Source organism: Pseudonaja textilis, chromosome 3 (assembly GCF_049901715.1).
Source record: "Pseudonaja textilis isolate UNSWEBS1 chromosome 3, rPseTex1.2, whole genome shotgun sequence".
In the NCBI taxonomy this organism is placed as follows: Eukaryota; Metazoa; Chordata; class Lepidosauria; order Squamata; family Elapidae; genus Pseudonaja; species Pseudonaja textilis.
Window position 1 is genome coordinate 163,526,658 of NC_141992.1, and position 288,358 is coordinate 163,815,015.

Here is a 288,358-nt window from a genome sequence, read left to right on the forward strand (position 1 = left end):
TTGGGTTCTATTGTGATCATAAGTTGAGGAATATCTGTATTGCATTGAGATTCCTAATTCATTGTTTATTATATTTGTCTTGCTTTTCTATCAGGAAGAAAATAGTGTGCTGTTCCTCTCACTATTTACTAGTGGCCTAATGCCTAGTGCAAGACCCAGTTTGGTTAGTGGTTAAGGCATCAGGCTAGAAACCAGGTAGTGTGAGTTCTCATCCTGCCTTATGCATGAAGAGAGTTGAGTAACCTTGGGCAGTAATTTTCTTTTAGTCCTATGAAAAAGGCAATGGCAAACCACTTCTGAAAAACCTTGTCAAGAAAACTGCAGGGATTTGCTCAGGCAAATTTGAGACTCAGATATGATTGAATGAAAGTATGCTTGTGTTAAGATTTTACTTTGAATTGTGATTGTTTGAATTCATTTATTGTTCAAATGTATATGAATGCCCACCTCAAATTCATGAATCTGGGCAACTCACAGTTAAAAACATTATAAAAAGATAGCAATACAAACATATCAAAGTAAATTCCATAGTGTTCTAAATATAGAATCATAGAAATATTTAGGCCATTTACCCATTTCTCTTCTCAATCTAAATTAAAGCATTCCCAGCAGACTGACCATTAGCTTCTCTACTTTTGCTCAGTCAGTGAAGAAGAGCTTACCATCTCCCTAGTCAAATTGTTCATTTCCCCTAAACTTCATATGAAATTTGCCTTTCTGTTATTCTATGACAGATTCTGAAATTATTGAGAACAGGGTTTTTCTTCATATATTTGAAGAATATTATCATACCTCTCTTCAGTTCTCCTTTCTCAAAGCTAAACATCCAGCTTCTTCAACTTCTCTTTATAGGTTTTAGTTTCTAGTCGCTGATCATTTTTGTTGCACTTCTCTGATTATATCCTAGTTTGTCTAAATGTTTCTTAAGTGCAATACTCAGAAATTGACTTAGTAGTCATAGGATCTGATTAGTGCAGAATAAAGTGGATCTGTATAATAGATTTGTTTCTTATGAAGGTTATTTCTGTCTTCTAGAGTATTAGCTGTACCAAAAAAGGACAATATTTGTAACTCAGGATTGAAATGAAGGGTCTTTGATACTCTCTGAGCTTGGTTATTTTCTTGCAGACATTTCATTACCCAAATTACATTACATCATTATTGCTCTTCAAGAAAACAACCAAGCTCAAGAAAGCCCCAAGGACCCCTCAGTATTAGTTGCTCCATCCAATTTTGTGTTATCTAAAATGTGATAAGGATTCCACCATTTCTTAGTCCAAATCATAATAAAAATATTTAAGTTATTTGAACCTTATTGTACCTCTCTAATTTGATGAACAACCATTGATGAACATTCTTTGAATATTATATAAGTTATGTTTTTCCTTTCATTATGCACCTTGTCTACACTTAACTAACTTGTTGCTCAGAATTCATTGGATACTTTTTAAATGCTTTGCTGAAGTAAAGATATATTAAATGCATATTGTTTCCACAATGATCATTTTCACAAAGCTTGTTTTTAAGAAATATATAATTCTGGTAATTACATTGTTTTTAAGATGTTCATGGTACTGCTTTATAATTTGTATGAAAACATCCGAAGTATTGATGTCAAATTGGTTAGTAATTCAATGTATCCTCCTTTTCTCCATTTTTGAAAATAGGAATAATGTAAATACATTTATAATGATCTAGCATTTTCACCTATTGTCTAATTTTCTCAAAGATAATAGACAAACAATTAGCCAATATCTTCAATACTCATATGGTCTGGACATCTAGCAAAGTCAACAGATAGTCCCAGACCAAGTTTCTATGAGTCTCTATACTTTAATCCTGTCTCTTTCCTCATCCTACTTTTCACAAATTCCTGGTGATTTACATACTTTTTTTGATTTGACTGAAGCAAATAGAACAGTTGGGTACTTTAACAGTTGGGTACTTTTAGCATTTTGCTATTTTACTGAGCCTTTTTTCTCTGAATGTATCTTAAAATCCTAAAGTTACATGTGGACCACGCAACAGCTAAACTGGTAAACTTCCAACATTCAAAGCCTCAGCCACATAGTCAACCTGTGTTATCAATTTATACAGTATTAAAAAAGAAGGTTCCTGTATTTTCATGCATAAGTAGAATTGAAAAATGTATAGAAATCTTGCAGGCCAGCTCAACTTGAGTTAGGTGGACCAATGTTCTAATCTGATATCAGACACCATCTTCAATGTATTACTCACAGAGCAGATGCTTCTAACAATTGAGAAAGATATTTTAAATGTGCACCTGTTACTCTGCCAGTTTCACATACAAAAATTGTGAACTAAATCATGAATTAAACTCTTATCAGAAAAATAACAGTAGATGGTAGGAATGACAGCTAGCAAACATGGATTTTGGTAATTCAGGCACAGTGAACTTGGAAGAAAGTGGTCAGTGACTTCACCACAATATTCGTCTGGATTCATGTCTGTTAACTTGGGTATCCCATTTCACTCTAACTTCTGAAGGCATGCTCTAATTAATCTTCTAAATAAACTCTTTAAAAATGTTAAGTTTTGACCTGTATAATTATAAACACATTCAGACATCTCTCAAAAGTAAATCAAAAGGATTCCCTTTCAGTATTTTTAGTTTGAGAATAGTGGGTAACCTGGCAATGCTTGTGCTTCTCTACTTCAATCCACATACTAATAGAGTTTAACATTTCATAGTCTTTACAATTAAGGGGATGTGTAGAATTTCTCCCCCTGTTCTCTTGGGAGCCATAATGGAAAAAGAAGATGCCCTTCACATGTGGCCATTTGTCTTATGGAATTCACTGAGGGTATTTGGGCAAGACTCCCATGATAATTTTTGACAGATTCACATCACCCTGCATCCTGTCTTCTAGTATTTTACTGGACATACTGTACCAATGTAACCTGGAAAGAGTACATCCAAGACCTTGTGTTTCTTGAAAAAAAAATCACTAGATTTGGTAGACTACAATCCCTATAAACTTGATCACGATGACCTATATATCGCACAGAGATCAGACGGGATCAGCCCCGAGGATCCGCTCACGGGAGAAATCGCCCTCCCGGGTTGAGGGATCCTGCGACTCCGCTGTTAACAGACGGAACCCCAGAAACCGGCTCCTCGCTGAAGCGGAAAATTCAAGATTTGCGAGAGGCTCTTAATGGCAGGTGCCTTTCTTTATTCTTTCCCAAACTTGATCATCGACAAACAAGTTTTCCGGCTTGTGAAGGTCGGAAAACTTTTCCAAGCCAAGAAGAGCAGTCGCAGCAGGAGCAAACAGCCGGCCGAAGCGGGTTCTGTGTGGGCAGCTTAACGTTGCGTCTGCGGGAGGCCACGAGGACTCCGGCAAATGTCGCCTTTCCCTTCGGGGTTCTCGGGCAATAGCCCGCGGGGCAAGTAGATAAGGAAGGGCGCCGCTGCCGCTTCTGTAGCGGCACGTTAAAATCGCCCTCCTCTTTCCTCTCCTCGATGGGCGGGAGGGAAGGAAGGAGGGAGCGACGGGAGAGCTGAGAGCCGGGTGTTGACTTGTCTGAGCGCTTGTGTCCCCAGAGCGCCCTGTCAACATTTGACGTCCCCTCCCCCACTACACATCTTTCCGGAGTCCTCCTTTCCCGGGAGAGGATGGGAGGAGCTTCCTCTCGGACTGAAAAGGCCACCGCGGAGGGGGGGGGGGAAGGTTAGTGACCTGACCCCTTCCCCCTCCGCTTTTTAGGAGGTCTGGATTCTTGCATAAATTATGCCAGCAGTTGATGACGTTAATGGGCGGGGCCTGGGGAGTGCGCGCTCTTTCCTCCCTCCCGCTCGCCCACGGGAAGGAGGGTGGATAGTGGCGTCGGGGGCGCGCCTCGTGTCGGGCGGAGGGAGCCAGCGAGCGGACAGGCAGGGGGCGGTAGCAGCGGCAGCCGCCTGGCTGGCTGGTGTGTCGCTCGGCTTCTGCGGACGCGCTCGGGAACTATCGGATTAAACTTGAATCGAGTGAAATTACACAAAGGAGGGAAGCGGATCCGGGACCCGGTGGAAACCTCGAGGACCTTCAGTGACCCCCCTGGCCGGGCCGGATCAGGGGTATCCGCCCGCCTCGCTTTGATTGCCCGGCCGAAACCAACTCCCGGTGCGTGTGCGCCTGTGTGGGTCTCTTCTCTCCGCGCTTGCTTGTTTGTTTGTTTGTTTGTTTGTTTGCGGGGAAGAGGTGCTCCCGGGCGCCTCGGTTCTCCTCACCCCCCCTGCTCCGCTTCCGAAGACGGCGCCAAGCCCATCCCGACCCGGTAAGTGACCTCGCCTTGAGAATCGGGGCGAGCCGGAGGGCAACGGCGCACCGGCTCTGGAGCTGCTGCCCGGCTGGCCGGGCCCCACAGCAGGTCGGGGGAGGGGTAAGGAGAGCAATGGAGCCAGTGTGTGCGTGCGCGGATCCTCGCCCGGTTTCCGCCGGTGCTGCTCTCTGGTCCATGTGCATCCCCGGCCGAGGAGCTTTCCAGGATGTGGGGGGGTGGAGGGGGTGGGGAAGGGCGAAAGAAAGGAAGGAGGAGGAAGCGAGCTCACCGGAGAGCGGGAGCCGGAGCGACTCCGGCGGCGCTTCTCTTTCTGATCTCTTCTTCCCCCCCCCCACCCCGTTCTTTCCCCGAGCGCAAGTTTGGAAGGCGATTAAAATAGGAGGAAAAGTTGGATGAAAGTCTCCTTGAAGGCTGCGGGAGAAGCGGGGTTGGTTGTAGAATCGAAGGGGGCGCGGGGGGGGGGCGGCGGCGGAGGAGGACCGAGGGACTCCCGGGAACGCTCTCCCTCCGCCCTGCTGGCCATGCCGAGCGCTCCTGGCCCTGGCAGCACAACAAGCGCTAACAAAGTGCGGGGGGCGGCCCTCCCCGCCTCCCGCTAGCCTGATCCGGGGGCTCATCGCGCGGACACATGGAGCCGTTGGAGGCGGAGGGGAGAAGTGAAGGAGAGAAAGAGGAGAGGGAGCGCGAGGGAGCCGAAGGAAATGGAGGTGATGGTGGCGCGGGGGGTGAGCGGGTGGGTGGAGGAGAGGCACGAGGTTGCGCCGGGGTTATTTGTCTTCTCTGAAGAGGAGCGGGGAGGTTGGCGGTGGGAGTGAAACGGGAGTCACACGCGGGGGACGGTGCGGGGAGGGGTTCCCTACTGTTTCCTAACAACCCAAGAAGAAAACTGAGGGGGGGGGGCGGCGGGAGAGGGAGGGACAGAAGAAGGTGGGGGGGGGGAGAGAGAGAGAGAGAGAGAGAGACGCTGTCTAAGCGGGCTGGCGGCGGCAGCAGCAGCAGCAACAACAACATAATAGAGACTTAACCCCGCGGACCAAGTCTGCTTCCCTTTCTCTCTCTCTGTGTATGTCTTTCTCTCCTCCCCCCTCCCCCGCCGCCAAACATCGCCACCTTTCGCCTGCGCGCTTCTGTCTCTTCTTCCCTGGTCAGAAGCGGGTCGCCGAGAAGCTTTCTCCGGTGTCCATAGTTTCCCCCTCCCTTCCCGAAACCAAGGCCATTTTGAGGGTGAGCGGAAAAGGTGGTTTGAGGCCAGGCGGTCAGGGAGTGTGTCTGTTTAGGTTTGATTGAGCCGAGGACGCGGGGCTTGGTTTCTGTCGGGCTGGGGTGAGTGGGTGCGTTGGTGCCGGGCGCTGGGCTGGTGGAAGTGAGAAGCGGACGCTGGAGGGGTGGATGTTGGCGGGGGGAGTTGATGAGGGGGTGGGGGAGAGTGTTGTGAGTGGGTCTCGGGGAGAAGGAGCAGCCATCATTATACTGCATTCATTTTTTTCCTTGATGGTATTGCATAAGGGGCACTCTCTCCTGGAGCGTTTGACACCCTCTTAAACTGAGAATGGGGGCAGTCCTGGGGAGACATCAGGCTTATGGGACGGTCTGGGTAGGCAATAAATTGGAGAGTTTCTCCAAAGCACTTTTGAACATTGCTCACGCTTTGCTTGAAAGTAGTTTCTTTAAGGAGACAATAGACAAAAGAAAAGTAGTAGGACACGGGGAGTTTCCTTTTAAATATTAAGGGAATCTTAGGTGCAACAGTCTACTCTTTCTAGTTTGCCTTTGTTTTTGTTTGGTGAGGTATTCAGTGTGCTTTTTAGTAGGCTCAGTTAGATTTTAAAAAAGTAATTTCCCCTCCCCACGACTTGGTCCTTGTATATTTCAGTTTGGAAAGTTAAAATCTCAAGTAATTGCCTCTGTCCTGCAAAAGAAACAAGTTCCTTAATTTTATTTCCTGAGCTATAACTCATCTTTTTAATTGAAGAATATCTATTTTTATGTATCATAATAAGCACCATAAATACAAGAATAAAAGTTGAATGAAATATTTCTCTTTTCTCACAGATCATCCAGTGTAACGGAGACAAAAAAAATCATAGTGATTATGACTCTAGCAGCATGGGTAGCTGATTTATCCCCATTATAAAGCCAGTTAGTTTGCAGTAATGTGTGAGTATTATTAATTTTAAAAATCAGAGTTATTAATTATTTTTGTAAAAGCCATGATTCATAATTTTCCAGTTAGAATACTACATCTGTTGCTTGAAGTGTTCTTGTTTTACTGCTGAACAGCAGAGGCTCTCAGTCTTTAACCTAAAATGGCAGCTTAATTTGACTCGGGCCCCATTCATTGACAATGATAATAAAAAGGCTGAAAGCTAAATGTAGCTGAATACATTGTTTAGAATACAACTGAGAATTCTTCCTTTCTTTATAAGATATACAGAGACCACAATGTGCATCAAGACTGTGAAAGTTCCCCCCAAAAAACTATGGTAAATGTGGGATTGATTTATGAAGAACACATGGTTAATAATTGGCAAGATAATGTAGTGATCATGAAATAACCAGTTCTGAATTGAGAAAAGGAGAAAAGTTATCTCTTTCAAATCCTTTTTTACTGGATTTGAAGATGTAAGATATATTTATATATTATAAATGTATGTGTGAAGTGTAAAACAGATGAACTATCACTCATATTTAAAAACAAAATTGCTTTTTTGGCTATCAATTTAATAATAATTCAGAATATAACTTATTTTTGACAAAATTGTTCTTTTAAACATAAGAAATTGACCGTAATTCTTCCTGCAAGTGTCTAGTTTTTAAAAAAATTAATTCTTTCTGAACTCAACATTTTTAGGACATCTGTATACTTAAAGATACATAAATAACATATTTTACTATTACCTTTTACTATATTACTACTTCTAAGATCTAGGGGAACCCATTTTGTAAAAGTTATCTATTTCCCAAGTTAGAAATATTATGTGTTAGAACTCTTGCTACGTTTTCCATGCAATTTTTTAAACAGGTTATTGTTGGGAATGTTTTTATTGATTTTTCAAATAAATGGTTGTTGAAATAAGATACATATTTAAGATCTGCAAATAAATGTAGTCTTCAGACTCAGTGCATCACATCTGAAAACTGTATTCTATGACTGAAGATATCTTTTAATCAACTCTATTGTAGTAAATAACCTGACAATTTTATTACATTATTATTCTAAAACTTCCAAGGCAAGGAGATTGTATTTATTGATTGTTGATTACTGTTTTGCAGATTGAGAGAAAAATTCTAGGAGGTTCAGACTGCACTGTTATAACATAAAGCATTTATTTGTTAATTTTGTCTGAATCTGGAAGTTGAATAGAAACTCTTTCAGCTTATATAGAAAAACAATCTTGCCGTGTCCCACATTTCACATTGCAGATATGGGAAAGTTGAAAAGTCTTCATCTTCTAAATGGAAAATATTCTTTCACATATAAAACAATAATCATTACAAAAAAAAACCATGATATTAGATATATGTTACATGGTCAAAGATGCACAGAAGTAAAGCTAAATGCATCTTTCAACTGCTGAAAATTCAGGTGGAGGTAGATTCTTGAGAGGCATTGTAAGGTTTTCTGCAGCACAGGATGGGGAAGTACCCTTCTCCATTTTGAAACTTATCTTTACAGTTATGCTTAGTCTTTGAACTTAGCATAATATTTGAAAGAAAACAATATCTCTCTAAGAGACAGTGATAGATATAAATTTTGGCTAATTCCTAAAGCTATTAGAATTTGAAGCTCTGTGGCATTAAGTTGCTGGGGAGACCTTTGGTAATCTATTTTGGGGATATGTGAAAAATGGAGATCAACAAGGCATTTTGTGGGGCTTTATCTTCAAGTTTTGATCTATGAATATAATCATTTCAGTGATGTTGGGTTGTAGAAACCTCATACTTACCTAAATATGGTTATAGATTTTACGTGGGCATTCCATTTGCCACATCTTGAGCAACCGTGCAAATTATGCACAATCTTAAAACATCTGTACATAGCTCTAGAAACCATAGTTCAATAGGAGATTCCAGTTGTATGTGGGTGTTTTGAAATTACATATCAGATTTCATGTTCTATTGAGGAAACACAGTTGTACTCACAACAAGCATGATTATGGTGCAGAACAATCCTGGCTGTGGAGCATACCAGATACTTTCAACTTAGGAACTTGTTCAGTGATACGTCTGGGAGCAATTTTAATGTTTTGAGGTGATGAGAAGAAGTACTGATCCCATGCATTACCATCAACCATATCTGAATGGTCTGTTTGCTTTTAGTTTATTTCAGAGAGATAGTCAACATTTTTGAAACAACCATTATGTTTTATACTGTGATTTGGAGGGCAAAAGAAGTATTGTATCCCAGAAATTTTCTTTTGGATATTCATACTGTATTAAGTAGTGATGCTTTATCATATTTGTCTTTTACTATAAGATTCAATTACAGACTATATACGCTCAGTAATAACTGAGATAACAAATACAAAATATATGTAATGTACAGAAACCACTAGAACTCATGCTTACCTCTTTTAAATTTTTTTTTGCTTTCTACATTGTTTAATGGAAGTGTATATATGCTTTTTTCAATACTTATTGCTGGGTAAGTATTTTTAGGATTACAGCCTGAAATATTTAGGTATTTGATTGGAAAGATTATGTAGTTTTTCTCATTATCACATCTTGTAGCATGTCCTTATCATGTTCAAAGCAGATTAGTTGTTAACTATGTATTTTGGTTTCTTAAATAAGTTACAACTGTCGATTCCTCCAACTGCAAACCCAAACTAATTAGATCATATTATAGAATACCATAAATTATGAGTCCATCCACTGTTTTCACTTTAAAATAGAAGTAAAATACAATATTTTTTTATCCCGCTGATCAATGATTTGTATAATTGTATTGTGTAATATCTACAAAATCAGATTTCTAAATTATATATCTAAAGTTTGAAATACATTCCAAAAATCTTAAGCAGTTACAAAGTGATTAGTTTCTGGGTTTCAGTACCATCTTTTTGATTCTGTAAATGTAATTTTAGGCAAATACTTGAAAATTTTAGACTGTTAAAAAGCATAATTTTGATCTTTTAAAATCCTAAATTAAGAATAAAGACTATGTAGTATCTACCATATATTAAAATGGAACTAGTTTGGTTATTTTCTGTAGGCTATATGATAAGATTTATTTGTGCATTTGGGACTTTTTAATTCATATTTAACATTTATAGTTTTTGTAACAACCATATGAATCATTTCTGATATTGTGGTAAATCAGTTTGAAATTAGATTGAATCAGTTGATTTATGAAGTTGATTCTACCAATATAGTACAGATAGTCCTCAACTTACATACACAGTTCAGCACAAAATTTCTGTTGCTAAGCAAGACAATTATTAAGTAAGTTTTGCCTCATTTTACCATCTTTCTTCATACATTTGTTAAGTTAATCACTGCAGTTGTTAAGTTAGTAATATGGTTGTTAAGTTTGGCTTCCCTATTGACTGCTTGTCAGAAAATGGCAAAAAGTGATCACATTACCCCGGAACACTGCAACTGTCATAATATATGTTTGTTGTCAAGGGTCCACATTTTGGTGACATGACCGTTCTTACCATGACTGTCTTGAAACCATAATTAAGTACATGCTTAGTCCAAACAACTCTTGTTTTGTTTCAACGCTGGGAATTATGTTAAGAGATAAGCACCCACCTTTATCTCCTTTGAATTGCTGCCAACAACTAAAGTGCTAAATTAACTGTAAAAAGCCAAACAAAGTACAAAGTTCACACAGAGCTTCAAGGTTTAATCCGAACAGAGTGAAGGATGTTGCTTCCTGCAAAGGTTCCTGTCCCTTTGCACTTCCTTTATATCTTATGGGAGGGGCAATCATCTCCAAACCTTACTCACAAGTTGCCCCTTTTGTCTTAACTGCTCTTGCCTTCTGGCAGCTCTGTGCACTGGGAACAGGCTCCCCTTGTTCCTCTGCCTTGCAGCTGTCAGATTCTGGAGGCTCTGGAGTCAGCACATAACTCCCAGATGGCCCTGGTCCGATCTCTGTATTGGACGCAGTCCGAGTGCTCCCCAGACTCCCAGACTGGCCCATTGACTTCCCCACTGTCTGATTCTGCTACTGTCTCTCCAGGCTGCCAGTGGACTGCAACAATGACTATATAAAGATGCTACAATGGTCATTAGTGTGAAAAATAGTTATAAGTCACCTTTTTCAGTGTTGTAACTTCAAGCGGTCACTAAATGAATGGTTGTAAATCAAGGACAACCTGTATTTTGTTGTTCGCTCAGCCAAAATATAGTGTTTGGCCTCATGAGAGACTTGAATTTAAACCTAATTGCCAGTATTTCAGTTTGTCTAATTGTTGGCAAAATTTCCCTTTTTGGGCTTCCAATATTCCAAGATAGAGTGTATGGTAGAATAATGTGTACATAGAAGGAACAACATCTATCCATAATTCCCAAGCAAGTGAATCTGGCTGATATAAGGTATCCCAAAAACTATGATATATGTTCAGATAAAAGATGCAGTCCTAAAAAAGAAAACGGGTTTGAAACGAACACATTCAGCAGTGTTCAGCAGGAAATTGAAAAAAAGTAATGGCAAAAATAGTCAGTAATTATCCTAGAGATTCCCATGGTCCCAAAACCCAAGCCCAAAGTTAAGAGGACCGAATTTCAAATTAGAAGAATACGAATATGATAGACTGAACAGTGAAAGCATATTTGAATATTCTATGAAACTTTTATCTATTCTATCTGAGACATATAATGAATGTTCAGAGTGAGTAAACCTGTAAGAGTATTTGATGAGATCTTTCTGCAGACATGGGAGAATTTTCAATGTAGTTTCAAGGTGTGTACTTGATCAAGCTTGTAAAAAATTGATCTCAGTGCTTAGGTCTGAAAATAAGTGGAAAGTGGTATACTTGTACAGAAATTTTGGAATTTGACTTTCTGTTTTACATAGTTCAGTATCATTTACTTTGGACAATTTATTGAAACTGTACTGACATTATGTTTCTGACAGTGCATTTTGTGAATGCATGGATTATGAATACTGTTCATCATTATGTATATTCCTACATACTTGTGCAGAAATCAAGAAACAAATCCTTCAGCATGTTGAAGAAAGCTAAAATTGTTTTAGAAAATAACATGACTATGAACCTTCCTATTAGCTGATATTAGTAGTAACGGACAATGACGATTTCTAGAGTTTTAAAGGATGGCATTCTCAACTCTTATTACTAGAGTTTATAAACTTAAAAAGCTATGAATATTTTGTTCTTGGAATTAATAAAATGCTATTTTCAAACCTAATTTCTGATTTGCAGTTAATTTCATGGATTTTTAAGTTTATGCTTCTGCTTGATCTTAGAATCATAAACTTGAAAGTGGTTATTTGGTTGCAGGTCCAGCTCTTTTCTGATTGTAGGAATTCAAACTATCATATCTATGAGAGAAATCTGTCTACCCTCTTTTTGAATACATCCACTGAAGGAAAAGTTGCTCCCTTGATTAATTGATTGCTCCTAAATTTCACCTAGAATTTGCTTTCCTATAACAAGACATTGTTCTCTACTCTGCATTCTGGAATGATTTAATAGATCTTCATCTCCCTGCTGCCTTTTGTCTTAGTTTCTTCTCATATGAAATTCCCATTACTTTTATTATTGTTGTTCATTTCTGCAGCGTTTGGGGGTTCTCTGATATTTTTTTAAAAAATCGGTTATTATTGACAACAGAACTCGAGGTGTGTTAAGCAATAAAAGATATATAATAAAGCAGTTCTTATGATTTCTTACTTTTGTTGATGCAGCTTAACATTTCTCCATGTAATTGTTATTTCAGACCATTTTAATCATCAAGAATATTTTCAGTTATTTCTTCTCACTGGATAGATAGAATCTACCTTTTCCAGTTTTGTGCACTGCAAATTTAATTTACTTCACTTTTTAATTCAATTCATTAATAAAAGAATAGGAAGAATATATCGCCCTGATTGAGAGACTGTGACATACCACGTGATGCTACGGCTTATGAAGAACAACTGATTAGCAATATTTGATTGTTACATTCAAGTCAGTTGTGCTTCTACCTACTGGGCATGATAACTAGCTCGTGTGTAAGTAGAATGCTATTCAGAATATCATAAAATATACTTTATGATACTTTACTCAGTTAAGATTCAGCTGAGCATTCCCACAATCTGGTAAGGAAATCAAAGTAAGATTATGATGATATATATTCTTACAAATTCATGCTAGTGTGGTAATTTTAGGATCTCTACAATCTTCAGTTATTTATTTATTTCTCTACCTTTATTATTTTTATAAATGTTTATAAATAACTCAAGGCTGCACACATCCAGCATACCTTCCTTTTTCTATTTTCCCCATAACGACCCTTTGAGATTGGTTGGACTGAATGAACGACTGACCCAAAGTTCTCAGCTGGCTTTAATGTCTAAAGCAGGACTTGAACTTATGGTCTCCTGCTTTCAAGCTTGGTGCCTTAACCACTAGACCAAATATTGATGTCACACTGACTGGTCTGTAGTGTTCTTCCTTTTCTTTCTTTTTGTAGATAAGACCGTACTTGTTATCTTCCAATATTCTGCAGGAGAGACAAATGATCATTCCTCTGTTCCTTATTTATAGTAGTAATATTTGAGTACCAAAGGCTATTAGTGATTTAACAATCAGAACCATCTTCGATACTCTTAATACAAATAAATAAGCTCACCAAGGGTGATAAGAATTATAACAGCATCATAAGAGATTAAAAAAACCCCAAAGTCGTATGTTAACTAGTATATAACAATGTTAAAAGCATGCCTTTTTCTTGGACTAGAGTGTAAAGGCAGCTCTTCTGAAACTCGGGACAAAAGAATAGACCCTGTCTCAAAAGGGAAGAATTTTAGAGCATGTAGTCAGCAATTGAAAATGCTCCTTTTCTAGGATGGAGTTGACTCTGTCCAATCTGTTTGAATGGGCAGATGAATATGGGAAAAAACAGTCACTCATATAACCCAGTCAGGAGCCATCTTGAACTTTAAAAAGCACCTGGAATCTAACTGGAAGCCCATTATGCTATCCTGGATTCATTTGATCCATAGTCTCAAAACCATTGTTTTGGAGAGATTTAATCCCAGAATACCCTCTTTTCAGAAAAGATGTTTTGATAGTGCTTTTCTAGCCTTTCTAAGAACAAAAACAAAACAAAAAGATTGGATCTTTTTTATTATTTTGATTGAACAAAACGTTTGATGTTAAAGTATGATGGAAAAAAGTATATGAAGTCACATGCAGAATTCTAAGCATGTTTTCACACACTTATCTATTGTAAGAGTTATTCGAACATCTGCTAAATGAACAATGATGTTTTCAGGACTACTAATTATATGTATATGTATGGAAACTTAATTGACTACAATTTAATAGTTTTTAAAATTATGTAGAGCTCTCATTGGTACATTTTTTATATTTTTCTTCAAATGTCCTCTCCAGTATACTTAGGTCAAGTTTTCCCTTTTTGCTGCTGAGCCTTATTAATATGCAACTCATTTTAATTGGCAATCTGTAGGGAATTGGTCTGTTCATAATGCATAGGCATGAATCATCACATAATAGTGACAGAATTCATCACTGAGTAGCAGTGCATTCCCAAAACTCAAGTCTGTGGTCAGGTCTACATATCATAACAGAAAATTACCTTGAATTAGACCCCACTGACCACATCCATTGGGTTAGATCATGTTTAATGTATTTTTAAAAATGTGAAAAAAATTAATAGACACAAATAGAAAATGGAAAACAGATACAAATACAAACAATAAAGCATAAATATGTAAACAAGGGAACTAAAGAAATCAATGAGGTAGTGGCTTTCTAGTATATCATTACTATAATAAATTATGAAAATTGAATGTATTGCTATAAATATCTTAAAACATGGTTGCAGTATAAGCAACGGTAAATAGAACCATAGTCAACACAATATACATCAGTACCCCACACAAAAGCTACAATACGAAGTCAAAAGTGAATGTATACTTGGATTTAAATATCCCATAAAAGAGAGTAGCATGAAGTCTATAATCCTTTCTCCCTTCCAAAAAATTGGTTGAGGTAGATATCAATATATCAGATTATTGTCCAGTAATGATTTCTATTGTGATGTGAGATTTAAAGTGCAAAAGAGCATATTCCCACAACTTAGTGGGTGAATCAAATGATCTTTCCAATAAGAACAAAATAACCATGTGACAATTAATGTGTATAAAGGTAATTCATTAAACCTAGATTGAATATGTGGTTTAGCAAAATTTAATAAGAGTATTAGTTTGGAATGGGCTTTCTATTTCTATAATTTGTTTGATTCTGAAATGAATAATGGTTGACAACAAGTAGTTTCAAAAGTTTTGCTATTTGAAAAACACTTGGTGATTATGATAGACCGCCCTCAAGCAGAACACAAATATAATTTCAGAATGATTCTTTTATGTAGGAATATTGAGAAATAATGAAATAAATTTTTAATAACTATAATAACTGCACAATGTTAACTGCACAATGTTTTCAATGCTGCATAAGTTCAACAGGGCTAAAAGCGTGTTTTTGTTGATTTTATTTGAATTTGGTGCAGTGTCCAATAATAGTCAGCCATCAATGATGGATTTCAGTTGCCATGATGCCGTTTTTCCATTGTGACAGTGTGCTGGTGAAACCTTTCACCATTTTCATTACTGACTGCACTTAGATTATTATGAATGCAGAAAATGGATCTTCAGTGACATTTCATAGTCTCATGCTGTAAGAAGTTTGTCAACCGGTGGATTGTAATTTGGTGTTCTGTAATTGCTAAGAAAATTTTCAACTACTCCCTTGAATGTTTTCCAGGCAGTTGTCTCTGGTCCTACTAACTCACCGCTAGACATTGATGATGATGATGATGTATGTGATTTGTGGACCAACAAAAATGCCTTCTTTAATCTTGGCATCAATTATTCTTGGAAACTTCAGTCTAAAATAATTTAAATTTCACTTTCCTTGTTGATTGCTTTCACAGTTTTTTTCATCATTCCATGCAGATGCAGAATATCTTTGTCAGGTCAACAAGTGGTTCATGAGCCACATATTTCTGCCCTAGAAACAAATTGTATCAAAATGGCCATTTTATTTAATGTAACATGATTCTCTTGCATGACTGTCACATTTGCACATGTAACAACAGTATTTGGTACATCCGAGACCCATTCCAAGCCATGACTTTTAGATCGCCACAGATATTACAATTGTATTTTGTGTACTGAATATACTTTAAGAAAAGTCCATGTTTTTATATGTTTCTTTCATGTGTGCCAATAGGTATTGAAGGATGTACATTGCCATGATATAAAGACAGAAGATTTCTATAAAACAGTATTTGATAGGCTAAATTACAAGTTATTTTCACTATTAGCAACCAAAAATCTGTAAGATACAAAATCTTTGTTATCCAGTGTAATTTACATTGTAATTGTTGAACTTTAGAACGTTGCCACCAGATATGGAAAAAAACTATCTGACTTGCTCAATATATTTCCAACAATTTTTAGAGAAGAAATTATCCAATTTTGCAATTTATTCAGAATAAATTTAATAATCTATTTACCTTGAAATTATCATTTTTGCATTTCTCTTACTGCATTCAGATTCTGCATTCATTTGATCATGCAAGTTTTGCCTTGTTCAGATTCTGAGTTTATAGTTCATCAATATACAATAAAGCAGGATAATTTAATTTTTAAATTAAATCTTTTATTCTTATTTCTGCAATTTTAGTACTGTGTTCTGCAGTTCTAGTGCTGTGCTATAGGGCGATGCTACTTCTTTGAAGATATAATGTCAGGGTAAACTAGACTGTTTTGAAACAAGAGTATCAAAAGGTATCTTATTGGTAATGAAATCTTGCAATCTAAATGAGTTATTAAGCTTCTATTGAATAAATTTATTTTTAAAAACTAAATGTTATTGAAAGTTTTAAACATAATACAACAGCTAACGTGAAATAGAACAAAGAAAGAAAAGGAGAAGGTAAAACCAGTGGAATGGGAAAGAATAAAATAAATAAAAAGAAACTTCTGATTTCTTCTTCAGCAAAATATATGTATGATTACAAAGTTATCTGTTTATAAAATTGATTACAAAAATTGTTTACTTTTTTCATATATCCAGTTTTTTTTCTAACCATGAAAACCACAAGTCATAAATGCATTTTTTCCATTTCATGCAAATCATCTATAAGGGGTTTTCAGGCAGCTGTAAATGTAGATGTTGTTTTTTCTCTGATCAAGGAAGTTAAATTAGCTATCTTTGCAATCTACTCCATCATATTCACTAGTCAATCCTCCATTGTGGGTGGTGTTGAGCCTTTCCACTTTTGAGATACAATAGTCTCACTGCAGTTGTCATATATAAATACTGAGTTCCAATGACTGTCTGTAATTATTGAACAAATTTCTTAACACTTCTTTTTAATAATCGGACATTTAATAGGAAGTGAGAAGGGAGAAATCTGGACTTATTATTTCCCTATGTTCGTGCCACACATAAATATATTATTTATTATTGCATGAATCTCATAAATGGTTTATTTCTGTTTGTATCAACCAGAGATATTTATGCAGACCATCTGGAAATCTTGCACCGTCCATAGAATTAGCTGAGCCATAAGGAGATATAATCCACTCTGAGACCCATGTTAAACAATTAGCATGGTAATACAATTTAAAGTGCAAAACTGCTAATCCACCCTTTATTTTGAATAATTTTGGATTTCCAGTGGGTTGTATAGAAATGAAGACTTCATTTGGTTGGCTGCTCTGAAGTTTACAAATTCCATTATAAAATGTAGTATTCCCAGCATAAAGGATTTCTATTATTTATGTTCTTGATAAAGAGTTCAGAAATCATCCCTTTAACTAACAATGAAATTTTTGAGCATAGTAAATAGACTAGTTGTTTTATTTTAGCTATGTTTGCTTTGCACCACATTTATTCTCTCCTTGCAATTAATTTGGTTGATAGAACTCCATCTTATTTACCACAAAATATATAGTAAGCGAAAAACTATTTTATCATTCTCTTTTCTATAACTATGCTATATGATTTATGTGTTAGTAGAATAATAAAATTTCATAGTGTTGTACCAACATTGTGTGTGAAGTTTATTTTAACTCAAACTGAAGGAGTAAGTTTCTAAAATAAATTAGAAAACAATTTTTGCATGGAGTTCTGCTGAATATTTTAAAATTAGTTTTGAATGAACTAACGGAACTTAATGGAACTATGATGAATTATAGAATGTTTCTATAGCTTTGACTTAGTTCATTTATCAATTGTATGACTTTAAAACTGGTTATATACCTAATTGTAACATGACGTATACTAATGAAAAATATCTGAAAAAATATACTGTAGTTGAAAAAAATGAAATGTTTACATCTGAATAACCTATCTCTGAGGCACTGCCAATTTTAACTAAAAATTTAGGATGCTTGAACAGTTATATACAACTGTCATGCTCTTGTTTATAGTGGATAAGTACATTTTTTGCATATAAAAAGTTTCAACTTTCAATGAATAGAATCTGAAATTGGATAAGGACATTCTCAGAAATATTTGGAGAGCCACTGCATTTAAGTTTGAGACAGTGTTAAGCTATATGAATGAATAGTTAAGCTTTATATAAGACAGCTTCTTGAAAGTACTTTTGCCTGCTCCATTTGTATGCAGGTAAACTTGATATATGTACTAAATATAGCTAGGACCAATTTATAAAACCTTTTTCTCACAGGGAAGGACTGTGTATGGTTATAATGTGCACAGTATTCAGATTGCTTGTTGACAAGTATGCACAGGGAAGGATGAGGTTAATTATATACTGAAGTTACTATCAGATGAAATGTTAACTGGTTCCTAAATTATAGTAGAGGTTTTTTTTAACAGTACTTCTTCAGATTTAATATGAAACTGAAAGACTCCAAGGTTTCTTTAAAAGTAGTCACTTGAAAATTTTGTGTGTGAATCTTGGTGTTCAGACCCAGTGGGAAACCATTATTTCTCATAGTCTTTTCTATTTCTTCTACAGCAAATGGTAGTTATAAAGTACTTTTCCTCATATATAATTTGCAAGGCATCTTACTGAATGCAAAGTTTAGAGATCGAGCAGAGTCACTCTTTGAGAGAGATGGGCAGTTCAGAAGTGTAAAAAATAAATATGTATTTCTCAGTGGAATATTTGATATCTCCAAGAAAAGTTTGAAAGACTGTTTCAGCTGTCAATCAGAGTGGACAACATTAAAAATAATAGTTCGATTTGATTTAAGAGGTTTCTTATGTTAATAAATAGCAGCTACTACAACCAAACTTTGACCTAGATGTGTAAATCATGCAATGATTTGCATGCAATCAGAAAGATATAATAAAATAATTTTATGTAAGTAATCCTCAAGTTACAACCACAGATGGCACCAGAATTTACTTTGCAATAAGTCTCTGAGCTGCAATGCAATGCAGTGCCACAGCTGGCTCTCAAAGTGTCTGTTGCTCCAGTTTAACTCAGCAGCCTGGCACAAAGCTGCAGCTTCCTGGGAAGCTCCAGTAGCACAGCACAAAGCTGCAATGCCCCAGGAATCCCCTATGGCAGTGACCCTTATTACGCTGCACTTATCCTGCACACTCCCACCCCAGCTGACTTTCACCATCTTCCCCCTGCTGACAAGGTGTGCCTGCCCTGCCTTTTCACAAAGCAGCTGCTGGCCACAGGAGGCCTCTTCTCTAAACTGCTGTACATGACTTTGGGAAAAAAGCCTCATATGGCCAGTAGCTGAGGGCATTGAAGCACCCTGCTTAAGTGTCTTAAGTGTGGGTAGGTTGCCAAATGCCTGAATTTTTATCACAGGGATGCTGCAATAGCTGTAACTTCAGGGATTGGTCACTGAAAGAATAGTAGCAAGTTGAGGACTAGCTACATAACTTGGCCTTTCTAAAATAGGCTATTTTTAGTTGGCTTACTACAGATACTTGTACTATTAACCATATGATTTATGCACTAATGGATATATCAAATATTTTGAAAGAAGTGTCATTCTAGCTTTATTAACATTTCTTTTTAATTTTATTTTTATAAATTTTCATTTATAAACATTTTTGAATAACAGTACATTGGCAGAGCATTATTTACAAATAAAACACGACCAACATATGTTGGTAATAAATCTCAACATACAAACTAATAGCAATAGTAATGGTATAATAGTAGTAATAGTATAACCAAAATAATTGATCCAGGTTTCTTTTCCATGCTGCATCGAGAGCCCAGGATGGGTTGACTCCTTCCTATGATGTCATAGCTGAGTCTGTACTAAGATATAAAAGCCAGCCCACGGGAGAGACCCCAGCTTTTGACTCAGCTCCTTTCAGTCAGTAGCTGTGTCTCTGAAAGCGTTCTGTTAGATAGCAATCACCAGCGATCTTCAATACTTTTTTCCTCTCTTCAAGCAGCTCCCAGGGATCTGGGCATCTGCTCTTCCAGAGAGCAGGGCTCTCTCTCTCTCTCTCTCTCTCTCTCTCTCTCTCTCTCTCTCTCCTTTCTCCTGCAAGTTGGGAGCAGCTTTACAGAGCTCTGCAGGCAAGCTGGGCAGCGTCTGCAGACCTCCCCCACGCCTGAAGTTTGGAGTGTTCATAAACACGATCGGCAAACTGTTAAGAGCTCAAGCCAGCTTATCGTATAGCTGGTTGCTGTGTTTTTCCCTTGCTGATTTCGCTCAGGGCTCTGTATAGCCTAAGGAGCAATTCTTCAATCTTGGAGCCTGTTTTCCTGTAGTCAGCGGCCATCTTGGATTCAAGCCTTCCAACATGAGGTGAGTGGCCATTTTGTAAGCCCAAGGGCCATTTATACCCCAAGGGGCTTAATAGGAAAATTTCTAAACAGCTTCTTTCCAACGCAAGAGCCTTTATTTTACAAATGGAACAAGATAAGGCTCTGGCAGAGCTTTCCCCCACAATAGAACAGTCTCTTAAGCCCAATAGGAGAAAAAGACATAGGTAACGCACCCAATCAGTCCAGAGGGAGACTGCTAAAATCAAAGCTAAGGCTCTAGCCCCTAAGAAGGCAACTCAGGCTGAATTGAGGGCAGAGAAGCACAGACATGCAGCTCTAGAGAGGCAGTTCAACAGAACTATTCAACAGAAGGGAGTGCAACTACAGCATGTTTGAGGTGATACTCGTGGGCCCCAGCCAAGCCCTCCCAGGGCAGGAGAAGTCATCTATGAGCCTTTCCATCCTCCATCCTGGTCTCCTGAGGCTCTTGCTATACAGTCAGATCCTCAGGATTTAAGCAGAACTGGGCCTTATTTCCAACAGGCTTCTGTGCCCTATGCTCCTCCCCCTCCCTCCAGGCCTCGAACCTCTCCTCAATCTAGGCCTGAAGCCACCTTCACTCCCACAGCAGCGGGCCTTTGGCCTTCTGCCTCTACCTTTGAGCATAGACCAAGGGATATCCAAGATGTAGTCTCATCAGCCATTAGGCAGGAATTGGCTGAAGGCTTCAAGCAAATTCTTCAACCTCTGGAAAGGGTTCAAGCCCTTCTCCCTTCTCAATCTATAAGTTCCTTGCCTCATCATCCTGATTTACACAGGCCTCAGGACCTCAGGGTCCATTCTTCTCTGCCAGAATGGGAGGAGGTTGATGAGGAAGGAAGGGCTTCACCATCTGAACACAGTTACTCCTCTCATTCAGAGTGTGAAGAGGGTGAGATTTTTGACCAAAATCTTCAGAGGAAGAGGATTCTCGCCCAGAGCAGACATCCTCTGCATTGGTCTTCAAACCTACTCTTTTCAGACCATTACTCAGCAAGGCCTTGGTCACTGACAAGCTGTCGCCAGAGGAAGTGGCTCCCGAGCCACAAGGAAATCCCTCTAGCCAAGGGGATTCTCTCTTCTCCAAGCCTGTAGTGCATGCAGAGGTTTTGCCTTCTCCCATTTTGTTCCTGGACATGGTCAAGGAACAGTGCGTTTCTCCTTCGGCAGGTCCTCACCCATGTTCTCTAGATAAGCGTTTCTACAATGTCAGCGCAGCTCTGGACAATGCCCTGGCAGTGCCTTCTATTGACATTCCGGTTCTGGCCTCAGTCTCATCTTCTGGCACTCCCACGGAGCCAGAAGATATCCTGAAACCGGATGATAAACATTCCGAACAGACCCTCAAGCGCAATCACCAGGCCGCTGCTTGGGTTGTTCGGGCTTCAACAGCAGCATCCTTCTTCACCAGGGCATCCATACGGTGGCTGCGCCAACTCCAGAATAGATTGCCTGCTTCTGACCTTCGGTCTCACCAAGACCTTAATAAAATTATTGCAGCGGCGGAATTCACTGCGGATGCCACTCTCAATTCTGCCAAGTTTGCATCCAAGGCCATGGCATCTTCTGAAGCAGCAAGATTTTTATGGCTCCGAAATTGGCAGGCGGAGTCACGCCACAAATGGAAACTGGCTTCAGTTCCTTTCGCAGGCGATAAGCTTTTTGGCGATGCTCTGGAACCTTATCTCATCGAAACCAGAGATAAACGTAAAATTCTCTCTTCCTCTGGGAAGAAAACCGACTATCGCCTTGCTCCTTATCGCCCTCCTGCCTTCCAAGTGGAGACCTCATCTCGCTTCCCCCGCTCTCATAGGCCATACTCCCAACGCCAGGACCAACAGGCAGAAACATCTGGCAGGCAACAACCTTCTGCTGGTAAACGGCCCTTTCGGGGGGGGAGGGGGGTCGTTCCTTCCATCGTTCTAAGTAATCCCTTGTTCTCCCCACCCATTGGAGGTCACCTAGCCTTCTTTGCCTCCAAATGGGAGGAGTCAACAACGTACGCCTGGGTGCTCAGCACAATTAGGTCAGGGTTACAATTGGACTTCCTAACCCCACCCCCCAAAAAATTCTTGATCTGTCCTGTGTCTCGGGACATTTCCAGGCAAGCCCTCATGAATCAGGCCATTCAGCACCTTCTTGAAATCAGGGCTATTCAACCTGTTCCCCGCTCTCAACGGGAATGTGGGCTTTACTCTCACCTTTTCATCGTTCCCAAAGCCTCAGGGGGGTGGTGAGCCATCCTTGATCTAAAATTTCTCAACCAATTTGTAAAATACAGGCGATTTAAAATGCAGACTCTGCATTCTATTTTAGAGAGCATTCGGGAGGGCGACCTCCTCTCTTCCATTGATCTCACTGAGGCTTACCTCCCAATCCCAATTTGGCCTCATCATCGCCAGTTTCTCCATTTCTGTTATCAGAATACCCATTACCAGTATCGAACACTTCCCTTCGGCCTCTCATCGGCTCCAAGGGTCTTCACAAAGGTTCTGGCAGCATTGGTGGCATCTCTGCATTCTATTCCAGTGAGGATCCAATGCTACTTGGATGACATTTTGATTCTTTCCTCTTCCATGCTTGCGGCCCATCGGGATCTGCAAATTACCCTGTCATGTCTCCAGAGCCACGGATTTTCCATCAACACCAAAAAGAGCCAGCTCTCTCCTACAACCAAATTGCAACACTTGGGAGCAGTCATTGATACCATGTCATGCCAGGTTTTCCTGTCTCCAGCTCGTGGTAAGAGCCTTGCAGAGATCATCAGCCAGATCCAGCAACATCAAATTGTCCTCCTGTCGCTGCTGTCCAAAACTTCTGGGGAAGATGATTTCCTGTATTGGCATCGTCCCGTGGGCTCAGCTCCACTCCCGAGCCCTCCAATGGTTCCTGCTTCCCTATCAATGAGCAGGAACCAGCCACTCATCCATCAAGGTCCCATTCCCGCCACAAATCCGGAGATCTCTCAGTTGGTGGCATTCCCCATCTATCTGGAGGGGACTCCTGTTCAGGGACCCAGACAGGCTAGTGATAACCACCGATGGCAGGTTGGGGTTCCCATATATAGGGCCAGATAGCTCAGGGCGTTTGGTTCAGATCGGAACAGACCCTTCCCATAAATTGGCTAGAGCTCAGAACTATTTTTCTGGCTCTCAAGCATTTCAGGCAATCAGTGACTGGCTGTCATGTTCTAGTCCTTATGGAGAACATGGCCGCAAAGGCTCCTGTCAACCAGCAAGGGAGGACGTGGTCCAAAGCCCTCATGAGAGAGGCTATACAGCTGGGGTTATGGGCAGAGAAACACCTGTTGTCGATCTCGGCGGACCACATCTCCGGGGTCGACAACTCCCAGGCTGACTGGTTCAACAGGAGCCTAGTCGACCAGGCAGAATGGTTCATTTTTCTGTCTCTATTCAGGGATCTTTCCCTCAGATTCGGAACACCGGAGGTGGATCTTTTCTGCAATCCTCAAAACGCCCAAGTCACCAGATTCTTCACCAAGTTTCCTTGCCAGGGAGCGCAGGGGACCAATGCTCTTCGGTGCAGATGGCCCAAGGGTCTCCTCCATGCCTTTCCCCCACTTCCCATCATTCCGGCAGTAATTTGGAAGATGTTGGAGGAACGTGTGGAGTTCCTCCTCCTGGCACCCTATTGGCCAAGGAGGCCCTGGTTTGCGGACCTGGTCAACCTATCGGTGGCTTCTCTTTGGAGGATCCCAGCCCATCTAATCTCCCTTCACCAGGGGGCCCTGCTCCATCCAGAGCCCTAGTGGTTCAAGCTGACCGTGTGGCACTTGAGCGGCAGTGGCGAGAGGAGGCTGATCTTCCAGAAGGGGTCATCCTCACTATCCTGGCTTCTCGCAAACTTTCTACAAGGTGCATCTATGATGCCACCTGGAAGACTTTTTCCCAATGGTGCCTCAGGGAGGGTCTTTCTCCTGCTTCAGCCCAGTTGGCAGAAGTTCTTAGCTTCCTTCAGCATAGACTGGAGAAAGGTTTGGCCCCCAACACCTTATGCAGGCAGGTTGCGGCCCTCTCCTCAGCCCTTTCATGGGGTTCTCTTCCTTCCTTATCCCATCACACTTCAGTCAGGAGGTTTTTGAAAGGGGCTTCCAACCTGCACCCTCCGGTGGTTCACAGGTATCCTTCCTAGGACCTTCATTTGATCCTTAATGCCCTTGCAAAGCCCCCCTTTGAACCCCTTAGAACAGTGTCTCTTCGTTTCCTGACTCTGAAGGTAGTGTTCCTTGTTGCCATCACTTCTGCCAGGAGAGTTTCCGAGCTTGCTGCTCTTTCCATCAGACAGGACCTTTGTTCCTTTCACGATGATAGGGTTGTTCTTTGTCTGGATCCCTCATTTATTCCGAAGGTTAACACCTGGTTTCACAGTCCAAGGACATTGTTTTTCCTGACTTCTGTCCTCTCCTGCACCATGACTTAGAGCGGCAGTGGCACACACTAGATGTAAGAAGAGCTCTTAGAATATACATTAAGCGCACTTCCTCCTTCAGGAAGTCGGAAGCCATGTTTGTTTCCTTTTTCCCTTCTCACCTGGGGCACAATTCCTCTTCTCCTACTATTAGCAGGTGGGTCAGGTCTTGCATTGAGCAGGCCTACAAAGCTGTGGCCTTTCCGGTTCCCCGAGGTCTGACAGCTCACTCTACCAGAAGCGCGGCCACTTCTGCTGCCTGGGCGACCCAAGCATCCTTGGAGGAGATTTGTTGTGTGGCCACGTGGACATCCCCGTCTCCTTTCATCAGACACTACTGTCTGGATGCTTTTGCCTCGGTGACTGCAGCCTTCGGCAGACGGGTGCTTCAACGAGTGATTCCACAGTCAGTGTGATGAGCCAGACGAGGACTCACCCATGGACTTGCAAGCTTTGGTATGTCCCATCCTGGGCTTTCGATGCAGCATGGAGGAGAATGGGCGTTGTTAGAAGTTACCGTGAACACCCTTTCTATCTATTCTGCAAGAGGGCCCAGCCCCTCCCTTGATTCGTCCGGAGAGGGTAAGACATATTTCTGTATTTATTTTGGGCTTTCAGAGACACCTTTCAGTCTGTCAAGTATCTTGGCCAAAGCTGGGGTCTCTCCCAGGGGCTGGCTTTTATATCTTAGAACAGACTCAGCTATGATGTCATAGGAAGGAGTCAACCCATCCTGGGCTCTCTCGCAGCATAGATAGAAAGGGCGTTCACGGTAACTTCTATCAACGCCCATTCTTACATTAAGTTTTTTACATTAGCTTTATTAACATTTCTATAATAAGTTATATAAAATATGAAACTTCATTGGGTTTGCTTGCATTCTTTTTAATCTGATAAGTTTTTTTTTCTGTATGGTTACCTAAAAGAAGAGTGATTTGGTAAACAGAACATATCAGAAAGAATAACCAAAATAATTTTTGTTGGTTGCATTTGTAGCCTCTCCTCCCTGAATTTTGCCAGCTTTGTAAGCTTAATGGCCAACAGATGGAGCTGGGTTAGCATCTCAGGAATAGAAGACTTAGGAGAGAGAACAGTCAAATGAGAGAAGGAAATATGTTGATGAGCAGCAAGGTTTGCAAATGCTGCAAAACTTGCAAGCCAGGTAGAAGTGATCAATTTGGCATATTTTTGTAGTAAAATTTATAAATGTGGATGTCCAACAAATTGTAGAGAGTAGAAAATGTAATACAGAAATGTATATCTGTCAAGTTATATGTAAGTGACAGAACAAAGCAACTTAACTCAGTGAGTTACAGGTAGCCCCTTGATTTATGTCCCCAATTAAAGGTCAAAGGTTTAGTTGCTAAGCAAGAGAGTTGTTCACTGAATTTTGCCCCATTTACAACTTTTCTTGCTACAGTTGTTAAGTGAATCACTGCAGCTGTTAATTAATAACTTGGTTATTAAGTGAATTTGACTTCCCCATTGACTGCTTGTCAGAAGGTCACAAAAGGGGACACTGTAATCATCATAAACATGAGCCCGTTGCCAAACATCTGAATTTTGATCATGTGACAAAGGGGATGCAGCAATAGTCATAAGTGTGAAAAATGTTCATAAGTCAACTTTTTTCAGTGCCACTGTAACTTTGAACAGTTACTAAACAAATAGTAAGTTGAGACTACCTGTACTTTTTCCCATTTTTACCAGAGCAACTGTTAGTAATCTTTCAGTAAACTGCGAAGTTTACTTTGCCACTAAATTTTGGATTTCTGATTTTTGGAGGCTTTGTTTTTAAAGAAATAGTCTAATTCTATTCCACTCTCCCTTTTTACAATTCTGTAGTAGAATAAAAATATATTGCCAGTTGTTTGTTAGAAGTATTAAAATATATTGCTTTACAATTAAAGCCTATACAGATGCAATGCTATTTTTAAAAAGAAACTTCCTTTTTGATTCAAGATTAATCACGAAGCTAAAGCATAGTTAATAGCACAATAGCAAACACACTGCATCTCTTAAATATATGTATATGGGTTTGGTATCTTTTAAAGAAAAGCAGGAATAATGGAAAATGTATCACTACTAAAATTTTCATATATGAAATGCCTGCTGAAATAGTACCCAAAAAGTGTAGTTTAGAATTTTATAGGGATTTGTATTACAGACCATATAAAATACTATTCAGCATAATTTTGATTGGATTCTTATTATCTCAGATTCTTATTTGGAGATATTCACTGGGGTTTAAAAAAGGCTTTATGAGTTTTTCCCTGACCCCCCCCCCCCAAAAAAAAATGGGTCTTGCAAAACGCAGCAGCTGCATCATTCAGATAATTGGAAAGGAAATGGAAAGAATCTTGACCATGAGTTACACAATCTTAGAAGTATATAAACAAAATGGCAGTGGAGAAGAGAGATGGCTTGCATCTCTTCCCACTAGATTTATGAATTTCACAGGAGGTTTCAGTGAGACCCAGATTTTATCTCCTGGAAAATTTAAGTTTCTTATTGTTTGAAAGGGAAAAGAAATCCTATCCAATGTGTTAGGTTATTGAAAAAGTGCAATAAGCCCATTTTATCTCACTGCTGCCCTCCCCAGGAAGAAGCAAAGGAACCAGTTCTATTCAGAAAGTAAAAAGGAGCATAGCTGCTCAATCTCCCTTACATATTTTACCAATTCAGTTTTAATGCATTGTCAGAATATTTTGAGAGTGAAAAGAAGTTTTTTTCTTGGAGTATAGGAAGCAAGTCAGTTGTCTATAGCAAGGAAACAAATGAATGTATTAAATTTGCACTTGGTAATCTGGGTTTAATCTGGGTTTATTTTTTTTGTTATTCAAAAAATTTATGAATGTGCCAAAATGGAGAGGCTCATGCTCAAATTAAATGGGAAGGATGATTCAAAGTACTACCTGGTCTGGGATAAATGGTACAATTGGGTAGAACATAAGAAAAAGAATGTACAGAATAAATGAACCCAGGAAACATATAGTTGTATATACTGAATATATAAAATAATGGTTTCAAGCTTCTTCTCTAATATATAAACATTGTGATGTTCTAATGATTAAATAATACAATTATAATCTGATAGCAATAGTAGAGTAACATGTTACTTATTTATTAATATGTTATCTATAAGAGACAAGGAATACTTGCCAATTATTATTTTATTATTGTTTATTATGAACTATCAAACTATTATCAAATGTAATAGCAAGAAATATGTTTACTGTCCTATTAGTATGTTTACTATTTTTTTAATTTCTGTATACTCATAGGTTTATATCTTTTTAATCCATTGCAAATAAAGTTCATTTTAAAACTCAAAAAAAAATAATTGCACTTGCTATTTGGCCATATTAATACTTCCTGTATTCGAAATAAACAACATGGTACCTTTCAAATTATACTGAACTACAAACTCCAGTGTCAATTTGGCTAGTAGTATGGATGATAGGAGCTAACTTTGTAAATAATGCAGGCCTAGAACTCATGGTCTCCCCATTTGTATCCTCATTCTTTTCCATTATACCAGCCTGGTTCTCACTGTATATTTTACTACAGTACAAAATCTTGTTTTTTAGTACACATCTTTTGTCTCTCCCAGTTGTTAAATATATAGGAACCATAACAAGTTCAGGCCTTGGATTACCCAATAGACCTGGGAAGTACTTTGAAACCCTTCAAACCCCACTATTAGATATAGAAATATAGTTTAACTTGCTTTATCAAGATATTTTTTATCAGGTAAAATATTATATATGAAGATTGACGGGAAGAAATAATTATGATCTTCATTATGCCTTTTTTGTTTCTCTCCACTGTGCCTCTTAGATCATTACATCCCAGTAAAATGTTCTTGTACATTTAGGTGGGGTGTTAGTATTCTTCAGTATACTTGCTATGTGAGATTACTACTATAGCAGTGATAGCCTTATAGCTATTTTAATTGATATATGTTCATGAATATTTAAGAGGTTCAACTGGGAGCTTCTGATATGAGTACTGACATTGTGGCCTTATACTTTTGTTATACCTGTGTAAGTGTTTTGTGATTGTGTCTCTTTAATGCAGTCTGTGTTCATGTTCAGTGAGGGAGTTGTGAAATAGAATTGTTCCTAATTCTAGTAGAAGAGAATATATGTAGCTGAGGTTTGAACTGTGGAGTCCTTGGTGCTCTCTGAGTTTGGTTGTTCATAGGTGTTTCATTATCCAATTAGCTAACACCATCAGTGACTAATTATATAACAATTTCTCATCTAAATATTGTACTGCAACTATTCTGCAGTCAATATTTGGTTATTTAATGTATTTATTAATTTTTTTGCCACCTATCTCACCGAAGTCCTCGACATAAGACTATTCATTCAGTGACCATTTGAAATTCCAACAGTGTTGAATGAATGGTGGTTAGAACTGGTCTTCAGAGTTTTGGCGCCCACTGCTATCAGGAAGTCAATGGTGAAAGTGACAGGGAATGTTGCAAGTCATTAAGAGTAAGTCTCCCCTCCCTGCATGCCCTTTCCCAGTCTACCTGCACCTCATATGGTGTTGGCCACTGCACGCCGCCAAGCCTCACCACACTTCTCTTGCATCATTGTGCATCCTTCCTAACCCACACTGCGCCTACTTTAAATACCCCTGCAGTTCTTTCATGCATTCTTCCATAACCTTGCCATCTTTTCTTGCATCTCCATATACCAGACATCTTCATAGTCCCTTGCTGTGCCTCCCTCTCACCCTCACACACTTCTTTCTGCCTTCGCCCATTTGGCAACAGCCTGTTACCTGCCTGCTGGCCTGCTTGCAATCCACCTGCAACTTTCAACTTCCTGCAGTCTTATTCACTGACTTGCTTGTGGAAAACTGGGAGGAAGTTGCTTCATCTTACAACTGTGATATTCAGTTAATGATAACTGCACCAGGAATGCGGTCATGCTTTATGATCACATCTCTTAACAATGAAAATTACAGTCACAATTGCTGGTATAAGTTGTACAGCAATAAGAAATATTATTGCCTTTGTCAAGTATATCACCAATTCACTTTACTACTGATGATGGTCTATAAAACATTCTTTATTTAAAAGCAATATTAGTTCCCATAGACAGCATACCAGTTAGAGAACTCCCAATTACCAAAAGATGAACTCATGAGTTACATTTCCAGGTTATTTTTCCTGACACGTAATGCTATGATACTGTTCACCACACCAACTTACTTCTTGGGGTTTTTTTGATATGTGGACACACTTAAAAAACCGTTGGTTTATAGTCCATATCATTACTTTGAAATCTATATGAAATAAATGTGATGCTGGTGGCTGGTAACACACATCTTTCCTTGCAGACCATTTCTGCCATGTTTCTTTGTAGAACAGATCTGTAAAATATGAAAAGATGAAGCAGAGTATCCCACCTGGAAGCTGTGCATATAAGATTAATCAACACATTCAGGATAGATACCATAAACTATCAGAGCTGAAAATCTGATGGAACCATGTTTTAAAATGCCAAGTTGTACAAATCTCAAGATGGAATTTGAAATCATAAGGTCACAACAGAAACCCCGCCCCCATCCTTTAATCCAGCTTGTCTTAACTTCTTATGGAGGGGGAAACTCTCAGAGCCTTTAGATGTTTTTAACTATATAGACAGATTTGAATTTGGTAAAGTGATACCTGATTTATTTTCAGTTCTACACTATAAAGCTTTACATTCATGACAATGCTTTGTATTTGGTCCAGAAGCCTCATGATAGCTAGAGCAGTGATTTCCTAAGCAATGATACCCTTAGTAGCAGGTTTAACCTGCCACCCACCTAGACACCTTGGATTTGCTGTAGATTCAATGTCATCTCCATAGACTTTCCATATAGTGTACATTATGAAAATCTAAAGTAGTTTTGATCAAAACATGAATTATCATCTGCAAGGCATCATAACTAATGCACCAGCCAAAGCTGAGCAAAAGCCAGCTTTATTGTAGCTTCCATCTACTCTTTTAAGCAATAGACATTGACCAAGACCATCAATAAGTGATAAGCCAACTTCTTCAGGACAGACATAACCAGAATAATGACCAAAACAGATGTTTCTAGATATTTAATATTATACAGCAATCCAGTTTTGAAGGATTAAATTTGACCTTACTTCACCCTTTCCACACCAATATAGATACAGGCTTAACCTTAGACAGATCTTTGGCTCTACATGGTGTGATGATATGCAGCTGAATAACTTCAGCATACTATTGAATTGTCACCTAAACATCTGGAAGACTTCTTTCTGCTGCTTCATATAGAAGTTAAATAATAGGGAAGAATATTGAACCTTATGGAACAACCACGTCTTTGACCACCCCTGACTAAAAAGTTACACTGGACCTCTTTCTCAGGACATGGAAATATCTTATGGAACTTTGATCTTGTGAGTTCTATCACAAGCAGCAGCTCCAAGATACTGTAATGTCCAGGAGCTGATGCGGGCCATTGCTGGGCAGCTAGCATTCAATACATCAGAAGTGAGTTTAATCTATCCAAACAGTGCAGTTCTCTTAAATATACTCAGATGCAATCGGGGCATTCTCCCTATCATTGTACTACTGCCATCATGATAACTCTTCCTCCCTAGCAGAGGAATTGCAGCTGCTGCATAACCTGAAATACAATTGGGGAAATTTCTGACAGTGCTACATCCCCATTGTTGCCCAGCCAGATTTCAGTAATTTCCTCAAGCACATGCAAAAGGAAGCCCACTTCCTAATGAGAATCATAGTAATATGACTCAAATATATTTAGTAATGGTGTGTAGTTCTTCAAATGTAAATGATGCTGTTCAGTTTTTTCAATAAAAACAGCATAACATTATTATCCATACATAGGCTTGCATAATTGTTTGATTTTTTTTCCCCCTGAAAGAAAGCATAGAATTAGTCCTGCAGCCTCTACATAGTGACATTATTTCAACTGCATATGAAAACCAAGTGGAAAAATTCTGTAGAGTTATTTCATATAAACGTTGACTTCAGGTCTTTATTTTTGAGACAACTTATTATTAAATACTTAAACTTCATTAATTCCAGTTAATCCACCCGGACTATATATCCTCTTAATTCTTTTCAAGTTTTCTTGTCTCAACATCATAGGTTATATAAAACAATTATTGTATCATGGAGGCAAGCTGTAAAGGCTGCAATTAGGCTGATATTAGTCAATGGACATAAAGCTGCAGCTGGATTGTTGTCAACTGGGTTCCTTTTCTGAGATATTTTTAAGCTTACGTTTCTTGAATTAGATGAAATATCTTGGGCTTGGAAAATATTTTAGTTTTATAATGTTGTAATCTACATTCAGAGGTTTTCTAAAAATATGTATTTTGTTCCACATTATTATACATTATAAAGTATGTCTTTTTTCTGGCTTTCTGGAAATGATGGCTTTAAGACAATAAACTGACAAAGCACAAAAACATCTTTTCTGACTGATAGCATACGCCCCTGGCACCCACCTGTCCCTTTGTTCTGTCTGATTTTTAAAATTATTAGGAAGCAATAAACAAAACTTTAGTTAGTTTAGTAAGTAACTTTTGTGCTTGAGCGTCCCCACCGTAACAGCTGATTCATTTTTAAATAAGATTCTTTGCCCAGATAATGGCTGTTTTGTGAGACAGTCTTCTGACTGATCTGAAATGGTAAATTTGCCATTAGTCCAAAAATTATTTTTAAATCCTGGATGATAGAATCTTCAATTTAAATTGAAGTTACTTGGCAACTATTCTGCAAAATCCAGAATAGCAGCAAGAACTGTAAACTCATGCAAGTTTTAAGTGATTTACTTAAGTTGCTCAGTTTCAAATCTTTGTGATCCATTGGACCATAGTCTGTTGGAACTATTGTATTTATGAACATTTTAATTTTGATCAAATTGATCTGTCAAATATTTTGAGCAAGACATTTTTCCTATACCAGGAAAAAGGTAAGGAATCAATATATGTGCTTTGAATCCATTTTTTGGTCTTAGAGGGCAAAAAGAGGCTGTGGTGGGTGACCATGTCTTTAAGTGGAACTAGCCAGCCAGTATGAACTATATGAGCTGAGCCTAGTGTTTACCTATGTAAAAATACTACTACTTGGCTCCTTAAAGAATATTGAGAATTGATCACTATCTAGTTGGTAACAAGTATGAACTACAGTAATTCTCCACTGAGCTGAAGGGAGAATCCAGGTTGGGTTGTCTCAAGCCTCATAGCTCTACAGACTGAGTTGAAAAACTGAGGACACCCCTCCCCCCCTGGTAATGGTCCCCAGTTTTTCATTCAGTCTCAGCTCATTCAGACCACCCTTCCAGGGCTCCGAATTGTTCGAATTGTTGAAATTGTTTGAATTATTGAAGAATATTTCTACTCCTTGGATTCTAGGTTTTTTTGTTGGCATTAGGAGAAAGGTTTGACAGTATCCAGCTTGCTGGTTTAGCCATTTTTTGGTTGTTTTTTATGCCTTTTAATTTTTCTCTTTTAAATTTGGCTTTGTTTTTTTTGCTGGTTACTGTTTTTTGTTTGGTTTCTGGTCAGATTGAGGATGGAGAGTGCTCCTGAGAGTCAGTGTGGCCCAGGCTGGGGCTGGAGTCAGTACCGATAATTTGGTCTGTTTCCAAAACTGTTTCCCTTTGATTCTGATAGTTGCAGCAGCTGCGAGGCTTCAGACTGCCTTTTTGCAATGGGCGGATGTTTCCGACCTTCGGGACAATCCTGCAGTTCGCTCTAGGATTGTCATGATTTGGGAGTGTCTGTCACCTGGATATTAGATCCAGACCCCCTTTACCAGTAACCAGAGCACTGTGGCAGCTGCGAGAAGCTTAAGCCTGGAGTTAATGGCGGTGCAGCCAGCACTTCGGCTCACAAGTTGCTGATCTGTCAGGGCTTGTTGTAGTTTTTAAAGGTCCATTTTTCCCCCTTTGACTTTTAAAATGCCTAACTTGTGGAACTGTGCTCAGCTAATTACCACTTCTTGGTCTCATTTGCCTCCTGAAGTGGTGGACAGCTGCTTTTGCCAGAGCAGCTGGCCTTGGGCTAAATAATTTTCAATTTATTTTAAAAATATTTTTCCTCTCTCTGTCACTGACAGTTGCTTTTAGCAGGCTCAAAATAGCGGCTAGGGGAGCTGATCATGAATTGTCAGTTCCTCAGCAGAATAGAGAGAAAACTACCAGAGATCAGGCAAGCCCAGGTCTGCTGGTTTAGAGGCAGCAGCCAGAATTAGAGCCAGGGCCCTAGCCCCTGAAAGACCTTCTAGGGCAGAGGAGGGACAGGCCAGGCGCAGATAGAAGGCCTTGGATAAAGAATTTGACAAGGCTCTGAAGGGATGCAAGATGGCTGACAGATTCCCCATTAAAGCATGCAGCAAGACCAATTGGAAAATAATAGACAGTATTTGACAGCCTAGTCACCCAGTGGCTCAGTTAATCAAGATTCGCAGGGAAACCTCCAAATTATGGCAGAGGCTGCTTATTCTGTTTCTGAGCAGTCTGAAGGGTATATGGCAGCTGGAGTGGGAGGGCAATCCTCCAGCAGAGTAAGATCTGTGCCTGAAGCCACTTTTATGCCTACAGCTGTAGGACTTCGCCCCGAGGAGCCCAGTCTCGAGATGCCAGCCTTCATGAGAGCCTGGATCTCACAAGCCATTAGGCAAGAAATTCAAGCAGAATTGAACCAGCAGCACCAGTTGTCATCTTTGAACGCTGACAGAGGCATTCCTCAGGTACATTGGCAACCCTCGGGGGAGCAGCTGACCTACCACAGAGCATTCTCCATCTCCATCGGGGAGGAGCCAGTCATGTGTTTCCGAAATGGACTTCCCATCAGAAAGGGACTTTATGGAAGATGAGACAGTGGCCGCAGGCACCCCCTCATTTAGGAGCCTTTTCCAGCCGGCTCTATTTAAGAGTCTGCTGGTTAAGGCTAAGAGCAAGGCCCATCTAAAGAAGGACACGGTCACCCAAGATCTTCCTCCTAAGGGAGAGGAGTAGGAGGATTATATCTTCACTGAGAAAACATCAGTGGGGGACACTGTTCCTGTGCCCCAAGTGTTTTTGGATGTGATCAAGAGGAAGTGGGCCTCCCCGGGTGTACACTCGCCTTAGTGGGTCGGAGATGACTGTTTAATGAAGACCCAAGATCTTTTGGACATCATTGATGAGGTGCCAAAGGTGGATGGACCAGTGCTGGCTCTAGCATCCTCATCGGTCATACCACTGGACACGGAGGACGCATTGAAGGTGGAGGGCCAGAAGGAGGAGATGGCGCTCCGTAGGGTGCAACAGACCAATGTGTGGGCCATTAGAGCATCCACAACTGCATCCTTTTTCACACTGGCCTCTCTGCGGTGGCTGAGGCAGTTGCAGGGCACAATTCCACCTGAGGACCTTAGGATGCATCAGGATCTAAATAAGGTAATAACCACAGCACAACTGACAGCAGATGCCATGCTCACTGAGGCCAAATTTTCATCAAGGGCTATTGCCTCTTCCGTAACAGCATGTAGGCTTCTTTGGCTATGAAATTGGCAAATGGACTCCAGGAACAAATGGAAGCTGGCGTCAGCCCCCTTTAAAGGGGAAAGGCTTTTTGGGGAGTCTCTGGATCCCTTTTTAACGGAGACCAGAGACAAGCGGAAGTTCCTCCCTTCTCGGGAGACATTTTGATTACCTCCCTTCGCCCTATTTCAGGAAGCCCTCCTTTAAACAGGGGGAGGCTGGGGCAAGCTTTCCCCGTCAAAATAGGCCCTTCTCTTCCTCTCAGGCCAATAGATTGGCCTTTGCAGCCAGAGACCATCAGAGGCCAGAGGATGTTAGGAATAATAGTCACCTAACAGTTGGGTTGGCAATATATAAACCAGGATAGTTATTTAATACTGTTGTATCTTTAAGAGAGTGCTGTAATTGTGATTGGCTGAGGTTCCTCCGACGGCCATAAGATGGAGCCAGAAACCTGGTTTGTTCTCTTCTCTTCTTGCATTTCCCTATTGCCTTTTGCCTGATTGTCGTTCTGCCTGAATTGCTGTGAGTCTTGCATACTTAGCAAACTCCATTTATTGAACTTTCTTTATGATACTGGACTTTGTTTTTGGATTATCCATGGATTGATTGTATTGAATACTACTTGCTTTAACTGTATATGATTTGGACTGTTTGTTGGACTTTGTTTACCTGTTTACCAGAAGTAAAACCTACATTTTACTATTCAGTGTATCTGTATGCTGGTTGTGTGTTATTCCTCACCACTCTCACTACGTTTCCCTGAGTGCACTCATTCTCCTAACGGGGAATACTTCAACAGAGGGCAAAAGGTACTTCTGGGGATCCGATAGGCCATTTAGATGCAACAAGTGATGCCAGAGACATCTATCCTATAGGGGGCTCTCTTGGTCTCTTCTGGCAGAAGTGGGAAGAGACCACGATGGACGCTTGGGTCCTGGCAACTATAAGATCAGGGCTGGAATTTCTTTCCTCCCACCCAAAAAAGCTTTTGTGTGCCGCCCCAAGGACCCGACAAAGAAGGCACTCATGGAATCAGCGATCCAGCATTTGCTGGATATCCATGTCATACATCCAGTTCCAGGGAACCAGAGGGAACAGGGTTTTTATTCAATTTTGTTTTTCATCCCAAAGGCCTCGGGTGTGGTGGTGGTGAGCAATTCTCAACTTGATAGGGCTAAAAAGGCATCTGATATACCGAAGATACAAGATTCACTCAATCCTTGAGGGGATTTGGGAAGGAGACTTTTTGGCTTCGGTAGACCTGACAGAGGCCTACCTCCATGTGCCCATCCATCCAGACCACTGCCAGGTCCTGAGTTTTGCTATGGTGGCCACTACTTTCAATATAGAGCTGTTCTGTTTGGCCTGGCATCAGTCCTATGGACATTTACCAAGCTCCCGGTAGCTGTAGCAGTATACCTCAAGTTCATACCCATAAGGATCCAGTGTTATTTGGAAGACATCCTGATAGAATCCTCTTCTTGACCCCGGACTGAGGTGGATTTGATAGCAATCAGGATATTTCGGGAGCACGAGTTCTTGATAAACCTGGACAAATGCCATCTGGTCCCGTCGACTCGTCTCTTCCACTTGGGGAACAATCATAGACATGCTGGCGGGACAAATCTTCCACTCCCAAGAGCATCAGGACAGCATAACGGCCATAACAACACAGATCCTGTCTTCCACAGAAGCACCTATTATCTTGCTGTCTCAACTTCTGGGCAAGATGATCTCCTGCATCAGCATTGTTCCTTGGGCCCACTTCCATGCTCTGACTCTGCAGTGGTTCCTGTTCCCCTATCAGAAGGCGGACAGGGGCAATTCAGTTATGAGGGTTCAAGTGCCACTGGCGGTACTCCGCTCGTTCCATTGGTGGCAATCCCAGGCCATGGATCAGGGGTGCTTGTACAGGGAGCCCCAGAGGATTTCCATCACCCCTGATGCCAGTCTGTATGGTTGGGGGGCTCATCTAGGAACCCAGCTTACCCAGGGGCAGTGGTCAGGGAAGAGCTTGCCCACAACATAAACTGGCTAGAGCTCAGGGCTGCCTGCTTAGCTCTCAAGGGTCTAAGGCAGGATGTGACGGGGAGACATGTCCTCTTCATATACAATGTGGCCACCAAGGCCCACATAAATTGCCAGAGGGGCACTTGCTCCAGATCCCTGATGCAGGAGGCAACTCAATTGTGTCGGTGGGCGGAGAGACACCTGTTATCGATACAAGCAGAACACATCTCGGGGGTTTCCAATGTACAGGCAAACTGGTAGAGCAGGGCCACGGTTGACCAAACAGAGTGGCGACTGCATCCCAGTCTGTTCCAGAATATGTTGGAACAGTTCAGCTGACCGATTCTGGACCTCTTTGCCTCTCCAGAGAACTTGTAACTCCTGAGGCTTTTTGCAAGGTGTCCAGCACCGAGGACAGAAGGGGTCAATGCTCTCCAGTGCAGGTGGCCCCAGGGGCTATTCTATGCTTTCCCCCCTTCTCCTGATCCCAATCAGAAAGTTTGGTTTGTCAATTTAGTAGGCCTGTCGGTCGCCAGACCTTTGAAAAGTCCCCCGGACAGACTCTCACTCAGCCAGGGTCCAATCGAACATCCAGAGCCAGAATGGTTCTAGTTGACCGTCTGGCACTTTCAGGAGCTTTCCAAAAAGGTCATTCAGATGATCCAAGCAGCCAGACGACCTTCCATGACCAGAATAGATGATGCCACGTGGAAGATTTTCTGTGTTTGGTGTGCCGGCCACTGATTGGAGCCCACGTCTGTGTTGGTGGCAGATGTGTTGGAGTTTCTGCAAGACAGTTTGGATAGAGGTCTCTCCCCCAATACCTTAAAGAGACAGGTGGCAGCTTTGGCTTCAGTGCTTTCATTTGAGGACTCAAACACTCTTGCCCAACACCTCAGGATGAGAGCCTTCCTTTGGGGAGCCACAGATTTGAAGCCACCTGTGGTTCACCATTACCTCACATGGGACTTGCCAAAGGTCTTGCAGGTGCTAACTTCTTCTCCATTTGAACCTTTGCATGAAGCCAGCCTGCATCTACTCACATGCACGGTGTCATTCCTAGTGGCTATTACATCGGTCAGGCATATATCAGAGTTGGCAGCCTTATCAATTAGAAAAGACCTTTGTGTTTTTCATGCAGATAGGGTGGTTCTGCAGTTGGACCCTACCTTTCTGCCCAAGGTGAACTCCTTATTCCATCGTTCACAGGAGTTGATTTTTCTGACTTTTGCCCAGAGCCTAAACATGCTTTGGAGAGGAAATTGCACACCTTGGATGTCAGGAGGGCCCTCTGCATTTACATCAAGCAAACCTCTTCCTTCAGGAAGACTGAGTTCCTTTTCGTCTCCTTTCAGCCATCAACTTTGGGCCGCAGGGTGACACCTTCCACTGTGGGTCACTGGCTCAGAGCCTGTATTGCTAAAGCCTATGAGTTGCTGGCTCATCTTGTTCCCAGGAGAATCACTGTGCACTCTACCAGAAGTGCGGCGACCACTGTGGTCTGGGCAACGCAAGCATCGGTTCTAGACATTTGTCAAGCAGCAACATGGTTGTCTGTGACCCCGTTCACCAGACATCGGATTGACTCTTGCCTCAGCGGAGGCAGCCTTTGGCAGGCAAATCCTGCAGGGCATACATGTAGAGGCGGGACCTCAGACCAGACCAATTCCTGCCCGTAGGACAGCCAACTTTGGTATGTCCCAGCCTGGATTCTCCCTTTGGCTCAGTGGAGAAGGGGCGCTGGTCCTACCTGATACACTTCTTCTCAGGAAGTCGAAGGGAAAATCAACTCCCCCCTGAAGTCTGTCTGGTCAGAGTCAAGAGAGGGAGTTTCATCAAAAGAATTATCAGAGGATGATGGACAGCAGAATTCACTTCTACTTTGTTCAGAACTGGGGACTGTTACCAGGAGGGGTTGTCCTCAATTTTTCAACTCGATCTGTAGAGTTACGAGGCTTGAGACAACCCAGCCTGGATTCTCCCTTCGACTCCTTGAGAAGAGGCATATCAGGTAGGGCCAATGCCCCTTTCATGTTATTTCATAGCCTAATCATTACTTTTTAAAATTCTGTCAATCCCACAATAATAAACAGTTTCTATTTCTGCTGAACATATTTTTTGAAGTAACACTTTTGTACCCTCATAAAGCAAACTCAGTGCAAGAGTATTTATGGATTATTTAAGTAGCAGAGTAGCAGGCATATGTTTATGGAATTACTTGATACACTGTAAATGTAGCACTATTACCCACTACTATCTTGGAAATATGTGTGAGGTGCCATAGGAGTTAATGCTCTCTCCATTCCTACAATGGATTTCAGCTAAACCTTGGTAAGACTGAGTGTCTTTGGATATTGAGGTCCTCTGGTTTTAGTATTATGCCATCTTTGATGCTGGGTGGAGTTGCATTGCCCCAAAGAGATCCTGTGCTTAATCCTAAATTCAAGACTCCAACTTCAGCAGAAGGTGGCAGTCATGGTTAGGAGGGTCTTTGCTCAGCTTAGTGTTATGTGCCAGTTGCACTCCTTCCTAGATTGAGGAACCCTATTTAGTCACTTGATATCCTAGTCACCTCTTGGTTGGACTATTGTAATTTGCTGTACCCAGGGATGCCCTTAAGAAGTATCTGCAAGCTTCAGCCAAGGCAGAATGCAGCAGCGTGAGCAAATTATATGTTACCAGAAGAACACATGTTAACATCTGTGTTCCACAAGGTGCATTGGTTACTAGTCTGTTCCTAGGTCCAATTTAAAATTCTGCTCTTGACCTTAAAATCCCTAAATAGCTTGGTGCTGGGTTATTTGAGTAACTATCTTTTCCTGATTAAATCTGCCTGTTACCAGATTTCAGTGAAAAGGGCATGTTGCAAGTCCTGGTGACAAAGGAGTTTCGTTTAGTGGGTCCTAGGAAGTGGGTCCTTTCTGCTGTTGACCCCATTTATGGAACATATTTCTCCTGAATTGAAGCTGACCTCATCCCCCAAAGCTGGTTGTGTCAGCAAGCATGGGTACTGCTGAAATATTGAGATGGCTCTTGGGTAGTTAACACCTCCTTTGCTCCTAATCTCTTTTTATGCTGTTTTTGTGACATAATTTTAAAGTTAACTTTGTTTTTAACCTTCTTGTACATTATCCATAGTTACTTTATTGTATGATAAGAAGTTACATGGCTTATAAAGAAACAACTAAAAATGAGCCTAACCTGATTGGTTTTCTCTCTCTTATTTTTGCATTTATTGATATTTCTTAATGGAAGACTTTCCTTTCATTCCCTTCCCAATATAAATACAATTGGTATGCATTTAACAAAAACAATTATTAAATGCATACAAGATATTCACAAGGATTTTTCTTCTTCTGATAGCTTTTATTCATACTCTATAATTGTCCCTGACATAACTAACAGTTGTTAGGGAATGTCTTTACTTCTCTTTTATTGTGTTGGTGAACTGCCAACCAATAACCTTGTTCAGGATAGCCAAATTCCCTGTTGGGAAAAGGCTATCAATTAAATGGCCTGTCTAACCACTGGGACCAATTTGCATTGCATAAAATTACTCAGATTTGCCAGTTTCTTGGCATTTCTTGATGTTTCATGAATGAAATCCTAGGACAACTGGAACAACATTGTGTTATCTGGAATTCATTTTGCAGTGGATAGGATGTTCTCCAATTTCTCTTCAACTACCCGTGTTTTAGATTTATTCCCCTCTCTGTTTCTTCATGGATTAAGGGGAGCTATGTAGAGTTGGTTCTCTGTGTATTAAGTTAATCCCTTGCTTTAGGAGGTGATAGTTCTAGAGCCTGAAAGGTGATGTACTTCCTGCCTAAAAGGCCACCCTCAACTTGGTCATCTTTGATTATTAGTCCCATCTTAAACTCTTGTGGAAAACTATTAGTCATTGGATACCTCCAAAGTACCCTAATGGATTATTGGATCTATATAGTCTGCATTTTGATTGGAGCATGGGAGGAGACAACATTGGAGGGATTTCAGTGGAGGTAAAGTTCTCCTAATCCTTTTAGATTCTTTGATAATCATCAAACCAAGATCCAGATATCTTTCTGGATCATGTGAAAGGGGTGGGAACTGAAAGAACTGTTTTATAGTAGTCTCATTCCTTCCACAGGGAACATTTGCAGGCTGTTGTTACTGAAACACAGTAATCATGCAGGCCATTATTATACTGTCTTATGGAGAGCTACATGTCCTCTCTCTTTTGTTTTGTTTTCGTTCAATATTAAATACAAATGTTTCTCAATTCCAAAATCACCCCTGAATTTCCACACTTAAAGGAGTAAGCATGGGCTAAACGTCAGTTATCAGAGTAGGAAGCCATGCAACAGTCATCTGAGTCTTATCTGGATTTTCAGTTTATTGCCCCTCATCAGTCCATTACCATGCTCTGATACTGATTCAAGTAATTCACTGCTTCACCCAGATTGGGTAAATTAGATAATATTCTCTAATATGAAAAATTCAAAGAAGCCCCAGAGAAGGTCATGATTCAATTTCCTGAGTAGAGCTGTAGTCTCCCATAGTTACTTCACTCAAAGCAGCCAGTCAAGTAGGAGCCAAATCACCATAAAACAGTGAACTGAACTCAGAAGATTTTCATGATGTAGGGTATAAAAAAGTTGACGAGTGAACCTGTTAAATGCTATATATTTGAGCCTGTCTTCCCCTGGCATCATTAGTTTTATTTCTGAGATCTCTAGATGTTGTCTTTAAGTCTCTATAAGCTGCCCAGAGTTGCTCGGCAAGTGGTATCTTGGAAACTGAATAAACAGAGAAATGAAGAATTGGATTGCATGTTGTTTCACACATAGCTAAGGTGTTGCTATCCCAAAGGGGTCTTTGAGAGTTTATCCTCTTTTTGAAACATGTCTTATGACCAATATGTTTTATAGACGTTTTATTAGGCCAATTGAAATAATGTGCAAACATTTGAGCTTTTGTAAAGACATCCAGGTAAGATAATTTAAAATCCCAAACTCAGGCTGGAGGAGAAAATGGTTAGTAGCACACCTTCATCAGATTCAAATATGGTAATGGCTTTGATTTGCACCAAGGACTCTCCCATGCTATTTGGAAAGTTAAATATATATTCATTATATACAAGTTTCAATGAAACAAAATTGGATATGATTATTTTGTAATGGAAGGGCATACATGTTATTATCTCACCCATAAGTAGTCTTTCAAAGTTATTTTAGGGATGTGCATTGGATTTGGCCAAACCTCAGACTTCAGATGGAACAGGCTAGTCTAAACCTGCTCCATTCCAGTTCCAGACTCAGCTTCTGATCTGTATCTGCAGTTTAGAAATATTGTAGGATTAGATTGAAATGACTATCTTTTATATTTTTGCTTCAGCTCCATTGAACTCTGGAAAAATACCACCATTTTCATATGAACAACTTTTCATTGTACACTCATCCCTCAGTCAGACATTTGGCATGGGACTATAACTGCAATACATTTTTTCACTGTCTGTCTCAAAGACATAGAGACATGCATTTAAAAAAGTGATTTTTTTTTTCATAGAGAGAATAGGTCAAAACTCATGCTCCAATTTCTATACAATTTGGCATGCTTCATTGTTTCATAAACTTCTAGCCAATCTGCAAACTTCCTGCTATTTTGCTGAAAAAACAAAAGTGACCATTCAAGTTTTTCTATTTTAGATTATGGATAGTGAACTCTTATTTTCCCTGTATTGTGCTCTGGAGCCAGACAGTGAGTCAGATGAAACTATTCTGGATTGTCCTGAACTGGGGTTCTTTCATAGTTTTGAATTAAGTGGTAATTTTCCATGCATAATTTATTCATATAGCTAAATTTGCTAATAGTTCAGTAGATTGATTTAATAAAGCTCTTTCTGGTTTTATAAGCTGGAAATCATATTCATATGCACTTATTAGTAAATTGTTAGCACTTGATCTTAAATCTTCCCACAGAGTTACTATTTCCAAATTTAGACTGTAGTTTGGGCTATCTCATTTTCATTTAGTAATTGGGATATATTTACTTTGTGTTTTACTTTTGCATACCATTGTGCATATGCATTATGTGCCAAAATCTATTGGTTTATACATGATTTGCAATATTGTTGTTGTATATAGCCTTTTGTTGAAATAACTATTGTAAGAATAGGCATTTGTGAAACACTTCACTGTACTGTACTTTTCTATTATCTTGGATAAAGCAGAGCATCAAAATGAAATAGCATATAGTTTGTATTCAGGAACCACGAGGAGCCACTTGTTTGGGCACACCTACAGAAATTGAATGAATGAATGAATTTATTTTGGAATTTAAACCTTTGGCTGAGGAGAAATGCTCCATAAATACTTTCATGCAATATTGTAGCTGATCAATTTGTTCCTTGCATAGTCAGTATATGTTTTACTAGCCCCCTACTGTACTTTCTATTTTAAATACATAGGCATTGTGGTCAGGAAGGGACAGGTTGATAAAATGACGCGCTGTCTCAATTTCTATAAAAATAATCAGAGAAATATTTAACAGTTATAGTTTATAACATAGTGTTCTGGATTGATGAATATTATATTAATGTGGTTCTGCATTGCAAAAAACAATTTTTATATAAAAAATATAGCTTGGAATCCTGAAGCCTTGTTGTTGATCTTCAAAGACAACTTTAATTTTCCAGTGATTAAAGAATACTAGGTAATAAGACTCTGACTATAACTGCCCTAGCCCTTCTTAATATCTTGGTGTTCAGATTTTTAGCTGATGAAGAATGAAATAGAAATAAAGTTCATAAACCAAAATTTTGCAACTGATCTTGTTACATGTAGTATACAAATGCAGAAAAAACAACACCCTAGTTGACCCTGTGATTTATCTTAGGAAAACTAGTTTGATTCGTAAGTAATTTTTTTTGCTTCTGTGACCCTATCTCTCTCTCCTTTCCCAAACAGCCTAGACATATCCTTTGCCCTTTCCCCCATTGCAGAGGTGGTATTCTGACCAGTTCTGGAGAACTGGTAGCGGAAATTTTAAGTAGTTTGGAGAATCAGCAAATACCACCTCTGACTGGAGATTTTACAGTATCCTTCCCCTGCCACGCCCACCAAGCCACACCCACAGAACCGGTAGTAAAAAAAATTGAATCCCACCACTGCCCCACTGCTTATCATAAGGAACCTGCTGGTAATTGGTTGATGAATTAGGGTGGGGCGCCTTTCCCAGAAAAAGAAAGATCATTGCTTCTTCTTTACTTCTAGTAAAGCAGCTGAAGAAAGACATATATTCTCTGGTAATGACAATTAAAACTGATGCTTTGTGTTGTAGGTATGAGGATTGTGCAGTTAGATGTATTTCAAAACGTGTGTGGGTGTGCCTGTTAGCAGCTGTGTGCTCCCAGGTAATAGATACTTTAGATTTCCCCATGTCAAAATGCTACATAGACTTAATATGTATGAATGGAGGGAGAAAGGGCGAGGGTGGAAGAAAGAAAGAGAGAGAGGGAGAGAGAGAAGTATGAGCGCATGAAGGCTATGGTTTCCATGTGACAGAGGATACCTGGCCTGCCTTGGTGCCCGATGCATGTTTGATCTGCAAATGTTGCTCATCCTTAATCTAGAGGTTGTCCATAGGGATAAAGCAAATACAGGAGAATATAAAAATGCTGTGGTAAAGATATTTTAAATACAGTAATTTTATAAATATACTTTCAACATCAGTTTAAGCAAATAATTGTACTTAGTGTCTTTCTTCTGAGATGTATAAAATAACTGAATATATTAGTCTGTACTAAACTTTCTATTTGTAAAAGTTTGTTTCTCATATTCTTGATTTTGTTCATTTTAAGAGACCCTTCAAAAAGTATTATCTTAATTATTGGTTATTATCAGTGATAATTGTGTGGTTGTGGGACACTGCTTTTTGTAATTATAGTATTTTTCAATAGTATCTCATTGCTGGAAAATTATGAAATAAAGTATACATTTTTATTATGGATGTCAGTGTTCCAAATAATGCACCCATAGAAAGCAGAACTCCAAGGCAGGTAGATTCCTCAAAGAACAATTCCTCAGCCAGGTTCGCTTCAGGGTTAACAGTGGTTATATAGTGCACTGATCAATTGCTGTTCGTGCTGTATAAAAAGATAAACGTTAATTTTGAATCTGAAACAAATCAGAAACTGGATGATCTTTTGCACTCTTCACACTGGTTGTGGTTTACCAGAAACAAAACAATTGCATTAGATTTTCTGAGGAGCAGCTGTACCAGAAATCAGTATTAAGTTTGGGAAGTATTAAGTTTGGGAAGATATAAAGTGAAGTAAAATACAGGCAACATCGCTATAAGATAACTAAGCTTATAACTAATACTGTTTTCCTGAAAATAAGACCTATCCTCGAAAATAAGACCTGGCATGTTTTCATGTGTGTGCCTAATATAAACCCTACCCCCCAAATAAGCTCTACTTAAGAGCCTGTGCAGCCGGCTGCCTGTCCATTCCTTCTGGTTGCTCATAGTGGCACGGCCATGAGGCAGGGTGGTGGTGGAGCTGCCACATGCATCCCGCACCAGCTTATCTCTGGGCCTCGCAGCCAGGCTATCCACGCCCTAACAATTGCCTCGCAGCAGCAGTACCACCAGCCATATGCAGCAGGAGCCCACATGGCCGTTGGCCCACTTCTGCTTGTGGCTGCAGAGGCCGAGGCAAGGCAGGTGTTCAGGCATGGATGGCCTGGCTGCAGGGGCCCTGAGGTAAGCCAGTACGAAGCTCATTTGGCAGCTGTAGCACTCTGCCTTGTGGCAGAAGCACTGGAACGCCGCATGGCCTCCTGCCCCACCATGACCAAGCAGAGGAAGTTGGCCTCCTGTATATGGAAAAAAAGACTTAGTGCTTATTTTGGTGCCCAAAAGAAAATAAGACCTGGTCTTATTTTTGGGAAAACACGGGTAGTTGCTTATATGTGTATAAGGATGTTCTATAATTATATCTGTAATAAATATTAGAGCTGTTTATATATGTACAATTATCAACGAATTACATTACTTAAGAAGAACTTTCCAAGGTAATTTAGTTAAATTCTTACATTTCTAATATTTAGGGGTCTTTGTGTGTGTTACATAGCGGATTATAAATGGGTTAAGTAACATTTTATGTTACTTTTAAAACAATTAAAATAAGCAACATTAAGCAAGAATTTAACCCAAAAAATAGATTACATTAACAACCACTGCTCAGTACAAAGTCTGCAGCTCACTGTTGTGATCTTTATCCTTTTGTGTCTCGTGACTCTCATTTTGTCTTTGTGCTCCAGTTTATTCATGATGGTTACATTTTCCTCCCAATCACATTAGTGGTGTTGTTATAGAGAGAATAGATAAATTATTTTCAGCAGTAGCCCTGCCAAGGTTAAAAGAAAGAATGTGAATAGTGTGTACAAGAAAATCTTGTTTAAGCTGGGATTTTTCTGTAGCATGCTGAGGACAAGAAGCAATCCTCTACAAAATTAAAGAAGTTGGTTTTCAGGTAGTTTTTAAATGCTGTACAAGTAGGTAGTAAATCAGATGACTTAGTTAATGAAGATAATGCAGTAAGCTAGCTTGTGTGCTTTGGATAGTAAATTTGCTTAGTATCTTACATTTTAATAATTGTATTCTCGTTGTTTAGAATTCCTACTAAAGTTTTTGAAAAGAATTCTTAAAGCAATTTTTAATACCTCCTTTGGTCTTTCATCTTGCGTTATTCAACAAAACATTCAAATTATAGTTCTAAATTTATTTTTTCCTCTAGAAACACGCCCACTTTTCTAAATCCTCATATCCACTGAAATATAAGAATATAAGAAATATAAAACGATATAAGATCATTGGTGTTTTTTACCTTTTCAATTTTATTTAACAAATTTATTTAGGGACCTTAAAGATGATTTGAAATGGCTTTTTCTTGTATTTTGATATATTCAGTTTTGCTTCCTATTTTCTGTGAAATATAGGTAAACAGATTTTGTTTTTTTCAAGTTATTGTCTTTATATAGCTCAAAAGAGGAATTGTTGAATGGGTTATTTTCCAGCACGACGATTGGAGAATCCATGGATGCATGCATGGATGGGTTGACACATGCCTTTCTGCCTGGAGACTGAGTCCAACTGTTTTTGCTACACTCTTCATCAACTGTCACTCTCCCCAGTTCACGACTCAGTCTTGCCCTAGAAGGTTGTGGCAAAAGTTGGCTCGTAGTTCTCCAGATAGAAATAGTTTGTGGTTAAAGCTGACTTCTTGCAGTTCAGGTTAGCTTTGTAGCATTTTAAAGTGCTACGGAGGCAATTTTTTTTTCTTTTTCCTTTTTCTTCTCTGCTTCCTGGTCTTGGTTGTTATTTCCCTTAGCCATTGCTTGCTGCCAGCCTCTCATAATGCCAAAGGGAACAGTTTTCCTGTGTGAGGGCAGCCGCCGTGTGCCTGGGGCACCCTGAGCCCAGACGCATTTTTTTCCTTTTAAAAGTCAAGCCGCTTCTCAGCTGTTTTTATGAACTTTTACTTTTGCGGTGACAGTGCAGCTTAGCGGTTCCTTGCAAGCTGCTTATATAGCTTGCTGGCTTGATTGACAAGCCTCCTTGGGGTCTCTAGTCTGTTTTGCCTTTTGTGATTCCATTGTTTTTTGACTGAGCCCTGAGGGAAGTGTGGCTATAGGGGTTTGTGTGCTGGCTTGTCGCCACTTTGCCCATTGCATCTTAGCCCTAGTTTTGAAGGGAGGCAGCACTGCCATTTTTTTCTGAAGCCATTTTAACTGGCTGCAGGAAGAACAGCTACTCCTTTCTGGGCTAAGGGAGCTGTCAAGATAGCTGATCAGGTTCTTACGGCTAACAGCATGGCTGGGCAGGAAGATTCTTCAGCTGCTCCCAGAAAGACCAGATCCAGTAAAGGCAGATCAGCCAGTCAAGATGCAGCTGACAAGATTTGAGCCAAGACATTCTCCCATGAGCTGTTCAGAACATCCAGTAGTTGGAGGTGCTTCAGTCTCTGCATGTTTAGGCTGGGCTTAATTTGTGGAACGCTCCTCCTCCTCCATGGGATTCCTCCCCAGCGTTCCCCAGTTTTTGCTCAGCCTCGTGGTGGATAGGCAGTGCTTTTTGTTCTTCCTTGGCCGAAACAGGAGTATTATTCAGCAGGTTTGGATATAGTCCAATTCATTTTTTCAGGCTTTTAGCCTCCAAATCACTTTATGATCTCCCGACGTTAGCTCTCTCCATCTGGTTGTCGGAGATCATTTGCATTTTCAGGCAGCGCTGTTTCGCGCCCAAAGCGGCGGATGGCTTCGGCATTGCTCCGAGACCCCCCCCCCCCATCTGCTTGTTCTACCCCCTGCCATTGTGATTCTGCATTGCCTTTCTCTATATCGGCAATAGTGGTATGGGCATTTTCGCTCTCATCCGAGTCGTATCGTTTGATTTTTCCCCTCAGAACGCCGTCTTGGTGTGGAAAGCAGTAAGAATTCTTTCCATCCCTTTCCCAGCCATTCCTTTTAGCCACAAGGAGAAGCCATCGGAGGCATTTTCCCATGCGGTGGGAGTTTGTTGCTGGAAAGCTTGCGCGTGCCAAAAATAACGGCCATTGTTTTTGCCTTTATTTTTTAAAAAACCGCGTGGCCGCGCCATTTGTAACTCGAGCTATGTGAGGTAGTTTTCCTTCCCGATCACAGGTTTTTCCTTCTGATAACCTAAGGAATTATTACACCTCGTTTTCTTATTAGATTCGAGGCCATCCGTGTATTATTGTTGGCTTAACCCTCAGAGCCTTACGCAGTGGCACAACAGCGAGCACCCAGGCCCGTGTCCGCCTGTGCAGGGAAGCTGTTGAAGGCCTCTCTTTATTATCTTTATTATCTTGGCCTTTCAGGCATTCTTAATTTGGCTGTTTGGATATTCACTATATCAAGCTGTTTCTTTATTAATTTTTATATATATGTTTCTCTATTAATCATATATATATATATATGATTTTCATTCACTCCAATAATAATAACAATAATAATAATAACAACAATAATAATAAATATTAAGTATTACTATCTTAATAAGGAAAGATATTATTACTGTGATATGACTCATATATACATATATCTTAATTGAAAACAAAATAAAACAAAACAAGGGGATAAGATATTATCAGGGCAACTGGTCCCTTATTGGATCAGGCCCCTGGGCGTGCCAACCACCTCAACAGTATCGCTTTGAATAACAAGCATACTGCATCTCTTTCAATTCAAAATGGCAGGCTGTAGTAGCTCTCAGAGCTCAACATCAAGGGTCAAAGCTAAATTTCAGCACAAATCCAAGCAGACAAAAGGTCATTCTAAAGCTTCAGAAAAGGATGCCAACAGGCACCATAAAGCATTAAAAAAGAAAATAGATAGTTGTGCAAGGGAGGCACACACGGCCTCACAGGACCTTCTGCCCCCCAGTCCAGTACTGTCTACCTCTTCCCATCCTCCTCCTCCCCTAGATCTCTCCCTCTTATCCAGACACAGCTTGGTTTCCCAGAATCAACAGGCCCAGTTACCTGGAATACAGACCACGCGAAGGGCTCCTGAAGCTACATTCACCCTGACGGCTGCCGGTCTTCGACAGGACGACATTCTTCCAGAGGAAGTTCCACAGAGAATGAAGACGTGGATGGAGCTGGCAATCTGCCAGGGAATTGCAGCAGGTCTTCAACACGCAGTTCTGACCAGGGAAAACCCAGTAACCACTGACAATGATTCACAATCTCTAAGGTCGTTGGCTAGATCGGAGCAACACTATACCCAGGTACAGTTTCAGGGGGACATGCCCCTCCAGGGGCTGCAGGAGGAGGAGGAGGCAGAAGAAGTGGATCACATTCATTGATCAAATGGAACAGATTGGGTCAGGATCAATACATGACAGTGACCTGGCCCTGTCAGAAGCGGACCCGCTAGAAAGTGGAATGTCTGAGGATGAGGGCCTTATTCCTGATCAACCGGTATTTTCAGGCTTATTCCGCCCACAACTATTCAGATCACTTTTGTTTAAGGCAAAAAACATTGCACGCCTGAACAAGTCGGCCTCTTGTACCACTCCAACTCCTTCAGAAGTGGGACCAGAAGATCTAATTTTCAACCAACCGGTAGTCGAGGCAGATGTGATTCCAGTTCCTCACATGTTTTCAGACCTGGTACAGAAACAGTGGACGTCTGCAGCGGTGTACCCTGCCACCACAGGATATGACAGGAAATATTTTAATTTGGCCCCTGATTTCTCAAAATTGTTGAATACTCCCGAGGTAGACAAACCTATAGCGGGATTAACGTCCCCCTCCATTCCCAGTGAAGTGCTGGAGGCATTAAAGCCGGAGGAAAAACTGGCCAAGCTTGCCCTACGCAGGGCCCATCAGTCTGATGCGTGGGCCATCAGAGCGGCCACGGCCGCTTCTTTACCCGTGCTTCTCTCAGGTGGCTCCGTCTTTACGGGAGCATGTCCCTAATTCCAACATTAGAGCGCACCAAGATATTGCAAAACTTATAGCAGCCGCTGAATTCCCAGCTGATGCAACTTATCATGCGGTCAAGTTTTCAGCCAGGGCCATTACCTCACATATCACAGCGCAACACTTACTATGGTTAAAACATTAGCAAGTGGACATTAAGCACAAATGCAAGCTGGCTTCATCTCCTATTGTGGCAGACAGACTCTTTGGCCCTGCCCTTGACCCACTGCTAATCGAAATCCGAAACAAAAAAAAAATTCTACCTTCCCTTTTTCAGAAGTTAGATTCTAGAAACCCTCAGTCTTTTTGGAGGGGATCCTTTGGGCCCTTTTATCAGGGATTCTTCTCACCCAGATACCAGAGACCCCCATCATTCAGACCAGGGCAGCAGCCAGAGAGGTCCGATTTCGGGGATAGGAACAGGAGCAGGAAAAAGGTCTTTCCGGCGTCCAAGATAACTCCGGACCTGGCTCCCATTGGTGGATGCCTTAAATTATTTGCGGACCAATGGGACTCCTCAACGTCTGATTCCTGGGTCAGAGACACAATCAGATTTGGTCTTGCGCTGGAGTTTCAATCCACTCCCCCAGATTTTTTCATATCATGCCCTGTTTCCAGAGATCCGGTTAAATGTAATCTTATGGAAACAGCTATCCATCATCTACTGGACATACGAGCCATCCAACCAGTAGCTACCAATCAACGAGGGCGAGGTTTCTATTCACATCTTTTTGTTGTTCCCAAAAGTTCGGTGTGTGTGTGTGGAGAGCAATATTGGATCTGAAACATCTCAACCGTTTCTTAGTATATCGCAAGTTTAAAATGCACACCCTGCAATCTATCTTACTTTGCATCAGAAAGGGTGACGTCCTTATGTCCATAGATCTGACGGAGGCGTACCTACATATTGCTATTCGGCCTTCCCACTATAAACTTCTGAGATTCTGTTATAATAACCACCATTTTGAATATGTGGCCCTTCCTTTCAGACTAGCTTCTGCCCCTAGGACCTTCACGAAGGTTCTCGCAGCACTAGCTGCTTATCTCTGTGATATCCCCGTATGACTCCAGTGTTATTTTGATGACTTGATTTTGTCATCTTCCGATCATCAAGCAGTCAGAGATACTCAGAACACATTACAATCCCTACAACAACATGGGTTCTCAATAAATTGGAAAAGGAGATCATTTAACACCATCGACTCGGTTAACCCATCTGGGGGCAGTCATAGATATGGTGGAAGGCAAAGTTTACCTGTCAGCAGATAGACTAAATAGCATTCAGCAATTAGTTAAGGAGATCAGGAGTCTTAAGAGTGTGTCCCCAGTGGAACTATCAAAATTGTTAGGCAAGATGATCTCATGTATATCTATCATCCCTTGGGCCTGGCTCCACACTAGATCCCTCCAGTGGTTCCTGCTCCCGTACCAGCGCTCCGGCCGAAGCAACTCCAAATACAAGGTCAAGGTACCATCAAAGATCCTCATATCTCTCCTCTGGTGGACCAGACCAGTCATCAACAGAGGCTGCCTCTTCAAAGAGCCACAGACTTACCATCACCACCGATGCCAGCCTGTTTGGATGGGGAGCGCACGTTCAATCGCTCACAACCCAAGGTTGCTGGTCCGCCATAGAACAGTCGTGCAAACTGGCTGGAGCTTCGAGCAGTACACCTGGCGCTCCGCAGCCTCCTTCCACAGGTACGCAATCAGCACATACTAATATTGACCGACAACGTAACAGCCAAAGCTCACATAAACAAACAGGGGGAATACACAGTCGAAACATCTCATGTGGGAAGTGGAGCGCTTGTGTCGTTGGGCGAAAAGCAGCCTATTTTCCATCAGAGCAGAGCACATTTCGGGCCTGTCGAATACACAGGTATACTGGCTAAGCAGGGCCATGATCGATCAAACGGAGTGGTGCCTCCATCCGACCCTGTTTCAAGAGGTGGTCAAGACATTTGGACAGCCGGTGGTGGACCTGTTCGCTTCCCCCCTCAATGCTCAGCTCCCGAGATTTTTTTCCAGGTACCCCTTGCAAGGAGCGGAGAACTTCAATTCGCTCTTCTGTTGTTGGCCCCAGGGACTTCTGTATGCATTCCCGCCACTTCCACTGGTTCCCAAGGTCATCCAGAAACTGCTAGACAAGAGGGCGGAGCTGCTTCTAGTAGCTCCTTACTGGCCCAGATGGTGTGGTTTGCAGACCTCCATAGTCTATCCATATCAACACCATGGAGAATTCTGCCAGATAGAGTCTTGCTAACCCAGGGACCCCTTCAACATCCGGACCCTCAATGGTTGCACCTGACCGTCTGGAGGTTGAGCAGAATCGTCTGAAGAATGAAAAGTTTTCCAACAGAGTTATCGCCACCATCCAAGCCGCCAGACACCCCTCAACAACTCGCATTTACAATGCCACATGGTCCAGTTTCTGCAAATGGTGTACCAAGTCTTGAATTGATCCCATCTCTCCATCTGTGGCTCAAATCCTAGAGTTCTTGCAAGAGGGACTTGACAAGGGATTATCACCTAATATGTTGAAAAGAGAGGTGGTGGCCCTGGCGTCAATTCTCACTTGTGAAGGTCTACTATCTTTCCCATCATCCACGCATACGGAGTTTCCTTTGAGGAGCCACAAATTTACGCCCTCCAGCGGTACACCGTTATCCCACCTGGGACCTGGTTCCACTGGGCCCAGGAGATAGTGTTGCCAAATTTCTGTCCAGGTCCTTCCCATCTGCTGGAACAGAGATGGCATATTCTGGACATAAGGAGGGCATTATGCAGGTACATAAAACGGACCTTGCCTCACTGAAAATCTGAATCACTGTTTGTCTCACATCAACCTTCCTCTCTGGGTTCAAAGGTTACTTCATCCACCATAGGCCCCTGGATAAGGGCGTGTATTGTGAAGGTCTACGAGACACAGTCTATTCCGGTCCCCAGATGATTAACCGCCCACTCTATACGAAGCGCCACGACCACAGCTATATGGGCAATGCAGGCTTCGATTGAGGAGATCTGCAGGGCAGCGACATGTTTCTCACTATCACTCTTCGTGCGCCACTGTAAGTTGGGCACCTTTGCCTCAGCTGATGCTGCCTTTGGGAGGAGGGTGCTTCAGAGAGTGCGTGTAGATAGGGAGACTCAGGACCACAATTCCCGCCCATAGGAACATCAGGCTTTGGTATGTCCATCCATGGATTCTCCAATCGTCGTGCTGAAGAAAGAGCGTTGTCTTACCCGAATGCTTCTTTTCATCACAACGATGGAGAATCCATTCCCTCCCTGGGAGGTAGTTAGGTCCTTTGTCTAGCACAGGATGACCAGAGGAGCCAATGCCATGGAAGAGTCCTACAGAATGCCGCGCCCTTGTCGTGAACTGGGGAGAGTAACAGTCGATGAAGGGTGTGGCAAAAACAGTTGGACTCAGTCTCTGGACAGAAAGATAGGTGTCAACCCATCCATGCATACATCCATGGATTCTCCATCATCGTGATGAGAAGCGTTCAGGTAAGGCAACGCTCTTTCTCCAGTGTGCTGAGCAGAGAATCCAAAGAATGAGTTACCTCCACCTTTCTGTCCAGAGACCTAGTCCTTTTAAAGTTTGTAGCCACACCTCTCTTGACTGTGCCCCAGTTTTAACTCAATCTTAGCCCAAGAGAGACACGATTAGCAAGAGCTCCAAAGCAAAAATGCAGTTAATTTCTTTAGATTCTCTTTGAAGTTCTCTTGGATTTTTCTTTGATTTTCTCTCTTTCTTTGGATTTACGATTATACTGGCAGCCAACACAACAGCAAATCAGCTGTTTTGGGGGGCAAATGGTACAGTAGCCATAACGGGGTCGGCACAGCCTCCACAACAGCAATCAGCTGTCTTTCAGGGCAAATGGCACAGAAGCGTGAATGACTTGGCAAGCAGCATAGCCACTGAAACAGCAAATCAGTCATTTTTGGGGGCATATGGCGCCGAAAGAAATCAACTGCTGCAGCCACCGCAACAGTTCCAACCGGCATAGCTGCTAGAGCAATATGGCTGGTGTTTTGATCTGCCCAGCGCAGCTGCCATTTCCAGCTCATTTAAATGGAGCTGATGTTTGGCGCACTTTTCAGCAGCAGACATCCTGGCTCCTTCCCAGGAGGGGACTGGAAAACCCCCAATTAAACAAATGCAGGATCAAAGGATGGAGGATACTACTGCCGCAGAGAACCACATTGTGACTCACTTGAGTGGGGATGAGCGGGGGGCCCCAATAGAGCCCCAGGTTAATCAGAAAGGTCTCTCAGCACCAAGAGCAGGCAGTAGAAGAGTAGCTGCCTGGATAAGGACAAAAGCCCTGCATTCCAGAAAAGCCTCTGAGGCTGAGGAAAGAGATGCCTGGAGGAGACAAAAGGCCCTGGAGAAAGAGATCTTCAAAACTGAGAGGCAAGCTGAGCGACGACAGGCAGATTTCCCTCGGGAAGATCCTATCATTTCCGATTCATTGCAGGCTGATCCAGTCAGGAAGCAGGAGACTCTGAGTTCCATAACTTGGTCACCAGATGTTGCCAGAGAACAATCTCCACAGCTGACCTTTATAAAAGCCAGCACTGAAGATCCCTTTGCCCCACTATCAAATAGATTGCCAACAGTCATTGGGATCCTAATTTAAAAAAGAGCCAATCAGTCCCAGAGGCCACATTTACCCCCACTGCAGCGGGGCTCTGCCCAGGGTAGAACTAGGGATTGGAGACCTCTGAGCAGATGAGATTTCTCATCTACATAATGTAAGGCATTGCAGGAATTGCTGCAACATTGCAGAAAGGAAACCAAGCTGTCCCTGTAACATCAGACTCATCCCAATTGCATGGGTGACACAGGCCTCTCTCGAAGAAGTATGTAGGGCAGCGACTTGGTCTTCACTTTCCCCGTTCATCAGGCACTACAAGCTGGACACTTTCACTTTGGCTGAAGTGGCCTTTGGCAGATGGGTTCTTCAGAAGGTGCACACGGTCCTGGAGAGTCCTGATCAGATCACCACCCACTCTTAGGACAAGCCAGCTTTGGTATGTCCCATTCTTTGGATTCTTTGCTCAGCACACTGGAGAAGGGGTGTTGGTCTTATCTCATACGCTCCTTCTAGGTGTGCTGAGAGAGAATCCAACCCCACCCTGGTGACTATCTGGTCCAGAGTCCAGGAGTAAACAAAAAGATTAGTAATGCATCAAGCCAATAGCTGCGCCTTCATCAAAACTGGGGCACAGTCAAGAGAGGCATGGCTACAAACTTTAAAAGGACTCAGTCTCTGGGCAGAAAGGCGAAGTTAACCCATTCTTTGGATTCTCTCTCAGCAGTTTCCTTTTAAAATCATCCTATATACAAACTATAGTCTAAACCTCAGTTTAGAGTATGAACAACCACGGCAAAACAGAATAATTACAATGGCTGAAAATGTAAAAGGTACTTTTAAACTTCAGCTGCTGCCATAATGATAAACAAGCATTGCAGCAAGGTATAATAACTTCAAACTGTTATTCTCATTTTTTTGAGAAGTGGGTAACCACAGGTCCTGTTACATAGTTTAAAGTCTTAAAATATGATTGATTAGGTAAAAGTCTTTCTAAATAGTATTGATGAAAACATATAAACAAAGCCCACAATTCTGCTTGTACATTGTATATGGTCTGTGCAGTTTGTAGACCCCATCAATTCTTCTAAAGCAGGGGTGTCAAACTCGCGGCGTCATGGCATCATTTGGCGTATTGCAGTTTTTTTTCCACTTCACTAAACTGGGTGTGGGCGTGGCCAGCGTGTGATGCATCCAGCCCATAGCCACAAGTTTGACAATCCTGTTCTAAAGTGTTAATTGTGGTATTTGGCAACATATGCATAAACAAAATAAAAATTTACCCACCTCTCTTTTTAGGAGTAAATATCATTCCCAGATAACTGTGGCAGATAGTTCATCCTGCAACATTATTTCTGTCTTCCTTTTATTAAGTTCACCTTATTTTAGTTCTATCAAATACCTCACAATTTCATCTAATTTCTAATATTAACCTAAATCTTTGAGTCAAAATGAAGTTTCTAGACCAGGGCAGTTAATTTTCCCAAGGAGACATATGAGAAACTAGGATTATTGTGGAGGGCTGTCCCTGCTGCTGTCCTGCTGGTGTCCTAACACCGTTCTCCACCGTCGCCATTTTGCTTCTCACTGTCGCTGTCATGGGCCAGACAGGGACCCTAAAATGCCCAAGTCTGTTCTAGACAAGATGGTATAAGAATCATACCTCCAGTCTGCAAGTGTTCTTTTTTCTTCTCTGTTGGTGAGATACAAATAAACTGCTGTAGAGTATGAAGTGGGATTTGTGGGCAGCTCCTACCCAGATGGAACAAGATAAAATGCCTACAGATCCTTTATGGTATTATCTATCCTATTATTTCAAAAAATATCCTTTGAGAATGTTCCAAAACTTCAGCTAGTGTAAAGACTGGCAGGCTGTTTTCTAATACAAACTTCATTGACCATAGAACATCTGTCTTGCATTATCTGGATAGTTCCTATTTTGTTTCCAGTTAGGCAGAATTACACATGTGGTTTCTTTCCTATAATTCCTCAAATTGCTTGAACATAACATTAAAATGCTATTTGCTTCTATAAAGTCATCTCTTAATTAAAGAAGAGCGTATCTATTTATCACAAGAAGTATCTGAACTAGATGGCAAAGTCCACCATAGATGAAAGCAGAAAATTGATTTCCCTCATTCAGCCAGAAATGAAAGGCATGAGGTTTCATAGAAGCATAGAAGCAGCCTGACTCTTCCACAAGCATGAAACTTCATGGACTAAATATAAAAGTATAAGGGGCTGGGGGGCAGAACCCAAATCAAATAATGTTCCCTGGGCAACAAACCTTAAATACCCATGTCACTTAGTGAGAAGAATTGGAAGTAAAGAAATTGAGTTAGTCATTTTGATCCTTCAAAAATTGCTTACTATATACCATGCCCAGAGAGAGGACTCTGTGTGCCACCTCTGGCACACATGCCATAGGTTCACCATCATGGCTATATACTATGATGCTTATGAAATGGTGAATTAGAGAGTTGGGAAAGAAAAGTTCCCATTGTTTTTTTTAATGAGTTTAAGATCTTTATTTATTTTATTTAAAAGCTATGCAAGTTATCAACACATTATTAGGAGTGTGCAAAGATGATACATAGGAGCCTTTTCTTAATTTGTTTACACAAGAACCTGTATTTTTACTTTTAGTTTTCTGCTATTTATAATTCTGAAGTTTTTAATATTAATATCTGGCCTCCAGCTGCTGTTATTTAGTGCTACATCAATTTGCAATAACAGCTATCTTATGACAGGGCTGCCTAATGTGTATTACTAAAATCAGGCTGGGTCTGGTAAAGTGGTAGCCATTTTGGAAATATGTATAGTGGAGTTTGGGGTATGGCAGGGGTGTGAGTGAGGCCTTTGTTATCCAGGAATCCTTTACTCTTTCAGGGGCACTGCATTGCAGGTTGGGCTATAGGGATCAGTTGGGACTATTGGCATTGTACCAGCACACACACCCCCCCCCCCATTCATAGCCACCTTCCTGCCGGAGCTCTTTGGCACCATTTTGGGGTTGGCAATAAAATTTCCCAAACTTATGGCTTAGGGGATTTTACTATGCCTTCTCAAATCTAAGATGATTTGGGAGTTTATGGCCATGAGCCTATCGGAGTTCTTCCAGAGCCTGAGACAGGACAGGCATCACATTCTGGTTATGTGATCTGAAATTGGGGAAGCTGTCTCCCTTGCCATGGTCTCCATGGGATTCTCTTTGCCTCTTATTCATTGCAGGGAGGCTAAACCTATTAGATTGGTGATTGATGGACCTGGATAGATGTCAGAGTAGGCTGGGGGTTGTTCCTATTAGTTTGTTGCATGATCCATCGGAAACCTTGATTGCCTATAATAGAATAAGGGGGTGGCATAAAGTTATTGGATCATGCTTTCGTGTTTGTGAAAAAATAGAAATAATCATGGGGTATGGCAGTTGTAATTCAAACAGTATTGTATGTCATTAGATTAAGCATTGCTAGTGCTAGTATAAATAGTGCTTCAAGGTTTCCCTGCTTGGATACAAGATCACTAGTTATCAGAAAGTACTGTGATTGCTCCCTGGTGATTGTGTACAAAAGTCACTTTTTGGAACAGTTACTTTTTATTTTAGAAGATGATGATTTGGCCATTTCAGGAATGGTCTGGTGACTTTCTGGAAGTAAATCTACAACAGGAAGTGCTTTGTGTTCCAGACACAATTTGGGTTGCTAATTCTTTACTTATGTTATCCAGGAATCAAAAGTTTTAATTGATGATACACAGGCAGTCTTTAATGTAAGATTGGTTCTTAAGTTAAATTGCCACATTTCCACCATGATTGCATTTGGTTGCTTGGCATTTATGGTTGCAGCAATCCACAGTCACAAAATAAATTTGTGATGTTTTTTGCCATTTTCCAACATCCACTGGATAAAATGGATTTGGACTTGACCATATGATTCTTTTAAGGACCACATGATTACTTAACAACTGTTGTAAAAACTAAACTTAAGACCTTAATGATTTATGCCCCAAATTCCAGGCTCAATTGTGATTGTAAATTAAGTACTACCTGTAGTGTTGTATGTAGAAAAAGGTTTGGCAGTATTACAATACCAGAAGAAAAATAGTGCCTTTTTCCTTGTCTCTTCCTCCTTATAGCATAACATTGAATGTCTTGTCTGTCTGTCTGTTGTTCTTTTTTTTAAAAAAAAATCTATCTCAGCAGGTGGCAACACCTGGCCCTACCTTATCTACACATAACTTAGTTAGAATTTAGATGTAAGAATTCCTCGAAATGTTCTCTCTATGAAAGATAGAAAGATGACAATATATTGCAGACCAGACAAGAAACGCAACCAGTTGATCTAATTCTACTAATTCAGTTACTTTATTGTAAGGCTAAATCAAGAGACTCTTGCAAGCCTGGTAGTACAAATCTCCCCTTTTTCAGCCTGAGAATTTGGGGAATCTCTTTATATGCCTATTATACAGCAGGTCATTCCCACATACCATTATAGTTGTTGTCAATATAACTGCATGTAATTATCTGGAGATAGATCTGAATTAAAGACATCTGTCCCTTTGAACACAAATAAAATTATTCAATTAGTTTTCAAGAGTTGTTCTTTTGCATAAGACAGCAATTCAGGCTCCCGTTCTGTCTGTCTGTCTGTCTCTATCTCTATCTATCTATCTATCTATCTATCTATCTATCTATCTATCTATCTATCTATCTATCTATCTATGCTGTTTGACACCTAAAGACTTTCACTCACAATGAAAATAAGACAAGTACAATAATAATTCTCAAAAAATAAAATAGTGAGAATAATAAACCAGATAGGAATAAATTAAAGAGTTTTTACACTCCCTTATCAAAGGCCTGGGCTAAGGTTCCAGCTTTGTGTACTAAATTAACAGGTATAATTAAATTTTTCTTTTGGCTTTTTTGTTTAAATTGTGCAAATATTCTATAAAACATAGGGATATAAAATTATTTGTACCAACAAATTTCTCAGATACTTGAATGTTTGTGTAATATTATTTTAACAGATTTTGTGTTTGCTAGCCGAAACAATGTTATTATGCAGCAGCAGCCAATAAAGCTAATGCAATCCTAAATTGTATTAACAGAGGGATGCAATCAAGATCAAGGGAAGTACTAATAGCACTCTATAAAGCCTTAGTAAGACCACGCCTAGAGTACTGCATCTAGTTTTGTTCACCACATTATAAAAAGGATGTTGAGACTCTAGAACTAAAGTACAGAGAAGAGCAACCAGGATGGTTAAGGGACTGGAGGCTAAAACATACAATGAATGATTGCAGGAACTGGGCGTGGTTAGTCTAGTAAAGAGAAGGACCAGGGGAGACAGGATAGCAGTCTTCTAATATTTGAGGGGCTGCCACAGGGAGGAAGAGGTCAAGCTATTTTCTAAAGCACCTGTAGGCCAGTCATGGAATAATGGATGGAAACTGAACAAGAAGAGATTTAATCTGGAAATAAGGATAAACTTTCTGACAGTGAGAACAATCAACCAATGGAACAGCTTGCCCTCGGAAGTTGTGGGAGCGCCATCACTTGAGACTTTCAAGAAGAGATTGGACTGCCATTTGTCAGAAATGGTATAGGGTCTCCCACTTGGGTGGGGGGTTGAACTAGATGACCTACAAGGTCCCTTCCAACTCTGATTATCTGTATCTGTTATTACATATGCAAGAATGTTATTTGTCAGTTAAAGTGTCCCTGCTATAAGTAGCTAAAAAAACCAATAAAAAATAATATACATATATCCAATATTTTAAATAAGTTGTAATATCAAAACAAAAAGAAAGTAAAAATAAAATAAGATAATGCATAGAAAAAAAACTTAAAACAATGAGCATGCTAAGTTGAAATAAATTACCTAAATTTATATTTATTTAATAATTTATAATCATGAATTAAATTATTCATTAAATATGGATAATATTGACTTATAAAATCTATGTCAAAAGAAAGCATGTTATGACATTTTTTGATTAGTAGAAAAAACACTATATTCAGAAATTATTAAACAAAACTATAATGATTATATTATACATTTCTTGCATCTGGTGTTCAATATTTGGAAAATAATACTTTTCTGGTCTCTTAATATAATTGATTGTCTCTTCTTCATTTTCTTTATAACCAATATTTCTAAGAAAGAGTCATATTCCATAATTTTGGGATATAATTCAAGATGCCATTAACTTGGACAACATTTACCCATACATCTCTGACATATTACAGGCATTCTTCCAAAAGAAACCAGTAGCATGCATGCCTAAATGAGTTTATGGACTTTCACATTTCTTATGTCACCACTAACAAAACTTACAGTCCATATTTTTGAAAGATTAATTTGGATGTGCTGATGTTCAGTTATTTGATATGCCTTGTTCAATTATTTGTCCAATTATAAATAATGTGCCAATCATTTTGACATTAATGTTTTCCAATTTCTAACATAATTTTAGTTGTTTTCAGACATAGACTATTCTAAAAATGATAGCTTTTCCTACTCTTGAGGCTGCTGGCACATCTAGTTTAATTCTAATTGAGAAATCAAAAGTTATTTATATTGCCACTGATTAGTGTATTAGGCAAAGAAAAGTCTAATTGCAGTAGTTTATATTGAGATTTCAGATTAATTTATTTAAAATAGATTCTGCCTCTAGTTTCCAATAAAACATTACACCACTTATGTTTAAAATATTTTTTTCATAATGTTCAGTTTTCATGAGGCTCAGAGTTATAACCCTGTCTGTGTCCTAATAGGATCCAAATATATCTAGCTGCACATAAACCAGAAAATTTCAAAATGTTAATAATTGCCATAATTTTAAGATATGTGTAATAACTTTCCAAAAAGAGCCCATACAGGTTGATAATCAGTTAAATTCAAGTAAATGTGATCTGTTCTTGTTGAAATTTTGTTTTCTTAAATTGTGTTTGGACTAAATAATTTATTTAATTGACATTTCTTTCAGGAAAATCATTTTATTTATTTTGATATTTTAACACATATTTACTAACTGAAATTCTGGAATTTATTATGTTCAAAATAAACCATTTTATCTATGTGGAATGAATTTCTGCATACTAGGATGCTAAAGTTTTGAAAAGATGATTTGAAGGAAATTAGATCATATCAGTCCTTTGAATTGAATCTCCAATATAAAGGATCAAATCACATGTTGCAATTCACTTTGGAGAGATTTGAAAGAGGTTCAGTGATTCAGTTTTCCAATTTCTTGGTCATTATTAAAATTTCTTTCCATATGTGAATAAAGGGAGAGGGAGTGTCATAGCCTCTTTTATGCTGAAATACATAACGAGCTAAGTCTCATTATGCACTCAGCCTCATGTAAACAATGTCATGCAAGCAAGCCTGTCTGTTCAGGAAACAAAATGGTCAAGAATGGTTTCTCCTTGAGGTTTTGGATATAAATATGAACTTTACACATTTTTATTTTTAAAATAAAGAACTTCCTGCATTGGATCACATTTTTTGTATAGGGTCTTTGCCTCATAATTTGGAAGGTTCCCCCCCCAAAAAAAACAAATTTGTGGTGGAAAAACCCAAATGTTCTTTAAATTCAGCTAAAGAAACCCAAATGTTCTTTAGCTGAATTTTTGCAGGGTTAGTGCCCTTTAAAAAGTCCAAGATTTTTCTACTTTTTATCCTATTCTGCTAAAAAAATGAAATACTTGAAGGCATTTTGATATGAATGAATGTTTTAAAATCATCTTGAAATTGAATCTTGTTACCATAATGTTTCAAATTTGAATATTGCTATAGCAGATCTCAAAATTGAACTGTATTTTGGTTTTCACATGTTTCACATGTTTTCACATGGTTTTCAAATGATTGACAGAGCAGTCAGATGTTAGTCCCAAATAGTTAATTTTTACCAGGTGCCTTATAACTAGCATTTTAGTGGCAGATTTTAAAGGCATTGGAGAGGCATCTTAGGTAATGTATATAATATTTTAGTTTTAGAAACATTTTAACATTTAACTATTGTAATGTATAGCTATAGAATCATAAAATTGTTAGGAGAGATTTAGATCATCAGATCCATCCAGCTCTCAGTGCAGAAATACAGATTAAAGCACCCTATATCAGGAGTGTCAAACTCATGGCATCACAGTGTCACGTGACATATCGGGACTTTTTCCCCCCTTCGCTAAACTGGGCATAGCCAGCATGTGACATATCCAGCCTGCAGGCTGGAAATTTGACAATCTTGCCCTACACATAAATTTGTCTAGCTATCACTTGAATATTTAAAGGATTGATATTTCCCATGATTTGGACATTAAATTTCTGTTGTTTCATCCCATTGGTATCAGGTGCCTGCCTATGCACAAAAATCGACTATTATCAGCACCGGGTTAGATTTGTATAAGGATTAACAACAAGGTGGGTTTAGTTCATTTGTGGCTACATAGGGATTCTAGGCTGGTTCCTCTTTTCTTTTACCCCTAGGTTCTGACATTGCTTCTCCTACAATTGGCATGCTTTGCAACCATATAACACTGCTGACTCATAGTTATTTTGCAAACAACAACTATTCAAAGATTTTTTCACAAGTAACACTATCAAATTAAGTGTCCTCAATCCAATACTGTTAGCCCTCCTAGGTAAACTGCACAGGAAAAACAACTAGATAAGATAATTCTATGTTATTGTAAGACTACATTAACAGTCTCTTGAAAGTCTGAAGATACAAACTTCCTGCCGCAATTTTTAATCTCCTGATCAATTAGGACAGGTTCTTCCTGAAGTTTCTGTCTCTAATCATTAATCCATTGATGGCTCTTGTTGGATGGCATTTCTTCCCCATGTCCCTCAAGATCATTCACATATTCCATTACATATACTGTTGCATTTGGTTTCTATAGTGAAGTGAAGAGATCTTTGTAGATGTCTTTGTTATATTTTATCCTCTAATTTATCAAGTTTATTCAACATTTTACTATAGTATTAATCATTCCATCCAGTTTTGGAGTTGAATGTATGGTTTTGTGACATTTGTAAATCTGGTAAATGCCTCCACACTTTTTTTTTCAAATCATTAACAAAAACATTGAACAGCAGAGTATCCACAACTGATCCTTGGAACATCCCACTCAACAGTTCCCTCCAGTGTTGAGAAACCATCGATGAATAGTTTTTGATTGTGATTTTTCAGCAACCTATGTAATCCACTATTGTTAATTAGTCCTCATCTAGCTATTTTGCTAGTCTTCATTTAATGTGGTACTTTGTCAAATGATTACTGAAATGAAGATAATTTCTAAATAATTCTGATAGTCTAACTTATCTGAAGTGACATTTTATATATTTCATAGATTTACTTCATAGATTTGTATACCCACCTCAAATAAATTACTCTGAGTAGTTACAACATTAAACACAAATTTAAAAAAATATTTTAAATCATAGCAGGTTATGTAACCATAAACAGCAATCAGTATAACCAAGAGATAGGCTTCCCTCATGCATCTGAGTCCCAGACTCGATTACAGAACCACATCTTCAGAGCCTTCAGGAAGTCCAACAGAGATAGATCCAATCTGATTTTGAAAGGGATGATATTTCAGAGTACGAGCACCATGACAGAAAAAGCTTTCTTCCTAGGCCCCATCATTCCTTGTGGACAGGATCAGAAACCTATCTGTCTGACTAGATACAATGGGTAATAACAACTGAGGAGAAATGATCCTGCCCCAGTAACTTGCTCCAAACCATAGTTTTAAGCTATCAGCACCTCAACTTGCACTCTGAAGCATACTGGTAGCCTGTGCAGCTTACTGAGCAATGGTTTCATGTATACTTGGAAAAAATGACACCATTAAACTACCTGTGCCACACATTCTGCACCAATTACAACTTCCCAATGCTCCTCAAGGGTATTGTTGTATAGAGTGTGTTACAATAGTCCAATCTAGAGGTCATTAGGATGTTGACAGTGAGTAAGGCCTCTCAATTCAGGAATAAATCCAAGTGGCACACAAACCATGGGACCCCCTTGCTTCTTGAACAGGAGTTGTTCATCCAGGAGGATCCCCAAATAGCTCACTGATTCTGCCTGAAGCAGTGGATCCTCATCCAGGACCAAACATGGCAAGAACCAGGAGGTCCAAAAACTAAAAGCTACTTGGTCTTGCTAGGGTTATGCTAAAGCGTGTTGCACCCAATCCAGGCCCCCACAGCCTCCAGACACCAAGACAGAACCTCTGTAACAACATTTAAGCTTCCAGGGGTGACTGATTATCATTAGCATATTGATGACACCTCACTCCAAACTACTGGCAGTTTCATGTAGATGTTAATGGGAGACAAGAAAGCACTGATGCTGCGGCATCCCACAATGTGGACTGAACTTCTTCCCCGATCAACACTGGCTGGACTCAATCCCGGGGGAATGAGGAGAATCAGCACAGTGCCACTTGTCTGCAACTCTCACAGCCAGGTCAGAATGATACTATGATTGATGGTATGGAAAGCTGCTGAGAGGTGAAGAAGAGCCAGAATAGATACATCACCCCATCCTGCCAGAGACCATAAAAAACTGTGATGAATGCTATCTTGTTCCCAAGATAACCTGAGCCCTGACTGAAAGGGATGTAGATGATCTGCTTGCTCCAGAGTCCTCTACAGTTACAGCACAACCATCTTCTCCATAATCTTTATTAAAAAGGGAAGATTAGAAAGTGGACAAAAATTGTCCAAGATAGTTGGGTCTAGCAATGGCCTCTTGAGAAGCAGACAAATGATCCCTTCCTTAAAGAGATAGTGAAAACACCCCCTCCCTCAAAGAGGACTTATCCACTGCCAGAAGCCAACCACACGCCTTTTCCAGGCAGCCTTGACAATCAGGACAGATATGGATCTTACATAGAAAAGGCTGAACTAACAATTACAAGTTTCCTATCCGCTCTCTCATGCCCAACAGGTTCAAACTCTCTGTGATGACTCAGAATGTAACACAAACGTAACAAAATCCAAAACATACATAAATCCAGCTTGGCCCCACTGTTCAATAATTCTCAGTTGGAGATAAAACGTACTCAAAAATAGTCTTCAAAAGAAAGCAATACAGTCCGAATTTAATGAGCAGATAGAGGTGAAATAAAAAACCAAACAAACTACAGTGATGAAATTTCCACAATGGACCAGGATAAGTAATTACCAAATTCAAGGAGATAACAAGGAACAGTCTGTTGAAAGGACGCCAACCAAGATAACTTCAGCCCAAAATAATACACACTTTGCTTCTAGCAACGCTGTGTTGTAATTTTCTCCCTTATATACTAGTCTCCCCAGGATCATGGCTGCTTCCTCTCTCGTAAGCCAAGTTGTTGCCTTCTCTGTTTCTCTCTGCATGTTCTAGGATGCAGAGGGGATGGGACTGGTTCTTCCTCTGCTCAGCTGGCCTCTGCCCTTCCCCAGTTTCCTCCACAACCTCTGGAGTCACACCTTCATTCCCTGTCGGTTGTTCCTCCTCTCCCTCAGAGTCCAATTCTACCAAGGGCATGACACTCTCTCCACATTATTGAGCAAGACTTGCATCAAGACCCAAGTCCAACTTGGAGTGAATCTGATCTTTATCTATTCTATACATTGCATATTATTCATAGTAGCCCTGTAAGCCCCAAACCAGGGCTCGCCAACCTTTTGGACCTCAGGGACCACCAAATTCATATTTTTAAATCCTACAGACCACTAACATGAATTTTGACTCAAGGTGGCTTGCTGATGTTGGTGGAAGAGAGATAGAGAGATCCGATCTAACCTTGGAGGGCTGCAGTGATGTTTCCTCCCTCCCTCCCTCTCTCTCATACACACACACGTCCCTCACACACTCCACCCCCTCCAAGACAGCCACATTCCTCACCTGTTTTTAAGCTCCATTCTCAGTGGGGGGGGAGACAGAAACAGTATTCTGTGATCCAAATAAAGAACGATCAATTGGAAGGAAAATGGGGTGGGGGATTTTCTTGCAGAGTTTTTTTTAGGATTTTCCCAAGGTCTCTGTCTGCAGAGATCCTGGGAAAATCCCAAAAGACTACAAGAAAATCCCCCACCTCTTTTCCTACCATTCTTTACTATCATTCTTTATTATCTCCAGCTCTGTTCTCGGGGGTGGGGGGGAGAGAGGGAAAGAGAGAGAGACAGACTGACTTTTGGCTTCATGCAAGGAAAGCAGCAGAAGCAGCAGAAATCTTTATTTCTCTCCCCCAAACTCTGCCAGAAATGAGTCTTTGCTGGCACAGCCACTTGGAGCAGGATGCCTCGCAGGGTCCCAAAGATTCATTTGTTGCTTTTCTTACGTGCAGCAAAAAGCAGAAGAAAGAAGTGGAAAGAAGCCCAGTGGCCAGGCAAGGCGAGCGGGGCAAGTTTCCCCCTCTGCCCTTTTCCCCTTATACTACTTCATGTTGTTTGCAATGCAAGTGACGCAAGCCCTGTGTTCCCGTGGGCCATGTGGGCAACACAGCCTTGTGTTCTTGCGCAGCCTGCAGGGTGCTTTTGGGAGTAACATTTCTCTGCGGACCACCAAAATGTTCTCACGGACCACCAGTGGACCGTAGCCTGCTGGTTGGCGACCTCTGCTCCAAACCACTTCCAATCAGGAAGGAGTTCATTTGAAACTGGGCCGCTGGGCAGCTGTTTGTGGATACTGCCACAAAGTAGGCCTTAATAGTGGCTTTATTCCATGTAATCTCTGTAAACCAGGAGCAGTTTTGAAAACCTTGCAAAATCAAGTCCTATCAGCTTCTTCATCCTAGTGACCAGAGGTGGTATTCAGCTGGTTCTGACCAGTTCTGGAGAACTGGTAGTGGAGATTTTACAGTATCCTTCCCCTGCCACGCTCACCAAGCCACGCCCACAGAACCGGTAATAAAAAGATTTGAATCTCACCACTGCTAGTGACTATACCAGTCTTGTTTAAACCATACAGCAGACCCTCTGGAATAACCCCCAAGTTCCTTCTGGAACCTAATCAGACACACTAGTCACCTAATTAACTAAGTAATTAACTAAATATTTGACTAACGTTTATGTAGCAAGATTTATCTTTGATAAATTCAATTCTGATAATTAGCCCATTGTTTTCAAGATATTTAACAGACTGTTCTCTGCTCGACAGCAGCATCAGAGTAGGTACTCTATAGTTTTTAAAAATTAGAATCATCTTCTGTCTTCAAATCATTTATCACTTCTGTAGGATTTGCGACATTATATCAAGTTCTTCAACATTCTAATATATTCATGTGATCAAGGAGTTTAAAACATTCAGAGTTGTGTTTCCTGAACATGTTTATATCAGTTTCAAACATTGGTCCTGCTCCCTGATTCTGTTTTCACTTTTCTTATTATAGTTCAAAATTGAACCAAGAAGTAAGCATGCCTTTTCTTTGTTACCTATTAGCATTTTGCCATTTCTATAGAGCAGTTGGTATTTTTTCTTTTTTGTTGTTCTTAGTATCCTTTGCTACTCTTGGCTCATTTTGAGCTTTAGTTTTTATTGAATTATCACCCAGCAACATATCACGAAACTGCAACATATTGATAATAACACAGAAAATAACAGTATCTGCAGCAGGTTATACCACAAGGAAGAACAACAACCCACCTGAATTTAATAGTAGTAATCCTGTTAAAGCACAATCTTAATTTCTCCCAGCCTGTAATTCCCAACAAACTTCTTGTGGCAACTAATCTTAATTTGTCTTGCAATACACAGCAGCGCCTCTTTGAATGATCAATCATCCATTTGGAAAACTTCAGGTTTTTGTGGGGGGTCATAGAATGAAAATCAGTCTCAGCATAGCCACAGGGGATGGCACTATTGATAATTCATTGTTGAGTGTTTCCTCTGTACTTTCTTCTTTGGAACTGGTTGTGCAGATGACACGGGGCTGCTTGAAGTAACAGGAGCAGGTTGGCAGACTGCCTGCACAGCTGTTCCACATGTCACTTTTAAACCTGCCCATCTGCCAATTGTTCTGGAACCCTCACTATAGTAGATGGAATCCATTGTGATAAGCATACACAAAGTCCGGTGGATGAAACAAGCATAACTTCAGTGATTCAGTTCAAGAATCCCTAAAGTCTTTCGAGAAGTGAATTGTGAATCTCTGACTTCTTTGCAATTACGCTTTTAATATTTTCTTTAGAAGCCCCCACCAATTTTTACCTCCTTTTTGCTGTTACTCTTCTACCGTGGGATCCTACTTATTTTATTTATTTATGTATTAATACTATAAGATTCAGAAATACAAACGAAAATAGTAGGAAAGATGGGGGAAATGAAAGATAAGGACATACATACACATTCGATTCTCAGTCCTTGTCTTATGACAATTTAATGCTGGCTAAAAATTAGAAATCTAGAAAAAGTGACTAACAACCTGTGCTCTCATGACTGTCATGTCATATCTGCAATGTGTGATTCAATTAGGTTGCTTGATAGCAGGCTTACATTTATGACTGCTTGCAGTGTCCTGTGGTCACATGATAAAAATCTGACCTTTTTTTGCAGATTTCGGGCAAAAACCGTTGGGAAAGCTCGATTTGCTTGAGGACTGTGTAATTTGCATAACATGGTGTTTTGCTTAACAACTGCCATAAAAATTGTCATAAAATTGAGTCTGACTCAACTTGCAATCACAACAATGTAATGATGGAAATTCTGATCCAAATTTTGATTGTAATTTGAGGACTATTTTTACATACATTTTGATATGCAATAAAATGTAGCAGTGTTTATTAGCTGAATTCTGAGCAAAGCAATACTTTTAATTTAATGGGAAGAAAAAAAAACCATAAATTTTCCAGGTCTTTCCCTGCTGTGCTTTTATAGCAGTATAGGGCTGTAGCTTGAGAGTGCTGTCAAGCCTGTACCTGATAATTCAATTCTGATAATCCTTTGTTTAAATATAATTTTTATTAAAAGAAATATTTATGTAAGATTAAAAAACTATGGAAAGGAAAAATAGAAAACATACTAAAGAATAAAAGAAAAGTGAATAGTAACAAAAGAAAAAAGAAAAAGAAAGATATATAAAGAAGTTACTTCTGACTTTCTTCAGAGCAGCTATAAACTAGTAAATTTAGACTTTTGGCAAAGGAAAGGGACTAGCACCCTATAATATATTTCTTGTCTCCTTTATTTTCAGACTATAAGTTTTTGTTTCTCTTGGACTTCCTATGCCAGTAGTTTTCTTTTAATCAAATGAATTATTTGATCACACTTAGGTAAAATTTTCCTAGTTATATAGATGTGGAGTTGCAAATCAGAAGATTATAGCTTAAAGGTTTCCTTTGCTGAAAATGTTAAACAATCTTGAATCCTTGGATGTGAACTTTGATAGATGACCAAAGACAAGGTTCAGTTTCTCAGCCTCAGTTCTCTATATCTATAATATGGGAATAATAATTCTTGATTTATTTTTAATTGGTAGGATTATGCATGGTAATACTTGAAAGTACTAAATTAGTAGTATTAAACTTTAGTACTATATTACTAAAGCCAGTATTTGCTTGCAATTTAGTTATTTATCAGATCAGATTTACATGTTAGTCAAATGACCAATAAATTGAGGGAAATATATATTGGGGGAATCTAACCATAAGCACTTGCCAGATAAGTTTTTAGTTTACTGTAATATTTACTTAGGCTTTCTCTTTTACCAGATTACATAGCTCAGGAATATACAGTAAAGACATGTTATTAGTAACTAGAGCATTTTCAGGATTTTGTTCAGCAGATGGGCTGTTTGCTTATATTCATGTATTATACTGCCTGCTGTGCGGCTACTTCAGCTGTTCATTGTGTTCTTTTGTTCTGTCCAGGAATGGAAGATAAGAAAGTATAGGTAGTGGATTAATGTAAGATTACTGTTTCCTGCCTTTCAAATTTTTTATATAATAAATTTACCTACTTGGGTAAACAAAAATATTAAAAGCTTCCACGTGGCATTAATATAAAAGTCTGCTATCTGTAATTATGACTTGGCTTTTTATTTTCAACCTATTTTTGTTTTTTGTTTTTTAGGATTGGTAACAAGCTGCCTGACACTCCATGGTCCACAAAATTAAGGAAATATGGAATGACATTAAGGCATTTGGTTGAGGACTAAGGCTCTGAAGACAAACATCTTGGTGAGGTGAATACAAACTAGCATTCTAGTTATAAGGCACTGCATGCTAAAACAAAGATGGCAGATCCAGGAATGATGAGTCTTTTTGGAGAAGATGGGAATATTTTCAGTGAAGGACTGGAAAGCCTAGGTGATTGCGGATATCCTGAAAATTCAGTAAACTCTATGGGGCAACAAATGCCTATTGATCAAGGATTTCCTTCACTACAGTCATCCCTTCATCATCCTACAACCAGTCAAAATCAAGCAAAGTTGACCCACTTCGATCACTATAATCAGTATGAGCAACAGAAAATGCATTTAATGGATCAGCCCAACAGAATGATGAGCAGTGCGCCTGGCAATGGCATAGCATCTCCTCATTCACAATATCACAATCCTCCAGTTCCTCATGGTGGAGGCACTGGTAGTCAGATGGGAGTCTATCCTGGTATGCAGAATGAAAGACATGGACAACCCTTTGTAGATGGCAGCTCTATGTGGGGGCCAAGGGCAGTACATGTGCCAGACCAGATACGAGCACCATACCAGCAGCAGCAACCACCGCCTGCCCAGCCACCATCAACACCATCGGGACCACAGGGACAGGGACATCCTCAGCATATGCAGCAGTTGGGAAATTACATGGCTCGTGGTGACTTTTCAATACAGCAGCACGGTCAATCCCAGCAACAGAGGATAAATCAGTTTTCTCAAAGCCAGGAAGGTCTTAATCAGGGAAATCCTTTTATTACCACCTCAGGACCTGGCCACATGTCTCATGTGCCCCAACAGAATCCAAGCATTGGGCCTTCTTTACGACATTCAGTGCAACAATTTCATCATCATCCCCCCACAGCTCTCCATGGAGAATCAGTAGCCCACAGTCCCCGATTCTCTCCCAATCCTCCTCAACAGGGTGCCGTTAGGCCACAAACACTTAATTTTAGTTCTCGGGGCCAGACAGTACCTTCACCTACTATAAACAGCTCAGGGCAGTATTCTCGTTATCCTTACAGCAACCTAAATCAGGGATTAGTAAACAATACAGGGATGAATCAAAATTTAGGCCTTACAAATAACACTCCAATGAATCAGTCTGTACCAAGGTACCCAAATGCCGTAGGGTTTCCATCTAACAGTAGTCAAGGACTAATACACCAGCAGCCCCTTCACCCTAGTGGCTCACTTAACCAAATGAACACTCAAGCTATGCACCCATCACAGCCTCAGGGAACTTATGCTTCTCCACCTCCCATGTCACCTATGAAAGCAATGAGTAACCCAGCAGGTACTCCTCCACCACAGGTCAGACCTGGTAGTGCTGGAATACCAATGGAAGTTGGCAGTTATCCAAATATACCCCATCCTCAGCCATCTCACCAGCCATCTAGTGCCATGGGAATTGGACAGAGGAGTATGGGCCCTCGGAATATACAACAGAATCGTCCATTCATGGGTATGTCTTCAGCACCACGAGAAATGGGTGGTCACATGAGACCAAACGGTTGTCCAGGTGTTAGCCTGGCTGATCCACAAGCAATACAAGAACGATTAATATCTGGTCAACAGCATCCCAGTCAGTCATCTTTTCAACAGCAAATGCCAACATGTCCTCCCATGCAGCCTCATACAGGAATTCATCATCAGTCTTCACCGCCGCCACCACATTCTCATCATCAGCCTTGGGCACAGCTTCACCAATCACCACAGAACACACCACAAAAAGTGCCTGTCCTTCAGGTAGGGAATGTATTGAATAAAATTTAACTTAGTGGACCATTTTCAAAATAATCCTATTAATTTGTGATGATATTTTGTTTGTCTTTTATGGGGAATTGCATATACATTAGTGAATTCAATAATTTATTTTGATTGTGAACAAAATTAAGTTATAATCATATGTATTTAACATTAACATATTTTTTCCCAAATGATTTTTTGCATATTGTTTCTAAATATTTTACTTTTCAAGCCTAAGTGAAAAAACTGTCTACTATGTGTTTTTTTTTAAAGTTATTATTTTGGCTGAAGGTGGTCCAGTCATATTTCATATACTTCTTAGGGTGATAAATGATAAGGAGAAATATCAGATATGAGGGGGAAAGAGAATAATACATTGAATAGGGAAGGGAATGATGACAAACCAGATTAAGGAATCAATTCCCTTCATCAAGGGATCAAGATTTCTAACGTTGTCTAATATTTGGGATAAGATATATAATGCATAACTTTAGAGAATGTAAGCCTTGCTCAAGACCTGTAAAAAAAAAAAATTCCATGCCTTCTGAGTCTAACTAAAAAAGCTACTCAGACTCAAACCTGCTTTTATTCTGAGACTATAATATAATTTAATGTCACCAAGGATTGATATTAATTTGACTATTTGTTTGAAACATTTATGTTTTGCTTTCAACCTGGAAGATCTATAAATATTTTGTAATATAATAATTACTCAGATTTTCATTATTAGGTTTACAAACTAAAAATAAATACATATTTCCCTGATAATAAAACCAGGTCTTATTTTGGGGGGGGGTATGTCTTACCTGCTTACCTTAGAACCACTGTAGCGACACCTCTCACCCGATACCTGTCGTGCCACTGCCCGACTACTTCCGTGGTTGCTTGTGGCCAGATGCCATGTAGTTCATTCTGCAGCTCGTGCAACCTGTCTCCACGCTGTAAACTATTCAAACTATCTCCGAGCTGTTTGTCAGCTGATTAAAACAGTTTTAACTCTGGAGGATTTCCTTTTTTTTTAATAGGAAATAATGTTTTAAAAAGCTACCATCGGTTATCCTTTTTCTTTTGGCTAAACTCCTTTAAGTGACTTCCAACCATTTCCATTTGACTGCACTTTCTTTCACTCTTGCATCCCTTCTGAAAGGACAGAAAAGAATGTGAGCCAAGTATGTGAATGGTATGCTGTAGCTTGTGGCAGGAGGCTGTATGGTGCATTGCACTAATGCCACCACTCATGGCAGGAGGCTGCATGGTGCATTGTGCTGCCATGAGGCTCATCGCATCAGTGCCACTGCTCACACCAGGATGCAGCATGGCATGTGCCATTGCATGCATGAGTGGCGGCACTGGTGCCCATGAACCTCGTGTGCCCTGTCACAAGTGGCAGCTCTGGCACAACATGCTATATAACCTCCTGCCATGAGCGGTAACATACTATATGCATACTTTGTTCATATTCTTTTCTGACCTCTCAGAAGGGAAGCACGAATGAAAGAATGTACAGTCAAGTGGAAATGGTTGGAGTGTACTTAGAGGAGTTTAGTTGAAAGGAAAAGAATAGCTGATGTTATTAAAATATTATTTTCTCAAAAAAAATCCTATAGAAGTTAAAACTGTTTTAATCAGCTGAAAAACAGCTTGGAGACAGTTTATATCGTGGAGACAGCTTGTACGGGCTGTGTGATGAGCCATGCAGCATCTGGCTGTGAGCAGCTGCAGAAGAACTTGGGCAGCAGCACAACAGTTGTCTGGGCATGGGAACCTAGCTATGGCAGTCCTAAGGTAAGAGGATACGGGGTGCATGGCAAGCTCCATCCTGCCCTAGCGCAAGTTTTTTTTTTCAAAAAAGTTTTTAATTTTTTAATTTTTACACATCTCTTTACGTGGGCAACGTGGTTCCAGATTTTAACACTTGTACATAATCATATTTTCATTTCCACCAATCATATAATATCATCTCATCTCATTATCCATTTCACTTATCTTTAAATAAATTTCCATTTCATATTTCAATTCATTAATTCAATATCAATATAATTTCATCTAGATATAGATTCCCAGTTCTTTATCCCCTATTATTTCCGTTTTTAGCTTACCACCTGTTTTGTTTAACATTACACATCATTCTTATCCTTAATTTTCTCAAAGCCAATTATATAATAAACAATCTAAAAAAGCAAAAATAAAACAAAACCAATACATTTAGGATCCACATGGTATATCCCTTCAATCTATCTAATTTAATAATTCATTCCCCAACTTTAGACATATTAACATTCAATAATCAACTGTATATTTTAAAACATATATTTTAAGATATTCCCCCCGCTAAAATCGCTAGAATGACCTCCTAATATATCTCATTTCATCTTCACTTTTCTTTTAATCATTAATAATCATATTTTCCCTTTCTACTTAGCCAAAATTTATATATTTTAATACATTTCACTTTTCTTATAATCATTAATAATCATATTTTTCTTCCTTACCCCTTATCCAAAATTTATCTATATGTTTTAATACATTTCCATTCCCCTGTTTGATCCTCTAATATAAGGGTTCATAACAGCATAATTCATATACAGTTTATATATATATATATATATATATATATATATATATATATATATATATATATATATATATATATATATATATATATATATATATATTTATATAATCCTAAAATAATTTCAGCAAGTTTTAAACTAAATGCCAATATACATTCCCATGTGGCATTCCCCTTGTACAATCCCTCTACCCTTATCTCTAAATCTCATAACTTTATCATTCTTTTTAATTTTGGCTAGGTTTCCCTTTTCTAAATTTCCCCAATCTTTCTTCTTTTTTCCTTCTGGTTTTATTTTTATTTCTCTCTGCATGTCAGCCATGTCCCTCCCCACTTTTTTTTTTCAGTTCTCTTTTTTGGAGTTTCTTCTTGTACATTCCCTTCTTCTTGATCTTGGGTGTCTTTTTTTTTTATTTATTTGCTATCTCTGTTGTCAATATCTCTGTTTTAAGTCCTTTTATGTCTATTGACAATGGTCCTTGTTCTTCATTTTCATCGAAGCTGTTATTTTCCTCTTTTAATTCATCCTGAGTTTCCTTTGTTTTTCTGCGAGCTGTGACACCATTACTTTACTCAGCATTATCTCCACCAGTCTCATTTTTTCTTTAAATATCTCTGTCACAGTTTGGAGCTCCGACTTAAATTTTTTGCTTATTTCTTCAGTCTATTAACGTATTCTTTATTTTATTAAAGGTCAAGTTTTTCTGTTATAGTCCTTGTCAAAAGTCTCCATTTATCTCACTTTCTTTTTCTTCTGTTTTCTTGTCATAATCAACCTCCAACAATCCCAAAGTATTGCATTCTTTTATATTTTACTGTAATCCCCCCTTCTTTTTTATAAGCTTCCGGGGATCTTGTTTATACAACCAATAATTTTTCTTAGAAACATAAAAGAAGGAAATCTTTAACCCTTAGCTGGTGTACTATATCACTTTCTTCTTAGAATTCTTTAAATCACTTTTCCGTAGTATTAATATTATATTTTATCAATTCCAAATAAGTCCAGCATTTTATCTAATGCCTGGTTAATGTCCAATTCTGTATGTTGTTCCAAATTTAGTCTCTAATTATATATAATTCTTTTATTTCCGTTTTTTTTCTTTACCTTATATTTTCGTCTTATTTCTCGTTCGCTGCTACCAGTCTTCCAAATGAGGGCTCCTTCTTTCCTTTTTTGGGGTTTTCAAAAAGAATGTTCTAAGTTTTTTATCCAGTTACACACCGCTCACCACTTTCACTCTCCAACACAAAACTTGTGTCCCAGCAGCTTCCCATCTTCAGGGCAGCCATTAAAGACTGCCACTTCTCCCTGTCTTCTAGGGGAGTTTAACAAGCCAGGGAGGGGGGATGTGGCTCCCCTCAACTCAGCTGGTGGTCTCCCCCTCTTCCCTGACCCCTACAAGGTGGGTCAGATGGATCTGGTCCTTTAAGGACCCCTCCAACAGGCTAAGCATGGATCAAAGCCGCGCATGATCACGGTCTCTGATCTTGACAAGAACCTCCCCGTCCTAGTTCAAATTTTATGCATGCGCCTCACCCCACCTTGTATAACCAGACGCTGGGTGGGGCTTAACTAAGGCTTATTTGGGGGATGGGGCTTAGGTACATGAAAATTGGACTTGTTTTCGGGTAGGTTGTATTTTTTGGGAAGCACGGTAACATAGGAAAGGTGAGAAAAGATGGTGAAAATAAGTTGAAATAAGATGCAACGTTATTCATGAGGGTTTCATTATTTTTATGATAGAAATGGGCTACTCAGAATTAACAGCCCAGCCTATACCAAAAACTCACCAGGTAACAGAATCACCTTAATGCATCTGCTGCTTTTCGTCATGTTAGCTAGTCCTGATGTCTTATGATATGTTGAAAATTTCAGGTTATTTTTCTGTAATCAGTGGCTATTCTTTGGAGCTCTGTTTAAGAAAGTTGTCTCAAATTTTACATCTCATGGGACTAATTATTCGTTAACTACAAAAATTTGCCTTCTAAAACAGGGAAATTATGCATGGACTAAAATGAATTCCCATAGTTGTTTCAGATACATGATTTATATAAATGGAACTGAGATACATTTAGCTTAAGAATTATACCTGTTTAAAGATTTCTAGTAAAGGTCTAGTCTCTCCTAAAGCAATCTGTTCCACTGTTGAATAGCTCTTACCATCAGATAATAGCAAATTGAAAGCTTCCCCCTTATAATTCAGCTTGTTATATCTTGTCTTTTCCTCTGGAATACCTCTGAATATTTCTTCTCTCATCTTTTCATATTATAGATCGTCAGATACTTGAACAACATTATTATGTCTCCTTGCAGATATTCTCCAGGCTAAACATTCACAGTTCTTCCTATTCCTCATAGGGTTTTCCTTTATACCTCTCATTAGCATGGCCATTTTTTCTAGAATTTCTGCAATTTGAATATGTCTAGAAAAAAATGACCAACCTGATGAGGGGCATAAAGGAAAACCATATGAGGACTACAATGCCCAGAACTAGGCGCAGTATTCTAGCTGTAGTAAGACCAATGCGAGAGAAAGAAGAATTAAGATTTTTCTTGATTTTGATCTATACTTCTGTTTATTCCATCTAGGATGACTTTTTTTTTGTAGTTACAGCTACCCATTATAATGACCGTTCAATCTTTGATGTAAAGCTTTGAAATTAATCTTGCAGTTTTTTGTTTCTTATTTCAACTTTTCAAGATGCTCTTGAATCATGACTGTCTTCTAAATTCTTTGCAATCCACCTATGTTTGTGTTATTTGCAAATTTGATAAAGTCATTTAGAAATACATTGAATGATACCTGATATATATCATCTGATACTTCAATTTGCAGAGGTATTGATATATACTGGTTGGATATGATTGTTCAGTCAACTCTACATCCTCCTAACAACAGCATAATCCATTACCATTACTAGAATCTCATAGAAAGTTTCTTGAATGCTTTGCTGAAGACATGGTGTTTCTACTGTTAAATAAACTGGTCATTCTATCAGAAAAGAAAATCGAATTAGTTTGGCATGATTTATTCTTAATAAATGCATGCTGGCTCCTGCCAAACATTGGATTTTTTTCCTAAATGCTCACAAACTGGCTACAAGTAATCCTCACTTAATGCCCAATCACTTAATGACTGTACCAGGGACTTTTAAAAAAAAGCTTCTTATGAAGCATTCTCAAAGCTAATACTGCTACAGAACACACACACACACAAATGCAAACACAGAATCATGATCACCTTTTAGATGCTTGGCAACTGTCCTGTCCTTGTCCATGCATACCAAGAAAATTTGAAGTCTTTATTGAGGCTTTGCAAGCCCCTTAATGTTATTCCCAGGTCCCACTCACATGGAAACACAAGACCCAATTCGTCAAAGTCATGAGCAACACAAAGTCTGAGGGCAAGGCATAAATCTGCAAATCCACATGCAAGGTCCAAGGTTCAGATGAACAAGATTCACAAATGAACCTTGCAGGCTTGGCCAAATTGATTTTCCAACAGATATTCAAGTTGTTGAAGTCTCCTATTATTATAACACAGATTATGTATGTATGTATGTATGCATGTATGTAGGGTATAATTCTTAAGCAAATCTGGGATTTGATCTACAGTAATTTAGAAATATGCTTTCCAATTAAAGACTTTGCACAGGAATTGTACAGTATTTAATCTTGCCAAAACTCTTGATTAAAATAAATAAAAAAGGAAATAAAATGCTGGTTACGTGTTAGGAAGAAAATCTATTAAAAACAATAAAGGGCACAAGGTTAGGATCAGAAGTCCCAGCCTTTTTTGAGAGGTGGACATAGAATTTTAAACACATACATGGCCATTTGCAAAAGTTAGTTGCTGTGATGAATAAGGCAAGTCATAACACTCCCATTTACCAGAAGGTAAACAATTTAAGTTATTACCAACACCTCTTTTAGGGTTGCCGGCTATTCTTTACTATTCCAGTAGGGTTTTGTTTCTGAGAAAGCGTGCATGCTTTTAAACATTGACTTGCAGCTCTCTTTAATTTTGATCTTGAGTAAATTCCTGTGAGATATATAAAAGCCACCAGTATTTTTGAAATTAAAGGTTACATTTAAGGCTGGGACTGAGCCAAAATCTTAATAGCAAATGATAACTCCATATTTCTTGGGTTCAATTTCAACTTTGTCCCACCCAGATTCCTACATCTTCCAGACTATAGGAGCAAAACCTTTAATGCATCACTGGATGGAATGGCGTGGGGAAGCAAAGTATAGGAGGATATTGATGGTACTACATTCCAAATTGACAAGAAATCTTCTAACATCTTCACATTGGTGACAGTATTGGCAAAGGACCAAACCTTGAGGCACTTCACATATTAAGCGGCAGGGGACCAACTTCACATATTAAGGGGCAGGGGACCAACTTTTCTTCCTTCTATATCACCACCAGTTATAACTATCCACTAAAAGAGTGGTTCCCACTTCCAATCTCTACAAGTAGCCTGAAGGATACCATGATTGGTGGTATGAAAAGCTGTTGAGAGTTCTAATAATGTAGAAAAGCAGGCAGGTGGCCTTGAAGCAAATATTTAGGAACCATTAATAAGTGAAAAGGACAACACTGATTTCTTAAGTCCTGGGAACAGAGATAATATTAACAAGATACTCAGTTTAGCTTCATCTTCATTCACAGGAGTGCAAGAGGGAGGAGATAAAAAAACACAATCACTGTTGCCAGATTATACTGTTATAATCTATTAATTACATATAAGCTAGTTTCAAGTAGTGGTTAAGGCAAAGGATAGAGTCTAGGAGTCTGTTAATTCTACTCCTGCCTTAAACACAAAACTAGCTGTGTAAACTAGGACCAGTCATTGTCTCAGCCCTAGAAAAAGGCAAGGAAAAACCACATCTGAAAATCTTGCCAGGATTTAACACTAATTTGAAGATACAAAGAACATTTTTTTTAAAAAAGTATAATTCTAGTCTTCCTGGAAGTTGATTTTTGGGTCTGGTCTATTTCATGGGGGACTGAAAAATAGGATTGGAATTAGTGTACTATGTTGTCTTGATCTTGACATGATCTTCTACCATCAATGTCCACGTTCTTTCTATCCCAAGCTGAGACCTAAATCTTGATTCACAAAGATCTAAAAAATCTGATCCTTTCCAAGTCATTTTGCATCTATTTTTACCATCCTCTCAACAATTTTTCCCAAAAAAGAGGTTTTTGGAAATTGGATAATTATAGTCAAAGCTGTGTGAATGCAAGGAAGTATAAATAAATAAGAGGTTCTTTCAAGGTTCAAATATCACTCCCTTTTCTAAAGAGGTATTGATAGTCTCCCAGATCTTAGACAATTACATATCTGCCTCTACTCTGAAGTAGCTGCAAGGTGGGAGTCCAGAGCACAGACAGCATACAGCAACCTAGAAAACATACTAGCCACTTCACCAGAGTCCTGAAGTCAAAAGGAATGCAAAAGATAACATAGTGACACATCAGATATTGTCCTTGAGGAATCAAGGTTTGGACAAATCTGAGTTATCATGCATCCCTAGACAAGTGCTAAGTTGTCAGGAAAACAATGGACAAGTTGAAATCCTTTGCCTCCCTTAAAATCATAATGTAGGCCCAAACCTAGGCTCATACTTCAAATCCACCATTTATCTTCTGTATTGATGCTCCAGGGATTACATCTGCAGCTTCATCTCCCAAGGTTCTTTAGTCTATATAAGATCATCAAGTAAAGAGAAGACACTTAGGGATAATCATATTGAAAGGCTGCCTCTTTATCTCTGGCACACAGAAGATTGAGATTTTGGCTTCTAGGGCTAAATAAATATTTTAGGAGGGAATTACCCCCAGCTTATTGTGTCCTGTTATACATTTCTTTTGTTAAGAGTATATGTACAGTGAAAATATTTTCTTGGAAAAAATAAATGAGAAACCTGAAAAAGGTGCAAATCTGAAAGTGGTTCATAAGGATTAAAAATGTATATGTTAAAACTTTGCATTACAAAAGAAAACTTAGGAGCAAACCAAAGAAAATAAATAAATAAAGCTAAAAGTCAGGTTTTTTAAATAAAGGACTATTCTCTATAATAAAGGATATATGTTCATTAATTACATATGCCAGTTTCCCAAAAAGATAACTTGCCTCCCACTTTTTAAAAAAGGAATAATGTCATTGAACAAATTCAGGATTTTTTTTTAATAAAGCACCATTGATCTGATGTAACTACTGATAATATAAAGTAAATTGACATAACAAGGTACTTTCCAAATATTTTGTTTTTATTTTTGTAATAATTTTATTAGAATTTTAAACAAGATAAAAATTAATGGTTAGAGTAAAAGAAAGAAAAGTAAAAAAATAAAAAAGCAACAAATGCAAAACTGTAGAAAAAATGAACTCATTTTTTGTAGCAGTTATAAGTACAACTGTACATTAACTTCCTTATTACAACATAAATTATTTTTTTCTGTAATTATTTCTTTTAATTATCAAAACCATATCAAGTTCATTAAACTTAAGTCTTTTCTTTGATCAAAGCTGTCAATTTAGCCATGTCAACAAGTTCCATCACCTTCACAATCAATTTTTCCATTGTGGATAGTACCAATTCTTTTTACTGTTGTACATATAATAAATAGTCTTGCTGTAGTTATCATATATAAAGACAAAGTCCTATGGCTTTTTCCCTTTTTGTCAGTTGGTTCCAAAAGAAACACATTTCACTTCAATTGTATATTGATCTTTGAAATCTTCTTAATGTATATAATTGAAACTATTTTTTTTTTACATTTTTTATACCTCCACCAAGCTTGGTAAAATATCACCTCTTGTTTACATTTTGTGCATAAAGTCAAAGTAACCCTTATACATTAGAGACAATTTTTTTGGTGATATATACTGATATATCATTTTATAAAAGGTTTTCTTTTACGGTTATAAATAATGCAAATTTTAATCCTTTCGTTCACATATTCTAATGTTTCGTTTGTTATAACTAAACATTTTAGCTTATTTTAGCATACATTATTTCACTTGTTCTTCTGTTTCAAATTTCAGTAAAAATTTATATATTTTAGCAATAATATATTATATACAATTCTGCTTCAAACTCAGTCTTAACAATGTTCAGAACCCAAAATTGTTTTATCCATTCTAAATCTTCCTTCTAATTCTACATAGGAAAATCTTTGACAAGTATATCCTTCTAATGCCAAATCTTTTCTTCATTCCTTTTTGAATTCTCCTCAAAAGAATTCTAATATGTCATCATGAGTTAACTATTTATGTTTAATTTTTCCCTTGTATAAAATGTTGCTTTTGCTGAGAAAATTGAAAAAGGATTTACATCTGTTCTGCATTCACTTTCTAAATACTTTGGAATATCAAAAAGGGGAAATATACAGGTAGTCCTCTATTTATAACTACAGTTGAGCCCAAAATTTCTGTTGCTAATATTGGTTAAGTGGGTTTTGCCCCATTTTATGACTTTTCTTGTCTTAGTTGTTAAGTGAATCATTGCAGTTGTTAAGTTAGTAATATGGTTGTGAAGTGAATCTGGCTTCCCCCTTGACTTTGCTTGTCGGAAGGCTGCAAAAAGTGATGATCAAATGACTCAGAAAAACTGCAACCTTCTTAAAATGAGTCAGTTGCTGAGCATCCGAATTTTGATCAATGACCATGGGGATGCTACAATGACTGTAAATGTGGGAAACGGTTCATAAGTCACTTTTTCAATGCCATTGTAACTTTGAACAGTCACTAATGAACTGTTGTAAGTCAAGGACTACTTGTACACATTACGTCACCTATGCACAAAATCCCATTGTGACAAAGACAGAAGGACATTATCCAAACTTTCTCAATTATCTAGCATGCATTAGCAATAATATATTTGAACATAGAAGCATAGAAAATGGCAGAAAAGGGCCTAGTGCTCCATTGAGTCTGCCCTTTGAGTTTTTCTTGTTTTTGTTTACTTTTTAATTTATTTAATATTAATTATTAAATAAATAAATAAATAATTTTTTAAAAAAATTTTTTGTCAAATGATGGACAGGTGCTTATTCCAGGCATGTTTAAACTCTGTTACTGATATCCACTACCCACTGGAAATGGGTTCCAAGCTTCCACTACTCTTTCTGTGAAGCAATTCTTTTTAACATAACTTCCCAATCAGTTTGAGTTATGCTCCCATCTTCTTGATTTTTGCTTAATTTTTTAAAATACTGCACATACTCAGTTCCTCCAGTCTATCCTGGAGATATTTGTTCTCAGACTTTGTACCATTTTTGTTGCCTGTCTCTGGACTCCTTTAGTCATATCAATATCTTTTTTTAAGTGAGGTGTCCAGAACTGGACACAGTATTCCAGTATTTAGGTCTAAGTAAAGTCCTATGTAGTTGGACTAGGATCTTTTTATCCACTGGTGATCCCTCTAGAGATGCATCCCATAATTTTGTTTTGTTATTTTATTTCTTGGCCATTTTGAAAGCTTGAATAATCTCTTTCCTTGTGGATTTCTAATCTGTGTTTTGCTAGTATTTGAAATTTAGGATATCGTACATGAATTTAAATATTCTGCTAAATCTCCGTTCTTTGATGTTGCTAAGTAGACTAACTTTTTCTAATATATTGGCTACTATTTCATTCTCCATATTTGCTGACATGTTTTAGTTAGAACCTTTCCAGATTTTTTCTTTTGATATAAGCTTGCTGTGTTTCTGTACAATAGATATTCCATCTATTCCCATATTCTGACTGGGTAATAATCAGAATTTCATTAATAAGTATAATGTTTTAGACTTATGTGTACAATTGTGCTATCTTTATCTAGTGTTAGGATTTGTGTAGAGAACTGATCACATTAGGTTATATTTATGCAGAAATATTAAAAATTGAAAAGCATTCAAAAACTTTTAGGCACAATCTAACATCCTTTGCAACTGTTGTATGAAAGCAGTGCAGTTTCCCCTTTATTTTTCATGTCTTTAGGCACAATCTAACATAGTAAATTCTCACCCGTCCCAGGAATCTAAATCCAGGGGTGGGATTCTACCGGTTCAGACCAGTTCGGGTGAACCGGATGTTAAAAGTTACAGCTGGTTCACCGAATCGGTATTTCACCTGACTGGCTGGATCCTCCCCTCCCAGGAGCCTCATTTTCAGCCCATTTTTGATGGAGGTAAATGCAGGATCCGTGCGGAGGCTCTGGGAGGGGGGAAATGGGCCTTCTGGAAGTCCAGAAACAGGCCTGTTTCTGGCTTCCGGAGGGCTTCCAGAGGCCAGGGGAAACTGTTTTTGCCCCCCCAGATGCCCAGGGAGGCCTCTGGACCCTTGGGAGGGTGAAAAAGGCCTCCCTGGGTTCTGGAGGCCCACCAGAAGCCCTAAACAGGAAGTTCTGGTAGGCCCCAGCCACCATGGCCCCACCCGCCCAGCAACTGGGCAGCGAACCGGTTGCTGGGATTTTTGAATCCCACCCCTGCCTAAATCCTAAGGCAAACCATGGTTTTCCTCATTGAACAGATGATGAAATTACTCCAAATTCATCTATGTATTTAGAGTCATGAGATTGAAGGATTTTTATGGCATAATATGTTAGCTTACTTTAGTTGATAGATGTAATTGGCATTTAGTAGCATTCGCATCAAGGGGAAAGGGGGCAGTATCAGAACTATCACATCATTCCATCATTTTTCTATGTGCATTGTAATGTTGCATGCATACCAGAGGTGGTATCAGCAGATTCTGACCTGTTCTAGAGAACCGCTAGTAGAAATTTTGAGTAGTTTGAAGAACTGACAAATACCACCTCTGATTGGCCCTGCCCCCATCTATTCTCTGCCTCCTGAGTCCCAGCTGATCGGCTGGGTCTTCTTTTGTTGGTCTGCACAGGAGAACGGAGCTGGAAAGCAGGTTAGTGGGGTGGAGGGGGAATGGGATTTTGCAGTATCCTTCCCCTGCCACGCTCACCAAGCCACGCCCACCACGCCATGCCACATCCATCAAGTCACGCCCACAGAACCGATAGTGAAAAAATTTGAATCCCACCACTGATGCATACCCAAAATATACAAGGAGTTATAGCATATGCCACTGCCATTATTCCCATCATGTTTGCTTTTTTTTTTTGCTTCCCCCATCAGCTGATATTTATGTTACCTAGCTCTATTAGAGATTTTCTGATTCATGGTTGTTGTTGCGTTTTTTTTTAATATGTGATCATCTGTGAGATACTACATATTGATTCACGTCTCCCACACTAAAGCTGTCCCAGGTTATAAGCTCTACTGCAGAGCTTTTTATATCTTGGCATTTTAAAATGGAGTGTTTGAGAGGAGATGGGATGTATGTATGCAGCGCATTTATGTTTTTCATTATTCTTCGGATACAGCACAATGCTCAATAATACAAGTTATTAATAGCTTTGCCAATTCGCTCATTATTTGCCAAAACAAGCCATTCTTTCAGCTCCATTGCCATGCCTTCTTGTATAATAGTGACTTACTAAGGAGTAATTATAAGAAAACCGACTTAAAATGGTTACAAGTTGAGGAAATATTTCTAATTATTACTTTTCCTTTCTGTCTTCTTCCCAGAAAGAGAATTCACAAAAATCTTTTTCTTCCTGCAAAAACAATAATTTAATTACAGTGATTAAAATATTTGATGACTTCACAATTCAGAAGCACAATTTCACTGATATGAATTATTATCCATGTATTTGGGGTCTCTCTCTCTCTCTCTCTCTCTCTCTCTCCCCCCTCTCTCTCCCCCCAGATAGGGACCTATCCTTATATTTTTCAGTAATCTACTCTTATCCTTGATCTCTACACACCATTCTGTAGGTCAGTCTCTACCAGCTAACATCTCTCCAAATTGCCTTGATCTTGGTGTCCAATTTTCCATGGGAGGCATATGTACTGCTGTTCTTTTTCATCATGCAGCCAAATATATCCAAGATTACAGTGGTTATACTATATACCAGATCATTGACTTCAATTATGATTGTAGTAGGTATTATTGATGGCAACGTTTTACTTGTAGCATACTATCAGATGATATTTTTCCATTGAGCCTTGGTAATTGGTATTGAGAGTTGATTATTTCTACTCTTTATCCTTGATCAGATGTTTCATTTCACCTGTAATAAAAATTCACTCTGTAATGGAGGGGGTGGCAGTGATGTTCCTGCTTCAGATGTTGGCTACACATTCAATGGATATTCTGGGTCTTTTTGAGTCCAGAATGTAATGTGTAATTGATCTGTCTATGCTTATGCTATCCAGCCAATTACTGGACATGATCATTACAGGTAGTTTTTGATTAACAACCCTAATTTCCATTGTTAAGTGAAGTGATCATTAGGCAAGACATCACATGACCTCACTATTTAGCAATAACGGTTCTAGTACTCCTGTTTCCAGTGGTTAGTCAGAACCTCACTGTAGTTAGGTGAATATCCCATGCTTCTCCTGCCCTGCCCTGCTCAGCTCCCCTTCAACTTCTCCCACCTGCCACTCCCCCCTCCCTTTTCTATATTTGCCTTTTGGGCTGCATTCAGGCTGGCAAAACCCAGCTGAACTTTATTGTATTCTTCCTTCTTGGTATTGAGAGTTTGTAGAGCTGGGCTTATCACCACTATTGTCGTTCCAACTGCCGGACTCCTGGCAAACCTGCCTAACTTCAGCTTGCCGCAGATTCCCATATGCATATCTGGTGTGCCTGCTGGAGCTCTGTGCAACAGAGGCAGCTTGCTGTCTCTCTCCAGCTACCAGCCATAGTCTTGCAAACTAGCCCCACACTCACAATCATTTACCCTTAGTTGCTTAGTGTCTTTTGTTCAGTATCAGCCTGCTTTTCATAGAATTCAGTACGAAGAACATCAGCTTGTACCAGTAAACATGGATGGAAGTCCACATCCTTTGTCTGAAATGTGCAAAAAATTTATTAAAAGCATTTTTTTTAAAAAAAAACAGAATTTAAAGATACATCATTCAAAATCACTTATACTGAATTCCATGAAATTTGATATACTTCATTCCCTCCTAAAACATTTAAGTTGCTTGCCCAGCCCATCCTATTCAATAAAACAAAACAAAAATTTACAAATGTAAAATTTTAATTAGAAGCCAATGCAATTTGGGCAACAGAGATTACAGAGGTAAATTTAGGCTCATCAATCACTTTGTGCAGCACCACTACATTTTGAACTAGTTGTAGCTTTCAGGTGGTGTTCAAGGGCAATCCTATTGCAGTAATCCACATGGAAAGTGGCCAGTGCATGAGTGATCATGAGCAAGGCCTGCAGGTCCATGAAATGATGCAATTGGTGCATTAGAGAAATCTGTTCCAAAAGTCACCTCGCCATACCTGTCATCTGCTCCTTGAGCAGGAGCCATGAATCTATAAGGATCCTAACACTGTATACCAACTCAACCCAGATGTGTGCCACCCCATCCAGAAGTAAAAATGACATAACAACTGGCGACTCCATTTTTCCAGGGTTGAGTTGAAATCAGTTCTTCCCCATCTAGACTCTTATTGCTTTTAGGCAGTTGGTCAGCACTGTCACAGTATCATCTGTCCAGCTAGGCATGTAGATATAGAATTGGATGTCATCAGTATACTGATATCACATCCTATACTGACAGATGCCTCCCCAGCAGTTGAATAGAGTAGAGCAGAAGAGAAGAGAACAGAACAGAACAGAATGAAAAATAAAAAGGTTGAATACAGTTGAAATAGGTACTTACAAAATATAAGAAGATCAATTTAAAAGTGAGGCAGTGAGGAGGCCGAGGTTTTGCAGTGGTTTTCCTATTTTCTTTTTGCTGTTTTCAATCTTTGTTGAAAGGAGGGGAGAGATTATGTCCACAGCTCTTTGCTTGTTTAAGTCTCTCTCCCCTTCTGCTTAACATCTACCCGAACCTCTGAAAGAGGTTATTTTCTGACTTGGGTCTATAGTCAATATATGGATGATGCCCAGTTGTATAACGCAATCCCTGGCCTGCTGATGCAGTCTAAATCTTCTGAGATGCCTTGAAGTTGTGCAGGGAGGAGCACACTTTGGCTCAATGCTAACAAGACTGAAATGCTGTGGGGCCTAAGAGCCCTCTGTCTTTGGGGATTGTCCATTTTGGCTTGGACGTTGAATGGGTGTTGTACTTTCCCATTCAAGACTGGTGCACAACTAGGGATCATCTTTGACTCACAGCTCTTGATCAAGGAGCAGGTAGCTCCTAAGGTTAAGAGGACTTTTGCACAGGTACATCTAGTGCATCAGTTGCAACTTTCCTGAATTAATGCTTTAAGTACATCGTGAATGGATCACTGCAATGTATTCTACATGGGACTGTCTTTGAAGACTACTTAGAATCTACAGCTGGTCCAGAAGACAGTATTGTGGGCATGGTTGATCATGCCATATTAAATCTGTGTAGGGTGCTTTGTATGCGTGTGTTGTAGAATATTCCTGAGAATATTATTTCAAGAAAACAAACAAATCAACTCTATGTACTCACTCAAGGCACAAATGAACAGGTTCAAATTATCAGACACATTAAGCAAGTTGGACACATTTTGCAAAGTCCTAGCTCTCTGGAGAAGGCTTTAATGCTGGGAGAGGGAAGAAAAGATAGCAACTAGCACAAAATAAGATAGATGGACTCAGTCGCAGGGCAATGAATACATTATTGGAAGATCTGAAATAGATTGTTATGGAGAAAATAGGTGTTCATAAAGAATTGACAATGGTTGATGGCACTTAATCAAAACAAAAAAGTTTAAGAATAGATGCATTGTCAATTAAAGTGAGTTGAATGCAAAATAAATGTTTTGGAAAGTATGATGGGATAGAGAAAATGAATAAGAATCAAATTGCAAAACAAATATATTGTAAGGGCTGAAGTTGACATGGAGGAAACCATATAACAAGGCAGGAAATATTACATATAAACGCCAAGCAACTGGTTTCCAAACAAGTCTGTTAATTGAACAGCAGAGGAAAAGTTGTAGGATTTATACCTGGAGTAAACAGATATACACATACAGATACACACAGATACACACACACACACACACACACACACACACACACACACACACACACACACCATTTCTGTATTCTGCTGAAGGTTGATTTCTCCATATATTTGCCTTCCATTTTGTCTGTGGTAGTGCAACTTGTTTAGTCATATTGTCTCTGAGATTCTGCTATAAATTTCTCCTTCTTTATGGGATTATGTGTGTAGAGAGGTTTATTGCCAGTCCCAGCATGAAATCTATCATATAAAAGAGGAATAAATGGCTTGAGAAGAAGATTTTTTTAAAAAAATGGTGTTAAGGAGTTCCTCAAAAAAGGTGGGAAACTTAACACACAGAACAAAAAAACGTAGCAATTCCTACATGGAAATGGGGGTGTGTGTGTGTGTGTGTGTGTACAAATTTGTTTCCAAATATTTGCACAGCTTTTGAATAAATAACAGCATTTATTGGGATTTATCTCTATTTTGAATGTGTATTTGAGCTCTACTTTAAGAAAGGTGTACATTTTTAATGTTTTTCTTTATCCTACCTTTACTGTAATTTTCATAAATAACTTAAGGTGGTGAGTTAACATATCTTCCTCATATTTTCCAGATTGGGCTGAAGAGATTACCTGGCCTAAAGTCACCAGTCAGCTTTCACTAAGTTTTATCAAGAGGCTCAAGCAAACTTAATTAACTTGCTTTTAAAAACTCATTTTAATATATTGTTGCATTACATATGCATAAATTGCCATCTGTCCTTCATTAAGTCTGAAAAAGATGTTTTCTAAACAAAATTTGCTTCCATGTCAACAAATGATACTATGTAGGCATGGATAGAGCACATATATTTGATCGCCAATTTTAAATACTGCCACTTTCTTCTGTTTTAATCTTTATTTGAGTTTCAGACTAGGATAGAACTCGTTTCATTTATAGTAAGTATGACTAATGAGCAGCAACTGTCTCTGAAAATTGTAGCTGTCAAGCGCCAGGGAAATCAGGAGATTCAGGCAGTTCAAATGAGTATAAAATGTATTGCCAGCTTAAGCTCTCTACAAAAATCAGACCTACTAACAATCAAGAAAAATGAGAGGGAATAAGAAGGCATTCAAGGTGGGCTGAACTTAAATCTCTTGTGGGCACAAAGGAACTTATGACTTAGGATGCATTTCTCCAACATGCCTTGGGCTCTGCTTGATCATCTCCTACAATGTCTTTTAAAATTGTTGTTAAAAACTTCAATAGTTTCTCATAAAATAAAATCTAAACTTAATTCGGATTAGCAAACTATATCCTATATTTTTCCTTTATTATATATTAAATTTCTGAGTTTATATTTTCTTTAAATTTCTAGTTTCACATTTTCTAGAAATAAACCTTATATAGTATTACAGCCATTTAGAAATAAACTTCGTATTGAAGTTGTCTTATGAGTTATACTTCCATTCTTCACCTTTTAATTGATCGGGGATTTAAAAACATTATTAATTAAAAGAAAAAGAGTTTTTCCTCATATTTCAGAGGGTGATTATATTAATGTAAGAATCAGTATTATTAATGTCAGGAACTTTGCTTAGTTTTCTTCAGTTTTATAAGTTTGAACTGAGTTTGTGAGAAAAATGAAAATATTATAAAATTAAATTTGAAATATTGAAAGCTTTTTCTAATATAATTCATTTTCAAATTAATTATTAAATATTAATATTGCAATGAACAAACAAGGTAAAATCATTAAAGGAGAGTCATACAACTGTGAGCATCTAGAGAATTATTCTTTACATGTGTATTTTGAGTTCATTATAGGAAACATCACTGAGAGAAGCTGCTGTGGCTGTTTGTTACTGTTTTTCACTCATTAACTTTGTTACTCTAATGTATGGGGTGGGTTGTTTTCTTCACATTTACTTCCCCTTTTTTGGTGTATAACACAAGCTATTTTGGAGGATTTGTCTCTTTGGGACTGCTAGAAATCCTCCAGCCTTTTGGCTGATTTGGTTTCTGCTTTATTTTTCTTGCTGAATGACGTCAATCATTGAGCAAAATTTTATATTTTGTAGATGGAAGAGCATAATTTCATTACTTTGGTGGGGTGTGTGTGTGTTGGGGTTAGTAAAAGTTTAAAAATACCATAAAAACTACACAAGCTAATCCAGTATACATGAGAGGGGGAAGGAGGGAGAGAGAGAGAGGCAGATACGAATATGATCACAAAGTTGCATCTTATTCTAAGATTACAAAACTCACTTTTTTCTATTATCCATTTTTTTCTAATAGTCATCAGTACACTTTTTCTGTTTTTCTGTTTCAAACAAGAAGTATATAATGTGCTTACAGTCAACCCTAAATGTGGATAGTGTCTTTTATCAAAGCAATTAATTTAGTCATCTCTGCAAATTCCAAATCTGTACCAACCATTCCTCTTTTGTGGGCAGTGTTGAATCTTACCATTTTTGAATGTATAAAAATCTTGCTGCATATGTCATATATAAAGACAAAGTTCCATGATCTTTTTCTGGTTGCCTGTCCATCAGTCCCAAACAAAAAGGGCGTTGGTGCTTACCTGATACGCCCGTTCTCTTTGAGCTGCGAAGAGCATCCAGGATTGGGAGGTGGTTCAGTCTCTGTATTCATAGGCTGAGCTTGAATTGAGGAATGCTCCTCCTCCTTCATGTGACTCCTCCATAGCGTTCCCCAGTTTTGCGAAGACGAGAGGAAAAAAAGGTGCTCTCATCCCTACTATCTAAAAAAGGGTTCCTTGGCCAAAACGAGGTCCCACCAGATGGAAAAAAGGGGTGGGGCTGGATGCTCTTCGCAGCTCAAAGAGAACGGGTGTATCAGGTAAGCACCAACGCCCTTTCTCCTATGAGCTGCTCCGAGCATCCAGGATTGGGACATATCAAAGCTTGGCCTGTCCTACGGGAGGGACTCCGTCTGGTCTGGAATCTCCTCAGAGTCCCTAAGAACCCGTTGCAGAACCCGTCTGCCAAATGAGGCCTCTGCAGATGCAAACACATCGATATTATAGTGCCTGATGAAAGGAGATGGGGAGGCCCAAGTTGCCGCCCGGCAAATTTCGATTATTGGTGCCTGGGTGGCCCAAGCTGCCGAAGTTACCGCACTCCTAGTTGAATGCGCAGTTATGCCTCTGGGCACCTGCAGGGCCTGGGACTGATAAGACTTAGCTATGGCTGCCCTGATCCAATGGCCTACAGTGGACGGTGACACCCTATGACCCTGTGTTTTGGGTTGAAAGGAGAGGAATAAGGCCTCCGATTTTCTGAAGGGTTCTGTGCGCTTGATGTAGATTTGCAGAGTGCGCCTTATATCAAGTTTATGCCATTGTCTTTCCCTTTCCTGTGATGGCCTGGGACAAAAGTTGGGAAGGATGAGCTCTTGGGCTCTATGGAAGGCTGAATTTACCTTGGGCAAGAACGTGGGATCGGGACGGAGGATCACCCGATCTGCATGAAAGACACAGAGGTCCTGTCTGACAGACAGGGCTGCTATTTCTGATATGCACCTAGTGGATGTGATGGCTACAAGGAAAACTACCTTATATGTCAAAAATTGGAGGCTTGCATCCCTTAAAGGTTCGAAAGGTTCTTTGGTGAGAGAGAGGAGGACTTTGTTAAGGTCCCAGGTGGGGTAACGGTGTACTGCTGGAGGGTGTAAGTTAGTGGCCCCTCTGAGGAAAGCCCTTATGTGTGTGTGATGGGAGAGGGAACTGAAACCCTCACAGGAAAGAACTGATGACAGTGAAGCTACCTGTCATTTCAGTGTATTAGGAGACAGTCCCTTGTCAAGTCCCTCCTGAAGGAATTCTAAAATCTGGGCGACAAACTGGGTTAATTTGAAATTTGCTGCACCATCTACAGAAAATGGCCCATGTGGCGTTGTAAATTCGGATGGTTGAGGGCTGTCTGGCAGCTAGGATGGTGTCAATGACCTTGTTGGAGAGCATTTCGCTCCTCAAACTGCTCCGCTCAACCTCCAGACGGTTAGTTGAAACCATTGAGGTTCCGGGTGTTGGAGGGGCCCCTGAGATAGAGAGATCCTGTCTGGTGAAATCCTCCAGGGAGGGGCCACTGAGAGAGTACGGAGGTCCGCAAACCATGGCCGTCTGGGCCAGTGAGGAGCAACTAGGAGCAATTCTGCTTTCTCGTGGAGCAACTTCTGAATAACCTTGGGTACAAGAGCTAGAGTGGGGGAATTAGTACAGGAGCCCCATGGGCCATGGGCAGCAGAGCGCGCTGTAATTCTCCGCCCCTTGGGACGGGTACCTTGAGAAGAATCTCGGGAGCTGGGAATTGAGTGGGGAGGCAAATAGGTCTACCACCGGTTGTCTGAATATCCTTGCTGCTTCTTTGAACAGGGAAGGATGGAAGCGCCACTCTGACTGGTCTATGGTGGCCCTGCTTAACCAGTCTGCTTGAGTATTTGATAGGCCCGATATGTGCTCTGCCTTGATGGACAGGAGGTTGTTCTCCGCCCAGCGACACAGGCACTCGGCTTTCCTCATTAATTGTATTGATTGTGTGCCCCCCTGTTTGTTGATGTGGGCTTTGGCTGTCACGTTGTCTGTTAAAATGAGGATGTGTTGCCCGCGTACCTGGGGGAGGAAGCTGCGCAGGGCCAGGTGCATGGCGCGAAGCTCCAGCCAGTTGATGCTACATGCCTGTTCTATTGCAGACCATCTGCCCTGGGATGTGAGTGACTGGACGTTGGCGCCCCATCCATATAGACTGGCATCTGTGGTGATAGTCAGTCTTTGAGGCTCTTTGAAGAAGCAGCCTTTGTTGATGACCGGTTTGGCCCACCAGAGAAGGGACGTGAGGACCTTAAGAGGTAGCCTGACCGTGAGTTTGGAATTGCTTCTGCCAGATCTCTGGTACAGGAGCAGGAACCACTGGAGGGACCTGGTGTGAAGACGGGCCCAGGGAACAATAGAAATGCAAGATATCATTTTTTTCAATAGTTTGGACAACTCCAGTAGGGGTACCTTCCTATGGCGCCTGATTTTCTCTAACCAGTTTTTGAATACTAAGTAGTCTATCTGAAGACAGGTAGACTTTGCCCTCCACCGTGTCAATGACTGCCCCTAAGTGAGTTATTCGAGTAGATGGGGATAATTGGCTCTTCTTCCAATTTATGAGAAAGCCATGTTCCTGGAGAGATGTCATAGTGACCTGGGTGTCCCTCACTGCTTGATGGGTAGAGGGGGACAGGATTAGAATATTGTCCAGGTAACATTGGAGACAAATGGGAATATTCCTGAGGTGAGCAGCCAGCGCTGCCAGGACCTTGGTAAAGGTTCTGGGGGCGGAGGCCAGTCCAAAGGGAAGGGCCACCTATTCGAAGTGGTGATTGTTATAGCAGAACCTTAAGAATTTGTAATGGGCAGGCCGAATTGCAATGTGTAAGTACGTTTCTGTCAAGTCTATGGACGTGAGCACGTCCCCGTGCCTGATGCCCAGGAATATCGACTGCAAGGTATGCATCTTGAATTTCTGGTATGTTAGGAAGCGGTTGAGTCGTTTTAGATCTAAGATCGCTCTCCACCCCCCCGGGTGTTTTGGTACAACAAAGAGGTGGGAGTAAAAACCCCGACCTCATTGCTTGGACGGTACTGGTTGAATGGCTTTTATGTTTAGGAGATGCTGGATTGCAGAGTCCATTAGACTACTCTTGACTGGGTCTCTGGAAAGGGGGGATGACATAAAGAAATTTGGGGGAGTGGATTGGAACTTGAGGGCAAGCCCACATCTAATGGTGTCCCTGACCCAAGAGTCAGAGGTAGAGGAATCCCATTGACTAGCGAACGACTTGAGACGTCTGCCAATGGGGAGAGTGTCCTTTGATCTATCTCGGACGTCGGGAGGGCCTACTTCCGGCTCCCCGAAAGGGCCTTTTATATTGACTGCCCCTCTGGCTCCTGTCTCCTGAGTTGGCTCTATCCTGGGGTTGACCTGACCTGAATGATGGGGGCCTTTGATACCTGGGGGAGAAGGGAGCCTGATAGAAGGGCCGAAAGGAACTCCTCCGAAAGGGCTGAGAGGTTCTGAAGTCTGACCTTCGTGTGAGGGAAGGAAGGAATTTTTTCTTACTATGGGTCTCCATCAGTAGGGGGTCCAGGGAAGGGCCAAATAGTTTGTTTCCTACTATGGGGGAGGAAGCCAGCTTGGCTTTGTTCTTAAAGTCTACTTGCCAGTGCCTCAGCCATAGTAGACGGCGGGCTGAGACGTGGGAGGTGACTTCCAATTTGACCCCCACTCGCAGCAGAGAGAACTTAGGGAAGAGAACAAAATGGCGCATTGCCACGAGGTGACTCTCAAAATGGCATACGCCAGTCACTTGGGCGATCGTCGCAGCTCTCAGCGGCGGTTTCCTGCCAAGGAAAGTGAAGCCGAGGCTCTGTTTAAAGAGGCAGCTAAGGAAGGGAGGAATTAGCCCTTCTGCTTACAAAAACGGCGTTCGAGGGAGAGGGGGAATCAGCAGTACGACTCAGGATGGAGCAATACGAGCCGCTAGAAAAAAACGAAAGAAAAACGGAACGAAACACAGCGGCAAGAGAAGGGAGGCAGAATAGGTTGGGGGTTTTTTGGTTGGGGTAGTGCGAAGCCGCTACTGGCCCTCTTTGACGCCTCCCCTGGGGGCGCAGCTGCTCTTCCCCTAGGTGGATAGAGTGCCCAAGAAAACAATTGAGCAGAGGCTAAAGAGACGTAATAAATCAAACCTGGTAAGTGTGAATCAAAAACATTCCTGCTTCAGCTGAGGAGCTAGCAAAGAACAGCCTGTCTCGCATGAGGCTGAGCAAAAAACTGGGGAACGCTATGGAGGAGTCACGTGGAGGAGGAGGAGCGTTCCTCAATTCAAGCTCAGCCTATGAATGCAGAGACTGAAGCAACTCCCAATCCTGGATGCTCGGAGCAGCTCATAGGAGAATGCCTCTGGTTGCAATTGTGCTTTAAAGTCTTCTGAATTAATATATGTATTTGTATCTTTTTCTTTTTTTTTACTTTTTCACACTTCCACCAAATATGGTAAAATGTCCCTTCATGCTGTTCATGTTTCCAACAAAGATTCAAAGTATCATTGTACAATCTAGGTCAGGGGTCGCCAACCTTTTGGACCTCAGAGACCACCAAACTCATAATTTTAAATCCCAGGGACCACTAACTGGTTCTGTGGGCATGGACTAATTTGTGGGTGTGGCTTGGTGGTCATGTGACTTTCTGGGCATGGCTTGTGTGTAAATATTATAAATATTTATATAAATATTCAGTAGGCCTCACCCTACTCGATCGCGTCAAGAACGAAGAAGTGCGTAGACGGTTCAACGTCGTGCCCATCCCCACGGTCATGAGGCAGTCCCGGCTACGATGGTTCGGCCACGTGAGCTGCGCCAAGGAAGAATCCATCATCAAATGTGCAATGAAGGTGACTGTCGGAGGAGCGAGACCGCGTGGTAGACCTAAGCAACGCTGGATGGACACGATCAAGGCCGATCTAGAGATCGCGAAGGCAGACCCGACATATGTGGCAGACAGAGAGGTGTGGAAGCAGTACTCAAGGACATTAGCGGACCTCGCCCGAGCGCGAGACAAACGCTGAAGAAAAAGAAGAGAAGAAGAAGAATTCAATTTTTTATTTAAAAAAGGTCAACTTTTACTCAAAATCAGGCAAAGCAGGCAGGCAGATTGAGTTGCTCACAGAATCACAGATTCATTCAGAGATCTCTCTTTCTGCCATCGGCTAGCTCAGTCTGCACTGCTTCAGTCCTAAGGAAGTTTCGGCTCATCTAAATATTACCTAGAGAGCAAGAAATCCAATGATTTCCTGCTTTCTAGCTAATCTAAATCTCTCTGCAGAACAGCTGATGGTTGGAAAAAGGAAAAATAGCAACTTAGCAGACAAGTTTGCCAGGTAAGGAGTGTGTGGGCGGGGAGACTTCCTGCATGCCATGTGGGTGGCGCAGCCTTGTGTTTCTGTGCAACCTGGATTAATTGCTTTGGGATATGCTCGGGGTGTGTGTGTGAGACATTTCTCTGTGGACCACCAAAATTTTCTTGTGGACCACCAGTGGGCATGGCCCACTGGTTGGCAACCGCTGTTCTAGGCAATTACTCTGGGGACAAATATCAATAATACATCATTTTATTAAAAGAAATCTGTTTAAAGTTAGAATATAAAGTAAATTTCAAATCTTTCATCCACAAATTTCCCAATTGTTCCGTTATATAGTATAACCAACATTTTAAACTCATCATAGGTAGTCCTCGAAATACTGGTCTCTTAACAGCACACAAACAGCACACAAAAGCCCATAAGCTATTTATAGACTCATTTTGAAGTTATAGCCACTGCAACACCCCTGTAATCATCTGCCCTTGTGACTGATCATAGAAATGCTACAACACACACATCTCATTTTCTCCCCCCCCCCCCCATCCTGCTCCTCCAGGAACCTGGAGAACTTGGGGTTACTTACTACATGCCCATCACACACTTATCTCATGTTGGGGAAGGAGGCCAGGGCCACATGTTCCTGGCCACATAGCTGCCTTCAAGAAGTGCTGTCATTTTCAGCATACCCACAGTTTCAATGACCAAGTGACAGACATCTTGCTGCCTTAACGTGGGTTGGCACAATAATTTTAATATTAATATCTTAAAATTTCTTACATTTTAAATATTAAAAATATTTAATGCATTTGTTCAAAGTTCTGTTGAATTGTGGGAAACTGATCTTAGTCACATCTTCATTTGCAGAATCCCAGGACCATTATTTTAATTGCATATAATATAACTTCTCCAATGAATCTACCATGTTCATCAATTAATGAAACTTCTGGATTTAACTGAGGGTTAATATTCAAAACAATTCAATTTCTCACTTTAATATATGCTGACATAAATTCTTCACTCAAAGGTCTCTTGTAGACAAATAATGTTTTGCTTTAATTTTTCAAATAATTATTTTCCCTCTCTTTTGAGAATCATGTTAAAACATTTATAATTCATTCACCAAGAATTTAGAAAAGTCCATACCTGTAGTGCCTAGTTCAGTATCATCTTTTTCCAATTCCTCTACTGTGACCATTGTGTTGTCATTTCTGAAGCCTCCATCTGCTCCAATTCTCCTTTCTGTTTTTCTAAAAAAATCTCTTGCCTTTTGGACAGAATTCAATTTAAGTCTTTCGCTTTTAAAAGTAAAAATTGTGCTTTCCAATTTCTCTCATCGAAATGAGATCTGTTTCTGTTTTAATTTTTCACCAAAGAAGGATTTTTTTTCTCTTACACAAAATCCTAATAGGAATCCCTTTCAAAACAATGATATTAGCATTATCCATTTCAGTCTTGTATTAAAATACTGCTGAAAGACTTGATCCCTTGTTTTCTTTTTCACAATATGTACTAAAATATCCCAAGGGACATTCCTCCATTTGTTCAAAAATTTTCTGAAGTACATCTTGTGTAAGTATTCCCCCCGCCCACAGATTGCTCCAATGATTCTCTTTTCCCTCTCTTACCATTTTTGTAGTAGTCATTTTTAATCCAAAAGTAAAGATGTCTCAAGCAGGCAAAGTAAAAAGATAAGCTTCCTTTTTTCCCTTTATTATCTTCTTGTTTCAGACACTTTCATTTTAATAGGTCTGGATACCTTCAGCCACAACAAGCGTCACATCTCCATGGCAACTAAAGTCACAGTCTAATTCTTTACCTTATCTTTTTTTATGCAGATTCTGCTAATTACATACATATTTTAAGTATAAACAGCAAACCTGTCTCTTTAACTGGTTTAGTGAAAAATTATACCAAAGCACATTCATCAAAAGTATAAGTAAAAATAAAAATAGGAAAGAAAGAAAAATACTGTTTGCTTCTCCATTTAAAAACTTCCTTAGCTCTTCTCTTATTTAAGGTGTTTACAAGTCTTGAATATTTAAATCATAGTCTCTTTCACTTTGTAATCTTGAAATAAGGTTTATTTCACCACAAAGATGAAGAGTGGTTTCCTTTATGCAAAAGGAATCTGTAATTAATTACAGATTCATCTGTAATTAATTAATTCATCTGTAATTAATTACTTCCCAAAGTGTTTAGAAAATGGGGTTTTAATGTCCATGTCATTTGTGCTGCAGTTGGGAGCATAAATGGAATTTTAGGATTCCTGGCATCTCAACTCAGAAGCCGGCACAACACTTTTTCGATTTCTGCAGTTAACTTGGAAGGAACTGCCATCTGGAACACATGTGGTTTATCTCTTAATCTCCCCTTGATCTAGGGAGATTACATTGCCAGAATCTGACTTCCAGATGGAATTCACAGTTCAGGTGGTTCTCCTCACCTTTGAAAACCATCAGATTGCCATGATTCCTGACCAGAGGCTACCATTTCAGTGATGTGCATGGGTTGTAAAATTGCAAAAGGAAACATTTATAAATCTATTCTGACTCAAAATGAAATCAGGTGCTTGTAATGAAGTAACTGATTACAGATAATACTTTCCAAAAATTGACAGTGAATATGAATAGGGATTCAGAATAATGTATTATAATTACCAAAAAGTCAAAATGAATGGCAGAATATAAATGAAATAAAGTGTCCTTGGGGTCTGCTTGTAGCATTTCCTTATTCTTCCCAAATGCATTCTGTGTCTTCATCCTTACCCTGTTGTTCATAAGATGCCGAAAATCTTTTGGTCCAGCTCAGTGACATCGTTTGATAACTAGATAAGACTTGGATAACTGGAAAAGCTAAATAGTGTTAGACCTGATTAGTACTTGAATGATAATCCATTACAGAATCATAGACCGTAGCATTGACCAAAAATAGTATTAATATTGAGATATATACAATAGTAAGGAAATGATAAATCACGTTCACCTGGTAATCAATATTTTGTTGTCAAGCAAACAATGTGGACAAGTCCACAAAGTCACCAGAAATTAATATTTTAATTAATATTGCCTTGTTTTTTCTTTTGGTGCTTATAAACAACATGTTTCTTGCAGCAGTTGAAAACCTTCCCAACATAGCTTTGCAGCCACCCATAATTCCTGCATTCCAAAAAGTGTGAATGTTTAGACTGCTGAATCAAAAAATCTTTACCTTTACTACTTTCTTTTAAGGTATAGTAGAAAGAATGGCTTTTATTCCTGTCAGTACACACTCCCTATATATATATATATATATTTCCTTTGTGTTATCAATTTGCTTTACTAATAAATGTTCCAGTTGCTTCAGCTTTTTCTCTATTTATCAATATTACAATTTCCATCTAAGGTTGTTATTAACATGGGATTTCTTGCTAGCCCAAGAAATCATGACAGCATGGGGGATACCAGCTACAATTTTCCCATTGCTGTTGAGTTAATGGGAGTGTTAATTTTAATTTTTATACAAATTGATGAATATTGCATGTTTTAAATTAGTTCATGTGATCTATGTATACATTACTCTTACATGGAATCAGGTATTGAACAGAATTAGGTTATTAAAATTAATAGTGCTTTAGTTTAGTTCTGAAGATCCATATGATTTTTGTTATATTTCAGTTTTATACTCCATATCTCTGCTAGGACAAATTTGAGTTTACTCTCCATTCTCTAAACTATGTTTACCAGGCACAGAATCTATAACAATAGATTCAGAACTATAGACTTAAGTCCCCTCTTTAATTTTGCCCCTATTAATTAGTAGCTTTATGTACCACAGACACCCTCTCCATAGTTCACATATGGACCTTCGTATGTGTTTGTAGTAAAGGGAATATTTCCTGTGTATTTATGAGTACTGGAAATAAATCCTTTGCAAAACTGTAACTCTTTGTATGTAGAAAAGCAATTTTCAAAGATATTTGAAAACATTTATTTATATACATGCCAGACACAGATGATAATGGTATCCTTTTAGGATAAGCAATGTTGTATGGAGTCTAGAAAAGGAGTAACAAAATAATAAACTAAAGAAAAAGGTATGCATTGAGGACTACAGAAAAAAATGCAGCAAAAAGTAGTTTATACAAATAGCATTCATTATAGGCTCTTATATATTTATAACTGCTCATTGCTTTCTCCATGTCCATGCTGCATTTCACCTATTAAGGCAGGGAGTATGTTACAGCAGGGGTGTCAAATTCAAGATCCGCGGACCGAATCCAGCCCATGGGGTGCTTAGATCTGGCCTGCGGAGCTAGTCTGGAAATAGCAAATGACCAGCCCGCGGTGCCTCTGCTAGCAAAAACGGGGCGGGATAAGGTGCGTGCATGGCCCCCAACCACTTTTGGCTTCTGGAGTCGCCCAGGAGACTTTCCAAGCGCAAAGTGGGGCCTCCAGAATTGCCCACAAGGCCTTCCAGGCCCAAAACGGGGAGTGCTGCAGAAGGCTGTTCTTAACTCAGAAGGTTATAAAAGGGAGGGAAAGTAAAATATTTTACCTTTCAGGCTTGCAGGATTTTACTACTGTAGCCTATGTCAACAATTTTGTAGGTCTAGTCTTCTTCTCAAGTCAGTTTCTTGATCTGGTGTCTCTTATAAGGTGATCAAGTAGATTAAGTAAGTATTAAAAAACAATCACAGTAATGCATGCCTCCCTATTTTTATAAGCTTATAAAACCATGTCTGTGGAGGTGCCGTCCTGGTTCACACTCACTATGGCCAGGCACCCACCCGGCCTTCCAAATCACACCCTATCCTGATGTGGCCCTCAATGAAATTGAGTTTGACACCCCTGTGTTACAGACTCCATTAGTTAAAGAATTTTGAGTGATGGGTCCAGGAAGAGAGCCTTGTATGTCATTGCCCACCCATTAGGAACATTCCTCCCCCATCCCCAAAGTGAGGTGAACCTCCACTCCTTTTCCTTACGGAATTACTCTGTGAGTGAGATATGCAGTTTCCAAATTTGATATATAAATAAACAAAATAAATTAAACTTCTAATCTCTTTCTCTTCTCAAGGATCTCATCAGTTCCATCCAACCATAGTCTTCCTCTAGATACATTCACCTTTCCATATATTTGTTTGGTAACTTCAACTTTCATTCTCTCTGTATGAGGAAATCATATCAAAATACTTCTTTCATACTGGTCGCATATTTTAATGTTCACCACTCATTCTAACACATGATGTAGTAAATCGAAGCAAGTATTAGGACAGCTTGCTCCACTCCTATAACATAAGGCAGTACCAATCAGTACAAAGAAGCATCTCATGCAAAGCATACTTATCTCACCCTATGTTACCAGTATCAAACATGGACACTTACAACAAAACAAATGAAAATTAGTCACCATGGAAATGAGGTGTTTGAGGAAAGCTGTTGGAGTGATCAGAAGAGGTAAAATCAGAAATGGGACTATAAAAGAAAGAATTGGCATAGTGCCAATCTTAAATTACACAAAAACAGCAAATAAAGTAGTTTGCTCACCTGGAGAGGATGTTGTAGGATTTCATATCATACAACATATATACAAAAAAGAGAAGAAGATCAAAGAACATGAGGCAGATCCAGAAGAAGATGGAGAGACAACATTGCAACAACATTAATTAACAATGGTTGACGCTTCCAGAAAAATAAGAGCCAGAACTTTGTATCTCCTTTGACTCCTGTGGGAGGAAGAGGAGAGAAAGAAGGAAGAAAAGAAGACCTATTCTGTCTTGATCATCTCTCTTTTTGTTTTACCACATATACGCTGAGAACTCCTATTTCTACTATAGAGGCACTGGGCTAGAAACTAGGGGATTATGAGTTCTAATTCCATTTTAGGCTTGAAACAAGCTGGTAATTTTGAGCTACTTCCTTTCCCTCAATCCTAGACAGGAGGCAATGGCAAACCATTTCTGAAAGAAAATTGCAAGGACATGTTCAAGCGGTTGCCAGAAGTCAACATTGACTTGAAGGCACACATCATCATCATCAAATAAGATTATGATGATTTCCATTGCATTCAAATGTTAGTTTTTTTTTTAGTTTTTCAGTAGAAATTGACCAAGCACTTTCCTAAGGAGGCTTAATTACCTAATCCCAATAGTTTTTGCAGCCTTTTTAATATTTAATTTGTACATAGGAACAATAATAGGAATTTAAAATCAAGAGGCAGTTTTCATATGTATGTTTAGTAATTGGATAGTGCTATAAGCAAAACACAACCACATTTTAACCTACCTTCATTATACTAATTTAGCTTAATCATTTTCAATATTATTGCAGTATTTATTATTTCATTATTTTTCCCTTGGACATTAATATTTATAGGTTGTGTTCTTAGCTACCACAACTGGGCCCAGAATTTTGGTCATAAATCATTATTAAGTGGATCACCACATGACCTGACTTGATTTTTCAACCGTTTTTACTATGATAGTAAAGTGAGTCATAGTCATTAAATGAACCATGTGGTTACTAAGTGAATTCAGTAATCCATATTTCTGCCGGAAAATGGCAGAAAACATTGCAAATTAAGATCATATGACCATGGAATCCTGCAACTGGTCATAAATACAACCAGGGGGCAGACCTCTTCCTTAACTGATTAAATGAATATTCCTTGTTTTCGCCCTACTCCATTTCTTTGATACAAGATTGTATACTATAATTGTATTATATTACAATTAACAGTTATATGTTGTCCTTTGTTTGAAAAAAGACATATTACAGATCAGTCATGATAGTCAATGAGGTTTGACTCTTGGTGTCTTTCCATAAGAGCAGATGTCAAAAACAATATTTCTTTTTATCATTCTGTTATTTTGCCAAGCCTTAAAAGATAAACCTGTTACACAGCCTCCCTATTTGGATGTTGGGATATGCTTCTCTGATGCTTTATAACTGACCTAGCAAATATCAAATACCTCAATGTTATTCTGATGGTAGTTGACTTACACAGGGTGGTGGATCCTGTGTTATATTATTATTAGAATGCACAGCCTCTTTTATTTCTGGATGCTTCTAGCTTTTTATCTTTTGTAGTAATGATATTATTATTATACGTTGCCAGAGTCATCATGGAGTTGGGCAACTTTATAAATTTAATAAATAAATAAATTTTCTAAAAAAGGCCTATTCTATTTCTTCTTGTGACTTCTCCTCATCTCATTCAAAAAGCTTTCTGGAACTATAGTTGGTTCAATATTTTTTTTTCTCACAGAGGCCCATAATTCATGGCACACTTTTTTGTTCTTTTTTTCTATTTATCACCTATAATGTATAGAGTAGAACCAGGATTTCAGTCTCATAAGATGCACGCTTTATTGATAGAATCCCATCTTTAAGAAGCCAAGTTTATTCATTCCTTGTCATTCTTCCAGTAAGGTAAAATCACCATATTTTCAGAGTATACGATGCATTTTTCCACCCCCAAAAGTGCATCTTATACAGTGAATGTTGCCGAAACCCCGTCTACCTGCTGGCCCCCATTCTTTGGCCTCTGCCTCCCAGTAATTTGCCTCCTTGCAGCAAACAGAAGCAGCTGATTGTCGGTTGGATCGACCTCCCGAGGATCAGCTGTTTTAGGCAGCAAGGATTGCCATTGCCTTTTGCCACCTCCGTGCACCCCATTTTTTGCCTCTGCGCACCCCATTTTCCACCCATTCCAATCCCCGCCGCCTGGAATGGGCGGAAAATGGGGCATGCAGAGGCCGAAAATGGGGTGTGTGGAGGTTGAAAACAGGATGTGGAGGCTGAAAATGGGGTGCATGGGAGGTGGCAATAGGCTATGACAATCCCTGCAGCCTGAAACAGCTGATCGTGGGGAGGTCGATCCAACCAACAATCAGCTGCTTGTGCTAATCAGGCTGTGCTGAAACTGAAACAGGCTGTTTGCTGTTTGCTGCAAGGAGGCAAATTGCTGGGAGGCAGAGGCATATTTTTTTTCTTGTTTTCCTCCTCAAAAGCTAGGTGCTTCTTATACTTTGGAGGGTCTTATACTGCGAAAAATATTTTTTTAAATCATCTAATTTAAAGTAGCAGCTTTAAACTTAACATAACAGCTTTAAAGAGAACAGAATGTTCACATTAGAAAAATAAGTCAGTTTCTTTCTTTTTAAAAGTTCAAACAGATTTTGTTATAGATCTCTACTTTGAAATCAAGTACCTGAAATTAAGTTTATTTACTTGGCTATTACTTGTCCACAGTACAAATTCTCTTTTCCAAAGTTGGCTTGTAGAAGTGCAATTTCCCATGTACTAGAGTGGTTGTATTATCCTGGGGCCATTTGTGATGTTCTCAAGTGTCTTCCAAACATGCAAAGTCAATGAGAGAAAGCGGGTTGTTTAGCGACTGTGATTTGATTAATGACCATGGTGATTCATTCAAGGTCTGTGACAAAGAAAGTAACAAACGGTGTGATTCACTTAGCAAACACATCACTCAGTAATGGAAGCTCCATCCCAGGTACCATCATAAGTCAAGGACTTCCTATATTTTATATTGACATCAGACTTTATGGCATCTTCAAGTTATCTTGACCACCAGGAGGCACCACGATACCAGTTTCATCCTTATTGGGAATCAACAGATGTTGGCAGCCAGAACATATTAAATGAGATTCGATGGGATTCTTTAGGGAATTGAATGAGTCCTTCACACTTTAAATGGCTATATGCAGTGCATTAACATTAAAAACTATCCAGGTCATAGTGCTCAGCAGTTGCAGGAAGGAATGACATCTAAAATTCATCTTCCCTTAAGATATAGTTGATTTATTGTATCATGCCCCATGTATGGGGTTTAACATGATTGTAATACACGCACCATCTAGGAGTAGAATGGGATTCCCACTCTAACCCTTAATTATCTGCTTTCCTTACTGTTAATTTGGGTCATCTCTTTTTCTTTTCAATAATGACAGAATTTTTTGCAAGATATTCTAAAAATAGCTATTATTTTTCTTTATTAACCCTTTTATAGTCTATCGGCTGATTTATGACAAGTGAGTTGTCCTTTTCCACCACGTAGCTATACTAAGTAAATGAAACAATACCTTCGTTATTTGGTAAACTAGCAGCAAAATAATTGGCCTGAAATTGTATATACAGCTGAAATTAGTTACAACATGTAAGTTCATTGCTCCACTCAAATTGTTTCAATTTCAGACCAATTACTGCTATGCCCGTACCTGCCTTCCAGTTTTGCAAAGACTCCTGTTTTCTCCAGGAACGTCAGGCTTCTTGGGCTTCCTTAAAAGTAAAAAAAAGATCAGGTTAAATTCTCCTACAATGCTCTACTGATATTAGCATCAGGAAGCATCATTGTCGAAGATCATGAGTTACTTTCTGCCATGTTTATACCTTCCACAATAGAAAATGGATGTCAAATTTATTGGACTGTTTCCTGTGACGACACAGATTAACCATTGCAGCTTCTGGTCACACTGAAAATATTTACACATTCCATCTTTTCTTCCTGATTTAGGAATGCCTTCATTGTGTACCTCTCTTCTATTTTGGAGTGGAGGAAAGATATTGTTGGCCTTCCCGGGTAAACCATATAGGAAACACAACTAGATTAGCTAAAGCTACTTTGTTGTAAGGCTGCATTAATATAATCTTGCAGGTACAATTTTTCTGTCTATTACTTTTAACTGCTAGATGCCCTAGGGCTGGTCTTTCCTAACTTTCTTTGACTGCTAAATGAGTATGGGCTCCTGTCTCTCTTGTCTGATGGTTTCCTAGGCAGCATCTCTCATTTTTCTTCAAGGTTACCCATACACTTCATTACATGGAATTTGGAGGGTATTTCATACTTATGGCATTGAAGGGGCAATTATGTCACAGCTGCCTACCTGGATATGTAGGAGGATGTCTGTATATTTCAGTAGTGTTGAAAATTAGGGAGAGACAATTTCTAGATTTTTTTCATTTGAAGTTGAGACTCCTGAAATAAAAAGAAGAAAAGTATTAGGTAAGAAAAAAAGAAATACCTCCTTTTTCCATTGCTCACAGTCAGGAAGGAGAAAAAATAAAGGAAATTCCCAAGATAGAAGGAGAAAGACAATCCTATAGTTATCCATCAGCAGAAGGAGATGGGAAAGAATTGCAATACTTGTGAAATCAGAAGGAAGAGGAAAGAATTGAGGCTGGCTAGATGGTAACTGGCAATTTCCAGAAAAGATGGTCACCAATTCTTACAATCACCTGAATTCAGTGCTATGGCAAGTGGTTTACTGCAAAGCTCAGATGTGAATCTTGATAGTTATCCCAAATAAGAGTGATTGGCTCAAGATTTTTCAGTGTGCTGCCACGGTGTTATGTAATTATATAGTAATCAAAATATGATCCTCAGGTTTAATTCATGTAATAACATCAGATAGTAGATGTATGAAAGGTAGACAAAATTTAGAACAAATGCTACTGACATTTTAAAAGGAAGAATAACATAAAAAATGGAGTAGATCCTGAAGAGCCTCTAGTCCATCATCCTGTAAAGCACAGGAATCAATTCTATGGCATCCATACTATACATCCATACATCCAATTCTATGGCATCCATCAATTCTATAAGCTATCCAATTTCTGCTTGCTTTCCAGCACAGGAGAGTCCACATCTTCCAAGGCATTCTCTTTCACTGTTGAACACCCCTTGATATTAGGAAATCTCATTATTAAACTCATTGTTCCTTGTCATGTCTTCTCTAGCACTTGTGAATAATAATGCTCTTTTTTTCTACATGAAGGCATGGAGGTCATTCAGAGATACAAAGACAACTATCACATTTCTTTTCATCTTCTCTATTCTAAACATCTCCAGCACCAGTAGTGATATTCTACTGGTTCGGCCCAGTTCTATCGAGCTGGTAGCAGCGATGTGCAGTGGAGACTGAATCGGTTCTCTCCGCCGCTCTGCTGTTGGGCTCACTCACCCGCCTGGGCTCCCATACTCACCATTATCCTCTGAATTTGAAGCACAGCTGCTTTGCGCGGCACAGAAGAGTGCTGCGCAGCAGCTGCTGAAGCGACCGGGATCATGTAGGCTTGCAAGAGGCGAGTTAGAATGCCTCTGTGCCTGTGCAAATGCCTTTGCACCTGCGCAAAGTGTGTGTTCGGCGTGTACCACACCAGACCATGCCCACCGAACCAGTGGTAAAAATATTTGAATCCCACCACTGTCCATCACTATTTGCTTCTAAGTTTTTCCTTCTAGGTTGTTTCTATAATCTTCTGACACTGCACTTGTCTTCCATAATTTCTCAGATATCACAAGTCTTGAGACATTCTCAAGTTCCTTTGAGATTCAGATATAATTATCTGATCCTGGAAACCCCTGTTCCTGTTAGTTTGGTGTTTCCTGGCTATTTCTTTCCTTACTTTGGATTGCCACTCTTTTTATGTCATTTGTTCTGCCTACACCCATTTGAACAAAGTTCACTTTTGGGGAGAAGCAACAAGCAAAGTAAGATTTGAAATGTTCTTCACTATCCCCATTATCTGTTATTCTTCTATACTCTTCTCTAAGAGTGGGTCAACTTTTTACTTTTAGCTTTCCTAAAACTTAAATTGCATTTGTGCTTTAACCTTTTTTTTTTAATTTCAAGTGTTCAGATCCTTCTCTCAAGATCCTTCTGTATCCTGGGCTTCTGAGGTGTTGGCTATTCCTGCCAGCTTAAGTATAAACTCTGAACATGCCATATAAGTGGAGATGTCATATTTCTATTGATATGAGAGGAAAATCCAATTTGTCAAGTCATCAAAATGCTTTTTATTAGCTTCATAATTTTGTCCATTTCCTTCTTTCGTAGTGATGAAGAGCTGTAGATTTGACAATAGGTAACTGGATTTATCTTGCTTACATAAAAGTGTTCTTCATTTAAAAACAGTTGATGAACAAGAGATTTTCTGTAATTGAGGTAAATCTGAAATCCTGTGTCATTAGTTTCTAAAGATGAAAGAGAACTCATCTTGAAAAACCTGCACTATGTGGTGGATTAAAAGAGAATCTCAGAGTATGTGGCTTGCCATGGACTTCTGTAATTACCACCAGCTGCTTAAGAAAATAGATTTTTAAATGGTGGTATCTCCATACAGTACATTCACCTGATCATCCCATCAGCTTTGCTCTTCCTGAGAAAGCTTCTAGTTATATATTTCATTTTGTGAAGCAAAAGGAGGTACTGTTTCTCTGATATTGCTACATGGAATAATTTCTCCTTTGGAACTATGTTTACATCATCCCTCTTAACATTCTAAAAGTTCCTTAAGACACTGCTCTTCTGTAAAGTGTTTGATGATTAGTTAATAGTTGCCATATTTTAATTTAATTGTACTGTTTATTCTTTTTTCATATATTTTGATTGTATTGTTTACTTTTTACATTAGATGCTTAACAAATTTTGATTTTAATACTTAAATTGTGATCATTTTAAGAGTTGTATCTTTTTATTGGATTGCTATAAACCGCTATGAGTCTTGATTGGCCATGTATATATTGAAGAAATAAATAAATGGCCTAAATTCTTTTAAGAATAACAAATTAGATTCTAATGTTTTACGAGGACAGAGGAGATAAGCAATAGGCTTTAGGACCATATATCATTTTGAATTGCTTCAAAATTTTATTAATTTTGTACAAATTAATGTTCTGGCACATATGCCAGTGTGTTTTTTCAAATTTTCTTTTATAACATTTTATTTTGTAAGTCCCTTTTCAAATCACTGATGGATAACAAACAGGGTTATGTGGCTTTCATTTGATTAATTTGAACAAGCCAATAAAGTCATTCTACATCTACAGTTAAAAGAATCATGTATATTTTCATATTCTCTTACTTATATTCACCTTCCATCCCTTGTTGTTTAGGTTTGAACATACTGAAGTAGCCCTACCTTTCTTGCTTCCTTTCCTGTTCTAGCAGAAATATGCTTCATTAACAGTTTCTTTCCATTTAAAACATGAAATGTATTTTCTGTACTGATTTTATAACCTGCATATTTTCCAAGAACTAATTTTAAAGCATTTAGTTATTTAATGTTCATTTATTTCTCGTAGCATTCTCCATCAGAACCCTTCCTAGAAAAAACAGTGCCAGACATGTCTCAGGTTAGTGGACCGAATGCCCAGCTCTTGAAAAGTGATGATTACCTTCCCTCAATTGAGCTGCAACCACAGCAGAAGAAAAAGAAAAAGAAAAACAATCATATTGTTGCAGAAGGTCCCAGCAAAGGATTTGGTAAAGAAGGCTTTCCTAGTGGGTGTGATAACCAGGATCCTACCAGAAAAGCCCTAGAAGGCTCCCAGGAAGAAAAAAAGAAAAAGAAGAAACCTAAGGTGAAAAAAGACCCAAAGGATTTGAAGGAACCCAAGGAGAAGAAGGAGCCTAAGGAACCCAAGATACCCAAAACCCCCAAGATACCCAAAGAGCCAAAGGAGAAGAAAGTAAAACACACTACACCAAAAGCCAAGACCAGCAAAAAAGCAAGGTAAGGAAGGCAGTTCCAGTGAGATACAGTTTTCTAAGTTTAATATTTAATATGTTTAAATTAGTGAAAATGTTTTAAGATTCATTATAGCCATTTTAAATTGTTTTATATTGATTTAGAATTAACTAGCACAAACTAAAATGTTTTTCTTTTGTGGTTTCTAAAATGTATTGAATTATAATAGGCTGATTTGGACCCAGCTACGGGGTAGAGAATTGTAAACCTAAATTTCTATCAGAAGTGGAAATCTGACTTTGAAAAGAGGAAGTTAATACAAGGAAACTAACTTCACTAAGCTACCCATTCACTATATCTTAACTTATTATTAAGAATTAGTCCCTCTGTCATTATAGTACTATTTGTGGGGGTGGGGGCAGGATATACTTGTACCTCCTATAATGTTCATTTCAAATTTTCTGCTGAAACTACATTGTAAATATAACTGGAACCCTGAATAACCTCATAAAGTATTTTTACGTTTTTCATGAAACAGGATTTTATCGCATTTTTCTAAATTATCTTTGAGACTCAGAAGATTCTTGGCTAATCAAGGAAGTAAAGGAAGGCAGGAAGGAAGGAAGGAAGGAAGGAATGAGTGTGTGTGTGTGTGTGTGTATACATACACATATATATGGAAAGAGCAGAAAAGCAGAAAGTTTTTTGTATGAATATTTCAGTACCAAAATAGAACATAATAGATATGCATCTAACATGCAGGGCACAAATACAATTTAACTATACTGTTAATAATGTGACTTTATTTGATTTGAAAATATTTTTAAAGAAATTTATCATATCAGTGCAGGAGATTTATTTCAGGAATATTCATGTGTGCCAAGATTGTCCCTATAGAGAAAACATTTAGTTTTGTATTGCTAGCCAATGTCTCATTTCATGACCAGTATCCCAGAAGTATAGATCTTTGCATTTATTAATTGTTATTGATTTGTTTTAAAATATTAGAAATGTAATAAATAAGGCACTTGAAAGATGGTTGCATGACATCATTTTTCAGGAATAATGAAATCTATTTTTACATTTATAGAGGAAGCTTTATCCTTGTTTCTTTTATTTTCAGACCCCTTTTCTTTCTGCCCTTTAGCTGCAGAACTATTTTATCATATAAATCGATAATTTAAGGAACTTTTGTTAATTTTATGTGTTTTCTGGAATGGAACCCAACATATTTTTTAAAGAAATGCTTAGAAGTATGGTATTAGTATGCAAACAAGGTTAGGTTAAACAAATTAAGTATGATATTTTTTCCTATACATCGCATTTTCATATTTTGAAGCTTGAAGTCATTCAACTGAGTTTAAATGCAGGCAATCTTTAAAAACTGTAGAAAAAAACTGTACTCATATATATTAAGGAATTCCAAGAAATGATAAACCTGTCCAACAACATTCACAATTAAGTTAAATGGATGAATAAGCTAAGTGATTAATCTGTCAAACAAAAGCTTTTGAATTCTTTAATGATACCTTATTTATCTTTTTGATGTATTGCTGTGATACAGATAAGAAAAAATATGAAACGTATGATTGCTGTACACAGCAACAAATACATTGTGATTATAATATAGTAATGGATATTATAGTTATTTTGTGTGTTCTGAACTGCAAATATGAAGCAATACTATCAGTCCACCACAGATTTGCAAGGATATATCCTAAAAAATAGCATATAACATATAGTTTTCTCTAGCTACTTTTTAGCCCCTGAGGCCCATTTTGTTGGGTTATTAATCCTTTTAATTATAGTTAGATTTGTATATATTGGGAAAATGGTAAGTTTTGATCTGGGTGAATCTCTTCTGATCAAAGTCAATCTGAGAGCTCGATAGAGGAAGGTGAGATTGACCAGGATTTTTCCGAAGATGATAGGAAGGCCCGAGACAAGCCCGTTTTTAAAGGGCTTTTTAGGCCTCACATGTTTAAGTCCCTATTTTTTAAGACCAAAAGTGCGACTAGACTGGATTTCGACACCGCTTTGCCAGACCCTTTCTCTGGGCATAACAGAGCCCAGTGATCTTCTTTTTACCAAACCAACGGAGGAGGAGGAGGTGATTCCATCTCCAAAACTTTCTTTAATATGGTTCAGAGCCAAATGGACTTGCCAGGGACTTACCCAAGTGCCACTTCCTTTGATAAACATTTTTATAATGTGGCCACGCCTCTGGCAGAAACCTTACAGCTCCCCAAAGTGGACAAACCGGTACTGGCGCTTGCATCATCCTCAACTATGCTCAATGATGCTGAAGATGTACTCAAAGCGATAAAAAAATCCAAGCTGGCATTGCGCAAGACACACCAGGCTGCTGCATGGGCCGTGAAGCCTGCTACAGCAGGGTCTTTCTTCACCAGGACCTCTTTGATTTGGCTTCTCCAGATTCAGGAGCGGGTGCCTGTCAGTGATGTCAGGACCCATCAGGACTTCGATAAGGTGATTGCAGCGACAGAGTACACAGCTGATGCCATGCTTTACTCTGTAAAGTTTGCTTCCAAGGCCATTGCATTGGCAGTGACAGCTCGATGCCTCCTGTGGCTCAAGTATTGGAAGGCCAACACCAAGCGAGGATGGAAGTTGGCGTCTGCTCTGTATAAAGGTGGCAAGCTGTTTGGGGGCACCCCGGAACCAGTCCTGGTGGAAGCCAGGGACAGATGGAAAATCCTGCCTTCTATTTCATAGAGCATTGATAGCAGGTTCTCACCATTTTTTCATCTGTCCTTTTGGTGCCTATTACTACAGACCGAACTTCCAACATAATAAAAGGTTTGTTCAGTCAACGGCAGGAATTTCAGGTGCCCCAGTGGTTCTGAGACAAGAACAAACCCCAAACACAAAATAAGCAGCCCTTTTGAGGGACAGGGAACCATTCTTTCCATCACCCCAAGGGACTACCATACTGAGGCTCCCATTGGTGGCAGACTAAGCCTTTTTGCAGACCAATGTGAGAATACAACAACGGATGCTTGGGTTCTAGACATGACTAGGTCTGGCCTATCCCTAGAATTCCGATCCAATCCCCCGAGGTTCATTATTTATTGCCCCCTTTTGAACGATGCAACCAAGAAAAATCTAATGGAAGCTGCTATTCATTTACTGGCTATCCAGGCTATGGAGACAGTTCCAGAAGACCAGCAGAGGCATGGATTTTACTCAATTTTACTCATCATTCCAAAGAGCTCGGGGGGGATGGAGAGGAATTCTCAATCTCAAAGGTCTGAATTGTTACCTGATACACTGAAGATTCAAAATGCACACTCTGCAATCCATCCTAGAGAGTGTCAGGGAGGGAGATTTTTTGACAACCATCGATCTCACAGAAGCTTACCCGCACATACTGATTCAGCCTGCTTACCATTGGTACCTGAAATTCTGCTACGCGGGCAGGCATCTACAATACAGAGCCCTCCTGTTTGGCCTGGTGTCTGCACCCAGAACTTTCACAAAGATTCTTGCGGCATTGATGGCCCATCTCAGGACCATCCCAGTCCATATACAATGCTACCTGGTGATATTCTAATCTAGTCGTCATCGCACAGGCAAGCAGAAGATGACCTATGGATTACCGTGCAGGCATTGCAGGCCTATGTGTTCTCTGTCAACACCAGCAAGAGCCACTTAACGCCAACCAACCACCTATTATACCGGGGGGCTATAAGAGACACCGTAGCCAGGGTGGTCTCCCTCTCCCCAGAGTGAAGGTCTGACATCCAGGGACTGGTGGGTTAAGTACAGTCCCACAGGGGAGCATCACTAGCTCAGCTATCCCAAGAAGACCGTTTTGGTCTTCTAATTGTGGACCTTTTTGCAACTCCTTCAAACAGGGCAAGGTGATCTTTTGCATTATAATAGGCTCAGCTGCATGCAAGGGACCTGCAGTGGTTCCTGCTCCCTTATCAGAGGTCGGGATGGAGCAATTCACTGACAAGGTTAAGGGTACCACCAAAGGTGTTAACTTCCTTTCTTTGGTGGACATCCCCAGTGATGGTCAGGGGGTGTTTTTTCAGAGAGCAGGCCCATCTAACAATTACTACAGACACCAGGCTTTTGGGCTGGGGAGCTCATTTTCAAAATCAAGTGGCTTAGGGAAGGTGGTCAGACATAGACTTAAAACACAACATAAATTGGCTAGATCTGAGCAACCCACTTAGCTCTCAGGGAATTCAAGGATTGGATAGCAGGGCAGCATGTTCTCCTCTTTACGGACAATGTGGCTGCCAAGGCCCACATCAACCGACAGAGGTGGTAGTTACTCCAAGCCCCTAATGAAGGAGGCAGAACAGGTGTGCTGCTGGGCAGAGAAGAACCTAGTTTCCATCAAGGCAGAATATATTTCAGGAGTGAAGAATGTGCAGGCAGACTGGCTGAGCAGTCGACCAGTGGCTGAGCGGTCAACCAATCCAAATGGCGCCTGCATCCAGCTCTGTTCAAGGAAATATTGGACCATTTTGGTCTTTTAATTGTGGACCTTTTTACAACTCCTTCGAACAGCCAACTGCTAAAGTTTTTTTTCGAGGTTCCCAGAGCAGGGGGCCGAAGGAGTCAATGCACTTAGGTGCCAGTGGCTGTGGCGTCTCCTTTACACCTTTCCCCCACTTTCACTCATCCCAGGGGTGATCAGGAAGGTCATCAAGGAGAAAGCAGAGGTTCTACACATAGCTCCCCATTGACCCAGGCGCCCATGGTTCGCAGACCTGGTGAGTCTGTCACTAACCAGACCATCGAAGATCCTTTCTGAAAAGATGTCCCTCAACCAGGAGCTGATCGACTACCCAGAGCCTCAGTGGCTCCAATTGGCTGTCTGACATTTGAGAGGAGAATTCTGATGAGGGACAACTTCTCCTCCCAGGTGATTAAAACCAGGCAACCAGAAAACCATTGACCACCAGAATTTATGATGCAACGTGGAGAGCCTTCTGTGAGTGGTGTGTGAAGAAGGGACTACAGCCCATTTCAGCGACAGTGGCCCAAGTATTGGACTTTTTGCAGGTGGGGTTAGATAAGGGCCTGGCCCCTGCCACTATTTGTAGACAGGTGGTAGCCCTTTCAATGATCTTGACTTTTGGGAACCTAGAGTCCCTAGCACAGATCCCAGTGGTACATAGGTTTCTCAGAGGAGCCACCAATTTGAAACCTCCAGTGGTGCATAGGTACCCCACCTGGGACTTATCCAAGGTGCTTCAGACACTTACGACTGCACCTTTTGAGCCTTTGAGAACTGTCAACCTACATTTTCTAATTTAAAAGGTGGTTTTCCTTGTGGCCATAACATCGGCCAAGAGGATATCGGAGCTGACAGCGCTATCCATCAGGGAGGACCTCTGTGTTTTCCACGCCAACAGAGTCCTACAGTTGAACCTGGCCTTCATCCCCAAAGTCAATTTCTACTTCCATCGAGCTCAGGATTCTTTGCAGACTTCTTCCTGCCTGGCACCATCTCATGCCCGGGAGAGGATCTGGCACACATTGGATATAAGGCAGGCCCTCTGTATATATATCAAACGGACTGTGGCTTTCAGGAGGATGGAGGCCATGTTTGTGTCATTCCAACCAATGACAATGGGACAGAAAATTACACCATCGGCCATTGGCAGATGGATTAGAGGCCAAGGCATATGAAGAGCAAGGCTTGGCAATACCGAGACATATTACAGCACGCTCCTTTGAAGTGCAGCAACAACAGCGGCATGGGCCGCGCAGGCTTCAGTGGAGGAAATTTGTAGAGTGGCGACCTGGTCTTCGCCTTTGCTTTTATTAGGCATTATAGACTCAACACATTTGCCTCGACAGAAGCTGCCTTCGAAAGACAGGTCTTACAAAGGGTGCTTTCAGCACCACAGACTTGGGACCAGACAGAGACCCGTCCGTAGGACATCAGCTGTCTGGATCCCATCGACACCACTCTGGAGAAGGGGCGTTGGTCTTACCTGAGACGCTCCTCATAGGGTGGAGATAGGATCCAGCCCCAACCCTGGAGACCATCTGGCCAGGGTGCAGGTTTGATGGAGACAGGTATCATTGATCAAGCACGTGCATCTCTTCAACATCATCGAAAACTGGGGACCATTGGTGAGGAGGCAGCATGCCCTCAGTTTAAGGAACTCAGTCTAAGGAGCAAGCAGATCAGAATCATCCCACACTGTCTGGATTCTATCTCCACCCTCTGAGAAGGAGCACCTCAGGTAAGACCAACGCCCCTTCTTGTTGTTTAGTTTCCAAACGTTTCATCACTAGGCTAGATAACATCATCAGTGGAGCTTTGGTTGAAGTGTCTGGTTTCAGTTTTCTTCTGCTTTTATAGGTCTTATTATGTGGTCATATAACCAACTGGTCACCTCACCACCAGATGTCTTTCATACGGTGTGACTAAATGACCACATAAGACCTATAAAAGCATAAGCAAATTGAAACAAGATACTTCAACTGAAGTTCCACTGACTATGTTACCTAACCTGGTGATGAAACGTTCAGAAACTAAGCAACCACCACCACCATCTACCACACAGGCTACAAATATTTTCCACCTTTTCTGTGTGTAGGTGCTTTATATCCTCTTCTTGGATTTTAGATTTTGGTTCTCATCTTGTTCTCTTTGAATTCTTCCATATCAGTTCTAAGAACTGTTGGCAGCATCTCTGTAGGCTCTCTTACTTCCATAAACTGTACTTTTCGCATCATCCTAATTATTACAAGGATTATAGTGAGTGGCAAGTAGCTTCATTCTCTGCTTCTGAGGTGACTGCCTTTCCCCCTTATTAATGTATTTGGACCCTGAACTGGACTTTTTGCTTTATCTGCATTTCTTGCAAATGTGATCCTATTTTCCAAGTGAAGCTATGAGTAATCAATTGCTGTAAAAATTGGGAGGCTCTTTTGGTGATTCCATTCTTCTGATCTAGTGGAAGGGTCTTCCATATGTATTCTGCTAATTTTTTTCCAAATACAGCATATGGCTGGTCCTCCACCTAAATCTTTTTCCAAATATAGCATATGGCTGGTCCTACACAATTTCCCAATTTTGTAATCTGGATTTCACAATGATCTTCAATCATGCATAATTACCCACTCACTTGTTGTTGCCCTAGTTGGCCATTTTGTGTGTATTCTGTATTGTATCATATTATTTTTGGCTTTTCATTATTGATTTGTTATTGTTATTGGTCTGTTTTTAACTCAGTTAGGCTTTAGAGATGTTATTGCAAGATAGCCATACTGAATAAATAAAATAAAAGATTCTATCTAGTTACAGATGCCTCCATTCCAGTCTCCTTGGAGACACCAATTTGCATTGGTCATGTCAAAATGAAATTCGGTGGTGAAAAAAGTAAGGTCCTACATTTAGGCAAGAAAAACAAAATGCATAGATACAGTATATGTGGTACCTTCTCAATAGTAGTGACTGAGATAGGGATCTTGGAATCCTAGTGGACAATATCTTAAATATTAGCAGCGTGCTGCAACTGCCAAAAAAAGCTAACACAGTCTAGGCTGCATAAACAGAGGGATAGAATCAAGATCACACAAAATGTTAATACCACTTTATAGTGCCTTGGCATACTGCATTGGAATATTGCATCCAATTTTGGTCACCATGTAAAAAAATAAAAAAGATGTTGAGACTCTAGAAAGAGTGCCGACAAGAGCAACAAAGATGATTTGGGGACTGGAGGGTAAAACGTAAAGAATGGCTGTAACTGGATATGTCTAGTCCTATGAAAAGAAGAACTAGGAGTGAGATCTCAGAGACTGCCACAAAGAAGAGGGAGTTAAACTATTCTCCAAAGCACCTGAGGGTAGAACAAGAAGAAATGGTGGAAACTACTCAAGGAGAGAAGCAACTTAGAACTAAGGAGAAATTTCGTGACAATTAGAACAATTAATCAGTGGAACAACTTGTCTCCAGAAGTTGTAAATGCTCCAACACTGGAAGTTTTTAAGAAGAGATTGGATAACCATTTGTCTGAAGTTGTGTAGAGTTTCCTGCCTAAGCAGGGGGTTGGACTAGAAGACCTCCAACATCCCTTCCAATTTTGTTATTCTAAATTCTAAATATGAAAGGATTTTCCTTTCAAAAATATAAAGGAAAATGTGAGGTTCTATGAAGTGTATAGTCCCTGCTCCTAATCTAAAGGCTGCTGTTCTGTGAAGAAAGGAATAAGGAGGAAAGGAAAGAGTTTCTACCTGCCAGCTTCCCACTAGAGAATTCAGTGAGGAAACCAACAGGAAGTCCCTCCTGCATTGGTTTTTTTGCCCATCCATGATCATTCTCTCTCTCTATGTAAATAAGAAATGATGACCCAATAGATCTCAGATTTTCTAGTACATTATATAATCTGATATAAAACTACTATTTTTCTCTTTTTTTTTTCATTCCATTAATTTCTAAAATAGACTGTTGGCACTTGATCTAATTCAGAATTTATAAAAATTCAGATCTTTGTCAGATGCAGTTTTCTTTTTCATTCTTGCCCCTTTAGGTTTCCTATCAGTAATCTTCTGAATCTGTTCGTAACTGCAAATAATCATAGTTTCCTGCCCAGAATATTATTCTGGAAGAGAGAGTATGAGAGCACATTATACCATTCAATTTTGTCATTCAAATATAACTTATAGTAAAGTAGTGCTGTGGTGGCTTTCTCTTTCTGTTGTTTGAGGTTTTAATGAGAATATGGTAGTTATCGGTAGTACTAACCAGGTGGATTTTGTTATTTGTAGGTGTTATGTTCCCCAGACTAACTGTGGCAAATAAAAATCTTTAGACCTTGAACCTATGGAAATTGGGAAGGTTAGGTTTGAGAGTTCCAGAAAACAAGCAAAAAAGGGGGAAATCATCTTACTTTCCATTCTTTTTTATTGAAAAATAAATAAATAAAATAACAAATAAATATTTTTAAATATTTGGAATATTGTGTTTTATTCAAAATAAAACAAATGTGGAACAGCAATCTTGGGCTTGCAATGTCAAAATCAAAATAAAGATACAGATACAGATAATCAGAGTTAGAAGGGGCTTTGTAGGTCATCTAGTCCAGCCCCCCACCCAAGCAGGAGACCCTACACCATTTCTGAAAAATGGCAGCCCAATCTCTTCTTGAAAGTCTCAACTGATGGCGCTCCCACAACTTCCGAGGGCAAGCTGTTCCATTGGTTGATTGTTCTGTCAGAAAGTTTCTCCTTGTTTCCAGGTTAAATCTCTCCTTGTTCAGTTTCCATCCATTATTCCTCGTCTAGCCTGCAGGAGCTTTAGAAAATAGCTTGACCCCTTCCTCCCTGTGGCAGCCCCTCAAATATTGGAAGATCGCTATCATGTGTCCCCTGGTCCTTCTCTTTACTAGACTAGCCAAGCCCAGTTCCTGCAACTGTTCGTTGTATGTTTTAGCCTCCAGTCCCCTATCAAGGAAGAAGCTAGTAGCAAAAATGAAAATAAATTGGCAATTATTCTTCCACCTCTTCAAACTTATAGAAAGTGTTGGTATTCTTTTATGAGTAATTCATACCAGTGGTAGGCTGCTGGTGGTTCAGACCGGTTCTACAGGACCGGTAGTTCTAATGATCAGCTGGCCCCACCCACCCCCGCCCTATCCTGTGCTATATTTCTGTTTTTTTAAGCTCAGCTGATTCGCGCGGTATAGTGGATTACTGCGCTTCAACTCTTCTACTTACCAGGGCCGCCCTAGAAGGTAAGCTGTAGAGATTCAAATTGGTGTTTTCTGAATGCTGCATGTGCAAAGTGCGCACTCACAAAACCAGTTGTTAAACCGGTTGCAGCCCACCACTGCTTCATACCTATGGTAGATGTAGCTATATTTACAAAGTGGCTGATGATAATGCTTTGCTGGGTTTTGCACTTTAGAACCCAATGGTTATCCTTACAATGTTGTAAAGTAATTGTCGGCTCTAGCAGTTGCCCTAATTAAATCAGTTGTCTTTCGAATTTGATGTTGTAAAGAGTCACATTCAATACTGCACAGTTACAGGATATTAGAAAGTACTAGGAAGCTAAAGGACTTTCCTGTTTTCTTTCTTATCTTCTTCATTGCTCTCAGGAGCTGTCTGGATGATCTGGATGATTTCCACTCCTAATGCAATTCAAAGAAATCCTCTACTTTATATGGCTGAATGACTTCCACATTTTTAAACCAAAGATATATATTTTGTATTAACTTTGTATGCTGCTGATGTAACAGCTACAACAAATAAATGCCTGTCCCAGCCTGTAATGTTTTTCACACTGAAACACAGTTGCTACAATATTCTCAATGCATGTTATGATCTAGAACAGTGATTGGCTCTCAACCTTTTCTTTACCATGGACCCCCTTTAAATACCTTTTGGGGCCATGGACAATTGCCATGGATCCTCAAGGCTTAACTCAAGATTTAAATCATAACATTTATTCAAGCCTTTGCGGATCCCCTGTGATTCCCAGTGTCTATGGACCACAGGTTGAGAACTACTGATCAATTCTGCCATTCCTCTGACAATTCCTGACTGATATGGAAAGAAACATTGTCCTACAAAACAGCTTTGAAAAGCGTGTTTGGGACATTTTCCTAAAAGTACATTAACAATATATGATTTATAACTTAATATGCGACCTTAGTCTATTTGTTGGTGTTTTGGGGATTAAAATGGCAATCTCCATGTTCAAGTGTGCAATTCTGAGGCTGCAGTATGCCCAAGGACTTATAGACCAGCAGATGCTAGTTTCTGGAGGTGAGATATATCTGCGCCTTATGCAGAAAGCATTTAGCTCTTATTCTCTTGTTGTCTCACTAGAAGACAGCAAGCTGGTTTTTATTTTTCCTTTTCAGGATACCAGACCTTTGTGGGTTATCTTTGTGTACCAGGATGGAAGGGAGGGGAGATATATGAGGTTAGCTGTATTGGCTGCATATCTCATGTCATTTTCCCCATCTGCCACTTGAGGAAAATGCTAACTATATTACTGCATTTGTTAAATTATTTTAGTAAAATAATTATGTGAATCACTAGATATTTAATAAACACTTATACCGTATATTATTTCATCCATAATTGCATATACTGATAAACTCAAGGTTGCACAAAGTCTTGAAAGCAATTTTATTACCAAAATTTGCCATTAAATTGTGATTTTAAAATACAAAGGCAAAATTATTAAATACAGGGGGAATAATGTTAATTGTATTTAACTACTTCAATCAAATTCAGTTAGTAATCTGCTTTGAGTTGTGATCCTAGTACACCACTTGCATGTTGTAGAAGTTTAGAACATTGGATTTCGACTGGAGACATTCATAGCCATGGAAGCTCTTTGTTTTGGCTAGTTAGTCAGTCTCAGAGCAGCCTATGATGCCATTCAATGGGATTGCCAAGTACATCACCTTGAGCTCCTGAAGAAAAAGTAAGATATAAATCTAATTAATTAATAAATGACCCACATATGGTTGTTGACCTGTATTTCCCTAAGTTATAAAATAGCAGTACTGTCTGTATCTTAATTTTCACATTAAGAATTAAATTTGGAACTGTCTGATTAAGTTCTTGTAGTCTAGTTTTAGTAAAATGTTGTAAAACTAGCTGATATAAAAAGTTGGCAGCATGGCAGTTTATTAATGTAACTTTTATAGAAAAAAGGAACTAAAGGAAACTTCCCCTCCATGAGAAAATAATTTATGAATAATAACCAAATAGTTGCAAAACAAAGTCCTAGGGACTGCATATAATAGGAATCAGCCTAGTATTACTGAAACTATAGATTATAATGTTGATAGAATTTTTTTTCATTTATTTACTGTGTTCCAATGTTTTGATAATTTATTTGGCTGACTTAAAGTGTTTCTAAATTAAGTATGAAAGAGGAGTAACAATCATATATAGTTTTCCAGATGTATACTACATTATAGAACAAGATGCATTGGTTGAGTATATTAAAATGTGCAGTCGTTTATTCATATAAAGATGTAGTTAATGGACCAGAATAAGAATAGTATTCTGAGAAAAGAGGACACACAATTCTGAGAGGAAAGCAAAAGAAAAAAATGAATTGTTTGTTAAAGCTAGAGGTAGTCTTTGATTTGTTCATTACTCATACAGTGACCTAAGTCATGATGGCGCTGAACAAATGGAATAACCATTTCCTAAATTCTATCAATTGCAGAAGAACCTTGGTCATGTGATCAAAATTTGAATGCTTCACAACCCAGCCATATTTATGATTGTAAAGGAACTCCAACCCCACCCTACCCCACTACCTATCTTTTTACCCCTGTCACCCTGCACTCAGCTACCTTTAGGTCACCTTCACTGTTTTTGAGATGTGCCTCTCCTGATTGCTGGGGCTGGCTTTAACTCTAACCCACTTTTTTCCACAATGCAAAGCCAGCTGCATCTCAGTCTGTCTGCCAAGCTGGACATGCCTCTTCAGCAACCGAACAGAGAGATGACAAAGATTTACTGAGATGGCAGAGCATAGGGCAACAGGTGTCTTGGAGTGCAGGATATCTGGGACTGTGTTCAGGCTGTGTATTTCTGGGGCTGCTTCCTGCCCTATAAGGCAGGGTGCAGGATAGCCAAAAGGACACAGGTGTGTGTGTGTGTGTGTGTGTGTAGGGAGAGATGGATGGGGAAAATTGGAAGCAGTCCTTACCTTACTGAGGCACAGAGCTAAATGTAGTTCCAGCCTTCCAGTTCAAAACAATCTTGTAGGTAGAGGTGAATTTTAATCTATATGAGGAGTGTTAACAGAGCATTTATATAAAAATAAGGATAGATGTTATAAAATATTTTACTTAGGTTTTAATTTGTGTTGTAAAAATTACCTTTGTGAACAGGACACATTTTACACTCTCCCAATATGCTTTTATATAACCTTTATAGGCTTGTAGAAGACATGAATAAGAAAGGATGCCTGAAAATCCTTCAGTTGTATTTTTTTTCTCAGTCAATTGAATAGCTATAAATGTTCTGCTTGTGTAGCACAAGAAATTTATACTGTCCATATACTGTACAAAGAATACAAACTGTTATGCCAAAGGGCTATTATACGCCTTTGTGGTATACCTTATAGCAGTGTTAGCGAACCTTTAAAGCACCATGTGCCAAAATGGGAGCGCATTGGCGTGGGGGAGCGCCAAAAACTGGAAGAGCAGCTCCCTGGCACACATGTGCACCCCAGGAAGCTGAGCTTCCAGTTTCTGCGTGCGCCCTTCTCCAGCCACCTGCTTTTCCGGTTTCCAGTGCTCCTGCACTCATGCAGACCAGCTGGGTGGCGCACATGTGTGCCGGAACCCAAAAGAGCACAAGACGACAGCTGGTGTGCCCAGAGAGATGGCTCTGTGTGCCATTTCTGGCACATGTGCCATAGGTTCACCATCATGGCCTTCTAGCATTGTTGTTTTCCACAAATATAGCACCCAGACATAAACTGAGCAGTGTAATATATGCAGTACAGTGCAGTGAGACATGTATTGTCCATTGGAGAATCAAAGCAATCACTTCACAAATGCATAGTACAGCATAGGAGAATAAATGCATCAGGACAAGATTTAGCAGTCCATCTGCATTTGAAAGACAAAAATCCACATTCTGGACAGGGCCACTAGTTTGAAAGAGGGTTAAAGAGGCCATCTACTTGAATTGAACAAACCTCTCTCACCAGAGGGGAGAGATATGACATTATCTATCTCCTGGTTACAACACAGTCCTTTCAGCAGTTCCAAAAAGGTTCCATGTCCATTTGCACTATTCGGATGACTCTGAGAGCACAGATAAACCTCCAAGTGGCTTCAACCAGTCTCAGAAAGAGTGCTAGACCAGATGTCTGCAAGGAATATAAATCTTTCCATCCTCCGCCATTCAGTCAGAAGTGAAGAAACTTTTTGGATGAGACGCAAAAGGAAAAACAAAATCCAGTTGTCTTTTGAAAAAGCACATTTAAGACAGACTGTTTCTACTACAAGTATCTTATTACTATTGCTACTGCACTACTTATACAGCTGTATTTTATTTTTACACACCCTGGTCTATCTTTAAATACTCTCCCTAATTCTTTTCTAGGATTTCTTTTATTCCTAATTTCTACTTTATTAAAGGCAGCAGGTAAAGCACTGACACCTTCTAAATGCTGGGCTTGGCTGTGCCTCTTCTATTTTTCCCAACCCTTCTTTGTCTGTGAAGAAAACACCTTTTATTTAGCATCTTTGTTTCTCTGTTGTTGAGTTACAAAAGCCCACGTATCTCCTCCCCCACCTGTTTCAAACTTAAGCCTTTTATAAGCAATTCTGCTGTGCTGCCACTGGGGAGAAGGCTCAGATAAGTGGGATAAAAGACAACACAGGTGCCTGCAATTTTCCCAGCAGCCTGTTCTTCCACACTGTCTACCTATCTCAGCAGAAAATAAGTTAGCATCTATAGCTTCTGGATAATTTGCAGTAGATCAAGAAAAGACTGTAGATCCCTAATATTTTTATGAGTGGCATATTTCTTATCCCTCTCCACATAGTTAGGATTCTGAAATGAAGAATTCAGTGGTAGAAAATTATGTAGAAGACATTGACCCCAGTGGAGAACGAAAAGACAATCCTGAAACAGCAAGGCTCAAGTGTATCTTGTTTGTCTAGAGCAGGGTGTCAAACTCATAGCCCATGGGCTAGGTATGTGATGCACAGGCCACGCCCAGTTTAGCAAAGGGTGGAAAACTCACAATACGTCACATGACAAGACCTTGACACTCCTGGTTTAGGCCATTCCCTTGCTCTAGTTCACAGGTGTCAAACTCACCATATCATGTTGCCATCACGGAGCTGGGGTGGGCGTGGCCTGCATGTGACACATCCAGCCCGCAGGCTCCCAGTTTGACACCCCTGCTCTAGTTGATGAGTGTGGCTGATATTAGTAAAAAAAAAAAAAGCACAGCTGGTTCTGTAGATAATTTAATTCAATTAAGAGTGAAACTTCTTTCTGTGTAAGTAAGTCAATTTCTTTCTGTCTTAAAAAAATAGAAAATACAAAGCACGTTACTGCTTTTTAGCTTTTTAGGATAGCATGTTATCAAACTTGCTCTAAAGAATTCATCAATATGTCAAGCTAGCCACTTATAAGCAGTACTGCACACAAGGTATGCTAACCATTATTAAGCTAAATTGTATGGTCTGATTGATAGAGGTCACCGGTAAAAAGTAGTAACCTGTCAACTTGCTTAAGCTGGCAACAGTTCAAGCACGACAGACTTACCTTTGATTTAAACAAATTTGAGAAATATGTAAAGTTTGGGAAGCAGTTTTCCACTGATTTGATAAAAGAAACCACAAAATGCTGCAGCGCAGGTGTTGAAAATGTTTGAAAGCTGATTGAGGGAAGCAGATGGCTTTAGTCAGTGGCATCCAGCCAAAAGAGCAGGTGCTGGTCATGTGATCACTGGTTACCAGGGTAATCTGATTGCTCTTGGCGTGCAGATGAAAGAAAAGGGGCCCTGCATTCAGCTGTAGCATTGTATAATTTGTGGCAGTTAGAGCGGAAATAAATGCTGGAAATGGAGCCTCATAGTAGGGGAAGCTACTGTCCATGTAGTATATATACTGGCATGGTTGGAAACAGAACAGTTGTGAAGATTCATTTTGAAGAAAATGATTGTCTTCTGACTCTTAACACATACAAACCAACATTTTGGAAGACAAAATAATGGAATAGAATGATTCTACATAAGCTTCTTTAGAAATCTATTTGTATGACTTAAACAAAAAATGTCAAATGAAAACATTTAACTCAGTAAATTATCCAATCTCTCCTGCCTTACTTCTTTCTTGGATTCTGAATATCATGAATACATTTCACAAAAGTACATGTACTATTTCTAGGAATTTGACAACATCTGATGGAATTCTGTGAAATTGTGTATGTTTTCATGCATATTTGTCATTAAAGTAAGCTCAGCTGAATATTCATAATTTTGTCTTTAAATAACATGGATACCTTACATTCAAATGTATTAATTTTTGCTTCATCTCTCACAGGAATATTTTTCAGAAATTGCGATTTATGCCCTGAACACAATATTAAACTCAATAGATTTAACATTCCCATATGTTTACTGTCATTATTCTTGGTAATATGAAGGCATTATGAAAACTCAGTGTTCTACTTGTATGGTTTTGGAAGTGCCTAAATTTTATTTACTAGGGACCAGGTTTTACTTTTTTTATGTAAGTTCATTATTTCTATCCATGCCCCATTTAATACTGACTTATGCAGTATTGGGATATCCATCCTAGAAAGGAGAATTCTAAAGGAAGAGAATACAGGATCAATGTAGATGTACATGCATGCTGCTTAAGATAACATGTCAATATTTGTCCTTCAATTACTCTTCTCAATTTGTTTTATTGTGTATACTTTATTAACATTTACAACAAACTGACACTTTGTATTTATGTTGGTTATATACATATTGCAATTAAATGAGCCTAATATTAGGATTTATAAAATAATACTTAAAAATTTAATTAGATTGAGGAAATTTAAGCAGCTGTAATAGTTTCTGGAAATTTTCATTTCAGAATAGGAAAAGATTTGTATATGCAATATTGATTAAAGGTATTTCTATTTCAGTAACAAAAAAGCAGAATCGGAATCTAGTGCAGTGAAGAAAAAAGTCAACAAGGGAAAGGAAGGTTCTGAAAACTCAGATGTGGAAAAAACACCACTAGGATCACCACATCCTGAAGAAGAAGATGATGCAGGAATTCAGGTACTTCCATTGGTCATTTGTTCATACCTGATTGTTGAGCACTATGGCCTCATTCAGATATAGTGCTATTCTGTGATTTAGTTTTACAAGAAACAAAAGCACACCCCTTTAAATGTATGTATTTATGTATGTATGTATTTATGTATGTATGTATGTTTGTATGTATATGTTTTTTTATGTTTTTGCGGGTATTTATATGTATGGTAATTAGGTTTCTTTGGGTATTTTCCCACGTCTTAATAGTTGTGCTTTTAAAGTTATAGCGACGTTTTGGCAGAATTTCATCTGCCATCCTCAGGCTTGTGTATTGGGTTCTTTTTAATTTTGTGTGTCAGGCTTGGCAGCTGTTTTTTGTTTAGTACCTAAATACCATACATACACACATATATGTATGATATATGTGTGTGTGTCTGTGTCTGTGTATATGTATGTATGTGTATATATAGTGAGAAATTTGGAAATGTCCATTTGCTGTCAAGATAATCATGCTTCATTTTCTTTGAATTGTACAGTGTTCTATCATGAATGAGTTCCTTGAAGTAATTATGATGATAACTTTTTTCAATTCATTGCAATTGAGTTTAATGAAAGATTAGGTTTGGAACATTCTGGTAAATCATTGTTAATAAAAAATAGAAACTGAAGTCCTGCTGGAATAGGAGATGGGAAACAAATAGTGTAGATATATATGCCAAAAGACTGGTTTTGGGTTTTTGGTGTCTTCAGGCCCACGTTGACTCTGCCTTGCCTGGACAAGTCCAGGCAAGTGTTCTTGGCAAGGTTTTTTTTTTGAAGTCCTTCCTCAATTGAGAGAAAGTAACTGGCCCACAGTCACCCAGATAGCTTTGTGTCCAAGGCAAGAGTACAACTTATAGTCACTTGGTTTTTATCCACTAAACTGGCTCTCATGATTCATTATTACTATTCGTATTATTAGTAGATCACTGCAACTAATACAACAGAGCTTCTGCTACTCAGAAGCCAGAATTCCTGACCTAAATTGGCATGCTATAATGATTAGCATATGAATGTGTGCAGTCTATTTTTTCAACCTTATTGTGTGAATGGAAAACTAGAGAATCCATTCTTTTGAACTGTGGATCTTCTTGCTCCTAAACAATCTCAGTTTGTAAGCTTGCAATTTTATTATCCTTGCTTGGACATTAATACATTATGATCATAGTTAAAAAGTCACAGAAAGCTAATGGTTCAGGTAAGTTAAGAAAGTTGAACCTAGCCATATCACATGATCTTATATTAAAAATTATAAAGACTTAAAACTCCTGAAAAAGTATCAGTCTGGCTTCCTATTGTATTATTTGTATTCAGGCAGGTTTTAAAATGTAGATTGATTTTATTGCTGATAGGATTTAATCTGATGCTTATTCTTATTTATGAATTTTTAAATCATAGCTTTAATTGAGTTGGATTTTATTTACAAGTACACCTACTGACATATACATTAGCTATTCCATTTCATAGTAAGAAGTGTTATATAAAATGTAGAAAAAGAGTAAATAATGAAAAAAAGGATTTGAAGAAGAAAATAAAATAAAATCTAAATAGAGTTTTTAGCAGTGCAATTTTCTCTCTCTCCTTATACCTTTCTATCATTATGACCTCGTCTTGTTTCCATCATATCCCTATATCATATTTTGTTGTTTTACAATCTCTTTTTTGACAATCTCATTAGCTTTATCCAATCACAACTTTTTCATTGTTTCTTCATATGATTGTTTTGGAATTTGATCTTCTTTTATTTTCTTTATATGACTAAACATTTTGTCTAGGTTATTCAAGTTTTGTATTAATTCAACATCTATTCATTCTTAACCTTATTTTATCAGAAAATACTTTTTAAGGACCTCATTCCTTCTCCATTCAAGTTTTATGTTTCTTCCAATATACTCAACTCTGAAGTCCACTTAAGTGGATAGAATCATACATGTTCTGTCTCACCTTTCTTCTTTCCCAAAAGATGAAAGAGTACAAACTCACACAAACACAGGCGGGCAGGCTGGCTCGGACTTCACAGAGTTAATTCTTTGGAACAGATAACGTCCTTGGCATTCCAACACGCTCTGTCTGCCAAGTCCGAACTGATAACAAGTAAAAAGCTACTTACAGAAAATTACAAGGCAGTGCACAAAAATCATTCCCAAAGAAAACCTGAAGTAAGATCAAACTTTGTCCCATACAAAGTTCCAGCCGACAACACACCCACTTTTATCCCCTGTGGGGTGTGGCTCAATGACTCAGCTCACTCTCTGACCCTCCCATGCCTCCTACATTGCTGCTCACGTTTCTCCCTAACGACGCTGCCTAGGATCAAGCCAACATTCTTCCTCTTGACTCTCTGTCAGGGGCTGCTCCGATATGCCTTCCTCCTGTTCCTCTCGGTTGTCTCATGAAACCTGAAGCATTATCAGGGAGGAAGGCATTGCCAGAGAGGAAGGTCCTGGGGAGGAAGGCATTCCCAGTTCCTCCTCCTCATCTTCCAAGTCCTCTTCCTCTAGCAGCACAGGCTCGGGAATCGGAGCCACAACACATACATATATATTCAAACAAGTTATTTTTCACAATAGCAATAGACTTATAAAAAGCTTCACGGTGCTTTATAGCCCTCTCTACACAGTTTTACAGAGACATCATATTGCCCCCAACAATCTGGGTCCTCATTTTACCGACCTCAGAAGGATGGAAGGCTGAGTCAACTGCTGGCAGTCAGCAGAAGTAGCCTGTAGTACTGCATTCTAACCACTGCACCACCACGCACCACAATGATCACATTCTATCCCATTACTATTTTAGTAGCATTTATACATCTTAAAATTCTCTAACAATTTTCTCATCTTAAGTAACCTGCCAAACTACAAAAATTAATCTACTTTTTTATTTTGTTGTTTTTACGTATAACTTTCCATTTATTCACAGTTTCTCCTATCAGGCACTGCTATCTAGATTGTCAATATATTTATTTTCAGATCCATATTCCTTATTGCATATACAGTTTAGCATTTGTTTCAATTATTCAGGTTCTTAGCCAAGAGCATAGCATTGTCAGCATACAAAAGTATCTATACATTGATATCTCCACTTCTAATACCACCACAAATATCCCTTATATGTTTAATTCATAAATATTTCTCCCATGAGCTGTTCAGAGCATCCAGAAGTGGGAGGTGATTCAGTCTCTTCTGGAAAGGCTGGGCTTAAAACTCCGGGATGCTCCTCCTCCTCCACGGGACACCTCCCCAGCGTCCCCCGTTTTAGCTCAGCCTTCATGGTAAGAGGTTGTGCACTCCCTGACTGGAACGGTTTTCTGATTCAGCTAGTCAAAATTCAGGTTTGCTCTTGGGTTAATTCAGCTTGTAAATTTTTCCCCAATTAATTTGGCGATTTCAAGGGTTGTAGCTCTATTAGGTCATCCCCCGATCAGTTTGAGAGCAGTTCTTTGTGGCTGGCAGAGACGGCCGCTTCAGGCAATTAGCTTATCTAATCCCCCGATCATCTTATCTCTGCGATCTTGGCGGAGTGCTTGCAGCCACGGCTCACTTCTCCTTGCTGTTTCGACTGACAGGGTCATTTATCTGACAATTTAGAGAGTGAGCAGCAGCGGCTCGTTAAACTGCTCAGGCAATTAACATCGGAGATTCTGCCTTCCCGCCATTTTCAACGGCTGGCTTCAGGTTTGCGCCTAAATGTCACAGGCGCCATTACCACTGGTTTCCCTTCTTGGGGACCGGAGCAAGTACCTTCCCACTCCACTTCCCTGGCATTATTTCTCTTTTATCTTGCTGACGTTGGATAAGCAGGCTAGTCCTTAAACAGGAATTTTTTCCTTTTGCAATTGCTTTTGGATCATTACATTGGAGTGAAGCCGCAAGTGCCATTTCAAACAGCGGGACATTTTTGACAGGAAAGGATCCATCCAGGCCCTGTATAGCTGGTTTCCCTTGTTGGGGACCAGGGATCCAGAATATTTCTTGTTTGGAGCGCTTGGGGGTTTCCCTTGTGGGGACCCTTAGATACTGTTTCCCATATACACATTTTTTTACATGTAGATATAGGCACGTATATAAACATGTATGTATGTATGTATGTATGTATGTATGTATATGTATGTGTGTGTGTATATATATATGTGTGTGTATATGGATAGATATATATAGACTTACACTCCTGGAGAAGCGTTCTACTTTCAACCACAGGGGTAGGCATCGCCCCTAAGTACAAATAATAATAACAATAATAATTAAAACAAAATAAAGTTAGAGCACGAGAATCAGTCCTCCACAATGGAACGTGACAATGTCTTCCGCTCCAAGACAAATAAGTCCCGAGATAAGTCAATGGGCCCCTAAAAGACCTCTAAGGCGGTAGATAAGGATGCCCATAGACGGCACCAAGCCTTGGAAAGGCAGCTGCAGAAACAGGCCAGGGAGGCGGACAAGATGGCTATGACACAACAATTGGAGCAGGGCCCAAGTACATTGTTGGGCCCTTGGACTTATCCACCCAGCCCAGACAGGCTATTTCTGGACAGCCTCCCATAGGCATATCTCCTCCAATGAGCACTGCCCAGCAAATCCCAGAGGCAACCTTCACCCCTACGGCCGCCGGTTTAAGACAGGAGGAGGGATTACCTGAGACTATTCCCATTGAAATGAGGCAATGGATGGAGATGGCCATACAAAAGGGCATTGCGGCTGGAGTTCAGCAATCCATCCGGACCAGACACTTTTCGGCTACTTCGGAAGCGGGATCCCTGTCTGCTCGATCCTTTGCGCATATGGGACATCATCAAACTCAGGTATTCCCCAATATTCCTGACATACCAGTCCAGGGTCTTCAGGAGGAGGTGGAATTAGATGACCAGGATGTTCCCATGGAGGTGGGGTCGATCCATCAGATGGACTTGGGGTTGTCAGAGGCTGACCCACTAGAACGAGGAATGTCGGATGACGAAGGCCTCATTCCGGACCAACTTACCTTTTCTGGCCTTTTTCGTCCGCACCTCTTTAAATCTTTACTGTTCAAAGCAAAGAACACTGCTAAACTAGGCACATCAAGCCCTCATCCATTGTCAACAGGGTCTCAGGATGAATTCGAGGATCTGATATTCTCACAACCGGCTAATGAGGCAGAAACTATTCCTGTCCCTCGTATATTTGCTGAATTAGTACAAAATCAGTGGGCATCAGCAGCATCCTACCCAGCCCCAACAGGGTACGATAAACAATATTAAAATTTGGCACCAGAGTTTTCAAATTTTCTCAAAACGCCGGAGGTGGATGAGCACTGGCCTCTTCAACCTTTCCCAACGAGGCCGAGGAAGCCCTGAGACCAGAGGAAAAGAGAGCAGAGTTGGCACTCTGTAGGGCTCATGTTTCTGATGCCTGGGCTATTAGGGCAGCTACAGCTGCGTCCTTTTTTACACGGTCCTCCCTATGATGGCTCTTCCACTTGAGGGATATATTGCCGGCGTCAAATGTCAGAGCCCACCAGGACATTGCTAAGATTATTGCAGTGGCAGAATTCTCCCCCGACGCCACATTTAATGCAGTCAAATTCTCATCTAGAACCATAGCATCTCACGTATCAGCACGGAGACTGCTATGGCTCAGACATTGGCAGGCGGATACCAAGCATAAATGGAAGCTGGCATCAGCCCCAATATCGGGGGATAAATTATTTGGCAGTGTCTTGGAGCCCCTGCTTATTGAGATTAGAAACAAGAAAAAAGTGCTTCCCCCTCTTTTTCGGAGGTCTGAAAACAGAAGGCCCCAGTCGTTTTGAAGGGGCTCCTTTTGGCCCTACTATCAAGGCCCATACGTTCTCAGATCGCAGAGAACATCAGGCTACAGGCCCAGTTTTAGACAGGATAGGTCGGAATCTTCTGATAGAGGTCAGCGGGGAGGCCAAACAGAAGAAACCCCAGAGGTACCTGAGGCTGATTTTTTCATCTCAAGTGAGTCCTTGACAGCAGCTCCCATTGGAGGGCGGCTAAAATTGTTTGCTGATCAATGGGACATCTCCACCTCTGATGCGTGGGTCAGGGACTCTGTTAGGTTTGATTTGGCGCTAGAGTTTCAATCCTCCCCCCCCTGAACTTTTTCAATAGGAGCCCTAGGTCCATGGACCTCATTAAGAGAGCGTTATGCAGGAGGCTATCAATCATCTTCTGCATATTCGGGTCATTAGAAAGATCCCATCTGAACAACGGGGTCAAGGCTGTTACTCTCTATTGTTTGTGGGCCCAAAGAGTTCGGGGGGATGGAGGGCAATTCTGGACCTCAAAGGTCTGAACAGATCATTGGTTTATCGAAAATTCAAGATGACTACTCTCCAGTCCATTCTGCTCAGCATCAGAGAGAACGATGTCCCGACCTCTATAGATCTGACAGAGGCTTATCTACATATACCAATTAGACCTGCTCACTACAAATATCTTAGATTTTGCTATTGTGATCAGCACTACAAATATATCGCTCTACCATTTGGTCTGGCTTCAGCCCCTAGGACTTTTACCAAGGTCCTAGCGGCTTTGGCTGCCTCCCTCAGGATAAAATCTATTCTTTTACAATGTTATCTGGATGATATTTTAATTTTGTCATCTTCCAGACATCAAGCAAATTTGGATACCAAGATTACTCTGGAGACCTTTCAAGGTCACGATTTTTCCATAAATTGGGATAAAAGCCATTTGATCCCTTCAACTAGGTTAGTTCATTTAGGGGCAGTGATAGATACTGTGGAGGGCAAGGTTTCTCTCTTAGGACAGGTTGAATAGTATCCGGTCTTTGGCCAGAGAGATCAGAGCCTTAAAGAGGGTTTCCCTGGCAGTTCTGTCTCAACTGTTAGGGAAACTGATTTCTTGTATTTCCATTGTGCCTTGGGCTCGATTCCATTCTAGAGATCTGCAATGGTTCCTGCTACCTTTCCAGCGATCCGGAAGAGCCACTTCCAACGTCCGGATAAAGGTACCAGACAATGTTCTCCGATCACTCCGCTGTTGGTCCGAAAACACGATAAACAAGGGGTGTCCTTTTAAGGAACCTTGCAGGGCAATGATCACAACCGATGCCAGCCTGGTAGGATGGGGAGCTCACTTCCAATCCCACACTGCACAGGGAAGTTGGACTATTTCCAAACAATCACAAAGCATCAACCTGGTGGAGCTGCGAGCAGTTCATTTGGCATTACACAGTTTTCTACCCCTTTTCCAATCACGCCAGGTTCTGGTCTTGACAGACAATATCACAACCAAGGCCCACGTAAACAGACAGGGGGGTACCCTCTCCAAACTTCTGATGCTGGAGACGGCCAGGTTGTTCAAGTGGGCCGAGGCCAATCTGTTTTCGCTCACAGCAGAGCACATAGCAGGGGCCTTAAACACACAAGCAGACTGGCTCAGCAGGGCCACGATAGATCGGACAGAGTGGTGCCTACACCCGTCTTTCTTCCAGGAAGCAGTGCGGAGGTTTGGGCAACCAGTGATCAATCTATTTGCCTCTCCCCTCAACGCTCAACTACCCCGGTATATTTCAAGGTACCCGACTCAGGGGGCAGAGGCCGTCAACGCCTTGCGATGTCAGTGGCCTCCTGGACTTCTATATGCGTTTCCTCCACTCCCTGTAATACCCAGGTTGATCCAGAAGTTATTGGAGGAATGAGCAGAATTGATACTGGTTGCCCCTTACTGGCCCAGGCGAACATGGTTCGCGGACTTACAGGACTTACCTGTCGAGAGAACTACCTTGGAAAATTCCACTGTGAAGGGTTTCCCTCTCGCAAGGGCCAGTACTTCACCTAGACTCACAATGGCTCAGCCTAGCCGTATGGAGGTTGAGCGGAGCCATTTAAGGACCCAACAAATTTCAGAGGATGACATTGCCACCATGCAAGCATCCAGATGGTCCTCAACAAATCGTATATATGAGGCCACGTGGTCCGCTTTCTGTCGCTGGTGCCGGGCCTCTAATAGATGTCCATAAAGTTTTTTAATTACCTTTTCATCAGTACCCATCAAAATTTTATCTAAATCAGTCAACTTGTCGTAAATACCTTCTGCCTTAGAGTCTTTATCAAACCTAGATTGTATTTGCAAATATGAAAACCAATTCATTTTTATACCTTGTTCTTCCAACGCTTGTATAGATTTAAGTTCACCCTTTTCATTCAATATCTCCCCATATCTAACTGTTTGTTCTTTTTTATATATTATTGGATAAGAAAAAGCTTCAATAGTTGATATCCATGTTGGAATTTTTAAGTAGTATTGTCTTTTTATCTTCTCCCAGTTCAAAAACAATGCCTCACGAATATGTCTTCAGAAATACCCCTGTGTTTTAGTTCCCTTATACCAGAGAAAGGCATGCCATCCCAGCAGCAAGTCAGGGCCTTCTAAAGTCAATAATCTACTGTTCCTTAGTGTTATCCACTAAGTGTTATCCTTAGTGTTACCCACATCAAACTTGTCGCCTGGTAATATAGCTCCCAATTGGGCAAGGCAAATCCTCCTCTTATTCTTGCATCTTGTAACAGTTTTAATTTTATTCTTGCTTTTTTATCCTGCCAAATATATTTCAACACAGTTCTATTTAAATCTTCAAAAAAACTCTCTCCCTAATCGAATAGGAGTTGTCTGGAATAAATATAAAACTCTAGGCAATATATTCATCTAAATTGTGGATATTCTCCCAATCAATGACAGTTGCAATTTTTCCCATTTCATCAAATCTGTCGCAATCTGCTATTTGAGTTTAAACATAGTTGTCTTCCTTCAGCATACTACATCTTGGTGTAATATGAATCCCTAAATATTTAACCTTGTTCATGACCTGTATTTTTAAAATTTCTTCCAACTCTTTCTTTTGTCTTGCTAACATATTCTTTGTTAATATCTTTGTTTTGTCTTTGTTCATTCTCAAACGTGCTACTTTTCCATATTCTTCTATTTTTTCTATTAATTTGGGTGCTGTTTCCAATGGGTCTTCTAATATAAATACCAGGTCATCTGCAAAAGCTTGTAATTTATACTCCTCCTTTTTAATTTTCATTCCTTTTATTTCTTTTTCTTCTCTGATATTCCTATTCAAGACTTCCAATGTTAACACAAACAGCAGAGGCAACAATGGACAGCCTTGCCTTGACCCTTTTCTTATATCTATGGATTCTGTTAATTCTCCATTCACCATCACCTTTGCAGTTTGTTCATGATATATTGTTTCAATGACTTGGATAAATTTCTTACCAAAGCCCATTTGTATCAATTGCAGTAAAATAAATTGCCAACTCACATTGTCAAAGTTTTTTTGAGCATCTAGAAACATCAAGGCCATTTGCTTCTCAAGATGTGCTTCATAATATTCCAGAGGATCCAAAATGATTCTCACATTGTCTTTGATTTGTCTCTTTGGCAGAAATCTATTTTGATCAGTATGAATAAAATTATTTAAGTATCTTTTTAGTCTTTCTGCCAAAATTGAAGCAAAGATTTTATAGTCTGAGTTCAACAAAGATATAGGTCTATAATTTTTAACTTGCTGTAGGTCTGTACCTTCCTTCGGTAGAAGTGTAATGTATGCTTCTGACCATGTTTTTGGTATTCTTTTCTTTAACATAACTTCATTCATAACTTCTAAAAGATGAAAATTCTATATTTCCTGAAAAGTCTTGTAAAATCCTGCTGGCAAACCATCTGGACCTGGTGCTTTCCCAGCATTCTGGGTTTTTTAAGGCTTTTGTTAATTCCATCATTGTTATACTTCCTTCTAACATTGTTTCAATGTTTTTGAGTATCTGAGGTAAGTTCTCTTTCTGAAGATATTGTTTAACTTTTTCTTCTTGAATATTCTCTTGAAAGTACAGTTTTCCGTAGTAGTCTTGTATACTTTTTTCCTTCTCCTTGTTTCCCTAGCAAACCTGTCCTTCTTTATTTATCAATTGACTAATTCTTCTTGCTTCTCATACCTTTCTCAGTTTATAAGCTAGCCATCTGCTTGGTTTATTTGTATCTTCAAAGTAATTCTGTTTTAGCATTTTTAATTTTTTGTGCTAATTGCTCTTTTTCCATTAGTCCCATTTTATGTTTAATTATATCCATTTTATTTTTAATGTCTTTTTTGTGGGAACATCTGTAAATCTTTTTTCAGTGTTTTATAGTCATCCACTAATGTCTTAAATGTCTTTTTCTGTTTTATGTTTCTTCTCATAGTATAATCTGTTATCAAGCCTCCTGTGTAGGCCTTCATCGTGTCCCAGAGATTCTGTAAAGATGTATCCTCTTTTCTATTTTCTTTGAAGAAGAAAACAAGTTCTTTCTCTATTTTCTGTTTAAAGTCTTTTTCTATCAGTATCATATTATTTAAAGTCCATCTAGATCTCCTCCTGTGTCTTCCAAATAACTGACACTGGATTATGATCTGCCCAAGTGCTTGTTTCTATTTCAACCTGTCGTACATTAGTCAATAATTCTGCTGACATCCATATCATATCTATTCTAGACCAGGATGTGTGCCTGTTTGAATAAAAAGTATATTGCTTACTTTCCGCATTTCTCTCTCCCCATGCATCTTTTAAATTAAATTCTTCGGTTATTCGAAGGAAGGATTTTGGTAGTATCTTTCTAACTTTCTTTGTTGTTTTCTGGGTTTTATAGTCCAACCGGTCGTTAATTATTCCATTAAAATCTCCCATCATACAAATATTAACATACTCCAGTTCAATTATTTTTGTATGTAATTTTCTATAGAATTCTTCTTGTTTATCATTCGGGGCATAAATTGCAATTAAAAGTGTTTTAACGCTGTTATCCGTTATTTCCACCATCAAAATCCTTCCATCATTATCTGTGTAAATTAGTTCTGCCAAAATTGTTTCTTTAATATATAATACCACACCTCTTTTTTTAGATTGTGCCAGTGACGTAAATAATTTCCCTAGTTTTCCTTGTTTTAGTATATATTCATGTTGTTTTTTAATATGTACCTCTAGTAAGCAGATTATATCAAATTTTAATTTTTTTAATTTATGAAATACTTTCCTTCTTTTAGTAGCCAAATTAAGTCCATTTATGTTAATCGTAATCAATTTTCTTTCATCCATGTTAAGCTTTATAAGAGGGTTTTATTGCTCTAGTAGATCTCAATTCTCGTTGTTCTCTGGGTTCACTGTCTACTGCACCTTCTTTTTTTTACTTTTTCAATTACTGCTATACACTCCTCTTTGAACTCAATTAGTGACTCTTCCTTTCTTTCTTCTTCCTCCTTTTCTCTAAAGTATTCTAAGTAGAATAGCTCAGCTTTTCCAACTGTGTCAATTCTGTGTCTTTGTTCCTGCCAAGTGAACAAGAGGCCTTCTGGCATCAGCTATCTGTAGTTTACCCCTCTTTTAAGTAACTCTTTAGTCAAGAATAAATATTCTCTTCTCATCTCTCTTACTCTTCTTGGTACTATTTCAGCACCACAATTTCTTTATCTTTATATTTTAGTGTTTTCTCTCTTGCCACTTGGAGTATCTGTGTCTTAATAATCTTCTTAGTAAATCTAATGTGAACTTCTCTTGGTAATCTATTCCTCGTTGCATATCTTGTATAGACACAAAACACTTCGTCCATCCCATCCATCATCTTTTCCTTGGTTATTTCCAGTGCTTCTGCCAATATTTCTGCCATTATTTCAGAAAGATTTTCACCTTTTCCTTCTTCTATATTTTGAAATCTTAGATAAAATTCTGATTTGTCTATTTCCCATCCTAATGGTTCACATCTGCCCTTCTCGACATCGCTCAAATGAATATCAATATCTCCAATTTACTTATCTCTTTGTATATCATCTTCAATTTTTTTGAACCTGTCTTCATATTTCATCATCATCTGTTGAATATTTTCCACTTTTTCATCTGTCTTTTCAATTTTTTGCTCAATTTTCTGAATTCCCTGCATAATCATCTGTAATGTCACTTCCTTCTCTTTCTCTTTTTCCTGTTGTAATATTGTTTGTATAGATCATTGTCCTCCGGATGGTGAGAGAGTTGGTATTGAAGAAGCTGGGCTGTTGTCTTTCTACTCATCTTGTAATGCTTATCTGTAAAGAAATAGAGAGAAAAAAGAGGAAAAAAAGAAAAAAAACGAAGGCAAGCAATTGCCACTCCAAAGGAAAAAAGGAAAAAGAAAATCTTCAGGCACTTGTATACCTTAATCCAATTAGTTGCAATGGTAGATGTAAAAAGTAAAAAAAAAGAAAAAAAGAAAAAAAATTATATGTTCCTCTTAATAAACCAAAAGAAAACCAAAATAAAAGGTTTACATTCTAGTTCCTGGTTTAAAAAGTTAAGATCCAATTAAAGTGAAAAAAAGAGTCCCACTAGTGGGGGGGCAGGGGGTTTAGAAAGGGGGGCAAAAGGTAAAAAGCAATTCTAATATAAAACAAGCCTCTGCCGCCAAATATCCAAGGCTCTTTGATAAACCAACTCAGAATTTTTCAAGGTCACTTCAATCTTCTTTCTTTCAACTTCAACTCCAGACTCCAGCTATCTGTACAAATGAGCACCTGAATAAACAAACCGCCATGCTCATCTTTATCTTTTCCAATACATAGCTTGGAGTCTTTAACTGTAACACAAGCTAGTGAGAGAGAGAAAAGAAACAGTGTATCCAAGCCTCTGGGCGGCAGTGCTACTTATTTTCCTTCACTTTCACTTCCCCCTCCTCAACCAGAAACTAAAAAAAAAGTAGTCTTTTCCCTTTTTTTTTTAAAGGAGAAAAATAAATCTTAGTCAAAAAGGGATTTTCAAAAGGGTTGTTTAAAAAAGGGAGAAAGAAATACAAACACAAATAAAAAAATTAAAAAGTACCAGTCCAGCTTAAACAACTTTGCCAAATTCAAAGTTGCAATAAAAAGGGAAAAAAGAAAAAAACGTTCACTTTGACAATTAATCACACCACTTAAATTCTTTTCTCTTCACTTTTAGTCCACTTTAATTTTTTCAGATTGTTCTCTCCAAGAAATAATGAGTAAAAGTTCATCTCACCAAACTGACACACTTTCTTTCCAATCTCTTCCGCTCCGGAGCTGTCCCAGCTTCAGCAGCTTGGAAGGCTGCCTCTCTGCTGCCGGCAAAAAGGCCTTTTCCTGGATCAACCAGGGACTTTGCAATGTCCCTGGGATCGACAGGATGTGCCCTCCTCAATCACCGTCTCTTCGGGACGGTCTAGGTCTGGTGGGACCATCCTGCAACGGAGATATCAGTGGCGATCTTGGAGCTTCAAAATCACACTCTGTACTGCTGAGATGCCAGTTCCGCCCCCCCTCCTTTGTTGAACTTTTTTGATGACGTTTTTGATGTTAGGTGTAGAAGTATACACATTTATTTTTATAAGTATACATGAAGTATGTTATAACTGTACACAAAGTAGAAGCATACACATTTATTTCTTATTTCTTTATCAGAAGAGACGTTCTAGCAGGCAAGTTAAAAGAAAGCGTTATACAGAAGATTTGGAATTCAAGATTTCTGATGAAGAAGTTGATGATACAGATGCTGCTGGAAGAAACTCCCCTTCAAATAACTCTCAGTCCGAGCAACAGGTCTGTTCATATTTATGCTCTTCAAGCTGAAGAATAAACTAAAAAATCCATACAATGTTGTAGTGTTGCTCCCCCTCCAAGGGATTTCCATCTCAGTTTGGCTCAACATGCCAAAATAAATCAGTTATTTAGATTCTTAAAGGCTGTGTTCATTCATATTTTCTTTACATGCCAACAATATGTAATTTTACATAATTTAATGAAATTAATGGTCTGTGTTGAAAAGCTTAAAACTAGGCCCCAAAGAGACAGAATTTACCTCTCTGAATTCAGTGGCCTGGCTTCTATGACTTAATAAACCACTCAAGCTTGTCTCCTGCTGTCAGGTACTATAAGAACCCCTTTATGAAATTACTGTCTTTTAGTAAGCAGTGGGGTGTGCTTGATGTTTTTTTTTAGTAGTGTAAATGATGGATAAAGTGAGTTGAATAAAATGAATACTGATGATATGAAATGAGTACTATTAGAACCTTTAAAAAATTCATATAACTAACTTAGGAAACCATTGGTGAAATGGGCATACCGACGTAATTATGGTTCACTAATTCTTTTTAAAAGCTTTCTGAAATCTTTTCTAGTGCTATGTCAAATGTTTGTAACAATTCTGCATTTGGAACACCCCACTTGCTACCAGTTGTCTGCTAGAAAGAATTTAAGGGACTGGCTTAGTACCTGATTATTTTCAGGGCTGCCCCACCCATAGTACTTCTGCCCTATTACTCAAGATAATTGTATCAACTATTTGAATATTCAGAAAAACTAATGAGCTGCATTTAGTGCTCGTATTTAGGAAAACATTAAACACTGAGCCTTTAATTGATAAGTAATTAACAAGCTGATTTATTGTTTCATTTTAGTTGCATTTTTAATTTCTGTCCTTTGGTTCATGAACCTCTTCATTTGATAGCTCCTTATATTTCCTCCGTTCTCTCTTCTCTACCCTTATTTTTCAATAATTCTTCCTTCTTCCTAATATGTGAAACACTAATAGAGTTTAGTGATTTTGGGATATATAATGGTATGTGGGAAAGACCCGGAGGGATGAAGGAAAGAGATGCTTCCTAGAGAAGGATCAGAGAAGAGAAGGAGGAAGCCCAGTGGCTTAATGATCAGAGAAAGAAACTTGAAAAATACTTGCACTATTTGATCAGACAGTTAAAAGAGACAGATTGTACTTTCAGACTTGAAAATGTAGTCTTATGATAAATTAGAATTAGCTGGTCTGTGTTTCTTACCTGGTTTACCTGGGAAGGCTAACAAGATGCTGAAAAAAAAAGTCCTAGTAAACTATATTCCCTCCATTTCTCTGCATGTAGATGTAGCAATAGTCTATAAAAATGGGAGGAAACAACAGAAAAATGTAAGTTCTCTTCCAGAGTGGCTGCTGCACAACTACAAGAAAATGATTGAGAATAGGAAATTCTTTAAAACCTGACTGAAAAAAGTTTTCAGTATTCATCTTACATTGAAATCAAAAATGGTGAAGTTTCTGTGGAGATTCTCAATCATCCAGGTCATGATTGTTCCAAAGGTGCTTTTCCAAAAGGCAACTGGACTTCCTTGATTTTTTTCCTTGAAAGCGTTTCACTTCCAATCCAAGAAGCAGAGGTGGTATTCAGCAGGTTCTGACCAGTTCTGGAGAACCAGTAGTGAAAATTTTGAGTAGTTCAGAGAACCAGCAGATACCACCTCTGACTGGAGATTTTACAGTATCCTCCTGCCACACCCATCAAGCCATGCCTACAGAACCGATATTAAAATTTTTTGAATCCCACCACTGCCAAGAAACTTTTTCAGTTCTGACAGAATGGTGGAGAAAGATGATGAACCTTTAGAAATAATTTTTTATCTAGAATTTGAAATCTTCAACATTATATTTGATACAATTTTCTTCAAAGTGACTGAGAATTATGCAAGTTCAAGTTGGACATTTCCAAAGGGCAATAATAGAGACAGTCTTGACAATATGGCTGTTCCTTTCTGTACTTTTATTCAATAGTTACTATAAAATATTTCATTTTAAGGAATCTTCTGATGCTGAAGGTCCTGTAGTAGAAAAAATTTTGAGTAGCCGCATAATCAAGAAACAGGTAATGTTTATTATCTTAATCTTCATTTTTAGAATAGTTTGTTTCACTGTAAATTCTTCCACAACTGTCAATCAGAAATTTACTAATTTACTAATTATTGTGTGTATTATTTTTTTAAAAAATAATAATAATAGATTTCTAAACTTCAGCTTTACCTAATCTGAGAGATTAATTTAAGGTACAAGTGTAATATGTAAAGAAATTGGAAATGGAGCAGAACTGAATTATAGGATATATGCTATTTTTTTATAATTCTTCATAAAGATATTAACAATATATTCTGGGTATGAAATTAGAGTTTTGCTTTCATAGTAGTACATACAAAATGAATACTAGGCATTTTGTTTTAAGGCGAGATTATTCGCTCAGTAAGATGTGTATTGTCTGTCTGTCTATGCATTTATTTATTTGCTTTAGGTTGTGATAGAATAAGCTATGTTTGCTTTGCTGGATCCAATGCACTGAACTCATATCCTTATAGTTTTGTACCTTGGATTTCATGGAATATTATGTATCTCCAACAGAGGAGGGGTCTGCCTATCACTAAATACTTTCACCTCTCTCTCAGCCTAAAATGATTATATTAGAAATAATAATAATACTATCATGTTAGCAGAGCCAAATCAAAATGTATATCATCTAAAGCAGGGGTGTCCAACCTTTCACCTTCCCTGGGCCACATTAGAAGATGAAAATTTGGTTTGGGCCGCACATAAAATAAAATAACAGTAACGATACCTGATCATCCAAAAAAAACATAGAAAACATAGTTAACATATTAAATTTATTTGGAAATGAAATTAGTGAGATGTTTTTATTATTTATTATTAATTATTTATTAAAAATTATTTATTTTTTATCACGGTTTTTTTTATCACTTTTTTTATTTTTTTATTTTCCGGCCCAATTTTGCTGGGGGGGGGGAAGCTCGCTCGCCTCACGCCTACCTCTCCTCCTGCAAATGGCCCAGCTGGATGAGGCAGGACTGGAAGGCAGAAGTAGCAGTGGCGGCGGGGGCAGAAGCGGCGGCAGGGGTAGCGGCAACGGGGGCAGAAGCGGCGGGGGTGGCAGCGGGGGCAGGGGCAGAAGTGGCAGCGGGGGCAGAAGCGGCGGCAGCAACAGCAGGAGGTGGCGCTCTGACGGTGCCCGCCTTTTCTGTTGCTGCTTGGCCTGGCGCTCGCCTCGCCCCGCCTCGCGCCTGCCTCTCCTCCTCCTCCTCGCTGGCTCTAGCACAAAGGTTGGGGTGGGCACTGGGCCTCATTACGAGGCAACCTGGGCCGCATGCGGCCCGCGGGCCACGGGTTGGACAAGCCTGATCTAAAGCATATGTTGTCCACATTTTACTACCTTGGCTAGATTCTTTTCCCAGTAGCTTATTAACAATATTTATTAGAGAATGATTAATATTCAGGAGACAGTTTTGTGAATAGTGACCTTCAGACTCCTCCATTATCAGTGAAAAGAAACACCTCTTTCATGGGGGAGCTGTTAGATACTAAGAAATTCTCCACAGTAATGTAACAGGAGTTAAACTGATTCTAAATTGGAAATAGTCCAGTTGCTGAATTTATTTTCACCTATCCCTTTTATCATGAAGGTGATAATTTTACTAGGAAGAATTATTTTTGGTTGAGACAGCTGCAAAAGAGATCTGACAGCCATATCCAACACTGCATCCTGCCTTATTCTGTAGAACAGTGCTTCTCAAACATGGTTAATTACCCAAAATTGAGTAACAGGTATTTATAGCTAGTCCTTGACTTATGACCATTATTGTCGTATGTCATGGTAATCATTAAGCAGGTCACTAGTGACACATACCTGATTTTATGGCCTTTTTCACAATAGTTGTTAAACAAATGCTGCTGTTGTAAAGTGAACACCATTGTTAAGCAAAACCATTGTATGAATGGTGTTTTGTTTTGTTTTTGCTGAAAACTGGAGATAAAGACAAGTTTCTGGCAAAAAAAATGCTTAACGTAACAATGTGCAGCATAAAATTATTAAGATTTTTGCAGAATAAAAATAAAGGTTAAAATTGATGTGAAGGAAATAAAAGACACAGATACATCTCAGATACATCTTATATTACATCTCTCAATTTAAAAAGTCTATTTATTAGATTACCATGCAGTATAAATCAGTTTAATTAAAAATAACTAATATTCTATTAAAAAAAAAAGAATTTTTCTTATTTACATTAAAACTGCGCGGTAGAAGAGTCATCTTTAAATGCAACCTGTGCCAGAAAAATTCGAAAGAGACAGCATATGTTTAGTATAAGAATATTTAGTAAATATCTCTTCATGCATAACCTCTATAATAATTCACAATACTAAAAGAGGAATTTAATTCGTGCACTAGCTGAATTTAAACTAATAAGATTTTTACAGTTAATCTGGATTCAGTTACAACTTAAGACAATTTTATATACACTGCTCAAAAAAATAAAGGGAACAATTAAACAACACAATGTAACTCCAAGCCAATCACACTTCTGTGAAATCAAACTGTCCACTTAGGTAGCAACACAGATTGACAATCAATTTCACATGCTGTTGTGCAAATGGAATAGACAACAAGTGAAAAGCATAGGCAGTTAGCAAGACATCCCCAATAAAGGAGTGGTTCTGCAGGTGGTGACCATAGATCACTTCTCAGTTCCTATGCTTTCTGGTTGATGGTTTGGTCACTTTTGAATGCTGGCGGTGCTTTCACTCTAGTGGTAGCATGAGACGGAGTCTACAACCCACACAAGTGGCTCACGTAGTGCAGCTCATCCAGGATGGCACATCAGTGCGAGCTATAGCAAGAAGGTTTGCTTTGTCTGTCAGCGTAGTGTCCAGAGCATGGAGGCGCTACCAGGAGACCGGCCAGTACATCAGGAGACGTGGAGGAGGCCATAGGAGGGCAACAACCCAGCATCAGGACTGCTACCTCTGCCTTTGTGCAAGGAGGGACAGGAGGAGCTCTGCCAGAGCCCTGCAAAATGACCTCCAGCGGGCCACAAATCTGCATGTGGCTGCTCAAACAGTCAGAAACAGACTCCATGAGGGTGGTATGAGGGTCCGACGTCCACAGGTGGGGTTGTGCTTACGCCCAACACTGTGCAGGACGTTTGGCATTTGCCAGAGAACACCAAGTTTGGCACATTCGCCACTGGCGCCCTGCGCTCTTCACAGATGAAAGCAGGTTCACACTGAGTACATACGACAGACGTGACAGTGTCTGGAGACGCCGTGGAGAATGTTCTGCTGTCTGCAACATCCTTCAGCATGACTGGCTTGGCAGTGGGTCAGTAATGGTGTGGGATGGCATTTCTTTAGGGGGGCGTACAGCCCTCCATGTGCTCACCAGAGGTAGCCTGATTGCCAATAGGTACCGAGATGAGATCCTCAGACCCCTTGTGAGACTATATGCTGGTGCGGTTGGCCCTGGGTTCCTCCTAATGCAAGACAATGCTAGGCCTCGTGGCTGGAGTGTGTCAGCAGTTCCTGCAAGACGAAGGCATTGATGTTATGGACAGGCCCGCCCGTTCCCCAGACCTGAATCCAATTGAGCACATTCCTCCACCTTTAGTCATTAATACCAAATTGTATCAAATTGTTTTTGACAATTGCCGTTGATTTCACCTTTCGTGAAGAGACTTCAGTTAAGTCCTTGGCTTACAACCGTAGAATTTCTGTTGTTAAACAAGTTGTTGTTAAGTGAGTTGGGCTCACTTTTATAACCTTTAATCACTATTGCCATAGTTTTTAAGCAAATCACTGCAGTTACTAAGTGAATCACATGGTTGTTAAACATGTCCAGTTTCCTGCATCTTGTCAGAAGCTGGCTGGGAAGGACGAAAATAGCAATCATGTGACCTGGAACCACAGCAGCTTTCACAAATACATGCTAGTTATCAAGTGCCCTGACTTTGATCAAGTGACCATAGTGGTTATAAGTCTGAGAACTCCTGTCCATCTGGGTTGGGTCCACACTCTTTAAACACAGAATTGTAATTTAAAGCTGCATCTCACAGTCTAAAATAAGGTTTTGTTGTTTGCATGATATGCTGTCCTGCTTAACAGGATTGTGTTAAAATTAAGTAGCATTTGGGCTTTTGTTTACCTACTTGATATGCAAGGACTTTTTGCCAAGCTTCATGTAATTGCACTATCAAGTAAAACTATATAAAAATACATTAAAACAACAGTAAGACATTTAAAGTCCAGCTTAATATGAATACTTATTCAGCAGTACTAATGCTATAGAACCATAAACCATATTAAAACACTACTTGAACAAGTCACAAAACCACAATATAAAGTTGTCAAGAGCCAGCCAAAAATAATACATAAGGCATTCAGGAGTGCAGTTGCTAATTGGCTGCTGCCTGAGAAAATGGTACACTTGGCTTCTCTGTAGCGCTGTGGGTTTGGCAGAAAGCCATTTTGGGGTCAAGTTGTTGTGAATGGAGCTGTGTGTGGTTAGGGAGGAGTTATAATGATTCATGTGTTGGAAATTGTAATGAGTAGAATTTTCAAGGCTTAAGTAAATTCAGGGAAGTTTTTGCATGTCTCTCTCTGCTTTTCCTTTAAAAATATATATAAAAAATTTAAATCCTATTTTTATTGTTGCTGTTAAATTTCAAGCACATGCTGTTTTTGAGTGGTATTTTCTATTAACTGTAAGATTAAGGTGATATTTACCACAGTTACTTGTAATTAAAACCATTGATCTTTCTTTTTTAGATGGAGAATGGAGAAGAAACACAATCAGAAGAATTCTATGTAAAATACAAAAACTTGTAAGCAAGCCCTGTCTTCAGCATTCTTTAAACAGTTCCACAATATGTAAAACATAAGTAATACAAATACTCTGCTTATCAAAAAAGTTATTAATATCTAAAGAACAAGTACAAATCAATTATAGATAATGTTCATATGAGTAACAATATAGAATATTAGTTTTAAGTGTTTGGAAGGAGAATATGTGTCCTTATGGAATATTTCTGCTTATAGTAGATGTATCCATAATGTCTTATTTTATACACTATTTAATGATGAGTAGAGCTGGAAGTTTCTAACCATGACATTAGTAACTAGATCCAACAGAACTCCAGACTAAAAATATATAATAGCTACAGTGTTGCTTAGTTCCTGCTGCAGACTATCACTATAAGGTAAATTTCAGCTATAGTTGTAGTGAAAATGACATTCTAGATCTAGAAAATGACATTTAAATTGACTGAGTTTAATAGTTCAAACTAAAGGCAGATCTTAAGGTTTCTTCCTGTCCTATTGAGGTAACCCATCCTTGCAGTCTTCTGCTTTTTAGAGGAAAGCAGATTCATCTTAGGAGTTAAGAAGGTTACAATTAAGAGTGCTACATGAGCAACTAGAAGAATAACCTAGGAGATGGGAAGGAAAGCATCAAGGGAAGAGTCCATTCAGTTCCAGAGTAAGTAAGAAGTTAGAAGCAGGACCACTTTCAAGGTTGCCTTCAGTGAAGCAGACTAAAGGCCACCCAAAATTTTCCCCTACTTTAATGAAGCAGACGCTGGATTTCGCCAACTGCAGCACCCTTCCTACAGCCTGAGAAGATTGCCAAGAAAATTTAAGGCTTCAACAGTTTCTTTAACAATGTGTAGATGGGAGCCACTTGAAACGGGATAGATATCATTCCAGAGGGCAGGAGTTGCAATATAGTAGCTGTGTTTTTTTATCATATAAGATGGCATTGCTTAAGTAATAGAATACAAATGTGTTTCTAATTGTAAATTACAAAAATTGTTTGGGACATAAGTAGCCTATTTCAGTGATTAAAAATATTTGTAGAATTGTTCTAGGAAAAACTTTATAAAATGGATACATTTGTCTCCTCACATGAGATTTTGGCCATATTGGGTCACTCAGGGTCATATAGAGTGCTCATAGTATTACATAAACTCACTGAAAAGTATTATTGTAATATTAGGAAAGGAAGATGCTTGCCTTTTAACTCAAAGAGGTGGAGTCAGCCCTTTCGTATCCTGTAGGGTTCATCTTCTGAAAAAAAAAACTTCCCATAGCACTTACTATATTTTAACAATTTGAATCCAGTTTATTTCTTTATCATTTATAATTTATGGCCAAAGTTTTATTCTGAGCAAAGTAGAATCAAGGTTACATTGAGTTGGGTGTTGTGGATAATTGTTAAATCTCTCAAACTGCTCACTTCTGCCTGTATGTATGTCCCCCTTTTAAAACAATTGAACTATGCATAAAAAGTAGTGTTAGCATGAAGACCAGAATAAAAAGAAAGAAAAATTCTAGAGTCCATATCTTTAATAACTTTAAACAAAAAAGATGAATTCAAATTGTCAAACATTTTTTCTGTATCCAGAAAAAGCAATGCTACTTGCAGGAGACACGATGGCTTATTGGTTTAATGATGCTGGAGATGGTCCTTGCTCCAGCGATTCAAATTCTAGCACTGCATGCTGGGGTGAGCTTTGTTACTTGCCTTCCATCATGTTCTATGCAGGTAGATAAATATATAGTACTTTAGTACAGATAGAGCAGAATCCTGCTGGCCCTGAACCTTCCTGGTTGTGATGCCTGTCTGTGAGGCAGCTTTGATGGAAGGAGAGGGTCTCGGATGCTGCTGCATTTCTGGTGTGAAGTTAGCTCGCCCTCCTGACATGCACTTGGGAAATGTGCAAGCATGAACCAAACAGCAAACAGGCAACCAAACTATATTCTGCAATAGCATTGCAGTCTCCTGGCTAACGTAACAACACCATATACTAAATAAACAAATAAATAAGTGGCAGTTGGTATGTTGTTCTAAATATTTTGTTATATACAATACAGTTCTTATATTATCTCTTAATTTTGCATAAGAACCAAAATAGATCATCATGAATAAAACCCTGCACAATCTTCTTTAATCTATCAGCCAAAATTGATGTAAATATTTTATACTCATTATTCAGCAATGAAGTTCAACAGTAAATCTTAATTTAGATTCATTCTTGCTCTTCTTCTTTTGATAATAAAGCAGTATTAGTTTCTTTCCACAATTCACATAACAGATTCCTGCAAAATAGAATTCATCACACATTGAAGTAGTTGCAAATGTTGGTCTTCAAAACATTTCCAGTATGAACATGGAAGTCTACCAAGCCCTGGTGCTTTCCCTATTTTAATTGTAACTATTTCTGAGTTGCTCACAACCAACTCTAGGAATTCCAAAAGTGATCTCCATTCCCAAAAGTTGTGGTAGAAAATATTTAATTGTGCAATATATGATTTAAATCAACCCTTGGAACATTTTTATTCTGTTAAAATCTTTATGTCACATTAACTTAAGTTGATGGTCACTGTTATGACCTAGCTTTATTGAACAAGTAACAGCTGTGAAATTAGTCACAAAGCTAAGTCATAGCTCAATTCAACACTGTGTTAATCTAAAGCAAGCAAATCATATTCTGCTATACTCTGTCATGCAAATCAGGGTTTTGTTTTTTAAAAAGAATTGAGTTCTTTGTTCCTCCAATCACAATGATTATCATCCACTTAAGTTCTAAAATATTTTTTCTCTTAATATTTAGGGAGATGATATTAGTAAAAGAGGAAGCATATTGTCCTATCTTCCATATTTAATCAAAATGTCCATTGCAATTATTTGTTAAATGACACCATAAAACTGTACAGCTTATGTATTAGTTTTAAGACAATTATTTTATTAAGACAATCAGTTTGCATAAATATTAAGCTGATTAAAAATATGATTATTTTTCTTCATTCTTCTAGCTCTTACCTCCACTGCCAATGGGCATCTGTGGAAGTCCTGGACAAAGATAGGAGAATTCAACAGAAGATTAAAAGATTTAAAGCAAAGCAGGCTCAAAATAAATTCCTTTCAGAGGTAATATTTTTATTATTTCAATTGGATTAAATCATGTAGTGAGGCTAAGGTTCATTGATAACTTCCATCAAGTGAAGCTCAGTCATTTCTGTTCAATGTACCTGCAATTTCTTTTGAAAACTATTTGGAATGTAAGCAGGTGCACGATGTGGTAGCTTATCATAGTGAAACAGTAATCTGGATCTCATATGTCTGTAAATGCTTATATGCCTTGAAGAGCTTATACCTAACATATTGTAAAGATGGTCTCCCAAAGGCTCCTTCTTAATAATACTTTATATAGGCTGGATACATATTTTTTATTAAATATTTTGAAAACAGACTTTTAGGCACTCAGTCTACTGAAGTGGATTGATGTTTAACTTCTCTTGATTTTTTAATGGTCTTAACTCTTGATCTTATTGATTTATTTTGGATTGTACTTCACTATGCTGCTTCTTATCATTGTATTATTATTGTTTTAAAATGATTGAATGATTCTAAGGAACTAGTTTTACAGATATATGTACAAATAAATAATTTTCCCCTTCCCGACAATGTTGTTACATTTTCCAGAGAATTTCTAAATTTCAGTCTAATCTGTTTCAAGCAAACTAGAGCTAGCTGAGGCTTAAACTTACAGAAAAGCTAGTGATCTGAGCAATACGTGTCATACATCTTCATGTCCAATTAAGTAGCAAAGAATCTGAGCAAAAACATGTTAGTCCTGAATCTTTATTTCATATAATATTTAATTAAAATCCTGTTGTTTTTCTAAGCAAATAGACTAAATCGTGGTTTGTCTGTCACTTAGTATGAAGCCTGAGCTGTCCACAAAGTTACTCCTGATAATAGCATTCAAACCCATTTAGTCAGTAGATGGTGAGTTTTATGGCTACCATATCTAGGTGAAATTATGGGAAGATCTAATTTCACTGGCGTATAGGTTAACACTGGATATCACCTCACTTTAAAGTGTCACTGGGACGGAGTATTTACACTGAAACAGAAGAAGAAGGAACAAAACAGCACACTGTGATCCAAAAGATACAGGAGGTTCCCCTCTAGGACATATGGAATTATATAACTGCCCAAGAATTAATGCATTTTTGTTTATTGTTCTGTCTCAAAAGCTATAGAAACCTCTAGAGATAGAATAAGTTTATTGTGCTGATCTCTAGTAAATATGGTTTGTAGGACTTCCAAGTCCTATCTTTTTTTTGTACATCTTTAAATCAAACTGGTGAGGAGCTTAAAGATTTGTTAGCAACAGCTGGATATCAGCTGCAGGCAATGCTTAAAAACAAAGTAGCTAAAGATTTCATAAGCAAAGTTGATTTATTTGGGTGCTGTTCTTAGTAGACTATGGAATTGATGTCTGGAAGTTGACAAACGGAAGTTTAATCTAGACAAACCAGTTCTAATCAGCATAAAGTCACATACAACACATGCCACATTCACAAAACAATGCTTGTTCAGAATGCTACATGTAGCACTTTCTGGAGATTATTTTCCCTACTAAATTATACCAATTTTCTTTAATTTTTCTTCAGTTTTTCCGTCCAAGATGCCAATTATTTCCTATTAAACAATTCAAGATTGCTGTAATTGATAAACTGTTCTCTATTATAAACCATCCCACAAATTATGAGCAGAGTATTCTGTTGACAAGACAGTGGTTTTTCCATGATTACATGGAAATTTAGAGATTATGGTCACCTCCTAGACAGTTAGCAAAGACATATTATTCTATGATGTATTATTTATTTATTTATATGCTTGCTTATTTACTTAACTTTTTCTGACTGGATTTATGTGCCGCCCATTTCACCAAAGGCAATTCTAGGCAGCTTACAATCATTCAATAAAAATGCCATATAAAACATTAAACAAATGACTTCCGGTTTGAGTCTCTTCACTGACAGACCGAAACCGCAATCGTGCACGGTTTCGATCTGTGCTCACCTCCGGAGCGCCCCGAGCTGGCTGGTTTCGGAGCTAAGCCACCCCGTAGAGGTGGTGAAGAGGGGGGAGACTGCCAACAAGGCTGAGGAGAGCCGCATCTCTCCTCCTCAGCTGGCCATTACTCCCTTTCTCGAAGGTGGTTGCAGTGGTGGTCAGAAATGGCCACCTCAAAGAAGAACTTGACCAAAAAAGAATGTGCGGGAAGAAGATAAGAAGAGAAAGTTTTGGTTGACCGGGTTAAACCGAAAAAGCAACAATGTAAGGTACCCTGGAATTTAAAAAATAAAAAAATAACATTGTTCCCAAAGAAGATTTTGAAACAGCGAAGGAGAGAGGGAAGGGAAAGGACTTGGTTTTTTTTTCTTTCCTTCCTTATACTGACAGCTAAGAGACGTAAGCAAGAAATTGAAAAAAAAATCTACTTTGACATCAATAGGCATTTAAGCTGAAAATAAAATGTCAATGAGATAATAAAGATTTCTGGATGCTTAAAAGCTTTTAAAAGCAGGAAAGGAGAGAAAAAGAATAAAAGGGCAGGATCTGGAAAAATGGAGGAGACTGCCTGGAATTAAAAGGAATTTACAGTGAAATCTCAACAAGATTCCTAAAAGATACATTTGAACTGAAACCTGGCAACAAATAATAGAACCCCAGAAAGAGAAAGTGGAAAAAAGAAGCAAGAAGAAACATTCTTTGGATTACTTGGTGATCTTTGGATTTTTGGTTATTGCATTTAAATGACTAAAATCAATTGGTTGTTTAAAAGTGTTTAAAATGGTACCACTTTTAGAAGAATTGAAAATGGAACTTAAAAAGTACAAAGAAGATGCACAAGAAGGGAGAGGTTCTTCTGGCTTTGTATTTCAACTCTTAGAAATGGAGATCTGGAACTATGAGAAACAACAAGAAACGCTTTCAGAACAAGAAGATTGGGACAAAGAAGAAGCCATCTTTAATGATCAAGTAATTTTATGGGGGGGGGGGAAGGAAAGGGGGGAAAGAGAATGAAAAGTTTAAGATTTGAAAAAACAACCAAAAAAAGAAGAATAGTTTGAAAAATAAGTATAATATTAGAAAGCAACAGAAGAGGGGATTACAGAAGAGAGAATTAGAAGTAGAGAGACGAGGTAAAAAGGGAAGGGAGAAGAAGAGGGGGAAGAAGGAAAGGAAAAGAAGTTATAAAGAACAGAAACTAAATATAGAGAAACAGAGAAAAGGTATAAGAATTGAAAGTATAAACCTGTTTAGAGACAATGGGTGAAAACAATTGTAAAAGGGATTCTGCAAAGGTACATAAGATAGTATTGTTATATTACAAATAGAAATAATTTTAGAAAATATGATTAAAATGATGGATAAAACATTTATTGTAATCTAGTGGAATGTTTGTTAATAAATGAAATAAAGTGAATGAGAGAATTAAATTTGGAAAGGATGGGAACATTTTAACTATTATTAATGAAGATGTTAAGATTTTAATGAATTTTAATGAATTGGAAATATTAATGATATATATATTAATTGTGAATGGATTTGTATGGCGTTTCAGTTTAGACGTTGTTCTCATTCATCATATATATATATATATATATATATATATATATATATATATATATATATATATATATATATATATATATAACCTTTTTTAAGAATATAGTGTGTATTTTAAGAAGGTACCAAGCAGAATTCGATTGGAAGTTATGTGCTATATTGAATGTTATAATCTTAAAGGTATACATTGAAGCTTAAATAAGAGTTGAATGGATAAAATTAAAAGATATAAAGGTGTCATACTCCAATTAGTAACTACAGGGGAAAATTTGTTTAATGAGAAAAGATAATATGAAATTGAAACAGGACAGACAAGAGTATAATATAATGATTTGAATTGAGATGAGATAATCAAAATAAAGTTGAGAAAATTAAAAGAGGGGAAAAACTATGTAGAAAATGTAAAACAATAATAAGATATGGAATAGAACACAAAAATGAGCATGAAATTGAGTTTGTGTCTATATGAAGAAGTGTAACCGGGACCATGCTATTTTCAAAAAAAGATGTTTTATTTGTATTATGTTTTTTCTTTGTGAAAACCCAAATAAAATTTTCAAAAAAAAAATAAACAATAAATAGGGACCTTAAATTTAAAATTCAGTTAAAATTAAATAAGATGCAGAGAAAGGGAGCAAAGTCTGCACAGGAGGAGGCGGTTTGTTTGTAATCCATTAGCCACTTCCAGAATTCCACACCACAATTAGGGCTCAATCCAGTTGGCAGAGCCATATCTTCAAGCTCTTTCGGAAGACCAAATGAGTCTCATCTCAGGGGCTTACATTTATAATATATTAAAACTACTTCAAGACGTTGATCTTGATCGATATTTATGCTGTCATGATGTTGAAGCAATTTTAATGTTCTTATTTCATTTTATTCCACCTTTATTATAATCTCTTTAGACAAAGACAGTACAAAATATTTTGGATTTTTTTCAGCATTTTCCCATGTCTGAAAAAGGTGTGAGATTTAAATGTTCCCAACTAGCTTTGTCAAAGTGGGATCTCAGTAGCTTCTGCTTATAGGCAGCTTCATAAATTCCTTATTTTGATCAGCAGGTGAGAATGAACAAAGTTAATCCACATTAACAGAGCTACATAACAACTTAATTAATCAACCAACTGCAGTGAATTAGCTACTTAATTTGCAGTGAAATGTATTATTTTCATAATGACTAATGTATTTGAATAATTCCTCAGTCATGATGGAATAATACACTTTTATCTGCAAATTAAATAGCTAACTCACTGCAATAAGCGGATTAATTTTTTTAGAGACAGTCCAATTTAAAACATCACTTGTTATCCAAAACAGTTTCTCTGGGTGGATTCCCCTCTCCCAGTTTCATGGTAAAATCAATGAAAAAGAAGTTACGACTTAATTGGTTAGATTTGGCATGAATCAAGAGAATCTATATGTTCTGTTCTTTTCTGAAACCATCTGTGATCAGGTTCCATGGTGGAAAGATAATGAAAAGGATACTTAGAAGTAACTATAATGGATAAAGTTAGTTGCTATGTAAGAAATATATCAAGCAATGACCAAGTAGCCACTCAAAATTGATTGGCAATATCTTTGCCTTTAGAATATGCCAATCCAACAATTAAAATAACGTATCTGAAAATCCTTGAACTTTTCAGTTATTCAAAAAGTGTTGTGTGTGTTTGCCTGTTAACTTGTACCAGTAAGCATATGAGAGCCAGTTGTTGTTAAGGCATCAAACTAGAAACTAGAAGACAGTGAGTTATAGTCCTGCCTTAGGCACAAAGCCAGCTGGGTGACCTTGGGCTTGTCACCTTCTCTCAGCTCTAGGAAGGAGGCAATAGCAAAGCACTTCTGAAAAATCTTACCAAGAAAACTACAGTGACTCGTCCAGACAATCTCTGTAAATCATTGATTAAAAGGGGAAAACCACTACAGTACACCAAATAAGAGGAAAAGTATGTATTTATAATAGATTTGATTAGTATACAATCATATGCCAGTTCTCACATAAATTTAAGAAATCTCAAAAATAAGATCATTGCTAAGACAATCTAGGAAAAATAGGATATCTAATTTATTTCTTCAGGAATAATTATTTCTGAATATGATTTAAACAGTAATTAGTGACTTCTGAAGTTTATTTCCACAGCATATAGTTTTCAGAGTTCCAACTTCTATATTGCAAGCTTCAATCTTCAAGAATGTGCTAACTTTTTAAGCTGCTCATTAGTGAATTGTAATTTCCCACTTCATTTAAAATATCCCTAAACATTCCTATTTCTAACCATTCTTGCACGATAAAAAGTTGTACACTGTAATTAAGAAACCAGTTAACGAAGTGAAAGAAGTTCAATTCCCTCAGAAAAGCTAACGTTCTAGATTGTTGCACTTCAATTAATGCAATAGTTTACCAAACATGCATTTTGTGTACAGAGTCCCTACTGTTTTATTTACTGATTTTTTCCTCTTTATCCATGTTTGCCCTTGAATAGATAGATGATGAACTTTTTAATCCAGATTATGTTGAAGTTGACCGAATAATGGATATTTCACATAGCAAAGATGATAATGGAGAGGTAAGTTTACTATTATTTTTTAAATGCACTTGTTTGCTAGCGAATTAAAGTGAAGTATGCCATACATTTCTAAAACTATTTTCATGTTAATTTATGGTAATAGATATTTCTGGTACATTTTTGGATACACATTAATTTTTAAATTACACTTCAGGTAGTCCTCAACTTGGGTCGCTTAACAATTACAATGGATCTATGGGGAGGCTACTTATAGCCCAAATTTCAAGCTTTAATGGTCACCATCCCCACAGTCAAGTGATTGAACTTTGGCTGCTCAGCAAGCGGTCTCATTGATAGCCATTTGCAGCATCCTGCAATCATATCACATTTTAAGATAGTTTTGCTGAAAAAACTATCGTTATTTACTTTTGGTTTTTGGAAAAAAATGTTCTTTGCAAACCATCGGTCCACTTAATGACCACAGAGTTGACCAGAAAAACTTGTAAAATTGGGTCACATGACTGACCTGTCACAGCTTACAACCATGATGGGCAATCTCTATTATGGTTGTAAGTTTAAAGTTTACCTGTACTTCAACATCCATATCCTTCACCCGGACAAAATGTTGCAATATCAATTGTTATGAAAGATACTAATATGTCAAAATAATATGTAAAATATGGGAATAGAAAATAAAGAGGATAAATTTGTAATGTCAAGATTTTATCTTGTAACACACACTGTATTTGTGTGTCAAGGAAACTTTAAAGTTTGGTTTATGAAATAATACTGTTATATTTGCTTTTTGAATATAACTTATTTTTATTATTTTCCATATAAATTAAAATTTCACATAAAATGAAAATACAATTAAATACATATAATTATTATTATTTGAAAGTTTCAAATGTAGGAGTTTATTAATCATTTTGTATTATATGGTTATAAAATCATAGTTAAAAATCAATTTTATCACTACCCTAGCCATATAGTGAATATATAATAGATTTTGGACCCCATATCTTTATGATGCTTTCTTTGTCACTGCCTATCTAAAGTGATTGTACATTGCTTTCATTATGGGCAATTGAATATTTTTTAGAAAGAGTTTCTTCAGGTGTGGTCCTAGAACCCATGGAGATTGCCCAAGACCTTCTCAAGGGTCTGCAAAATCCAGATTATTTGTCAGCCTATGTTGAAAAATAATACTGTACTAGTCAACCCATGACACATTGGGTCATTTCATTTTCTTATCTAAACAGAGAAATGACCAAGGATCAATTAAAAAAAAAAAAAACAGTAGGAGGGAAGCAACTTTTAGTTTCCTGTCAGCTTGAATGTGGCTGGCCACTTTCCAGCAGCCTATGATGGGGCCAGCCTGCCCAATCTCCAGACATCTAACTGATCTTTAGCAGCTGAAAGAAGGGCAGAGCTACTCAGCCTTCTGAGGTCTAGGATAGGATTGATCTATTAAAACTCTGCAGCACTGCAACAGCTGTGGATTTGCCAAATTTCAATTCCATGGGAATCATGGATTCTAGATTTTGAACATATTCTATAAGTTAGCCCATCTGAGGTACCTTGGTTTAAAAGTTGTTGCTTCAAGATATACTGTTTCACCCAGTTAAAGTCACAAGAATTTTAGTTATGTAGACTAAAGCCCCATCAAATAATTGTGAAAATCAGTAGCAGCAGTGAATGTGTCAGTTTTAATTTTTAATTTAATAAATATGAAATATAACCCAATAAACTGCAGTCTTTTGAGCTCCTACATGGTTTTTAAAAGATCGTGAGAGAGAAAAAGTTCAGAAAATAATTTCGCTATTTTCAATATTCAGGAAAACCTTTCATTATTTTAAAGTGTTACAACATCTTATTCATAGTGGACATTGTGGTTTACTATACATATTCTTATCATGTATATTTAGCCCATACTACACAGAATTCACATATAAGGTTTTTGGCAACAGACTTGTATATTCCAGAGTATCTTCTATAGCAGAATTTTGGCTTTGGTTCAAAGAACAGCTATGTTTTCAATGTTCCAGTGATAGTTCTTGGCAGTTCATCTTGGGTGGTTTTTTGTTGTTTTTTGTTTTTATTTTGAAATGGACTTTGCAAATGCCAACAGTCTGGCGTTGCATTCTCACCAAAAATTTGTTTAATTCCAATTTTGTAATCAATCCTGCAAATACTTGTACCACTTTTATATTTATTACTATATTTTCCCTTTTCTAATCTTGTAGAGAAATGTACTACCTGATAGTGGGCTTCCTGACTTGTTTTCTCTAGGAAAAGTTTGTGACCTCACTTATAATTTGTTGTTATATAGTCCAGTATCAATTTCTTCATTAATTGGAGCTGATCTCTCTTATCTGTACTTTCCACATTTTTTTGGATGCAACACATCAATATTGATATGATATTTATATCTCAGTCTTCTATAATTTATTCATATTGATTCCACCAGATTTGTTTTCATGTGGCCAGTTATATCAAGGCAGAAAAAATGTTTTTATTTTCATTTTTGCCTTTATTTCTTCCACCAGCATATTTCTGGACAACAATAAATATATTTATGGAAGATGATATTGTTCAGGGGAAGATGTATGTTATTAGGAGGGATCAAATAATAGGACATTCTTCAAATCAGCTAGATCCATGCAGCAAATCCATAGGAGACTAAGCTGGGATTCCAAATAGCACTTTTGATTGTTTTAGTTCATTCTGCTGAAAATTTATGGTTGGAATTCTATTATAGTGAATTTAGTGATCTAAAATTTAGTGATCTCTGACAATAACCACAGAGTATTTCTGTTCTTCTCTTTAATGCTTGCTTTAAGTGACAGACTGCACTGTACAAAAAATCAAGGTTTGTTTGGCATAGTACAACTTGAAAGTGAGTTTCTCTGAATTATTTCAGGGAAAGTTGTTATTCTAATATTGAAAAAAAAAAGATCTTTATTAGGTTCCTCATTTTCTGGATGCAAATACTAATCTGCAAATAGCCAAATTTCATAGGTTTTATTTTAGCTTTTCTTTTTAAGTGAAGCTAGTTTATCTCAATAGACTGAATTGATACTTCGTTTTACAATTACATTGCTCCCACCCTCAGCAGTAAATTATAAAGTAGACTGTTTAATAATCCATATTAATTTTCTGTTCCTTGAAAAATGATGGCTCTCTAAAGTTTTGCTGTGATAAAGAATCTGTTCATCTAGTGAATTACAGTATGTGTGGATTTTGCGTTGGTAGGACTTCTGCTTCAGAGACTTAAATGTCCATTCCGTTTTTCTCCACTTGGAGAATGATTGGGTTTGCTGATTAATTATAAAAGAGTCAAGGTTTTCTCCTAAACAGGTTACCTATTTCATTAGAATATTTTAGATATGAACAGTGGGATTCCTTCCTTATTAGTACTATGTCCATTGGGGGGTCTCATCTCAAAATTAACTTGGAGCTACTGACTTTCAAGCGAACCTATCCCAATATACTGGCAATTAGTGCAATTAAGCCATTATCCAGAAGAGGATATTGGGGGCCTGTTTTTTCTAGAAGCTTTCGAATTAAACAAAAGCCAACTGTTGTCTTTGGTCATCTTATGTTTCATGGGCTTTGCACTGCAGAATTTGGATTTTTCTTGCTTTTTGTAACCCCTTTTCTATTGATAATAGATAGTAATGCTTCAAACACTTGGGGAATACACAGCCATAGGATAGAATAACAGAGTTCGAAGGGACCTTACAGGTCTTCTAGTTCAACCCCCTGCTTAGGCAGGAAACTCTACTATTTCAGATAAATGGTTCTCCAATCTCTTCTTAAAAACTTCCAGTGTTGGAGCATTTACGACTTCTGGAGGCAAGTTGTTCCACTGATTAATTGTTTTAACTGTCAGGAAATTTCTCCTTAGTTCTAGGCTGCTTCTCTCCTTGTTTAGTTTCTACCCATTGCTTCTTGTCCTGCCTTCAGGTGCTTTGGAGAATAGTTTGACTCCCTCTTCTTTGTGGCAACCTCTGAGATTTCGGAACACTGCTATCTTGTCACCCCTAGTTCTTCTTTTCATAGGACTAGACATATCCAGTTACAGCACCATTCTTTATGTTTTAGCCTCCAGTCCCCTAATCATCTTTGTTGCTCTTCTCTGTACTCTTTCTAGAGTCTCAACATCTTTTTTATATCATGGTGACCAAAACTGGATGCAATATTCCAAGTGTAGCGTTACCAAGGCATTATAAAGTAATATTAATACTTAGTGTGATTTTGATTCTGTCTCTCTGTTTATGCAGCCTAGAACTGTGTTGGCTTTTTTGGGTAGCTGCAGCACCCTGCTGGCTCATATTTGTTCACCAGGAATCATGGCAAGTGTAGTGCCCTTAAATCAGGCAAAACTCTCATAATTATATGAACTAAGTGGAACATTTAAGAATATTAAAGGCACACTGACTTTCAAGTTTCTTCTGATACGAAATAAGGGACTATTAAAAGTAGTCCAGATTAAGCAATTCTGCACCCTATTGATTCTCCTCTATTTAGGTGATTCTTTTCAGACTTTCAAATTAAATAGAGCTAATTATTATATATTTGAGATGTATTGGTTCATCTATATCCATCTAATGGCCACTTTTGAAACACCTTGCCAAAAAAACAGTGCAGGGACTTACCAAGGCGGTCTCTAAGAATTGCATATGATTAAATGGAAGGAAAAATGGTTCATCCAGATGTGATGATGCTCAAAAATGTGGCTTGGAAATTATCAGTTTCATGTTTCTCACTTGCTGTAGAATAAATGTGAGCTTTCACAAAATATTCCACACAGAAAACTTATGCTTAAAAAATAGAAAAAGTATTCAGCCTGCTAGAAACTTCAGAGATAACTCAGCTACATTTTTGTTGAAGTTTAAAGGAAAAAGAAAAGATTCGGCTGTAGTTTCAACTTATGGGGGTATGATTTTCAGTTACCCAACTTTTATATGGATTACTGTTAAGCAGTTTAAATGTTTTTCTACCTCAGCTATTTATTATTTATTTATTATTATAGAGCAGGCTGTAAAGCGGTATATAAGTCTAATTGCTATTGCGCTGCTTTGGAATCTTTCCCCAGTGCTCAGCCTGGCCCATCTCAAAACCATTTGAACTTCTGGTTCCATATTCATTGCAACTACTCTCTTTGAAAACTACTTTCCTTACTGATTCAGCACACTTATCTATGAACTTTGTGTATTCTTCTGAGAACCCTTACTTAGTTTTCTAAGGTCAGTCTTTGGTGAATTCACAGATAGTTAGTAAAAGAATTGTAATTATAGGTTACGTAACTTTAAAAGTGATGTAACAAAGTACTTTATTGGTATATGTGCTGTTTTTACATTAAAAATAGAAGTTCAATGAAATATTCTGTTTTATTTGGTTTACAAAATTACAATGCCATTGATCATATTCATTGATTTTCATATAATACATTTGTTTGCTTTTTTCCCTTTAAAAAGTCTGTGATTCATTATTTGGTGAAATGGTGTTCGCTTCCATATGAAGACAGCACATGGGAATTAAAGCAAGACATAGATCAAGCTAAGATTGAAGAATATGAGAGACTAGTGGCTAGGGAGCCAGAAACAGAACGTGTGGTAAGATTTAGTTTTCTATTGAAAATGTTTCTTAATAGAAGCTTAATAATGTGGTTTGTGGAAACCACTAATATGATTTGCTGCATTTGAAATAGGAGCGACCTCCTGCTGATGACTGGAAGAAATCAGAATGTTCCAGAGAATATAAAAACAACAACAAACTCAGGGAATACCAATTGGAAGGAGTAAACTGGCTTCTTTTCAACTGGTACAACACGTATGTAACATGCATTCATTGTAAAACAGTATAGTTTGACTTTTCAAATTTAATATCCCTGGATATTTTAAAATACAGGGTGTTTTAATAATCTTGATTAGTAAAATAATAACTTCTGTGACTATATTCTCCCTCTTTCTCTCCCCCCACCCCGCCCCGGTTGTGTATTTTTTCTGTATATGAATTTGTATTGAACCTTGAAGTGTTTGAGTTAACACTATTTAATTCTTAAAAGTAAATGTCCTTATGATACATAAGATTCTTACAGTCAAATAAATAAGGAAGTGTGTTTTGTAAATCTCATTTGAGGAGCTGAATTATAATTTCAAAACTGAATATTTATTCATTGCAGACGCAACTGCATTTTAGCAGATGAAATGGGATTGGGAAAAACTATCCAGTCCATTACATTTCTCTATGAGATATATTTAAAAGGAATCCATGGTCCATTTTTGGTTATTGCCCCATTGTCTACAATCCCCAATTGGGAAAGAGAATTCCGTACCTGGACAGAGTTGAATGTTGTTGTGTATCATGGGAGCCAAGCCAGTCGAAGGATGATTCAGACATATGAAATGTATTTCAAAGACCCACAGGTAAATGTTATTATTTAGTATAATAAAATATGATTTCAAATAACTATTTCTCCTTGTTGGTTTATTGCCCTTCGTTGTTTCAAAAACTATAGTCAGGATTAGAAAAGGGGTTGCCAAAGGGAAATGTTTTCCATAAATTCTTCACACTTAAATATTACGCTATTAAGGTTTCCTAAAATAGGGGGTTTAAAACAGTAGACTGTAATTTTTCCACTCTGATTAAACAAAACTAAGAATGATTTGAGCTTATTTGGAAGTTTTAGTAAGGAGCGCAGCTATCGTATACCCTTGACCAAAGAGCGGTACACTCCTTCTATCTGGGATGATTGTCTTCTTCCACCAAGTGCGCAGCTTCGGGAGGGTCCCACATGGAGTGGTGATGGAGGAAGGGACACCCACCTAGCCAGCCAGCTCAGCCAAATCAACCCTGGTAATCAATGGGGTGACAGATGTTGTAGCCAGATTGCCCTTTCATCCAAAATTAAGAATGATTTATAAGTACATTTTTCTATCATGGAAGAGCCTGGTAGCACTTTTTCCAACTAACATATTTTATTAAAAAGCATAAACTTTTGTGTACTGCAGTTCCCTTCATCGGGATATAAATTTAATATTAATTTTAATATTCATATTTATTATCCTAACATTTTAATGTTTTACTTTGACATTTTTACTCTGTAAGCCACTGAGTTGTCTCTAGGCTAAAAGGATGGCATATAAATTTAATAAATTAAATAAAAGTAAAAAATTAGGGTGAGTGGAATGGGGAGAAGGCAGATTGTTTATGCAGATCTTCCCACATTGTCACATTATCAGTATTCCACAGAACATTTGATACTGTTAGTAACATTTATAAAGAGTGCATAATGTTTGTAGTGGCTTTCAACTTCCAAAGTACATTCTTTGGTTTTAAGAGGTTTAGGTTTAAGAGCAGGATTTAGGCATTATCCAAATTCTATCATTAGTCAGTGAATATTTTTGTTTTGAAAGAAAGCATTTGAATCATGCATAAGGTTGTTTTAACCATATATAATAATTACATAATAATCTTTATGCTTTTAGGGTCGTGCAGTTAAAGGATCATATAGATTTCATGCCATCATTACAACATTTGAAATGATTTTGACTGATTGTCCTGAGCTCCGTAACATTCCGTGGCGATGTGTGATCATTGATGAAGCTCACAGGCTAAAGAACAGAAATTGTAAGCTGCTAGAAGGTCTCAAAATGATGGACCTGGTGGGTATTGATATTCTTAAATCTCAGATATTCTTAATTCTGTCCATTTGAATTCCATTTGAATTTGTTAACATTCTTGTCGTTACACTTTTCCTGCTTAAGAGAATGCTATGAAATACCTACAGTTCATTTGTATCATACATTTGTATCATTCTTTAAAGAATCCACTGATAATATTTAAAGTACAGTAGGAAAAAATGGGCATGAAACAGATTGAAATCTTCCCTTGTAGTGGAGATGGGTAGCATAAAAATTTAATAAATAAATAAAAATACAAAATAATTGAATAAATAAGTTTTTGTTGTCTTATTTTTTGCAGGAACACAAGGTGCTTCTTACAGGGACTCCTTTGCAAAATACTGTAGAAGAGCTTTTTAGCTTGCTCCATTTCTTGGAACCAAGTCGTTTTCCTTCAGAAACTACTTTTATGCAAGAATTTGGTGATCTAAAAACTGAGGAACAGGTAAATTATTCCACAATATTACTTTCCAATTATAATAGTCACCAATTTTGAAAAATCCTTAGAGTAGCAGTTTTGTTTTTATTGGAACGAAACTACTTTACTTTTGGGAGGTTTTACATTTTATTATTGTCAAAATGAATTTAAACTTTAAAATATTTATATGTAATTTTTAAAGAGATTCCATGTAAATGTAAACTATTTAGTGGTTTCTGGATGAAACAGATTATCTAGACCCCTACCAGTCAGGATTCAGGCCTGCCTATGGAACAGAAACCGCACTGGTCCCACTTTTGGAGGATCTGTGGAAGGATGGGGTAATGCATCCATCCTTGCTCTACTTGATGTTTTGGCAACTTTTGATACCATTGATCATGGTGTTCTTCTAGAGCGGCTTCGGGGGTTGAGAATGGGAGGCTCTCTGCTATCCTGGTTCACTTATTTCCTCTGTGGCAGCTCTCAGGGTTGATAGGAGGAGAGAAATCCAGCCCTTGCCCACTGTTTTGTGGGGTTCCGTTGGGTGAGATCATCCGTTGCCATCGACTGAGGTATCATCAATATGGTGATGATACTCAGCTGTATGTCTCAGCCCATGGTGAGTTAAGTGATGCCATGTCCTCCCTCTCGCAGTGCCTGGATGCTGTTAGGGTCTGGAGAGGGAGCAACGGGTTGAAACAGAACCCTGGCAAGACTGGTGACTCTGGGTTTGGGGTTCTTTGGCCAGGGAGAATTGCCATCTTTAGTCTTGGATGGGGTGGCACTACCCCAAACAGATCCTATGCATAATCTGGGGGTTCTCCTGGACTTGCGACTCCTGCTTGAAGAGCAGGTGGAGTCATGGCCAGGAGGGCCTTTGTGCAACTGCGGGTTGTGTGCCAATTACGCCCTTTCCTGGACCAACAATCCCTATTCACGGTCACTCATGACCTAGTCACTTCCTGTCTTGATTATTACAACACACTCTACATGGGACTGCCCTTGAAAAGCATCTGGAAGCTCCAGTTGGTGCAAAATGCAGTGGTCCATATGGTTTGTGCAGACCTTGGTGTGCACATGTATCACCTCTCCTGTGGGAGCTGCATTGGTTGTCGATTTGCTTCTGGGTGCAATTCAAGGTGCTGGTTGTCACTTTTAAAGACATCCAGGGCTCAGGTCCAGGTTATCTGAGGGACCGTTTCTTGCTGGTCATATCTACCTGACCTACCAGAGTGGGGAGGCAAGAAATGTTGCATGTCATATCCACTAGGGCAGGAGTGTCAAACTTGTGCCATCAAGGCAGCATCACATGACATATCCTGACTTTTTTCCCCTGCACTAAATAGGTGTGGGCATAGCCAGTGTGTGACGCATCCGGCTCTAGAGAGCTACACCTGGTGGGACTCAGAAGAAGGGCCTTTTCCATGGTGGCTCTGTCTCTTTGGAACATCATTCCCCCAGAGATTAGAATGGCCCCCACTCTTCTGGAAGGCGCTGAAGATCTAGTTCTGCCAGCGGGTCTGGGCAACCCAAAATGGGATGGAGCACATTAAATGGCTCATGTGATGTGTTGTCGCCAGGGTGTTGGGGGGGTTATTATATTATTTTATTAATTATTATCTTTTATTGGTTTTATTTTATATATATATGACTTTTTTATATTCCTGTAAGCCACCTTGAGTTGCCATGTGTGAATAGGCAGCAATATAAATTTCCTAAAATAAAATAGTGATACTTAAAACACAAAGCAAAATAATACCAACAACTTAAAAGCAAAACAATTTTTAAAAACATTTAAAGCATTTAAATTCAGTACATCTGGAGCTCATTAGATCGAAGAAATCTTATAAATAGGCCTTTTAAATGAAGTATGGAAAAGTATTACCAATATTTTAGCCCACACAATAGTAATATAAAATGTTATAACCTATTGTAGAAGAAATATAATGTTTAATAAATATAGTGTAATCTACAAGGATTTGGCTGCACTATTATATTACATGGGCCTTTTTATCTACTATAATTTAATTATTCCAATATTGTCATGATTAAATCTCATACAATTAAGATTTCTTTACTCAGGTAGCATTTCTAGTGCATATTAATTGCTCTGAATGTTTGAATTATAGTTCTATGTTAGTTACTACAATCTTTTTAGTACATGATAATATAGTAAACAATCTGTTTAACAGATCTCTTTTTACCAGACGTGATATAAACAAGACAAATGTTCAGTTCAGACTTCATTCCATTAACAGGATAATGTGCATTATATCAAACAAGTTTCTATTAAATTGGGATTTTACTGCAAATGACAGCAGTCATGTCAATTATGTAATTATGCAAATGATGTAAATTCTGATTTAATGGATATTTGGATTTAACAGAAACTCATTTCCCCAAATCATCTGTTAAATACAGCATTTACTGTAATGAAGTTATTCTTACCATAATAAAGTTATTCTGTAAACACTGTTGATGAATGATAATAGTAATTATGGAAATATTTTCATTTTTACAAAAATTTCAGCATAATAGAAAATTATGGAAAGATGTAAATATTATATAAGATATTTATAATAGGAATTGAAAATTATAATATAAACATTTATTTTATCAGGTTCAAAAACTTCAAGCTATTTTAAAACCAATGATGTTGAGACGACTGAAAGAAGATGTGGAGAAGAACCTGGCACCCAAGGAAGAAACTATTATTGAAGTTGAATTGACAAACATTCAGAAAAAATACTACAGAGCTATTCTTGAAAAGAATTTCACATTTTTATCAAAAGGAGGTGGACAAGCAAATGTTCCTAATCTGTTAAATACTATGATGGAACTGAGAAAATGCTGCAACCATCCATATCTTATAAATGGTATGCTTTCTCCTATTTAACAAAAATATTGTGTAAGGATTATAGTTATATGTATATTATGGCTGCCCATCTCACTTGCATATGAATCTCGGTAGCTTACACAATTAAAACACAACTAACAATCTACATTATTTACAGATTTCAATTTTAAAACAAACTGTATTTTTGAGGAAGCTGTGAATGTTCTATTCAATCTCCAAATGCCGGGTTTAACTACATGCCAACTTACTGAATGATTGCATCAATGCCTTATGACAATAATCAACTCAGATGCCTTTCTTGTATCTTCAAGCCAGGTGTCATTATTTTAATTGAAGAAATGATTTCCTAATTACTTTTAAAGGCACATTTTTGTCATCAATAGGCTTATACATCAATAAATTTAGAACTGCCTAGATACATCAGATGTGAATTGAATCACATAATAAATCATGTCAGCTTGTTAATATAGATAATTATGGTTCATTCAATAAAAAAAGAATAAATGAAGTTTCTGATAGATCAAAATGTAATTTGGTCTAAACCAAAATAGTTCTATACACTATAATAGTGATTAGAAATAATTATCTAAAAAATAAGTATGTATATTTCTACTTTCCACTGTTGGTGTGGATTTTTCCTTTCCATGTCTTAACACACTATTTTAAGATATAAACAGAATTCTAATGCTTCATTGCACAAATGTTACTGCTATAAGATACTGCTTGTTTCCGTATATTAAGTTACTTGTACTAATTGTTCTTCATTTATAGGATGTGAATGTCATTATGTTTTTGTTTTCAGTATTAAAATAAAACTAGATTAAAACAAAAACAAATTGGCCATATTTTAAGTTAATAAACACACTTTGTAATAATGATTTTAAGGTATCCTGAGTTTTTTTTTAATATACTGCTCTTCCATATGATCAAACCTCCCAGATTCTAAGTGAAGTCCAATGAGATAACTAATATTTAATGAAGTGGTAGAGGAACCATAAATTGCTGTGTTTGGCCCTTATTTTGTTAGTTTTAACTGTAACCTTTTTTATTGGGACATTTTTACTGTGATTATAATCTACACTTAAATTTATTATGCCACAAAATAGTCTTTACCTGGTAGATATTGAAGTCATTCAATTTGAGATTTGCTTCATACTAGAATTCAGTTAATGTAACTAATAATTTTGACGGTTAGTAACAGTATGTAAAACACTTTCTAAAAACAGAAATGGTTTTGTCATTATGTTCTCTATTCATTGTTATATATATTGTGCTTAATGTTCTTAATTTGCTAATTAATTATTCAGTCATTCACTGCTCCCTAATTTGTTATGACTTCTGGCTTGGCACCTCTATGTTGTTGTGAAACTTGTTTGCTGGAAGCTTTGCTTTTATTGTTTGTACTTATTTATATATTTTCCATGTTAAATCTAAATAAATATATAAATACACGTTTACACATAAAACTCTTAGGCATTGTATGGGGACCTGGAAGTAAATTCATAATTTTATCAATAAAACCTTTAGAGTGTTCATATATTGCTGTCCAATCTCTGCAGGTGCTGAAGAGAAAATTTTGGAAGAGTTTAAAGAAACATACAATCCTGACTCTCCAGATTTTCAGCTCCAGGCAATGATCCAGGCTGCTGGCAAGCTAGTACTGATTGACAAGTTGCTGCCAAAATTGAAGGCTGGTGGCCACAGGGTGCTTATCTTTTCCCAGATGGTGCGCTGCTTGGACATACTGGAAGACTACCTCATTCAAAGACGGTGAGAACAAACAGTATAGTTTAAGTTTAGCAAATAAATTCTGTCAATTATACTATTAAGTATTTAGCCTGTGTTGCACAGAGAAGGAATATTTTATAATGAAGTAGAAGAATTCCTAAACAAAATTGCTCATTAATTCTCTTTGTTCGTAATCATAGTATACAACCTTTTACTTTAGACTTTATGATTTACTTATTTCTAAACTGCCCATCTCCTTCAAAGAGTGGAGTGGTTTTTGCTAAAAGCAATAATGCTTTTAGAATAAAACATTATTAAAACCCTTTTTCTATTATATGTAGAGTTATTATATTATATGACTCTAGTAAAAGTCCATAAAACAGTCATTAATAAATCTTAGATTTTCAAAAATGTTTTCTTCCTTTTATTATTTTTTTCAAATGGAACAATTTTCAGGCTCTTAATACTGGATGACACATAGCCAATTAATTATATCAGCAACATTTTTTCTGTAATTTTCAGCAATTTGACATACATTTTTGAAATAAGAAATCTTACTGCTCACTTATTTTTTATATACTTGTATACTTCCTTTTACAGCTAGAACTGAAATTGAGCTGGAAAGTTATAAAAGCTAATAAGAAAAAAAGATGCATTTTCTGAGAACAATGCTTTCAGTCTTAAAATACTGGCATGGAGGGAATATTATATTAATACTACTTTACTTTTGTAGATATCCTTATGAACGAATTGATGGCAGAGTAAGAGGCAACCTTCGTCAAGCAGCTATTGATAGGTTTTCCAGACCTGATTCTGACAGATTTGTTTTTCTACTATGCACAAGAGCAGGTGGCTTGGGGATTAATCTTACAGCTGCTGATACCTGCATTATTTTTGATTCAGATTGGAATCCTCAAAATGATCTTCAGGTAATATTGTAAAAGGCAATTAACACATTCTATTCCCTTAGCTCCCCCCCCCGCCCAGAATTTATTGCTCAGATAATATGTTTTGTTTGAACAAAAATTTAAAAACAACATAATGTTCTAACGTTTGATCATTTTACTACCTTTTAAAATCTGTTTAAAAAATACATCTCATTTCATATTTTTCCAGGCTCAGGCTCGATGTCACAGAATTGGACAGAGCAAATCAGTGAAGATCTACAGATTAATAACAAGGAATTCTTATGAAAGGGAAATGTTTGACAAAGCAAGCTTAAAACTTGGTCTTGATAAAGCTGTGCTTCAATCCATGAGCGGAAGAGAGAATGCTACAAATGGGGTAAAAATATATGCCCCTCTGCCTCCCTTTCCTTTAATATATATTGCTTTAAAAATAGTATAAAGTATCCCTGAGTATAGCTTGACTTCTGATGATGACATATGTCCGTGTTGTTTTATCTGCAGTAATATGAAATGTGGCAGTCACATATTTTTTTAGGTTATTTATTCAAGTTCTGAGTTTAGTCTACAGCTCTCGGATTTCCTGTTTGTTTTCTATCTAAATTATTTATATATATTATTTATAATTATAATTATAGTTATAGTTATAATATTATATATATAAATATATATATATTTCTGAGGTTTTTGCGGGTATTTGTATGTGGATCTTTGGTTATTCGGGTTTTCTTCCACGTAAAATTGGAAGTATCCTGGCAACGTTTCAACGAAATCTCATTAGTCATCTTCAGGCTTGTGTCTGGCTTTGTGCTTCTTAGAGTAATGTGAGCTTGCAGCTGCTTCTTCCTTTTAACTGCTAATGGGGGGGTGACTTGATTGTGTGGGGGCTTGGCTGTGTTCTCATTGGTTGGGGGTTTGGCTGGGTTCTGATTGGTTGGGGGTTTGGCTGTGTTCTGATTGGCTGGGGGCGTGTTCTGTTCAGGTGGGGGCTTGGTTGTGCTCTGGTTAGTCTTAGTTGCTGGGGGATTTGAGCTGGTGAGCTGTGATCCTGTTGTTTGGCTTCGCGTTCGAATCGGAACACAGCCACCCCCACCCAATCAGAACACAGCCAAGCCCCGACCCAATCAGTCACACCCCCACTAGCAGTTAAAAGGAAGAAGCAGCTACAAGCTCACATTACTCCAAGAAGCACAAAGCCGAAAACAAGCCTGAAGATGATGAATGAGACTTCATCGAAACGTCGCCTAGATACTTCCAATTTTACGCAGGAGAAAACCCGAATAACCAAAGATCCACATACAAATACCCGCGAAAACCTCAGAAAATATATATATATATATATATATATGCCATACATACATACCATACATATATATATGCCATATATATATATATGCCATACATACATACATACATACATACATACATACATACGGTATTTAGCTTTGTTCAGGTATTTTCCCACGTCATTATAGTTGTTCTTTTAAAGTTGTAGCAATGTTTCGGCAAAATCTCATCTGCCATCATCAGGCTTCTGTATTGTGTTCGTCTGTGAGTCAGACTTTCACAGCTGTTTCTGTTTTAAATTTAGGGCTAGCCTACTGCTGTGCCAGAATGGTTTTTTCTTCATCCTGATTGGTTGGGAGTCTTGGTCTGTGTTTATTGGTCTTGGAGGTTGCTGTGTTCTGCTTGATTGGTGTTTCTAATATCTTCTGTCTGTTTTGTGGCTTTTTTTGTCTTGATTGGCTAGCAACATTGTGTTCCTGTATTGGAGGCTTTTAGTGCAGCTTGGCTCTGAGTAAATGGACAGCTATCATTTATTAGGAAGCTAGGTTTCATCTGGGTACCTGGTTGGGGTGTGTTTGAGCTGGAGGTATCAGGGGGGATCTGTTTGTGTCCAGGTGCTTGTCTGGCTAGTGGTGTGGAGATTTTTTTGTTTGTGAGTGCAGGCTTCCAAATGATTGACAGTCTGGTGGAATCACCTCTTCTATTCATGCTTTCAGGTCTTTTTTCAATCTCTATGGCTTCTCTGATAATTCTGTAGCTGAGGTTTTCTATAGTAGCTAGGGTTTTGGTGCCATTGAAGTCGATGCTATGACCTGTTGCTTTCATGTGTTGGACTAGTGAGGAAGTGTGTTCCAGCTTTTTTACTGCATTTTTGTGTTCATCTAGGGAGGTACTTATTCTTCTATTGGTCTGTCCAATGTATGTGGCAGGGCATGATGCACAGGAGACTACATATATGCATCATGCTTCATATATGCATATATGCTTCATATATGCAGGTCTTGGTGTGTTCAAGAGAGAGAGAGAGAGAGAGGGAGGGAGAGGGAGAGAGAGAGAGAGAAATGCTGTTATTTATTGCCATACAGTATATTCTATTTGTTTATTTATTGATTGAAAAATGTTTTTTTCCTACTATTCCTCCCCTTACTATATAATATGTTAATACTGTGTACTTGATTCATTTCAAAAATAATTAATTGTCTGTATTTTGTTCAAAAAAGATTTGACAGACCAGCTATATAATCCCATCCAAGCATTCCATCTAAATGTTCTAATTAAAAAGGAACTAGTACATAAAAAGTCTGGATATAAAAAGTCTAGGCATTCCTGTTAAAATGCCAGGTTTTTGAGATGTAAAAAAATCAGACTAAGATAAACCCTTTAATAATTCTTTCCACCTTTAATATAATATTTAAGCTATATAAGTCAGTTGAAAAAGAAGCTGAAATTATATAGTTGTGGAAAAAAACTAGAATATGCCTGTATAAGTGTCAGCATTGGGATGTGACTGTGTTCAGAATTAATCAGTTCAAACTGATGTTAAATAGTAGTACATACTTGCCAACAATTAAAATAACTCTGGTCAAGCCCATGTAAAGTTCAACTGTTCTAGTAGCATTTTTCTGACATTTACTCAGTTGCCTCTTACAGCAGATGCCATGGTCTGTAAAGAGCTTACAAAACATCAAAAGGATCTCATTGTTGCAAGATATCAGTCAGGAGAAGAGTGCAAAAAATATCGGGACATTGGATATACTATGGAACCCAGTGAAGACAGTCATCAACAAGTGGAGAAAATATGGCATACCAATGACATTACCCAAAAGTGACATCCCTCCAAAATTAATTTAAAAAAAACAACAAGAAGAAAACTGGTCTGAGGGGCTGCCAAGAGGTCTACACTCTACAGCAACATTACAGTAGTTTCTTGAAAGTACTGGTTATGGACAGCAATCTCCCATATTCTGGGCTGTGGGGTACTGTGGCAATACTGTGGCCTTCTTATACAAAGAAAAGCATCCAAGTTCACCTACATTTTGTAAAAATCTGACTCAAGTGTGACAAAAGTATATGAAAAAATGTGCTATGATGTCAGTTCATAGGTTGAACTTTTTAGCCATAATTCCCAAAAACGTTTTTGCACCAAAACACTGTATATCACCCAAAATACACAATGAAGCATAATGGTGGCAACATTATGTTTTGAGGCTGCTTTTCTTCAGTTGGAACTGGGGTTTAGTCAAGGTAGAAGGAATTATTTTGGCACAGAACCTTCAGGCTTCTGCTAAAATGCTAAAGAAGAAGCAGAATTTCACCTTTCAACATGACAACAATAAAAAGCATATATCCAAATCAACAAAAAAAAATGGCTTACCAGAATAAGATCAAAATTTTAGAACGGCCCAGCCAGAGCCCAGACCTGAATCCAATTGAAAACCTGAAGAGGGCTGTGCATAGGAGGTGCCTTTGCAATCTGACAGATTTGGAGCACTTTCACAAGGAAGAGCAGGCAAAGATTCCCAAGGCAATATGTGCTGCACTGACAGGCTCCTACCTCAAAAGACTAGATGCTGTCATTAAGTGATTCAACAAAGTATTAGTTTAAGCGTGAACACATTTATGTAGCCATATTATTCTAGTTTTTAATTGTTATTTTTCCCACTGTAAGTAATAAGAAACTTTATTTAATGCAATGCTTTTCATGTTCACTTGCTTTGAAAAAAAAGGTCCAACCTTTGATATACATTGAAATTGAATAAATGTACTCCAGTTATTGCTTTATTTTGAATTTGGGAGCATGGCATAGAAATGAGAAAGTTAAGTTCCAAAAACCTTCAGTTATGAAAAGGTAGCCTCCTGAACCAGCAAGAAGGAAAGTATCATTTTGAATTTCTCCTTCTAACTTCAAAGGAGAAACAGTACTAGATAGAATTGTTTCTTAATCCTAATTATACTTGTTAACAAAAATAAATTTCTTTGCTAGCTGATGAATATTAATCAAAAATAAAAAGACAGCTCCTTTTCCTCACAACGTACAGGTTCAACAACTCTCCAAAAAGGAAATAGAGGATCTTTTGAGGAAAGGGGCTTATGGTGCTTTAATGGATGAAGAAGATGAAGGATCCAAATTTTGTGAAGAAGATATAGATCAAATTCTTTTGAGACGAACACATACAATCACAATTGAGTCTGAGGGAAAAGGCTCCACATTTGCAAAGGTCAGTAAAAAAGTTAATTTTCTAAATTAATCAGAATCATAAATGAATGATCTTTCCTATGGATAACCTCAGAATATAGACTTATCCTTAAATTTCACTGTAGCAGACACTAAAATAATGTTGCTCCAAATCAGAATCTAACTAGTCCAAACACAAAGTCCACGGGCCAGTCCATGGGGGCCATCCTAGAAAATGTAAGGGGCCATCCCACATCACTTCGGCCTGCTCAGTATGAAGAGGAAACATTGAGCTAACGTGGTTTCGTCTGGGTCTACTCAATGCGAAGAGGAAAAATGCCAGCAGTTTGTTGAGTGGCGTGAAGCTGGCCACTACCACTCAATCGGCCATGCCCACCCAATCGGCCACACTCACCCAGTCGACAATGCCCGCCTGGCCCCTGAGATCAGCCACAGCCCTCAATGAAATTGAGTTTGACACCCCTGAAGTAGTGTATTCCCCTTCTAAAAAAAAATAGGATACTTTATAAGAAAGTCATGTAGAAAAACAGAAGAAACTATAAAATATCTGGAATATCAAATTTCATATCTTAAAATAAATATCAATGTATGTTCAGTGTATACAAGAAATAAGGTGTTTTAGAGAACCTGTATCTCAGCTGAGAATACTCAATAAAGAACATGTTCAAAGTAAAATGTTTTGTATCTTTAACACATGATATGAAGAACTATCTAGCAGTGATATACATGGGGAGAAAATTTATTAGGAAATTTTGTACAGTACGTAAGGGAAAATAATTTATTTCGCTGTATTCCAATGAATGATCCCCCATCACTAGTTTAGAAGAAGGAAAGTAAAATACAATTTTTAAAGCACTCATTTGACCCCTTGTGATCCAACCCTATGACACTGCAACAGATAATAAAGAACGTTTTTGTTACAGAACTTTCACTCAGAGAATAAGAATGCTCCTTTTTACTTCAAATGACATTTTGCATCTTAATAATATTTCTATGTTTAAAAGGAAGATGTTTAGTTATTTCATTTATTTCTGGCAGACAGGGATTTGTCATTGTTCTCATCTTGAGGATACTGCTGAGCAGTAGTGTTGCATAGCTAGTCTAGCAGAAGCATTCAAAAGTGACATGTTTTGAGTCCCATCACCCAATAATTCTGGTAGATTCAGATCTTTGAAAATATTTCATGCACCTCTGGTCACTCTCTTTTACTTTGGATCTCTGGTGATTCAGAACTACCTATTTTTCCAGTCCATTTTATATTTTTCTGTTTTTATTTCTGTAGTCATGCAAATACAGTTATTTTCATTACATAAGTGTGTGTATATTGCAGCCTTTAATCAAACTTTTATATATATTTTTTGTTTTAGGCTAGTTTTGTTGCATCTGGTAACAGAACAGATATTTCTTTAGATGATCCTAATTTCTGGCAGAAATGGGCAAAAAAAGCTGAACTTGACATTGAAGCCTTAAATGGAAGGGTGAGAAATTTGAACTTACCTGTTGTATTTAATTTGCTAAAATACATTTATTATTACTTTTTAAACAAAAATATGTTTTTTATTTTTGTTATAGAACAATCTAGTTATTGATACTCCAAGAATAAGAAAGCAAACTAGATTATACAGTGCGGTCAAAGAAGATGAACTGATGGAATTTTCAGACCTCGAAAGTGATTCTGAAGAAAAACCTAGCATAAAACTTCGTAGGCCACAAGACAAATCCCAGGGATATGCAAGGAGTGAATGCTTTAGAGTAGAAAAAAATCTGTTGGTCTATGGGTAAGTAAAATGGACTGGAAAACAAAACAGTATTCAAGGCTTTATATAACTATATTACTCCACGCCTTCTATTTATATAGGGTTAAGCTTATTGCACAGAGAGACTGCAAATAGAAGTCTCATAGAATACAACAGATGTTGTTTCTTGGAATGTGTTATTTTCCTTGACAGTGAACTGGAAGAACTTGGCTTGCATGCATTGTTCTGAATTGTTATGTTCTTCATTTTCTCATTTATTTATCCATTCATACCAGTGCATCATTTCATTGTTAAAAATCACTCTAAAGTGAAAAATAATTCACTTTAGAAAATTATTTACGAAAAGTAAAAAAAAAAGTCTAAGTATTGTTCGTGATAGCAATTACGTTTATGCAACTTTGTAGAATCTCCAGAAAAATAAGACTATAAACAGCTAAAATAATAATTATACACATTAATTAGTAAATAACACAGATTTCATTAGAAGACTAGGTAAACAGGTCCATTTTAGTTAATTCTAAAAACTGACAAGATTCAAGGCCAATCGTAATTGAACAAAGAGAGAATTCTGTTAATGGGAGCTTGTCGTGAGAATATTCTTTCTCTGGTCATCAGATAGCAGATCATTGGCAAAGCACATTGAAAAAGTGTCCCTACTAAATCATAGTTGACAGACATATAGTATATTTAAGGGAACAGTTGCCACATATACTTTGTATTCTATTACAATGATATTTGATGTACTTTCTGAACATATGTTTGTGATAACCAAACACATATGTTTGTGATAATCAAACCTCAGTCTGTTTTGGAATGAGTCCAAATATCCTGTTTTCTTCCAACAGCACATGTAGCTATATATGTACCATCTTTTCAAGGATAGATTATTGACTGGATTAAGAGATGAAGAACCAAATGATTAGGAGTGGGCTTCTTAAAGTGGAGGTGTGCTATCATACTTCTCAAGTTAGCTAATAGAAAACTTTTCCACAGAAGTACATTTACTGATTCCAACTACTTACTCTTACGGCACTAATTCAGATCAAATATGAAGGACAGGAATTAGGAAGACATATAATGGAAGGCACTGCTTCACACATTTTCAACAATAGTGTCTGGGTTAAAATATAAAAGAATAGGTTAAAATATAAAAGAATGGTTTTATCTCGTAAGCGTCCTTCTGAGTGTGCTTGTAGTCTCCAAGAGTCTATTTGTAGGAGTAGAATTTAAAAGTCACCTAACAACACAATATTATTTTTCTAGATGATTAGAAATGAGAATATGGAATGATGGCTATAAAGAAACTCTTTACCTTTACTGCGACATGTTAGCACAATGAATTTATCTTCAGATTTGATTTTCACTATTTGTGCCCCAGCCATATTGTGATATGTTTCGTTGCCCATAGGCCTTCTGAAGTCCAAAAAGCTTTCCAGACTTTACATTGGCAGAGATGTTAAGAGTGATTTAGTCAGCGATCCATTTAATCACACTATTAATATTCAAGTTAAGGTCTCAGCAGAATTGCCAACCTTGTCACCAAGTTATTCAGGAATCGTTAACATTACATAATTATCCCAAATCAAATGATCCTAATGGATCCCCCAGCCTACAGGGAGATAAAAAAAAAATGTCAGTTCTAATCTTGTCAGGAAATGCTTAGACAATGGCAAAAAGAGGATGACAACTCCCTTCACTTTTAGATCACACTCTTCCTATTTTAATGCAACCAGATGAAGAATATGTTCTGTTTCCTAATGTGCAGTCAGTGATCCAATAAGACAGTTCCATGGTTTACAATAGAATCCATCACATCACAAGCCAGGAATCAAAAGGCAGCCCTGAAATGAATGTTAAAATCCCCATGGAATGCATTATTGGCTTTTCCATTATCAGAAATCACCATGACTAGTTCAAGAAATAGCGGAATGGTCAAAACACAAAACTTCTGTTTCTGTAGCCTAATACTAGGACATAACATCTGTAAAAGCAGCAACAGAGTTGAATGGCCTGCTGGTAAACACAAAAGATCACAACAATTCTGTCCCCCCACCCTCCAATTTATGCTAGTATGCCCAAGATAGGCAGTGCTGGATCAAATTGATCCTGTTCAGTCTCATTAATACACATCAAGTGAGCCCTCTTATTTGTGAATTATATATTATTATTTTAGGTTGATCTGGCATTCACTGACAGCACTGCCAGACTAAAAGATAAGTTGACAGGCAACTGTATTCTGGAATATGGGAGAGAAACACCCTGATGGCACATTTCAATCTGTATGCGTACTGGAAAACATCCGTCCTATCCATTACAGTTTAGATTGTACAGTTCTATTTCTTCTCCACCCATATCTCCAGATAAATTCAGTATCATTACTAGCAGAGAGCTACAATAGATAAGGCAACCTTTTTGCAAACATCATACACAGTATTTCCTGCATCAGCCTTCTCCAACCTGGCATCTAATATACATGTTTAGGCTGCCACTCTTACAATTTTGTCAGTGGTAAAATTGAGGCAACTACTGTAAAAGCCCAGATTTTCTTTCAAGCCCTTTAGAAAATCTAATGATTAAAAATATAGTTGCATAACCATAAATAACACAATTGTTACCTAATTCCATACTAAAAATTCTTAAGATCATTAACAAAAATAGATTTCTCTATTTTAAAGAAATCTGCTTCTGTTACCATTATTCCCAAGATCTTGTACCATGTAGTTCTTAATTTGGGCCTGGAATTTTGGTCATAAGTTAGCCAGTCATCAAATCAGCCACACATGACCTGGTTTGATTTTATGGGTTGTTGTTTTTTCAGTGTAGTGAGTTATAACTGTTAAGGAAACCATATGGTCATTAAAGGAAACCAACATCTACTATTGGTACTTGCTGCCAGTTTCTGCCACAAAATACATATGTATATATTTTAATACAAAAATTCTGTGGAATAAGTAGTCCTTGACTGCAGTTGAGCCCAGAATTAGGGTTATCTGTTAAGGCAGTTTTAAGTGAGATCCCCACATGATCGCCTTGCTTAATTACCATAATCCATGCTCTCTTCATTGCTGCCATTAAACAGAGCATGGGGTGCCTTGGAGTGGAGAAGAAGGTCTAGATTAGAAGGCCTGGCACAGGCGCAGGCCCACACCGAACACCTTATTAGCCCATACTTTGCCTGTACCAGGCCTCCTCAGACCTCTCCTGCACTGAGGCACCCTGTTTCCCACCCTGCTGGGACTCATACCCCTCAGTCTCCTCCACCTCCTCCCATCATGATTTGGTTTTTTAACCTTTTTTGAAGATTGTCTTTGGAAAAGAGAAGTGGCCATAAGGGTAGGCAGATGGTTAAATGCCTGAATTTTGTTCACATATCTGCGGAAGTGCTATAGTGGCCATAACTTCGGGTACAGGTCGAAGTCCCTTCATTCAGTGCCATTGTAAATTTTCAGCAGTTGCTGAACAGATAAGTTAGGGCTACTTGTAATGCCAAAATGTGATTTATTTTTTTAATATAGTTGGGGACGATGGACTGATATCCTTCTACATGGACGTTATAAGCGTCAGTTAACTGAGCAAGATGTGGAAACTATTTGCCGAACTATCCTTGTATATTGTCTCAATCATTATAAAGGGGATGAGAATATCAAAAGTTTTATCTGGGATTTGATTACTCCAACTGCAGATGGACAAACTCGGGCCTTAGTTAATCATTCTGGTATGTTATCTGCGTCTTATTTCATATCAAGTGCTGTTGAAGCCATAAAACATTGTTTTAAATCCATTGAGAAGTATTCTGTGATCCTGAACAAAGCAAGTATAGATCTGTACTTTTATGTGAAATATGTTTCAGTATTATCATTATTAAACTTACTCTCTGTCACTGGGAATTACACGTTAGTGTCTTCATCTGATATTTCAATGCTAAAAGTCCCTCTCCAAAATTTATCTTGGCCATTTCTATAATGAGTATGTAAAAGTCCAGAGGTATCACTGTTCTTTAAGTTAAATGTGGAAAACTAACCAGCATTATGACAGACAATTTTTTGTCACTAAGCAATGCACTTGTAAAGAACAACATCATGTGACCATGCCACTTAGCAAAGGGAATTCTGGTACTTCCAGTTGGTGTAGTTAAGTGAATCCCAGGACATTATTAAGCACAATGTCATATAGTCACCATTTGTGACCTTCTGCCAGCTTCCCCATTAACCTTGCTTGTGGAAAGCTGGCAAATGACAATCACACAGTACTCGTCACCAAGTACCCAGATGCATATAGAATCTTTCCTGGCTATATAAGTAGATGTTAAAGTTCAAAGTTAAGACCCTTTCTATGCAAAAAAGATGCTCTGCAATTGAGTTGTTATGTCAATATTTTCCCCCAGTTAATAAATTTAATCCCTGTGATTACATATATTTTGTTGGCAAAATATGTGAAGTTTCAAATTTATTAATTGATGGACCTCTTTTAGAAGTTTCAGCCAAATACATTTGTTGTTCAATCCTGTACATCAGCTTAGAGACATTTGGCCACTCCTCTTATTGTACTCCTCCATCTAATTTTTGGACTGCCTTACATGAACTGTTCATTATGCCCCAATAGTTCAATTTGGTGAAGATTAAAGCTTTCATTTGGCCATTCCAAAAATGAAATTACTTCTACTTCTGCTGTTCTATTATAGTTTTAGCTGTGTGTTTAGCATTATTGTCCTTTATGACCTACATTCATTTAAGATTCAACTCATGAACAATTATTGACATTATCTTGTACAATGTATAGTACAAGCCATAGTCCATTGTCCTGTCAATTATAGTGAGGGATCTGAGCCTGACTTTGCAAAAGGATCCCAAACTATGCTATTTATGCCATGATGCTTTATGATTAATTTCTTTTGTTGGAATGAACCATTTTCTCTAAAATGAACTATTGGAATAAACTGCTGGATCATTTAGGGTTTTTTAAAAATATATTTGAGATCGATGCCATATACTTTTATGAGAAAAGAGGTTTCATCCATTATACCTTTACATGCATACTATTATTAAATTATTAAATATTTTCCTGATGGTAGACTGATGAATACTGATATCACATATGCTTGTCTGAGCAGACTGACTGTGGCCATAAAATGCAAAAAAAAATTAATAGGGAATGGGCTCTCCAATTCATATATGATGCTCATCTCATTTACTGGAACATATGAGTTGACCTCTCCCATTAAAAGATTTGATTATCTTTGAACATCACAAACTTTTTCTAACAAAGACAGTGAATGTTGACTCAGTATATTCAGTAAAAACATAACACCATGCAGTTAATCAAGAAGCTTATTAAAGAGAGATCCAATATGGAACTAAGGAGAAATTTCCTGACAATGAGAATAATTAATCAGGGGAACAGCTTGCCTCGCAGAGTTGTTGGTGCTCCATTGCTGGTTGTTTTCAAGAGAAAATTGGACTATTATTTATCCAGGGTTGTATAAGGTATCCTGCCTTGGGCATGAGGTTGGACTAGAAAACCTCCAAGTTCCCTTCCAGCTCTACGATTCAATTATTGTTTATTTAATCAGAGTTTCTCAGATAATTCTAAAGGGTTCACAAAGATTCTTTTGCCACTGTATCTACTGCATAAAAATCCTCAATGTCAGAACCCTAAATGTAATCTTTTCTCTATAAAATGCCATTTTGTTTTAATTGCAAATGATTAAAATTGCTGCTTAGCTGTATATTTCCCTTGTGCATTAAATAAGCTTTTTATACCAGCATATGTTACACAGTTCTTTAGCATTTGCTTCTGTGTGGGAGAAGGTCACTGGATTGTTCTAAGTGAGCAGTTTGTTTCAGAGTTGCTGAAAGGCTATAACATTATTTTAAGTTCATTGGCAGAATAATGGGATGTAAACATTGAGCATGATCCAGCCACAGTGAAACATTACTACATCCTTTCATCTCTTATGTCATGTTAATGGAACTGAAATACTTTTAACTTTGGCACAAATTTAGCTAATGAATGAAATTCTACAGTATCTTTAAATTACATATATGTAGAATATGCTGTAATACATTTATGTTATTCTGCAACTAGCACCTTTCATAATTTGCAACACAGTTCTAGCTATGCCTGTTCAGAAACTGAGTTAAAACAGGATTAACACCCAGGTAAGTGCATAGGATTTTAAGCAGAGTGCTTAGGAGGGTGAATTGTACAATAGCATTCTGTGGTTTTCTAATTATTTTCAATTACAGCAATAGTGTCTTTAACTATGATACTGTTCATCATGGAATGGAATAGTGTAAAGTATGACCTAGCTTTCTAGAAGTCCATACCATAATGATAAAGGGCTGTGAGAAAGTGATTTCACAGGCAGATGGCCTCCTTTGACATGGTGTCAGAGTTAATGCTGAAAAACCATGCATGTGTACATTTCTTAGGCTTGTCTGCTCCAGTGCCCCGAGGGAGAAAAGGCAAAAAAGTAAAAGCTCAGAGTTCACAACCAGTGCTTCAGAATGCTGACTGGCTAGCCAGCTGTAATCCAGATGCCTTGTTTCAGGAGGACAGCTATAAGAAACACCTCAAACATCACTGTAATAAGTAAGTTAATCCATTAAATTAATTTGACCCATTTTGACTTGAACTTGAATGTTTCATGGAACTCAAATTCTAGGACCATAATATAGGTCATGTAGATTACTATAAGGATAATCTTTAAATTATGCCTCACCATTGTCACTGTTTAATAGATGCATACACATTCTTATGATAGTTAATGCTTAACATTTTTCTTAGGATACAGATTACTGTTTCGTCTTCTCAATGTGGTCAGTTTAAATTACTGTCCGTATTTAAAATGTGGTTGGTCTTAGTTCATTGAATTACTGGAATTTATTTTTTTCATTAGCCTGGTGTATGGTACTTAATCCTTACATGCTATTCAAATAAAGTGTTAAATTATATTACATGTTCTATGGCTATTATGAGGTGAGATAAGGGACAGGCTGTAACTTTAATTATATTTATTTTGAAATTATCCCTGTTAGAAATGTTGCAATTTTGAACAACATATGTGATGAAAAAAACTGTATAATTGCTGATGTTATTCAGGACTTAGCTGCCTGATGAAAACAAATCATGAGCAATAAAAGACATTTAATTCATGTTCCTCAGAATTTATGTATTAGGAAGTATATTGTTTTCTTTAAAACATAAACTGTTCATCATAAAAGTCTATTCTACAAACCATAATATTTAATTGTAGTTACATATTGGAATTCATTTACTGTGTAGTACATTATTATTATTAATATTGTACTGGCTATGGTTATTGCTTTTGTGCATTCTCTTGACCTTCTGGAAGACTGTTAAGACCTGGTTTTTTCCTCCTGCATTGGGCCAGGGTGTTAGAGAAGCCCTATAAAAGTGTATTGATTTTGCAAGTTTGTGATATGGCATTTAGGCTTTTTTGTAGTGGATTTTTTTTGTTTGGTTAGAGAGGCTCATTTTATATGGTTTCTTTTATATTTTTTTCCTTATAAATGGTTTTTGATCACTCAAAATTATGTATTTAAGATGGATGGCTATTGAACCTTTCTAAATATGCTTCTTAAAAGTTGCTTTGAACAAAATGATTAATAAATTCAAAAATAAATTTACATCTTCTGAAAAAGATAATCTGGTCAGGATGCTCTAGCCATCCCCTCTTAAAATCATCTTCCTCCCTCACCCCTCCTTCTCCACCACCTCTCTCTTATATTCTTTCTCTTTAGACTTATCGATGATCAACTCAACACTGACTGTGTGTGTCAGATATTTTTTAAAAAAAACACAATATCTAGAAATAAAAACAGGAAATATAACAATGTTTTTTATATTTTACATTAGTAAATATTGCAGGGTATATTGTTGGATAGCATGATCCCAAGTAAACTTTTTTTACTTTGAATATATAAGTTGTAAATAATTGAAAAGGTGTGCAAAAAAGAAGAAAGAAGTAAAAAAAAATTGAAGGAAAATATAATTCCAAAGGGTTCCATTAAATCAGGGGTCTTCAAACTTAACAGCTTTAAGACTTGTGGACTTCAACTCCCAGAATTCCTCTAGTCATGTTAGCTCAGGAATTCTGAGAGTTGAAGTCACAAGTTTTGAACTTGCCAAGTTTGAAGAACTTTGCATTAAATTATTATTAAAAATTTTTAAAAATAAAACAATATCTGAAATCAAAGAGTAACCTAGGCCCATTTATGTGTAGAAATGGCTTGTTTTTGGCCAAATACAGGATGGCCAACTCCTTAAAGTTGGAGGACTTGTTCTTTCCTAAGTTACTTATTAGAATTTTGAGCCCACCAATGCTGAACTCTAATTTCTTCCATATTGGTATGTACTTGACCAACTGAAGAATCCTTGCAGTTTTGGTTGTTAAAGACCATTAAGTCTCTGGAGTATTTTGTTTTTTTAAAGATAGAAATGCCAGAATTATTTGTCAGGGACAGTTGAAGTCTAAAAGCAGCACAGCTGTTTACCTAGCATCACATACTCCCTCTATACAAAGAAAAATCCACCTTATTGGCTTTCAGGAAGGTGGTGAAGACCTCAATTTTTCTACAGGCAGTGTTAATTGAGTTCTGGCATGGTTGTGTAGGATCTATGGCTGTGAGAATTTTATTGGAGTCCATGTTGTCTTTTTTGTTCTTTTCTCTTTCTTTAAATTGTATTAAGTTTTCATCTTTGTTTGTCATCCAGAATTTGTCTGGTAGATGGACAGACAAATGGACAGACATGTACTATTGCTTCATTTATTAATTGATAGTAAATAATATAAATTATATAAGGCAGCTATTAAATAAGTTATGTTCTTTCTTTTAGAAGATTGTTCACTAGGTGCTGTCTATGTTGCAAATTGTTTTGCATTTGTGTAGAAACAGTGTCTCAGATAATGCTTTTTATTCTGTAGGCATACTACATTAAAAATTGGTGTCCCAAAGTCTTTTACAATATTGCAGGTGCTTTAGGGTGTCTTATTACCATGCAGAAAGAGCTGGGATAGAAGCTGCAGGGGTGTTGCCCAAACTACTAGATATACACGGCTAACCAAGTAAAAGCCAGGAATACGTTTGGGCTTTTTTCTCAGTTTGACAACATTACTCTGTGGGGATGAGGAGCTTCAGAAAACTGGGGGGTGGGGGAGAGGCAGATGTAGTACATATTGCTAAGTCACATCAGTAGTATTTCAAATAGAAAATGCTTTTTCAGTGTATTTTTAATAGTTTTCTAGCATCATTAAGAATGGAAGAGAATAGATGTTTAATTACATCAATTTGGTCTTTGAGTATGAATATAGGATTATGGATCCAAAATAAATGTTTATATTCTTTTAGAGGAATTACACAGTGAAGCTAAATATGGTATAATCTGTTGTCTTCTAAGGTAAATAGGGTAATAAGAGAAGTAAATTTGACAAAAACTTTTTACAAAATAATTTCTTAAGAAAACACTAACATTTTCCTATTTTTTAAAGCAAAAATTTGTGTAATCTAACAAGTCTTAGCATTCCATGCTGGGGGTTTATTGTAAGGTAGTAAAACCAGGTTTTATATCTCGTTTATTCCTACAACTTCTGATGTGCTTCCAAAAATGGTATTAAGGCAGCAGCTGAGGAAATTTTATGAGATAATGAAGCAGAACAGTTACTGAAAGCCATCTGCTCAGTTGTTTACAAACTTGCCTCAATACTTCAGAGGCAGTGGTAGAGTACGTGTCTAAACTTCACAAGCTGCACTAGGTAGAACTAAATGAAATGCGCCTGGGTTGGGCTGAGCTCAATCCCTCTCTGTGCAGTCTAAGCGGTTGCCAGGCAGGCCTGTTGGAAGCCAGCAGAAAGCACCACACAGAGGTGATTATGTGCCACCATCTGTCACGCTTCAAGCCTACCATACAGCATGGCTAATCAGCCTTGGCAGGATGATGGATGAACAGCAGCAGCTGCCAAAAGCCACTGTTGGCAAACAGTCCTGAAGTTAAGAACTTTTTCCCCTCTCTGTTTTCCTCTCCAGGGTCCTGCTGCGTGTCCGCATGCTGTACTATCTGAGGCAAGAAGTTATAGGGGACCAAGCTGACAAGATCTTAGAGGGTTCTGATTCAAGGTTAGTGCAAATTCAAGTTTATTTGTGCTTCATGATCACGGTTCATGTGAATATTTATTTATGATCACAAAAAAGTTAAAGATTAAACATATCCGTTTATTCTGCATATTTTAGTTGTTCATTAAGGATGAAGAATTGTTAATCTCATGAAATAAACTACTTCAACAGAATATCAGTGAATAATTTTAATTTATAAATCTCATGTAAAGGTTTAAAGTGGAAGAAAGTATACCATCTGGGGAGTTTTTTGCATATTTCATTTTTTGTTTAGTTACAATTATACAGATTTGTTCTTTTGATACTTATTCCAGCATCTAACAATATTTGGAAATGATAACTCTTTTTTAGTGAGATTGATATTTGGATTCCTGAACCATTTCATGCAGAAGTTCCTATGGATTGGTGGGATAAAGAGGCAGATAAATCTCTTTTAATTGGAGTGTTCAAACACGGTGAGTGATGTAATACTTTGAATAGAACTTCTTGGTAAAGCTTTCTGTTACACCAATATTCAGTCATAATATTAACAAGCATAGTTCCAAAGAACTGTTGGCTTCTGTTCCCTTTTTTCCTTCTGCATTAAAAAAAATGTATTCGAGTTGTAAATATCAGATGCTGTTTTTAAATGTTTGCAGAATATTTCAGAAGAAAACATTAATTTCTTGGCTGTAAATAACACAAAACCATATTTGTTTAAATAATAGCCAAATAGTTTTACAGTTCTCCATAAACTCTGCTTCCAACATTGTTCACTTACTAATTCTGCCAGTTAGTGTCAAAGTGGATGGTGGGCTTAACCTCTGCTATTAATCTGTACAAGTGCCTCCTGGGCTTTGTTCCAAGCAATATTTCACAAATGTCAGTGCTGAAAACTACGGGCTCCCTTGAGTGGGATGCAGCCTTGTTAACTTTGAAAGACTAGGGAAGTAGAGTTGGCATGATATATACAGTAGGCAAATCCTGATTATAATCCCAAGTCTCTGGAGCTTGGTGCAGCATTCTCAATAGCCCAGATTGTCTAAAGAAGATAATGAAGGCTTATAAAATCTTTCATGATTAGAATTTGGCTTGACACTGTACAGCAGTTAAGGAGAGTGTATTGTGGAATAAATCCTAATTGAATTGTACTGCTCTGCCTATATACAGGAGTTCTATTGTGGGCTCAACTGAAGCAAGTCTAGCCTAAAAACCACACTGATGCCACGCACTGTTGGGATCTGCCATTTTCCATCTAGTCAGTGTGGTCAGTAAGAAAAAACAGCAGTCTGAAAACTATGATGGGATCAGTATCATATTACAGACAGGCATCATCCTACATATTTCCTATGCATGTATCTCCAGCATAATTCCCTGGTTTCATTGTGATCAGAACAACCAAAAGAAGGTAGTTTGGTTGCATGTAGTGGAAGAAGGGCAACTCACAAGCACTTTTCTCTAGGTGTTTATCACATATTTATCACATTTCTCTTTCTCTTCTACCACCTATTCACACATTTTTCAGGATCTTCATTATCACTGCTCGAAGGGATTTTTAAAATAAGGTTTTCTTAGTTTATGATCAGTATAAAAGTATAATATGTACTGATTCTTATTGATAGATATTGGTCTTTTTATGCTTATCTGAATGCAGGCTATGAGAAGTACAATTCTATGAGAGCAGACTCTACTTTATGTTTTTTGGAACGGGTTGGCATGCCTGATGCCAAGGCCATTGCTGCTGAGCAGAGAGGGACAGATCTATTAACAGATGGTGGCGATGGGTAAGCAGGACATTATAAAAAAATTAATAAACTTGTACTGTATTGTGTATGCTGGCCTGACTTCACCTACTGCATCACATTTATGGATTCTCATACATAGGAATGTTTCAAAATGTTTATGTTGAGGAAAATAAGAAAATAATCATTTTTATTGTAACAATAGGTATTGTTGAAGAGGATTTCCTTTTGCTTCAGCATTCTTTGTTTGGTTTTTTTATTGTCTGTCATATGCTGCATAGTAAGCATTGAAAAATGTTTTGTTAATAGCTCTGATATTTTCTGGATTTTTTTCATTTAGAGGTGATTTTGATAGAGAAGATGAAGACCCGGAATATAAACCAACCAGAATTCCATTCAAGGATGAAATTGATGTAAGATGTAATAACTTATAATATACACACTTTATAACTAGGTTATTTTGAAATAGTGTGTTTTCCATGATTGTGTGTGCTGTGTATGTGTTGGAATTTAATTCTTGTGCTTCATTGAAACACTATTATTGATTTCTTTTTTTATCAAAGGAATTTGCAAACTCCCCTTCTGACAAGGAAGAATCTTTAGAACTCCATGCAGGTAAGATTTTTGAAAACCTTGGTGATGAATGGAAGAAAAAAGAGGATAATGATAAAAATGCAATCCAATGCATATTAAAGTTTGTTTCTGGTTGTGCTATAGAATATGTGAAATGGAAACTAAATTTCCAAGTATATACAAAATCACACAAAGATGATAGAATGTGAACATTACTCTTTGGGTTATCTACCATTGGAATACAGTTAAAAAATTGTTCATGGTAGTAATTCAAAGGTTTTTCTTTAACTCTAAGGGATTTATTATCAAAATTTTGTGAGCTAGTATTTGTCTTTAGTTATTAATACTTCTTATCTTCCTTGATAATATTCTCCAGGCAAGCACAGTGAAAATAGTGCTGACTTTGGTCAACTCTACTGGCCAAGCACTTCAACCCTGACTACTCGCTTGCGCCGTCTTATTACTGCCTATCAACGTAGTTATAAAAGGCAACAAATGAGACAAGAAGCACTAATGAAGACTGACCGGCGTCGACGACGACCTCGTGATGAAGTGAGAGCACTGGAAGCAGAAAGAGAAGCTATAATAACAGAAAAACGTCAAAAGTAAGTTTCTACAGGCTTCCTCATAAAAATGAGTATTGTCTTGCGACATAAATTACTGTCTTTAGAATGCAAGCAGATATTCCGTTGGACTTTTGGAAGTATCCTGAAATACTAATCTCTTTGTTTTTAGGTGGACAAGAAGAGAGGAAGCAGATTTTTATCGTGTTGTATCTACTTTTGGAGTTATTTTTGACCCTATAAAGCAACAGTTTGATTGGAACCAGTTCAGAGCTTTTGCCAGACTTGATAAGAAATCTGATGAAAGCTTGGAGAAGTACTTCAGTTGTTTTGTAGCTATGTGCAGGCGAGTGTGTCGAATGCCAGCCAAACCAGATGAAGGCAAGCCCACTGTTTTCCATAATACTAAAAGATATTATAGATAGTTTAAGATATTTAAGAATCCATGTTTATTTTCCCTTTTACCCTTCCCTTTTTTTCCAATAATTGTGAACAACACGTGCTATAAGTTTGCAACTGTAGCATTCTAATTAAATAAAATTAGGAAAAAAGATCTCATATTAAAGCAAATGGGAGTAAAAAGTGAACTTCAGGCTTCAGGTATTGAAGGTTGAGCTTATTATAGGCACCCTTGCTCCTACTAGACTTTTAACATTCAAAGGAGTAGATGCATTCCTCTGTAGAATAATTGTGACCAATAATAGTCTCTTTAGGAGCTCTGCTCCCTTCTCTGAACTATACAAAGACTAGGGATTATCTATTTATTTCCTATTTTTGTTAGATTTATATCCTGACTTTCCTCTAGGAGCTTGAGGCAAAAACAATATCATTCCTCTTCCAGGTTTTTCCCCACAATATTTCTGTGAGATTGTTTGGGCTGAAAGAATGATACAAAGCCATCCACTGCTAAGAATGGACTTGAATCTCTCCAGTGCTAGTTCAATTATGCTACAGTATATTTCAGTAAAGGATATAAAAATGAAAATACACAGCAACTGATTCTAACACTTTAGCAACTGAGCTGGGGCCCTTAAGATCCCAAGCCAAGTTTGAAACACTTAAGTGCAATTGAGATTCTCTGCATTTGCAGAGACTAACTATAAGTACATTTGCTTCAGTTTGGGGCAGGGTTGTTGATCAGGTTTATTTCAATTTGGGATTTATTTGAAACCCAATGATAATTTATATTACATAACTTAAAAAAACTTATCTTCTTAAAATCAAATAGCACAGAATATTGCTTAATATGTAGTAATTTTAAAACTTTCCTAATTTCTATGTACTCCTTTTTTTTTCTTTATAGAACCTCCTGATCTTTCTACTGTGATTGAGCCTATCACTGAAGAACGTGCTTCTAGAACTTTGTATCGTATAGAACTCTTGAGGAAAGTCCGAGAGCAGGTTCTCCATCACCCACTATTGTCAGAGAGGCTAAAATTGTGTCAGCCAAGTTTGGATTTACCAGAATGGTGGGAGTGTGGCAAACATGATAAAGATTTATTGATTGGAGCTGCTAAACATGGAGTCAGCAGGACAGATTATCACATTCTAAATGATCCTGAACTTTCTTTTCTTGATTCTCATAAAAATTTTGCTCAAAATAGAGGTGGTGGTAATCTAACTACCATATCTCTATTAAATCCACTGGGTGTTTGCTGTGGTCAGTCAATGTCTATTATCCCAACCTCACTAGTACAAGATGAAAAACCTACAGAACAAGCTGAGGTTAAACTGGAAGGAGCTGAAAAAGTACCAGCCAAAGAAATGTCTGGCAATAAGGAAGAGGAGGAAGAGGTAGCAGATGTTGTAGTAAAAAGTGATGAGGAGGCTGAGGTTGAGGCTGCTGCTGTTAAATGTGAAATAAAAGATACAGAACTGAGTACAGAAGTTGATCCTAAATCAATTTCTGAAAAAGGTTCGGAAGATGATGAAGAAGAAAAGCTTGATGATGATGACAAGTCAGAAGAATCTTCACAACCTGAAGGTAATTGTAGATGCAATATGAATTAAGAATTATATTGACTATACTTGGCAGTTCTTTCAGTGGACTTAAGATTCTCAAGTTTGATCTCACTCAAACTTTTTAAAGTGCAGTAGTAGGAATGCAAGAATTTAGTATTTTTCATTTCAATTAACCTTTCCATATTTATTTTTCTACCAAGGAATTTCTATATCTGTCTACAAATCCTTATGTGTTGTATAAGATGATGTACCATGTTCTTAAGGCACTTGCCAAGACTGTTTGACCTCATTATTGTTTTCTGAAAACCGAGCATAGGCTTAATAATCAACATTGCTGTTCTGTTGTAAAGAAAGATCAGTAGTAATGGACAGGAGAGCTTGAGAACATAGTTTGATAGCTACTATTTTATTTGGTTCTAACAAATAAAGGGTACCATGTTAAATGTTTTAGAAATAACACAGTCATCTGTCTTATTTACTTTGAATTGTAATAAAATAGAATATAAAAGAACAAAATGATATAATCCAAGTAAGTCAGAAAGTATCCTAGAAAATTTTTGTGATTTTACTAAATAAAATACCATAAATTTATACATTCCACTAAAAATTCATAATTTTTCTAAGATAATTTCTTGGAGTTTTTTCTTCTAACTTCACCTCAGAAATAAATACATTTGTCCATTATGATGTACAGAGAATTTCCAGTACTTAGTTCAATGAATCCTTCAGTGAGTGTATACAATTTATTATACTATAAATACCTGTCCTATTTGGGGGAGCTAATTTTTGGTGATTGTAATTTCTCGACAGGAATGATTTCTCGGGGTAAGAATTTTGATGAAGAAAGCAATGCATCCTTGAGCACTGCAAGGGATGAAACACGTGATGGATTTTATATGGAAGATGGAGACCCATCAGTAGCCCAGCTGCTTCATGAAAGAACATTTGCTTTTTCTTTTTGGCCTAAGGTTTGTTCAGTATATAACATGATTCTTATCATTTGATTTCTGAAAAGTTATCAGCTCTGAATTACTTAGTAATGTATATCATAATTCAATTCTGTAAAGCTATAGAGCAGATTCTCTTCAGGAGGGATGAGTAAGACTCAAGAAGAATATGGAGTATTTACAAGTTTGGCTCTCAGCAGCTAAACATATCTGATTTTCTCAATTGAAGAGGATTCAGTAGAGGTATTCTAGTTTTTCTGCATAATAAAACAGGAAAATAAAGTAAATTTTCAGACTGAGACTTCCTTTTCCATTCCCTACCACTTAAGGGATATTTTCTAGGCCTGCTGTTCAGAAACCAACAACTTAAAATAAATATTATGGTATTTCCAAAATGTTGTAATGTAGATGGATTACCGTATTTATCGGCGTATAACACGCACAGGCGTATAACACGCATTCCCTTTAAGAGGGAAATTTCAGGAAAAAAATATGCGGCGGGCGCAGCGCTGACATCACGTCACGATGCTGCGCCGCCGCTAGGCACTATTGGGAACGGGATCCCTTAAAGAGGATTCCGCTCCCTGGACATCGGCGTATAACACGCATACATCATTTGCCCCCTATTTTCAGGGGGAAAAAGTGCGTGTTATACGCCGATAAATACGGTATATTTTTTTGTATTTTGTAATCTTAAAGAAAGATTAATAGATTATTTCATAGCTTTCATTTTGTAAAAAAACTCAGAATAAAATTCTCATAGCAAAATTGTATTAGCTTCATATACATCTCAGTTTCTGATTTCACTGGGTGCTAGAGAAAAATAAAGTAGTAAAAGTCTTAAGCTTCCTAATCACCATAACGGGGCCATCTGGATTAGGGGAAAATAACTTTGCTATAATAGGCTTATTCCTGGGGAAAACAAGCAGCTGGCTACAGCTGCTGAAATCTGCTGGCAGCTTTTATTCTATTTTGTAGTTTAGTGAATATTAATCCTATCTGGTTATCAATCGATAATTTCCAAATATTGATAATTACTTTGGACATGTATTTGTGATTCAGGATATTGTTAACTGTGTTTCCACAGAAAGTGGCTTAAAATTAATATATTGCTAGTTTACAATAACCTTCAAAAAATAACATAAATCAATAATATAGTATGGTACAAATGTACAAATAATATTAGCAGAAAATATAATATATTCATGTCAATAACAGCACACAAAAACATAAACTTTACAGCATTCAGGTTTTAAAAGCAAATATTATTGGCCAAGTAATTTTACTTTCTTAACAATAAAAATCAGAAGGGCATTATATAAAGCATAACCTTAAAAGTTCCAAAAATATGCAATTAAGTTTCAAAGTATTTTCTATGCAGCAGTGCATGTTTTGTATTTCCCTTTATTTTGAGCATACTGTAATTAAATTGTTTCAGTATTTATGCTTGAGTGGAACTTGAAGTGAAAATGGGTGTGGAATGAGAACTGACATTTATGGGATGTTCCTAGATTGGTACCCTTTTCACAAAGTTGAACTTTATTAATAATGACACTAATAAAGAACCACTTCCTAGGACAGAATTACAGATATTGTTGTCTCTGACCTACCTAAGACAAAGTTGTTGAGAGTAAAGTTTATATCATTCATTGTGTAATAGTTGCACTATTACTTGTCAATTTGGCTTGAGTTTTAAGATGTCTTAGCAGCAAATGCTCAGGAAAAAATACTGCACATCCAACAGTTTATTTTGATTATCAACAGCAAGTAATATTTGTTCTTCCTTTATTTGCATCCGGTTTAATTTCAGGGTGATTGGGAATACTTTTCAGATGCAGAATTTCAATTATAATTACTTTGGATCTAAAATTAGTAAATCTGTTAAACGATACAATAATGCAGATTTTGTATTTACCTTTTGCAGGATCGAGTAATGATCAACCGATTAGACAGCATCTGTGAAACAGTACTGAAGGGAAAATGGCCAGTAAATAGACGCCAGATGTTTGATTTCCAAGGGCTTATACCGGGGTATACGCCAGCAGCTGTGGACAGTCCTTTACAGAAAAGAAGCTTTGCTGAACTCTCCATGGTTGGTCAGGCCAGCATCAGTGGCAGTGAAGATGTCTCTGTTTCTCCTCAGTTATCTAAGGCATGTTTTGTTTAACAAAAGGAAAAGGGCCAAAATAGCAGCAAAAAACACATGTGGCAATAAATTCCACTTTTGCTAGAAAAAAATAAACAAAAATAAATAACATTTAGATTGAAAGTAGTTTTTATGACACATTTTCATTAGACAAAAACCATAATTAACTTCTCTAATGTTGATCAGGCCAAAAAATATTATTGTTCGGGACAGTGACATCATATTATACTTTTTCCATTTTTCAAAAATGCAGTAAAAATTAATATCTGTTAAGAAAGCAATGGTAAAGTCATTGCTCATAATGATATATGTTAATTTTTCATTAGGAAGATGTACTCAATTTATCAATTCCACGTCAGCGGAGGAGGCGAAGGAGGAAGATTGAAATTGAGGCTGAAAGGGCAGCCAAGAGGAGAAATTTAATGGAAATGGTTGCCCAATTGCGAGAATCACAGATTGTCTCTGAAAATGGGCAAGAAAAAATTGTAGACTTATCAAAAGCCTCACGGGAGGCAACAAGTTCTACCTCAACTTTTTCAGCTGTTCCTTCAAAGTTTCTGTTATCTACTGTTTCGACACCAGTATCTGATGCCTTTAAAAGTCAAATGGAGCTGCTACAAGCAGGCCTTTCTCGCACACCCACAAGACATCTGCTAAATGGTTCCTTAATTGATGTCGAGCCACCCATGAAAAGGAGAAGAGGAAGAAGGAAAAACGTAGAAGGTCTTGATCTTTTATTTATAAGCAGCAAGCAAGCATCTCTGACAGCAGTAAGAAGATATTTCCATTACATTATTTTCAAAAAAAGAAAATACAGCATAATTATGATAAACATAGGACCCAACCTATGGACCCCATGCAACTCCCTAGCTGTTCCCATAATATTTTAGAATATTTAATATGAAATATTTAACTTGCTCCTGGAGCATTTGAGAGCTGATTTTTCGTATTTGAAGAAGTTTAAAGATACATGTCTCTTCTTAATTCCTATCAAAATGCAAAAAAAAAAGGGGGGGGGCGGAGGGACATTCTGGCAGTAGCTACTCTGAAAATATCACCAGTCATTTTTCCTGAATCCCTTGAAAACCCTTGTTTGTTTTATTTTTTTTATCGGCACCCACTAGGAAATTGCCCATTCCTAATATTGGGCAGTAGGGGTGAGGTATAATGAATGTAGGAAATAAATCTGGGAAATCTTGTAGAAATCTTGTAGTATCTTAAATATTAATCAGTTGATTATAACAGGCTTTTATGGATCTGCTTCATCATTATAGTCTGTTTCATCAGATGAGTCACAGAAGATTTACTTGCAAAAGTCTAACGTTGCTGCCCTTCTGGAATATTTCGCTTAAAACAGTGCTTATTGATCACATAGGGTTTTTATAATATAAATTGAAAGTTGTTTACAGCCAGATGTTTGCAGCCATCTGTCCATTTAAAATAGAAGACCATGAAACTGTGTACAGAACATTTTGATAACTTAGTATTACAATACTAGTTATACCCTTCATGATCTAAAAATTCCAGATAAGCCCACCAGCCCAAATAAAAATTGTCTATCCTTACTATATAAAACCATATGGGTCTACTTTAAACCACAAAGATACCAGAATGGCTGCCTGTATATATTTTGGGTCATTCATGGCATCGCAACATGTTTTTAACTTGCCTTTCCTCACCTTGTCCATAGAACTGTACCAGTGGTGGTATGCTACCAGTTCAGGCAAACCGGTAATAAATTTTAAAAAACCTCCGTCAATCAGCTGAGAGGAGGGAAAAAAGTCCCCGCAATCAGCTGAGAGGAGAAAGAAGAGAAAAGCGCAGGGTCATCCTTCCCACCCACCCTGCACTTCTTTATCCTCTCAACTGATTGGTGCTGCAAGCCTCAACTGGTGTGTGGAAATCTGTTAGGTGCGTGCATGTTAGGTACATGCACGCAATCACTGAACCAGTAGCAAAACAAGTAGGATTCCACTGCTGAACTGTACAGTACGTATAAGCAATGGTGAGATAGCTATGTATATACATACAGAACTTAACAAGATTTAATGTCAGTTGTTTGTCATTGTTTAAAAGGCTAACAGTACTCTTCATTTAAATTAGGCGTTTTATGCACCACTCCTGTTTGAATTAGCATTATGTTGAAAGTTAATGGAATTTTGAACTTTCTGCAGGAAGATGCAGAAGTGACCAAAGTGTTTGATGAAGAAATGGAACCTCCTCCAGCAAGAAACATTCCATCTCCTGGGCAACTGGATCCTGATACTCATATTCCTGTCATTAATATGGAAGATGGGACCAGACTAGTGGGAGAAGATGCACCTAAAAACAAGGATATAGTTGAATGGCTGAAATTGCATCCCATGTATACTGTTGATATGCCAAGTTATGTACCAGTAAGTGAATACTCTCGTTCTATTTTATTATTTTACCATTTTATTTATATGTGACAAAGTTCCTAGGATATTTTTTTAAAAAACACTTTACAATAAGTAAAGTAAGCAAAGCAGTTGTAAATATTGAAAGTGTCAAATTACTTTTGTGGTCTCTGGTCTGTTTGAAAAATTTAAACTTGGATGCTTGTTTTGGAATTCTGTTTATATTATGCATTTGTCAAGTCTTAAGATTTAAAATATTAGTGTTAAACATGTAAAGTCTCGCTGCTGTTGTTAATGTTTATTTCAGTGATAAAATATATTGTACGTATACTTTTTATAAATTAAGCATTGATGTCTAGGAAATCATTGTCCTTTTTCTTTTCTTTAGAAGAGTGCAGATGTGCTGTTTTCCCCATTTCAGAAACCGAAGCAAAAACGGCACAGATGTCGAAATCCTAATAAATTGGATATTAACACCTTAACTGGAGAAGAGAGAGTTCCTGTTGTAAATAAACGGAATGGGAAGAAGGTAATCCACTGACTAATTTCTTCTATGATTATCTATTGTTTCATTTAATTTTCAGGTAAAACGGCATCCCTCAGTCATTTCAAACATTCTGTATCATTTTATTTGAAGTATTGGTATTGAATCAAAGATTTCCTTCATTGGTGATTTTCTGGAGGAGCCAGATAGTGTCTAGTTTGAGTTCTTATTTCTCTTAGTTTTTCACATCATGGGCTAGAAGAAATCTTGATTTTATTATCATTTTAGATTTTAAGTTGCAATAGTTTTAATCTATTTGACATTTTTTGTACTTTAGTAATAATTATTAATAAGTGTCATCTTCAGATTATGTATAAATGAAAGGTTACTTTTGTTAAACTGCATACATTATGAAATAGAGATCTTTTCTTTAATTAAAATTTAATGTACATTATTAGATGGGTGGTGCTATGGCTCCACCAATGAAAGACTTGCCAAGATGGCTGGAAGAAAATCCAGAATTTGCTGTTGCTCCAGATTGGACTGACATTGTTAAGCAGTCTGTAAGTAATTTTTTTTTTAAATTACACCGTCAGCTTTATTTATTTATTTATTTAATCTAATTCAATTTTGGTGCTATCAAACTCCAGAATTACTTCAGGACTCTCACAATATTAAAAAAAAGACCTTGGATAACCATTTGTCTGAAGTGGTGTAGGGTTTCCTGCCTGGCAGGGGGTTGGACTTGAAGAGCTCCAAGGTCCCTTCCAACACTGTTACTCTGTTCTGTTCTAAAATATTGTAGCACAGTTTACATGAGGGAACCCAATCTGTCTACTTTTATCAGCTGCAAAAATTGCAGGAGACAAGCAGTTCCTCAGATAAGTGGGCTCCATGCCTTTTAAGTGAGAAATGCACCCAGAAGTATACTGGTAAACAGTACAGCTTATTAAACTGGTCAGCATACCACTGCTCAGATTGCTGCACTGTGGGCCAGTTGCAGCTTTTAAGTGCATTGGTGACAAGGATATGTGAGACAGTGGAGAACTACGCAATCAAGAAAGCATCTATGCTTTATGTAACTTCACCATCTTTTTTTTTTCCTATGACTTATTCATTGGTAAGCCTATTCACAGGTGAAAAACTCAGCACCATATTTGGATCCCATGTAGTTCCCTCAGTGACGCTGTTGATATTTAGCAATGTCTTAGTTTAGAGTTAAAGAAAGTCAGAAGACGTATATAATGCCTCTACAATGCTTCACACATCTATTTTGCCTCTTCTTATCCCCAATTAAAAAGAATCCGATAGAAAATTTCAGTCATGCTTTTTGGTCATTACATCTTGTTTTTCTTACAGTTGTATTTCCTGGATTTAATAGGATGTTAAAAACCTGCATTTTTTTTATTAGGGATAACTTTTATAACTCATAGATGAATAACTGGACCCCTTCATTATATACAATTGTGAATCATATAAGCAGCATGATGTAAAATGCTCAATATACGTGAATCATTATAAATGAAAGCATAATTGTATGCTTGTACTTTTTTTGCCATCATCTAGGGTTTTGTTCCAGAATCCATGTTTGACCGTCTTCTCACAGGTCCCGTGGTGCGGGAAGAGGGCGCAAGCAGAAGAGGGAGAAGGCCAAAAAGTGAAATTGCCAAAGCAGCTGCAGCAGCTGCTGCTGTAGCTTCAACATCGGGAATTAACCCACTGATAATGAACAGTCTGTTCGCTGGAATGGATCTCGCAAGCCTTCAGAATTTACAAAACCTACAATCTCTCCAACTTGCAGGTCTCATGGGCTTCCCTCCAGGACTGGCGACAGCTGCAGCTGCTGCTGGAGGTGATTCTAAAAATCCAGCTACTATGCTGCCTCTGATGTTGCCAGGTATGGCAGGGTTGCCCAATATGTTTGGACTAGGTGGATTGTTGAATAACCCAATAACAGCTGCTTCTGGAAACACCACTATGGCTTCCAGTCAAGGAGAAAGTGAAGATGGCACTTCAAAAGTAGAAGAAAAGAAGAATGAGAATGAAGAGGAGAACAAAGACTCTGAGAAAAGCACAGACATTGTTTCAGCTACTGACTCTGCAAATGGATCTGTTGGTGCAACTGCTGCTGTGGCCTCTGCTACCACCACAAGCAACACTGGATTGCCGGCCAACCCTCTAACCTTCAATCCTTTCCTTCTGTCAACAATGGCCCCTGGTCTGTTTTACCCTTCTATGTTTCTACCTCCGGGATTGGGAGGATTGACACTACCTGGTTTCCCAGCATTAGCGGGACTTCAGAATGCAGTGGGCTCCAGTGAAGTGAAGGTTACGGATAAAACTGAAGAAGCTGCCTTTAAAGATGAAGAAAATCTAGAGGGCAGTGATGCAGAGGAGAGCCTTGATAAAACTGCAGATTCCTCTGCTTTAGAAGATGAAATAGCACAGGGTGAAGAATTAGACTCACTTGATGGGGGGGATGAAATAGAAAACAATGAAAATGATGAATAAGCAGTACAAGTTACTGTTCAAGTGTTTTAAACTTTTGACAAGTGGTAGTCCTACTGTTTACACTCACAGTTAATGTCCATACTTAGTTTTATAAGCTGTTCTGTAACATAGTGTAGCAAACAAAAAGTCATGTTATACAGATGAGTCAAAAGGTATCTTGGTCATTAAGTATTGTGCAGTGCATTATTTATTATCCCTAGAAGAGATGAAATGGAGAGGTGACCTTATCTTTTTAAGGAAATTGATATAATGCTCTGCTTTTTTTCCTTTTGGTACCATTGGTATTATAAAGCAGCAACTTGTAATAGAGTGGCACTAAAAAGAAGGAAGTGCTGCTGAAAGGAAGTATGAAGTTATATATTTAATTATTAATTTTTAATTTTTTTGCTGTGAAGGTCAAGATAAATTTTAACATGCATATCATTCTTACATATCATTTTGACTGTATGGAACTTCATTCGTGCACAAATGTGCGCATGCACACCCACACATATATACACACATTCTCTGACAATCTCCATGATAGTGTGAATGTCTCTCTGTCTTGAGACACAGCAATAATAAGGCAGCTGTTGAATGTGAAGAGTACCTTTTGAAAATTACCCATTGAAAAGGTTCTTGCAGGATAAAACTACAGTTAAATCGTCTCGTGATTTTGTAATGCACTGGTAAAACAATTTTTTTAAAAAATCAGGTACCTTTTTAAATTAAAGGACTTTGTTACTTTAGCCACAAAGCTAAACAGATTACCTCAACTCTAAAGTAGCCTTGAAGTTTACAGACATGACTTTGTAAATGTATTTGTTTTTTCTTTTTTTTTTTTGTGATGTCTTTTTATTCCCCCCCCCCCACCTTGGAATTGCTATCATGTAAGATAAGATGTAAATTGCTGCCAACTGTAGTAATGATGCTTTTAATAAAAGTGACTCATGATATGTAAGGTGTAATTCCTAGAACATAGTGATCACAACTGATTCATGCTCAACAGAAACAAATATATCACTGCAGTCTTCCTCCTGTATCTTTCTTTACCAGCTTTTCTATCTCCAAATATTCTAAATTAGTAGTCTGGGAAAAGACAAGGAAAAAAAGCCTGAATTATACTCATATTGTTCAACCCTTCCTGAAGCTTCACAAAGACCTGCATTACGCCCTCAACATATTTTCAAATGTGTTCTGTGTGTGATAATGTGGTACATTAAAGAACAAAAGAGTAAAAGAAAAATGAGACTTTGATAGGCATGATATCTAGGTCATTTATCCTTGGTTAATGGTTAGAAAAACACAATACTGTACTTTGAGGAAGGAACATAAAGGCACTGTGGTGGGTTGTAGATTAATGTCTGTGATGCCAGAAAGCCCTGTCAAACATCCTACAGGAAACTAAAACTGACCCACTTTATAGAACACCTAAGCTGCTTCTGAAATGCTGCTGGTTTGCACCTTTTTATGACCTTGTATAATGTAGCTTTTGAGAGTTATGCTTTCACAGTGCTGTCACCAAAATGAGCATATAGCAACCCTGCCATGAAGTTAAAGAGGTAGGCATTTCACTTTGGAAAGAAGAAAGAATTCACCAGGATGCTCAGTTCCATTTAGATTAATTCTTTAGACTACTTGAGAATATTGTATAACAACTATAAGGAGAACAAAAAATAATCATTTAAGCTACCTCCGTATATTTCTCTAGTTCTAATAGTTGCTAATAAAGATTAATGAGACTTTAAAAAACCCAGTTCGTTAGAATTGAGTGTAGAGAATGAAAGTGTTCCCATAAACAATGAAAACAAAATACCAATAATGAACAGCTAGTAACTAAATATTGTAAGACTGAAAGATATGCATTGCTTGAATTAGTCCAGATCAAAATGTCATGTTACATCCATTTTAATAGATCAGAGTAGCTAATAGAGGTGTCTGTTATAAAAATCTAGAAACCAACAGAGGGGACATCAATCTGATTGGGAATGGCATACCTTGTATCTGTATTTATATCTGCCTGCTAAATTTTCACTAATGGCTCGTTTTGAACAAACTGGAGTTTATGGTAAAAGTAACACTATAAAATATTATTTGTCTTTGCATAATTTAAAGTGTTCTGTTTTATACTGGCAGAAAGTAATTTAATGAAGGTTAATGATATCCCTGGGGAAAGTAGTTTTAATTGTCAAGAGCAAAGACAATTAAAAAACAAGGGCACATGCACTATCTGTCTACAGAATATTTTATTTCTGGCTACTGTGTCCATTTCTGAACTGTACAACTTGTCTTACAATGCCCTAAGTTGTCAGTACAAAATAGGTCTCTCCCTATTTTATTAATAAATAGTATTTAAAAACAAAACCAAACATCTGTGAGAAGACTTTTTTCATGTGACAAGTGCAAAGAGGCCATCCTTTCTCTTGAAAAAATCAAGTGAAACTATAGGTCCATGTTTAATGAAAAGAATGTTGTGGTTCCATTACAAAAATATTTCATACAGAAAATTTATGTTATATATTTATTTTTGAACATATGCATAATTTTCCATTTTTCCTTCTTGGATATGTGCATAGAGGAAGAAGTCTGGACATCAGTTTCCTTACAGTGATGTCTGCTCATATGCAGGATCATAGATCACTTGCATAGACCAATTACCAAATAAATCAGGGGTGTCAAACTCGCGGTATCACATGATGTATCACAGCTTTTTTCCCCTTCGCTAAATTGGGTGTGGGCGTGGCTAGTGGGTAATGCATCTGGCCCACGGGCCATGAGTTTGACAGCCCTGAAATAGATAAATAGAAGGCAGACACCAAAAGTGCCTTACATACATATACATATATTTGTATGGCAGGAGAGAGAAGCAATGCTATAGTGCTCCACAGAACATCCTTTAACACACCCCAGCCTCTAAAAGTTATATCAATAATTGATAACATTACCTTATTTGTTCAAAATCTAAGCAAAGAACATGGGAAAAGCAAAGCAAAGAAAGACTGGAATGATGTAGACAATAAGTAGCATTCTAGCCTGTGGATGTCCAATGGCTCAGTTCACCTATCAGCTGTTGATGAATAAAAACTGGCCATGTGGATGAGTGGATCCTTAGCAGAAGTATAGGAATTTTGAGATTAGAGGGGAGAATGAGATACAATAGTTGTTTTTCTAGCATTGCTTTATCTCAAGTTTATTTAGCAATTGAAGCAATATCTTGTGGTAGAAAGGTTTAATTATGAAAAAGGCTGTTTCAGAATTGCTGATTCTGAAGTTTGATATGCAATTTTGGCATGAAACGACCAGAAATCAAAAAGAAATCCATCCCTATAGAATAATTAAACTTAACAATATATTCCAATATTTGCTTAATAAAATTGTAGCGTTCAATTTGCCAATTCACTCTAAATAATTTCCAGATTGGTATCTTTTTTTTTTAAATAAAGAAACTATGCAACCAAAATGAGTTAGCTATCAATATGGAGATACAAATCTGTATAATTGGCATAGATTATTACAGTGCTTGCAATTTAATTACAAATTTAGTTTCATTGGTATCAGTGTACTACTCATATACTACAAAGCTTATGTATAAGAATTTGGGCAGAAGTATTTTTTTTAAATAAAGCAAGTATTTTGCTATACATACAGTATATATGATAGTGCTGTCTGTGTAGCTGTCACCTGTCAGTGGTTCATGCTTTACAAAATCATATTTTGGTATTGAATATTGGGATGGGAATGTGCATATGTGAAAATACTCATCTTTTATCTTAGTACTGCCTATTGTGTATATTATACATACCAAGGAAGAAAATACCAAATTATTTGTACTAAATCTTTTCTGAGACCATTTTTCCCCTAAAAAATAACCACAAGAGGGGAAGGGTAGAGTTTGAATAGGAACACTTCTCAGAGATAAATGGTTTAACCAATTGCCTTGGACTATTTTTTTCTCATGAAAATCACCCTACTAATCAATTAACAGATTACAGAATGTATTCACAAATGAAATGTATCACTATGAAGACTTCTTTCTGTACAAGATTAACATAATTTGGAAATACTGGTAGTGGCTTCTGTTTTTATTCAGACAGATTTATTATTTTAGAAAATGCAAAGAATTACTGAAGTTTAGCTATGACTCTGCATGTAATTATTAAAATGGTTTAACTGAATCAGGAATAAGATTACTGGCTAGCATTCTTTGCCTCTCAATCACTGAAGCCCAAATAAATGCATGGTGGTTTTAGCAGCATGTCCCACTGGCTGCATTCACAAAGTACACTTAACCTGTTACTGATTAGCTTCATTTTTGGATTTGTTGAATACATTGAACCATGCATTAACTAAATGAGTTTGTATACACATAATTCTAAGCTACAAAAAAAACCCTAAGCCATCCTAGCATTAGTGAAGGTTGTTGAGTTATTCAAATGCATCTACTCTGTCTTCCTTACTTAAGTTGTGTAAACTTGCCCAATTAAATTAAATATTTTTCATCTTAATTTAGTTTCACAACTGTAAAGGCACCCAGAATTTTGCTATCACCCAAGTAATGTAATGGATTTGTCATTTTCTTGACTCTTTGCAAAGTTGGAGATTTATAGAACTCCCTGGCTCTTATTCTCCTAAACCTACTTTTTATGTCTTTTGTGTTTTCTGCATTTTTTAAATTTTATTTTAGAGGGGTGGTTGTGGGGATTGGACTACAGAAGAAAACTTGCAAAACTTACCTGGTGCTCCAGAGTGGCTTTACTATTACTAAACAGTTAATGCATAACAAGGGTCACAATGTGAAAAAGAAAATTAAGAATCCCTGCTCCAAAACGAATCCTTTTCTGATACTGGAAACAAAAAGCACACTCAGCTTTATTGAAGTAGTGATGTGTTTGTGTTACTGGCCGCTTGAGCTGAACACCAATTTACAGTGTGACCTTCAATGAACCAGCATTTTTCTTAAAGGCTGCCTGGAGAGCCATGACAGATTACATCAGCCTAATTCATTTCCAGATATGTTCAGCTCTTTTAGACAAAGGAGAAGCCATGCACAACCTCCAAAGCTTTCAATGGTAAATTCACAACTGGACTTTATGATGTAATTGCGATTTTTTTTCTCTCAGTTGATCAATCCTCAATATTCTTCAAGAAAGCTGGCCATCTGCCAGTTATGTATGGAGAATGGAGACCTCAAGACAAGATGAATACAGAGGTCACTACGAATGCCCATGTTTATACACAAGTGTGCTGGCCTACATTACATTTATGTTTAAAATGTATGTTTTGGCATTCATAACTATTTTAAAGGAGCTTAAAGTGAATTTTAAATGTGCATTTTTTTTCATTTTAATTATATTTAAAGTATTTTTAAATTTTAAAATGAAAAATATGCAGCATACAAACAATGAAAACAAAGGCATGGACCAGGAATGGAGAATTCTATGGCATCATACAAGTTAACCAAATACTAGAATTGAGTGCATTAAAAACATTCAAATGCTTGGACAAATAAAATAGTTTTTGTTCTGGTTCCTGAAAAATAACAAAGCAGATGCCAGTTGTGTCGCCCTTGGAGGTCATCCTTGTGAAGGCTTTCTAGCAGTTACCTCTGGATCTCAGCATGATGGAAACCTTCAGCAAGGGATCTGATGGTAACCTTACATTGTATGTAGGAATATACACAGAGGTATTTTCTCAGACTGATTCAAAGCAGTGAAAGCTTGCTAGCACCTTAAACTGGGATCAGAAATTATTTGTGCTGCAATGCAGACAGCGTACAATTGGTATAAGATGTTCCCAAATTCCAGTTGTAGTGCTTTCCAATCTTATTTTGTAATACCCGAAGTTTCCAGTCTGTCTTCAAGAACAACTCATCTATGAAAAATATAACAACACATATAGTATCATTTGATGTACAGAAGACTATAACTGTGACACAATTCTTAAATTTCTTTGTAGTTGGGGTGAAAATCTGTTTGTGTATCCTGAGCACTTCCTCTTGTAAAATATCTTTCACAAATTGACACCGGACCCTATCTTCTCTTCTTTGCATTGCTTCCATTTTAGAACTTTGTGGAATAACTGTCAAATCAGATAATTTCTTTGGTAATAAATAAATAAATAGAGTGAGTTACAGTTTAAAAAAAAACATGGAAAAAATGCACAGCCAACCAAGAGAGCATGACTCCAACTATAAACCACCTACAATAGAAGGAAGCATGATGGTCACTCTGTCCCCAAGGTCTGGCAAAATAGTCAAGTCTTCAAATATTTCTGAAACAATATAGAAAATGGCATCTACGTGATTCTCTGGGGATACATCATTCTGCTGGACAGTTGCTGCAGCAGTTGGAAATCTTAACTTCCTCATTTTAGGACCAATATTTTTACAGCTTTTCGTGTCATTTTGAGAGTTCTGGCCACTGTTTAACTGTGAGTGTCCTTTAATTATCTGAAACACATGGACATACAATCTTCCTTCTTGAAACTCTCCAGCTAATAGTTACAGGACAGATTTGCAATTCCTGGTCTCTTGTTTGGATAACAACTTGCTGTGTATTTATAGAGCGTCAGGAAGATTATATTGAAAAACACAGAACAGACCTAAATTTATAGTTACTGGTTTTCTTCTTAGCGTTATTCTAGCGCTTTGGCAGGATCTGCTTGTTGGCAAAGCCATCTTCATTTGGGTTGAGCCAGGCGTTTTCAGGGATGAAGCCCAAATATTTCATGAATGGACAGTTACTGAAACGATTACTATAAAACTCCACTGTCCAATACAGCTAGAAATAGGTAACAAGTAATTTGTATGTTGGACTACTTGGTTTTAAAATATAAGTCCCTCTTAGTTGTTGGTTCAATGGTACTCAAACTGACAAGATTTGCTCTTCATTGCTCTTTGTAGCTTTTTAGTCAAAAGCACAATACATTCTGTTTAGAACTAATAGTCAACTTAATAATTAATATGTGTTAGGTCAAGTGCTTTCTTTCTAAAAGGCTTTTTCTTTATTTCAATAACATTTATTCCCTCATTATAAACAATTTATTATAAACAAATAAAAATAATACGTAGTTCCTCCATTTACAGGTGGTCTTCCACGTACAATCACAATGGGGCCTGGAAAATTCATTGTTAAGTGGTGCAGTTAAGTGAGGCATCATGTGACCATACCTGACTTTTTTGCCCTTTTAACATATCATTAAAAGAGATGTGTAAACACAATTTGTGATGCCTGCTAGCTTCCCTGTTGACTTTGCTTGCCAGACATCATCTGGGAAGCTACATAAATGGTGTTCATGTGACTGCAAGACACTGCAATTATTGTAAGTGCAAGCTTGTTGCCAAGTGCCCAGATCACAATCATGTAACCATGGGCATGCTGCAGTTGTTATAAGTGTGAAGACCAGTTGTGAGTCATAATTTTTCAGTGCCATCATAATTTCAAAGTCTCTAAATGAATGGTTGTTAAGCAAGGAGCACCTGAAATTCTATTAAAGAACAAAGAATCTTCCACTGACTCCACCAGATGATTTGTTAATAGCTCCAAAGGACTGCAGAACAGCAATCAAAGCCATTGCTAACTTATCAATATCTTGGAAGCCATTTCAAGATCTATAATAATGCTAGTCAAAATAGAAAACAAGATGAATAAATCCAGGACAATCTTTAAAGATCCAAGAGTTGCAGGAAATTGGAATTATAAGAAGGGAGATATTTCTATATATAAAAATGTTGATGTTAAGAAAAGCTCAAAAGAAACAACTTTTTTAAACTGAGGAAAACATTTTGTGACTGAACCTCCCAATTTCTAATACTTGAGTATTAAAATATATTTTCTTGATGTACATGGGATTGTCATTTAAAGTGAGTGCTTTATTTTAAATATGCCATGATGATTCCATGAAAGTAGTTCAAGAGAAGGGCCATCACTGCCATTGCACTTGCCCTTTATAAAATCTGCCCCCCCCATGCACAATGATGTTGGCTCCAACCCTCCTGACTTCTGTAAGAGCCTGGTTCTGCTCTGTGGCTTAGGGCTCCAATGGGAACGCAGAGTCATAGTGGAAGTGGTTGATTGATTAACAACAGATTACCAACCATCAACCAACCAATGTCATCCCCGCTGAGGGAGATACTTCATTGGAAGAGGAACTGAATCGTTTCTTTGCTCACTTTGAAGTGGAGACATCAGAGACAGCTAAAATATAACCACCAGCCAACTGTAACCTCCACTTCATTGTGGAGGAACAGGAGGTGAAGAGCATTCGGAGAGCTATAGACCCTAGAAAGGCTGCCGGTCCTGATGGTATCTCTGGCCAAGTACTTAAAGACTGTGCTGATCAGTTGGCTGGAGTCTTTACCAGGATCTTCAATTGGTCTTTATCCCAGTCCGCTATTCCATCTTGTTTGAAGGCTTCCACCATTGTTCTGCTGCCAAAGAAGTTCCCTATCAATAATGTCAACGATTACAGACTAGTGGCACTCACTCCTATCATCATGAAGTGCTTTGAGAAATGGGTCTGCCGGCACATCATTTCTGGTGTTCCTTCTAAACGCCAGTTTGCATACAGAAGAAATAGATCTACAGAAGACGCTATAGCCATCCCTTTTCACACTGCTCTGACTCATCTAGAACAGCGGCGGGGTGGGGGGGCTATGTGAGGATGCTTTTTGTAGATTTTAGTTCTGCATTTAACACAATTCTTCCACATAGACTAACCTCTAAACTTCTAGACCTTGAACTTTCTTATTCGATCTGCCTTTGGATTATGGATTTCTTGTCTGGCCACTCACAGAGGGTCAGATTAGGTAATCATACCTCTTCAGCCCTTATTCTTAACACTGGTACACCCCAGGGTTGCGTGTCGAGTCCCTTACTCTATACTCTTTATGTGCATGACTGCATTCCCTCCCAGGGTAGTAATACTATTACTAAATTTACTGATGATACAACAGTGATGGGACTCATCTCTGGGGGAAATGATTCTGCCTACTGAGATGAGGTGGACCAGTTGCTTTCATGATATGGAGACAATAACTTGGTCCTCAACACCAATAAGACCAAGGAGCTTATAGCGGACTATAGAAGGAACAGATCAGACATCCAGCCCTTGCTTATCAATAGAGACTGAGTGGAGCAAGTAGCCAGTTTTAAGTTTCTGGGTGTTACCATAAAAGAGGACCTGACCTGGGGTGCTCACATTGCAGCACTGGTCAAAAGGGCCCAGCAGAGATTATACTACCTGAAATTTCTCAGAAAACAACAACTGAATGGAAAACTGCTGGCGACCTTCTACCACTGCACCATAGAGAGTATCTTAACTTACTGCTTCTCTGTATGGTTTGCCAATTGCACAGTGGCAGATAGGACAGCACCCCAGAGGATTAATGTCATTGCCCAGAAGATCATTGGTTGCTCTCTTCCCTCTTTGGAAGAGCTTTATAAGTCCCACTGCCTTCTCATCCATCTCATCCTGGACACCCTTTTTTTTTAACTATTACCAACTGGCAGATGGTACAGAATAACAAAAACAAAGACAATAGGCTGAAAAACAGCTTCTATCCCAGGGCAGTAGCTCTGTTGAATTCTACCATATAGTGCAGTGTTGGTGCGGTGTCAGGGGTTTTCAATTAAATGTGTGGAGCATGAAGGATGTGTGTTTGTGTTTATTTTCATGGTCATGATGTGCATGAGGATGGTGTTTGATTTTGTTGTATGAAATGACAATGACAATAAAATACGTTAACTAAACTAAACAGATCCCACCTCCCTGCCTGCTCCCATCCTCCCCATATTTTAATTGGGTCACCAAATTTGGCTGTGTATTGTATCTTATTAATGCTTTTATCTCTGTACAGTTTTTATTTTTTATGATTGTAAGCCTCCCAGAATTACCCTGAGGTGAGATGGGTGGGCAATAAATTTTATAAATAAATAAATAAAATTCTTTTCGACCATATTATGTGATTTTCATTTGTTTCTTACTCTAAAGAAACATTTGCAGTTGTCAAGTAATTAAAGAAAGAGTCACGCTTTCCCTTTGCCAAAGATAGAAGAGCTCTTTCAGATCTTCAGCTTCTTTTTTGTACATTATTTGACAGCAAAGTATCTGCAAAGTATGTTTAAAAAAATCAAGGTGGTGTCTGCAATGCTGCAGTTGAAGCTTCACCTGTTTTTTCACGTGTGACCTATGTAAAAAAAAACCAGAAAGAACATCTATCTCACCATTGTGGTTTCATATTGACTTTTTTGACCATACCTTGTAGACACCCCTGCTTGGTAACAATACAGAAGTGATTTGCCATTGCAGTCTAACAGGTTGTTTTTTGAATACTTGTTAAAAAAAAAAAGAATAAGGAAAATTAGTGAGTAGTGGGGAAAGAAAATAGTAAAAGAAAAAGCAATTGGAAATGTAGAAAGGAAAAAGAAAGAAAATGGGGGAAAGATTATAAATTTATATTTTATAAATATTTCATTCTTTATTCTAATTGTTTTATATTATATTTTATTCTCTTTCTCTAAGGTTACATCTTTCTTTATTTTATCTATCTATATCAATCTATCATCTATTTACCCTTTCTAATCTTCAAACTTTTGAAGGACATGTTCATTTTTCTTTTCTTTTTTTCAGCAAAAAAAAAGGGGGGGATTCTAGTCACTGATAAATGCACCCATTGATCTTGCCATCTCTGCTAGTTTTATCATCTTCACCAACCATTCCTTCACGGAAGGTATTTTGAAGCCTTTTCATTTTTCCACATACTGTATAATACTCTTGTAGTAATAATCCAATGTAAAAATAATCTACCAAATGTAAATTTGAAGTACTTTTATACATTACAGACAATTCTTTTGAGTCATATATCATTTTATAGAAATTCTTTTTAAATAATAACATGTTAATTCCTATCCTTTTAATCACATATTTTCTCATTCTTCCATCAAAAAATTATATCCCACATACTTCAATAATTTTATCATATTATCTTTCACTTCTTCTGTTTCAAATTTTAATAAAAGTGTATACATTTTAGCAACTACATATTCATCAATTATACATTGTTCAACTTTAAATTCTGTCTTCTGATGCTCAAATTCAAGTATTCCATTATCTACCTTCAATCTTTCTTGACTCCGTGCATATGAAATCACTGAAAATTAAATCCCTTCTTGGCAAAGCATTATTATAGAAATTCTCCCCAATGATGTCAATTGCAATTTTGTCCCATTTTAATATATTCCTCTTAATTTGATTCCATGACTTAACACAACTATTATGGTATAATGTACACTTTATATTGATCATAATAATGCCCTATTATTTCACTTTTTCTCAATCTCACATTTGGTTAAAATTGTAGACTTTGTTCTTTCTCTACCATCCATAGAGCTAATGTGAAATCCTTCCTATAAAATATCCTTACTCCAAATAAATTGTGGGATTTTCCCTAGACAATTCTGTTAAATTAGAAGGATGCTCTGGTTCCTATGAATGGCACCAGCTGTTCTCTCTCTCCCCTGCCCTTCTTCCTGGCAATGATTCTTTTTATCTTTTAAAAATTCAGTGCAAACAAATCCAGCAGGTAAAAGTTTCCTCAAACTTTAATTTGCAAACTTTTCTTCACTTTCCTTAATACCAAACAAAATGTGCACAAGTGACCCTAAATGCATGATATGCTTAATGGGACAGGTGAAGGGGAATTTGCTGTTAATTAATTTGTTGCATATTATGCATTTATACCTAAATAAAAAATATCCAAAAATACAAATATATTTATTCAAAAATATGATTACCAAAACTAGCTAATTCAGCCCATTAGAACTCAATAAAGTAAACAAGTCTTAGGTGTCTATTTAGGGCCAATGGACAGGTGGGTTTCCCAGGCAAGCCACTCCAGAGTGTGGACAACCAGAGAGGAAGATCATAAGCTGCCAAACATGTAGGACAGGTACTCCAAATATTTCATTGCTAGGGAACCTGGTTGATCAGGGCAAAGCAATAGACACAATCTACAAAGACTTCTGTAAAGCCTTTGATTCAGTGGTACATGACAAACTACACCTAAAACTAAAATCTTACGGTATCTCTGGACACCTTGCATAACCGGATAGAAGCATTCCTGTCAAACAGACAACAAATGGTCAAAATCCTATCAAATTTTGTACCTGTCAACAGTGGTGTCCCCCAAGGCAGTGTTCTAGGACCAACTCTTTTCATACTCTACATAAATGACCTCTGTGATCATATTAAGAGAAACTGCATTCTTTTCGCTGATGATGTAAAGCTATTCAACACCACAGACAATACTGCTACCCTTCCAAAAGACCTTGACTATGTATCAGAATGGTCAAACAAATGGCAACTTCAAATCTCAACAAATAAATGCTCTGTCCTACATATTGGCAAAAAGAATCAGAAAATAAAATACAGGCTGAATAGTCAAGACCTTGTTGATGATCCAAACTCTGTCAAGGATCTTGGAGTACTCATCTCTAATGATCTAAGTGCTAGAGCCCACTGTAACTACATAGACAAAAGGGCGTTAAGAGTTGTTAACCTAATCTTACGTAGCTTTTTCTCTGGTAATATTACTCATTAGAACTAGAGAATACAAAACGTTTGCTAGACCAATACTTGAATACAGCTCATCAGTCTGGAACCCACATTATGTATCTGATATTAACACAGTTGAGAAAGTCCAGAAATATTTCACAAGAAGAGCTTCTCTACTCATTGCAGAATACCTTATGCCACCAGACTTGAAATTCTAGACCTAGAAAACCTAGAACTACGCAGCCTTCGGTCTGGTCTAAGTATAGTATATAAAATCATACATTGCAATGTCCTACCTGTCAATGAATACTTCAGCTTCAACCATAACAACACAAGAGCACACAATAGATACAAACTCAAGGTTAATTGCACCAAACTTTATTGCAAGAAATACGACTTCAGCAACAGAGTGGTCGGTGTCTGGAATACTCTACCTGACTCTGTGTTTTTTCCCCAAACCCCAAAAACTTTAACCTTAGACTGTCTACTATTGACCTCACCCCTTTCCTAAGAGGTCTGTAGGGGAGTGCATAAGCACACTAATGTGTCTACTGTCCCTGTCGTATAGTTTCTTTTATTTTTTTATTTTTCTTATATGTATCCATGTATTCATAACTATGTTTTTTTACTTATACCTATTATCTTGTAAGCAATTGACAAAAATAAAAAAATAAAATAAAAAAATAAAAATAAAAAGGTATAGTAAGTATCTATGGACCAGGCCATGAAGGGCTTCAAAAGTAATAACCAACAAGCAGATTGGGATCAGATTGCAAATTGGCAACCAGCTTGCACCTGTAGCACTAGTGTGATGTTGCTAAGCCTGTTTCTCCCATTTCTCCCAGTTAGCTGACAGACCATCACATTCTGAACCAATTTTACCTTCCAAATTGTCTTCCAAGAAATCAAATTTCATTGTTAGTGTCAGATAAGGAGTTACTGAAGTGATTCTTCCAAAATGTCTCACAACTAGTACATAATTGATGCAGAGCTGGGCAAAATATTTTCTGACAGTAACCATTGCTCATTGCTCTTGATGGACTTGCTCCCTATGACCTCTTCTAGAATACAAGTTTAGCCACAACTGAGCCAAACCAATCACCAAAAAAAAGCAGTTTTAGCTTGCAGAGAGTTAATGTGAGCTTATTTCAACCAATTTAGTTCTCATTGCCTCTAAGGACTGGACTGGACATCTCCTGCCTGGCCAGAAGGCTGATAAACAATGGTGTATCTTCATCATATAGTTGAAACATACTCCAAACATACAGATGGATACTGATGATACATTACTCCAAGTAGCTTCATGAAGATATTGAATAATCTGATAGAAAGAGCTGAGGTACACGATATTCCATATTGGTTGCAATCAACTACTATTCCAATAACTTTTTCACAATGATAATCAATAAATATTCCTATTTTATATCTATGTATTTGGTTCTTGTTCCCTGTGTGAAAAACTTCGTAGATGTCTCTGTTAAGTTTCATTGTTCTTTTTTAGCTCATTTCTCAAGATATCAAGATAACTTTGAATCTCATTTCTGTGGTTTCTTAGTTCCTCTCTGAGCTTGGTTATATGCCTGCAGACATTTCATTACCCAGCTAGGCAAAATAATCCCTTTTATCCCTTTGAGTACCAAAAGAGCAGTGAAAACAGAATCTTCAGAAATGGATGATGTTCTTCTACTCTCAGCTAACTGACAACATGTTTGCCAGCTTTGAGCCAAAACTGCTGTTTTCTTACTTTGAGTTCTCCTGAGCTGCTTAAAGTAGATGATCTCCTTCACTCCATTCCATTCTAGCAGCAGTACCAACTCCAGTTGCCTGCACATCCAATTCCACACCTTTCATCCAGGGGCCACTTTGCTACTCTGGGCTGCTCAGTTCTTTACTTGGCAGTTCTTATTTTTTAATAATCTTGCTGTTGACCCAACAATGGTCCCTTAAGTCAAGTGAATTACCCTCAACTCTGGAAACGCACAATCCATTCAACTGTTACATCTCCCAATGAGAACCCATTCAATGTTTGACTATAGTGGATGAAGCATGCTCCCCTTGCTTTCCCATCTTCCAGCCACAGTCCAGCAAAGTCTCATTTTTCTTTATTTTTCAATCTTTGAATTGCAAGGAAGAACCATTGCCAATTTGTTTCTGTGAAGCTGAATTATCAGTTCTTCAGTGGGAAAAAGTTTCCATGGACCAAATGAAAAAAAGAAAAAGAATGCTTTCCCTATTGCTTTGATTATTATGGCATTAGACTACAATGGTACCATATATGGAGAAAAAAGAAAACATTGACATTGCTTTAATGTCAAAGAAGATAATGTGGGAGAGGTGTGTGTGTGTGTGTGTGTGTGTGTGTAAAGGCATCTATGTGTGCATACATTTGGGAAGGCAAAAGGAAGCAGCACAGGGAATAGTGATTAGGGAATAATCCCTAAAAGAAAAGCAGGTACTCAGAGCTCACCATCTAGCAAGGATTACCTTTTCAGCATGGATAGAAAGTTCAGGAAGCAATGGAGCAACCAATCAGGTCTTGTGCTGGCCACAGTTAAACCAAACACCACCCAAGCTGCACTGCCAATGTCCTTCAATACAGATTGGATTTTTTTTTGTTGTTGTTGTTTAAGCAGCAGCTGGGAGCAGCACAAGAGACAAGCAGCTGCACTGAGGAATTATTTCTGGTAGAATAGAACACGTGTAGCAAATTTCCTTATGAACTGGAGGGAGAAAGAAGTCTATCTTCTCATAGTAATGATCTTAAAACAATTATCATTCACATCTAATTATGAACCTGAGGAGCTATCACTTTCTAAACAAAGCTTTGGAAAACATTCAGTAATAATTTCTATACACTTGTGAGGCTTCCTTGATATTCCAAAATGGGGGAGATAAACCTATAACAGATGAGCTGCAGGCTCCCTCCAGCATCTCTTCTGCCACCTTGATAGACCACAAACTCAAAGAAAGAGTTGCCTCAACAGATTGTTTGTCATCTACAACAATGTGAGGACTGTAATAGCCACTATATAGAAGAACTAAAAAACTGATCACAGACCATAATAAAGGTATTTGATTTGATCTTAAAAACCTACTAGCAGTCAGAAGACATAGTAAAAATGTAATTTTAAAACAAACAACAGACTTAACTATGTTTTCAACCAGAAAACTGGGAGCATCCTAAAGCAAAGTAAATCTCAAAATACTAGGAAATTCCTGAAAGCTTGGCACTCAGACAAATCAACATCAACAAGCACATGGAGATAAATAACACTTACACATTCAAGAGACAATAAAGAGGCTAAAAAGGAACAAAAAGACCAGAAAGCTTCCTCACCAGCAATCAACACTCAGATAAACAGGGATTAACACCAAGATTAAAAACAGACAAGCAGTCTAGCAATAAAGAACAGCCTAATCAAGGAAATTTCAAGGAAGAAAACAACATCCCCACCAATGCTGGCTATAAACAGCCCACCCTTTTCTACCTCTAAAGATGTTGCCTAGTTGGGTAATAAACAGTGTGCAAGAAACAAGCAAACTCAGATAATACTAAGGACTCCACACTGTGCAGGAGAATAAAATGATAAAACTGTGTCTGTACTTTACCAAGAAAATGAACCAGATTGACAAGATAATAAGATTGACAATCTAATCCCAGGTTGGATGGCACTCAACATGCTAAAAAAGAGGACTTGATCTTTTAGAGTAGGAAAATTTTAAAGATGCAAGTAGATGAAAGCCTCTTGGATCTCTAGCTGCTAGTGTTGCTATGCAGGAGAAGAAAACCCAAAGCCACAAAGAAATAATTTTGGTGGGAACACACAGCATAAGAAGCATGTACAAAAGAAAGATCAATACAGTGAAAGAGGAAATTGATCAATTACACATTGACATCTCATGGATCAGTGAATTAAAGTGGACTGGAATGGGAAACTCTCAGTCAGAAGATCATAATGTTTACTACAAAGAACACAAAAAACAAAGAAACAGCATTGCTTTCGTTGTCAAGAAGGATGCTACAATGATAGTTCTCAGGTACAATGTAGTCAGTGACTAATGAACATCAAGTAAGCTTTTATGGATAACTTTTTAATAAGTGCATAATCCAACATGTGATGGATGAATTTATGGACATGTTCAATAAACAGAATCTGCAAGCAGGATTTGCTTCAATTTGGAGACGGTGATGGAGGTCACTTTTATAAAATACTGCAAACCATTTTAATGAAGCTTTTACTGGAACTGGAAAGTGTACTATCACTGAGTTTTGGTTTTGCTGGTTGAAATGAGTTTGTATAGGAGAAGAAGTGTAACATAATATTAAAGAGGGAAGAAAGGTATCAAATTTGTTTTTGATAAAGTGGAGAAGCCACTTTATATCTTTTTTACACAAGGGAGGAAAAAAAGCCAAAGAATGTTTTTGCTCCTCCTTTGAGAGCAAAAATGATGGAGAGACTCTAAAGTCTCTCAGTTTGGGTGGGAGGGAGCTGTGCTTAAGGAGGCTGGCTGGAAAAGGTCCATTCTGTGATCCAAGCAGAACTCCAATCTTGAATTTCAGGAAGGAGCTTTTTCAGCAGGCATCCAGAAACCAAGCAGGTGGTAGCAGTCTGTGACCTTCCCTGCTGGCTTTCCTGTTTACTTTCTGGGGAAGCAGGCAGGGAAGATTGCCAATGTTGATCACATGATTGTGGAACACTTGGCAACCCATTGTAAATGCAAACAGGCTGCCAAATTCCCAGGTCACAATCATGTGACCATGGCTGTAAGTTTCGACAGAAGCTGTAAGTCTCTTCATTCACTGCTGTTTTAGTTTCAGTGAACAATGGTTGTAAATCAAAGACTACCGGTAAGGATAGTCAGGGAGCACAGTGAAAGAAATGTGATTAACATGAAATAAAAAGAAGACCAACTAATAACAATACAGCAACCTGCCTTAGAAATGATAGTAAAAGCCATGAAGTGGTGGTAGTCAATTTTAAGATTAACTGCTAATAATAAAGAAAAGAAACAAAAAAGTTGAGAAATGTTCCATTGATTAGCATTTTATATCACAGCAATGAAGGCTATGGAAGAGATATTCAGATCTTATGATGTGTCTACACCTACAAATATCAGAAGCAGAGTTGTTGCAAGAAATTGTTGAACTTTGGTGTTACAGAAGATTCTTGAGTGTACCAAGATAGCCAAGAAAACAAACAAATGAATTACTGAACAAAGTGATCAAGAATTGTCCCTTGAGGCAAAAATGAGTAGGATCATATTTTGGACACATTATGCAAAGATCCAGCTCCCAAGGAGCATTTCATAATGCTAGGAAGGGTGGAAAGAGAAGAAGAGTAGTGAAGCTTGATTGAGAGTTGCTCGAAACTGTGTATAGTCATTGCCACATACCTATGCTACAAAGAGGTTGATGAGTAAGCATAGGATGCAAATGGCTGCAGACAGGCATGTGCATACCTCCCAAATCCCAACTGTACATTGTTTAGAAGTGTGAATCCTGCATGCTGATTGATCAATCCAACTTCCTGTTATGTGCTTTGCTATTTGAGCACTCCCCTAGTCAGAATGAATATTTGCAGATGTATAAATGCAACACAAATAGATTCACAAACAGAATAACAGAGTTGAAAGAGACCTTGGAAGTCTTCAAGTCCAACTCCCTGCTTAGGCAGGAAACCCTAGACAATTTCAGACAAATCGTTGTCCAATCTCTTCTTAAAAACTTCCAGCGTTGAAGCATTTACAGCTTCTGGAGGCAAATTGTTCCACTGATTAATTGTTCTGTCAGGAAATTTCTCCTTAGTTCTAGGTTGCTTCTCTCCTTGATTAGTTTCCACCTATTGCTTCTTGTCCTGCCCTCAGGTGCTTTGGAGAATAGCTTGGCCCTCTCTTCTTTGTGACAGCTCCTGAGATATTGGAAAACTGCTATCATGTCACCCTGACTCCTTGAACACTGTTCAACTATTACAAAGTCTGCACTACTGTTACTGTTAATCTTCTCATCACTCCTTATCACCCATCCCCTCCCACTTGTGACTGTATGACTGTAACTTTGTCGCTTGTATCCTCACGATTTATATTGACTGTTTCCTAGTATTATCTGATTGCTTATTGTACCCTATGACTCATTAAGTATTGTACCTTATGATTCTTGACTCTTGACAAATGTATCTTTTCTTTTATGTGCATTGAGAGTATTTGCACCAAGACTTGTGTGTCCAACCACACCTGACCAATAAAGAATTCTATTCTATTCTATTCTATTCTATTCTATTCTATTCTATTCTATTCTATTCTATTCTATTCTATTCTATTCTATTCATTAAACTAGGCATACCCAATTCCAGCAATTGTTTTTATGTTTCAGCCTCCAGTCCCCTAATCATCTTTGTTGCTCTTCTCTGCACTCTTTCTAGAGTCTCAACATCTTTTTGAGACTCCTATGCAACGGTCTCGAAATGACAAATGCACACTTTCCCTTGGTGTGCACTGACAGAGAGATGGACCCATTTCATTGCAATAGTGATGGATGCACCATTGCCAGGTGGGAGACAGTGCCTTCTGGAGAAAATCCATCTATGTAGTTGTTAAGAGTTAACATGGAGCTGATGGCACATAGTTATTTATCAATATCAACCATTACGACATATTTTTATCTATGCTTTTTCCCATCTCTAAAAGGAAAAAAGCACAGCAGAGTCTGCAAACTCGGGCTGCCGACTGCTTGAGCTTCTGCACTTTTGAGCGAACTTTGGAGCAGTTGGACAGCTGCTGGACATACCTGGCTGATTCTTACTGTCAGCAGTCCCGCAGGGACACCAAAAGATCAAGTTACACCAGGTCAGATACTTTCCATCTCTATAGCACTCGGCAGAAATTAAAAAACAAAACAAAACCAGTGCTGGACAGTGGTGAAAAGTAAAGCAACCATCTAGAACAGCAAATGTCAATGGAGATTCTCAGTCATCCAGGTCGTGGTGTCCCAAAGGTGCTTTTTCAAGAGGCAACTGGACTTTTTGGTTTTGCTTTGAAGACGTTTGGCTTCTCATTCAAGAAATCTCAAAGAAACAAAGGAAGATCTTCAAAGAAAAACCAGAAAGTCCAGTTGCCTCTTGAAAAAGCACCTTTGGGACATCCAGAACAGCAGTTCCGGACTTCTTAGTATTCCCCTCCCCGCCTCACCCCTCCACGAGAAAAGGCAAAGAGCTTTTTACGCGGATAAACGGGTCCGCCTCCCGCGTCCAGGACGCCTCTTTTGAGCTTGTGTTATGTGGCGAAGCAGATTATGTGTGAAAAGGGCCCCATTCGTGAGGCCGGAGGAGAGGAGAAAAAAAGGGAGCTTGCTGAGGAAGCAGCTGCCCTTCCCCCGGCAGCGGGAGCGGGGAGAAGGAATCAATATGCAAGGAGAAGCTCTGCTCTGAATGAAGGGAGCCTGTATACTTCAAGCTGTTGGCACGCAGGCACCGAATGACTGCGGTTGTTGGGAGAGGATGCCGGGGGGTGGGGGGGGGGAGAGGAGGAAAGAGCGGATTAGCCGCTCCCTCCCCCGCCGCGTTAGTGACAGGCGCCGCGCCCGTCCCAGCCGGAGCATCTCCTGAGAGAGGGAAGCGCGGGAGTGGGGGAGAAAAGGGAGGATGCGGGGGAGAGAGAGACAGCGCTCCCTCTCCCGTTTCAAAGCCAGAGCGCTGGGTGGCAGAACTTGCAGCGACGCTGGTGGAAAAGTTTGTTATCGCCCGCAAAGCTGTGAAGAGCCATGACGCAGCTAAAGCAGGCGGTATTATTTTCGTCTACAGGTACCAGCTGTTAAGTGCCGAACAGCTGACAGAAGACGGCTCCGACTCCCTCACCCACCCCTTCTGTCTCTCCCTCGCACCCCCTCCCCCTTTCCAGGCAATACAAAACAAAGAACTGTTCCCCGGCCTCGGCGAGGGCACCTTCTCCTCTCAGCCCCCCGACTGCTTTTCCGCCGCCTGCAAACAGCTAGAAATTGCATTATTGTTTCACGTTGTTAGAGAAGCTTGACCTAGGCTTTGCTTCTAAACAATCTTGGCCTCCGTCTTTGTTTACAGGTCAACATTTTGCTTCTTTCATTCCTCATAATGGCCTCTTTTTTTTATTCAATAAGGTTTCTATTATTCTCTCTGTCTGTGTCTGGGTTGTTGTTTTTTTGTTGCTTCTGGCAAGCTGATAATTAACCCTTCACACAACAAGGTTTATTGCACAAATCACCACCAGCAAATGTGGAGCTACCGAGGGGAGCAACATGGCACAACAAACATTAGACAAAGCAGCTTGTTCCAGACGCAACATCTGCAGAATGAGTCCATTTTTCTGTAACTCTAATCTCATAATTCATTGTTTGTGTGGTGTTGGTTACAGTAGCTGAAAGGGGGAGAACAGCAGGTCAATTTGGCAGCGATTCGCATTTGAATCTGAAATGAGGGTCTAGCTCACCTTATGACGGGCAGCTAAAATGTGGCCAAATAAAGAAGGGAAATGTGCTTTTGGAAAGTATATCAACACATACTCTGAATAGGAAATGCATGATAAGAGGGACGTAAAAACACAGCTTTAAAATATTTGATTTGGCCCTGGATTCTCACAATCTGCTTAATTTTATTGAAATGTATTATTTTCACCAGTACATTTGATTAGAAGAAAGCTCTTCTCATTATGTCATACACAGTAAATTTAATTATTTTTTTTTTGGGGGGGGGATGCTCTCCCCGCTGGAATATTCTTTTTGGTCCAAATGTATATGGACCAAAGTTGTGCCATTTCTATTGATAAAATTTAACTCTCAACCTTCCCAGTCAGGTAATTTGCAGATGTCATCTCCTACATCTCCCACAATCCTCCAGCCACTACCACCAGTGAGATTTTGGGAGTGGAAGTCCACTACATCTGGAGGACATCATACTGATTAAACTGACAAAAGTTCCTGATGGATTTCTCCCAGGAGACTAAAGTGCCTGTTAGTGAAGCAGAATTCTATTCCTTGGTTTGGCCTTTCAAGCCCCGTGCTAATTTCCACATAAGTGCTTGATACTTCTGTTTTCCAAAAGTGTAGGAACAACCATAAAAAATGTATCTAAATAAATATTAATTTTACCTGCAGAATTTAAAAAATGAGTAGGTATCATGACTTAAAAAAAATAATTTGACTTCTGGAAACACTGACTTCTCATTTTAACAGTTTAAACGAACTACCAGATACAGGAAAAATGTAGTACTTCAGTGCTAAAATCACTTTCTGAATAATCAAAGAGTCCTTCTCTTCCACAAGCTGAGCAAGCTTGAAATATATTATTTTCCCCACTCTGTTGTACATGTTCAAAGGAGGGGTGTGTTTGTTGAAGGAAAGCTCTAGAAACCCTTGTTCCAATTTGACCTTAGGAGAAGCTTTCCCTCCATGCCCTTGCTATATAGCTGGAACGGGACATCTGCTGTGGCCACTTGTTTCCAACTGCTTTAAGCATGACAGAACAGCCTGTGTTGTCCTCATCAGAAGTTCTACTTTATCAGGGTGCAGGGCAGCGAGTGCCACTACAACTATCCAAATCCATTTGCCTTTGAAACCAGACTGGAACAATAGCCTGCCTTATGCCTTCTTGGAGACTCTCTGTCCCTGTCCTTGCAGCAGCTGGTGCTTCTAACCGTACTAAGCTCTAGTGAACAAGGTCAGCTGAAAGCCTCCCTCCTCTTCAAGGGCTTCCCTATCCATTGGGGCCACTATCAGTTACATGAAACATTTGGTTTCCAATAGAGTGTTTGTGCTGGAAGGGATGGGTCCATTTGAGCAGCAGGCAGGAAAGTCTTGCCCTGTGCTGGCTGACAACAATTTTGTCGGCACAGAAAAGTGCAATGGAGACAGATCGTGCACATGACAGGCTGCTGGCGGCTCCAGGGAATCCATAATTCATGATGTTTTTCTTTCCAATCCGGTTTTGGATTTCACAAGCTGTCCAGTTTCCTTTCTATTCTTGGCTTCCTTTTGTCCCTCCTTTTAAGAGATTGAACTCAAACTCAGCACTAGAAAAGGCCAGGAACAAAAATTATTCTAGGGAGGGTAGCTTTGTAAAGTATAGGAAGGATTCCAAAGCCTCTGAACCTGTTTCATGGACTGCATATTTATTTGTTTGTTTCTTGATCTGTGTCCAAAAGCTGCAAGAGCAGCAAAACACTATGCACTGATGCCTTGAACTGAAGTTCATCAGTTCATCTAGTAAAAGCAGGGATAGGGAACCTTTTAGCAATTGGCTGATTAAAGAGGTTAATCAGGGCTTTTAGGGATTGTTCTTGCATAGATAAGAACAAAACTGTAATCTCTTATTTATAACTGAAAAGTCATATCCTTGTGAGAAGGAAAGTTGCTGGAGCTCTTATGCCACAAAGTTGTTTTGCAGTAATCTTTCCTCCCCTTTTCTGTAATTATTGGCAACTTTGAGTGTTTTAAAACTAGCTACTGAAAAGTTTAATGCTGAAAAATATTTCATTGCTGCTGAAACTTCTCAGTTGATTATGGGATTAAAGGCCCTATAAATGGACTCTCTGGATTCCAAAAGATTAAGATTTAATCTCTGGTATCTCCCCAAGTTGCATTGAGAAAGATTTGTAAATGGAACCTTGGAGAGCTACTGCCTCAAAGTGTCAACAGTGAATTAAATCAGGAGCCCCCAAACTGGGAGTTGCAAAAAATTCTAAGAGGTTGGAAGGATGTGAAATGTTTTTAAAAATACTTAGCACTTTTAAATCCAGAACGGAGTGGTTTTTTTGGAAAAAGTAATAGGATGATGAGTAGGGAAGATGGGCTGCTGAGAGTGAACGAAGCTGGGCAAATGGAAAAATGGGAAGAATACATATTTGTTTTATTTTTGCTATTTTGGGGGTCAATTACATTTTCATTGAGATTTTGCTACAGGAAAAAATATTTATGCTTATTAAACAAAGTAGGCATTTATTTTTGGTGTTTTTAGTTATCAAGAGGCCGTGTTAAATAAGAGTTGGAAGGGTTTTAAAAAACATTTGGAGGCCTAAATTAGATGGACCAATTCCCCTTCTTATGTTGCTTTTTGGTTTGGAAGTAAGAATGTCCTATGTGCCCAGAGTAAGACAAGGTTAACTCAAAAGTTCTTTTGCCTTCAAAGCACTTCCTGGATTAACTTCATAACCACATTGTTTTATGTGGTTAGTTCAAATTCTTGTTATGAGAGAAAAAGGCAAAACCAACAATCTTAAATATGATCCGTTTCACACTTTTTCAGTGTTAAATTTGATTTTTCTCCCAAAGAATAAATAAATCTAACGACACTTCATTTTTACAGCAATTGTCCATTTACTCCCAGCTGATGAAATTCTTTTCCTGATGAAATTATTTCCCTATCACTTAGTTTATATAAAATTTGCTTTATTTTGATCCTCCAATCAGTATTATTTTTCTCATAAATGTTGAAACAATCATTAATCATATTATGTGTGATTTCACTTGCAATATTTAGCACAGGATGACTAACTTGCAAGCATTCACAGAGAATGCCTGGCAGGATAAATGTTAACACCTAAGTAAAGTAGCATCTCTTTTCTACTGAAAAAAAAAACTTACAAGTACTATGAAACTTTTTAATGGAAATGTATAATAGTTGCTTTATATAGGCCCTAACAAAATATATGAGCTTTACAAACAGTAAACAATCATTAAGATAGATATTCTTTTTTCAGATATTGGGCTTTTACATTAGATTTTTACCCCACCTTTATTATTTATAAGTAACTCAAGACAGTGAACATACCTAACACACTTTCCTTCTATTTTCTTGGAACAACCACCTGTAAGGTGAGTTGATCTGAGGGAGTGACCCAAAGTCACTCAGCTGGCTTTTATGCCTTAAGCAGGATTAAAACTCTCAGTCTCCTGCTTATAGAACAGATGCTAACCCTCATTTTTAATTCTTAGTCCAATCAAGTCTTTAAGGTAATATCATCCTATGCTGGAAACTAGAAAAGAAAGATTGTTTTAATATTATATTTGGATATTAATTGAGGGCTTTTATATACTTTGTTACTTATGGCATTATTAAAGTCTGAAGTGAGAATGGTCGCACTGCAAGGTTCTATCAAAGTGTCTAATGAGCAAGATCAAATGAGCTATTAGGAACAAGAAAAATAAACTAAAAAGTCCTTTGTCATAAATATATCAATGAGTCAAGTTGTATCCATTCTATCAGTCTTAAAGATTAAAATGTAAACATAAGGTATTTTGACTTCTTTTTAGGGTTAGCATCTGTTCTGAAGACTGGAAAATAGCCACTTTCTAAAAGAAATTGTTCTGGAAGGGCTAACAATTATTCCATATCAAAAGATAGGAAGTATTAAAGAGAAAATATTCCTCTTTTTCACCAATTTTCTAGTGAATGTTCAAAAACAGAGGGAATGAGCCAACAGACATTGCATATGTGTATTAGCAGAAAGCTTTTGAGGAAGTCTTCCAAGCAAATTCAGCATTCAGTGGACAAGAAGTTACTCTCATAATAACTAAAGAACAATAAGCAGAATAGGAATACATAAAATTTCAAATTGGGATTCCACAGGGAAATGTTGCAAGTTGTACTTTTTAATTTGATTATAACTGTAGAACTAGGAGAAAGCAATGGCAAAGTTTGCTGTTGACATTAAGCTATTGAAGTTAATAGAATCATAAAAGAATTGCAGATTCTCCAAAACAATATGTTCAAATAATATAAATGGATGTTAAAATAGCAAATGCACTTTTGGGCAAAAAGAATTAATGCATCTGGGGATCTGAGCTAAAAAAGCACTTTGTAAAGTGCTGTGTCATTTTGCTTTTAACCGATGGAGCAGTTGCAAAGCCCTACTTTGCTCATCAAAACTGGATTCTGCATATGTTCAGTAAATGAAGAAAAACCACTTCCTTTGAAGTGAAGTAGCTGATGGGTAGTGGGAGTAAAGGTTTGACTCTACCTCAAACCTCAGACCTTTGCATAAGAACAGCAGCTTTCCCCATCAGGTGCTTGTGGTGCTTGCAGAAGAGAGATGTAGTTCAGCTGGCTTCTTGCAATCCACTATTTTAGTCTCAATAAAGTGGTTATGAAGCATGTGTCTCCAAACATGTAGTACTTAGTCGAATATATTAGATTGCTCCAAGCCCAATTGGCTTCTTTTCAAAGTTGCTTTTAGGATTTAGGGTACATTTTGTATAAAAAAATGTTTCGAATAAAAAGTGAAAACATCAGGTATCTTCAATTTCTCATTCTATTGTTAAATTTGCTCAGTGGTTTTACTCATTTATGCACTTAACTCTCAAAAGAATACCTTCTGTTGGGTTGGGTCCAGAGTCTGATGGAGCAGAACTTCACAATCTGGGAGCTCCGAAGTATGAAAAGGGGAAGGGAGACAATTTTCAGCCGCTCTTATTCCCTTCTAAATCTCTTTGTAACTCTGAAAATCTGCTTAGGAGGATTGGGGAATCCTTTAGAATTGTTTCTTAGTGTGCATGTAATAAAGGAAATTGATATTAATCATTTCCCCTTTTCAAACACATTTTGATATAGCACAGTAGACAGAGCTTATTTATTTACCTGTACTTAACTAGAATTAGTTATTTTCACCAATTACTACAAAACATCTTTATAATTTTCTTAATTTTTATGATTCTGTATTTTGTAATGAAGTATATGTAATGGCTGGATTCTTTATAAGTTGCTTTTAACCAGTAATTTTCATGACTGAAATCTTCAATCACTGTGTATTGATTTGGTATTTTAAATCATGGCTAACATTCAGATTTTCAGGTTTAAACTTCATAAAATAAATGGAAATAAGTATACAAGTTTTGAATAATTGTGATTGGGAAATACTTGGAGAAGTATTGTTTACAATGAGATTTTAATTGTTCTTGTACTTTCTTATATATAAGCACATAATCTTCTTGATACATAGAATACAAAGAAAAAGGGCAGAAATTTATTTAAACCATTGAATGCTGCTTATTGTTACAGCTACATTTCTTAGAATAAGAAAATGAAATATAAAATCCTTAAAAAAGCCATAATCAGTAAAAACGATTTCATGCTGTTAATAAATACTATAATAACCTCAAAAAAAAAAATTAAAAAGTGTGTATGTATATTTATGAGTTCTTGCTTTAGCTATGTGTATAATTGTCCTTCCACAATGCTCCAAAGGTAAGCAATGCCATATGCTCTCTTTAACATCTCCTGTGGGGAACTCACTTTTATTACCAGTTATACTACTTTATCATACTGAGTTACCTGATGGTTTATTATTCTAATTCTAGTTAGCTTTATGCTCTATTTTTTTTAATTTACTCTTTCAAAAAATTTGTTCCTTTATCATAGGCACTAACATATATTCATTGGGTGGATTGCTTTAATAAACCACTAAAGTTTTCATTAGTCATAATACTAACATGTATATTATTATATATAAAAGGTGATGTCATTGGGACATTTCATCACTATGTGTTGATTTGATATTTTTAACCATGGCTAAACTGGCAGTATTAACAGTGTGCTATACTACATAGCAATGTCCTTATGGATGCTGAAGTAACAATGGTTTCTACTGGTTCTGTTTTGTGTTTTGTATTTTGTAGCTGGAGTTGCACTGAATTATATTATTCTTTTGTAGGCTCACACTGGTGAATGATCTCTGATGAAAACAGGAAGGTGGCTATGCAACCATCCTGCCTTTCCTTGATCTCTCAGCAACCATCAATACTCTTGACCATGGTATCCTTTTGGGCCAGTTGCTGAAAGGTTTTAGGTGTGAATTCTCCTCTTTAAATGTTTGCTGTTCAATGAAAATTCTACATATTACAAAAAGATTAATAAACACGTTTTTAATATATGGAGAATATTCTATTTAATATATTTTACTGCTGCATTTTAACCATGTTCATTATCATTATGCTTTGTTTATCCTTTCTTTAGCCTATTTAAAGGACACAAAATGGCATATTATACAAAAGTAGCATTCATTATTTAAAAGTATGCAATTATTCCTATTGACACTATAGAGTGGAACATTGTTTTCAAAAGATCAAATTTAATGAATAATAATGAATTGTAAATAAGTAGACTTTATTTGTAACCTGTCATCCATTTGGATATACACAGTGACCATATTGATGCAAATGACTATGATATAAATTCATTTGTGTAGGCATTTCTGTCATTTTTAGTTATTGTAAATATTTTACGAAATGTTTAATGAACAACAGCATAAAATAAATCTATACTTTTAAGTTATATGTTACACATATATCTATGTTTGAAGCAAATTTCCTGAATTGCACAAAAATTTAAGCATGGAACCTTAAATATCTTCCATGTCTTTTATTTTCACTCTTCCTGTCTGTTGGACTCACCGCTGTTCCTTTTTTCTATTGGTTGTAATTGGAAGTAGCCAGAGGTTAATTATTTCTCCAGCAACTGACAGTCTTGACTAAGAGGCAAGTGATCATATGCCTTAGTGCACAGAATTCGTCCCCCACCCATCATATTAGTACCAATGAATCTGTTCTTTCTCCTCTGCCCAGGACCTAAAGTGTCTCTCTCCGTGGTTTCCACCAAGTACACATGCAACATATAAGTGAGAATTGCCTGTAAGAAAGAAAACAGAAATGATCTAGACTTAAGCTGTTCATAGCAATAAGGAGGTGGTTCTGAGCATAGAGATAAGTTGGTGCCCTATAATTTTTCACATTATTCAATTTTTCCTGCTGTATTTTACCAGCATTCAAAATTATGTCATGCACCAGAATTTTTAACATACTAGGTAGCATCCAAGATGAGATGTCCAATTTCTTTTCCTCTGAAGTTTGTTCTTTAAAGTGGCTATAAAATGGGACTTTTCTCTATAGAGAAGAGCATACCACTCTCCATGCTTCCTGGGGGTCTCCATGCTTCCTGGGGGTCAAGTAAATAATGTCAAATTTGTTTTCCAACCCTCCTTTTTTTTTCTTTAGATCTGCTGTGGAAGATGATCCCTTGGTCTCTGTCATTGCCATTTTCCTCACAACAAAAGTGTAGCCTAAATGCATTAGGTATGATATGCAATTTGGATTGCTTCTTAAGGATTAAACTAGACTGACTATTCATATTTATCTCAAATGATACTTACCTGGAAATATGATTCAGAGTTTTCATTTTTCATTTATAGGGAAAGCTGCATAGTTTTATAATTATATAAGTAGGTTATTAAAGATATTTATAGAAAGTTTATAGGTATAATTTCTTGATAATCTTAAAGTAAAACTGATCAGTTTTTCCATTTTTCCTCCAACTATAAATGCAGGCTTGGAGAATGTTATTAGATCTGGGCTGCAAAAGTTTAGAACAATAAATGACAGCAAACTCTCTTTGCTACCTTCAGGTTGTCATTGGATTTTTGTTGCTCACATTGGTAATCCTAAATTTAGGGAAGGTGAATGAGAAAAACACCTGCAAAAAGCCAGGAAGGTTGACAGGTAACTGAATCTGTTGGCTTAGCTACCTGTTAAATCATGCCTCTTCCCCAACCCCACCTCAGGTTATTGAGAGCAATTGCTGAATGTTTTCCTACCAGCTAGTAACATTACTATCTATGTCAGGGCCAGATGTGTCACGTGCTGGTCACACCCATGCCCCGTTTAGCAAAGGCGGGAAAAGTCACAATATGCCATGTGACAATGTGAGTTTGATAGCCCTGATCTCTGTGGTTGCTAAGATTCAACAATGACTTGATAATTAGTCAATCAAGTTTTCTAAGAAGAGAGGAAAAGATAATTAGGGAAGCCCACTAACTCATCCATTTTCTTAACATGCTTTATACTTATAAATAAGAACAGTTCCATCAGTCAGCATTGTACTTCTCTCAAAATAGAGATCACCAGTGGGACAACAAATTTTTGGGAGTTCTTCAATTGAAAGATTAATAAATAGCACTTTAATTTAATAATGAGGACTAAATCTTGTTAAATATTCTTCAAATAAAATCACAGTTGTTTAGAGACAACGAAATCACATACTTGATTTTTTACGTGGATATGGCAACATTGCTTCCTTAGATTTCCAGTCTTGTCTATTACAGATACTTCATTTCACTATAAGTCCCTTGATATTGTAGTCTTCTCACACAAACATTTAATCAAAGTCCACTAAGCAAGCTGAGTATGTTATTGGGATGTATATCTTAAAGAAGATTTCATGCTACAGATCTTCAGAATCAGAGCACATTGTTTCTTTTAGCTTCAGGTTGCTTAAGCTTCCAGCAAAAGCAAGTTCTCTATGAGTTTTACTTCCTGTCAAAGGGTTGCAGCCTTCATCATTTTCAGGATGATCCACCATTACAGGTTTATAGGAATGCCAGCCTATATACTATATTAGGCTGGCATTCCTATATGGGCTCTTGGTTGATAACAAACTGGCAGGATGTGGGGTGAGGAGTGGCTGTGGATAGCAAAGTAAATTATGGAGCAAGCCATAGGGGAGGGAGGAGGCAGTGAAGGAACTCTCAAATGGATTCCTTCAGATAAAAGACCCCAACTACCTTTCTTTCCTATAATGGCCCCTGAGGCTAATGTCTTAAAGAGGAAACAAAAGAATTGTTTTACATCACATAAGCAGGCCAGAGACACAGTGGGTGGAAGAGGCACTGGAATAAGGCAGGCAGGCCAGAACTGCTGGGTAGAAAGGAGAGGCTAGGGTCTGGGGGAGGGTGCAGCTGTGAATAACTTCTGTTTTACTATGTGGCTTCTGGCATCAAACCTTTAACACCTTATTTGCCATTTGGGAAAATGCAGATAGTGTGCCTGTTTCAGGCAAGGAATAGCAGTGGCAGATTCAAATCTGGTCTTTCCATTTTATCTATTCATACAAAACCAGTTTTCTCTATTATTCCAATATTATGCAAATGTAAGAAACATTGAATACTTCAATATTCATAGATTTGTTTTATGGTGATTTCCATTAAGAGCTTTGTAGAAAGGAGGTACACACTTCACAGCAATAATATGGTATGTAATTGACTACTTCATATGGTTTCATGTGCAACTTCAGCTCCTGCTCTGGGTTCGAGAGGAAAATAAACAAGTATGAAGAAAGTGCAAAAGAGCTAAATAAGACTCTAGCAATCCATTCTATACCTACAAACAAAGGGAACATTTCTGCCTCTTTTAAATTATCTCTTTCCATATTCCTAAATTGACGGCTTTAAAAAATGGACCATATATTTACCTCCTTGGGCATTACTTTCCATCTGTTTTTGATTAATGCAAGATTGAAATGTCAGTGACAGCTGTTCACACTGAATTGCATTTTTAAGGGAGGAAGTTCTATTCCTTTAGAAAGCATAATGTGAATGACTGTATTGTATCAGCTCTAATACCCACCCAGTACACTATTTCATTCATTGCTGATGAATTCTGAGCCTGAGTGGGCTTCTGTGATTTTTTTCCCTAAAGGCAAATCCTCAAAGGTACCGTTTTTCTCCTTTAGCAAGACAAAAAACAGCAGAGAGAAAATTTTCTTCTATGTGATTTTTCAAAAAGTGTGAAGTCTTTCCCATGTTCTATTGGCTACAAATTTTTCATTTTTCCAAGGGCTCAGTACACAGTTGCATAAATTAGATCCAGAGCTGTTTAGAGCCTCCAAAAGACTTAGATGTGGCTCCAAAGATTCCAAATTGATTAAATAGAGTATGACAAAAATATTAAAAACATGGATGAAGAATAACCATGTTACTATTTAAATTAGATTTAAATATAAATGAAATTAAGGTTAGTTCAGCCAATGGAGATGCTATTGTTGGATGGTTTATCTATTCAATCATAATAAATACTTTTCAAATTTCTCAAAACAATTATGTTAGCAATCATACATGCTCAATATAACTGAAGTTTCTATGTTCCACACTTTGGAACATAGCTGACACTCATATTAAGACATTTTCATGTAAATCTACTTAAATATTTATATTTAAATATTGTACCAAAATTGGATTCATCAAGCAGCAATCTTAATGAGTCTAGGAGGAACCCCAGATTGTAAACCAGGTCTCTCTGGGGCAGTGAAACCCCATGAAGCACTAAAGATGGCATAGTCTTTGAACTAGTAGGCCCTCAAATCCAGAGCCGCTCAGTCTTGCCTGGGTTCAGCTGAAGTCTGTAGTTACCCATCCAGATTCTTACAGCCTCCAGGTACATTCACAACATTGCTCAATTTGCCATGGATACATCATTGGGTATCATCAGTGCACTGAGGGTATTTCACTCCATGGCGACAAATGTCACTGAGGGTATTTCACTCCATGGTGACAAATGAGCTCATACAGATATTAAAGAAAAGAGAAGGAAACACCAAATCCTGTGGCACCCCACATAGTAGAGGCCAAAGGTTAGACCTCTCCTCCCCAATCATCACTGACTGGAATCAACTCTAAAGGAGGTAGGCGTACCAGCACAACACCCTGCCACCCACCCTCAGTCTCTGAGATACCACGGTTGATGATATAAAAAGTCACCAACAGGTCAAATAGGGCAAGGATGGATTCACAATTCAAATTCCGCCCATGCCATGGTTCATCCAAAAGTGCGAACAATGATTGTTTCCATCTATACTACAAACATAATGTATTTACTTTAAGAAATGGGCTCCATTGATTTCACATATTTGTGTACATATTACTGTACAGTACTGTACAGTATGTATTACTGTACAGTACAGTACAATTACTGTACAGTAAGCTCCAACAGGTGCTTTAAAGCAGACAGTAGTATAAACATACCACTTATCTATAACTTCTTAAAGAAGCAGTGTCTTTTTCTGCAGTCAAAATCTGAAATACCATTGAACTCTATTATACATAGATAAGTGCTCACAAAGAATCAGTCTTGATTTCCACCCATAACTAAACCATTAGAGATCTAACACTGTGGCTAGAACTCTCAGATGATCCTGTGTCATTTGAAAATAAGAAGATGGCATAGATAGAGCTTACATATTGTAAGCAGCCAAATGATGATTAGGTAGTGGTACAGATGGTTATGAGTATAGTTTATATACAAACTATATGATTTTGTGGGGTGAGTATTTTCCTATCCAGCTTTTATTAAAGTTCAGCTTTACAATAGATGCAGTTGATAGCTCTATATTAAATTCATTTTCAATGTCACTTTAAAAGCAGCCATAAATGTTGCTGTGATCTGTTCATGTACTTCTGCTATTATTTTATTTATTTTATTTTATATTTATTTTATTTATTATTTTATTTTAGTTATTGTCCATGTTTCTGTAAGGCTATTCTGGAAAGCTTACAATGTATCTTAAATCTTAAATGGCTGAGATTCTGGATATGACATATTCCTGAATTATTAGAAAGACTATTGAAGTTTTGCCCGGAATTTTCTAATAACACCCAAACAAATAGTTTTCTTTAAAACCAGAGTTCTGAGATCTAGAATGCATGAATCCAGTCAATACAAATTTTAATAGGATTTCCCCAATTCTGTGCCACCATCCACCATTTGTCTGGATTTTTGCCTCTTAGATATGATGACTTTACTTAACACTGGCTGATCATTCTGTTGGCACTGGTAAAGAGTATGACTGTATGCTGCCAATTGGCATGCTGTCTGGCATGGGAGCTAAGTGGGAGAAAAAAGGAAAGCCACAATAATGGGTCCATAAAAGACCTATGGAAATAGAAAATAGGATGGGTCATTCTCCCACCTTTCCCTATTTAAAACCTGAAATATGAAACTAGTGACATAATTTAAGCTACTGTGCAGCTTACAACACCTTCCCCTGGGGACTGTATTCTGCTTCTTTGGGTTTTGGTTTATCCTATCTTAACCCTCACTGCACCTCAGTTCTCCCCCCCACTCCCCAATGAGTACCCTGCTGCACTCTTTAACTATTACTCCCAGGAAGCTGCCTTCATTCCGGTTACAGGAATTGTTTGCAACTGTGGGAATTCATCCCACTGAAGTGTGAACTTTGTTTCTTCCCTTTGCAACTATTTAAATGCTAATGTTGAAGTTCAGTATGTTTTCTAAAATAGAAAGGGAAAAAGATAACTTCATCTACAATCCTTTGCACACTTGCTTCCAAACAGAATCAGGCTGCAGAATGGGTTATTAAATTCCTAATGTCTCTTAACAGTTAGGAATAACATGGATGGTCGGGAAAGTCATATATTGCCATCCAACAACATTGAGAAGAGGTAAGCACTTCCTGACCAGCTCCTCCAATTTTAGTTGTTGAAATGAACGTGCAATTTATAATGCTATAACAGGGGGTGGGGTGGGGGGTGGGGTTCTGTTGAAGGAAGCATGAAAGGATACTGACATTTTATATTTCTTGGATTTGAATTTTAATATTTTCCTGATATTTCCTTCCCCATAACTATTGTCATAATGGAATTGAGATAAGGTTCTGCAGCTCTGAGTACAAAGAAAGCTGTTCTGTTTTTGCCATTGGATGCAGCCCAAAAGGGTAGCTTTTTCCTAGCTGTTTAGTTTCCACACTGATTCTCACAGTGTGGTGCCCAACATCACAGTAAAGGAGACACTGAAAACCTGTTTTGGATTTACAGGGATGGGATGGCTGAGAAAGGAATGGAATGGTGACTGTGCAATTGGCTTGCCTATTTTTAATCTACTGGATGATAATAGGAAAAAGGATGTTGTCCCTTAGGCTGCTGAAACTGAGAAGGTACTGTGTGCAAAAGTGATTTTTATTTTCAGAAGTGTGTGAAAGTTTTTTTAAACATACTAAGTATGTTAGTGTGTGAAAGTTATTTTAAACACATTTCAGAGATTTAAAATTGAAAACTTCGGTATAGTATGTTAATACACATATAAATCAAATCCATAAACAGTTGAAGAATATGAGCCCATTTCCCATATTTGAAAGCTGTATTTAATGACCAAATCCAGGAAATATGGATGCTATTTGAATAAATATAACCTGAACAGAGATACTTGCATTTCTAGGCCTGTGCAAATGATAGCCAATGTTTATTGCAGTCCAGAAGAATATTTGATCATCTTTTTCTATATTTGGTAGCCTCTGTCTATCACATGAAACATGCCAACAAGACTGGAAGATTTCAGATGATGCAAGCTGTCTATTTCAGCGGCAAATCCTCTGGGAGAGTTTTCAACTTGAGAAACAGTGACTTTTCCCATTATGTTATTCTTTTCAGGAAAGAAAAAAACTCTCTGCTTGTACTTAACTATTAAGAGAACACAAGCTGGTGCACTCTGGTGCTTTGAGGCTGAAGAAGGCTCCATTGCTAGGAATTCTCAGGGCTGCCTCTTTTTCCTCAATCACCATATAATTACAACATGGCCATAATACTTTTCCATCTGCTTTCTGAAAATATCTAGGATTTTTGTTGCTGTTGTTCCAAGGCTTAGTTGACCACCCTATCTTACATGAGCATTTGATATCAAGGCCCCAGTGCAGAGCTTTGGTTTTTTTGTGTTCCTGGCACTTTGCCTTTGTTCCTTCCCTTGATTCTCTATGTCTGTGATCACCTCATTATTATGTCATCTCTTTCCTTTCCTGACTCGGCAGGAATTGGCAATAACTTTAGCCTCCATCTGGTGCTACAGAAGGTGTCTATGTCAAATGCTATCCTCTCCCAGGTAGTTTTTCCCTCTCTTGCTGACATCTTCTATCTTTCATACCTTCTAAAATATTCCTTCCTTCCTTCCTTCCTTCCTTCCTTCCTTCCTTCCTTCCTCCCTCCCTCCCTCCCTCCCTCCCTTCCTTCCTTCCTCCCTCCCTCCCTCCCTCCCTCCCTTCCTACCTTCCTTCCATTTCTTCATGGGATAAAGTAAATGAGAATAATGTAGAACTGTCATTTGCCTTTTATGAGCACGCCAAAGCCTATTACCCTTTGGCCTCTTCTTCTTTTATTAACTCAAGTGCAGCTGGCAGCAATACGCCTAGAAAATCTCTGCTTGCTAAAAATGCCTTTTGTCCACAAGTTAATTTTCTCAGTTCAGCCCATTTGTTATACAGAAGACTGTAGTTTTTCTTTCTTGCCATTTTTTTCCACAATCTTGGATCTTCTCTGACTGAATTTACCACATTGAGAGGAAGGAAATATAATTGGATGAATAAGGACATGCATCTTAAAACAACTTCTGCTTGAGAAGACCAGAGTGTTTGGGATAGTAGACGGAGGTTTCCTGTTTCAGCAAGAGGAAAGGAGTGTCTGCCATTTGTCACAGATGGGGAAGCATCCGGTTTCCTTCATGAATTCTGCTCACAACAACTCCCGCTCCGGAAGATACGAGCGCAAACAATCTTGCACATGTAGCTTGGGACCCTTATCTCACAAAGAGTTGAGCTTCACAACCTTGAAATCCTGAAAATGCTGAAGACAGAACAGACACCTCAGATTTGTCATCCCCCATGAAACTACTGTTTTTAAATTGCAAAGCAGAGCAATTACATGCATTGACCCTTTCCTGTTTCCACATTTTTTTTATTGCCCTGGAGGTTGACTTATTCTCCTCTTGTTTCGAATAAACAAGGTCACACTCTGGAGAATTTCCCAGCTTCTCAGGCAGTCCTTCTGGCCATTTAACCCATTGTGTTTGCTCTAATTGCAGAAATACCCTTCCTTTGCCCTTAGACATGAATTCCAAGAGCAAGGAAGTGTGTTGCACTGCCTGCTCTATTGCATGTGATCGATCAGAACTGAAAGTGGCAGAAAAAATGTGAGACAAGCCCTCATTTTTTTCTTTTTTTGCTTTTTACTGACATTAAAGCTATCAAGTGGTTTCTTGCTTAGCCCATATGACTTGTATAGTTTGGCTTTGCATATTGTGTGAACAGCACATTTTGTAAACCTAGCCAATCCTAATCCTAACAAGTCATGGTTAAATAAACCCTGTCAATATGTAATACAGAAAAAGAAAGCACCAACAGACAATCTTGTGGCTTCCCTTGGTTCAGCCAGTTTCCTGTGGGACTCTTTCCTTCAGTCTGGTCCCTGACCTCTTCACTCACCCTACAGCCCTCTTTTGGCAGCAGAGGAAAACAGAACTGGCTTCTGCATAATTTTTTTTAATGGATTGGTTGACTGGTTACCTGGAGTGTGTGAAGTACTGACATTGAGTAGCCAATTCCTGATTTGAGCCATGTAATTGAAAGGATTTGGCTTTTGTAGCTTGCCTGCGAGGAATTTTCTTTCCCATGGCCCCTGTTCCTAGAGTAGCTCCTTATTTGCTTTTCACATGTTATATCCTTAGGGCAGTTTAACACCCTCCCCCCCCATTCCTGTAGCAAAACCTCTTTCTCAAGTGCCAGCTCTTCAACATCACTTATCCAGCAGTTGTATCTCAAGTACACAAATCCTCACAACCACTAGCCAGGAGATATAATACATAATATGCAATTGCACGTGTTTCCAGTGTAAACAACCCCACTTGTCTCAAACAATCAGACTGTGAGTTTTTTCTTATGTCATGCTTATTCTGTATGACACACATTGCATGCTATGGCTGTGTAACATTCACTGGAAAATAGTGCAGGTTGGAAGCTGCATTACTATCTTTTCCCTGCTGTTTTATTCTATACTTGATCTCTAGATTTCCCTTTTCCTTCATTCTATTCCTGTTTTATTGCTTTAAACAGATCAGAGAGAAGACTTGAATCTGAAAATTGTCCAGAATTTCTTCTTTGCAGAAAGGGGGACTATGCTTCCAATACAATAGTGATTTCCTTTCTATTTTGCCTTTGTAGTATTTTCCCACCACTGCAGAGTCTGCTTTTTTTCAGATCCAGCGTTGATCCATTGGTTGTGACAGGAACCGACTGACCAGTTTGTCACCGAAGCCTGACACGGTGGGCTGAGAGACAGTGTGGCTGGCCCAAAGCCACTTAGCCAGCTTTCATGCCTAAGGTGAAACCAGAACTCAGACCTCTGGTTTCTAGCTGGTGCCTTAACCCCTTAGACAAAACTGGCTCTCTTCCAATTCCACGCTGCTTCTGAGAAGCAAATCTACTCTTTACCCGCCTGGATTTATTTTAGGTGACTCATTCAGTACTTTCTGGATGCCTTTATTGTTTGAAATGTCAGAATGATGGAAAACTATCTGCTTGAGCTCTGATCCCTGGAAACTGCTTTTCACCTCACCACTGGGGAAGTTTGAGAAGCATTTGGATTTTATTTTGCTATCTCTCTTTCTGCCTTCCACGGACTGGGTAGATGCAGACTGAGAGGATCTTGTTGGAAGAAAGGGAGAGGGTTGAGGTCAATGGAATCTGTTCTTTCTAGTTGACTGTGCCCTGTGCTGTCTCTGTGTGGCTTTATCTGAATAGTAACTAGCTGGCAGGAAAAGACAAGCAGCGTAACAGATAGGAAGTGGTTACTCTGCAAGATCTGAGATCTAGTGCCAATGCAAAGAAGAACAGAACAAAATGAAAGTTACACCTGCCCCATAGGGACTGCTGAGAACTTGAGAAGGGGAATAGTTCTGTCTTGTAATGACTCAAACAACTGCTCTCCTTTTCCCGCTCTTTTTTTTTAAAAAAACCCTCCAGCATCCTCTTCTCTTTGTATATTATAACATTATACTATGATTATATGAAATTGTGTCATATGAAGGATTACAAGGTGTTCTTCTCAAAAAACTACATACTCAACATTCTATAAAACTCATGGCTAATATATTTCTGCATATATTTTGCTTAGTATTTTGATAGGCAGTGTTTCAGAGATAAGAGACATATATAAATACATATAAATATGTATGGAGGCATCTTTCTCTCAAACACAGACTCTGGGGTGGCCACTGTCTAGCATGACCCAATTATTCCTTTCCTCTTTTCTTGAATGCCAGGTTTTTGATGAATAAAAATTATATATCTCTGCACTGATGCTAAATTTAGACCTCCTAATCCATTTCCTTCCAATTCAAACACCATAAACAATATGCACAATTTTACCAATGGGGAAACCACTTTTACAGGCAAGCTTCATCTGCTGTTTCTTTTTTAGCTAGCAGCCTTGTGCTAACTCTGAGATATAATACTGTCTTAGAAGTTTTCTTTAGATATTCTCTGCTTCTCTCTATATATGAAATCAAAATAGCTGCAATTTATATCTATTACTTCTTTTTCTAGTTGCTGTGCTATGGAAAATAGTTTTTAACCATCTTCTAATTATAGATATACAACCACAGTTATCCTATCTCTTCTGGTCTTTTATCTTCAGAATGACCATTACAAGTTCCTTCAGCATTCCTGAATGAATATGTCTTTAGGTCTCTATAACATTTTGGCTTTTTTGGAATCTTCTCTGACTCATCAAGATCCTCCTAGAAATGTGGTGCCTAGACTCAAACATAGTTCTTCAGGTATTTTTTCACTAGTGCTGAATAAGGAGGAGAGATTACATTACATGTGTCTTTGATACCATGCTCTAATGTAGCCCAGGCCTGTATTTTCCCTGCTAGCAGCTGACTGCTAACTGCTGACTCATGTTCAGCTTGTTGTCAATTACCACATCTAAGTCCTTTTTAGCTGTCATGTTTCCAAACAATGGAGTTATTTTATATGCATGTACAACATTCTCCCCTAAAATACCTTGCATTTGTCTCTGTTGAAGGACTTTATCCTAGTCTTCCAACTTGTTCAAATTTGATTACAAACTCCTTCTGTCATCCTGAATATTGGCCAGATCTAGGATTTTTTTAAAAAATCATTTTAATTTGGTTTAATTTCTCCAAGTATATAAGTTTTTATAAGGATTCTGAGCTGATTCAGTAGTATAGTCATAGGAAATCTACTTTCACTCATTACTGTACCTTTATGGTTAAGAAAGGTTAAGTTTGCACAATCAAATTATAACCGAATTCTAGCCATTCAATAAATATTTGTCTACAGACCTATGCATTATTGCTTGAGAATTAATTCCAGCAAAATATTTAATAGGAAAAAGCATTTAGCAATGCTAATAATAGATCTACTATTATGTTGTACTGGATATTTGATTTAGGACAAATCAAACTGTTCTAACATACTTGTTTTGCCTCAATTTCCCTCCCAGTGATTTAGTTATCTCTGATTTGGAGAATTCCAGAAACCTTCGATGTGCCAGTTTTGATGCTTGCAAAAAGCTGTAACAAAATTGTGATGATGGGCGAAAATAGTAATGATCCAAAACTATATTCCTCCTGTTGGCAGAAGATAATATAAGGTAATGTGGTAGACTCCCCTGCTGATATAAGACATTTTTACTCATATTCTTCTGCAAGTTACTTTGCACTTTGTGCAGGGAACACAGCTGTTATGGGTGTTTGTGTGTCAGCTGTCAAGTCTGCAGCTATTTGTGTCTTAGTTGTAACCAAAGTAGAGCCAAAATAAAACTAATGCTTATCATGCAATAACAACCCTTTAGCATGCTCATACCATAAATTCTGGAAAACATTTGATATTTGGTGGAAAAGAGGAAAAAGGTTTCTGGAAAGTTACTTAACAAAGTAAGAACAGGATTGTTATGAAAACCGGACAGGAATACAAGTATATCTGATGCATTTTGCTACCTGGAATATAATAAAGTAACAATGATAGAGTTGGAAGGGACCTTGGAGGTCTTCTAGTCCAACCCCTGCTATGGAAGGAAACCCTATATCATTTCAGACAAATGGCTGTCCAATCTCTTCTATAAAACTTCCAGTGTTGGAGCACGCACAACTTCTGGAGGCAAGTTGTTCCACTGATCAATTGTTCTAACTGTCTGGAAATTTCTCCTTAGTTCTAGGTTGGTTCTCTCCTTAATTAGTTTCTATCTGTTGCTTCTTGTCCTGCCTTCTGGTGGTTTGGAGAATAGGTTGACCTCTTGTTCTTTGGGGCAGCCCCTTACCATATTGGAAAACTGCTATCGTGACACCACTGGTTCTTCTTTTCATTAAACTAGACATATCCAATTCCTGCAAGCATTCTTCATATACTTTAGCCTCCAGTCCCCGATCATCTTTGTTGCTCTTCTCTGTACTTTATAGAGTATCAACATCTAAAATTTGTCATCAAATAAAATTTAGATGAAAAGTTTTACTTGAGGCAATTGGACTTGGAAATGAGCAGCAGAATATGATAAACATTATGGATTGTTCCAGTATCTCATCCTTCTAACAGGTGTTTTCAAATTCAATATCACAAAAATAAATATTGAAAGATGCAATTAGACACACATCAGGAACCCTGTCACCTATCGTTTACTGTAGCGGAGGGAGATGAAATGTGGGAAGAGATGCCTAGAGTAGGAGTTGCCAATTTTGGCAACTTTAAGACATCTGGACTTCAATTCCCAGAATTCCTCAGACAAGAATTCTGTAATTGAAGTCCACATGTCTTAACATTGCCAAGATTGGAAACGTTTGCTCTAGAGTCTCCCTGACGGTTAATCAAAGATGAACTTGACCAAACATAGGTTAGAGCTGCTATTAAGGCCTACCTTATGGTGCTAAGTGTGAAGAAGTGGCAGTACTTCTCTACCCATATTATGTCTACAGATTGCTGTCCCAAGATTTTATTGTGATTAATACATAGGTAAAGGGGCCCAGGGAGCCTTTGGAAGGCTAGGTGGAGTATCTCACAGTCACTCATACTCTTAGTCACCTGTAGTTTGGACTAGTGTAATGTTCTCTACATGGGATTGATCTTAAAGAATATCTGGAACCTTCAACTCAGGCAAAATGCAATAGTGTGGGCAATTATGTTTGCTCCTTGAAGAGCACATATTACATCTCTGCTCTATCAGTAGCATTCTTCAAAGTCCAATTCAAGGTGCTGGTTTTGATCTTTAAGGCCCTTCATGGAATGGGACTAGCATGCCTAAGGGATGTCCTTTCCCTGATTACATTAACCTGCCCCATTAGATCTAGCAGAGAAAGCATGTTGAGGTACAGTAATAGTGTGCAGTAATGTAATTGATAATAACCCTCTTCACAAAAACTACAGGACAATCTGAAACATGACACTGAGCAGCTAACAATAGTTAAAACAAGATAAAAAATATATCATAAAATTATGAATAACTGAGATAAAACAGCTAACAACAATTAGCATAAGCATAATACAAGCTCAACCAGACATTCGGGACTTGAGGCTCCATGCAAGGCCTTATCAAAAGCCAGTAAGGCCAGGTCCAGTGACATCTCCAGGGAAGGATGTTTTAGGCACTGTGACAAAAAGGCTTTCATCCCAAGTCCTGCCAGATGACATTCCCTGATAGATTGGATCCTGAGCATCTCTTTTCAACTGGATCTAACAGCCAGGTAGATTCAGCTTGGGAGAAAGAGGCCCACACTAATATGGTGCCATTCTGTAACAATGTATATAAACATGAAGAATGTTTTACAAAAGTTTTAGAAAGACAATAAAATTGAATCCTACAAGTAGACTAATTAAATATAGAAAGCAGCCATCTACCTGTTGATTTGCAGGCCTGACTAGAGGACAGTCAGAAGAGTTTCTAACAAAATGTGTGCACTCCTGGAAAAAGTTTCAGCTACATTAATGATTCAAAAAATGGTATTTTCAATGAGCTCCCCCAAGTTTCAAAGTACCTCTTTGGAAAAATTTGCATAGCCCTATCATTTAACATCCATTTAATGTCAGTACTAGGTCAAGGGCTATTGAATACCAAGGACTTTGTCTATAGAATAATAGTCTCTTCCTGCAATTCCAATACTAACGTATATGCCTTTCCCTACATGAGCCTTAAAAATAATTAGGTGCTCACCTGCTTCTCTTGCTTGCACTGCTGCCAGTCTCTTTCTCCCTGCACAATTACTATGCAAGTGTGTTTATGCCTTTGTTTCTTCTAATCTCAAATACCTGCTCTTCCTCTAGGAATGCAGCTTACAAATATATTGCTCAGCTGTTGACAATTTATCTGCTGCCAATTGTTTACCAATGTAATTTATTTTTCTAGAACAAGAGGTTGAAGATATCTGCACTGAGCCCAGATACTTTTAATTTGGTATTTTACTTCATTGATTATTAAGGTTTTACATCATTTCAGATCTGAAAAGGGAAAAAAATTCTTTGGAGTATGCTGGAATGCCATTGTAGCTTTTCCTACCCCTTCTTAAACCAGCAGCATTTTCCCTGGAGTTCTACAACTATCCTTTGCGGCTGCTATGTGATATGGTTGGTATAAGGAACTGCTGACAGGTGTTATGTTAGTACCCCTAAGGATTCTAAAGTAAGTTTTTGCCTTCTAATCTGAAGTAGTACATATTTACCAATAAACAACATCAAGTAGAAAATATTTGGCTTTCATGATATATTCAATGTGAAAAAACTTTCCCATAAAATCCTGATTTTGGATTGCACCATGCCTTTTTTTATATTTCAACTTTCTTTTCTTTTGAGAATGAAGTGAATCAATTGTAATATTGCTGTGTCCTATCAAGATAGCATTCAAAACATTGTAGAATAAATTTTCTGCAACTTGTCACAAACCATAGTTGCCTTACAAGAACACACCGGTAGGAACTATGGATAAACAAAATACGAGTAATAATCATATTCAGTTTAAAATGAAAATTTGGAGTAATGGTCAAAGCATCAGACTAGAATTGTGGAGAAAGTGAGTTTCAGTCCTGCCTTAAGCACAAAGTCAGCTGGATAACCTTGGACCAGTCAATCACTTTCAGCCCTAAGAAGCAGGAAATGACAAACCACTTCTGAAAATGTTACCAAGGAAACGGCAATGACTTGTCCGAGCAGTCACCAGGAACCAAACTGACATAAAGATGCTTAGGTGTCCATGTGTGCATGCGTGCATGCGCGCGCGCGCGCACACACACACACACACACACACACACACATCAAGTTTTAACAGCATTATTGCTTAATTGTTGACTTCATTAGGCCTGTCCAAATAACACCTCATATTAAAAATGTTTGTGAGTGGAATTTATGCTATTGTATTCTCCATACCAAAGATGAAGCACAAATTCTGAATTAATAAGTCTCAGATTGCTGCCAATTTTCTTGCTATGAAATCTACATGCTTAGCAAAATATTTTCCTTGGATTAAAGTTAGTAAGATATATTTGAAAATATCTACTATATATTATAGAAGACAAGTATGCCTACCTCAAGGGGTAGTTCGACCTTCTGTCCTGTCACTAATAGGGTCTCAAAAAGAGCCAGGATATTCAAAACTGAGGGGTCCTTGGTGGTCTCTGAGCTTGGTTGTTTTCTTGCAGATGTTTCATTACCCAAAACAGGTAATATCATTAGTGATGATGAATTACAAATATTTTCCTTTATTGATATTCAACATTCTTCAGATTTTCTGCCCATTGGAAAGGATTATGGGGCACATTCATTACAGTCAATTGAGTTTCCATTTAGATGAGGTGAAAGCCAAGCTAAGCCCATTAGATCCAAACGTTGTCCTGTGTACAGAATAAAAGTATTTTCTAAAATGTATGATCAGTTTCCCTTGTAGTCGTTTCCCTGAATATGCACTGAACAAGAACTATTCATATTTCTTGTCTACTACACTTAACTAGCACTCTTCCCATTGGTGAAATTCCTGATAGGTTTCTCAGAACTTAATTGAAAAGCATAATTTTAATTAAAATGAATGAAATAAAGGAAAATTTGAGTGCATTAAAAATGTATTAGTGGATCAAGAAAATACTTCACCTACAGGCTAGTGGGGCAGAGGAATAAGCAAATAAGAAATATTTCTGGTTCTGCTCTCATTTGGCAACATCAGCTTGGTGGGAAAAGTGTTAATGTATTACTTTCCTATTGCATGCTTGTTTATACAGATACCAACTTAAAAATGGAGAGAGGAGAGTATAGAACTTCAAGAAGGCCAATCCACAGCTACTAGTCAAAGTGTCTTCTATGCAAAGGACTGGTGTAATACTGGATTCTATTGCAAAATGTTGTCATTTAGAATTTATGATCACAGCATCTTTTTCTAGCACATTTTAGTTTTGAAGTAAATGTTGTTTCAGGAATGGTATTTTATCACTTCAATGAATGAAGCTTAAAGCTTCTGGAAATTTTCACAGCCACCTAGTTCTACTTTATATGGTTATATGGTTCTTTCACTCCCACCTAATTCATATGGTAGCAAAAATTCTCAAATTGATTGCCTTTTTATTAATTTTCACCAACAGCCTTTCTAAACATTTATGTAAAGATATTAAAGGGAAAGGAGACAACATGGAATCTTGATGCACTGTATAAATCAAAAGACATAGTGAAAAAATATTGCATTAACGATCTTTTGAAAATCATTCCTTAGAAAATATTAGGCCTATGTTGTCATGTGTACAAAGTACAAGTATTCTTGGGCTAGTATTCCCAAAACTCATGATGTAGGTTAATGGCAATGATGCTGAAAATCTTGGAGAGATCCCGTGAAATCAAGTCCTTTAATAACTTAACCATCAAGAAACTAGATGCCTATGAGCTGAAATCAGCTTTTTCTAACCCTCCATTCCTCCAAAAGTTTTTGAACTCCCAATTTAGCACTCTGTCCTGAAATTCTGGAGTTAAAATTCTAACATGTTTAGAACACATCACATTGGGAAAACCTTCAACATATGGTTTCCAGAATTTTCTGGAATCGATATGACACCATATACTCTAACATGATACATTTCTTCAAAAGAGTAAATTACTTCAATCTCCTTTAGAGTAAAAGGATAATATACAGTTAAGCTGCTCTCGGTTCTTTTTAATCTTTCTTCCACCCTACATTTTGTAAATCTTGTTTCAGATTCCTGATTTTCCAGTGCATCTCAATGCAGCTTGTTGCAAAATGGGAGCATGTCCATATGCTTTTCAAGTTGTCTAAAATGGAAATGATAGATAAATCTTGAGCCCAGGTAAAATTGAAGGCAGTAGGAAAACAAAACAATATGAATAGACCCTCATGGGAACTGTTTGTGGGGAATAAAAAAAATTATTGGAATGAATTTTACATTAATTAATAAAAGGTTATACTTAACATGCCCACATAGTACATCTTACAACAAAGTCAGGCAAACTATACCCTGATAAAGAGCAGCTTTGACTTTTATTGCTCTTCAGAAGTATCCTATGTTGGCTTCCACAGTGTAGTAACCACTGAAGACTTTCTGCCTATTACTGATAGTAGATTTGAAGCATCCATTATCTCAGTGCCTAGCTTCTGTGACAAATTCTCAGTGATCTGTCTCCTTTAAGACAAGAGAAAGGCTGTGGCTTTACTTCCACCAGCTCCCCTCCTTTCTGTGCCTCTGACTATAACACAATATCCAAACACAGCTGTCAGTCAGGCTCCTTGGGGAGCAGTCTGTATGTTTACATGAATGATCATATGGTAACCTTGTCCAGCTCATAGGCAAGTCACACGATTACCTCATCTGCAGTCAAATTATCTCATCCATGTGAAATACAGCAAGTACAAGACAGGATGTGAAGCACACAACTCTCCCTGGTATGGCTTCCTCATTAAGAGATATAAGTCCTACCCACCACAGGAGACAGAAGTCCTACTCATTCAGGAAATAAACCTGAGATCTGTTCATCTTATAATTATCCCTACTCATGGGGCTAATCATAAGTCAATGGGGTTTATTTCATGACAGGCTGGGAAGTATGTCCTATGTCCCTATGAAGGTCTGATCTCTGTGGAGTTACATTTACCCTTTACAAGTCACATGGCAAAGCCCACAAGAGACATCATTTACCCCTCTTTAAGCAAATACAAGGAAATAAAATAAAATAAAATGCAACCAGGCTATGTGTGATATAGGCAGAGGTTGCAATGAAGCTCTTAGTTTTTTTCCCCGAATTTGAAATAGTATGTGCTGAATTTCCATGTTTCCTTCATGCTCCCTTCTTTAAAAATATTGCATGTGAGGTGAGGGAATGTAAAGCAATTATCTCTGCCATAGGCTGTTGGGTTTAGCAGCTTCCATCAAGTTATTCACAGTGTAAAGGACAAGGTGACCTACAGAGGTCTCTTCCTTCCAATCAGCATTTATAATATAAAAAGAAGATCACCTTTATTTACGCATTTGTCTCTGTAAGCTTTTAGCTTCCTAAGTGGATATTTGTTCCACTTAGTTCCTTACATGCTATAATATTTGCAATTTCTGTTTTGTTTATTTTAAAGCCACTTTAAAAAAAAGCACACTGGAAAGTGGGACAAGGAACTCCTAAGCCTTTCTTCTTTGCAAGTAAACACTTTGAAAAAACCATGTATGTATTATCTCTTTATTTCAGGCTATTTATAATTTCTGATGTGAACAAACAGCTGTCCTTATCTGTCATGATGCAATATTGTAAATAGCAGATTAAAGCTATCCTTTCTCTCCACCTCTTCATTTTTCCAAGCTTGATATGTGAAACTGTTTCTGAATGGCTCACAGTACAGTCTATCTAATGCACATCTGGAGAAACATCCTAGAGAATAGGTCTTAGGATCCCAGGAGCACTAGTCAGACTGGAAATGGAAACCAGTATCCATGGTGAGCCTCCCTATCTCTCAGTGCCAGGTGTTTTTCAAGTAATTTCTTGGAAAGGCTGGCCCTAGGGAAGAGAATCCAGGGGAGCAGTAATTAGGGGCTACCTTACATAGCGCTATTACTTTACACTGCTCTTGAAATCATGTTTCCAAAAGGTACCTTTTTTGTCCACCCTCCATGAGAGTTGAAAGAAATACAAAAGTATTTTTAAAACTTGAGAACCATAACATGTTTTACTGAAACTTATCAGTGTAGAGTGCTTGCTTTGTCTTAAAATAGGATCCATATACCTACCAATCAGTAGATTTTTAGGCTGAGAGAAAATATTTCTCACAACTTCTTTGCCAATCTCAGTTATGGAAAAAGATACTTTCTCCAAGCTCTAATCAGCAACTAATTAATAAAACATTTTCTGCTAAGTTCTGGGCACAAAATTTCCCATTTGTATAAAATACAGAGTTTAAAGTAAGGCAGGTTGTCCTTGATTAGCCCTTTGATTTAATGCTTTTGGATACAGATCCGTTCAGCTCTCTATAGTATTGTGCAACGACAATCAACAGAGTTTGGTGGGTAGGAGACCTGGTGACTAAAGGGCAGCTTTTTCTCCCATCCCATTGTTTTTTTAGTTATCTCTCTTTAGGCATTTGGGTGATCTGCTGCTGCATTAAAAAGCTAATACTATACTAGGTTGCATTAACAGAGAGATAGAATCAAGATCACATGAAGTAATGGTAATAAAGGCCTGCTAAAACCACACTTAGAATACTGCATCCAGTTTTGATCATCCCGATACAAAAAAGATGTTGAGATTTTGGAAAGAGTTCAAAGAAGAGCAATAAAAATGATTAGGGGCCTAGAAGCTATAACATGCAAAGAACAATTGCAGGAACTGGGTACACCTAGTCTAATAAAAAGAAGGACTGGGGTGACATGATAGCAGTCTTCCAATATTTGGAGGGCTGCCACAAGGAAGAGGGGGCCAACTTATTTATCAAAGCACCAGAAGGCAAGACAAGAAACAATAGGTGGAAACCAATTGTGATGACCCGGGTCGTGGCACAAAGGCAACACAGTCAAATAAGCAAGAAGAGTCCCTTTATTATCTCTTCAGCTGGAGAAAAAATCTCCCAAGAAAAGTCTTTAAGTGGAGGAAATTCAGTCCAAAAACAAAGTACATACAAACTGTAACTAAAAATCCAAACAAACCACACTGTAGTAATTAACTTGATAGGGCAGGAGAAGGAATTGCAGACTTGAAAGCACAGCAAAACATACACGGTTGGGAAGACACCAGGAATGCAGATAAGCCTTGACAATATCAGATAATTCATGATTCGCTCCCAAAAACGTGTGTGCAGCTTCCCTTTTTAAGCACTGTGTTCCCAGCTGCAGCTAAAGAAGGGAATCAGGGCCCTTTCCTCTCTCATAAGCCATGCAACTCACATTGCTCCCTTCTCTGTTCCTCCTTGTGTGCCCTAGGATGAAGAGGGGATGGGCCTGAGTCTTCCTCCAAATTCCCTCTCCCTTGCTCTACCTCTTTCCTTCTCTGCCCAGCCGGACTTTGCCCTTTCCCAGTTTCTTCCACAGTCAATGGAGCCACACTCCCACTCTCTGTCAGCTTCTCGGCCTCCCCCTCTGAATCAGATTCTGACAGGGGCAAGACACCAATCAAGGGGAAAAAACAACCTAGAACTAAGTGGAAAATTTCTAACAGCGAGAACAATCAAGTAGTGAAACAAATTGTCTTCGGAAGATGTGGGTGCCACATCACTGGAGGCTTTAAAGAAGAGATTGGACAGCCCTTTGTCAGAAATAATATAGGTCTCCTGCATAAGCAGGAGGTGGGACTAGATCACCTCTAAGGTCCCTTCCAATCTATTTATGTTACATCTGTCAGAGTTGGCAAATAGATGATGGAGAGAAAAGGTTCTTTGAGACAATGGAAGAGAACGGACTTTTCCAGTGCCAGAAGACCCTGAAAATCGAATGGCAATGATTAGCTCAGAAGACTTTAAGATAACTGGGTTATCTGAGGGACCGTCTCTTGCCAGTCACAACTACCTGAACCATTAGAGCAAGGAGGCAGGGAATGTTGCGGGTTCCACCCCTGAGGGTGATACACCTGGTGGCTCCTCTCTCTGGAATATCATACCCCCAGAGATTAGAATGACCCCCCACTCTAGCACTCTTCTGAAAGGCACTGAAGACCTGGTTTTGCCAACGGGCCTGGAGAACCCAGAGAGGGATGGAGCCCATCAAATGGCTAGTTTGATCTGCTGTTGTCGGGACCGGAGGTGGTAGTTGGGTTTTTTTAAAAAAATGTTTTTCCAAATTTTGTTCTATTGTACTTTACTAATCTATTTGATTCTTTTTGTTAGTTTTTTATTGTTTTTTATTATGTAAGCCACCTCGAGTTGCCATGGGCGAATAGGAAGCAATATTAATTAAATAAATAAAATAAAAATAAGACATAGCCCCAAGAGGGCCATTAAAATCAGGCCAGCCCCGTCCTTAAATGTATACCAACACAACACACCACAGAAAGATACATGGTACAGTTTAATTTGAAAGCAACTGGAGAAACTACTTTAAATCCTGAGGAGGAAGCCACAAGTTTAGGCTGCCTACTTAGAGGGTTACATGTGAATTGAAAATGAAATTATTCTAAATATCATGGCTGAGGCAGCTCAAATCCACAGTCATGCAGAGGATTCTGTAGCCTAAAAGTAGGAAAATACCTCCTGTCTCTATTGTATTAAATATGGAATGCTGACTACACACAGTAGGTAGTTTCAGGTCATTCCACAAAATGACTCACATGTTGGTGCCAATGAACAGCTCTGAGAGAGAGAGAGAGAGAGAGAGAAACTGCTGCCATGGACAAAAATTTGTTGCCCCATCATATGAATGTTTTTTCAGAGCAAAAAAAATCTCTTAGATACCATAGATTCTTAGATTCTAAGGGAATATCTTTGGGTTGCTTACTTCGAGTGACAGTCACACAAAGTATGTAAAGTGAAACATAAGAGGAAATGTGTGAGGTGGAGACGGCTTTTATTATTGCTTCTAAACTACACACTATATACTCTGATACTCCAAGCTACTGTTCATTCTTTCTCAAATGAAAGAAGTCAGGGGTGTCCTGTTTAGTAGCCAGAAATTTGCATTGATTTTATTAAGATGTAAAACTGTTTGATGATTCTTATATCAGCTACAGTATTTCCCTTTTCCTTTATGAATAGCAGTAAAAAGAAAACAGTATAGGATTGAGATTTTGGCCCTTGCTGATAGAAAGCAGAGAAATCTTTCTGCAGAACTCACTTGAAAAATTGCCCCCCCAAAAAAATTCTGTCATTTTTGGCCATCCACGGTCAGGAATCCTCAACAATAGAATCCATGGCAGCATTCCAAATCAATAGTGTAATTGTTTTGTTCCTTTGAGACTAGATTTTCCTTTAATTAAAACTAGAAAAAACAAAAGAAGTTTATTTAATTAAAATGACTGAAGCATATAAACAAACATATTTCCTTTTTTATTTTAAGAAAAGGCAGAATGAAAGAACAAGAAATTTTGCAAAGGAAAATGTCACTGTGGTTTTTCTCTTTACATTGACAAAGTTTTTAAAAAATTGATTACAAAAATATTATAAGATAAAGTGAATTGTGAAAAAGAATTAATTACACTCAGGTTTGCTAGGCCCATATTTCTAATACCTTATTTACAAGTTACCAAAATGATGGATAATTCATCTAAAGTAATGGAGGACCTTAAGTGTAATTGTGATTATTCTGATTTGTCATAAAATGCAAAATGTAGATAATCTTCAGTTAGCCTATTCCCAGTGATAAATGGAACAGCTATAAATGGTTGAAATGCTAATCAGAACGCCTGTTCTCAACTTCATCCCACAAGCCACAGCGAAGATGTCACAATAACAATAAAATGCTCCATTACCAACCAAAGCAATTAAGTCAATCTAATTGAATTACAATTAACAATTATTTAATTTTTGTACTTGTGGAGCATTATATTATCAGCAAGCTGTCTATGCGGCATTTTGCTACATTGTAAATGGTTTCAAAGTCATTGAATATTTCCAGCAGTCTGATCTTAAATGTGCATGCTTGGAAAAAAAAACCCATGGAGTGAAATGGATTTTATTAATGTGTATATATGCTTTTGATTGTAGATTTAATCTTAATGTTAAAGTTGGGCCAAATCTGCCACCCATGCTATTTTGCTTTTAATCTGAAAACCAGCATGCTATTTGTATTGTCAGGAAATCACCAATAGCTTAGTTTACTTTGCAAATTTGTCATGAACATAAAATTTGGGTGATATATCTGCCATATGGTTAAGGAATTATAATAATTTGCTACAGCATTTATTACTCTTTTTTTTAATGAAAGCTTTTATTTAAAAATTTAGGTTATTCTAACACAGAGAAATGTGTCTCTGGTACAATAGTAATGGGTTCAGTATTGCACATGGGTGGAATGAACTGGGCTTCATTTCAAGTTAGCCAGTGGTCTGAAGGTTTTTCAGCTTTCCAAGATCCCAAATCTTCAGTGTCATTTCACAAAAAAAGTGCTGACTAGAAGACTTGGATGTGCATCGCAGGCTTGATTTGACCTGTCATTCTCTCTCATCTGGGAGTAGCTACTTTCTGCCCTATGGTCTTCAAAGGCCTGCAGTCTCCAAGAAATTGCCAGATATGGAGGGTGTATGAAGAATGACAAAGAATACAGAATACCAAACTTCAATTACAGCAAATGTTTCTGAAAAATTGGACACGTTCACATGCAAATACTGGCTCATTTCATAATTCCAGTGAATTCATAATAATGGTGTTCTCAGGAAACAAAGAGAAAGAGCAAGTAATACTTGTTACTAATTTTAGGATATTGATCCAACTAATCATTGTTACTACCTTTTAAAGTGATATTGATCGCTAATCTGAGTCTGCTTTCCACCTCTCCGTGCGCTCCGGTCTGCCTTACTCTAATCGCCTTGACGTGTCCACCAGCGTTGTTTTGCCCGGTTTTAATGTTAAATGTGTTATATACAACTCACATTATGCCCAGCTAACATTATGTTCAGCTAACTGGCTGAACATTTGGAGAATTGTAATCCAATATAGAAGGGAGAATTGAAGAAAGTTCTCTATATAGATTGACACAGGCCTTTCAGGATTTTGAAGGAGCTTTCCTATTCTTCCTTGGAGGTATTATGTATTGAAGCTGAAACCTAACATTTATTTATACATTAAATCTATATCTATATCTATATCTATATCATCTATATCATCTATATCTATATCTATATTCGTAGATTTTCACGGGTACAGATATGTAGGTCTAGGTGCGTTCGGGTCTTTTCCCATGTAAGATTAAGGGTATCTTGGTGACATTTTGGCGAGGTCCCACTCACCATCCTTAGGCTGGTGCTTTCGGTTTCATGCCAGTGCAAGCAGTGTGTGATCAGAGCTGCCATCTCTCTATAAGTACTGGTGGTGGGGGCTGGTGTGCTGGGCTGGTTGGCTGTGCTGCTGCCTCTTGATTGGTTGATGGAGTTGATGTTGGTATAATGGGCTGTGTGATGGCCTTGTGAGTTTTGTTGTGGAGATATCCTGGATCTTGTTCTGTAATCTCCTGGATCGTTTGTTTTGTAGTGATCTTTTTTCCATTAGCCTGTCATGTTTTAACAGCTTGGGTAATAGGTTGTGTCAGTGGCCCCCAACCATTTTTGTGCCACGGCCCAGTACCGGCATCACAAAATCATCCGCGGCCTGGTCCTGGCATCAGCACGCATGCCAAGGCGAGCCGAGCGACCAGCCAGCCAGCCGTCCCCCGCTTCTCCCCGCCACCTTCAACTCTTCCTTTGTACCTGTGTCGATGGGCTTCGTGACGGCTTTGGGACGGTCGCTTGGCTCGCCTTGCCATGCGTGCTGAAAGAATCCTCGTGCTTTAGTTTTGTTCGAAGCCACCACCCCCCTTGATGAAACTAAGGCGCGAGGATTCTTTCAGCACCGAAACACTGCTTTCTACCCAGAAAAGCTCACCGGAAGCACTTTTTCATCAAAACAAGATGGCGGCGCCCAGCAAACCGGTGGCCTGGTAGAAATTGTTCCAGGGACTGGTGGTTGGGAACCCCTGGGTTGTGTGATGGGCTTGCGAGTTCTTTTGTTGTGGTATCCTGGGTCCTGCATTGTAATCTCTTGGATCGTTTGTGTTTTGATCTCTTTTCCATTAGCCTCCTGTGTAGTAATGGCTTGGATGAATGGTTTGGGGTCTGGGTCTGTGTTCTTGGCATGTGTCAGCTTGTTTGGTTTTGGGGTCGGGGGGTGCAACAGCTGCCACAGCAGCCGTGGTCTGTTTTCTGGATGGTAGTTGTCCTTCGTTTATAGGATGGGCTTGGGCCTGGGTCTGATGAGGGGGATTAGCGGTGGTGTCCCATGTTGTTTTGGGTCTGGTGTTGGTTTTCATGGCTGGGACTCATTTGTTGGTGAGGGCTAACTTCCAGATGTCTGGTAGGCGGGAGGTATTGTCCCATCTATTCATGTTATGGGGGTGTTTCTCTATCTCGATGGCTTCCCTGATTATTCTCTTGCTGGAGTGTACAGCGTTGGATATTAATTTGGTTCCTTCGAAATTAATTTCATGTCCTGTGGCTTTAAGGTGCTGGAAGAGGGAGAAAGTATTTTCTTCTCTTCTGACTGCGTTTTTGTGTTCTGCGATGTGTGCATTTACTCTCCTGTTGGTTTGTCCAATGTATGTGGCTGGGCAATTGTTGCATGGTATTTCATAAACTCCTTGGTTTTCTAGCTGGATCTTGTCTTTGGGGTTTCTTAGGATGTTTGGTCAGTGCCAAAGGCTGTCCTGATATTGTGTTTGTGGAGAATTTTGCTGATTTTGTCTGTGGTGCCTTTGATGTAGGGGAGAAGTGCAATACCGTTTTCTTGTTCTGTGTCTTTGTTTTTTGGGGGTATCTGTTTTTGGATTAGATTGGTGATAGTGTTTCTTTGGAATCCATTGGAAATTAATACATTAGTGAGGGTGTGTAGTTCTGTTCTCAGGTGGTCTTTGTCAGGTAGGCATTTGGTTCTGGAGATGAGGGTATTGGCTACGGAGTTGATCTGTGCAGGGTGGTGATGGGATTGTGCATTTAGGTAGTGGTTGGTGTGTGTTTTTGGTAGATGGTCACCAACATCCTCTGCTCCAGCAACCCACCCAGAAGCAACCTACACAGAGAAGAACAAAAAGCACTCACCACCCTGAGGAAAGACAGCAACATAGTCATTCTCCCACCAGACAAAGGCAATACCATAGTCGTAATGAACACATCGGACTACCACTCCAAACTATCCAACCTACTCCAAGGCCCTGCTTACAAACCCCTGAATACTGACCCCACCACCTACCTAGAAAAAAACACCAAATCCAAAATAAAAGCATCTCCCATCAGTGAAGAGATCCAGCAGAGAATCATCCCCAGAGAAAAATCATCCAGATGCCCTAAGCTCTATGGCCTTCCTAAGATACACAAAGAAGGAATACCACTCAGACCCATAGTCTGAGGCTCACCTCTACAGAATATTGCCAAATTTCTCACCAAACAACTCCAGCCCTACACAGAATCCATCACCTCACACATACAAAACTCCTTCCACTTCATAGAAACAATAAAGAAACAAAACCTACAACCCAGTGACCTACTTGTGAGCTTCGATGTCATATCCTTCTTCACCCAAGTACCCATCAAAGAAGCCTTGACAGCCATCCAAAACAAATACACCCCCCCAAACACATCCTAGATCTGACCAACCACTGCCTAACCAACACATACTTCATCCACAATGGACAAAGACACAAACAGATAGAAGGAGCACCCATGGGATCACCCCTCTCACCTGTCATCGCTAACCTATACATGGAACACTTTGAAACCAACACTCTAGACAAATCCGAACACAAACCCAAGCCCATCCTATAAACGAAGGACAACCATCATCCAGAAAACAGACCACAGCTGCTGAGGCAGCTGTTGCACCCCCGACCCCAAAACCAAACAAGCTGACATACTCCAAGAACACAGACTCAGACCCCAAACTCAAAGCCAGACTAAAACCCAGAATGCTACATCACAGCCACTCGCTCAGGATATCACATCAGAAAACTCAGGAAATTACTCCACAAGAACTCAAGAAGTTGCAACACAGCAAATGACCCAGGATATCACAGCACAAGACCAAGGGTACCACAGCAATAAATCTCACAAGGTCATCACACAACCCATTACCCAAGCTGTTACTAGACAGGAGGCTAATGGAAAAGAGATCAAAACACAAACGACCCAGGAGATTACAATGCAGGACTCAGGATACCACAACAAAAGAACTCACAAGCCCATCACACAACCCATTACCCAAGCCATTAAAGCATGAGAGGCTAATGGAAAAAAGATCACTACAAAACAAACGATCCAGTAGATTACAGCACAAGATCCAGGATATCTCCACAACAAAACTCACAAGGCCATCACACAGCTCATTATACCAACATCAACTCCATCAACCAATCAAGAGGCAGCAGCACAGCCAACCAGCCCAGCACACCAGCCCCCACCACCAGTATTTATAGAGACGGCAGCTCTGATTGTACACTGCTTGCACTGGCACTGGCACAAAGCCAAAAGCACCAGCCTGAGGATGGCGAGTGGGACCTCGCCGAAACATCGCCAAGATACTCTTAATCTTACATGGGAAAAGACCCAAACACACCTAGACCTACATATATATCTATATCTATATCTATATCTATCTAATCTATATCTAATCTATATCTATATCTATATGGCAGTCACTCTTTATTTTATATTGGAACAAGCGCTATTTACACCAATCAATGCAAGTATTCATTTTTATAGAGGAATATATAAATGCATTGCATTGATGAATGGATACATGCCTTTGCTTAAAGTTCTTGAAATGTCTACTGTTTTTAAATTAGATGCACTGTAGTTGCAGAAGAATATACAATGCTGCATATTCATTGGCTCTGTAGCTGTGCTTGCTGAACTGAATCATATACACAGTTGGAGATTCCGGCTCTGGCAGTACCTGAGAAATGCAAATTGCATTTTAAAAAGGGGCAGAATTGTATGGGACCAAAAAACATAAAGATTTCTGCCCTTCAAAAACAAAAAACCCACTCTTATTTATCAAATTTTAATTTATTTCCACTTTTATCTTGTAAAATTCCTTTGGTTATAAAAAGACCAAAACCTACAGAGTTGTCCAATCACCTGTGCAGTAAAAAAAAGTTAAAACATTAACAAGTTCTACACTAAAGAATTATCAAAAAACCAGTCAGTGAGCACATATAGCACACATAGTAAATTCCATCCTGAAGGACAGCTGACAACATCCAGCTATCAGCCATTGGACAGGAAAGCAAAATTTTGAATGTGACAGGATTGAACAGAGCTATCTCCTGTTGACCCCTTGGTGGATTTTGATAGTATTAACCATGGTATCCTTCTGGATCATCTCTGTGGGTTTCTGGACAACATAAAACTGTGCCAGTTTGCTTTCTTTCTACATGGCTTGTACCAGGGGGTATTGTTCGGAAGTGAGAGGTCAATCTCTCTTATGTGGACTTGAAAGATGTTTGGTAATTTATCTATTTAATGTTTACATGAAGCTGCTGGATGAGATTATTGTTGCCATGAGGTGAGGTATCATCCATACCATGATGATACCCAGTTATGCATTTTTGCTCTGACAAACAAAGCAAAACCATTGATATCTTATCTTGGTGCTGGGAGACTCAGTTCAAAGTTCCTCATTCTCTGGTCACTTCCCGACTGGATTATCGAAATGTGCTGTACATTGAACTGCTCTTGAAAAGCATCTGGAAGCATCTGGCACTGTGGCTGCATGGACAGTTATTTACATCCATAGGACAAAACATGTAGCACCTTTATTCTGTCAGCTATACTGCTGCTGGTTTGCTTCTGGATGCAATTAAAAGTTCTAGTTTTGACCTTTAAGCTCTACCTGACATGGGACTAGGTTATCTGAGGGATTGCCTTTTCTCAATTACATCTACTTATCTCATTCAGTTGAACAAGTGTGAGATATGTTGCAGGTCCAATCTATCAAAGAGGCAACCCTATCCCTGGAGTCTCAGTTCCTCTGAGGTGGCCCCCATCACCATCTGCCCTGGTTTTTCTATCATCCTTGGGCATCCCATGATGAACCTGCAAGATGGTATAAAATTACTGTTATTTCCATATTCTTGATTGTTAATACTTTTTATTTATGTTTCTGTATTTTATGGTTTTTGTTGTTAATATGCTTATATGCCATATTTGTGGAATTTGTGGCTATATAACTCTATTAAATAAATATATAAAATATAAAGCAACATTTAACAGGATATAACAGGATATAAAATGTAATAATACCTTTTTAAAAATAATCAAAGCATACAATTACACTGCCTTTTGAAATTCAGATTGAATTAAATTGAATTAAATTGAAAGCAACCAGGCCATCAAAGAACACAGTGGCTGGACATTATCAAACATGACACCAGCCAGAGCACAGAACAACCCAAAAGAAATTGTGCAAGATTGGTAGTTGTGGAAAGACCTGGCCATTAGAATTGCCAAGAGTCAGATTCGGTACTGAAAGGATAACATCATCATGAATTGAACTGATACCTTCAATCAGTATGGAGTAGTAAAATGTTAGCTGCCATAGTCCAATTCCTTGAATCTTCACATATCAGCCATCTAAACAAATTATCAGTATATTTACTGATATAAATGGGGGGACGAGCGGTCTGCCACCTCCAAGTGGTGTCCCCTGGATGCGCGGCTTCGTCAAACGCTGACCGTAACTGAGAGCAGACCCTCCGACGACAGGCCCACGCGACAGGCCGGCTGGAGTACTCAAATGCCGCATCAACATGATGGAAACGTCCACTACAAAACACACGTCCAATGCTACGCGCTCGGGGAACCGACGGGCGCAGGAGACCATTGGCCTGCGCCAAAATCAACGAAATGGTCCACGCGGAAAGCACGGCGCACCTGCACCGTGTGAGAAAGCTATGGCGACTGCGTCCGGTCCGATGCGCACAGAGACTACCCGATCCGTGTGAAAAACGCAAGCGGGGAACAGAGGACTGCCAGACGCTCAAGGTGGCCACCTGAACGTGGATTCGCTGACTGGATGCTCGACCGAGATCGTCAGGGCCATGCGGGACAGGAAGCTGGACATCTGCTGCTCCAGGAAACTCGCTGGAAGGGCAACAAGGCTACGACTATAGACGGCTACAAGATCATATACACCAGCTGTAAGGAAAACCGCGGCGGTGTAGCTGTGGTTGTCAGTCCAAGCTGGCAAAGTTCGTCGCAGAAGTTAAGCGCCTCACAGAACGACTGATGATAATCGTCGAGCGACCGAGAGGCAGCGCCTACACATCTTGTCCGCCACGCCCTCAGACCGGATGTCACGAGGAGGAGAAGGATACCTTCTGGGAACTGCTCGACATCCAACTCAGGCAGATCCCACACGAAGATGACATCATCATCTCGGGCGACCTGAATGGTCATGTAGGGCGGGACAAAAACGGACACCAGTGCCACGGTGGGGCACGGCACAGGCGATACGAATGAGAATGGCCAGAGGATCCTGGACTTTGCCGACTCCCATGATATGACCATCACGAATACCTGCTTCATTAGGCGAGAATCTCAACTCCTCACCTACCATAGCAGAAACGGAGCCACCACACACAGATCGACTACATCATCGCATGACGAAGAGCCGCTAAAAACGTGCTCAACGCCAAGGTGTACCCGCATTTAATCGAGCAGTCAGCACAGGCCGCTGATGGCGAAGATCAGGATCAGCAAGCCCAAGACCAGGATTGACAAAAGGAATGCAGACCAGCCACGAATCAAGTGGTGGAACCAGAAGAAGATGGCGGGACCCCTCATCAAACCGGAGCAGTTCCTGCAGATGGTCGACGGGCCACAGGAAGCGTGGTCCATGCTGAAGAGCACTGTTCACACTGCCGGTTGCCAACAGCTTGGTTGCACCAAGCCAGGACGGAGACGCATCGAACGAGCTACATGGCTCTGGACACCGGAAGTACAAGATGCCGTACACCTGAAGAAACGGCTCTACAAGGCCTTTCTTCAGGACAAGACCAGCGAGAAGCTCTGCGAATACAAGGCGGCCAAAAAGGCAGCCAAGAAAGCAGTAGCGACAGCCAGAAGCTCCCACTACGATGACATCTACGAGAAGCTGAACACGCGAGAAGGCGAGAATGAGATCTACCGCCTAGCCAAAAGCAGACACAGGAAGACCCTGGACATTGACCAGTTTCATGGGATCAACGACGAAAGGGGAAATTTGATCGTCAACCCCAGAGACGCTGCGGAGAGGTGGCGGCAATACTTCGAGAAGATCTCCACCGAGGAGTTCCCACACCCACGAACCCCGCGAGGTGACCCAGTTGAAGGCCCAGTCTCAGGCATTTATGCCAACGAGGTCGCCGACGCCATCAAGGCCATGAAAACGGTAAGGCAACAGGACCAGACGACATCCCTGCCGACTTCTGGAAAAAGGCACTACCGGCTCGGCACTGTGGCTGTGCGAGCTGTTCAACAACATCGTCTCCACGGGAAAAGTGCCACACGACTGGTACCGCAGCACCACTGTTCCGATCTGGAAGGGAAAGGGCAGCCCAGCGGACTGCTCCAACTACAGACCAGTCAGGTTACTGTCACACACTATGAAGATCTTTGAACGCGCCCTTGATAAGCGCATTCGGGACATCGTCGACATCAGCGTCAACCAGGCTGGATTCATCAAGAACTGCGGCACCACCGACGCCATCTTCGGTGTGCGGATGCTGATGGAGGCTCACAGAGAGAAGAAAATCCCGCTCCACACCGCCTTCCTAGACTTGGAAAAGGCCTTCGACCGAGTCCCGCACGATCTCATCTGGTACGCACTGCGAGATCACGGCGTGCCTGAGCTGCTCGTACAATGGGTCCAACTCCTATACAGATGTCACAAAAGCCGTGTAAAAGCGGCAGCTGGGATATCAGAGGAGTTTAATATTACCGTCGGCGTACACCAGGGCTCTGCCTCTCACCACTGCTGTTCATTCTGGTGATGGACACAATTACACACGACCTGTACACGCCCGCCCCATGGACGCTGCTCTACGCCGATGATGTGTTCCTGGCCAACCTGTGCAAGGCTGAACTCGAGCACCGAGTCCAACAGTGGCACGACCGCCGAGCAGTTCGGGCTCCGGCTGAACCTAAAGAAGTCCGAATACCTGACCACTGACAATGAAATGACAGGCTCCATCCACGTGAACGGGCAGGAGCTACCGCGCGCCTCCACCTTCAAGTACCTGGGAACTACTCTTGGGGAAGAAGGCCTACTACAAACTGAGGTGGCAGCCAGGATCAATGCAGCGTGGGGCAAATGGAAGTCCATCACGGGCGTCCTCTGTGACAAGAAGATGCCGATGCGCCTGAAGGCGAAAATCTATAACTCTGTGGTGCGCCCGTGTGGCTACATATACGGCGCAGAGTGCTGGCCGACGACCAAAGAAGTCGAAAGCAAACTCCAGATAATGGAGATGCGAATGCTCCGATGGTCGGTAGGCCTCACCCTACTCGATCACGTCAGGAACGAAGAAGTGCGTGAGACGGTTCAACGTCGTGCCCATCCCCACGGTCATGAGGCAGTCCCGCCTACGATGGTTCGCCACGTGAGCCGCGCCAAGGAAGAATCCATCATCAAATCTGTAATGAAGGTGACTGTCGGAGGAGCGAGACCGCATGGTAGACCTAAACAACGCTGGATGGACACGATCAAGGCCGATCTAGAGATCGTGAAGGCAGACCCGACACGCGTGGCAGACAGAGAGGTGTGGAAGCAGTACTCAAGGACATTAGCGGACCTCGCCCGAGCGCGAGACAAACGCTGAAGAAAAAGAAGAAGAATTTACTGATATAAATGAAATTATTACCAGTTTAAAAAAATGCTGGTTTAATTTAGAATTGTTCGGAATCTAATCAAATTCCAACTCATTATTGCTCTTTTATTTGAATTGTAACATGTCTACCAAATGCCACAGTGCACTAGATGTTAATTGTATGAAATTACTGAGGGAGACAGAATTTGAGGTATTTGTCTGTTTTCCTTCATTTTCTTCTCGGGTTTTGTTTTGAATTTGATTTATTCAAAATGGATGGCAATTTGAAATGTTGTTTTGGGAAAGAAGTGAGGGGGTGTATTTAAAGGTCTTCTTTTGTACCCCTTTGTCAACTCTAGGAGAAGCATAGGGAGTATTTTGTAGATAAAGTAAATTTTTGGAAAGGACAATCTCATTATAATGTACTCATAACATGAACTAATTTATGAACTTAGATTGTTGATTTACAACCTGTACATTTTTACTGCTAAGTTTGGAGATAAGGTAATTCTTTTCTTAGTTAACCAATATTATTTGGATCCTGAATCCGTTATTTTCTCATTCTGAATCCGTTATTTTCTCACACTAATTCAAATAATTAACATTCCAAATGTACTATACAAATGTGAAAAAAGATCCTACAGGATCGGTAAAGCAATGGCTATTTCATCTCAATATTTAACTGCAAACTTCAAGATAATTGAATTTCTGGATTGCCGCCTGACAATTTTAAAGCCTATCCATATCCAACAAATACCCTGGCTTTGTGCCTCATGCCTTCTTCTCCAAAATGTTGCTTCTGTACTATTATCCTCTCTATTGGTGCTCTGTCCTTCCTTGCTGATGACCAGTGCTGCCTTCAGCCCAATGGGAAGGTGTAAAAAAAAAAGTTCCTTCTCCCTCTCTCTTGCTCTGATTTTTTATTTGATGGACTTCCTTTTTGCAACAAAATAAATAAGTAACCAGTGGCAAAGTCTGTCTTGGAAAAGTTGCAGAGGTTGGGAAGGATGATGATAAGGGCCCCATGGTGCCTTGCCTGGAAAGAAGGAAATCCTCGGAACTGGAAGGCAGAATGCAGTTTAAGTTCTCACAGTAGAAAATAACCTGTTCCGGCGCAGTCCCAGAGAAACTGGCGCAAAAATTTCTTCTTCTGGATCAGTAGCTGAGCCAATAACTGTCCCAGATACCTAAACTGTTCCCAAGCTACACATAAATTCTGCAATAGAAAGATTTGGGGGGACGGAAGACCAATCTGATCAATTTTGCCCAGGCATGCAGAAAGGACCTTGAATTTACCACATTATAACTTTATTAATGGTAATCTTTCATATCTGATTATTTTATGGTAGGTCAACTCACCCATTTTAGTATGCAAACCTTATTCTGTACTGACTATTTTAGATAGGGTTGATGCATGTATCTTATCCCCTATTCTGTGCTAAGAAGACAAGCTTAGATCACAAGAACCCCAATCCATTCATCCTCATAATATCCCTGTATGGTAGGTCAGCAATATCCTCATTGTATAACAGGCTCAAGCTGAGGCTGATTATTCATGAGCTGCCAGGGAGTTCAAGGGGTAAGGAAGGAATTAATGAGCCAAATCCCCTAAGCTGAAGTTCCAAATTCTATAAGTACTGGCTCTTAAAATAGCTTAAGAGTGACAGAAAGGGAGCTTCAGCATCAGAACTGTCTGCCTATGACTTTGCATGATCTGATTCAAATGACCAGCTAATAGATCTAGAAATGTGCATGTGATGTAATATACTTGACACCCCAAATCCTGCTTATCATAGAAATCTGAATTTACTATCCAGGTTACATGCAGCATCATTCATGCTGTGATAGGCATAAGCTTTCTCATAAATTGCTGTATTTTTCATCATATTGTGATGTTTATTTTTGGATAAAATAAATGTATATAAAATTTATAAACCAGTAAGATACAGTATCAACAATGACCCATTCTTTTACAAGTAGCAGACAATTTTAGAGTATGGACTTACTGTATTGCTTAATGTAAGTATTACTTCCAGTTTGGTGATACATAATGGCAGAATTCTGCTGTATTTGTGGATTCTCCTATTAATTCAACTCTGTCCCCAAATCCTCCCTTATAGCCTGACTATCACTTATATAATTATTGCCTTTAGAATGCAAGTAATTTTAAAATAATGTCATAGGCTCATGAATCTATACCTCAGTGATATGAGGAAAATAATGCCTTCCTCTATTATTTTATCACAAGGAAGATTGCTGGAGATGGACTCAGGAAACATTTTAGAGAAGGAAGTTACCCTGGTAGCCTTAAAACATGCACATAAAGGATTATTAGTGGACAGTAGGCGGTTGATACTCAACAGAATTTTCCTGCTTCCGAAAAAAGGGGAGAAAAAGATACAAGTTGGCCAAAGTATTGAAATGCCATAGAAAGGAGAGAAATGGTTATCAGTGTGGGAGCTTTATTTATTTATTAACTTTGTATACCACCCAAGTCCCAGCAACTCTGGGATGGGAGCTGTTCATTTGGAATTAATGGCAACAGAAACATGATATGCCATGAGATGCATGCTACTCAGATGCTAAAATGATATCTTTGTTCAGTGGACTTCTGCAGTGGGATGTTTCGTGTTACTCTTTGCCTCTTAAGCTTGTGGTTTATGTGATGCTCTCACAAGTTTGATAATGTGAAACTGCTGTTCCACATTTATGCAGTTTTATGCAAAATATACAATAAGGTTGAAAGGGGCGATAGACATGAAACTGTGGCAGATACACTGTATAAGTATATATCCTCCCTATTGTCCTTTCCCAAAGTGATCCCTGTATTTATTCTAGAGTAAAAACAAAGTACCTGCTACTTAAACAGCAGGGCCCTTAATATCTTAAAGCAGGAGAATCTGAACTACAACTCTCATCAAAGGCTGGATTGATTAACAACTACCCAAACTAGAAAATATTGATGCCATTTTCTCAAAAATAAATTGTAACTCTTTCAAAGAGGCAAGAAGTTGGGAGATTTTAACTATAATCTGAGTATAAATTCCAAATCATGAGAAACAACCAGTTTAAAGTATTCTGTTTTGATCAGACCCTATTTTAAATGCTGTACCATTTGAAGGAGGATTCAGAGAAATTGTAGCAGGAAAGGGTAACAAAGATAATTATTAAGCAAAGACAGACTAAAAATGGTTATCTTCAGATTTAAGAAAAATGAGCAAGGTGATATATGATATTGGTATCATATATCAAATACCAAATACCTGAAAAGACATGAAAAGGTCAAAATCTTTTTGTTCTTCCCCAAAATACAAAATCATGGATTTAATTTACAGGAAGCAACATTCCAATGGAACTTTACATAAAAAGAGAAAGGTAGTGGGCTCTCATGCCTTGAATTTGTTCGTGTGGAGACCAAGGAACTTGTCTGAGATACTTCAATTTGGATCCATAAGCTAAGCAAGAGTCTAGATACAAAGGGCTAAATGATTTCTTCCAAATCTATGTTTCTATTGAGGATGCAATGAAGATTTTCAAAACTGTCAATATAACCTGATTTGAGCAGATTCCCTTTTTTAAAAAAGAGAAAGGATTGAGCAAAACAAGACCATTGGGTATTCATACTTAATACAATGATGTATTGTATTGTGATGCAGTCTGCATGAGAGAGGCAATTTTTCTTAACTTGATACTTCCTTTACCCATACTGACTGGAAATTCTCAGAGCTCCAATTCCAATTCATTTGAAGGATACCAAATTAAAGAAGGGGAAAGAAAGGAAAGACATTTTCCCACCTGTTAGGCTTAGATCAATGTTTCTCAGCCTCAGGAACTTTAAAATAAACAGATTTAAACCAGAATTTCCCAGCCAGCATGGGTTTAATTTCACACATCTTAAAATTGCTGAGGTTAAGAAACACGGGTCTAGAAACTATCTCAACTGGTCAACTTTTAAAATTTTAATTAGTGTATCTTTTCTTCATAGAAACATATGTCACTTAATCAATATTATGTACTATAAGATGCAAGATAAGAAAATATGAAAACAGCAATATAGGAAAGACTTGCCTCTCTTCAGATAACTACCCAGAAACTGCATTGGTATTACAAAAACTCATAAAATTTTCATTTGAGAATTAAGGGACTTGCAAAGTGCAAACCCATATCCTGAATTAGGGAAATTCTGGTAAAGATGCAATTTAAACTCTGGTGAATAAGATTGACAATACTGTTTCCTGTTTTACTTTACTCATATAATGAGTAAAAGTCCCGTCCTGTCAGTGGCTGAAGCTTTGGACAGCACTGGCTATAAGAAGCTGGAGCCTGCCGCGGCTGAGTGGCTTTTTCCTAGACAAAGAGAATTAAAGGTTGCTTACCAGTTCCCGCATCCTGCCTCTTCTTTACTGTGTGGACCCATCAAACACTGGCAACGAAGGTGGGATGCTGAGCTACAGAGAGAACAAAGGACAATTTGTGGGGTTGGTACCATTTTCAACCGAAACCGACTGATGACATGACATAGCGCGTGACCAGCCTGGCCCACAGCCCGATAGCCATCCCTTATGATCCCGCTAAGGAGAAATGGTCATCCTACATGGGCCAAGTCAATTTATACCTAGAGGTTAATGGACTCCAAGCAGTTTCTAATGCACAAAAAAGGGCACTCTTCCTAACGTACTGTGACATTGAGATCTTTGAAATGGCCGGTCAGGGACGATCTACAGACTGTATCCTGGGATGCACTACAGCATGCCCTCCATAGTCACTATGTCCCGTCTCCGTCCTATCTGGCTAGCTGGTACAATTTCTACATGCGGAGCCAGAGGGAGGGAGAGACGATCAATTCATTCATGGCAGATCTATGGAGAATCGCAAAGAACTGCAGATTCCCAGATATTGAGGGGATGATCCGGGACCAGATCATCCTAGGAACAAAGGATCCTGTGCTACAAAAGAAACTCCTGGCCTGCGAGGATGTCTAATTCCAAAAAGCCGTCGATGAACCCAGAGTCGCCGAATCATCCGACAACTCAGCGGCATGGATCCGAGGGGATGGGAGAGTCCACACAACCGGGACTGAGCACCTGCTGTGGCCCAGTGAGTCCACCTCCGACTCCAGCAACGTCGACAATGGCAGAGATGTACATAAGCTGAAGTCCGGTAAGCCAGGCAGAAAACTGGGAGCCTAAGAGTATGGTGGGTAATGTGGAAACAACCTCTGATCTGTGTGCTGTTTTAAAGACACCATATGTCAGAGATGTGAGCGTAGAGGCCACATCACAGGGGTATGCCGTGCGGCACAACCGATGAGCAAGCAGGGCCGGCGAGCCATGTCACCCGTGAAACAACATGGCCACCAAGGGGGAGGGAGGAAGAACCATGGTAGAAGATTCAAAAAGAGGCAAGACTCCCGGGAAGAGGAAGCCCACTTCACATTCATGGGCTACATGCAAACCAGAATGAGGCACACCGATGTTTTTGAAGCAAACAAAATAATGGCCATGGTCGGAATAGAGGGCAAGCCTTGCTGTATGAAAGTGGACTTGGGGTCCTACATTTTCATGATATCATGGGACACCCTTAAAAAACTCATACCCGAGCAATGGTGCGACCAAGCCATTATTTTAAGAGACTACCAGGGCTGCCGCATACCAGTCCTGGGGAAAAGACTCCGTGCATGGAGTATGGCACCTTCTGCAGAAGTCTACCACTCACAATAGTACACCGGAGTCTATCCAGCCTGCTCGGCAGAGAATGGTTCCCGCCACTCCAGACAAGGGTCACTGGCATCCATGAAACAGAGACGACCTCCCCCACAGACTGACTGGAGACATCATGGAACTGGAACAAGAATTCAGCAACGTCTTCAACGACAAACTGGGCAAGTACACGGGGACCTATATCATTTAATTTAGAGCCCAATATCACCCCAGTCCGCCTCAAGCCGTGGTGAGTCCCGTTCACACTCTGACCAAAAGTTGAGGAACAAATGGACAAATTAATAGCCCAAAGGGTTCTAGAACTGGTAGACCATTTGAAATGGGAGACCCCAATTGTGATTCCAATCAAGCCAGATGGATAGATAAGAATCTGTGCTGACTATAAAATGACCCTTAATAAAGTGATCCAGCAAAGCGCATACCCAGTGCCTGTAGTCCAGCACCTCCTACACTCCCTGGGCCAGGGGACTACATTCGCTAAACTAGACCTGGCACAGGCCTATCAGCAACTGCCTGTCTATGAGGCTACTGCTGAGGTGCAAACAATCGTCATGCACAGGGGAGCATTCAAGTTCAAGAGACTCCAATTCAGCATAAACATAGCCCCAGGCCTGTTTCAGAGTATCATGGAGCGGTTGCTGCACAACATCCCTGAAATAATACCCTACCTCGATGATATAATTGTTTCAGCTACCAGCAGGGAACAATTGATGGAATGTCTAAGGGCAGTCCTGGGAAGATTCCAGGAGGCAGGATTGAAATTAAAAAGAAACAAATGTCACGTAGCAGTTCCACAGGTAGAATTTTTGGGATTCATAATTGACGCCGCAGGCATCAGACCCACAAACGGGAAGGTTAAAGTGATAAGGAAAGCCCTCATGCCACAAAACAAAGTGGAGCTGCAAGTGTTCCTAGGGTTGCTGAACTTTTATGATGTGTTTTTGCCACAGAAAGCGAACATCGTGGAACCGCTCCACGGGCTGCTCAATAAAACGGTGAGCTGGACATGGGGTCAACAGGAGGCTGAAGAATTTAAAAAAATAAAAAGGATCTTAACAGTGTTGTCATCCAATACAGCAAGACGCTACCATTAACATTAACCTGCAACGCCTTCCCCTATGGTATCAGAGCCATCCTCAGCCACAAATTACCCAATGGTACTGAAGCTCCTATCGCCTATTTCTCAAAGTCACTTTCTGAAACACAAAGAAATTACAGTCAGATCGACAAGGAAGCACTTTCCATGGTTGCAGGGGTAAAGCGTTTCCATGAATACCTGTACGGCAGGCAGTTCAACCTCATTACTGATCATAAACCCTTACCGGGCATTCTCGATGGTGACAAATCCACATTGAACATCCTGTCCCCTAAAGATGTTGAGATGGACAGTATTCTTAGCAACTTACAGCTACACATTAACCCACCGGCTAGGGAAAGACATTGCCCACACCGACGCCTTCAGCCATTGCCCGCTTCCAGACACGGCTGAAGACCCGGCGCCATCCACATCAATACTACTAATAGAGAACATATGGCCCGGGATGATGATGTCCTCAGAGATCACGAGGACCACCGCTCGTGACAAAACTATGGTACTGATTTCAAACTGGGTGTGGAAGGGATGGCCAGAGGCAACACAAGGGGAGGAATACAAACCATACCAAAATAGGCAAGCCGAGCTTTCAATACTGAAGGGTTGTCTATTATGGGGGAACCGGGTAGTTATCCCCTCCTTAAGAAATAAAATGTTAGAGACGCTTCATGAGGGCAACCTTGGAATAGTCCGGATAAAAGCCCTAGCCAGAAGCTATGTATGGTGGCTGGGGATGGATAAGGAGATACAAACCTGTGTTGCAACTTGTACACCTTGCCAAGAATCTAGGCCAACGCCCCCGGCTGCGAGACCCAGAAAATGGGATACCCACCACACTATGGGCCCGAATACATGTTGATTTCGCAGGGCCCTGCCAGTGCCAGACATTCCTAATAGTCATTGAGGCTTATTCAAAGTGGCTGGAAGTAAACCTAATGCAATCCACCACATCAGAAGCAACAATAAAGGCACTGAGGTGCCTATTTGCCCCTCATGGACTACCAGATATCCTCGTCTCAGACAACGGCACAGAGTTCACCTCAAAGCCGTTCGAGGACTTCCTAGCTGAACTGGGGATTCGGCACGCACTATCAGCACTGGCCCACCCCACCACGAATGGTCAAGCAGAGATAACGGTCCAGGCCACTAAGGAAATGCTACAGTGTATGGGCCGGGGGGGAGGACTGGCAGGAGAGGATCGACAAAATGCTCCTTGCCCAACTCATTACACCCCACACTACAACACACCGCAGCCGGCAGAACTTTTAATGGGTCGATGGCTGTGGACTGTACTAGACCAGGTCCATCCCAACTACAGCACAGAAACACCCCCAGACTCCAGTGGGAAATGCAGACAATTCACAATAGGGGACCCGGTCTACACACACAGTTACACCAGGGGACCAACCTGGGTGCCAGTGAGGGTTGTCAAAAGCACAGGGCCACGGTCCTACAGAGTAGAGACGGAGGAAGGGAAGCTATGGGAGCGACACATAGATCAGCTAGGGGCCGGGTCCTGAGCACAGACAACCGGCCAATCACCCGACATGCAACAACTGAACAACATAGGCCACAAACACCAACCCCCACAAGCACAAAACCCCAAACAACAACGAAGACACTTATCTTGTGAAGAGGAAGTCCCACGGGATCCTTCTGAGGCCTCAGGCTCGACAGTCCCTACTGCGCCAGTAACAAACTTTGAGACAATTCCACTGGCAGGGACTGGAGCAGTGGCGGACCCATCCACTTGGGCTGCCACTCCAGGAACAAGTGAGGTGCGCAGGTCCAGACACACCCATTGAAGCCCTGCCTACTTATGCGATTATGTACAGTAGGCGGGCGCTGATTGGAGGAACACTAACTAGGAAAGGAGGGGTGTTGTATATGCCCAAATATGGCCAAGGAGTGGAGTCAGCTAATAGCCACTGGTGGGAAAAACGAAGTCCTCTCAGTGGCTGAAGCTTTGGACAGCGCTGGCTATAAGAAGCCGGCGCCTGCCACAGCTGAGCGGCTTTTCCCTAATCTTTAAGAGACTTAAAGATTGCTTACCAGTTCCTGCGTCCTGCCTCTCCTTTGCTGTGTGGACCCATCGAACAATAAGCATCAGTCCAAATCAACAAAAAAGGGAACTGCTCTTTAAGAGATAAAGTATCTGGTTTCTTCCCATAGTTTGAAGGATTCATTATGATTGATTGCACAGTCAGCCAGATGTTTAAAGTAGCGTTGGTATTTTTATCCACCTATCAAGACCTTCTCAAGGTTCTGGGATAGGCAGATGTTCATGCTTAATGGTGTTAAAGGTATTGTCTCAGCATGTAAACTGTTTGAAGTAAACCTGCCTTTTGCAATTGATTGATGGTGATTTTGTCTATGCTGTGGGTGTTCAAATGGTGCTCCAGATGTTTTGGGATTGCATCCAATTATTATTATTAGTTGCTACTCAAAAAGGTAATTGTGAGGCTTTAGTTCACATGTTCCCTCCCATTTTTCTCATTTCTATGCTACCACAAAAGAAATAGCTTTTCCCCCCACTGCCTTTTTTTCTTCCACTTCCACTCCAGCTTTGAAAAAACCCAACTAATTATTGAATATTGCAATGCTTGATATGTAGAGCAGTGGTTGTTTCAGGTGCATATGTCAAAAGATCAGGTGTGACTGGTGGGAGGAGAACTAGCTACAGCTGCAATTCAGAGACACCAGATGGCTTGCAAGGAATGAAGGAAGAAACCCAGGGAACTCTAATGATTAGAAGCTCTGAAGGAGTCTTGGGATGCTGGCAAGCTAGGCATCCTGGGAAGTATTGTAATTAGCATCTGTGAGGCCATTGTAGGACATTCTTCCACGTAATGCCTTATTCTATAGATGGGTACCAGAACAGCTGAATATGCCTGAGCAGCATGAGTTTAAAACCAAAAGAAACTAGCAGTTTCTCTGCCTAAAGTGCATTTGTTAAATCTGTGCTGATTAAAGTTAAATAAAAAAAACCAGTGTTTTTTTTTTTGACATTCCATCTGTTGCAGGTGGTCTTGTATTCCAAACAGCATCTTGTTATTTCCTAACTAGAGGACAGCATTGAAAGAACAGGTGAAAATGCAAACCAGATTCTCTGTTAGGATGGCATCTCTGCCAAAAATGTCTAGACATTTGGCCTAGGATTGAGATGCCGGCTTTCATAAGTGAATTGTAATTCATGCTTTATAGAAAGAAGACCTGAACATTATGAGTTTATGGAAAGAAGAAAATTATGATGGAACTTTATAAAGAGAAAACAAAATATAAATGCATCTATAACCACTATCAAGATGATTGAAAGTTGTTTCTTTATCATTTTCCTTTCCCCACTTTTTTCACTATATTTTATTATCTTTATTTTCCTTTATGATTTTTATTTTAATTAAATTAAAAATTATTAAAATAGCAAAATGATGCTACCTCTTGTGTGCTGAATGGTAGGTGATGAAGGGATTAGTAAATGACAGACTGGCAGTGGTGAACTTGTTCTTGATAAATGAGAGGTCATTGGCAGCACAGAACAATTCACCTAATTGTTCTTGCTATCTGAAGCTAGATAGAATAACCATCACCACCATTGAAAGTATGTTCTGATTTTAGCCTTGTTTACAGGACAATTAAAAATCCAGTAAGGCTGAGTCACCTACTGGGAAACTTTTAGACACTTGGTAGTTGTTTGGTTGTTCTTTGGTTTATTTCAAAGTGGAAATATTTAAAGCTTTTCAAGCAGCCAATTTCAGATTTTCTCCCCATTCCAACACCAACTTATTAGAAAAATGTTTTTCCTGCTTATGTTAACAGCACTAATGCTGAATGGATAAATTAGTAATTTTAATGCTGTTACTCCCTGAAAAGTGCAGAAGAATCCATGTTTATAAATATCCATCACTTGGTATCTCAACATCTATTCCTAGTTATCCTGGTACTGCTGTTCTGAATTGGCCTTGCAAAAAAAAACACACCACATTCTCTAATTTTATGATCCATAATTTCTATCATTATATTCTAGAACTATGCAAAGCAATTTAACACTACACAGCCCATGCTCTAACTGGCTCGTCATTTCAGAGAGATTTCCTTACCTAAACAGAGAAACAGAATGACTACAGATGGCCAAAAAAGCAATAGGAATGGAAGCAACTTTGTACTTTCTGCCAGCTTCCCCATTCGGTTTCCTTGTAGGAATCTGGAAATCTGGCAGGCAGCACCTGAAATCTCCTTCCCTCCCTTCCCTTCTCTTTCCAACAGGCAAGTAAATGGCTACTGCTGCATGAGAAAGGGAAGGGTTACTAGACTGGCTGGAAAACTGTCACAGAACATTGAAACTGAAGATCATATTAGTGTAGCAGCAGCACAGCAGCAGCCAGTAGTGCTGAAGCAGTCACAACTGCCAGACATGAAGCCTTGTGGCTGTACTTAAATTTGCTAGGTGACATCGGTTGAATTTTTTTTGTTTTTGGTTAGCCTTGGGATCTATTTATAGGCCATTTTGTTTTCAAATAAGCATTCACAATATGTCCTCCCCAAATACACAGATGGCTGGCTCATTTTCCCAAAGAGCAGGAACTTGCCAGAACTGGGCTCCATAAAGGTTAATTGGGTGTCTTTACCCAGAAGAAATGCAAAAAAGCAAGCACAATTTGCCTCTTTATTTTAGTGCAGAGGAAGTTCATTAGTTGCCTTGTATCAAGGTCAATACAATTTAGCATTCAGGAACATTATCTTGCAAATGAATCCTGAAAATTCAGGAGCAGGCTGAGTTTTTAAGGCAATTTAAAATTATCAGAAATTCTTAGATTTTTGAAAACCATCAAATTTATCATTCAGATGTTTTTTTTAAAAAAAAAAACTATAAATGAAGGAAGGAAATGGGTTGACTCCAGTTTAGTCTTACTTGAAATATATTTTATTTTCAATGTCCACTCATTTTTTCAATAGGAATAGAGAAGTTCATATAGCTGATAGAACAGCACTGCAGCATGCCTAGTTTTTGAACTCTGACCTGACAACATCTCAGAGGAAAGAAAAGGGAGCAAGTTCATCAAAGTGTCCAGCTGTGCTTTTCAAAGGGAGAAAGGAGTTAAATACAATGCCCTTTAAGAACATCTTTCTTCTTCTGCAAAATATCTAGGCAACCAAACAACTGCACTAGGAAAATGGTACCTAAAATAAAAACCTGTACAGTGCACGATATCCCACATTCATTCCTTTCTTCCACCTCCTTTTCACTGTCTTGACTTCAGCAAGGATCATGGACCCAGCTGAAGATGTCCAACCTACATTAAATCCTAATAGCACCCATCGTTTTACATAGCCTGCAACTGAATTAATAATATTTAAGGACACTTTTAAGTAGGTTGTAATTTGACCATATGTATATTAACCAGAAACTTCTAATTCTGAAGATAGTTTCCAGTTCTCACAGTTCTCTATTTTTGTGAATTTTTTAAAGAATGAGCAACCTTGAACAATGCTTAAAGTGTGTATGTATACTTAAGATGTTTATTGTTGTGTATTAGTAAGTGCTCCACATACCAAAGGTAATGGATTAAGCCCTTTATTTATAATAGTTCTATTCCACCTTGTAGTAAAAATGGTTCAAAGCAATTAACAAGCTAAGTAAACCTAGTATCAAAAAACATTTTACACTAATTAAAATAAAATATATACCTTTTTAAATATTAATTGGTTCTTAGAAGAGTGAGGACCAGTTAGAATATCTACTAAAATGTCTTTACATTTCACTTCTTTTAATAATTTCAAAGTTGTTCTATAATTTAATTAGGAATTTTTAAAACATTTGGATAAAAGCAATTTAAAAATAGTTGAAAATAAATTCAATCAAACCTTTAAAAATATTTCAATTGCTACTGAATTCTCTAAAAACAAGAGAACAATAACAGGCAGACATAAAAATGCAGCAGTATCAGTTTTAAACAAAAGTAGTTTATTTATTTTTATTTATTTATTTGATTTGTCAATCTCTTACAAGATAATAGGTATAAGTATAAACATGAGTATAGGAAATAGGTACAAATAAATGGGGACAATAGGACAGGGATGGTAGGCACGATTGTGCACTTATGCATGGCCCTTGCAGACATCTTAGGAATGGGGTGAGGTCAATAGTGGATAATTTAAGGTTAAAGGAGTGGGGGTTAGAGCATGTAACAACAGAGTCAGGTAGTGCATTCCAGACATTGACCACTCTGTTGCTGAAATCATACTTTCTGCAATCAAGTTTGGAGCAGTTTACATTGAGTTTGTATCTGTTGTGTGCTCTTGTATTGTTGCAGTTGAAGCTGAAGTTATTATTGCCTGGTAGGACATTGTAGCAGATAATTTTATGTACTATGCTTAAGTCCAAACATAGGCGGTATAATTCAAGGTTGTCCAAGCCCAAAATTTCAAGCCTGACGATAGGGTATTCTGTTGCGAGCAGAGGAGTGTAGTACTCATATCACAAATGATACCCATTTGTGCTATGATGCCACAACTACTTCTTATCACCTTAGTTTAGACAATATTTCCCTTGATTTTCATTGATTGATTGTGCATATACAAGTACATATATTGTCCTTTTTACTTTAATGAAATAATCACCTAAAACAAATTTATGTGAGCTGAACTGTCAGTAACCTTCTTTATACCCTTACTATGACACTGCTTTCTTTGGGATTGTAATGTCTGTTCCTTGTATTGTTTTTATAAATGGGACCATTGAAAAATGGTTAATTATTAGTTCCATTGCTGAAGTTTCATAACCCAATTTTAGCAACATCATGTAGGAGAATGACCTTTCCAGTTGCCTTGATTTGGTTTACTCTTATGCTTCTATAGCATCTTAATCTGTATACGCGGATTAGCATTTTTGGAGAAACACAAGTAATTTTAAAAATCCCCATTTGATCCTCTAGTAAAAGCAGGACAGATTTTAGTTTAATTTAGGAATGAACCTGCAATATTTGTAATTCTAAATAAGGGAGAATTCCATATACGGTTCTGTTTTCAGCAAGAACAAATAATTATGTTCATTACATGATACTACCTGTATGAGGTGTGTTTTATTTAGCAGTCCTTTTCATATTTCATTGCAAACTTTTTTTTATTAAGGAATTATCATATGCCATAGACAGAAAAAATACCTATTACCACACCAAATTAGAGGTAATCTACACCTTTCCCTGAATATCTTTACCAATATTCTGGAAAAGAAGGGAGGGAGGAAATTACAATTTCTAACAAGTAATTACACACACACACACACACACACACTCACACCCCAAAATCATTGTTCTTTTCCCAAATGTGAATAAACAATAGATTAGAACTTTGATTGCAAATAGTCTTGCACAATTAAAGTGCCCAGATTAAAAGTCAAAGGTCAGCATTTTCATGGCATGTCTTGTAATGTCAAAAAAATCTCGAACTGGCCAGATACGAAATACTGAGTACCTCTTTCCTTGGGTGCATCTGGCCATGGCATAGACTGAAAATTGAGGAAGCCAATCAAGCTTTACTGCCAAAGAACTTGTGCATTCAAGACAGCAGAGAAAATGTCCTCTACCAAGAACTATTTGCCCTCCTGCCGCAGAGCCTATAAAGAAAGCTGCTAACAAAAAGGTTATTCAGAAGGTTGCTTGAATAAACCCAAAGGTAACAAGTATCCACTGAGCAGATGTCGTGAGACTGAAATGCACTTTGGAGAACTGCCGAGATATTTTAAAATAACGCTTTCTCATTAACCTAAGCACAATGCTAAAAGTCCTTTAAAATAAAACTTTCCAGATGCCACCTGCATCTGAGATGCTAATAAGATGGATGCCAGTAAGCCCTCTAATACTGGAAATGCTCTTAAGAAAGTGCTAAGACTGATTGTGCAGACACAAACAAATAAAAAAACCTCTAATTTATGTATTCCTGCAGCTACATCACCAGGCAGTGTATATAAGCAGGGTCCGGACCAATTCACAGCGGACTAATGCTCGCTCCATCTTTGCAGGCTGGGAGATTTAACCATAATTAAGATTTATTGTTTGCAACTTGCAGTTTGGAGCATGGATATGGATACTTTCCTGTTCACTAGTAAAAGACCTATTAGAAGAAATCCTTAAAACTGCCATGAGTATGTAATTTTGCAAAACAGTGGATTAGTGCCTGAAGCAAAATATTCTGTTTTCATTAGCTATCTGGATTACTGAAGTTCAGAAGGGTAAAGGATGGGCCAGAGCATATGTAATATTTGAATAAAGCAGGCTGACCTTAGAACTAATTTCTCCATATGCAAGAAAGACAAAAAAAATATCTCTTCACTGTGCTGTGGTTTAACAGCTGAGTCTCAGGTTGAATTTCTGACATTATTACTTCAAACTTATCAGATATCAGGTGATGGGAAGAACTGGCTGCAACTGTGAAGACCTCACAGTATAGAATAATGGCCTATGCAAAATAACCAAATTGCTACACTCAGCTTCTTATCTGGTGTATGAGTAATGCTACTGCTCACCATTTCTAAAATTTTTAGCAGAAAATTTCATACCTTTTTGACTCTTTACATTTTACAGAATGTACATCAATGGGAATCTGCTATGCCCTGAATTCCACCCCAACATCATTTTCTATCTGAAAGCATAACAGTAATATGAACATGATGGCTATGTGGGTTGAGAATTATACAGCTAGTCCAAAGATCCGGAAGATCCAAGCAGAGTAATCTGGATTAAGCACAGATAACCCTTTGAACTGGATTTATCATTCCCAGATAATGTTTCTTGTTCTAAAATATTAAGTGGTGTATTTTATTCTTCCATCTACCTTGTATCTTTTTGCTAGAGTACCCTTATCCTTCTCCCACTCCTGATTGAATGAAATATGAATAAAAATGGTAGCAGCAGGACGTGGAAGATCCCAAGAGATTTTCTATCTCTTTTAAGTGTGCCTCAGTTACAGTATGTAACTTTATCTTCTGATCTAATTGGATATCAAGCCAGCACATGCCCTTCCCTTCCCTTCCCTTATCCTACAACAATCTTATGTGATGGATTCATTTGAGAGTTAAAGATTATTCAGTGATTTCATGGCTGACTGTAGATATCAACTTACATCTCTCTGGGAGATCTATCTAGACCAAAAAAAAAGTGGGAGTGGAATATTATGAATTATCTGCCTTGCAATTTCTCAGAAGTATTCTTCCCTTGTTTTTGTTTTTTCTCATTTATTCACAGGGGTTTTCCAGATTTCTTTCCATCTTCTTCTGGGACTTCTTTTGAATTTATGTTATGGGGAAGGTGATGGGGCAGAAGCACCTTCTATATCTCTCCATCACTCTGAAGGTTCCTTGGATGCATGCTTTTCATAATTGAAGAACCCCAAAGGGAGAAGTTTCCTCATCATATCTGCCTTTGGAATTTCACTGAAACATCCTTAGTGTGGAAGGGCGCTGATTTCTCTCCTCATTTGAAATAAAATTCAAAAGCAAATCTTCTGTTGAATGTCAACCAGTAGAAATGATTTTGTACCAATTCCACTTCAATCCAATGCAGGGGTGGGATTCTACCGATTCTGCCCAGCTCTGTAGAACCAGTAGTTCTGAAGAGCAGCAGACATAAAATTGGTTTTATGTCTGCTGCTGTTTTGGCCCACCCGCTCACCTGGGCTCTTACCTGACCTTTATTTCCTTGCGAGGCACAGCTGCGGTTGAAAAAGCAGGAAAAAAGTGCTTTTTCAAATGCTGCTTCCCTGCACGCAGCACTGCTCAGCTGTCCAGGCAGCAAGTTGACAAAGATTTACACGCGCGCAGCATGTAGGGAAGCACATCATAAATCACTGAAGCGGTAGTTAACCCTGTCGGATCCCACCTCTGATCCAATGTCAAAGTTTTCACATGATATGAAACTCAATTTAATTTTTATTAATGTTACCAAATCATAGTTGACTTGTGTATATCAGGTATGGAACATAGATTCTTTGGTATTTGAAATAAGTTTGAAACTGCTGCAAGATTAAACTATATTTAGTGTTTAATTGGATTTTTTTAAACAATTTCTTCACCAGTTTCAATTTAGCTTCACACATACAAAATTTGACTATATATGCTTCTTTATGATTAATTTTTAAAACTAATCACACAATTCTTGTAAAGTTAGGTGGTAGTGATAACCATATGTTGTACATCCCAGAAACTGAGATTTCAGTTCAGGCTACATAAAACTTGCTCTTTATGTCCCTCAGCTCATTACTTCTTCTCCATCAATATCTGAGGTTTAGATTGCAAATTTCATGGGAGAGAAACTTCTCCATTTACTTACCCACCCATCCATCTATTTATCTATTCTACTTATTCAGGTATGTATAGCATAAGGTTCAGGAAACAATGGAACTATGTAATTTATAATATTATTTCTCCATTTGTTCTCCATCTGACTTGTGCTTTTTAAGTTATATTATTAGATTCCAATCTATGTAAATGTTTTCATCTCTCTTGTGTAGATAGTTGGATAGTTTCCTTAGTTGGTTGACTTTGTTGTATGAGGAAGAACTCTGATCTTGGAAAGTATCCATGCATATAGAAGAGACAGCCATTATTTCAGAAATTGACACTACTGTGCTCTGTGCTTGTCTACCAACACTACATTAAATTTTAGAAGACACACTATATTTTCTTGAAGGTGACAAGCCTCTTGATAATTAAACTTGTTTTATTTTTTGTCAGATATATGGCAAAATATAGCAGTTGAAACTAGTGTCCCTCAATCATTTGTGACAAGCAATAATCTGGTAAAGCATCAATGTATGACCACATTTAGGATTCAGAGCAAGAGTAGCCATTTTTACCTCTGCTTCTACTCTACCCAGCCTTTCAAACACGTATTGTGATCATTGTGTCAGCAAACCTTTAAAGACCCAAAGAGTAATCTCAAGGTGAGTTGGGCAGAGAACAAATTTAATAAAATAAAAATAAAATAAAAAAAAACAATTTTGTTTTTCAGAAACAGACTTGTAACCTATAAGTTCCAATTTCCGGATATCCAAAGTGGCAGCCATTTCAGATTTGTGTGATGTAGGGCTAATCTACCAGACCAAGAAATACACAATGTTTATCTGCCTTTGGAGAACCTCCACTTATCTTTTCTTGGTCCATTTTAAAGTAATGTTTTTCAACTTCTGCCAGCACAGATGTGCTGTCTGGCTCACCATCTGCACTTCCTTTCACTGTAGGCAAATGCCTCCACTGCAATTAGCTACTGTGAGCTGTGGCAGGAATTCCCCTTCCTTTCCAGTGCCTGGTCACTGCTGTTCCACATCCATTTTGTCCTGGCTTCTAGATTACTACAAAGGGTTAACCCTTTTAAAAGATGTTTTGTTCCAAATGCATTTGCAAAACATTTGTTGCTTGAGAAATATTCCCAAATGTGTAACTGAAAAGGGGAACTTTTATGTACAATTGTATGCAACTTAGCTTAACTCTGGTTCAAAAACAGTGTCCAAAACAAAGGATTTTGTCAGATTTGCCCAGGCCGGCCTTCACTGAGAAGGCTCACATAGAGATTCAAAGACACAATTCTGAAAGGATACTTTTATTTCATATAGTAAAAATGCCTTTAATGAAAAAGAAAACTGAATAATGAAAATTCTAGAATTCAAGGCCTATGTGTAGCTGTTCCCAGCTTCAAACCCTATGTTTTGTTCTCCAATGCTTAGATTATAATGGATTGAGAATCATTTATTTCTGAGTAGAAAAAGTGATTGACACCTGTGCATTGTTATTTTACCAGGAAAGTCTTTAATTGTTACTTGGCCAACTTGAGGCCTCACATACATACTTAATCCTTTCCCCCTACATATTAAAACTATCAAACACTGATAGGTTGAACTCAATCATTTATGTGACTCAATTCACCTAGTAAGAAAAATATTCTCTAAAAACATCAAGGTCAAAGCCGGGGTCTTAACCCTTACTCATTAGAGAAAACAATCTGTAGCAGAATTAAAAGATGTTGTTCTGCAATGTTAGCTACTTGCCATTATCTCTGTTTTTCTTTTTCCAGGCTTCTGCCAAACCTCCTCCTTTAGCAATCAATCTATGTGCCAAACTCTTTTCTTTCTTTAACGCTTTAGGTGGAAGAGTAGGCAGTGCAGAGGAGGAATCTCCAATGTTTGGTTACATTCATCATTCTTGCTTTCCTTGATTTGCAATCTGTTATGCATCAGGGAGGGTGTGTGTGTCTTCTGACAATGTGTGGCATCTTCCTGTGGGTGTCATTCAAGTGGAACTCTGAGAATTCCAGAGTTCTGAAAGAGTCTCTGAAATGCAAGGCGAGCAGGTCATAAGGAGGTGGAAAAAAATAAAATAAAAAGACAGTGACAAGTTAGAACAGAAGGTGAATCAATGGCTGGAAGGGACCCTGGTGCAGCTCCATCTGGAGAGAGGAGGGCAATTTGATGTGTCTGGAAAGCATTATTTCTGCAAAGCACTGAACCCTTTTTCAGCTTAGAGATAGGGATCTTAGTCCACTGCCAAACATAAGCCTTCCTGATGGCACATTGGAGGGGGGGGGAGTAGGAGAATAAATACACTAGTGGCACAATGCAGGACAGCCAATCCTTTTGCTTTAAGATCATCAGGCATCTGGCCTGGTCCCAGGAGGCAGTCTACAACTTCAGATTGCATTAGCCGAGACTCCTATTTCATATCACTGGATGCTCCAATTTGATGACAATTTAATTGGTTGAATATGAAGGGAGATCTAGAAGCCTCCCTGATTGATTGTTCTTAACAGCTCAGTCTCACAGAATGGAACTGTTGTACTCTGCCTGCTCATCTTTTCTTTTTCTTTTTAAAAAGAAGTTCAGCATTCTCAATATGTAAATGCAACAAATTTCAAACTGATAATAACTTTCTGGTTTTGTGGGTAAATTAAAAACAGCTCAGATATGCCTACAGCTTCCTCATCATTTATTTGCCCCTTGAAAAATAACTCATGCAGATCTGTTTATTGAGTCCCAGTTTCCTTGACAGTATTTTGTGGTTTTGATCTGCCCAAATTTCAGTATCTTTATAATAAAACCTTATGCATGACTACAAAGTTCAGTGGGGCTTGTTCCCAGGAAACCAATAAATAAAATTTCATCCTTAATCAATATGGCATGCCTGTGGTTTGGAGTATACAGTTTTCCAAGAAGAAACTAAAATGTTTATTTTTCTTTCTTTTAGAGCTTTCAATATAATGAATTTCTTCGGATGTTTAAGACTCTGCCACATAAATTACATTGAATAACAGCCAGGTAGGGAGCTTTAAGGTGTTACTCTAATCCTAGATGCCAGCATGCAGACAATTACTACTTTTGTTGGGTTTTACAGTTATTAGGATGGTTTTGATAGTATAATAATTTTATTTTATGCATCAGGCCTGTTGTCCATCTATTACAGATGTGGCTGAAATCAGGATTTGTAAATTTATTTGTATCACTGTGATGATAAACTGAAACATTTATTAAATTGCATTAAATTGTAGTGTATAGAGATAATAGAATAGAATAACAGAGTTGGAAGGGATCTTGGAGGTCATCTAGTCCAACCGCCTGCCCAGGCGGGAGACCCTACACCATTTCTGACAAATGGCAGTCCAATTTCTTCTTGAAGGTCTCAAGTGATGGTGCTCCCACAACCTCCAAGGGCAAGCTGCTCCATTGGTTGATTGTTCTCACTGTCAGAAAGTTTCTCCTTATTTCCAGGTTAAATCTCTCCTTGTTCAGTTTCCATCCATTATTCCTTGTCTGGCCTACAGGCACTTTAGAAAATAGCTTGACCCCTTCCTCTCTGTGGCAGCCCCACAAATATTGGAAGACTGCTATCATATCTCCCCTGGTCCTTCTCTTCACTAGACTAGCCAAACCCAGTTCATGTAACTGTTCTTCAGAGGTGGTATTCAGCAGGTTCTGACCAGTTCTGGAGGACCAGTAGCAGAAATTTTGAGTAGTTTGGAGGACCAGCAAATACTACCTCTGACTGGAGATTGTACCATATCCTTCCCCTTCCACACCCACCAAGCCACACCCACAGAACTGGTAGTAAAAATATTTGAATCCCATCACTGCCATTCTTTGTATATTTTAGTCTCCAGTCCCCTAATCATCCTGGTAGCTCTTCTCTGTACTTTTTCTCGAGTCTCAACATCTTTTTCACATCGTGGCGACCAAAACTGAATGCATTATTCTAAGTGTGGCCTTACTAAGGCATTATAAAGTGGTATAAAGCAACCCATGTTCCATATGCAATAACCCAGTTCCATTTGTACTTATTGGATTAGAGACAGAATGTCCACTACAAATCACTGATTTCCAAGTGTGCAATTTCATGGTTAAAAATTAAAAATATCTAAAATAAGTCATTAAGTGCAATGCTGCTCTCTCAGAGCTTCTCTATTTCTTAGAGTGTGGCTATGCAAATGTCTGATTGGTTGACATGTGGTGCACAATCATCCTTCCTCCCCAATACTTCTTTAAAGCATTTTCCAAAATGGGTGTGAGAAAGGAAGTTAAATAAATCAATTGCTACATGCAATATCATGTGAATGGATTTCCATATGCGAAACTTTTTTATTCAATCCCTTCACCCTGGACTTCCCTAAATGTAACATAAAGAATTCACTAACCCTGGAGAACAGAAATTGGGAACTGTATATGAAACCAAGGTTCTGGCTGATTAGTGCTATATGTTGTGCTGGCAAGCACAGAACTGAATGGGAACCAAGAAGGAAAAAATATTTGCTTTCACAAAAATCCCCAGTTTCAAGGAGCTACAACTCTTTCAGTTTTTCCTTCTTTCTGAAAAAAATATTTTTATATGAAATATGAACAGGCTTTAAGGAGTAGAGCTCTCAACTAATAATTTAACTAAAAAAGTTTTAATTTATTTTGCATTAGCCACAAGGATAGGAAAATACTAGCCTCTGAAAAACAAACTTGCTTGTAGATTTAGCATTTGTTGAACAAATGTAAAAAAAAGTTCCAGTTTATAGAAACTAAAAAAGGATATGGAGTTTTCAATTTTTGGAAATGTCTGCTTAAATTTACTATAAACTGCTTCTTTGCAAGCTATATTTTAAGTTTAAATCCTTATAATATCTCTGAAAAAAAAAACCCTCTTCTAGGTCTTTTTCTAGGTCTTACATTGAAAGTTTAGATTAGGAACGACAACAACAAACATCTTTGAACAGAGTTTTCCTTAACCAGACTGACACTCACTCCCTTAAAGTGTTTCTCCAAGCCCAGTAAGAAAATTGTTCAAGGGGTATTTAACAGTTATTCCCAGTCTAACAGAATCTAAGGTCCTTTCTTCTGAGAGCAGTAAAATTCTCCTGTATCGCTTTGAGCTATGGGTTTGGTGTCTATCTGTGTGTGTGTGTGTGTGTGTGTGTGTGTGTGTGTGTGTGTGTGTGTGTGTGTGTGTAGGGGAAGGGAGTATGCTTAGGAAGTGGGCCGATTAATTTTCAGCTCAGTTCCTGCTCTGTTGAAAATGCTATAAAGGTGGTGCTTTTCCTCTGAAGCTCAAGGTGGCTGAAGCTCATACTTCATTTCCCTGATGCTCCTGGGGTTTTCCCCTCCCTCCCAGATTCAGAAATACCTAGAAGGAGGGCTCTGCTGCCCCCTCCCCACTTCTGCACACACACTCACAAAGATGAGGAAGCATGACATGGTTCTGGCTGGAGCATTTATTTCCCTGCTTCTCTCTTGCTACAATATTCTTCTAGTTTCCATAACATTTCACTTTGTTTATTCAGTCCTACTGGCAACTTTGAATGGTTTTTTAAAAAATCAGTGATTTCCTTATCTTTATTATTAATGCAAAATTTCTATTTAGAAAATCAATGGTAATTTTAAAGGTTTAAATTTTTTAAAGGTGCTTTTAAAAATTGTTTAAATGCTTTTTTGGGGGGGTAACATTCTTATATATTTCAGTCCTGCAATATCATTTTGAGATAAGACAGATCTGAGTTAAAGCAAAACTATGACTAAGTGTTACAATAGGTTTAATATGCTGAAATAAAACTAGTGGTGGGAAATCCCCAATCTTTGCATTTTAACCCTTAGAACATGATCTCTTCATCTCTAAACAAAAACAAAAGTCCCTAGGACCTGAAGAGATAGCAATGTGGCACTTTGTTATATAAATGTTTAGAAGAATAAACCTAAGACAGGCAGAGCAGAAGAGTGGTAACTTCCTAATTCCAATGTTTTCCATATGATACTGGCCATCATAGGCTTATGATCATGCTTTCCCTACCTTTCAGTAGTGTTAACTTCTGTTGTTGTTTTTAATGTTAAACCCTCCATTTTGAAAACCCACCTCCCATCTTCGTTCAGGTAGCCATATTTGAATTGCAATGTTCTTCAGTGGGGCCCTTCGGGCATGGGGCTTGGAATTCAGGGAGTCCCCACATTATCTGCAGGACTTCAAGTTGGCCTCTCTGTTCACATGATGGCTACCCTTTTCCTTTTCGACTTGTATAGTGTTCCTTCATGTTGTTGTTCTTTAGCCAAAGCTGTCATTTATCCAAAGAACAAGAGAAGCCATGTGATGAATTTTTTTTCCAGGATTCCTTTTGGCCAATGGCCCAGTGCTAATGAAGCCCCTTCCAAAGTGCTAAAGAGCTGTTGCCAGAATCAGTTATAGTGAAAACAATAGGGGAGTGGCACGCAGACAGGAGACCCAGTGTATGTGTGCGTGCAAGCGTGTGTGAGAGAGTTAGTGAGTGTGTGACCCTGTGTGTGGAGGGAAGAAGGCTTTATCAATTGGAGGGGGGATATGGCACAAAAGATTCCATAACATGTTTTTCTTCATATTTTATGCTAGAGTACTTGAAAAATAATATAATGGGAATCCAGGCAATCAGATTTCATACAGGCTGAATAAAATTTAAATTGCAGTCCACCATTGGAACTAAACCCTATTAACATAATGGCATTTATTTCTGAATAAACAAGTCATACAACCAAAAATGTGTTTATTTAATTTCATTTTAGCCCACCTTTACATTCAAACAAATACATTGGCTAACATATTTATTTGTGTCTTATTGTAGGAGACATCCTGACCTTTACAAATGTCCATGTTACATTGTTTGTTCTCATAATAATAAGTTCTCTTAATACAGTAGAGATGTAGGTAAGGAACATTATTAATCCTGTAAAGCCACTGAGATGCATTTTCCCAAGTCAGAATTTGTTAAATATTCACTTTATCTGGTATTGGTCATTTATACTTGTATTTTTCTGCTAAATATTTGGGGTTTTCTAAGTATTTTCCTACTGACTAAATAGCTTGTTTTAACTACCCTATAGTTTAATCTCATTTTTGATCTAATACCTCAGAACATATTTATATTTCCTATTGTCTCCATTTTACTTTATGTACAGACTTTGACAAATATTACTTTCCCCCTTCTCACTATCTAATATTTGTGCATTACATTTAAAAAATGTCTATGGAAATTCTCAGCCATCCAGGTCATGATTGTCTCAAAGGTGCTCTTTCAAGAGGCAACTGGACTTTCTTTGTTTTTCCTTGATGTTTCACTTCTCATCCAAGAAACTTCTTCAGAACTAAAGACGCCTTTGGATGAGAAGTGAAACATCTTCAAGGAAAGTCCAGTTGCCTCTTGAAAAATCACTTTTGATATGTTAAAAAAAACTTTTTTGTTGTAAACTTTACAATTAAAAATGTGACAAAAAATGTAAAAAATTCAAATAAAGACTACCTGTTCAGCCTTCCTACAAAATCTTAGTTCTGAGCCCTTTCACAAATTTGTTATGCCTTTTTTGTGTATTTATGTGAAAAATGGAGCAGCCAATTCATTTCCCTGTTTTTATTAATTCTGCACGCCTGTCTTTTGATTTTTATGAATCAAAATATCATGGGATTTTATTGCTAGTTGAGTCTGTAGCCTTCAGCACCATCTACTGGAGACATTTAAAACAGAACAAAGTTTTATTAAGAATAACTGGGCATACGGGTAGTCTTCAATTTACAACCATTCTTTTAGTGACTGTTCAAAATTTCAACAATCCTGAAAAAAGTGAATTATGACCATTTTTCACATTTACGACCATTACATCATCCCTGTGGTCACATGATCAAAATTTGAACAATTGGCAACTGGCATGTATTTATGACGGTTGTAGTGTCCTGGGGTTATGTGATCCTCTTTTGCAACCTATGACAGGCAAAGTCAATGGGGAAGCCAGATTTACTTAACAACCATGTTACTATCTTAACTGCAATGATTCACTTAATAACTGTGGCAAGAAAAATTGTAAAATGGGGCAAAATTCACTAAACAACTGTCTTGCTTAGCAACAAAAAATTGGGGATCAGTTGTGGTTGTAAGTCAAGAACTATCAGGATGATAGCTGGTAGCTATAGGTGCTGTGGAAATACATATTTATCCTCTCTGTTTTCTTTCACAGTGAGAAAGTAACATTAATGAAGGGGAGAATTACTTTAAATATACATAGGATGCCATAATTTTGTCCATAGGAGATACCAACTCATCCCCCGCTTCTGCAATGGATGACTTTCCTATTCAAAGAATAAGAGCTCAAATTCTAGAAAAAAATGGTTTTTTGTTTTCAAAATTAAGACATTAAATCATAATCTCATCTTGATAATGCCACAACTCCTCCTACAACTAAAATATTTTTGTGGGATTAAGCAACATTATGGAAAACACAGAATAGGAATAAGAAGTAGTAAGCTAAAGAAATGTAGACTGCAATAAGAAGAAATATAACTAAACATAATTCATACCTACAGCAAATACTTATATCTCTTCTTATATTTCTATCCTTATCAATATTCCCTACTTCCATATATTACTTCATTCAGTGCTTTTTAGTCTTTAAACAATTTAATTAAAGATCTCAAATTCTTTAGGATCTGCTTATCTCCACTGAAATATATCACTTTCTTAGACCTCCCCTTCCTCTTAACACATTTGGCCTTCCATTATGTACGTTTTATAGTTCTTTCCTTATTCTTTCTCCATGTATGACCAAACCAACTTAATGTAGGTCTTGCCTATCTGCCAGTTAATTTTTGTACCTGTCCGTATCCATTCAGCACCCATTGATTTTTTACTCTACACTTTTTATTTTAGATCACAGCTATGTTAATTCCTCTGTTTTCATTGAATCCAATTTTCCTTTTTGTTTTTTTCTGGTATTCTTAACTCTCACTTTCATAAAACAAAATAAGCAAAGTCTTCAATGCAGACATTTGTTTCGACAAACATTTATTCCTTGTAACAGATATACCCTGTCACTATCTTTATATCTGTGTTTGCACATCTCAAAACTTCTCTATTGTACGATTTTGGCCCATGTTCTACCAGATACATATATTTTTCCACTTCCCTTGTTTCCTGTCATTTCTGTATAATTTGCAGTTGGTCGTTCCATTCCAACCACAAGATTCATGATCTTTGATAGATTAATTTTAAAATCCATACTTCTCACTTCAATCATACAATTTCCATTTAATGAGCCAACAATGTAGTATCAATTGCATATGAAAATACACACACATCGTCATTTCCAACAATCTAATCATATCCATTTTTTCCCAC

General features: G+C 38.4%; 1 protein-coding gene and 1 long non-coding RNA gene across 5 annotated transcripts; one reads left to right on the plus strand and one right to left on the minus strand.

The window, feature by feature from the left end:
• Window positions 1–3,866: 3,866 nt before the first annotated feature.
• On the plus strand, window positions 3,867–201,762 carry CHD7 (chromodomain helicase DNA binding protein 7). Of its 4 annotated transcripts, none has more exons than XM_087931282.1 (39): window positions 3,867–4,284; window positions 6,343–6,447; window positions 71,407–73,234; window positions 110,822–111,252; window positions 127,852–127,990; window positions 141,445–141,582; window positions 143,607–143,672; window positions 148,409–148,464; window positions 151,454–151,568; window positions 157,547–157,630; window positions 163,054–163,191; window positions 163,287–163,408; window positions 163,761–164,004; window positions 165,067–165,243; window positions 165,563–165,706; window positions 168,300–168,555; window positions 170,096–170,306; window positions 170,998–171,193; window positions 171,381–171,548; window positions 175,495–175,674; window positions 177,020–177,130; window positions 177,225–177,430; window positions 180,925–181,124; window positions 183,841–184,000; window positions 187,456–187,545; window positions 187,894–187,997; window positions 189,176–189,305; window positions 189,604–189,676; window positions 189,827–189,878; window positions 190,213–190,441; window positions 190,572–190,780; window positions 191,703–192,383; window positions 193,172–193,329; window positions 195,233–195,464; window positions 195,785–196,224; window positions 197,629–197,850; window positions 198,221–198,361; window positions 198,775–198,879; window positions 199,883–201,762. In XM_087931282.1, exons 3-39 carry the CDS (start codon window positions 71,570–71,572, stop codon window positions 200,825–200,827), a joined length of 9,018 nt encoding a protein of 3,005 aa, XP_087787408.1. In that variant the 5' UTR covers window positions 3,867–4,284; window positions 6,343–6,447; window positions 71,407–71,569; the 3' UTR covers window positions 200,828–201,762. The 4 variants fall into 4 exon arrangements, with proteins under 4 accessions (XP_087787408.1, XP_087787407.1, XP_087787409.1 ...); XM_087931281.1 differs by having other exon boundaries at window positions 3,869–4,130; XM_087931283.1 differs by lacking the exon at window positions 3,867–4,284 and adding an exon at window positions 4,527–4,997.
• On the minus strand, window positions 122,389–126,598 carry LOC148126390 (uncharacterized). Its single transcript, XR_015743212.1, has 3 exons — window positions 126,478–126,598; window positions 123,893–123,969; window positions 122,389–122,636 (listed from the first exon to the last, which is right to left on the minus strand). It is a non-coding gene; the product is annotated as an uncharacterized LOC148126390 (long non-coding RNA).
• Window positions 201,763–288,358: the final 86,596 nt, after the last annotated feature.

What these genes read in the sequence shown, in the direction of transcription:
- CHD7 (XM_087931282.1), top strand. Translation starts at nt 71,570, where the DNA reads ATGGCAGATCCAGGAATGATGAGTCTTTTTGGAGAAGATGGGAATATT. An exon ending in ACTCTCAGTCCGAGCAACAG is followed by an intron (nt 141,583 to 143,606) that starts GTCTGTTCATAT and finishes TTTCATTTTAAG; the next exon opens with GAATCTTCTGATGCTGAAGG. An exon ending in TCCTCAGTTATCTAAGGCAT is followed by an intron (nt 195,465 to 195,784) that starts GTTTTGTTTAAC and finishes TTCATTAGGAAG; the next exon opens with ATGTACTCAATTTATCAATT.